The sequence below is a fragment of the Eublepharis macularius genome, chromosome 11 (assembly GCF_028583425.1).
Source record: "Eublepharis macularius isolate TG4126 chromosome 11, MPM_Emac_v1.0, whole genome shotgun sequence".
Lineage (NCBI taxonomy): Eukaryota > Metazoa > Chordata > Lepidosauria > Squamata > Eublepharidae > Eublepharis > Eublepharis macularius.
Window position 1 is genome coordinate 64530665 of NC_072800.1, and position 269805 is coordinate 64800469.

The 269805-nt window shown below is 41.6% G+C and overlaps 4 protein-coding genes across 6 annotated transcripts; 2 read left to right on the plus strand and 2 right to left on the minus strand.

The window, feature by feature from the left end:
• The first annotated feature begins 2153 nt into the window (after positions 1-2153).
• Positions 2154-14639, plus strand: SRI (sorcin). Of its 2 annotated transcripts, XM_054991143.1 has the most exons (8): positions 2154-2437; positions 4820-4903; positions 7283-7352; positions 7698-7741; positions 8388-8535; positions 9245-9358; positions 10724-10782; positions 12009-14639. In XM_054991143.1, the coding sequence occupies exons 1-8, from the start codon at positions 2387-2389 to the stop codon at positions 12033-12035; spliced, it is 597 nt and encodes a 198-aa protein (XP_054847118.1). In that variant the 5' UTR covers positions 2154-2386; the 3' UTR covers positions 12036-14639. The 2 variants fall into 2 exon arrangements, with proteins under 2 accessions (XP_054847118.1, XP_054847119.1); XM_054991144.1 differs by lacking the exon at positions 4820-4903.
• Positions 14640-23745: 9106 nt separating this feature from the next.
• ADAM22 (ADAM metallopeptidase domain 22) lies at positions 23746-183789 on the minus strand. Its single transcript, XM_054991318.1, has 29 exons — positions 183571-183789; positions 183061-183218; positions 157372-157448; positions 124912-124978; positions 98845-98927; positions 95276-95339; positions 93790-93859; positions 92203-92273; positions 89259-89333; positions 81433-81504; positions 80836-81002; positions 79671-79755; positions 77875-77965; positions 77476-77527; positions 75736-75835; positions 72438-72509; positions 68008-68100; positions 67417-67497; positions 67192-67242; positions 66686-66749; positions 65739-65844; positions 64603-64725; positions 64043-64211; positions 62506-62608; positions 58420-58513; positions 51610-51710; positions 50679-50745; positions 35273-35396; positions 23746-28842 (listed from the first exon to the last, which is right to left on the minus strand). The coding sequence occupies exons 1-29, from the start codon at positions 183647-183649 to the stop codon at positions 28822-28824; spliced, it is 2580 nt and encodes an 859-aa protein (XP_054847293.1). The 5' UTR covers positions 183650-183789; the 3' UTR covers positions 23746-28821.
• Positions 183790-187804: 4015 nt separating this feature from the next.
• DBF4 (DBF4 zinc finger) lies at positions 187805-223746 on the minus strand. Of its 2 annotated transcripts, none has more exons than XM_054991758.1 (13): positions 223618-223746; positions 223207-223303; positions 220445-220620; positions 218181-218375; positions 216922-216972; positions 215534-215603; positions 215344-215420; positions 211698-211725; positions 211470-211512; positions 210437-210568; positions 201767-201881; positions 190472-190596; positions 187805-188932 (listed from the first exon to the last, which is right to left on the minus strand). In XM_054991758.1, the coding sequence occupies exons 2-13, from the start codon at positions 223250-223252 to the stop codon at positions 187909-187911; spliced, it is 2082 nt and encodes a 693-aa protein (XP_054847733.1). In that variant the 5' UTR covers positions 223253-223303; positions 223618-223746; the 3' UTR covers positions 187805-187908. The 2 variants fall into 2 exon arrangements, with proteins under 2 accessions (XP_054847733.1, XP_054847734.1); XM_054991759.1 differs by lacking the exon at positions 223618-223746 and adding an exon at positions 223441-223452.
• A 33-nt stretch (positions 223747-223779) lies between these two features.
• SLC25A40 (solute carrier family 25 member 40) lies at positions 223780-265997 on the plus strand. Its single transcript, XM_054991760.1, has 11 exons — positions 223780-223862; positions 225949-226048; positions 228754-228813; positions 229698-229804; positions 232263-232330; positions 233613-233737; positions 236738-236911; positions 254804-254913; positions 256002-256080; positions 260660-260740; positions 264292-265997. The coding sequence occupies exons 2-11, from the start codon at positions 225958-225960 to the stop codon at positions 264408-264410; spliced, it is 1014 nt and encodes a 337-aa protein (XP_054847735.1). The 5' UTR covers positions 223780-223862; positions 225949-225957; the 3' UTR covers positions 264411-265997.
• The last annotated feature ends 3808 nt before the right edge of the window (positions 265998-269805 follow it).

The following is a 269805-nucleotide window of genomic DNA, read 5'->3' on the forward strand; positions in this document are numbered from 1 at the left end:
TACTTAGCAACAACTGCTTACAGGCAAGATTGCTGGTAAACAAAGAAAGAGCAAATCCAGACTAATACACTTAATTGCTGCACAAGTCCTTTAAGCTAAGGATGGAAAATTTGCAACCTTGGGCCACTTCTTGGAGTCTAAATCAGGTTTACTCACACGTACCACTCATTTAACCCTGATATATCTGCACGTCTGCCACAATACCAAGTACATAAACCAAATGATTTTAGATGTCAAATAAATGAAGACTATTCAAGTAGCTAAGTTAGAATACACTTCCAATGAACAGTCACTGGACTAGGAACGAAAAAATGGAGCAGTAAACCCACAAAAGGGTTTCTGATTGTTTTTTAGTGAGTGAGTAATTCAGGATCTATTGAAACCAACAGTGCAATCCTAAGCAGAGTTACTCAAGTGATTTCAATAGGCTTAGACTTGGGTAACTCTATTTAGGATTGCACTGCAAATGGTACAATGTCAGACTGTGCTGGTTTCATATCGGAGTTGTATGCAGGGCTTTTTTTCTGGGTAAAGAGGTGGTGGAACTCAAGTGGGTTGCACTTGGAGAAAATGGTCACATGGCTGGTGGCCCTGCCCCCTGATCTCCAGACAGAGGAGAGTTTGGATTGCCATCCGCGCCGCTTAGCAATCTAAACTCCTCTCTGTCCGGAGATCAGGGGGCGGGGCCACCAGCCATGTGACCATTTTCAAGAGGTTCCGGAACTCCATTCCACCACGTTCCAGCTGAAAAAAAGCCCCGGTTGTATGTGATGGATATTTGTGCTACTCTGTCCTATCTGTTGCTTTAAGTATGATCCAACTGGTAGTTTTATGTTGCTTAATATGTCAGTCTTAGCATATATTATTTATTTATTTACTTACTTATTGGCCACCATTCTCCCTGATATCCAAGGTGGATTACACAGTGTGGGTGAAAATATAATGTAATCAGCAGCTAGGACATTCACTGAGCAAAGTACAATAATGAACAACAGGACATTACAGGAAACAGATACAACAGGGAAATGGTAGTAGAAAATTTTTAAATAATCATGAAGCCAAGCACAGAGATTAAATGTGAAACAAAACATAATTAATTCCAATGACAAGTTTAGCAGCATAGAAACTCCCTGGAAGGTGCACCTGGTAACTGATGGGAAGCCCATGGAGTGACAGCAAAACGGGGGTGCTCCTGTAAATGTAGTACTCTGCACCAACTTGTCTCCAAGTGGACTTTGAAGAAACACCTACATAGAGTGCATTACAGTAGTCTAGTCTTGATATTACTGTGCCATGAATCCAGGTGGCCAGATCAGCTGCGTCAAAGTAAGGGACTATCTTCCAGACTAGTCTGAGTTGGGAGAAGGCCTTTTTAGCACCTGCATTACTTACTTCTTTAGCAGCAATGCTGGGTCCAGTATAACCCCCAGGCTCTTAACTGAGTCAGCCAGGGTCAACTGATCCCCATCTCTGCATCATCCCCATCTTGTCTGGGTTCAGTTTCAATTTGTTTGCTTTCAGTCAACTGACACAGCTGTTAAGCAGGGACTCTGTATCTCTACTGCATCACCAGGGTATTTGGATGAGACAGAGCTGAGTATTATCTGCATATTGATAGCCTCCAGTTCCATACCTACGGATGAATTTTCCTAAAGGCTTTACATAAATATTGAATATCAGGGGGATAAGATTTTACGTTTCTTTGTATTTGAACTTTGCTGGTTTTAAATATTTGCAAATTTGCATTTATATACCCTACATTGTTTCTTCAAACTCTCTGTATTAACTCACATTGTGTAATCCACCTTGAGTCTCAGTGTGAAAGGCGGATTATAAATAATGTAAATAAATAAAATGTAAAAAGCACGCCACTGTTTAGCTTCCCTAGGCTCGCTGTTAGACTTAGGCAGTGTTTACTACTCTGATGGAGTGTAGCCACCTAAGAGCTAGAAAGAAAACGGCATTTCTTTCTTCCTTCCTTCCACGCTGCAGATCAAGCGCACCAAGTTTCCACGTACTCCTCCGCCCGGGCTTCGAGCACAGCGAGCCACCCGTCTCTCCCGTCCAGCGGCCGCCCCTTTCGCAGTCCCATCCCCGCCCCTTCACGTTCTTCCGAGCCCTCAGCGCGCGACGCTTCGCGCTCGCGCAGACAGCTTCGTTTCGGTTTCACCCAGAGTTGCTCCAGCTTGTACCATTGCGCTCGCAAAGGTGACGGGTAGGGTTGCAACGCAATTCCTCGGCAGTCCAGCGGGAAGGAAGAGCGCGAGGAGCGCTCGGTCTCCCCCTTCCGTTCCGTGAGAATGGACTAACCCGGATTTCCTCCGGGCGGTGCTGCAGCCGGTGAGGTCGGGCCGGGGTTGCGGCGCTGCTGAGGCCGGAGAGCATCATGGCGTATCCTGGCCATCCTGGCGCCGGAGGCGGCTACTATCAGGGCGCGGTGAGCAAGCCTGCGGCAGGTGGAAGTGCACTGCGGGCAGCCGGGGCGGCCCTGGAGCGCTCGGCGCGGCTCCAGCCCGCCTCCTTGGTGCTCGCTTTCCCTGCTCGCAATCCGAGGGTCCTAATGCCTGACTAAGGAGGCGGACGTTCCGATTCGCTTCGGCGACGATGCTGGGCTGTGCAGATGGGGGAGAGAGAAGAATTTGGGCTGAACAGTTAGGCGGAAGGGCGGCGCCTTGTTTGTCCGCTTGTGTTCCTTGCAACGGTCTTGACGCGCCTTCTCATGTTACTGCGTTTTGCAAGGGTGGGGGGACAAGAATCCCTTGGCAAAGGAGCGAGATTCGGGTCCGGGAGCACCGTAGACATCAACTAGATTTCCAAGGTATGAACTTTGGAGAGTCAAAGCTCTCTTCTTCAGATACAGGGAAGAGTGTGGCCCTTCTATCCCTTATACACCCCTCCCATTTTCAGACGGGGATATAAGACTCAGGGCTCTCCATTCTTACTTGCATCTAATGAAAAGAGCTCTGACTCTGGAAAGGACTTACACGGAAACCTAGTTGGTCTTTCAGGTGCTACTGGACCCGAATCTTGCTCTTGAACTGCAGGCCAACGCTGGTTGTAATTTTCTGTGCAAATTTTACAAATACCTGTAGCAATGAGATGCTCTAGAGAGAGAGACACCAACACACATACACACCGGTTCTTAGTGTATCAGTTTTCTATTTGCAGGGAATTTTTAACTCAGAGGAACATTCCAAAATATGCAGCCTGAAGTGGCAAAGTCCATCCACCACCTTAGAGTTCACTTATTGCACTTTCTTGCATATGTGAACTGAGCCATCCTGAACTGCTCTGGCTGTGGCTTGATACTGGCATGCAACAGAACAACTTTGCACTCTCATTTGTGGGACCTGCTTACTTGCCATTTAAGGAGGGGCAACAGTTTTGGGAGACCACGATGATAAAAGATTAGCTGTTTGAATGACTTAGGTCTGTGATGTATGTGCGCATCTGGCCTGGGTGTTTTGTTTTGCGCATAGGAACACTGAGAACACAGCATTCAGCCTGCCTTCTCAACTCTCAGGAGGCTATAGCCTTGTTTTCTATCAGTTTGGAAAAAATCCATAAAGTATTTTTTAAAAAAAACTGAAGAAGGCTGTACTTGCTTCCCTGCTGTTTATAGCTCATCTCTGTGTAGGCAGGAACCTCTGTAAAGTTTTTTGTGTCTGTCTAAATGTACATTCTACTCCAGAGATTCCCTAGCAAGGCCATGGCTGCCAATGTCTTCTTGAGCCATGGAGATAAAATCCAAAAGATCTTGAGTGGAAGGTGGGGGAATTCCAGGCTGCTCCCTGCCCACAAAGCCCATGCTAGGCAGGTGTGTTACAACCTAGGTTGGCAATAGCCACAGCCTGCCTTCTGTTTCTGGGCATAGAAGCCTCTCCCTGTGATGGCACAGGAAAGCTAATTCCTCCCCCTTCATTAAAAACTGAATCCCTTCCCCCAAGGCAGGCGTGGCTTCCTTCCACCTCTTTGAAGCAGGAGGCGTCTGCCTTTGTCTCTTTGGGGAGCACCCACTCAGAAACAGCAGCAGCCATCACTGGGGAGGCTGCTTGGCTTGCAGCCTCCCAGCATTTTATGATAGGCCCCAGCCTCTATGGCAGCCATTATGTGATGGTGCACATGTAGGGATGCTTGCCAGCAACCTCCTGGGCCTGCCTGAGAGATCTTGTGTGTTCCTCTAGGAACGCTGTCTTAACACGGGAGATCTGCTTATCAGCACTCACCCCCTCCCCTGCCAGAAACAAAGTCAGTTCCTTTTCATCATATGAATACGCTGTTCTGCCAAGCAACTACTTGCCCTTGCTTTTGGAAAGTTCTGGGCCTGCAGTTGTCTCTAAACAAAGGCTCATGGGCAGCAATAAACAAAGGCTTTAGGTTGCTAGTTATGCTGAGTCTCTGCTGTGGAATGAGGACAAGGCAGATTATTTGTGTGACATGAGAGAAAGTAGAAGTGGAATAGAAAGCAGCAACCGCTACCATGTCCATTGTGGGGCTTTTTGCCTTTTTCTCTCCTCACAGAACTCTCATCACCTGTGGCAAGTCGTGAGAGACCCCATGCATGTCCCTGCTTACTCCTAAATAAAATAAATGCCAAATCTCCTTGTACTTTTAACATTTTAGAGGTTAGAAGAATTACTTGCCAGGCCTAGTTCCAAAACTGCTCACAGAGTTGCTAGTTAGCATGTTGTAACCGCAGTTGCTATGGAATAGCCTTCAAAACAAGCTTTGTTGAAGGGGTTAAGGGGAAGCATGACATACCTTAAGTGTCACAAAAGTACTGACTTTAGTTTAATTCCTTATTTGTTCTTCTCACTAGTATGGGAGTGCTCCAGGAGGACCAGCTTTTCCTGGTCAAGCTCAGGATCCCTTATATGGTTATTTTGCTGCAGTGGCTGGGCAGGTGTGTTCTTTATTTAATTTGAAACGTCCTTACAAGTTCCTCTTTTATTGCTGATCTAATTGCATGATATTCCATTCCTAACTTCATCATTATTCTAGATATCCTGTATGTTGCAGTGTAAGCAATGTGCATATCCTTAATGCTTTTTTAAAAAGTCTGTTGAGCAGTTATAACACATCTCAAATATTTATTTATTTTATTTCAGATTTGTATTCCACCCTCCCCGCGAGCGGGCTCAGGGCGGATAACAACATATTAAAAATACAATTAAAAAATTCATGTACACTAAAAACAACACATTTAAAACTGGATGGTGGACAGCCTTCACAGGGAGGGTTAAGATTTATACACACCATTTTTTCAGGCCGGCAGAAGCCTAGCCTCAGTCGTATGCCTGGCAGAACAACTCTGTCTTGCAGGCCTGGCAAAAAGATAGTAGGTCCTGCCAGGCCCTGATTTCAACAGACAGAGCGTTCCACCAGGTGGGAGCCAGGACTGAAAAGGCCCTGGCTCTAGTCAAGGCTAGGCGGGTCTCCTTGGGGCCAGGGACCACCAACAGCTGTTTGTCCCCTGATCGGAGTGTTCTCCAGGGAATATATGGGGAGAGATGGTCCCGTAGATATGCTGGTCCCAATCTGCACAGGGCCTTATAGGTCAATACCAGAACCTTGAATCTGATCTGGTACTCCACTGGCAACCAAAGCAGCTCGCGTAAAAACGGTGTTATATGTGCCTTATTTGGCACTCTCGTAATAACACGCACCATTGCATTTTGAACCAGCTGTAATCTCCAGGTCAGGCTCAAGGGCAGCCCCGCATAGAGCGAGTTACAGTAATCTAGCCTAGAGATGACCGTTGCTTGGATCACTGTAGTTAAGTCACGGGTTGACAGGTAAGGGACAAGTTGCCTGGTCTGCCGCAGCTGGAAAAAAGGACCTGACATCCGCTGTGACCTGTGCCTCCGTTTTCAGGGAGGCATTCAAGATCACCCCCAGGCTCTCAACCCTCGGAACTGGCACTAATGGTGCCCCATCGAGGGCCAGGAGCTGGAGTCCTGAACCTAATCCCCCGTGGCTCAAGTACAGGACCTCCGTCTTCGTCAGGTTCAGTTTCAGCCGACTCTGCTTCAACCAGCCAGTCACAGCTGCAAAAGCATGTTCCAGGACATCTGGGGCTGAGTCGAGCCGGCCATCCATTATCAGATACAATTGGATGTCATCTGCATATTGATGACACCCAAGTCCGAAACTTTGCACCAACTGGGCAAGGGGGCGCATATAGATGTTAAACAATAATGGAGAGAGTTGCTCTCTGCGGGACACAGCACACCAAAGGGTGGCGGGATGACAATTTCTCCCCAAGCGCCATCCTCTGTCCCCAACCATGGAGAAAAGAGAGAAGCCACTGTAAGGCAGTCCTTCGTATCCCCACATTGGCGAGGCGGTGAGTCAGAAGATCGTAATCGACTGTATCGAACGCTGCCGACAGGGCTCTACATGAAAACTGGACTTACAATTGTACATGACATTTGTACTTGTGGTATTTTAAAGTATTTAGTTTTATATCTTTTAACAAGTCTTTTACACACTTTAGTATGTGTGTACTAAAATAAATAAAATAGAGAATGGATTTTTCTTCATGAACAGGCTGAATGTTGGTAGCCCTTCCCTTGCTAAGGCAGGACTCTCTAAGAGCCATCCCAGGCGACCAGAGATTCCCTCGGGTTTGCTTCCACTTCCAGTTCCAACCCAAAAGGCATCTGAAAACAAATCACATGCTTGACTCCATGACTTCAGGCAGACTGGAGGCCCTAGGATTTCATTCCCTTGGTTCCACACTCTCAGCAGCTTCATGCAGATGTTTGGACTGAGATTACTGGTCACTATAATAAAACGGGCAGCAGTGGAGAACTCCTAAGCCTTGGTTTGGATACCAACTAATTTGTCCTTCATCAGAACAGAAATTTCCTAGGTCCCCACTCCCATTAAAACCAACTGATCTTTTCAGAAATGCTGCTCCTGGAGAATGGGGGACCCTGAGGCACAACCTGAAGGTTGTGTAGTTCACAACCTGAACTGTGTAGTGGGAAGGGGGAAATTGCCAGTTTCGTCTGGATTTAATCTGTCAATTTTTGTCTGTGGCCTGGTCGTGAGTCTCAAGAGAAACCTATTGGTTCTTTAACAAGGGAATACCGAACCTCCTCTTCCCTTGTTAATTGTCTTGTACTGTTTTAAAAAACAGATTTTTAATCTCCTTTAATTGTTCGCCACCTTAAAGGCCCTAATTGGACAGCATATGAATGTTTTAAATTGATTAATAAATAATTTAGGCATAAAGCAAGTAAAGTTGGAGTGGATTTTTTTTTTCTATTTTCCAAAGGATGGGCAAATAGATGCCGATGAGCTTCAAAGATGTCTGAGCCAATCAGGCCTTTCAGGAGCATATAAACGTAAGTTTAGCAGGTTTAAACATTTAAATCTTTAATATGGTAAAACTGTTACGAGACTTCATTATCTAGATGACAATTTAAACACGTAACACAATCCTCTGCACCTTTTCACTTCTTGTAACATGTGGAAATGTCTGAAATTAAGTAAATCCTGAGGAACTAATAAGCTTGGCCATGTTGACATTTTGAGTCATGAATCAATGTACTGTTTAAATCCACGCCTCCCAAACTACTTTTTTCAGGAATTAGAGGGGGGCAGAATGAGAGCATACTGGAAAATAATGTATATTGGCTGAGAGCAGAGATGTTGCTGTTGACTAATGTATCTTCTCTTTTTGCCCCCAGCTTTCAACTTAGAGACCTGCAGGCTTATGATCTCCATGCTTGATGTATCCTTTGAGTTATCTGACTTGCAATTTATTTATTTATTTATTTTGCTTTGAGATTGTAGAGGTTGGGATGGCTGAAATGACTTGCAATGCTTTTTTTTAAAAAAATGTATTTCAAAATAGCTAGATAAGTTTTTGGTGGGCATTGTGACACCTTTTCTACATTTTATACAAAAGTTTTTCCCCTGAGTATGCAGTCTGAACACATTTAGTGGCTCTGAGAAGAGTATCCAGAGAAATATAGATATCTTCATGGGTTTTTTTTAGTAAGCTTGATTGATTGATTGATTCAACCAACTTATCTTCTGTGTTGTAAATAAAATGTGTAAAGATCTATTTACAACACAGCAGATAAGTTGTGTCAAAATATGTCAAGATCTGTTCCCTAGACATTTTTAAAGAATTGATGAGCTCTCCATTTAGCGTAGCACAAGAATGATCCATCAAACATTGATTAGAGTTTTGACTAAAACGACTAGTCCTGGTATGGCAGCCTGGTTGCATATAGAACTAGCATTCCCAGAGACCAGTGGAGAAGCTGCAGTTGACTTTTCTTGTGTTCTTGCAGCTGACCTCATTGCTTTAAATAATATTTATTTTGCATTTGTTCTGCTACTAAATGGCATGCTCCTTAGTCACAGCTCAGAGAGATATGTCTGGCACACTGGGCTTTAATGAGTTCAAAGAGCTCTGGGCTGTGCTGAGTGGTTGGAGACAGCATTTTATGAGTGTGGATGCAGATCACAGTGGCACAGTGGATTCTCAGGAGATGCAGAAAGCTTTGGCGTCTATGGGTAAGCCAAGACCATAAGAAGAGCCCTGCTGGCTCGGACCTGTGATCCATTTAGTCTAGCAACCAGTTTCACACAGCAGAAAAGAAGAGAAAGAATAAGCATATAGAAAGTGAGACAGTTATCCTTATGCTTGCTTTTATTGATATTCTAGTTCTCCACATCATATATTTCCTCTTAATACATCTTTAACTGTGAGTTCTGTTATATAGTATTGCCTTACCAAGACCCTCCCCTGATGCAGCCTCCTAGTACTGGCATTGAGTGGTTTCCTGCCTCTGAATGTGAAGGTTCCCTTTAGTTACCATGGCTGTGAGCCACTGATGGACATCACTTCCCTGAATCTGTCTAGCTCTTCATTAAAGCCACCCATGCTTGTGGCCATCACCACATCCTGAGGCAGTGAATTCCACAGTTATTTAATTGCTGAGTAAAGAAGTATTTCTTTTTATGTGTCTGGAGTCTGTTATCCATCAACTGCATTGTGTTCCTGAGTGCTAGTACTATGGGAGAGGGAGCTCAGAGTCACCTCTGGACTAGCCACCAAGCAAATGCACAAAACTCCATTTGACCTGAATGGCACTTTTGTGCTATTCTTGGTGGACTGCGCCCTACTAGTAACTAAGGTAAAGCACACTGAGAAACATTCAGCAGGATGACTGTATTAAATTCCTTCACACCTTGTTTTCTATCCACTCTTTTTTCCATTTAGGATTTAGGTTGAGCCCACAGGCAATTAATGCAATAACAAAACGATACAGTTCTCATGGAAAGATTACATTTGATGACTACATTGCCTGCTGTGTTAAACTCAGAGCTCTCACTGGTATGTTTTAGTTCACTGATTTATTATTAGAAATAATGGGTCTGTTATAATCATTCATTTCCTTAGACTAATTAGTGTATATCAGTAATAGCATATAGGAGTTCATATGAGTAGCTGCTCATAAAGGTGAAGCTGAGTTGTTAGCTGCTTCCTATTCAGGTCATCTGTGTACTAGAGAGAGCGAGAGAGCACAAAAACACATAAACGATAAAATAAAGATACAGTGCAAAGGGCTTGATATTGGCATTTCAATGCAAGAACTCCCACCATACCACCACATGTCCTTAGGCCTGTTAACCCACCATCTTGTGTGTGTGCATTAACCTACACTCTTTATCAGTGGATTTGTGTATTTGCAACATCATGTGATTAGTTCACAAAATGGATTTCAAAAGCGTGTTAAACTAAATGGATTGCACCATTCACAGTGCTGTCAACTCACAGTGAATTTGCTGCATATTCATATTGGTCCAGCAATCTCTCCTGGCTATCCCTTCATCGTGGTTAGTCTATCTGACCTGTGTCAAACTGACCACTCAGTAGATATCTCTATTCAGGAACAGCCCCTACCCTTTTAGCTTTCAAGAAAGCTTATAAAAGCTGACTTCTTTGAGGGATGTTTTGACTGTGGTTACTGGATTGAGGAATTCTGAGAATTGTAACATGGTGCTAAGAGGGGTTAGGTTAAACTTAGGTTAAATGCTAAGATTTCCCTGACCTGGATAACACAGGCAAGACTGATCTTGTCAGATCTTGGTAGCTAAGCAGGGTTGGCATTGGTTAGTGATTGGATGGGAGACCTCCAACGAAGACCAGGGTTGCAGAGGCAGGCAATCGGAAGAGACCTCATGAAAATATCCACAGAAGTCAGCTAAGACATAATGGCACTGTCCACTACAAATGCTGTGATTAATGTTAACTTCGATACTGCCTCTCATGGCTAAACATTTGTTGGTTCCCAGTCTTATTTCTCCTTGTTCTGGTGTGCTTGATCATAATTACTTACCTAAATTCTGCCTTTTGTTCTGTCCATGCACTTAAAAACTGTAGTAGTCGTGTTCTCAATGGCTTCTGCTCAGAAGACCACACTGTAGTCTCCTATGAGAAGCAACAATTTTAAAACCATCAAGTTGTTCTACTTGTTTCTAAGGAAAGAAAATCCATTAGATAAATCAGACAAGGGAAAAACCTTGCCACTAGAAAAAGGTGGTGAACAAGACATTTTAACAATGCTTTAAGCAAGTGTTTTAATAACACATCAGGACATCTTATATGTTAGCATGCATCCCTCCTATTTTTACAGGTAGTAATTTATATAAACTGGTTTCTCTCTCAATGCATGATTCGTTGTATATGTTTTTGCAGATAGCTTTCGGAGAAGGGATGCAGCCCAGCAGGGGATGGTGAACTTCCAGTATGATGACGTAAGTTAATCTGAATTTGGCTTGGTTAGGAGAGCTGCTAACTAAAACAGGTCTCTGTACAAATTAACAGCCATTTATTTTATGCTAAGCTGAGAACTCAAGGCTTGAATTTTTGCTGTAGTTTGTATCCTGCCCTTTTCCAGGAAATAGAGCAGCAGTTCTAGTCTGTAAGCCTGCTTGTTGAAAAATAATTATAGGGCTAAGACTTCTCAGTTAACGTCATTACATTGACAAAACTGAGCGCTTTCAAAGAAGCATAAGAATAAGCAAGTTGCTGTGTGTAGGCAAGCCTAGGAAGTGCTCAGACTTCTCAGCCTTGGAGAACCTTGTCCGTATCACCTTGACCAAGCGTATACGTGTTTTCTGTGAAACTCCTGGAGAGTAGGTGGGAGCTGCTCAGCACGTGGAAAAACAAGAGGAGGGGAGAATAAGCAAAAGCTCTGTCTTGCCGCTGCTCCTTCAGCATCCCAAACTCTTGCTCAGCCCCCCAAACTTTGCCTCAGCTGCCTCTACTTGCTGTGTGATATGTGTTGCACTGAGCCACTTGCCATCCACCTCTTTGCCACTACCTGCCATCTTCCCAGATCTTCTCAACTTGGTGCCCCCCCCCCCCCCCAATCAGCACTTGCTCAGTCTCTTGGCCCAGCCCTGGACAGGCCGCTATACAACATAAATTTGGACTTGTGGATCTCCATATCAAAAAGTTTGGGAACCAATGCTTTAGTTTAAACCTAATTAAAGTACCTGTTATCTTCCCACACAGAGGCGTAACTCAACTGTCTGTTACCTTTCCCAATACTTGTCTCTGGCACGATGGTGCTTCGTTGTTGGAGCTCCCCTGTACTTCCAGGATAAGATATTGTAGAAGATTCTGGACATTTTCTAGGGTATGCCCTCGATTCACATGGAGCAGCAATTGCCAGATTTAGGAGCTATTTAGGAGCTATGCCAGCTATGCCCCCCTGATACTCTTAGCATACCCAATGTTCTCTTTGTATAGGGGAAGATCAGTAGAGAAACTTCTCACAGAAGGTTATCTGTTAGCATTAAGCTACCCTTCACAGACCCTCAGAACTTCAGGAATAGTTTGAAAGCCCTTGTATTCAAAAGCCATTATACCTGCACCATCAGCTGGTTCTAATGAAAACATTTCAGCAGTAGCGGAAGATGTGTATACTACACAGGATTTAACATGCACCTTGTTTTGTTCTGGTTTTTTTTTGCAGTTCATTCAGTGTGTTATGAGCATCTAATTTGTAATGAAGGAAGAGACCAAGCGTGATCACCATTCCACTTTGGTTTTCGCTTTGCACCAAAAAAAAAAAATCATGGCTGTGTAACTGAATGGTATTGCATATTTTATTAATATTGATTTATATGCCTTTATAGTTTTGATAACTAACAAATGAAAGAACACTGAAATAAATCTTGGTTTTATTTGATTGGTTTTTCACTTGATTGGTGTAATTCACTTTGTGTATCAAGTAACAATATTATTGCTCAGTTTTGTATCATCTCTTGTACAAAGAACTGTTTATACCTTCTGTTATTTTGTGCCTTTGGCATGTAGATGTATGGCAATACTGCATAAAGTGGTAGAGAAACTTGCATTAGTTCAGATAGAACTGAAACCTCCCAACAATCCCAGTGTGGCTTCCCAAACACAGTATCTTTTTGAAAATCAATTTTTGCTTTAAGGAACAAGAAATAGTAAATTAATAGTTGATCATGCTAATTATTCCATGCAACATTTTTGAGCGCTGATCTTCTTACACTGATAAGGTTAAGCCACCACTTATTTTTGTATTCTGACTTAAATGTTATAGAAGGAAGGCTGCAATCTCATTGAGAACCGTGGGAATACCTTGAATGGATAACTTGATTCCTCAAGAGAGAGAGGTTTCCCATATTCTACATACCATAAACAAACTAATTTTGTACCACTATCCCATGCCATTCCACATCCTAATCTTAATATAACTTCCCCATTTAACATAACAGTTATGCTGGAATATTCAGTGTATGCTTCAGTGCATGTGCTAAAAATGTGAATTCATGACTGTGTATATTGAGAACTGTAATGTATAATAGCTTTCTACGTGATTATAAGGAGCATTTCTCTGCGTTAATGAACACAGGGTAAAAGTTGCATTTTCTTTTGTTATCTATAACATATAGTCAGTTCTGTGTTGATTGGCTGTAATAGAAACATATTCCTGCCTGCAAACGCCCATCCTCTTGCTTGGGATGGCAGAGGCAGGGCAGCGAGTCCTGCTTGTTGATAGGAGGGTTCCCTATTGCAAACGTTTCTGAGGTACAGGAATGATGCCAGCCAATTCTATAATAATCTTGAAATAGTTATGGTTGAGAGACTTGATCTTGTAATTCTGATATACTGATCTGATTAGCTTAATTTTAGCCGTGCTGAACGGTCAAAAAAATAACAAAAAGTATATCTTGCCCACTAGCACGCTTGCATCAGGTCCACATGTTGGATAAAAAAAAATGCATTACCCTTTTCCCAAAGGAATTACTTTTTCATTTGTATTTAAACCATTATGCTTATCAGATTTCAGAGAACGTTTGAGCAGTGAGAGAACATCAAAACATCTCTGATTTCTGGAGAAGCGCCCTGGATACCTGCATCAACAAAAGCTCTTTGCAGGTTCTCTTTGTTCCCCTGTAGTGCTATGTAAACGTAGCCACCAAACAGAGGTAGGCAGGGTGAGGCTGACTTCACCTCTAAGAAGCTGCCGCCTATGCAGAGTGCCAGATCACCATGGAATATGCTGCAGGATTTGCTAGGCAACTGCTGTGACTAGGCTGATGGAAGGACAAGACAAGCTACAACCCCAGATGGTCAGACTGAGAAGCTGACAGAGAAATACAAAGTTCAGCTTAGACAGTTTGGAGTTTGACAGAGTTGTCGCTCTGCTAATACTATAGTGGTCTTCAGTTATCAGTAAAACTCATAATTCTGTAAGTAATGCACTGTGTAACATTTTACATTAACTAAGGCTGTTTTCACAAATGTTGGATGATGCACTTTCAGTGGACTTTAGCAATTGTTTGCATCATACACAGGAAAATCCAGTTGCAAGTGATTACTAAAGTGCATTATCCAGCATGTCTGAAAGCAGCCTTTGTGTCAAACTGAAAAAAGTACTGTGTTTCTAGAACAAAATCTGAGTCCAGTAGCATCTTGAAAGTTTAATGAAATTTTCCAGGGAATAAGCTTTCCTAAGTCAAAGCAAGTATTCAGTGATTATATTGAAAGTTAAGATGTTTGGCAATATTAAACTTTTTAATTATCCTGAATTCTTGGGAACCTCTGAAAAAAACTTACAGCTGATGTTCTTAGGGGCTACTTTCAAAAGCCCCCCCCCCCCCCCGTTATCTAAAGTAATAAAGGTGTGTACTGAGAAATTTTCATTTCTGTTTTGAATGCAGGGATTTTAAACTAACCGCTGTTATTTGGCAGGAAAGTATTACAAGTTTGGCTGTAATCTGTTTGGCTTTTTTGTTAGCATAAGTTTTGGACTCGTTCTTTACAATGAGGCCTTCAAGGTTCTTTGAGACAGTTGTTTTCACACGTACCAGCACCAAAATCACATAGACCACAATCCCCCATCTAAAGCATTGATCCACCAAGTACATTAGCTGCAAACAACAATGGAAAGCAAGTGCCAGGAAACTGGCAAAGCGGGAGTAGTGGTGCGGTGGCAGTCCGGCATCCAAGCAGCAGAATGCTCCAACTATTAACGTGACATTTAAAAAATCCTGCTTTATGTTCGCTTTTTTCTTTTTTTAAGTGATGGTAGTGCCAATAAATGATTACCTTCGCATCCTGCTGTTGACTTGTTGCTGCCATGTTTCCTTGTGCTTTGCGGTTTTATTCCCTCAATGAAGCAAGTCCTTCCTTTTAATGCTCAGGTTTCTGCTGCAAAATGGGGCGTGTGTGTCTGTTCCTGCATTAAACGCCTCCAATCACTATCACCAAAGTACGGGGGCAGCATGATTGTCTGTATTCCTCCACCTCCCCAAACACGCCTTTGTTTTTTCCATAAATGTTCCTTTTGCTGTGGGCAAGCGGTATTGTTTGTAAAAGGGTGGAATAGACCACTGGCTTGCAGGTGGGCTTGACTTAAGTTTGAGTTGGAGAATTTTTTTTAAATAATGTTTTTGGCAGATGTCGTCTGCAGGGGTAGGGAGGTTGCAGTAGGATGGAGAAACCTGAAAACTAAATTGCTTGTTGGATGGGTGGGAACTGTGAAGTAACTGCAGTTTCATTGGGGTACACATTTGCCATTTGACTTGGAGAAAAACAGAGCCCCCAAATACTATGTTTGAAGTCTTCCAGGGCTTTTATAAAGTTCAGTTGATCAAACAATCCACTTGCACCCTGCCCAGCAGCACTTCTCACACTGACAACCATGATCAACTGTCCAAGTGCCTTGATGGGCTTGGGGGAGACAGGCCAGTGCCATGATGCAGGAGTGGTGCATTTCTCTGGCCAACCTGCATCTTCCCTCTCCAGAAGACCTTCATTCCAGTCCAGTACTTTTCCCTATGATTTTTTCGGGCAAAAATTTCTCCCTTCATATTCCCATAATGGGAGTTGTGGAGAGGGGTCAGTGTTCTTGCAAGGGCCCAATTGGCAGGGAGATGCCATTGCCTTGATATTGCAGGAAAAAAAGGATACACTCACACGTGTTCCCCAATCCCAACAGAGTTAATTAGGTGGCATAACGGAATGACTCTCTGCTTGGGACCCGATTGGTAGGAGACAATGCCTTTAAGGAAAACAAGATGCTGCTAGCCCAGTGCCTGCCTGTCACTGTGGAGCAAGAACTGAAACTAAGAAACACATGAACTTTTTGGTGGAAGAGTGCTCATTATAATTTGATTTCTAAGATTTGATTCATCATTCTGGAAGCTGTATTAACAGAATGAAACAGTGATTTCTGGAGGTATTTCTGGCTCATTTGTTTCGTTTTGCACACCCCTATAAAGTAATAATATAGAGTGGTAAAATATATTTACAGTCATGGCAATCAATGCAATCAATGAACATGATTTGCATCCCAAGCATAGCGGATCTTTCCTGCTTCCCTGTTTCTGTGGCAGGCCAATGAGCATCCAGAAATGCTATTATGAGTTGGGGAACATGTGGAGTGCAATGGAGAGGTTGAAGTAGCAAAAATCAAGCCTTCTAACAAAAGATGATCATGCTTAAAATGATTCCTTGTTACAACATTCTGAACTGTTTCTCATGCAGTTGTTTCATAGGAGCCCGTTTAAATCAGTCACCCACAATAGATGATGATAAGCTACTAGGAGATTCCTTCTCAAACAAGAATTTCCCCCTTTGTAGGGAACTGTTACTACCTCTACATGCATACCCACAGACCAGACCACATGGAAAAATTTTCTGAGAAAAAAGGTAAGGCAGTGTAGATTAAGCCAACCTCCTTGTTGAAATGGGCAACAGCTTCCAAACAAGAAAATAGTTTTTGGTTTCCTATTGCTCTTAAATGGCATATGAAATTTGTTGTCACAAAACTTAGAACTTGCTGTTTATATTTTGGCAGTGATTCATCAGTGAAATTACTATGTCATGTTTGACCTGCTGTTATTAGGGCTAGTTCGGTAAGAGTAGATGATGAATATGTTTCTTGCTTTCTGTAGAAGACAGGACTTTTAACTAAGTCTTTCCAAATCTTAGAGTGTTTTTTTAAAGAACATACAAGACACCAGACATACTCATTTGAAAATTATTTTTTACTGATTTTAATAATGGAAACAAAAAAGAATTTTACAGTAAATATTCTCGTAATAGTTGCTATGATAAACAAATTGAGAATTTTATAAAAAGGAACATTTTTAGTAATAGGAAATCTAGCTCAATGAGTTTTAATGTTAGTGGCAAAAAGTGTATTGATATGAACAGGCATGGTTTTATGTCAGTGTATCTAAGCAAATCTGTATCAGCAACAGATAAGAATTAGGAGAGTTCTGTACAACAAAACAAGTACAACAGTAGTCAGACTCCAGTGGTGAATATAATTATCTTGTCTAACCAAATGGGATAGTTTTCATATGTCAAATAATTTTCCTTAACAGCAACACAAAAACACTTTTGCAAGAATTCAGCCAATGAGTAAGCATTGTTGAAATTAACTATCGGAAATATTTTCAGGAGCAAATTTAAAAATGTAGTAGTTGCTATAATTATCATGCAAAGTTGAAATGAAACTGTCCACATTTTAGCATACTTATTTAATCTCATTGGAATTAATAGGACAAAGAGCATACAAGTTATGCTGAGATTGTTCTAAATAATATGATTGTATAAGACAGCTCAAAGTTTCTATTTTTAGTATGCAGACTGCATGTTTCAGCAAAGGCTGCTCAGATTCTGAACACAAATGCCAAATAGGAATTACTGAGTTCATGTAAGATGATATATTGCAGAATTACAACTGTGATTTTATAGCTGTCTGCTAGCTCCACTATATTCAAGGGCAGTAAAGCATATTTACAAGTATTTCCAAACGTAAAAATATACTTTTCAAAACTTGAATATGTAAGGCCTCTCATACTTAAAATCTGTATCTGTTTTTCTAAACTGCAAAACTAAAGGAGAAAATATATTTTTATTTGCTTTTCCGTGCATTTTAACTTTCATACAACCAACTAACTTTCATACAACTTAGTTGGTTGACAGGGTAAAGATGGTGGGAACCTTAGGGAGAAATATTCACATCCTCCAAGAATTCCTCTTGCTGTGGGGTACGAAGGGAGTTTGTAGCCAACTGTGCAGCTTAGATTTTAGTAGGGCAAATTTTAATAAACTTAAGAGATATTATGAGAGTTATCCCATGGACAAGAATGCTGGAAGGGAAAGGAGTGAGTGAAGGATGAGCTGTCCCAAAAGAAGCACTCTCACAGGCTCAAGCTATCACTGTCCTAGCAAAATGGAAATGCGGTAGAGGATCTAAGAAGACGGTGTGAATGAACAGAAAGCTCTGTGATGAGCTAGGGAGGAAAAAAGGAGATGTTCAAGAAATGGAGGGAAGGAAATGTATCCAAAGAATAGTATCTAGGGGTAGCGAGGAACTGTAGGGCAGCTGAGACTGATCGGGGGGGTTCGCCACAACAAAAAGGTGTCCTTCAGGTACACGAGGAGCAACAGAAGGAGAAGGGGCAATACCTCAATTGCTGGGTGAAAATGGAGAAAGAGGTAGGCTCAATGCCTACTTTGCCTCAGTTCTCTCCCTGATGGAGAGAACAGGCCCATCTAGAGATGGTAGTGGCCAAAGCATGGCTTCAGGGCTGCTAGTTGACATGGTCAGAGAAGCTGTGAAGCACTTTGCTGCACTGGATGTGTACAAATCCCCTGGGCCAGATGGGGTACACCTGAGAGTGCTTAAAGAACTTTCAAAAGAGCTTGCAGATCCTTTGTCCAGGCTTGGAGGACAGGTGATGTGCCAGAAGACTGGAGGAGGACAAATGTCATTCCAAGGGAAAGAGGATGATCCTGGGAACTACAGGCATGTCAGTCTGACCTCTCTTCCAGGGAAGATGCTGGAACAGATATTAAAGGCGTCAATCTGCAAGCATCTGATGGAGAACATGGGGATATGCGGTAGTCAGCATGGATGCGTCCGCAACACATCCTACTAGACCAACATCTACTCCTATGATTGAGTGACAGGCTTACTGGATCGCATGAATGCTGTTGATGTAGTTTATCTGAATTTCAGTAACGCTCTTGACAAGGTTCCTCAGGATATTCTGATGTGTAAATTGGTAGACTATGGACTGGATTCTAGGATGGTTAGATGGATGGAAACTGGCCAGATAACTACACCCACAAACAATTGTCAATGACATCACATCTGATTAGAGGGAGGAGTCCAGTGGAGTGTCCCAGGGCTTGGTTCTGGGCCTAGTACTTTTAAATATTTTTATCAATGATCTGGACTAGAGTGTGAAGGGATTATTCAATAAATTTGCAGATGACACCAAACTGGGAAGAATAGCAAACATCCTTGAAGATAGGGATAGAATTCACCAAGATCTGAACACACTGGGAAAGTGGGCAGATTTGAATAAGATGCAATTCAACATGGGTAAGTACCAGATTCTCCACCTAGGTAAGAAAAATGCAAAGCATGCATATTGGATGAGGGATACACTTCTGGGAAGCATTGTGTGTGAATAAGATCTTGGGATACAAGTGAATGGGAAGCTAAATATGAGCAGTGAGTGTGATGCAGCAGCAAAAAAAGTGAATACAATCTTGGGGTGTATTAGTAAAGGCATAACATCCAAACCACAGGATGTCATTGTCCCACTATATACAGCATTGGTCAGGACCACCTGGAGTATTATGTGCAGTTCTGGAGACCTCACTTCAAAAATGATGTAGACAAATTGGAATGGGTGCAGAGAGCAACCAGGATAATCGGGCCTGGAGACCAAGCCCTATGAGGAAAGACTAAGGGACCTGGGAATGTTCAGTTTGGAGGTTAAGGGGAGACATGATTGCTCTCTCTAAGTATTTAAAAGGCTGTCACTTAGAGGAGGGGGGCTGTTCCTGTTGGCAACAGAGGATATGACTCAAAACAATGGGTTTAAACTATAGGAGGGAAGATACTGGCTGGACCTTAGAAAAAAATTCTTCAGGCTAAGAGTAATTCAGCAGTGGAATCAGAGAAGATCATTTTGAGCTAGATGGAGTCTGTTACAGAAAAAGACAGCATCATCCTCTGCTATCACCTTAATCCAAATAATTCTATTGTTTGTTCCCCACCTTCCTTGTATATTTCTCCACAGCATTTTTATTTCCAATGGCTGTTGCAATTTAAGTAGGGGAAATTCTTAACAATTTTCCAATCATTTTTACCAAAAAATCATTTGCATTGGATAACTAAGACTAAACACATTTTCTGAAAAGACTTTAAATGTGAGAGACAGTTCTAAATTCAAATACCACAACATGTAAGACAAAACTTTTTTTAAAAGGAATAGGAAACAATTTTGACTATCCCTACAAATTTCTACAAAAATACTATAGCAACACAGTACCATAATGCCTCAAAAAGAAACTCAACTCAAAAAGAAGATTAGGTTGGGTTTTTTTCCTTTTCAAGTGTGCAATCAATAAATATAGGGATCACCTTACATTTACATACAAATTATACATACAATAATTAAGAATTGTGTATAATATACCTTTAGATGAGTTGTCTTTCTTTCAAGATCATCTTCCTTCCGAATATACATGGTAAATCTGTTTAAAAATCCTTTAACCCAATGAAACTCCTAAAGAAGCTTGACAGGAATTTTTCTTTGGCATCCCTATTTAGGATACAGTAAGCTGGCAACTAGTCTTATCAGGATGTTGGTATAGTTTAGCTTCTTGTTGGAGTCAGAAACTCCTTGTTAACGTGTCGTGAATCCCTCAACAGGTTGGTATCATCCAAAGTTCTGAATAAACTTTAAAAAATTGCTCCTACCACATTGTATTTTTCAGGTGTAATTCTGCAGAACAGAAACTACTTTCAGAGAGAAATTGCATTTATTTGGTTCCTTAACAAAATACTGGTAGTGATGAAAATACTCAGAAACTGCTCACAGGGACACCATCATGACAGAAACACCATCCAACCTCAGCAACACATGGATATTATATCAGTCTGATCACATACAGAATTAGTATTAGAAATTTTTCTCTTGGAGAAAATGGCATCTGAAGCCCATAGAAACAAGATAGCTGTAAGACACAATCACTTTCAGTTAACATCAACAATTGCAAAAAAAACCTCAACCCCCAACCTCCAGATCCTTACAAAAATGTTAAAATTTGTACTTCTGGCAATTACTATCACATCCTGCTGCTATTTCAAGTCCGGAGGAGTCAATACAGGGTTTCATGCTCCTGTGGTTATAGTAAGATGAGTGTTTTAAAAACAGCTGGAATAAAGCAGACCAGGGCTTCGTGTGTGTTGCCACTCTTCATGTATTTGTTTTATTTTGCAGTCAGAGCCCAAAGCCGCTTACAGTGAATTCATTCAAATGCAGTATGATTAGCTGTAAGAGATGCAAGAAGTACGGGAGACTGAAAAGTATACTAAGTCAAGCCAAAAGACGAAGTTGTGTTTTAGGCCTTTTTTACATGGGCGAAGTTTGCTGCGTTTGCCCCTATACCTTTTTTGAAGGGGGAGATAATCATCTAGAATTCAGGAGAAAACCTGAAGAGGTATGGGGCCAAAAGTGGTAAAAATCGCCCTAGCAAAGAAGGCCTTAAAAGACACTCCTTTTAAATTAAACAGCCAAGCCCTTATTTTGTCCTAACCATATCATCAGTCTTTGGAAATGTGAAAATGAATGATAAACAGCATTTTTAAAACTATTTGTGAATAGGAAAAAATGAAAGTTCTGCTCAAAATTTGTTAACGTAAGTAACATATAGGTGTGGATCCTGCTGACATTTCCATGAGCACATGGCACGTGACCTAGGTTTTTATGACACATGGAACAAGGAAGGCAAAAACACACTCTGAAATGCTGCTTTTGGGGGATAAAGGATTCCCAGGATTACATTGGGCAGTGGGGACTAGAGGTGTCCTGTAGGAGGAGGGACTGGCAAAAACTAGGCGGGCTCCACGCAATTGATTATTTGACATTTTGTCAAATTTACTAAGATTTTGTATAGAAATGCAGTATAGAGAAAAGTCACAAATCTGCAAATTGCCATAAATGGTAGCTACTCCTTAAGTCTCTTAAGGAAACTCAACAATTAAAAGGCTGATCATTCCCGATGGGTAGACATGTTAGTCTGTTCTAACACGTATGACTGGTTGAACTATATTGAAAGGAAAATTACATTGATGGGGCTCAACATAGAAGATATGTACCTTTTATCTGAGAAGAATGCTGTTGTTAGGATTAAACAGAGGCTAATTGACATGGAGATGCAAGACCTTAGAAGCCTCCCTTCAGGACATTGCTCTCCTGTTCAATGGGGGATTCCATTTAGTGATGCGCCGGCAGAGTATTTTGCCTGTTTAATCGATCCCTGTATTCGAAGGGCATTTATGTTGGCCCGTTTTAATGTGCTCCCTTCTGCTGTCCTATTTGGGAGATTCAAAAAAATCCCATTTGGAGAAAGGTTATGCCCCTGTGGGATGTTGGAAATTGAGGATACAGCCCATGTACTTTTATCGTGCAAATTTTATGACGATTTACGTGCATTTTATTTGGATTACCTACTGCAATCGCTGGAGGGCAAATCTGTTGAGAGTAAGATAGTTTTTTAGCCTCAACCAAGGTTGAAGTCACTGAAATGGTGGCAAACTTCCTTTACCGTGTATACAAGAGGAGAAGTGTGTTTAGAATGTTTAACAATTAGCAGGCTCCACTTGTTTTCAACACTGTTACGGTTATGCCAATAAAGGTTCTGTCTTGTCTTGTGTCTGTTGCAGTACAATAAACAGAGGTCCAATGGCACCTTAATGACTAACAACATTTAATCTAGCCTAAGCTTGTATGAGTCAGAGCTCACTTCATCAGATGAAGGGTAATGCAGATGCATTTCATGAAATGTTATGCTGGAAGAAATTTTCATCTCTAAAATGCCACTGGACTCATGGTTGTTATTTTTTTTAAACCTGGCACTTTCTTGTACCAGATTGTCATTTAGGTCAAGACTGCGTTGCTTGGGGATGACTTGGAAATATTCACAAGTCTTAGAGCAAATTTCAAATTAGCTTTACTGAAAGTCTTACTGGCATTTGCAGGTTTAAGGATCGTTTTAAGCATGTGAAAAATGTTTATAGAATATTCTTTATAAAATCAAACCCATGTTAGATTTGCCTAAGCAATACTTCTTAAGTAGTGGATTCACTTTGGTGACCCCATTCTATAGATCAATATGGTACTGATGGTTTGCACCAGTGTAACTAGGGCTGTGAGACAAGTATATTCCACTAATACATATCAGGTATACTCCCTTGCTGCGTTAGCCATGTAAGGAGGAGTTAGCCATGTAAGTCTGTAGTGTTGCATCTGACGAAGAGAACTATGATTGTCGAAAGCTTATGCCACAGTAAAGTTGGTTAGTCTTAAAGGTGCTACTGAACTCTTTTCTATTTTTCTGATGGATGATATCAGGGATAGTCGTCATATTTTCAAATGCACCCATTTATTTCTTGTTTCCAAACCATGCAAAGATGTTGAATATTATTGTATACAACATCTACAATTCATGGGTAATTGCTAGGGAATCTGAAAAACACTACAGTCCTGCTTTTGTCTTTCTGCTATCTAATTCTTTGCCAGTGTAACAGTTCATAGAAACCAGGTAATAGGCCACTACCAACTTCAATCATATTTTGCTCTAATAGAAGACTCTAAGGGTCTTCTAAGTTGGATATAACTCATGATTTACTTCTTCCTGAAAAAGATGGATTGTTGTGACGAACTTCCTATTGTCTTTGTGCAAATGCCTAAAACCTTCATGTCCTCATTCCTTATATAAGGAATTAACCATGTGTCTATTTGCCATGTGCACTAAAAGTAGCAAGGAACAGAAGGCACTTGGGTTCTTAGTTAGCCCTGTCCATGTTACACTGAATGCATACACATTCTGCAGGTACATGTGCACATCTTTTTAAAGAAAGAGCCAGTGTACATTCATGTTAAAAATGAGACCCATGTGATTTCAGTCACATGTACACACATTGAAAGTAACATGAGAATTACTCAATGCATATATAAAGAGAGCTCAAGAGTTCCATTGACATGAACTGTATGTGTATTCAACTGTGACTTGCGAACAGGACGAGTATCTTACCTTAACAAATTTTCATTGCCCTTCTTGGTCCAAGACTGACCATCAATCACACCCCTTTCACACATCAATACAAGTTTATGAGATGCTCTAGACCATGGAAGTAAAAGCCAAAATTTATTAAAATTATTATTTAGCTTTACAATGAAATTACCAAGTGGCTGAATATTTACAAATATTAGCAATCATCCAAGAATGGTCAATTCTAAGTTTACACATTAATGAGATGAATGGAAGACGATGAAAGTGGTGAGCACAATGCACGCCATTATTTCTAAAGAAAGATGTTTTCTCAGCAATGACTTGCCTCAATGCCCACTACGTTACATTCAGCTGTCTGTCCCTCAAAAAATCTTTGCACTTCATCTGAAAACAAGATGAAGGAAGGAGGACACAGAAAGTATCACCAAACTGTTTCAAGTGGCAGATGGGTTTTATCAAACCAAAGCATTGAAAAAGGCACATGATAAACATCTAAATACTTCAGCAAGGGAGGACTATAAAAAACTAGTGTATAAGAAGGTTGTTCTCCAGAATTAGCGTATCACTGGCCATTAAATACTCTTGAACTTACTGGGAAATGGTCTAGAAATGGATTCCACACATCCAATGAAACTATAGAAAACTTACAGAAAGGCAACCATGACTTCAACAGAATTCCCCAGCTTCCATTGTCCAATCCCTGGCAAATATTTCCAAAACTAATCTCTTATATATAATCAACAACCTCTTAGACACTTCTCATGGATTTCTACTTTGAGATATTTCATATTTGTTACAAATGAAAAATACTTACCAAAGTGTTATGCCTCTTATAGGGATATTTATGGCTGCAAGGCCAAAATTGTATAAATATAACCTTGTGAAGTCTTATAAATATAGTATTTTATAAGTCTTACATATTTTACAATTAGGGACATTCTTAGAAGTATCTTATCTTCTCCTAGAATGAACATGCTCAAATAAATGGAATTTCTTAAAACAAACTCAGTTACATGAACGGAGGCAACAAGAGGGAACGTACCTACCAAAGGAATCACATAAAAGAGGTAGGAAATTCTGAAATACCACTTATGAACCCATTCAAATGTTATAAAATGGCTGATGTTCTTGCCTTGAGTAGGCTTTTGACTGATTTTGTTCTTCAGCAGCCAGGGGGAAGTCCCATCAGTTCCTTTCCATATAGCCCCTTTTGCCATTTTATCCTAATCCCTGCAAGGGAATATTTTCCCTAGATCTCTTTCCTAGTTGTATCTAGGAAGCACTATAGTGGAACCCTTCACAATTAAAAGGAAGCATGCATCTCTCTCATTTCAGCAAGTTTGCAATGAAAATTGTGCAGCTGCAAAGCGCCATACATAAACCTTGCAAAGCATGTATCTTGAGAAGACAATTTTCTACCACAGTTACAATAAGGTGCTTATTCCTATCATTTCATCTTGCATAAATCTGGAACACACTTTTCAAGATTACCACAGTAAAATTGATTGGAACCATTTTTACAGCAAAAAAAAAATTAATGGTGTTTTAATGCCATCTAAACAACAAAAAATCCCAAGGCAGTAAAAATCTTTTAAGATTCTTCCTCTTTTCCTTTTAGCTATTTTCTTCAATTTTATATCACAGTTGCCTGGTATTTTAACATTATTACTTAAATTTAGGTAAAGGAGCCCCATGGCACAGGGTGGTAAACTGCAGTACTGCAGCCCAAGCTCTGCTCACAACCCGAGTTCGATCTTGGCGGAAGCCGGGTTCAGGTAGCTGGCTCAAGGTTGACTCAGCCTTCCATCCTTCTGAGGTCAGTAAAATGAGTACCCAGCTTTCTGGGGGTAAAGTGTAGATGACTGGGGAAGGCAATGGCAAACCACCCTGTAAAAGTCTGCCAAAAAAACGTCGTGACGCAACGTCCCCCCACGGGTCAGTAATGACTCAGTGCTTGCACCTTTACCTTTTACTTAAATATAAGGATTTATACTGGCAGTATTATGCTGCCTTCATTGAGTTTCATATGTTTTCAAAAACCAAGTGAAAGGGTTCTGCATCTTTTCAGATACGAAATATACCAGTTCATACCCATTATCAGTTTACAACTGGTGATTGCACAACATTATGAAGATGCATGTGGTACACAATTCTGCTTGTTGTTTAACTAGAAATGGAGAACCATCTGTGTATGTTATTACTAGATGTCTGAAAAAAGACTTTTTACATAACATACCATCCACTTAGATTAATAGTCTATGGCAATTTTATCAAACCATTCAGATGGCATTTCCAGTTTGATCAAAATGGTGCTATCTACAAAGTATTATATCATCATATAGGATAAATGGCATATAGCTGAACTTTGTAAAATGAATATGTAATATATACAGCAAATTTACCATTCTGATCATCACCACTCTTTTTTTTCCAGGCAGCAGAGTTAAAATTGTTTTGTGTAAGACAAGGAATGATGCAGCCAGAACATACCACATTTAAAGACTCATCGAGTTCAATGGAAGAGAGAATGAAATTTCTCTTTTGGGTTAGCACCTCCTCTTGGAATAGGAGGATTAGGGCAGAAGGACACCCGTGTTCCCCCCTCCCCACTTCCTATACGTGTATGGTTAGGCAGAAGCCTGGTTTTACCCAGATCTCATCCAATTCAGTTGTGGGGAGAATGATCTTTGGGTGCGCTGGAGGAAACTCAAAGTAATAACAATCTCAAAGAATCAATAATCCCAGAAAATCTGGCTCCTTTGCTGTGGGATAATCCCACAGTTTTTCCTAAGTACAAGTATCTTCTTGTTAGGGCACCAAACAGAGTAAGGTCAGAGAAGAGGAAGGGAAGGTGAATTTCTTTCACAAATGGCTTCTAGTGTCCTAAACCATTTATATTAGTGCTGGATCTATACTGTGAGCACAAATATTTCTGCATCTTTCTTCCCTTATTAGATTTTTTGTACATTGACTAGGATAGACTAAAAGGTGGTTCCCCTGCAACTGGTGGTGTATAGTCAGCATCTCTTGCTTCAAGTGACTTTGACAACAAAAGGAAGTTTGGTTGGGTTCACTTACTATTAATCTCAGAGAAGCAGAGAAAATTACTGCTAACATTTCAGGGTATTGAACCAGGAGTCTCACAAGCTAGGTTCCACCGTTGCCTCCTGTACCTCCAGGAAGTCCAGGTTAAACCAGAGGTATCATCCAGAGGTGCCACCTACCCAGTATTACAAGACCCACCTTCTGACTTAGCATCTGGCAAGCACTCTAGGGAAGCAATGCTTCATGCCTGGGACTTCATAACAAGGCCCTCTAAAACTGAGAACTTACTGTCCTCCTCTCATTTATTTATTTACATTATTTATAGTCCACCTTTCTTACTGAGATTCAAGGCAGATACAATGTAATAAGGTCTATAAATGCAAAGATTTAAAACCAGCAGAAATCTAGCTGCTGATTCCAGAACCTGACCTCTTTGACATTTTCTAGGACTCACTTGATCAAAGGCTTGCTTCCTCCGAGGGGCAATATTACTTGTGATGTTGCCATCCTCAAGTTGTGACACTGTGCCCCTCACTCCTAGTGGCCTTCTTTGGTAGGAAATGGAAGTCAACCAAGTCACACTACTTCGTGTCCCTTAAATGACATTTGTCACTAGAACTCCTAACATTGTCACCTTCCTTCTGGGACCTAGACTAGCCTTCCCATTCCCAGGCAACAGGAGAGGGATTCGGCTGGAGTATTGTTGGCCTCCACTGGGCTGAATGTGCAACATGGGCTGAAGCCCACTTGTTTACCAAATAGCAAAATGTTCTGCCCTTGGGAATGGTAGTGTTGCAGAGGATATAGATACCATAAGCAACTAGAAGCCTACTTTGAGATAAAGTAGTTTTATGATTCCTAAAGGGTTGAGAATGATACCAGAGAGTCAAAGGAGATTGGGTAAATTTCTTACCATGAATTTCTGGGCTCCAGTACCCTCCCAGGGCATTCCCCCCCATTTGAAGGGTACCAGTGCATCTTAAGTCTTCTGACTCACCATATGTATGGATGAGGTAGGCAGGGAAATATGAGGGTGTCCTATGATCCATTCTCTTTCACAATGTTCACGTTGCGATTTTTAAGTTTCTGACACATTTTTCAGCATCGTTACCTTTTATTGCCTAATTCATGTGTTGCCAGACCTGTCTGGAAGAGCAGGAAGGTCCAGCCCTCAGAGGTGTTAAGGCAAAAGTTCCAAAGGAGAAGTGCTATCCCGAAGAATTAAAAATATTCTCTGGGAGTCAGGGAAGAATTAAACATTTACTTAATGTTCTCCCATTTAAATCAATGGGACAAAAATGTGCTTAACTTTGGTTGGACAATGGCTGGATTGTCCCATCCCCAGAGTTTGACTAAACTTCATAGATTTTGGTCCAGAGCTTGTTCTGAGAGACAGTGTGCCGGTATCCCAACCACAGTATTTTTAGAATTGCTTATTTCCAACAGATCTTTGAAGTGTGTGATGATATTCAGTCATGATGACTATTTTTCAAACAAACACCACATTATATGATTGCTCTGTTGATATTTTACAACTTTGTACACATATATGTGTTTCTTGTACCGAGAATATAATCACAAAAGGTAAAAAAGTCACTTGTTTTTGGATGCTTATGTCAAATGTTTGCGTCTCATAGCTTTAGACTCCACCTGTTGAAAAGTCCTCCATTTCATATTCCTGCATGCTAATTCTACTAAGATATAATGACTAACCCTTTACACATGGAAAGTGGAGAACAGAGGGATTCATGCACATAGCATAAATGTTTACATACCAAATTCTGAATTCTGTTTTTAAAGTTATTTGGGACTATATTAGACCAGAGAAAACCCACAGCTGAGACTCCAATTGGTTTTAGCAGCATGTCTACATATTATCTGTCATCGTGCAAAATAACATCATATTCAGTCTCCCATGTTAATATTTTTTCTATGGTTTGGTTGTTCTTACACGTGTCATTAACAAAATTCTAGTCAGCTGCAGAAAATTGACTATTCCATCAGAAGAAGAACTTGTTTCCTCCATGCCGATGTACCTCTCTGTTCTGTCAAAATGTCCAATAAGCAGATGAATGTTCAGTGACTCAGTGATGCTGAGTTTGTATAAAATCTGAAGTAAACAGTTCTGGCATCAGCTCAGGTAGACATTGGAACTAAATGGAAGTCTCCCATAGCTACAAGAAGAAAGATAAATACTCATTACTACCAATTAGCTATGGTTTTAGAATTATCATCCAGTGTGGTCCAGTGGACAGTGGCTTCCCCAGCCACAGATTCATGTGTGGCTTTAGGGCCTTTTTTAGCTTCAGCCCTAGCCCCGTCTGTAATGCAGTCTAAGAGAAACCTGCTGTGATGTCCTGGATACAAAAACATTAGGCAAGTTTGAATACCAACACTAACTACAGTCTCCTTCCCAGCTACTGAAATTTGGTACTCTAAGGGCCAAGCTACAAGTGACAAATGACACTTCAACGGCAAGTGTATTTCTCCCTGTTCACTTGCCCTCCACTTGTGCTCCACTTGCCGTTCAAGTGTCATTCGTCACTTGTAGCTTGGCCCTAAGATCCAAGGCAAATTCATAATTTCCTAGTATATGTTTAAAATAGGTGAAGATGAGCAAAAATGACATTATTTATGCCATATTGTGCTATATATTAGATGATGTTCGTATGTTTAGAAAACATAAATTAAGCTGCAGTTGCAAGAAACAATACCTACCTTACAACACAATGAGGACTATAAAGCATTCCGGCAGACGAAAAGTGCTACATGAACAATAGTAACAGAATAAAGCAAAGGCTTTTCCGTGGAAACAGACCGGAGGCACACAGCAGGTCTTCTAAAGGTTACTGAACAACATGGAGCCATTTGAGCGTAACTGATTATGTAACAAATGCAATTAAAAGGTATTTTGAATGGTGACTTCCTGCACTGTCTTTAGCACCAATAGACATAAGGCAAATGTGCAGGAAGTAAAAAAAACAAACCTTTTAATACATTCCTTTTGTGAGTACCCATAAAACGCTACCTGCTACTAGAGATGGGCATGGTCCGCATAACGGACCTAATTTCGTCACGAACTTACCCAGTTCGTCCTTCGCGAGCACACGGCCCGTGGGTGCGTGTTTTTCTCACGAAACCGCCGAACACTGGGGCTTTCTGTCCGTGTGTCCGTTGGCCCGTCATGCCAGGATTCCCGCTCAAACAATTTCCTCGGCAGCGGTGTGGAGCCACCTTCCCCGTTTGGAACACACCAATCTTAGGCCAGGAAACCTTGATTGGCAGCTCTGTCAGCCAAACAGAGATCACCAGCCTTTCTGCTTAAAAGACAAAGCACGCGAAACTCCGCTCCATTTTGCTGGCGCAGGGACGTGAGTTAGCTTAGCAACTGCTTGCTGTGGGGAAGGGGGTTTTTTTTGTGAGAGCGCGGCTTGTGCCTTGGGGCTTTGGGGCTTCTGGTGCAAGAGAGCTTTCTCTTTTCTCCATTCCTGTTTAATTTTTTTCTCGTTTCTATTCTAGAGCACTTTTTAAAAAATCCTTTTATTGCACTATTGGGTTACTCTGATTTCTTTCTGCGTTTTGAGTCCTTGGGTTCTTCTTGGACTTAATCCCCCCTCCCCCCCCAATCTCTTCCTTTTTTCTGGGTTGCTGGTGGGTTCTATTGTGCTGTGACGCCACCTCACTCACAGACCCACAGTGAGTGCAAGGCAGCTTTGGGCGTTGTCTGCTTGAGTTCTTGCCTTCATTCCCCCACATTTTTTTTTGGCTGCTGATGAGATGCAAGGGGAGGAAGACTGCTATTAGGCTCTGTGAAACACCTACTCTCTGATGACCGGCAGCACGTTTTGGGGGGCTCTCTCTGCTTCACTCCTTTCAAAGCTTTTCACTCCCTAAATAGTGGGTGACTTGGGGGGATATTTCCAGCCTGGCTTTTGAGGTGCAGGGGGAAGACTGCTACTGGCCTCTGTGAAACACCTACTCTCTGGTGACCGGCAGCTCGCTTTGGGGGGGCTCTGTCTGCTTCACTTCTTTCTAAGCCTTTTTCACTCCCTAAATAGTGGGTGACTTGGGGGATATTTCCAACCTGGCTTTTGAGGTGCAGGGGGAAGACTGCTACTGGCCTCTGTGAAACACCCATCCTAGGACCACTGGCAGCAGGTTTTGGGGGGCTCTGTCTGCTTCACTTCTTTCTAAGCCTTTTTCACTCCCTAAATAGTGGGTGACTTGGGGGGATATTTCCAACCTGGCTTTTGAGGTGCAGGGGGAAGACTGCTACTGGCCTCTGTGAAACACCTACTCTCTGGTGACCGGCAGCAGGTTTTGGGGGGCTCTGTCTGCTTCACTCCTTTCAAAGCTTTTCACTCCCTAAATAGTGGGTGACTTGGGGGGATATTTCCAGCCTGGCTTTTGAGGTGCAGGGGGAAGACTGCTACTGGCCTCTGTGAAACACCTACTCTCTGGTGACCGGCAGCTCGCTTTGGGGGGGCTCTGTCTGCTTCACTTCTTTCTAAGCCTTTTTCACTCCCTAAATAGTGGGTGACTTGGGGGATATTTCCAACCTGGCTTTTGAGGTGCAGGGGGAAGACTGCTACTGGCCTCTGTGAAACACCCATCCTAGGACCACTGGCAGCAGGTTTTGGGGGGCTCTGTCTGCTTCACTTCTTTCTAAGCCTTTTTCACTCCCTAAATAGTGGGTGACTTGGGGGGATATTTCCAACCTGGCTTTTGAGGTGCAGGGGGAAGACTGCTACTGGCCTCTGTGAAACACCCACTCTCTGGTGACCGGCAGCTCGCTTTGGGGGGGCTCTGTCTGCTTCACTTCTTTCTAAGCCTTTTTCACTCCCTAAATAGTGGGTGACTTGGGGGATATTTCCAACCTGGCTTTTGAGGTGCAGGGGGAAGACTGCTACTGGCCTCTGTGAAACACCCATCCTAGGACCACTGGCAGCAGGTTTTGGGGGGCTCTGTCTGCTTCACTTCTTTCTAAGCCTTTTTCACTCCCTAAATAGTGGGTGACTTGGGGGGATATTTCCAACCTGGCTTTTGAGGTGCAGGGGGAAGACTGCTACTGGCCTCTGTGAAACATCCACCCTAGGGCCACTGGCAGCACGTTTTGGGGGGCTCTGTCTACTTCACTTCTTTCTAAGCCTTTTTCACTCCCTAAATAGTGGATTTGTATTTGTATATTGATGAGACAGTGTAAGGCACATGATGACTGAGCTTTACAAACACATATTATCCTCCTCCCGATGACAAGCCCTGTCCCTGGCATCTTCTAAGTACCTCCTCTTTTTCTTGATATGATTTGTATGCTGACAAAACAGTCTAAGGCACATGATGAGCTTCCTTGATGGACTGCATCATGTTCAGTGAAGTGGGTTTTGTCGGTGACCGTCCTGCTCTTGCGAGCGCAAGGGCCCCTCTGAGGGTCAATCCCCAAAGTCCAGTGAGAAGTAGGACAGTGGCCCAGGTCAGCTTGCTTGATAGCAAGCAAGCTGACACACCACGTCACTATGGTGGGACTCGTCCACTGCCCAAAGAGGCTCCCTCTGAACAGGGTAGCATAAGTTTCCTTCCCTCAAGGTGTGGAAGACATCCTTTCCATCCCTCCCGTGCCTTCCATTCCAGCAAGGGGCCTTTGAATTGCTACATGATCCTGTTGCAGAGTTGGCTTTCACTCAAGTACATCCATTCATTTCCCATCATGGAGAGTTGGTCTCCCTGCCCCCCGGGGAGGGCATCTCTTGTTGATGCAGCCCCATGTAGGTGGGTTTTGTGGGCAGCCACCTCTCCTGGACAGGAGCACAAGTCTCTCTCCTTCCCCCAAGGGTGGGTAAGGGTCAGTCAGAATAGGGGAGGGGAAGTTGTTTTTTGTCTCTTTGGAAAAGTGATAATCGAGGAGCATTACATGAGAACCTTTGGTGGGGAAAGTCGACTGAAGTGAAAATCTGTGGGAAAACCAAGGCCTTTTCTGACTCGAACTGGTTCTTGAACCGGGCCTGGTCCGTTAAAAGTTCGTGGACCGTGGTCCGTGGAAGCCCACGAACCCCAAACCGGCGGTCCGTAGGCAAATGCCGGTCCGTGCCCATCTCTACCTGCCACTATTTCTGCTACTGGGACCATCTGCATAATGGCCAAGCTGGAAGATACGGTGGACCAATGTGGAATCTTCATACTGGTTTATACAAAATGTGCTAAAGGGACATCAGGTAGGCACATTTAAGCCCCTTTCAAATTGCAGAGAAATGCACTATGTGACTATCCCATTATGAACCAAGTTTCCAAGAAAGATACATCTAATGTTAGCTTAATATTTATTAAACTAAGCATGATTCTGGATTTGATTAAGTTTCACTGTCATAAGCCTTTTCAAGTTAGGACAAAAAGATTTGAAACAAAAAGTCATATAGGTTATAACTGAAGTGGAAGAACAAAGTCCTTACTTTAATGATGGGTAGGCATAAGGCAACGAGCACAACGGCACATAGGAAGAAAAAACACTCCATGGATACAGAAAGTCCACCAAAGAGGCTGCTCCAATGACAGCCTGCAAATATTGCTACTGATATACAGGGGACAGGAGAAAGATTTAGTGACTTATGCTCCACTCATGGGAAGGAGGTAGAGGAACAGTCCAAACCCAGTGATATATAAAACTTGTTTGTACAAGAACAGAAAGGTGGAGACTCTTGACACGGTTATCTACCATATAAAGCAACCACACTAAACAGGACGGGTTCCAGAAATGCCAAAATCCAGAGGGAAACACCCCAGGAACCCCACAACTCTACAATAAATATATCAACTGTGAATACAACTGTGAATGTTCAGAGCGGCTAATTCTGAGGTACACACACAGGATCCCCCGCAGGATCTCCCAGTAAATGGCAACGAGCCCGCCAGCTACAGTTGCTCATTTCGGTTTCCCTTCATCCTGGCCTCCTTTCTGCCATAGAAATATTATAAATTACAAGCCGCATTTAATCGATGTTAAGGTACAGTTGTATTTACGGCTGTTTTGAACTAGTTACTTTTTCGCCTTCATATGTAGGACGAGTACGGGTTTTAAGTATCACTTCCTCTCCAGCTGTTCACATAGGAGAGGATTTAGCTGCGCAAAAGAACTGGCGTTTGCTACTAACAGTATTTTGGGAGATGTATGGATTTGTATATATGTAACTGTACGATTTGTGTACTATTGAATGAACTTTTGCAATACTGTATGAATTTTTGTATACTCTTGTATTTATACAATGGGAATGATACTGTAATTAAATTCATTTTGATATATTTATTGTAGAGTTGTGGGGTTCCTGGGGTGTTTCCCTCTGGATTTTGGTATCTACCATATAAGGCTTTCCAGTCAAGCTCACAAGAGCTATTGGATCAGAACAATGGATCATGTAGTCTAGCATTCTGTTTCCAGCAGTGGCAGTGAGCAAACAAGCAGAAAATGAAGGCAACAGCCTGTTGCTTGTCCGTTACACCTGGTTTCTTGACACATACTGCTTCTAAACTTGGATATTTCATTTAGGGCCAAGTCATACGAGGTGCAAGACATCTGTGATTGGATCTCTCAACATTTTGATGTGTACCTAGTATCAGTTAACTCCTCCTCCACATGTGGGTCCCTACACACACAATTTTCCTGATTAAATCATGCACACCCCTGCACACATACACACACAAACACACACAGTGATCAGATCTGACAACTGTATTTTCCCCTGCAGGGCTAATAGCAGCTTTGAAGTAGAGACAATTTACATTACGGGAATTGTGGGTTGAAAAGAGTTAACTCCTACTTGCACTGCTGCTCTTTTCTACTTTCAAAGCCTCCAGCAGCTGTTTTTACTTAAAATAACAACAACAACATTTCATTTATATACCGCCCTTCAGGACAACTTAACACCCTCTCAGAGTGGTTTACAAAGTATGTTATTATTATCCCAACAATCACCCCGTGAGATGGGTGGGGCTAGAAGCTGTGACTGACCCAAGGTCACCCAGCTGGCTTCAAGTGGAGAAGTGGGGAATCAAACCCGGTTCTCCAGATTAGAGTCCTGTTCATCTTAACACCAAATAAAAATGTCAGCTGATTAGTTCACAAATTTTTGTGTATTATAGCTGTTTTGACCCTTAGCTAATATATAATGGCTAATAACAATTCACAAATGTACCATTTATTAATTTTAAAATCCATCTAAGGGCATCATCCTTATCTTACGGATTCTTTACGTCAATAAGGAATTCTGAGAAATTTAATTTTCCTTCTCTTAAATATGCCTATTTTTCCTGGGTGTTCCTCATGCTTGCAGGTCTTCCAGGATCATCTGGTTAGCCAACGTGTGACACAGAATGCTGAAACCGATGGGCCATCTGGTCTGCTCCAATGTCTCCTCTCTTATGTTTCCTGTATTAAATGTGTCTTGCTGAATGATGAAAAACTTGATCATATCTAATGGCTGACATATCACCAGATAGACTGTAAAATATGACAGGTATATTTGACACACAATATTTTAAAAAGATCCATGCCTGTACCTTTTGTGATGCTTGCACCCAGGTTTGTAGCAGCCACCAAAACACAGAGATGGAACTTACCCTGGCACTTGCTCTGTTGGCTTTTTTCTCCTCATCAGGAAGTGGAGGCATGGGGTATGGGTATTTTCTGCTGGAGGCAATGGAGCCAGTAGATGATGATGGGGACTTTGCAGGAGAAAGAGTCCTGGAGTATTGAAACAGATAAAATAAACAGAACAGCTTGGGATAACCAGCCTTTCTACAGTAATAGCAACTACACTTTGAAGCTTTGTTCAGAATTTCATTCAGCTTTATATAGCTGGAAGGGAAGCCAAAGGCTTTCCACGGTCTTTTGTAATCTGCTGGCACAAGTCTCCCGGATGCTCTCTTTCACAAATGCAGTTCCCATTCATAGCAACTGGGGTTGTGCAGGAGATTCTTTGAAGCAACTAACTGTGCTATCCTAAGTAGTTACACTTTTCTAAGCTTATCAACCTCAATGGACTCAGAAGGGTATAACTCTACTTAGGATGGCACGGTAAGTAACATTCAACACATTTTCTTCTTATCTTTCTTACTGCGCAACAAATTATACAATCAATGTATACAAAAGACCACATGATTTATGATGAGCTGTGAACCGCAGCCTGGGTAACATAACGGCTAAGAGACTCTTATGAATGCCAGTGCAGCCATTAACCAGTAAGTTGGCTTTAGGCAAGCCTCTCCCTCTAAAGGTCAAACTACATGAGATGTTGTGGATTCATGACTGGATCCCCTGACGTGTAATTTTCAGTGCAATCCTAAGAAGAGTTACTCCAGTCTTGAAATCAACGGGCTTAGACTGGAGTAACTGTGGTTAGAGTTGTACTATTAGCCTCCAAAATAGTCACTGAGCTGCTTAGTTTGGATCAGGGACTCAGCATAGGGGGGAGGGGCGTAAAGCTGCAGTTGCACTTGACCATAGTGCCCATCTTTGTAACATACTGGTTTATAAAGGGCAAAGAGTTGTCTCCCCTTCCCCTTCCCTAGAACAATATATATCGGGTCCCCCTGCAGCTGCTTTTGTGTGATAAATTACATGTAGTTTTTGTCTTGGTCTCAGTTCTCTACGGGGAAAATATTTTACATGTTTGTTTCAAGGATCAGTGAGATCATGTAAATGAAATCCACAAAAATACTCTGAAGTCTAATAAATATGTCAAGTACTACTATTCGTCTAAGATGGTGTGTATGTGAGATGAATTAATACCTTAACTTTATTCACATATTTCTGTACTGGTTGATAGATTGACAGCAAAGAGGAGTATTTTTTAAAAGCTATTGCATACTGAAAGGTCACTTGCAACAACCACTTACATTGAGGCAAGTCCCACTGATACATGTGCAACTGCATCAACAGAAGTTATCACTAGCTCATACCTTAAACATAGCAGATACATTTATCACAACGAATAAAGGGTGGACTAGGTTTCACAAGGGCATGCAGTTCAGAGGCCAAAACTGTTAATTATGAAGAAACAAAGGCAAATACAAAGTGCTACAAACACCCAAATTATTAGACATGCAGTGCATATTTGTTCCAGCCAAAGAAAGAGTCTGATGGGGAGATAGACAAAAATGGACTGATTAATAAAAGCAATCAGCATTTCTGTACAGGGTGAGTAAGGGGAAGCAGCAGCAAGTCAATGTCTGCATCACATGGAAGGCATTCTTTTTTCAGGTCAATAAGGCTTTTGCACTTTATTGACTGGAATTTTACACACAAGGACAGGAACTATTTTGAGGTTCTAGATTCTTTCAGAATCAAACAGACCTAGGAAGGCCTATATCTATGCAAGAAAATATGAAAGCTGTAATAGCAGTGGATCTCCAGCCATTTTAGTATTCCAATGAAATGCTAGCAACTCTCCACCCCACCCTGCTCTTCTACATATCACAGATCTTCCTTACAAACTACCCTGTTCACTAGCATTGCTGAACCCACAATAAAGACAGGTTTAACCCCAAATTCCTACAGATGTGGCAGACGCCTCCCTGTATTCCAGGTTTATCCCTCTTCTCCATCCATCCAAGATTCTTGTTATAATTTAATGCAAGGCAGTGTAGTTTCCACCACACCCAGAAAATGTCGGTATCTTCTACCCATATGGTTAAGTAGACGGGTGCTCACCTATCTGGAGTTATTTGTGGGTAAAGTAAGCATTCAAGTGAAAGCAGAAGTTTCTCAGAGTAGCAGTGGCATGGCCACAGATGAACATGGAATCGGGAACCTTAAAACACCCGATCTCAGCAGCTGCTGCACACTTACCTAGCAACAATCAATACGCTACTGGACTTCTCACTCATCTCCTAATTCTATGTTCACACAAAGTACATACTGAGTAGCAGAATTTTACATGAAGAGCACAATTTCAGAAAGTATATGTATTTCTATGTACACCAGTACAAAGGCAGCTACCTATACCCAACTGACTGAGGAAAAGGAACTGACACTCTTGATTAACTATGTAGAGTTCTCCAGCAAAACGTTCAAAACTGTCATACCTTGCAGAAATACTTGCTCTAAAATAATTCAGCAGAGCACAAATTCTATCCAAACCAAGATTGAAATAATTTCCATTCAAAAGTTAAACTTTTTTATATTTCTTTCGAAATCAGTACTATGCAATTTTCAGAATATGTATGTGTGTATGAGAAAGTAGCAAACATTCCCATATTCAGATAATGAGATGCCATTTCTTATTGGGGATTCTGTTATGAATCAGTTAAATAGTTAAAGAAAAGAAGTCAGAAGACAGGAGTAAATGGACAGCTCTTGCAAAAGAAAGAACCACTGAGACCCCCCCCCCCCAAAGGATTCATACTGGAATTAGTGCCATCTGACTTGTTTGTAAATGATCTAGAGTCAAGTCTCGTCTACACACGAAGGAGAGTGAGGTGGTAAAATGAAATGTAGCACATGTCAGACAGTGAATGGGGGGAAATCACACTTTTGGCTGCTCCCTTGCAAAATCATTTCCTTTCAAGTGGAAAACAAATACAGAAGAAAGGAGATAAGGCTAGAATATCTAAGTTTTTAACATGGGGGGGGGCGCTAAAATAAGGGGACATGGGGGCAAGTCTTCTTCCTCTAATTGGGTAAAAGTACTTAGAAGAAGGGAATCACTAAATACAGCACAATAACTTTCAGAGGAAGCTTCTAAAGGGCAGGATTTGACTTTCAGGGTTCATACTTAAATTCCTATCATAAACATGATTTATCTGAAACGCTCCACCTGTTTCAATGATACCTGCTTCCAAGTTATGCACATTTGGATTTGCAGCCTTAGTTTGCAATCTGTTTGACAATTTAATTACCTTGCCACCCTATCCATTTCCTATTTGTCTTCCTTGAAATTTATTTTACTGATTACTGTCTTATTCTGCAGCTTCTCAAGACACTAAATCTTGATCAATACTAAATGTATGCTCTAAAATGATTTGCATAGTTACCCAGTGTTTGAGAAATGGTAAAGAAGTCACACACAAAGGTAGTTTGCTTCTCTACAAAATCTCACTGCTACATGTATGTGGAGGCCTTTGCTTCCAGTATTTGGCATTCAACTAAACACAAAAAGAAGCAAAACCAAAATTCCTTGCAGGACTTTTCCCTGATTGAAACCCAAATAATCCACGCACAGACAAAATTCCAAACACACCCACCTTATCAACCTGCTTCCCTATCTAGAAAGGGCCCCCTTATAAGCTATATGTAGCTCTGAAACCCATTTCTACCTTGCTATTTCTAAGAAATTTCTAGCAGCTAACTCATTTCTCTAATTCTATCTAAGATACAACAGTTCCCACTATATCATGCCCTTACATTATTATTTCCCACCTGAACCAGCTTTTTGCTAATTTTAGCTTTTACAATCTTATGTTAAATTTAAAAATAACTATTCTGAAAAGGTCTTAACTTCCTATTGGAAAAGTATATAGATTTCCTGCTGTGCATCTTGATTTGTGTTTCCCTGAGAATTCGAGAAGATTCATATTTTAAAGATGGAAACTGTATCTCCAACCTCAGAAATTTAAAATTCCCAACATTCTTAATAGAAGGGAAGTTTAAGCAAGTCTGTTCATGTGGTTTTGCCCCACAGGTTTTCAGACTACCTACATTTCATTGTAATTGTGAATTCTTCCATAAATGACATTACTGTAATATACTGAATCTCCTTTCTCCTTCTTACACCCCATCACAAATGCATTTTGCTTGTCATGAAACAAATATGTCTTTGTAGGTTAACCTAATGGGAAGTGGCAGTAAAGAAAAAAAGACAAGAGCCAACGCAACATATAAATGAAGAATGAAGTGGGAATTTTCTCTAGTGCTGCAGTTTTGTGATTTCATCTGACATGAAAAAAAGGCCTCTACCTGGGTCTATGCGCTTCCATCTTAGTAGGAGGAAAGTCTAATTAGGAAGATGCGCTCTAATGAAGGGATATACATCCTTGTTTTTTCACATTCTCAAAGACTCTATATAATAACCACCACCAAACCTGGGTGATTCCAACTCCTATGTGCAAGTTTTCAAAAAGAGATGAGACAAGCAATCATATTAGGAAAGTACTGATCAGCAAACCATAATCCACTGTAGCATCTATTTTAAGGATGGAAGGTATGAGGTTCATTTATTTATTATCCTCCCCTTGTTTTTTAACAGTGCCTTATGAAGGGCACTGGAGAACCAGAAAGCTTGCAGATTGTGTTGTGTTATTTTGGTTGGTCTTAATAAAAGGTATCACCATAGCTTTCGATTTTAGATTTTGCTATGTGCTAATACAACTACTTCTTTGTCTTTTAGTACTGTCTGACACAACATTGGATCGTGTTTCTTTTGCAAGTGGATTGTGTTAATTCATATCATTTGCTACAAAGGGAGCTTTCGCTCTCAAAAGCTTGTATAGTCCTTGGGTAATCTATTTGGTCTTCAAGATGCTATTGGACCTGGATGTTGCTTTTCTTTTTTGGGGTCATTCTCATTTTGATCTCATTGCTTTAATCAACATCCCGATCAAATACAAGTGAATGCAGTTTGCCTCCTTGCAATATATATGTTCATCTTCTAACCATAAAGAGAAATTCATTCTTCCCAGCATATTGCTACACTGACCTCCAGTGGATATGCTAGGTACATTCTCTCTCTGCGTTGCTCTCTCAAGCTCTAAACACTTTTATCTGAAGAGAAATGTATTATGATGCATAAGGTGCTACTGATACACTAAATTCTAACTATTTAGATTGAATGCTACTTGATTAGTGCTAGACATAGATCATGCCCATAATATACTACTTGGTGTCAAATAAAAAAACAGCTACTGAAAGCTAGAAATGGTGATGGGAAATGCATGCACTATGAACATCCTCTTCAACGGCTTCATTGAAACATTCAGAAAAGAACAGTAATTGCACAATGAAGCCCAAAAAAAGACACCAGAAGGCAGCAAATGCACAAGGGCCTTTGGCACCTACGAAAATCACTTGTATTGGAAGATACAAGATACGAGGTCCCATCATATTTGAAATATGCTGGAAAAGCTCTTGAAGATGACAGAAAATTTACAAAAATACCTAAAGTAGGGTCCTTCAGTGTTTTTATTCACATCTTCTACCCACTTAGCTACATTATATTCTCTTTTGAACCATGGGTTTAAATACCTGCAAAAAGCAATGGGAGGAATAAAGAAACAGAAGAATAGAGAAATATCTGAGAACATACAGCACAAGCTCAGCAAAGATGTTTTCCAGCTCCCAAACACAAGGGATTATGTTAAATCAGTGTGAATGTTGCACAAAATGTTGGCAATGCACACACAGCATCAGAAAATCTGAGCCACAGGGTTCAAAATTAATCAGGCTGTTATTTTCACTTTATTCTCCTTAAAAGAAAACACATGCACATAATTCAGGGGCTAGTAGCCCTGAGAATTACAGATCTCTTAAATCTCCAGAGCAGAGCTCACTTGAGATACAAACAGATTTTCAACATTACATAATGCTGGGAGAGAATAGAAAGAAAGGAAATTACAAGCATCTCCGCTTGGGCAATTTAATGTCCAAAGCAGTAAGAGAAATGGTGGGTCTTCTCTGAGGGATGATTCAGAAACATAAAATCCTGGATAAAATCCTTAGAATGGCTTTGGGCAAGTAATTCTATCTCAGTGCTACATATTCAACCCTACAGAGAGTTAATGAAATATAGGCATGTTATCTGCCTTGTGCTAGTTACACAGCAAAACAGACACATTGTTCAGGATATGTGGAAAATGATCGGAGGGAAATTAGTGGGTAGATGGTCTCCATTTTGAAACAGGGGAAGGGGACACTTTTGGCCTCCTCTATGATTTCAAATAAATGATCTCCAGAACCAGCTAGGGAATCTTGACTTGTGGTCCAATGCAAATGCTTAGGGTTGGCCCACCTTTTAGGGTTACCGCACAGACACTGCTCTCTGTTTTATTTATTTATTTAACTTGTTTATACCCTGCCTTTCTCCCCACCCAAAGTGGCTCACATCATTCTCCTCTTCTACATTTAACTCATGGCTGTTATTCCCACGCGGCAAGCGGTTTGTGTGCAGTAGCTCGCAACACAAGATTTCCTCTGTCTCTCTGCAGATCAGGGAGGAATACACGCGAGTCTGTTCACTTGCCATTCAAGTATAATTCATCACTTGTAGCTTGGCCTCTGAATTAATGGAAGAGATTGTGGCATAGTTTGATGTTCAGATGACAAAGTGATTAGCAAATTTTTACCCATTCACAAACCTTTTTTCATATCTTATAAATAGAATAAGGAATCCTGAAATCCTTTCAGCTATACTGACAAATTGATTAAACCAGAATACATGCCTCTAAGATGGTGTATTCCAATTGTTTTCTCTCTGGCTAAACTGACAAATACCACTGTTTTACTATATTACCACATTATCAAACTGGGTTTTCTAAATTAGGACCCAGTATAGATATACTATGCCCCAACCTGAATAGTTCAGGTGAGTATGATCTCGTCAGATCTCACAGTCGAAACATACGAGATGAAATACCTAGATTCAACTCGTGTTCTCTTACCTAATGGTTTGTCGGGAAGTGTAGGCGTCCTTGCAGCTTAAAGTTTAGCATTTACAGAGCAGCAGGGAGAAGTGCAGGTGTCCTTGCAGCTTAAAGTTTAGCATTTACAGAGCAGTCTCCCGGTGCAGCCAGGCGTCGCTCTGCAGGGCCAGGCCGGGTGAGGGGAAGGGAAAATGCCGTGATGCACCTTGAGAATGGGAGGAAAGGTGCCCCACGCCTGCACTTCCCTCCTCGCTGCTCTGTAAATGCTAAACCTTTAAGCTGCAAGGACGCCTGCACTGTAAATGCTCAACTTTAAGCTGCAAGGACGCCTACACTTCCCGGCTAACCTTTAGGTAAGAGAACACGAGTTGAATCTAGGTATTTTGTCTCGTGTGTTTTGAGTCTCAGAAGCTAAGCAGAGTCGGCCTTGGTTAGTAATTGGATGGGAGACTGCCAATGAAGACCAAGGTTGCAGAGGAAGGCAATGGCAAACCACCTCTGTTAGTCTCTTGCCATAAAAACTCCCACCAGGGATCGCCATAAGTCAGCTATGACTTCAGGGCACTCTCCTGCACCACACAGACGTGTCCTGAAGTCACAGCTGACTTATGGCGACCCCTGGTGGGAGTTTTTATGGCAAGAGACTAACAGAGGTGGTTTGCCATTGCCTTCCTCTTAAAGTCTACTGAGTATCTTTCACTCGGCAGACTTCAAGGGTGGTCTTTATGCCCATCCTGCTCCACACAAAGGACATCACGTGGACACTGGGTGATTATAAATATAAACAATATATGGCATTAGGACTGAAATGTTTAGGGTGGACCTAATTGTCATTGTTTTACTTATTTGTACTGTAACTTTTCTTCTTGTAACCAACACGAGCCCCTGCTTAGGGTGGTTTAACACAAGCTCTACTACACAATGGTAACACATTAATATACAGTATCATGGTAATATTTAAAAGCCCATGTCATGCAAGAACACAATGGCAACACACACATCTTTTATAAACTACTTTTAAATGTATCTGGAGGCTGAGTCATACCCAGTAACCCTGTCTTTCTGAACGGTCTCTTTCCTGCTGCAAATTGCAGCATATGATCTGATTTGTCCATTGAGACACTCTGGAGACCCTGGGGTTTATTTTATTTTTAAAGTCATTTATATTTCTTTGGTGTTGTAGAGAAAAGGTCAAGGCACTGTCTGTTGATCTCTGCTGTTTCCAAAGAACAGGGAGGAGACAGAATGGTTTAGCAACTCCTCCCCTACCACCTTCCGTCTCCGTTTCTAAATATCTCATACATCCCTACTCCCTTCTTGCCTTTTCTAATGGCAGTGACAGGGTTTGGGAATGAAATGCATAAGTTTTTTGGTTTTCTTTTTTTGCTTGTGATGAATAGAGTTTATATCCTTAGTATTAACAAAAACAAATCTGGTTGGCTTATTAAATATTGTTATGGAAACCTGTTTGCATAATGTTGTCTAAGTGTGTAATAAAATTTATCCCCTGCATCTCCCAACCTCCATCATGCAGGGATAGTTCTAATGTTCTATAAGCCAAAATTGTTTATAAATTAGTCTACTTACTTAAGAACAAGAAAAACTAGGAGTGCTTGATGTTTTCCATGTCAGTTCCTGATTAAAAAGTAAAAGTTAAAAGCATAGCCGCAAGGCAAAATTGCTAGCAAAGCAATGGGGGTTGACGGCAGAACACTGCACGCTCATTCGTATCCTGCAAATTTTAATGAGCTTGTGCAAGAAAAAAATGCCTAAACCTTTAACCTACACTTTTTATTGGAAAGGCTCATTTGGTAACCATGAAGCACTCCTGATCTGGATTTTATAAATGAGAAAAGAGAAAGTTAACATGGTAACAAAGCATGCAACTGTTGGACCAAGAATTTTGAAGCTTCTTAGTACCAATTACAGACAATTTTACTTCTATTTCTTTCAAACAACCTGCTATTGTACTTTAACCTTGTGCCAGGTTGCAGTGTTGAATCAGAAGAATGTAGACTCTGTGGGTAACTGTGCATCAGTCATCATTGATATATGATAACCCATTACATCAAAATGGAAAAACTTTGCTTAAGCCTATGTCTGAAACAAAACTGATGGCCTGGTTTGGCTTGCAGCATAACATGCAACAATGCAGGAATTCCAGGCTTAAGAGTGAAAATTTACACATTAGGCCAGCAAGGAAGAGGGCTTCGCTAGCGCTGCCATCCACAGAAAATCTTCTAAGCGATCAAAGGCATATTGCCACAGTGAAACTACTGGGAACGAATTTTTAATGGGAAAAAGTGGCTGCCCCAAAGGAAAGGCAGTTGAAACTGACCTGTGATCCCGATTCCCTGTCTGGGGGTGGTGAGAACCCCCTTGGCTTATGCCTTGGGTCGGGATTTGGTTGGTGTGGGAAAGCCCAGGCTCAGAAGCATGGGATACCCTGCTGCAAAAACACAATATATAATAGGAAAAAAATCGAAGACAAAGTTTATATCATTTATAACAATGAAGAAGATGCACACCTGGAGGCAAAGTTAGTACAAATAAAGAAAGAAAACCAGGACTGGCTATCCAGGAAAGCAATCCACGCCAACATGCATTAACACATGCTCATACACCAACTGCCCAGCTCTTAGTTTTCATAAATATTATTCTATGTAACCAGTCCTTTCTGTTCCCAGAAAAGTTGGACTGATAATGTTTTATCTTTGCAATTCTACGCTGTAAATGTTTTTTGCTCAGACAGTTTAAAACATTACTAGGGAATACTGCATTACTGTTCCATAAACAATTTAAACCCAAGCAAAATGGCTGTGTTACCCACTTTGCAGGTCTGATCCTTGGGACCAACAGGACATTAACCTTATGCATCCGACATAAAAAAGCCACTTAATTAAACCCTCCCCCCCCATACACAAAGAGATCAGGAAACCTTCCACTGTTTTAAACCACAATGACAAAAACTATTAGTTTCCCTGAATCTGTGACACCGCTGCAACTTCCTTCAATTATAATATCCTTGTGGGTAAAATTTCATGAACTATCCAAATGTGCTGCAGTGCACTTCAATGAGAGCTTCACTAAATGCTGCCAGTTAATTTTTTTATTTGTTTAAAACATTTATTAGTTGCCTTTCTACACTGCAGGAACTCAAGGAAGCTTACAATATAAATAACAATCATAAAATGAATAAAACAAAATATTTAAAAAGTTTCTCAAAACCTGAATCTTCTCTTTAGCCTCATTTTGGACAGCTGTGTCACTGCAACCAGACCATACTACACAACAGGCTGTAGCAATCACATATTCAAAGGAAATATTCATGTATGCATGTGGCTAGTTTGATACAAATAATGTGATTGTCCATAAAATATTCAGTATATGTGCATATTAATGACATTTCACAATGACTTTAATAAATCTTACTTAGTAATATATAGTTTCCTATTAAACTTTTTATTATTGTGTAAGCTTCCAGATAAATCAACACATAGGAAAGCCTATTCCTTTTATTGCAGAGGCCTTCCCAAACTTCAGACCCCCAGTAGATCCAAAATTGCTAAACATAGCAGAAGGCAGTGTACGGTGTTTATAATTGTACATGCAATGAGTGGCAAAGAAAATCTAGATTGAGGAACAATACAGATTACACAAGAACCGATTCAAGTTATTTGATTTTAGAGTATATTTTAAATTCCAGACTGTCAAAGCTAACAGATAATATGGGGCCTTTTAAACATTTCTAACTGACTTCTACATTAGTGTAGGAGAGCATTAATATCAACTTTGTGGAAGTAGAAAACATTTTTTTTTGTCAACCAGGATCCATCAATGACTCGCTGAATCTTTTCACGTGAGTTAACATGCCATCTTCAGGAGTTTCTGAGAATTGTGCAGTATACACAAGTAAGAGGTGTGGGCAGGGCTGGCGTGGTACCAAAGGCAAAATTCTACTGAAGGGATGTCTTGGAAGAAATCTTGGGAAACACAGGTTAATGGCACAACTTGATGTCACTGACATGAAGTGGTATTTGACCCTATTTGGTATTCTGCCTGTTGCTGTGGGATTGCTACCGGGGAATCATTAAGCATCCGATGTGTTCCACGTAAAATATGTTCTTTTAAGACTGAAAAACACCCTTTGCTGTCAATAGCTCCTTTGGTCCGTGGGGCAGTGGAGGGCACAAGGCATGGCGGCCGCCATGTTCTGGCCCTCCCAGGAGCCTCCTGGTTGGGGCCCATGGCCCAATCGGTTCAAACTCCTCAGCCAGCCAATCAGGGCTGGGCGGGGGTTTGCAGGCTGGGCAGGGCAGTTTTCCCTCAGGTCCGGCCGCTGGATTCTTAAAAGGCAGCTGGCCCCACCTCTCCTCACTTTGCACTCTGCCAGCATAATCCCACCCGGCTCTTCCTACATTTTTGTTTGGTTTGGCTTATGCAGGCTGGGTTGTGGTTTCTTTGTATATTCCTTTACGTCCCATCTTTTTGGGGAAAGATAGGGTCTGTGTGCCCAATCTCCTCATTAAGCGGATTCCCGTAAGGAATATTTGGAGTCAGTCATGGTGGCACATGCCCAGCTCGGGGGCTGCCAGGTGGTAGAGGATTCACACAGGGGTGTACACCCACGTGATATCCCATTTGATGTCACTCCATGGTTTCCCCCCCTAAGCAGCAGTCTAAGGGGGCATGGGGGCATTGGCTGGCAGGTGCTTGGGATCCGACCCCATGCATCACCAATGCTCCTTTAGCTGTAATTTAATAAAGTTGTGGCCTCTTTTTACACCAATCAATCGTGTTGTGTCTTTTCTTGCCATGCCCTCCTCCCTTTCTCTGTCCATCAGCACTGTGCTGCAGAATATAGGATAACCTGTCCTCTCTTGAGGCAAAACCAGACCAGCAAATCTATGCTGTAAACTCTGAGATTATTGCATACAATACTTAGTTTGCACTGTATCTGTGCCTTCTGGCTCTGTGATTAATAGAGCTTTTTATACATTTTGAAGATATCAAGAAGACTCTTAACTAGTGTAGTGGTTAAGAACGTGGGACTCTAATCTGAAGAACCGGGTTTGATTCCCCATCCTCCACTTGAATCCAGCTGGGTGACCTTGGGTCAGTCACAGCTTCTAGGAGCTCTCTCAGTCCCACCCACTTCACAGGGTGTTTGTTGTGGGGACAATAATAACATACTTTGTAAACCACTCTGAGTGGGCGTTGTCCTGAAGGGCAGTATATAAATAGAACATTGTTGTTGTTGTTATTAATTGGATAAGGTAAAGCCCTCATATTGCATAGTCTTTCTTTCAATTATTCTCTTAGATTCATGTAGCAACAGAACTGAGTATGTAATTACCGGATGATTTAAAGCCATTAAACAGGCACAAGCAAGTGATAATTACAAATGAATACCAGCAATTCCTTCTGCTGACTAGTTTTATTTGCCAGTCAGGGTAGCCATGACTGGAAGGATACTTGGATTTGTTTAGGTTAAAACTACAAAGAAGAAGGAAGTTGGAGTTCAATGGAGAATGACATTATGTCCTTTACCATCCAACTGGTGTCTCCTGACATTTATGCTTGGAAGTTATATCATTCAATTACTGGCCACAGATTCAGAGGCAGTGAATGTGTGCAAAGGGCAGTGGAGCAGTATTAAGGGGATAGCACTAGAAGGACCATTAAGAGCATATACATTTTAAAAGTATAAACAGAATTCAATGTACTAGTCTTCTGACTTACAGGGAAGACGGTTAGAGTGAGTTGCTCTCCCCCCCACTATTATGTGCCTGATGTGGAGAAAAATGTGCCCTTAGAATAACACAGGGTTATCTGTGGGAATGGGGACAATTATATCTTAAAATTACATCTCCAGGAAAGGGACACACAAGTATATGGTGACCTATGAGCTGACCTGGATAGCCCAGATGAACCTGATTTCATCAACATCTCAGAAGCTAAACACGTTAGTAATTGGTTGGGACACCTCTATCAAAGACCAGGGTTGCAGAGGCAGGCAATGGAAAACCACCTCTGTTAGTCTCTTGCCGTGAAAACCTTTGGTTAGCTCATGTGGTTGTGGAGACTGCCCTCAAGTCAGCTATGAATCCTAATTTCAATTGCCATTTAGCCAAGCTGTAAATTTCCGTGATGGATCAATGCTGGTTCCTTAATCTCTGTTATTCAGACTTTTGATTGGTCAAGAGAAACTTTGGAGAGAAACTTTGGGCCTGCACCCTTAAATTCTGGTATGGTTAAACAGTTATTCTAATGTTGCAGGAAAATCTATAAAACTGTAAGTCTGGATTGGAGTTGGTTGTCAAAAAGAAGTCCAGACTTGTGTAAAGATTCTGACAGGGGTTAGATTCCCTGGAGGGGAACCGCTGGCTGGGGTTGCCATATAGTCAATTGTGCCCTGATGGCATGCATGTGTGTGCACGCACGCACGCGCACACACACACACGGGCTAGAATCAAATTTGTGTTCAGCATTTTTACTGAATGTGAAAGCAGAACCCATGAGTTTCTCCTTGATAATGCCACTTGGTCAGAATTGCTTATTACATGCAGCCCATCTGTGATGCAAATTATGTAAGTTATATGCAAAACATGTACGTTGAGATTTAAGAGTTCTTTAGCTATTCTTCCATTACAACTATCAACCAATGCACATGAGATTATCTACAGTGGTGGTAGGGAATTTGAATAAGAAATACCAGTATAGACATGCAACATGGGACAAGTATCTCCAGGCATTCTTAATCCCAGAGCAGTCTGGCTGTTATTAAGTGAAATAAAGGGAATAACCAATTTGAGCTGATATTGTAGTCTCAAAATAATTAAAAGCTATTGCTTCTCTGGAAACACAATTTTACCTCAATAGTGATTCATTTTATCATATGGTTCCCGCCCCCCTAAAACATTTATTGTATTATTTGTACATCTGAGGAACTCTGAGTTACATTCTGTTCAAGTAAATGAGGCCACACTGAGACACGGCTTCAAACTGACATTCAGTCGGAATGAACTAGCTTGCGGCTGAGCTCGCATGCATGCCTCACCCCCCTTTCCTTATTCACCCCAACTTTCCCTCCCTTCTTGAGTGGTGTGTGACGAATTTGCAATTTGCAATTTTACTGGCCCCACGGGTGACTTTATCTGAACGTAATCCTAAACATCCTTATTAGGAAACTCATTGGGACTGTGTGCACAGAGTGCAGGAGTATTGCACTGTGAAACCAGAAAGTTATTTTTGTATTGTAAAAATTGGTAAAAGCATTTAAATCTCTTGCACTTTATCAACTACTTAAGATTTAAATGGCAGTGTCTTCTGTGAGTCTTGAGAAAGTTGCTGTTGCCTTTATCATTTGCAATTCTTGCCATACAAGCATATTAAGTATAATATGCTTTGAGTTAGATATGCTTGTGTAAAAACAGCATTTCTCAGAAACAGAGCTTCATGTGGACCTCCATATCCACAAAGGAATATACCCTTTTTACACATAGTAGAACTGGCAGATAGGATTTTCAAACTGAACTGGAGCCAAGCGACACTGATGCCAGTATTAGGAGAACAGGGTAGACAAGCCAGTTTTATCCATCCTCCTGTAAGAAACAGCATTTCTTACAGGAGGAGGCAAACACAAATTTATTCAAAAAAGTAGAGTTTGGTTAAAAAACAGACACAATAAACTTTTTTTAAAAAAATGCATATTTAAATACGGCATACATTACCATTTGTTTTTTCTACTTTTCCCTTTTGTTTATAACTGGTAAGCTTCAATCGTACACTTTATGAATCAATAGGACAAATCAATCACTATCTGTTATTGTAGGTCAGAGGCACAGAATGTACTGACTTAGGATTCATTCATAATTCTGAGTAGGGAAGCATCTGAGTATATTGTTAAAATTTATGTTTTCAAATGACCACCTATAGTCTATTTGGCAATAAATAGGGAAGTATTCCTGGAGAATTCCTACATATTCAAGCTTAATTGGTCATGAATGTGCTCTTAAAATTACATTCTAGCGGGGAAAAATGAAACACATGCACACTTTTTTCAAGTGAAAGAAACTAACCATACTGTGTTGCTTTCCTCACAATGGGGACAACAGATTGGTGGCAGATTATTTATTATATAACTAATATTAAAAAAAAATCTCTGGACATTGCAATCATGGGCTGGTATCTCTGTAAAGAAAACTGGGATACATTTTAAAAACTTTTTTAAAAAACATAAAAGTATTTAAAAAATGGTTACCTTGCCATTACCAATTAGTACTTAGAAAAAAGAATAGAAATAATATCTGAAGATCCCATTCAAATAATTTCATAAGAAACAAAACAGGAACTTTTCTGTTTGCTATTCCAACTAGAAAGCCAAACTTACTCAGTTGAATTGGACCGTGGTCTAAATCTTTTGCCTTTGACTTTCTTTTTGTTTCCTCCTATATTACCTGAAAGACAGCAAAGGTTAAGATAGCTAAAAACACTTCAGAATCATAAATGCAGTGCTCTAGAGGCCTTTGATTCTCTTTTCTCCCTCCATTTGTGCCTTGTACAAACATCCTCTGTCTATGTGGTGGTTTATCTTCAGCTTTCTCTTTCTTTTTCCTTCTCTCTTTCTTTTGACATTCAAAATAAATTTACAACAGTGTAAGATATCTTTGCTTGCCTGCACTTTGATTTACTAAGGCTTAGTCCTTTATTATTCTTAGCTGTACACCAATGTTGCTGTATTCCTGATACTTTGTATAAAAAAGGCCCAAAACAAAGATCATTAGACCTTTGTAAACGTAGAACAAGTAAATTGCACATGGAACTACAATTTGAAATAGGTTTGCTTGATAGGGAAAGAAGCGATTTAGCCCTTCAAACCCCACACAAATTTTGCTAACCAAAACAGTTTTTGCAAAACATCAGACAGTTAACAGTGGTTTTAAAGGGAAAAAAAACCTCTTTGTAGAATGTGCTCTTTTCCCATTAAATAGCTAACATTGCAGGAAACATGGTTTCAATTACTCAAAGCAAGCTGAGGTGGAAGTGTTCAGTCCCCTTATTCTTTCTAGCATGACCCCAATCCGAATTGCAGCCATGCACAAGCATGTTTTTACTAACTGACAGAGATCCATGATCTTGATCCTGTATTTGGCCATTATCTCCCTGTATTTGGTTGTTGGCAAGTAAAGAAGAGTTTAAGCTGCCTCTTTACAATTCCAGTGTGCTCCCATGTTCATGAACACACAATGCTCTAAATGCTTCAAATGTGCCCACAGGCATGCTTCTGTGATTAATGTTGCGAATGCAATAGTCTTTCATACCTTGCCATGAGTTACTCCTTGGTCTCCCATTTTGACAGATGTCCGAAAGGTTCTTTGCATCTTGGATTCTTTCACTCCATGAATGAGATAATCCGTTTGACCTAGAGAAAACAGCAAGACTTGCATGCGGTTGTTGGTTCTAGCAGATTAATTTATAATAATTCCATCATTTGTTGGCTTTTTAAAGGTCTGTCTACAATACCTCAAAGGTCTGCCTAAAATAGCAGCCCATGTATTTTTGGTTGCATTTCACTGGTACTACAGTAACTGGTCCTTTATTTTTACTTATTAATATGGTGTGTAACGGTTTGATATGTTTGCTAGGATCTTTCATCTACACACTGCTGAGCAGACACTGGATATACAGGGTCTATTTCTAGACACTAGGCTACCCCAATACCCCAATTTTTGTGGTTCACCTTGCTGTATGCTGCATGAAATTGTGTAAGTCAAACAAGTGAGCAGCAACATATAAAGATAGGTGATAATTAAGATGAATACATCACTTCAACGATAGGTGCAAAGATTTTTACACTGGGTAGCCTTTGTGGCCTTTGAAAATGGCTCCGGTCTGGAGTTCTAAGTACATAGCAGAAATCAAACAAGAAGAAGAGCCGGAAACAGGTTCTTCCTCTTGAAGTGCAGTCTCAGTCTCATTTTCCTTCCTTTAAAGCAAACTACATGGCTGAGATTTTTCTTTTCCTGCTTTGTTTTCCCAGAATGAGATGTCCTTGAACTCAAACCTGCCTGCACATCGTACCCTTTGACCTGAAAAAGCTCCTGTCTGTCTCTGAACTGGCTTTTGTGTGTGCGCGCGCACGCACACATTGACTGTTCTACTGCTTTGGTTCTTCTGCATACATAAGCGCAACAAGATATGATACATCTGTCAATACTATTTTGTGGCCACTAATATTTTTCTTGTGCTCTCATCTGCTCCAGATTTGTAGAGATAAAGGAGTCACAAGGACTGTATCTCACAATATTTTTACTGCTCATTATTCTAACAGCTGTTAGCCAAGTTTTTTATGATGTCAACTTGCTTGGCAGAAAATAAGCACCTGTTACACAAGTCATGGGCTCCTTTTAAGCATTGCAGGTTAACTGACAAGAGAATGAGGCTTCAAACACTCTAGTGCAGACAGACCTTAGGAATTTCATAATGTTGTACATTAAAGAACAAACAAGTGACTGAAATGAGGAATACGTGGAAATATGGGGTGTGGGTGGAGAAAAGACATTCAGCATAAATCTGTGAAATTTAAGCAACACCCATTTTAAAAATAAAACCACTGCTTCTTGGGATGAGTAAAATTTTGCTCCATTATGCATATGTAAAACCACAATCTTGGGAAAATAGTTTTCCAGAGATGTTAATATGGTTAACTATATGAAAACATCATCAGTGGAAGAATACTTCATTTTAAGGCGATTTTCAGCAAACCAAAATTTTAATTTTCCCACATACATGGAACTTAGGGTCACGAAACTGAGTAACTTTTCTTATAGCTGCCCGGTATATATTAAAATAAACAGAAACCTCACAAAGGGTGTGTATGAAAACCCTCAGGAATAATTTGGCAGATGCATCAATATCTCAGTTACTAAAAATATGTGCACTTCTCAACTGCTACTTTAAAAGTTTCAAATAATCAAAAAAACTTTTCTTAATTTTCTCCTAATTTCTCATTTGAAAATCCTCAAAAGAGTAAAAATTGGAAAAATCTAAAAAAAAAAAACCTTTTAAGTTTCCAAATGACGCAACTGAGGTCTGTCCATTATTAGTTTTATTACACAGTGATTACTGTAAACTGTTTTAAGATGCTCATTAAAGAACAATTTCATAAACAGAATTCTACTGTTAAAAATAAACGTTACAGATCAATTACTCATAATATTTTTAAAGCACAGACATGAACCTATAATTTTAAAATGGTATATATGCCTTTTCTCACAAATGGAGCAACAAAGCATCAGCTAAATAAAGCATCACTTAACCTTTGACAATTAGCATTTAAGAATGATGAAGCATGCATGCAAGCTGCCTGGAAGGGTTATGCATGATTCTCTTCATGCACAAAGCACCAGATTCATAATTAAACTGCACATGAATGTCATGAACATATCCCTTAATAGAAGAGTATGAGAAACCTATGCTCACTTGGGGATTTAGAAATGGCCCCAGGAGGCTTTCGATTAAGAATTAAATTTGACAGACTCAAAGAGCTGATATCAGAAACACACATGGACAATCAGCCGCACAGGATACTGTTTGTGTGAAGCAGTTTCTCACGTATGTTCAGAATGTCTCTCTCAACTTTGGCCCAAGTACATGAGAAATCACTTGCAAAAAGTAACAACTCATGTGATGTAGCACCTATGTGTCTGCATTGCAGGGAGCCACCAGTACTGATTATTGCATTCATAAATCAGGCTTCATTCAGCAGTGGGGAAAGACAAATGCATGCTGGGTAAGTCAACTGGATGTGCTGCTAGAAAAAAAAAAGGACAGAACATCAAGGATAAAATTCAGCACTGTGTTCTAACATTTATATTAATTTATTACATTGCACAATTGTTAATGTACAAATGACTACATCCCCATTCTTTGATTACTTGATCATAATATAAAATGTATGGAGATATGCAGGCAAAAGTTTGTTATAGGTTTGCTTGATTATGAACTGACGCACTTCATAAGCAGCAAATAATTTGCTTCCAAGCTGGGGGGCAGGAAAGGAGGCAAAGACTAGATAACAAAGGTTACAATCAAGGTTACCAATGACCTTGGATGTGGCGGCTTGTCTGAAATATCATATCCTAGGATATGATATTTCTTCCCGTCTGATTTCTAGTACTCAAAAATGTATACTTTTTCACAGGGTAATATGGAGGATACAAACAATCAGTAATCAAAGATTGAAGGAAGTCACTTTTAACACAATTCACAAAAGGAAGGAAGTAATCAAACCTGCTGCAAAACAATGAAAGGTTCTGACTAATGGAATAATGTGTGATGGAACAGGTAGAAATCTGAAAATGCGACAGAAAAGCAGACCTCTTCTTAGAACTAGACGCAGAGTTTGTGCTGACTCCAGGAGGCATGTCGCTATAAAAGGAGTCGGCCTCACCAGGCTTTTTTACATAATCTCCCTGAGGAATTTGTCTAAAGCATAATGAACATTTTCAAGTCAGAAACAAACACATGCAGATACCCAATATATGTAACATAAATATTTAGCATAGGAAAAAAAAGTTAGATGAGACTTAAGATATTTTGTCACAGCACTATGTAAATAAAGACTCAGACAAAAGGATAAATGGATTTGCAATATCCTCCTTGAAATAATTAAATATCTAATTAAGATGCATCATGCACACTAAGTAAATTAAGCTTAAGGTTTCTACAGACAACAGTTTCATTTAAGAATCCTTTGAGGCTGAGAGTGGGACATACACAGGTACTGAAATCCTGTGGAGACCACATCTTCTCCCACCTTCCCTTCTCCCTCCGCCTTGCCAACCTTTCTTGTCCTCCATCAAATGGCCAGTTGAAAGAACATTCAAAGAAGCCCTTTTTAATTAAAGACCCCCAATTGTATTCAGGTGTGACCTGTCAATAGTTGAGTGGATTTTCCTACAGTTGACAGGTGACCAGAAAGTTATTTGCCTCCTTCTTCCCTCCCTCCAAACTAGCCCACTAAGGGATGCTTTACTCCTCCTTTAAAAACAATACAAAACACAGTAACAGAAGTTCTTTGTATACTCTCATCCGCTACAAGATTTTTTTTTTAATTTAAAATCCATTTGGGTTAAGGCAAAGGCAAAAAAACCAGATTTCTTTCCTGTAACATTAACTTGAATATTAAAATGATTCTATTTTTTTTAAATATCATTTAAGTGCAGCAAGTTGATTTAACTGGATTTACTTTGAAACTGTGAGCAACATTGTTTTTTTTAAATTTAAGTTGTGTTCATAGCTAGTGGATTTTTGAGCATTTCTTAAAAGAGGGCTATTTTTAGTTTCCGAGTAGTTTTCTGACACTATTCCAGTTAATTCACTAGAGCAGACATTTATTTTACAGCAAATAGGGAATGTAGAAACACAGCTTCACTTCCTGCCACAGAAAGTTTGGGGGGCTTTTTTACAATCTTGAAAAGTAAAAAAAAAAAAAAATTAAAATCTAGTCTTAATGTCATTCATTCATCTGTTTTTAAAATGTAAAGTTGTATTTCTATTACAGCTTTTTAAAGAAGAGAAAACATTCCTAAATGTATACAAAACGCTCTTGTCCAAAAGAGCGTGGCTGCAGAATAGGTAGCACAATGTCACTGGGGATGGGTGGGCGAATAAGAATGGACTGTGTAATGACATGTGACTTGTTTCTCTATACCTTTACAAATTCTCATCCAAACATTCACATTTCCCTTGGATCCTGAATAAATGAGAAGATAAAAGGAGCACTCTGGCTTTGTACTAGGAATGAAACAATATTTAATTCCTAGGCAGGTTCCATATAGCAATGATTGTTCATATAACTCGCATTGCCATTGTAAAGGTAGAGACATTCTCAGCAGCAACTGAGCATCCACACGGCAATTTTTCTCACACTTTGACTGACTCAGTCTCCCATGGCTGCTCTCCTTCCCTGTGTGTGTGTTTAATCAGTCATTTGCAAATTCTCAGTAAAGGATTGTTACAGGGTAGCCAAACCTTAGTTTGATCTAAAAGCAAATTCAATTGATCTAAAAGCAAATTCAACACTAGGGCTCCTAAGAAAGTAAAGCTGTAATAGAAAAAAAATTATGTTTTTTTTATTTAAAAAAATAGAGTTAAGGAAGAATACTTTACTGCAAAGACAGATTCAAATAAGTTGGAGGTATATGCAAAGACCTTTCAAACCTAGTTGAATTGGGCAAGGCTGTTTGCTTCCTGATTCCTGTTATGGAATATGAAGCTACCTTACGTAGACTCAGATCAATGCTATTCTGCCCAGTATTGCATAAACCTGATACCAAAGGTAACAGGGACCTTCTGTACTCAAAGCACGGCTAATTTCTAAGCCATAGTCCCTCCCCCAAACATGACCTTTACTAAATAAGTATTTCAAGCCTCCTCAGACAATGTAGCCACACTGCTTTTTCACCTACCTCTGTCTTCGATAGTTTCTTACAAGAGGAGGGAAGAGAGAAAGAGTGAATTACCACATCGTCTTTGCTATCACTCTATTCAGTGTCATAAACAAAAAGGTATCAAATATTAAAGAAGCCCTAAGAGTTCTTCTTTTTGCTAAGTTGTCATTGGAACAAAAAGAGAAAATGTTTCATAACACTGTGAGGAAAATGCATGCAAGGAAGCATGGAAAGGAAGCATCACTTTATGCTTGAAATACACAGTCTAGGTGTAGGGAAGCCCTGTTTGGGGAAAAGAAATTTCTGCTTTACTGAAAGTATAAAAAATGTTGCCCTGGACAATCCGTTGGACTACAACTTAAGTTTTGCTCAAGAAGCAAGAGCATAATCTCTTCTGCTATTTTTAGAGCCATCTTATGTCATAAACTGGTATAACATAAGAAAATTTTTGCTAGACTAGACTAAGATCCCACCTGTTCTTGCATTCCTACAGAGCCAGCTAGGTGGTTTGAGGAAGCACATAACCAGGATTTGAAAGGCAACATGCCCCTCTCCTGTTCCCCAGCAACTGCTCTTCAGAAGCACATGACCTCTGAACAGGGAGGTTCCATTCAGATATCACAATAACCCCCCGAATGTATCCAAGCTTCTTTAAAGCCATCTAAACCAATGGCCATCGGTACATCTTGCGGCAGTGAACTCTAGGAGATAATGAAGCATTGTGAAAGAAATGCTTTTGTTTGTCTCTCCTGAATAAGTAAAAAAAAATTTTCTCTCCATTTTCTCCAGACCTTTATTCATAATAAGTATTAATGTTACTGCTATTCGTAGTATTTAAGAATCAGATGACTCAACACATGTAAGTGTAAGTATTCTTGATATTTAAGAAGATGTACTTTCAGTATATTTCATTTCAGCGGTCATTTTGTCTCAGCAATACTTTTTCACTGTAATTGCTATATTTAGATAAATACATTCAAGACAGGCCCTGACCAAATGAGGCCCCTGACAAGCAGCATCTCTGGTGTTCCCATCCTCTACCTGATTGAATTTTGAATACCTTGTTTTTATTGTAACCATCATCCATTTTCTGTCTTTGATGCATGAAGGTGCCTGAGTCAGTTGCAACTTACAAGGCAATCATAAACAGAGTTATTCTAGACTGGAGAAACTCAGTTGAGGGTTGCACTATTTATCTGGCTGCAGACACACTTAAATTCAGGTGCATAAACAGTACTTAATTAAAAAGACAAAGTACTCAAGTGATGTTCTACTTGAAAATAATTGCCACTATTAGAGAATATAGGGTTGGATCCAAAGGTTCAGCTAACACTGGAGCCTTCCTTCCATGCAAGGAGTCTTCTAGTGAATAAGGCAGGTTCTAACAGAGAAAGGCTATTAGTAAAACATAACATTTGGATCCAACACCTAGTTTTTACAATGATATTGGCATTAATGTAGACAGCACTGTATTCACCAACCCTAATGCAATGAACCAAGTAACTGTTTGTAAAGAGAGGAATTGGAAAGATGCCCAAAGGCATTTAAAAGTTGAATGGCTGAATTTATCTCCCATCATTCTTTTGCTCAGTCTAATATTCTCTTTCAGTTACATTGTTAGAGAATACTGCAGCAGCGCACATACTTTTAATGTACTAAAAATATATATGTACTTACTTGTAACCCCAAGCGGTTATGCACAGAATGAGAGCCAGTACCAAAATGGTACCAGCAATGGCACCTATAATAATATTTGTGCTAGCCGCCACACCTGGAGGAAAAAAAAATATTTGATCAGTTCATTTTGGAAAACATATGATCACCAAGCTCCATTGAAAACTTTTGATAGACTTCCTGGTTTGCTTAGAGTAACTTGTTTTATTCTTACTTTTTACTGTTATATGTATTATTTAATTTATGTTTGAATGACCTATCAGGAAATTTTCATGAGACATGACACCACCAAAGCTAGTGGGTATTCCAGTGTTGTTGTACACAGATGATGCAATTCTACTATCCCATACAACGGTGAGATTGCAAAGATCATTAAAAATCTTCTCTAAGTACTGTTCTATGTTGATAAATCATCTTAAGTCAAAGATGATAATTTTCTCTAAAAAGGGGAAATTAACTTTTTTTGCTAGCTTGTGGATGACGATGAAGTTGAACACTTTAAAAAAATTGTTTATCTTACCTATTTTGAATCAAAATTTCCACAAAAAGGCAGTATGCAATAAAATTAAACCCACTGGCTTCTTATCTCAACACGACCTAGCCACCTGGATCCATGTTATGGTAACATCAAAACTTGACTATTGTAATGCGTTATACATTGGTTTCCCATCTAAGTTAACTAGGAGGCTCCAATTGGTGCAAAATACTGCGGCTCAACTGTTACCAGGAGCGAGCAGGAGCTTGAACATCACTCCCATCCTACAGTCACTCCATTGGCTACCTATCAGTTAATGAGCTCAATGAAGCTTTTAACTTAGAAGTTATCCTGATAGTTCTCTGACAAAAAGCTGTTGGTGAGAAATTGTCATTGATTGGCTTATTATCAGATATGATTAGTGAACTTGGGAAATAGGATGCTTTTACTGTAATAAAAATATATTAAAGAGGCTGATTATGCCAGTACGGTGATTCAAGCATGTCATGCTTGGTCATCTCAGTTTTTTGGTATTCCTCCCTCAAGGCGCTTGCCATCATATACTAATAAAAGGTAAAGGTAGTCCCCTGTGCAAACACCAAGTCATTACTGACCCACAGGGGGAAGTCGCATCACAACATTTTCTTGGCAGACTTTTTACAGGGTGGTTTGTCATTGCCTTCCCCAGTCATCTACACTTTACCCCCAGAAAACTGGGTACTCATTTTACCGACCTCGGAAGGATGGAAGGCTGAGTCAACCTTCAGCCGGCTACCTGAACCCAGCTTCTGCTGGGATCGAACTCAGGTTGTGAGCAGAGCTTGGGCTGCAGTACTACAGCTCACCACTCTGCTTATCTTCTGACAATTCCATGCTTTTTAAGAGCTTTTTTTCTTGCCAGACTAACAGTGCAATCCTATGAAGAGTTCTCCAGTCTAAGCCCATTGAGATCAATGGCCTTAGGATGGCAAAATTCTTCACAGGATTGCACTGTAAATGCCAATCCCTCTATGGTCATGAAAGGCAGATATATTAAATTACCTTACTCAGAAATAACCTGTTTATGTTCCTCTGGTTCGATTTATTCTTTAGTGAATATGTTATTGGATAGTCCCCTTTATGAGTGTGGAGAAAAAATGCTTTGTTCTAGAATATATGAGAAGCCCTTTTTGAGAGAGAGTCTAAAGGCTTCCTTGCCTAGAGAAATTCCACACACACACCTCCCCAGAGAGGCCTCTTCATTTCTTACTAGTAGCAAGTTACTTTCGCTTCCGTCCTTGAGATAAGATAAGCTGTTTTAGCCGAGCCTCTATAGCTGAACGTTGTGTGTTTGAGAGTTAATTGGCAATCAAATTCGCACCTGTGGATTTGGGTCATGTGCCAAGAGCTGCAGACTTGACACATTTCCCCTTTTGCACTGGACATCTATGCTCAGGTGATATTGTCAAGCTGTGACCGGATTGGTGGTTCAGGCCTGCACCACTCTGGTTCCAACTTCCAATTAGCATAAATTGATTACCCAAAAACATGGAGTCCAAGCTTGTGGTGGGTGTCAGCAACAGACAACTGCCCTTGCCCCTTTGTTCTGCTTCTGGCTTCGTTTTGTGAGAGGGACTGAAGCTTCCATCTTTTCAGATAGCTGCTTGCTTTTATGGATCTTTGATCAAGGACTTTGTTTGCCACATTTGTGAAACCAACTTGCTTTGCCTCCTAAGTAATTACTGTGGTATGTAGAGCTAACCGCTATAGATTTCGGTTTTTTTGTTCTCACATTTTGTCTTGTGCTTGTCATAACCTTGCACTCTAATTAATAAACATTTGTATTTTTTTACCCAGTGTGGGCTACAGTGACTCTGAAGTCTCAAAGCTATAAAATCTTTGCTGAACTCACCTTGTGTGTGCTTGTGAACCACCTACCATACAAATACTCTTTTGCTGTGAACTCTACTTGCAACACTATCCTTGCAAGGTAGACTTTGCTTTGGTTAATTCCCTAACAGGCTTGGAGCATTGCTCCCTGACTCCTTAGCCTAGGGATAGATAGGGGAGCTGGTGGCAGCCTACTTTGGCAAGAGTGGGACTTTCTCCTCTTTCCTGTTTTGTAACTTGTGTGCTGTTTGCAAAAGGACCTTCCAGGCAGCCTGTGTCCCTTTCCCTCAGCTGGGCTGGGGCCCAGGGGTCTGGAACTCCTCGACAATGAGGATCTTCAATTGTGTTATATTGCTCCTCTTTTAACTGATAGGCCTGGACTACCTGTCTCTGCAGTAATACCCTTTTTATTAAGGGATAGGGTCTCTAAAGTTACACAGACAGTTGCAAAATTTTTATCAGTCCATATGTCCCTTAAGAAATATTTTTAAACAACCTCACTAGTCAAGATCTATGTATTAAGGATCTTCTAAGGAATAAAGGAAAGGAAAATTCCTTTTTAATAATGTGCCATTATAGGTGTAAAGTTCTGAAATAACCTTCCTAGGGCAGAGGAATATTTGGGATCCAGAGAGATAACCAGGATTCTTGGATGTACTGGTACACCTAGAATAGCTGGGTGGACCCTGCTCAGGGGCCCACAGAATCAGACCCCTAAGCCCAACCTATGTGAAACCGGGGGGTGGGGGGGGGAGGTCATGTGGTATTTGCTTGAAAAACAGAAAAAAAACTAGAAAGATTTCCCCATAGGAAATAATGAACCTGATTAATTTCAGAATCCTGAGGAAAAAAGGATTTAAATACTAAACAGATATGGAATACTGATTATTTATGGTCTTCCCAACACCTGAATCTGAAAAATACCAATTTTTTTTTGTGCACATCCCTAATGCAAGGTTCAAGACAGTTGAATTAATTTGTTAAAGAAAATCCTGTGTTTTGATGTTTGTGTTGCAGCACTCTCGGCTCAGGCAGTTTTCTTCCTTACCCAACCGTAACAAGTACTGCCTTGCAGACTGCAGCTTGGCTAGATCTCTAGAGTATTTAGAGGAAAATGCTTTGCTTTCTATTGAGATATGAGTTTTTTAGATCACAGAGCAGCAGACTGCATTACTCTTGGTCAATGTTATGATTAGTCTGCACTAGGTTCTTGCTAACACTAAGAGATCTTAAGTGTTTCTTGTTAAGATATTCCATAATGACACACTAGCTGAGTTGATTTCAGAATCAAGACAGTAAAAAAATAAAAACTGTTTCAAATACTTTAATTCAGACCGGGATTGCAGAGGCAGGCAACAGCAAACCACCTCTGTTAATCTCTTGCTATGAAACCCTAGCAGGGGTCGCCATAAGTTAACTATGACTTGAGGGCAGGATTTCATTTCATACTACTGCACAATCATCTTCTATGGACCAGAATCCACTTCATCAGAATAAACATCCTACAAAAGCTCATGGCACAGACATTTGTTAGCATAATAAATTTTAACAAATGCTGTTGTTTTTAATGTATGGAAAGTGAAGAATCAGTGCATACTTCCTTTGGAGTCAGATCACAGAGCAGTTTATAATCATTTCATTAAAAATATGCACCTATTTATTCAAAAATATTTACACTCTGCTTTTCTCCCAATAAATGGGAATCAAGGAGGCTTACAAATATCATTACACAAACAACACCTTACCTGGACTGGTAATATTGCTGCTTCTTTCTTGTAAGAGGGTGGTGTTACAATCTTCACCCGTCCATAACGGATCACAGACACACTGTATTTCATTACTGCAAACCTATAATAAGATAAAACCCAAGTTTTAAAATAAAACTCTGCTACATCAATTCTTAATCAAAAGACAAAAGAATAAAAGGAAAACAGCAAAAGTTATGGCGGTCTTTAAAAGTGTCTAAGAAAAGCTTATAAATATAAAAGTGGTTTCTACATTGATTTCCACCATGTTGTGGAAACATGTAGACATGTTGTGATTATGACTACTGCTCCTTATCAAGAAGTGTTCCTGGAAGGGTCAGGAGGATGTTCAAGCCCCTGAATACACACACATACTCATACATAACTGGCCACTTCCACTGCCTTATAGCTTGATTGACAAACTGGATTACTTAAAAGCAGGGGTTTTTTTTCAGGGGGAACACAGGGGAACGGAATTCCGGAACCTCTTGAAAATGGTCACATGGCTGGTGGCCCCGCCCCCTGATCTCCAGACAGAGGGGGGTTTAGATTGCCCTCCGCGCCGCTGCAGCGAATCACACAGCTTGCTTCTTCCCTTGAAATTTCTATCCAACCATGCCTAGCTAACAAAGGAACAGAAACTGTCATCTGTTCAGGATGTTCTCGGTCAAGATGTATTCAGACAGGCTTGTGCAATACAATCATGGTGAGAGGCGAAGCCCTTGTTTAAACCTTGCATTACAGAATCCCCCATTTGAAGTCTCTGGCCAGCGAACCCTCTGTTTTATGTCTATCACCTCAGCCCTGCAATTCCTTGCAGGAAAGACACATAAGGAGCACACGAAGCTCCAACACCTGCACAATCTTTCTTCACCATGAGAAATGCCAGAGAACGGGACAATCTACATGGTCAGGAGCTTCAGTGAGTGCCCTGGACTGAAGCACCGGAACAGTTCTATTGCTTTACGGTGGGATGCTCCTGCCTTTAATGAGAATCACATGAACAAGCATTCACCTAGCCTGTAATTCTTTCAGAAAGAAATATTTCAGATTTCTGCACACCAAACTCTACTGCACTGTTTACTGGATGCCCCATCCTGATTACTGGATTCGACTTAGACTACATAATCCACCTTGAGTCTTCAGCAAGGAAGGCGGACTATAAATAATGTACGTAAATAAATAAAAATAATAACAACATTCTATTTATATACCGCCCTTCAGGACAACTTAATGCCCACTCAGAGCGGTTTACAAAGTATGTCATTATTATCCCCACAACAAAACACCCTGTGAGGTGGGTGGGGCTGAGAGAGCTCCAGAGAACTGTGACTCGCCCAAGGTCACCCAGCTGGCTTCAAGTGGAGGAGTGGGGAATCAAACCCGGCTCTCCAGATCAGAGTCCCGTGCTCTTAACCACTACACCAAACTGGCTCATCTGGCTAACTTTAACAATTAAATGAATAAATGCTAATATTAAGATATTGTCAAATGGAAATGTGTGTTTTTCGCTTCAGATGCTAAAGAATAAGCATACTCCATGTCCTGAACAAATGTTGCCTCCTATACTTCCTGGGCAGGAGCTGAAGTTAAAGGAATCCACAGTAAGACATTTATGTTCCCAACATATCCTTTCAGGACCGCACGGTGTCCCATCTTCTACATAGCCAAGGTCTGCATCTTCCTCTAGCTTAACGTGACCGCCACTGCAAAACAACCAGAAACAAACCACTGTCAAATGCAGTTCAATTTTTACTACTATCTAAAATATTTTCTTCTTTTTTCCCCAAAGTTCAAAATGTGATAGAGCTAGACAGCAACAGTATCAGTTTGCTTTTCAAGATAAATGTGCAAGCTACAAAAAGTTGTATTCTACCAGCTTTGCCAGAAGTGAAACAGGGAAGAGGGGCAGATTTTGACCTCTGAAAGGTTAAATCAGGGATCATGGAACCCACGTGAAAGTCGCATGGAACCAGGAGAGGAAAGGAATCTGGCAAGATTAAGTGGGAAAGCTAGTAGGGTATACACTTTAAAAAAAATTCCACAAGGCATTCACCTACTAAGTTTTTACATTGCATATGTCATAGTAAACTTTACCTGCAGTTATAGGATTTCCCCTGAGTTTGGAACGAAGATGAAGTGATTTCACCTTCAAGTTCCCCAAGTCTTGGGGTGTTAGAGACAATGTTGGAGCACAGAAGATAGCCGCAAAGCACATCCCTGTAAGGAAAGATTGAACAGACATTAATTTAAACTAAGAAATAGGTAAACTATATTGAATACCTGCAGATTATTAGTTCTCAAAAAACCCCACCACAACCCTTGGAAATGTACAGGTTCAGAGTTAATGAAAACTAGGAGATCAATGAATATAATTTTAAAGGGAAATATCAACCACACAAGGTCTCTATTCCGATTGGGGTAAAAGTGCAGCGGGATGAAGGGTTTAGCTTGTCTACCTGTGACTCTAGTTTTTGCCAAATGAAACCAACCACTACCCCCTCACATACACACTCAGTAGCTCTGAAAGGAAACAAAAGGTAGGCAACCAGGATATTTGCCTTCCCTTCCTAACAACAACTTGGGGAATGTCAGTTTCAATCAGCAAAACCACATGGAGGAAGTACATCGACCCTCTCTGGGCACCACAATGCACACATACAGTGGCTATATCCCTTTTTAAAAAAAATTCCACTTGCAAGATATGTTCCTAGATCTCCCAGCATCAGATCTCATTTAGTTCTCAAAAGCCTTTTCATAAAGAAAAATCCTACAACAGCAGGAAGCCTTCCTCCCACTTCCTCTGCAGCCCTCTGGTGTGAAGAATTCTTTTCTGTACTTCTATAGAAGTACATGCTAATTTCTCAGATAATTTTTTTTTCACCACGTAGAAATCATCTAGCATTGCAAATGAATGTGGAAACCAGGACTTTTCTTGTTATGTGATTCTATGGCCATCAGACCATGAGAAAACCATCTGGAAGTCTAACTTCCATGTCGCCTGCTATCATCTCACTCCAAACTCAACCTCTGGGAGTAATGTGGTGGACAACAGTAACAAAGGCAGCTAGAAAAAAGACCCAGCTGGATGCTGTGGAGGAGAGGTTTTTAGGGATTGCAAATGTATGTGTCTGATAATGTGTTTTTAGGTTTGGTTCATGGCTGTGAATGTTTGGAAGAAACAGTTCTAAAATAAAATAAAGTTGCTTGGCAAAGAGAGTAGTTTAACTTACTGATTTTCACACTGTATCCAAGTATCTTTGTCTCTGCCACAGTTACCTTTCTCAGTCCCTTCTATATTCAGTCTATCATAGCAATATTTATCAGCAGCTGTCGCTTCTGAAAACAGAAATACATTTCTTTAGTTAACGACGTTTTGCTTTAAAAACAGAACTGTAATTGTAATTGTAATTTAAAGCAGAGTATAAACTATAAAATATATTTTTAGCTACTCCAAATATTTTATTTGGTTTGATCCTATGAATCTGTCTTAGAGCCTTCTGGAGCCTGTGCTAACAGACTGGATCCATGGGATCCACCTCAATGCTTCGTTCCATTACCTTTAAAATAATAATAAGCAAGCAAGGAAGGAATAATCGCAGAGTTTATAAAACACTGCATCTTCTTGAAAGCAGGCAAGTTGGAGGATGTTTTCATTTTAGGAATTTGCAGCAGCTTCGAGTGGAATGGTTAGTTATTGAATGGTCTTTTGCAGTCTTGCACTGTATTATAATAATATAATAATAATATTTGATTTATATACCGCCATTCAGGACAACTTAACACCCACTCAGAGCAGTTTACAAAGTGCATTATTATTATCCTCATGACAAGGTACATGGGGCTGAGAGAGCTCCAAGAAGCTGTGACTTACCCAAGGTCACCCAGCTGGCTTCTAGCGGAAGAGTGGGAAATCAAAACTGGTTCTCCAGATTAGAGTCCCAGCACTCTTAACCACAGAGTTGTTGTAACCCATTTTGGATCCCCCCTGGGGAGGGAGGTGGGGTATAAATGAAATAAATAAATGAAATTTAAAAAAATGGAACATAATATTTCTGACAAGGTGTGATGTCTGATAACTTCAAAACAGAGAGAGATTGAAAAAAATCACCTTATTTTTTAAAAAAATTAAATCTTATTTTTAAAAAGATCATACACAATCTTAAGAGGGTTTACTCACTTTCTCCCCAAATATATTTGCACTGTCTGTCTCTTGTTTTGCATCGTCCTCCAAAACAAATGCCCTAAAGGGAAAGCAAGAAGAGGATATAAAGCAATATTTTTTCCATATTGAAAAAGAGTATGATGTATTTTCTAAGAGCAGATTTATTTTCTACTACAGTCGGCGTTAGGGGTGTTGGAAAGTGTAGCAAGGGATGCTGGGAAGGCTTTAGACACTGTTGTGCTCCTGGTAACATCACTGGCAGCACAATGTGGGATTTCTAAATGCAGAAATAAATTAGCAGTTTTCCGATTATTTTTTTCAACCCAAGAACTTGATCTTTAAAAAAAAAAAAAACTGGGCTCATACAAAAGAAAATCGGTTCTGCAGCAGAAATTTCAGTACCTCACCTGTGTCCTTTTTACAGACCCTGTAAGCACATGAACTGACTAGACCGCCTTTGATTCTCTTATTTTATGTTGTTACAATAAACACAAAATCAAATTTAAAAAATCATACTTAACCTGTTTGTCATCACATGAATACCCATCCATTTTGTGGAGATTTGGAGAACACTAGAGATAAAGTAAAGGAAACCACTTGATTAGTTGGATTGTGAAGGAGCTTTTAAAACTGTATTATAATATCTAAAATTAATGCAAATGTAGCTTTTCACACATAACTTTCATAACTGCCTCCTTCCCCAAAATTAGTTATATCTTACTTTTGCTTTTCTTTTGAAATCTTACCTGATTTGAAGATCCTGTACAGCTCTCTGGAATATCACAATCATTTACTGCTTCCCTGCACACAACTCCCTTTGCTTCAAACTGGAAAAAGAAAGATCACAACAGATCTATATTTTGCCAATAGATTGTCCCAGAACATCCTACAACCCTTTTTTTCTGGAATGCTGAGCTGACACTACTGTGATGCTGGCACGGCTTTTCTGGTTCATTCTGTTACTGGCTGATTCCGCACATGTTGGATAATGCACTTTCAATGCACTTTATCAATCATTTGAGGTGGATTTTTTGTTCTGCACACAAAAAAATCTGTTCCAAATGATCTATAAAGAGGATTGGAAGTGCATTATCCAACGTGTGCAGAATCACTGACTGTCTTAGTGATACCTGCTCACTCACTTTGCAGACTTGGGAATAAACAGGTTTATTTACAAAGATACCCTCCCAGCAAAGGAAACTTTTCTAGTGTTTTTGTTAAACTCCAAAAATGAACTTTCAGAAAATAAGCAAATGAACTTTTAGAAAATGTCCTGCTAACCCAAATATGCATAACATAATTTTCAATTGGAAAACAAAAGCCACTTAAATACATACCTGACATTTCTTACAACACAGACCATTACTGCACTGGGAGGAAGCAGTTAGAGAGCAGGAGTTACAGCAATCACTCCCTTCCACGGTACATTCCTGAGGAGCAGAAACAACTGTGTACTGGAAGTTTGAAAAGCACACTTCATCAAAAACATCTGTATATTTTACTAACGGTTAAATAAATAAAACTCTGCAAGTGGGAGTAGCTTTAAGATTAGGGCCTTGGGGAAGGGAAGGCTACAAAAGAAAAGTAAATAAAAGTAAAAACTCCCACTCTTCTGGCTTTCTATAAATGATACAATACTGAATTATTCAAGAGGTTTTTTTTTACTCAGATAGGAGGGCTGTACTGTAAGGAAGTGGTCTCAGAGGGATGCATCAGTAGGGAAACAGGGACATAGACTTTACTACTATGTGCTACTGTTTGCTGTCTTTTGCTTTGAGTATGATCCTACCAGTTAGTTCTAGGTTGTTTTATGTACCATTCTTAGCATTGCTTATACTCTGTTTCAGCATTTCTACTCTGAACTAGATTTCGGCCAGTTTTAAATCTTACAGATTTGCATTTATAGACCCTATTACATTGTTTATTGAAAAGCCCTTGAAATTGACTGTACTAACTCAAGATGGTAATCCATCTTGGGTCTCAGTGAAAAAGGTGGATTATAAATAATGAAAATAAATAAACAGAAACAAATAAAAGGCACACATCCCTTACTATTATGGACATGTGCTGGCGTGCTGCAATGCATATGCACTGAGGAAGAGGAACAATGAGGAAGGTACTTATGGCCAAAACAAACATTACTTTTGACACAAGTTGAGTCATGAGAGCATGAGGGTTTGCTGCTCTTTCAGTGTCCCGACAAGAAATTTAGATAGCACATGCACCCCTCCCTCTTATTCTGCATAATCATTCAAACATTTACTTCACTTATACCTTACCCTTCTCCCAATGGGCATCTAAAGAGGCTTATGGGACTCTTCCATTTTATCTTCAGAAGAACCCTGTGAAGTGAATTAGGCTGAATGTGTGTGACTGGCCTGAGTGTCATGTTCTACCGCTGGCACCATGGTTCTATACGCCAGCACACCTGACTTCAACCCTGGAAACCATCAGGGATGGTGCAGGGCCTTGCTCTGTGGAAGGAGGGGGGTATACCTCAGCCTCGTTCCCTCTCAACCCACTCACAGGCCTGTTCAACCAGACTCCCAGCTGCTTCCTCCTGCCTCCAGCTTCCCAAAGCCTTCTTCTTCTTCTTCTTCTTCTTCTTCTCCTTCTCCTTCTCCTTCTCCTTCTCCTCCTCCTCCTCCTCGCTTGTTGTTCTCTCCCTCGTTTTTCCCTTTCTTCTTCCATCTCTCTCCTAAACAACCCACCATGCACCCACTCCTAACTCACCACCCCACAAGAGACCACCCACTCCTAACTCACCACCCCTTATATCCCTTTTCCCATCCCCAGCTCCACCTGCCAACCACGCCCCCAACCCTCTAGCCAGGGCTGTCTTAGGCAGCCACACCTGTGGTTGCTTTGGTGGCTGCTCTGAGCAGCCACGCCTGCACCTTCTTTGCTGGCTGCCAGGACTTCTTTGCTAATTGCCCCAAGCAGCCCCAGCTGAGGCTGCTTGTCTCCCAGTCCCACCTGGCTCTGGTTAATCCCTTCTAGCCTGCCTGCAGGTTGGGGCGTGGCTCTGTGGTGCCTTGGCTGCCTTCCCTCTACTGTTGGTAAAGTTGCTGGCTGTCCCTGCTTCCTGTGCCTTCTCCCTCTGGTCTGGTCCCCTCCTGGTTGTCCTCACTCTCCCTGCCAGCGCTCCTAGCCTCCCACTGGAGGGTGGGGCTAGCTGGCTTCCACCTGCCCCTTCTAACTCTCTGAGGCTTGGGTGCTTCTTTCCCTCCCTCGGGTGCTGGCAGGTTCTGGCCCTGGGTGTCTGTTGGGGCGGCTGGGCAGCTGTCTCCTGTCCCCTCCTTCCGGCAACTCTGGGGGCTGCGCCTCAAACCCCAGATACTGAGGTCACCTAGAAAGCTTCCATGGCAGAATCAGTCCTAGGTCTCCCAGATCCTAGTCCAGTACACTAATCACTACACTGCACTGGCTCTCTTATTTATGGCATGAAAAATCTCGGAAGATGAGCACTCCTGGATCAGACCAATTTCCTAAGGTCCAGAAACAAAGATCAAAGCCTCACCCTGCTTTTTCCCCGCAACAGCTGGCATTCAGAATTGGAGATCCAATTTATCCTAAGCTAAGTGGTGATCACTACATCCTGTGGCAACAAATCCTACACGTTAACGATGTGTTATGTGAGAAGTATTTCCTTTCATCTTGAATATACTCTCCATAACTCCACTGACTGCATCCAAGTTTTAGCATTTTCAGAGAGACCAAAAAAGTTCTCTTTCTACACAACATGCACAATTTTATGAACGTCTGTTATGTCCCGTCTCCCCCCGTTACCTCTTTTCTAGATTAAAAAGCTCCAAAGTGTTTTCTATTTAGGCAAGTACTCTAACCCTTTGATCATTATTTATGACTACCCCTTCCTGCACATTTTTCAAGTCTACTACATCCTTTTTAAGATACAGTGCCCAAACTATACAGAATATCCCACATGTGGTCTCAATGTAGGACCATACAATACTGACCATTTTATTTTCAATCCCTTCCTTAAGAATTCTTAACACAGAATCTGTTTTCTTCATTATTACTGCATTGTGAAGCCAACATTTTCAGTTAGCTACCCAGTAAATCCAATATCTCTTTCCTGGTCAGTCCCCACCAGGACAAATCCCACTCCATTCAGTGTATATGTATACACTGCCAAAATATACATCACTGTATACTTATACTGAATCTAATCAAGTCACACTGTTGCCTCCTCACCCAAATTGGGAAGAGCCACTTGGAGTTTTTCACAATCCATTATCCTGAACTATTTGGTGTCATTTGCAAACCTGCCACTTCACAGTTTACTCCCAATTCCAGATCACTTTTAAACAAATTAAATTGCTCTGACCCTGATCCTAATCCTGGGAGGATGTCACTCCATTATGAAATCTGTCCATTTATTGCTACACTCTGCTTACTCTTGCTTAGCTAGTTTCTAATCTATGATAAGATTCGTCCTATGTCTGCTTACTTGCTTCAGGAACTTTTGGTGATGGAGTTTGTGAAAAGCCAAGTACATAACTTCTATTATCATAATGCATTACACTGAATTACTGAAAGGCAGGAAACTCTTGTATGGTCAAAACACAGCAGAGACACAGAACTGGTGGGATCAGTGTTCTCTGATAGGAAAAGAAACAGCACATATCATTTTTGTTTGATTTCCCCTCTCTTGAGCATTTTATGTTGCCACTAATGAAGAAGGATCTCCCAAATGAAGGAAGAAGCCATTTTACTTTTCACCCATGCCGTTACTACATGTATTGGCTTCTAGAATTCCACAGAAAAGACAGGCAAGTTGTCTTGTATTTACTGTACTACAGTACATTTTCCCTTTTTTGCACTGTAGATTAAAAAGCATGAACAGGGACTCTTCACCAGTGACACTGTACATGTGTACATGACAAGCGCATCTTGTTCATTTCACAAAGTAGCTAGTTACAAAGAAGATACCCAAAGTTAAGGCAAGGGATTCTTTATATCTTAACGATTCCAAATTCAAAGTAAAGAGCTCTGCATCAGTCTAGAAAAGCTGATCCTGTAACTATGCATTGGAGGATGTGACGGACAGGCCCTGTTTGAGTGACAGGTCCTGAACAGAATGTTGAGAGAGAGTGGCAGTGAAGAGCAGTTATGACCGTTGAGAAGAGTTAGTTGGGAGTTTTGGCAGTTAAGGGAGACTCTGGAAAAGGAAGTCGAGGGCTAGCGACCAGAGAAGGCAGATGTGTTTAGAGAGTTCTCTGAGGACTAGTTAATGAGGTATCTGGAACGTTTAACCGTTTAAGGCTGTGCAGGAGGAAGATAAAATGTGCTTCAGTAAAGTTAATTTGTTCTGTTAACCATCTGAGTCCTGTTTGATAATTCCTGCCTATCTTATACGCCCTGAGGGGAACCAGCTCTCAGCCTGTCAGACTAAGTGGCAGAGTTTGAGGAGGTGCTGGTGCAACCAAGTGACATTCTAGTTCCAGTTTGTGTCTGTGAGAGCTGAGGAGGATTCCATTCTGTTCAGAGAGTGAACCCGCTTCCAGCCTGAGTTCTAGCCTCATGAGGAGAGGTCTACAACACACCTACTGAGCCGGAGTGTAAGTGGTCCCTATTTCTATTCCCTGTCAGAAGGGTCCCTCAACCAGTGAATACTTCACAAGTGGTGACAGGAGCTGTGAGATCCCAAATCAGAACTGTCCTAAGCTAGCAGAATCATTCACAAGGGGTGGCATCGAAGGGTGTCAGCCAGATAAGGCTGGGGGATCCGTCACAGAGGACTTACTGCAAGAGTACCACAGTCACACTCTTCGCCGGCTTCAACAAAACCATTGCCACATTCTGGAGGATCAAGAAGCTGCAGGAGAAAACAATGCAGTGGGGAAAATATTTACTCATGTGGAAACACTTTATTCATTTGTAAAAGTTTATTAAAAAGTCAGAGTCATGTTTTCCCCATTAATCATATACTCCAGGCAATCATTTTTCCTGTGTTAAGCAAGAGTTAACATTTCTTGCTTCTTTGGAAAGACTTGTATCTCTGCTGAGGCATTTATAATGCATCTTTACCTGTTTGTCAGTTTAATAAGCATACTCCTTTTACAGTATTTATTTTAAAAAATATTTAACATGTTTTCCCATTTAAAGCTATATTTAGGTGTTATGTGCAATGCTGGAAAAGATATAGAATTAGAAGAACCTGAATCAGTTAGAGATTTATTCTTCCTTTTCAGAACTTTGCTTTCTATAGTTCAGTACTGCATAAGTAAAAAATCTATTCTGTGATGCTAAACAAAATCTATACAGCATATTTTATAATACAGTTATGCAAGACTACTGAAAAAGAAAGACTTTTTTTTACTTAAGAAGAGTACTTAACAAGAAATAGCTGTAAACCTGCAGGAATAACTGAATAAAGAGGATTTAACTATCCTCTCCCTCTGCCACTGGCTGTTTAAAGAAAACACAGAGAGATCCGGTACTGCTCTCAAGCACAACACTTAAAAAAACCCAAAAAACAACCAGTTTTGTCAAGGAGAATGAGCTTTATGTGTCAGCATGCACAATGTTGTAGAAATGACTCAATACGCTTTTTGTTTTATAATACTCCAATGAACAATAAAAATTACATTTAATTCAGGTGCTTGAGGTCATGTGTTCCATGACCAGGATCCAAAGGGGCACACTAACATTTGATGTGCTTCCCAATCTACTTTTCTAGAAGTTGCACAAGCAAAAAACCTTTTGGAGATTAGGCACAAGAACACTTTGAAAGGAAGGCCAGGGAAAACAACCCTCTGCATGTCATTGTCAGCTTCCTCTTCGGCTGTTGTTGCATCTAATCCCCAAACACAGGGGGATTCCTTTCCAGTCCAAACAATGTCTAACTCAATCTTTAAAGCAGCATTCAGGAAAAAATGTATTCCAGGGTATATTTCAACCCCAAGCTAAATAAATTCTAATATATGTTGGGGCAGAAAAATATTTCTGTGGTAGATATTCTCAGGATTATCAGGAAGAACGTTATCTTCCCTTCTGGTTCCCTGGAGAACTGTTGGGGGAGGGGGGGGGGGAGACGACACTCACAGGATATGTATCTTTACCCCAAATGTATTTCATGAGATGGGGGTTAAAATGCACTCCAAATGTCAAATTCAGTGATGATGATTCTTTATTACAGCACTTATTTATCATAGAAATTTAAGTGCACATTTTACAACCATTTGAACATGGAACATATGAATATATACAGTTTAAAAACATAATTTGCTAATATCTATCAAAATTTGTAAAAACCAGGAAGTCGGCATAGTTCTAAGAAAGCAACCAAAATGGAGGTCTACACTCTAATGGGCTTTAACAACCAGAACACAAAATTTCGCTATCTGGTGTAGTGCAGTAAAAACTGAGTTTGACAACAGTTTCTCTAATTTGTTCTTTTCCGAATGTTCTGAGATACCTTCCAAAAAGGGAATAATAAATCTCGTACGTGCTTCCTTATAGAGAGGGCAACACAGGAACACATGTTCCTGGGTTTCAACCTCCCCAAGTATACAAGGGCATAACCTCTCATTCCAAGGGATCTTCTTAAATCTGCCATCCAGAACAGCAGAGGGCAAGGCAGAACATCTGGCCAAAGTAAGCGCTCTCCTGAGTTTGTTTACCTCCAGAATGGATAAATAGGGAGCAGGTGCAGAAATATATCTGTTACTAGGAGGAGCTATAAAAGCTGGAGTGCCCTGTAAGTCAGATTGTCGTTCAATATCATCGATCCTTTGCCTAACCATTTGCCTTGCTTGATCGCTTCCCATCATGAGAAGCACTTGAGGGGAAAATCCTATTGCCATAATTTTCTGTCTAGTGGCAATCATCCACTTAGACTGGAAATCATCGGTTAAGACTAGGGGTAATAAACCACAAGGGATTGAATTTATCCTTATCCATAGGAAAATGGAATGCAGGGTGATCTTTGCTTCAACTTTCTGCATGCCAGTCTCAAGGCAAACCATTGCATTAGAAACACTTTGGAACTTGAAGGACCGCTCTCAAAAATTTCGATTGAACTAACTCTAGAGGTGCAAAACCTCTGCTGGTGGTCCAGCAAATTCAGTGTATTTCTGCAGTTTTGTATCCCAGATTTTTGTGTGTGTACAGAAAGTATAAGTGGCTGTACTTTGGGGGTATTGTTTACAGATGTGCAAGGGACATTGTCTTAAGAGGAAAAAGTTGTAGATCTGTATCCTTCTACATTCTGCCAAAAAAGCACTACTGGTGTTGGAATGTGCATCCAATGTTTTAAGCAAAATATTTATTTATTTATTTAATGCATTTCTAGACCGCCCTCCCTGTCAGACAGGCTCAGGGCGGTGTGACAACATACAGTTTGTAACAAACAGTTTAAAAACAATAAAAACATTATAAATAAACATTAAAATACTATTCCATATACAATAAAAAAATTCTCAAATTGGCTGATATAAATATTAAAATACAGCATTTTAGGCGCAGGGCATGGCTCTTACATCATGCCCTGCATCACACCTATGAGCTCCTACATGGGTGGTGGATGGTCTTCAGTGGTATGGCCAGCGAGAGGACAGCCTAGCCCCCACCAAATGCCTGACGGAACATCTCCGTCTTGCAGGCTTGTGAAACTACACAAAACTTCATCACTTCTTTGTCTCAAAAAGCGTGTGTTTGTGTGTGTTTCTACCCCAAAGGCAGTCTGAGTTATCAAGAACAGTTCTCTATGCAACCCCATTATACAATGGAATAATTAAGAGCACATTCTTCATTGTAATGAAATACAGGAACCTAGCAGTCTCTAAGGTGCCCAAACAATTTAGCACAATTAGGCTCAAAATCAGCGACGGCAACAGTGGCAAGTTAGTGGAGACACAGCCTACATATGGCTCATTCACAGAACTGGTAAAAGATAACATATAATATTTGTTATCGTATTACTTCATACTTGTTTCTTGGCAAGCATTTCAAGACAATGTCTGTGACAGTGACCTGAACAGAATAACAGAGCCCAATCAGAACAACAGAATGCTACCTTCCTCCATGTCAAATTATATTACCTTAGAAGGTTTATTGAAAAGACAGGCTCCACCTCCGTTATTCAAAAAATCATGATACTCCTCAACATCACATTTGGAGAACTTGGTTGGAAGATAGTAGCTGTTAATAAAAGAAGTTGGTTACTGGTTGGTTAGTTACTTGAATTTATACACATGGCAGGCTTAGGGCTGAAAATGTGACTTTTTTAGTTGTTTTGTTGAGCTGTATTATTATAAATTAAAAACAGTGTAATCAAAATGGCACTGCATTTTAGGAAGTATATCCTAAGTAATCTAAATTAGCTGACTCCTATACTTAGCTTCCATTACTTGCAGTGCAATCCTTAACAGAGTTACGCCAGTCTAAGCCCATTGACTTCTATGGGCTTAGACTGGAGTAACTCTGCTTAGGATTGCACTGTTAAAATGGCAAGTTATCTGGGGCAATAATGAATACATCAAGATTAATGTGAATATGATTGGGATTCCTCACATGAAAAAACCCACATGAAGGTTAACAGAGGACAAATGGCACTTAAATTTTAGGTTAAATGTCATCAACGCAAAACACAGTACAGTTCATATGAGAAATATCATGCCTAATCAGCAGAGCAAAATATTTGTGTGAGATCTGAATTCAGCTAAGACTATATATGTGGTTAAACAGGTTGATTTGCCTGGAAGAGCACTGCATATTTTAGTATTTAGGCATGCTGCTGATGTTTTTGTTATCACTTTTCTCAGTGAAATGGGCCAAGTATAATTTAAGCTACTCTTAAACATGAAGTCTGCTATACCGATTATTGTTGGTTTTATTACTTAGGCATTAGTCAAATAGAACTTGAAAAAGTCCAGATGATAAAAATACTTGGACAAACATTTTATCTTCATCAGAAAAAAAAAGAAAAAAAAAAGAACCATCCAAAAGCTTACTGAACCAATAACAGGGCATCTAGCAGAATAGTCCTGCTAAATCAAATCGTAGGTCTTTTTGGTTTAGCATCCTGTTTCTACTAGCTAGATGCTTCATGACTTTCCCCATTGTTTGTAATTTTATTTAGCCATCATGTTCAGCAGCCACCTAAGTATGGAGTTGGCCCAATCAGTTTTTCTGCTGTGACTGAGTGGCAGAACATCTGCTTTGCAGGCAGAAGTTTCCAGGTTCAATGCCCGGCATCTCCAAGTTAGAAAGGCCAGGCAGTTGGTGATGTGAAAGATCTGAACCTAAAACCCTGGACAGCTGCTGCCAATCAAGAGTAGATAATACTGACTAACCTTGATGGGCCAATTGTCTGATTCAGTATAAGGCAACTTCATGTATTGGCAACTGCTCCATGAGCAGCTCTGACCACCCAAAGAAGGCTCTGCTGAGAATCATGTACAAAAGCCATGTAGCTAGGGCCTGTAATATGCACAGGAAATTGATGAGACTTCCTGGATCCAACCTACAGTTATCTAAAAGAGCATAAACTTGAAGCATTTCAGACAATGTAGCTTCTTTAGAGACTAACAAGACATCATTTTTCTGATTGTTACTGTGATTTGGTGGTAACTTACATAAAAATGTAATGCTACTAAAGACAGGGTCATTGACTTACATTATCAATGTCAGCTTAAAAGTGTACATATCATTTTATCTTAGTAACTTTTTGTGCATGGATGCAGCTGAGGCTATATATTTGGCATAGTTGCTTTTCAAAGGTCACTAATGATTAATTTACATTTACATTTCATTGCAATTTTCCTAATTAAATGCCTTACCCAGTGTCTCCCATTATGCATCCAGACCATGTATCTTCACATTTACACTCACCTAAAAATAAACAAATAAGACACACTTGATTTGACCTTTAAAAATTATTTTCATACAAATTTCTATTTTAAAACAATATTTTAAACAATGTGGAAAAAAACTGTTGCAACTGAACTCCCACAGAGATGTCAAGAAAGCCAAAAATTACATATATGATTCCACAATCAATTATCCCCCATTCCATATTTAACAAATGGCCCTTTCCCAAAAAAATTCACCTGGATTAATTTCACTTTGAAGTTTCTTAAAAACAAACATGTAAAGCCACAAATAATAAAAAGAAACTTTAGAAAAGGGTTGGGAGAAATATTTTGAAAAAAATTACTATACTCATTTGAAAACCTTACCACTCTGCAGTTTTCTTTTGTCTGAGAAAATACCAAGATTGTGAGCTAAGGACTGTGCCAGAGTAACTGACATTAAATCAGGTTTTCCAAACTGGAAAAAAAAAGACAGTAATTGCTTAGGGAGCAAGATGTTAACTTTTAAGTACATCTTTCTAAACAGTTTTTCAAACAATAGTCCTGAAGAAAAAATGATGCTCAAACTTGTAGCATTCAGTTCACAAGTTAACTGTTTAGTTACAGATGAACACCAAACAAGCAGAAAGATTAACAGAAAAAAAGAACTTTTAAAACAAATCACATCTGGGAGCCAGTTTGGTGTAGTGGTTAAGAGTGGCAGGACTCTAATCTGGAGAACCGGGTTTGATTCCCCACTCCTCCACTTGAAGCCAGCTGGGTGACCTTGAGTCAGTCACAGCTCTCCAGAGCAGAGGTGGGCACAGACTGGGAATACCCCACGGACCACTGGCCCATGGTCCGTCAATTTTCACAGTCCACAGACGTCTAACTTTTCACAGACCATCCCCATTCATGAACCAGTTTGTCAGTCCGTCACTTCCGGCAGCCCTCAAACAGAAAAGGGTGGGGGAAGAGCCCCCTCACTCACTACACAGACACGTTCCCAGCCGTTGTAGGGAATTCATTCTTGCTCCTTGCTCGCATAGAGAAGAATGGGAGCTCTCTGGTTGGCAGGCAGAGCTGCCTATCAAGGTTTTGAGGGCTAAGATTGGTGTTGCCATGGCTGCAGAATAGCTCTCTGGTTGGCAGGCAGAGATGTCTATCAAGGTTTTAAGGGCTAAGATTGGCTGCAGAACATCCACCCATCCCTTGCAGAACAAGAGCTCTCTGGTTGGCAGGCAGGCAGAGCTGCCTATCAAGGTTTTGAGGGCTAAGATTGGCTGCAGAACGTCCACTCCTCCTTTGCCTAGGGAATTCATTCTTGCTCTTTGCTCCATAGAGCAGAATAGGAGCTCTCTGCTCAGCAGGTAGAGCTGCCTATTAAGTTTTTAAGGTCTGCAAAAGGTCTGCGGACATCCTCTCCATTGCCTAGGGAATTGATAGATCAACACTAGGATGCCTAGACTCATGGACCACGGACCAATGGACTGGCCCAAATGGACCAAAATTTGTGAAAAAGGTGAGTCCCATGAACTGTGTGTTCGCAAACCACGAACTGGGCTGGACTGTGCAAAATTTTGGTCCATTTTGCTAGCACTATTGTCTAACACCCAGTAAAGGAACTTGAAAGGTCAAGCAAGGTGGTGGCTTGGCTTAAACATCCCACTACAAGAAGTTCTTCAAAGTCTGGGTTAGTACCAGGTTTTTATTATTTTTAGACCAAGATGTCTATCATTTATGCATGAGTGCACTTTTTCCTGGCCTGGGTAACTGCAGAACTCAAGGACACCAGGGGGATTTTATTTACTTTATTTATACTCTGCCTTTCTCCCTAAGAGGGACCCTAAGCAGCTTATACTGTTCTCCTCACCTCACAACAATTCTGTGAAGTAGGCTAGACTGAGAGGGTGTGATTGGCCCAAGATCACTCAGCAAGTTTCCATGGCAGAGTAGAGATTTGAACCTGGGCCTCCTGGATTCTAGCCTGACACTCTAACCACTACACTGTAACTCTCTTGGCTCTCTGAAACTCACTTGAAACTTCCTAGCACATAGCAGAGTGTGGGAAATCACATAACCTTGTGTAATGAACACAGAACTAGAGACGGCTTTGTCAAAATATACAATTAAATGCTGAGATCTCTGTGCCAGCTTTTATTTCTAGAGCTGTATAGACTTACTTCATTCACACCTCCACCTTTCATTAATGAGCAAATTCCACCAATGTAAGCTGCCCCACTGCGACTGCTTTGAAACTGACTCCCTCTTTAAAAAACAGAAGGAAACAATTATAAAACCACAGCAATCTAAAAACTATCATGTCACAAACAGACAACGGATAGGGAATGTGGCTGAGGGTTTCCCATTCTGTAGATTCACCACTTTGATAATAAGGCAAACACACGGGAAGAGGTCCCCCAGGAGTATCTTTGGGCAGACTGGGCTACCCGCTCTGTTCCATGTTTGTATCTGCCTGCTGTGTAGGATTCCATATTGTTATCATGGTTTCAGTGCTGCTCGTAGGACTGTTGTGAAGTCCCCACAGAAAGCAGGATTAGAAAGATCCTACCTTACAATGTTAGTCAACTAAGAAAAACAAGAGATGCTTGCTTACTATGTTACTATAGGAAGTCAATCATAAAAATATTAGATTAGTACAGACTTCCAGTCTAACTATTGGGGACCAATTAGCAGAGACAGGTAAACCCTTCTAAGCTAATCCAAGGAATATGGCTCCAAAAAAACCCCTTTCTTTGTATCAGAGCTCGTCTGAGGAATCAACTGCCTGAAGCAGCAGACTGTAATAAACCACACACTGCGGTGGAAGGGTTGGTTTTATTAGCACTTGCCATCCACTTTCCCATCTGGCTCTAGAAATCCCATGTCGACTTTATAGGGGATTGAGTTTAAGCAACTATCTGCTACTGCTGTCATTTTTGCTTTGAACTTTGAAACAGAGTACAGGTGAACCCAAAAGATTATCTGGGTTTCAACTAAAATGTACTTTAGAATAAAAAGATTAACCCCAATGGATGTTTACAGAAACAGCTGCTTAAATATAATACCCAAGTAGCTGTTTCTGTAAACATCCATTGGGGTTAATCTTTTTATTCTAAAGTACATTTTAGTTGAAACCCAGATAATCTTTAATAATTTTTAATAATAAACATTAATAAATATATAATATATAAAAATAAAAACATATATAAAAATATAAAAAAAACATTTTGTTCTAACTTACAAGTACAAATGGAAACACGTGCCAGTCAGTACCAGCAACAGAGACAGAGGATCAGGGCCTCCCTATCTCAAACAGTAACAAATAAACCCCATGAAATTACGTACGAAAAAAGATGAACTGCATCACTTCTCTCCTTGATAAAATCCCTCCTGTATTTCATAAATGCACGCAGAGTCACCAGTGGGTTTTCAGATATGGTGAACTTGTTATCAGTACCCCAGGTTTCCATAGCAACCAGTACTATCCTGGTGTTGAGTTGTTCTTTATAAATCTAGCACATTAACAAATCAAACTATCAGCAAACAACAGGGTAACTTTTGCCTCTATTTAAATATACATTTCCCCAGTATAAACAACACTACATTAATGAAGGGCCATTGTCAACTCCTTTCTAACAGGCTAAACATATTGTGATCAAGGCCTAAGTATTAGAATATACTTAAACATCTTTTTTCCCCCTTTTTTTAAAAAAGGGATAGGTTTAAAATCACAGCTTTGATTCAGGAACGTATTTCATGACAAGTGTAATCTTAAATGCAAGAATGGTTCTACAGAGATAAACCTTACTTCATCCACCCTTAAGAATCTGGCTAAACTGACACTGATGAATAAAGATGCTATTGTGCTCTCTCTCACTCTGCCCTGAAATTACTATCCCTAGGATAAGACTCACAGGACAGCAGCTGGTGAATTATACTTACTAAATCTGCCATGTTCACTACTGATTTAGCAAAGCTGTTTGTGTGGCCAACCGATAATCGGTGCTTTTTCAACTAAGAAACAAAGAAAGAAAAATTCTAAACATATTTTTGAAATACAATTTCCATTCAGAAACAACTTTATCAAGGAGGGGCTTGCTTGTGACAGACAAATTATTCAATCATTAATACAGTTCTATTTGCTCACAACGGTAGTATGAAATTTAAATATATTCATTGGCAGACAATACATTCAACAAAAGGTAATAAGAAAACAAACAGAACAGGTCTAATTTGTAACAAAATTAGAAGCCTGATACTACAGTATGCTGGCTCAGTACATGTGTACTTAGGTTAGGAACGCACCAACAGCTATGCCATTGCAGTGTTCCAAAATGTGACCTTATAATAATGACATTATGTCTGCTTGCTGCTTACTGGTAGTGCAAAGGTCTATAACGGTACTGTGTTACAACCAATGGGGAAAAAAACCTTTCCGCTGAAGCGCTTTAAGGTGAATTTTTAACTTCAAATATGTTATTTCACAAAACTTGCTGAGTTTCACAGGTCATGTCTCAACTATACTTTGCAATTAACACATGCCACGGATACCTTGTTTTTCTTTCCCAAAGTAAAACATTCCCAACTTCCCAAGTCACAAGGGGACAAATATATTTTAAAAGTCACTGTCTCCAGACATTATGTATCAGCAGTCCAAACTGTTCTCACAAACCCTATTTAACATTTGCAGTTCTCAAACAGCACAGAGTTTAATACCCTCAAGAGAGTTTTTGCAGAAGGCCAGCATGTCCTCTCTTAGAATTCTAGACTGCTTCAAGTTTTCCTCCTGGAGGCCGTGTCATGCATATCTGCTTAGCAGTAGACAAAAGTAAAGGACTGCAACAGTATCCTTGCTCCTCCACCCTCTCCTCCTATGCCCTGCCATGACAGCTTTGCTCATCCAAGAAGGGCCATCTGCAGGTACCACCCTGAAAATAGATGAGATCTACAACTGCCCATTCACATGCATTCTCTGTTGTGGTTTTCACTTTGTCTTTCTGAGGTCAGGAAGGCCCCACGCTTCTCGCATTCCACAAACTATGTAAAACAGAATTGTTCAAGAGCGCAATTTTATAAAGATAATAGGGTTATATTATAATGCAATGATTCAATTTGTTCCATAAAGTTCAATGTGTTCAGTAAAGTAGAAGGGGCTGTGGACTACATACATACACTTTGTATATATTCTCTGTTGGCTGTATTTATATTATCTTGCTATTACTACATTGTTTTCGACCTATATAATTGGGTGGGATTTTTTGGCCTTATAAACGTATCATGTGTAATGAACAGAGACAGGGCATTTTCTGTGGTTGCACCTCAACTCTAGAATGCCTCCCCCTCCCTTGAGGCTCATCTCAAGGATAATCTTAAGGATATTTTTATTCTGTTATATTTAATGGTTTTTAAATGCCTTTTTTACATTGTTATGTTTTTCAGTATAAACTGCTTGGAGCAGGAGTCTGAAGAGGCAGCATAGAAATATCATAAATTTAAAAAAAATATGCTTTGTTTCAGATGTATGTTATCCTAGGCCTATTACTTTTCTCATCAGATATCTCATTCTGTTGATTGCAGTGATTTACATTGTGCAATCCGCCTTGAGTCTCAGTGAAAAAGATCTGTAAGTAATATAAATACACATATATACATACATACATGAGATTCATCACATGGCAAGCTACAAAATCCCTTTCTATGTAGAAATTTTGTCATGACTGAAGCAGCCTTCAGGCCCAGTTGCTGTTGTTACAAACTTAAAAAGTTGTTTCCAATCAACATGCCAAGAAAATAGGAGAAATAATTATTTCTACATAAACTGAAATCTTAATATAGTGCCGATTCATTTGTTGTAGTGAGTTCCCTTTGAAGTGCATCAGTAAGTGGTACACAGGACCTTGGGGAACATCTATGATTAGACGATGCCAAATCTCATGTGACTGACAGAAAAAACTAAAGAATATTCATTTCTAAAAACTGGAAATAACAGATAAGATGATGAGATCTTGCAATCATTGCTACAAATGACCTCTAAGGCTAAGAAGTAGACAAATTTCATGCGACTGACAGAAAAAACTAAAAAATATTTTGGGGGAAATAATTAAAACATATGGGGGAAATAGGTAAAATATGCAAAAAATATGGAACAGTAAACTACAAAATGGGATAGAACAAGCAAAACTAATAGATGGAGTTATCTCTAAAAGCAAAACAGCATCTGACTGAAAATCCTTGTGGCCACTTCAGAGACTCTGGATACACAGCTTAACATGGTGAGGGGGTTTGAGTGTGTCTGTGAAGCTGAGAGCAATACTGTCAGGAGTGCAGACTTGGTCAAGCGTCTAAACTCCTAGAAGAGTCACTCAAGACTGAATGGTCAAAGTTGAGACACCAGACTAAGATGCATCCACCCCCCCCTTCAGAAATCAGTGGTCATATCAGCAGAAGAGAATTGACCGTTCCAATGGTGATGAGAGCAGAGGGATTCTTGAAGGCTAGCTACTGGGCAGCAGCAGTAGTGGAAGGTGACAATGGCAGAGGATCTTTCACAGACAATGGTAGTGACGCTTCAGCTAACCTTGGTTAGTTCTGCACAGAAGGTGGCAATGGCAACCACTTCTGATCATCTCTTACCTAAGAAACCCTATGATGAGATAATCTGAAAATGAAAGAAGACTACTGGCTACTAGGGAAGAGCAGAGGACAAGTATGAATAGTGCTGTTCTTAATAATGGGACTGGATTAAAGCTGAAAGGACATCCAGTTGCTAATGTGAACAGATGCAAATGAATCCAGGTAAGCTTGAAATTGTAAAATGAGAAATGGAACATTTAAACACTGCAATCCTAGGTGCGAGTGAAATAATGTGAACTGGATTAGGACATTTTCAGGCAGAAAATGTTTTACAGTAGAAGTGACAAACTCAAAAGAAATGGTGTTGCTCTAATAGTGAGACGAGATGTAGCACAAGAGCTATAATACAAAGTCTGACCAATTAATATCAATCAGACTTCATGGAAGGCCTATTAACATAACCATCTTTCAAGTTTATGCCCCAACTGTAGATGCTGATGTGGAAGAAATGGAAAACTTTAAAGCAAGTGTCCAAGAAGAGACTAGTCATACATCTAAACAAGATATGCTGATGATAATCATAGGTAACTGGAATGCAAAAGTAGGATACAAAGCAGAATCAAACGTTGGAAAATTTGGACTAGGATCACAAAATGAAGGAGAGCAACTCAGAATTTTGAGAAGCCAACAACTTGTTCATTTGCTAACACATAATTGTATACATGGAAATCACCAAGTGGTCAATACAAGAACCAAATATATTACATAATTGGAAGACCAAGAGCAGATTGTGGTACAACTCATGAATTGTTTATTCTAATTTTTGATATTCAGAGCCAAAATATTAAATAATGTTCTTGAAGCTGCTGTAGCAGAGTGGTTAAGTGGTTTGGCTGTGAATCAGCACTCTACTGATTTGAATCCCACTACTGCCATGAACTCAGTAGGTGGCCTTGGGTAAGCCACTCCTCTCAGTCCCAGCTCCCCAGCTGTATTGTGGGGATAATAATAACACTAACTTATTCACTGCCCTGGGTGGGGTACTAATTTGTCGAGAAGAGCGATATATAAGCACAGTTATTATTGTTATTGTTAACAACAACAACAACAATTTAAAGATCGTGTAAAAACAGATTTTTATTACTAAGTTAAATTGTGCATGAACCAGAACTATAGGCTGAAACCAGAGATATTGTCAAGGAAGAATGTGCAAAGACTCTTCCTGTAGCCAAAAGAAAGGAAAATCCTAGATGGGTGACTGAGGAAACTCTTAAAATTGCTATAACAAGATGGGAAACAAAAAGTGACAGAAATAGTATCAGAATTCTAAATGCAGCTTTTTAGTGACTTGCACACAGAGACAAAGAACTCTATTATAAAAAATACTGCAAAGAAATAGAAGAAATGTAAAGAAAGTGCAAAGAAATAGAAGAGAACAACAAAAAAGGAAGACCAAGATCTGTTCTACAAGATCCAGGAAATCAAAGGAAGATTCAAACCACAGCTAGGGATGCAGAAAAATCAACGTGGAAATACAGTATCCACTCAGGACAAAATAAAGATGGAAACAGTACACTTAAGAAGTAGAAAGAAGAGATGGAAGGATGACTAGGGCTGTGCATGGGTGGGGATGTTCGGTATTTCCGCTTCGTGAGGGTACTAGAAAAACTATAACACCTGTCCAGTATCTAGTAAAGATTTGTCTCAGTGGAGCACCCTTAAGTCTGGAGAGGAGGGGAAGTCGTGCTGTGTCTGTGCTTTGAAAGTAGAGCATTTGTGAAGCAGTGCCAACCTCTGAATGAAGCCAGTAACCTAGTGTTATACCAAGTGCTTTGTGCCTCACACCAGTGAAGTTCCTGTACAAAAACCTTCCTGTTACTTCAGTTCAAACACCTGCCTACCTGCCTTTTGACTTTAACCTACTGTAAATAAACCACCTCTTATCTTTTGAACCTCCCCAAGCCTTGTGTGCCAGTTCCTGCTAAAGAGAAGCGCAAACCCCTGATCTGTTCCCTACTAAGACTTGGCTGGGTAACCATTTTTAATAATCCTTAAGGGTGGGACAAGGAAAGTTGAAACTTATCATCAACCATGCTACCAGAGGCTTCCTAGCCCTTCATAGGCTTAAAGAGAAGTTTTACCTCAGGGTAGGAGAAGGTCAGCCTAAACCTGAGTTGGATGTGGGTTTGTGGCAAGGTGTTATCCATCTTCTTCACAAGTCTTTTAGATATGTGAATACTGAATAAATAAATGCTGCTGAAGATTCAGAGATGGATGTTTTACGTTCTTTTGGCAGCAAAACTAAATTTGCAACCTATTATGAAGGAAAGAATACACCCTTGGCAGCCGCTAGTTTAGATAGCTGAATAAATGCAAGGAGAGCAAATAATCCCGAAGTGCACTGAATAAAAGATGACTACTTTCCTGTTTCTCAGGGATGCAAAGAATCAATAACCTTTTATTCTATGAGCAGATATCTTATGTAATAATAATTTGGAGGAAGATTGTTTTTTAAAATGCCTAGATGAAACATACAATGAAGCTCACTTGTGGAAGAACTCCGCAGAGAATGTGGATTTGCACAAGAGTCGTCATAAGGAACCCCAGACTATAATCTCAAATATTTTCATCATCAGCAAACTCCAATTGTTTAAAGAAGAATAACCTATGACTGAAACAATTGTCTATGTTAGAGTAATCTGACTGAGGACTTAATGAACTTCTTAGTTTCTGTTTCATAATTCTGCAATGAACTGGCTTTGCGTCAAATTCTGTTCTGTTTTCTGACAGAAACGGATCTAGATAGATCTTTTGTTTTTCTCCAGGTTGCTGGCAGCCCTACACCTACCCCATTATTGAGATGCCCATGGCAATCACATTCTCCACTCTTGTGGCTGTTCAATTTCAAGGAAGCATTGGCATGGAGAATTCTTTCAGTTAATTTTTAAATCAGTGCATACATATCATCCTAATATTATGAGCTCTTTATTAGTTTTCACATTTGATTCCAGGTTCAACCAAAGTGCTGCATTTGACTTTTAAAGGTCTTGATGCCTTTGTATTTATAGGATCACCTTCTCTCAAATGAATCTATCAGTGAAGATCTTCATCTGAGGTCCTATCCATGTATCCCCACCTGCAGGTAAGCAAAGGAACGTTTTGGGATGGGGGAAGGAGACTACACATGTCTGCCGGCAATATCAATATTAACATTTGGGCGTAAAGTCTGTCTAATTCTCAATGCTTTTAGTATCTAAGAATACTTACTGCTGCTGCTTTTATTCTACTGTTGACTAGTGTTATTTATTTGTAAGGTGTTACTGCTGCTTTATTTTCTGCTTTCTTTGTATTTTTTATAATCTATCTTTAAGATGCCTTGAAGAATGTTAAATTAAATACACTAGTGCTGACAAAAAATAATACATATGTAATACATATGAATATGTAAGTTTACATATGAATGCCACATGTAATACATATGAATATGTAAATTTGACTCAGTCAGACTTGGATTGAATAGAGACTCTGGATGGTTACCAGAAGTAACTGACCTCAGACATTCTATTCAGATTCAGCAATAGAGGGAAGCGGTCACACCCAGCCTAGATTGCGCACGCTACCACTTTCATCACTTTTGCAACTGATTTACATTTATATGGCCCTCACTCCCTGCACCCTCAAATTTACACATGAATTCTATATGTAATGCATATGAATACATATGAATATGTAAATTTGACTCAGTCAGACTGAACAGAAACTCTGGATGGTTATCTTATTACCAGAAGTAACTACCTTCAGGCATTCCATTCAGATTCAGCAACAGAGGGAAGTGGTCACATCCAGTCTGGATTGTGCACTCCACCTTTTTCATGACTTTTGCAACTGATTTATATTTACATGGCCCTCACTCCCTGCACCCTCTCCCACTCCCCTCACCACCTATATATCTCTGGCCAATTTCTTCATATCCTCCATGCATCTGACAAAGAGAGCTGTGGTTCTCGAAAGCTTATGCTACAATAAAGTTGGTTAGTCTTAAAGGTGCTACTGGACTCTTTACTATTTTGCAACTACAGACTAACAGGGCTAACTCCTCTGGATCCAGCTGAACACACACACACACACTCAAGTTTGACAACCGCCAGAACCCTCAAGATTAAACAAACTATGGACAAAACCATGTTGCACCATCTTGCTGGGGGGAAAAAATCTACCTAGTCCCAGATTCTGCTTGCAGCAGTCTAACCAGATGCTTCTGAGAAACCCAGACTGGACATGAATAGACTTTCTCTGTTGTTTGTTCTAAGCATCTGGTATTTCAGAGAGAATGCTGAAGATGGAAAGTTCTAATTACCTCTAATAGTTAATAGCAGGTCTGGTACCTCTCTTCCATTAATTGTCTACTTTTTAAAAAACAGATTATCTAAGCTGGTTGTCTTCCCCACATGTGGTAGTGAATTCCACAAATGAGAGAGGACTCATTAGTTTTCCATTTCTTTAATCCAACAGTAACAAAAATTAGTCTTGTGGCACGGTGGGAAGGGTTGGATCCAGTGATTCCTGTATGCTAAGAGCGGAGTGTTCCTTCATCAAAGTCTTTTCCACTTCTAAGAGTGGAGGGGGGGTCACTTGATCCGATTGTCAAAGATTTGTTGGGGTGTAAGCTTCTGTGGAATGAAGCCCTCAAATTTTATTCAGTGAGCTGTAGGCCATGAATGCTTACACCACAATGCCTTTGTCAGACTTTGAGCCTCTCTTACTTTGACACTAACCGATTAATACAGCCGCCCTTCTGTAAGTAAAAGTCAATATATTCCTTGAAGAAAATTCAGAAACTGTCTGAGAAAAATGTTTATACCAGAGAGAAGGCACATAATGGCAATTATGACTGCTTTCAAACTTCACTGGTGGAATTCTCATAGCATAATACACTATTCAGGAAAGAAACAAGAAGGAATAATGCTCTGTCGAGACTGGGAGCTGTCTATATTTACTGGATTGTCTATTTTTTTTAAGCAATGCTACTGAGTGACACCAGGTATAACTCCAAGGAGCTCAGATTTGTTTTTCCCAACATCTGCTGTACGGTTAGAGTCATTCTGCAGTAGGTACATTATTGTTAATGTATTACAAACACAGAGGCACACTTGCATTATTGATGATTTCAAGAAGACCCAGTATGTAAACCTCACCATTAGATGATCATTTACTATCATTAGTTCAACATATTTTGTTTCCTCTTCAACCTTATGTGGGCTCTGATGGACCTGCAGAAAAAGTAAGATGCTGTACATGTTTTAAACGGTAAGTGGCAAAACATCCAATTCTGAACTTATTCCCCTCATTGAGACCTCATTTTAAAAAGCATCTAAAATGCTTTCCAGTGTTTGGCTGCTTATATCAGCTTTAACAATTCTAATATAATAAACTCAGGAATGCCTCCAAAGAATGATGATGGGCAAGTTTTATACTAAAATACTGGTTTCTTTCCAATGCTAATACTACACTCCTTCTACTACAGAATACCCCTACATTTACTGAATAATGAATAAAGCTTTAAAATCCTATTGATAACTTGCAAGCTAAAAAAATAAGGGAAAAAATTGCTTATTTTGAGAATTTTTTTTGTTCTGCTAGGTTTTTCAACCTCAAAGCTTTTTTCAGTAGTTATTTTTGTATCACACTGTTTCTCACTTTATTCATGTATATCGTGCATAAGATGTTTTTGCAGCATCCCCATTTCCCACTGGATTTCCCAGAATAATTGCTCTGTACAGTCAATGCTATAAATCATGACTGTTGTCCCATGGTTCCCCCCTCAGCAGGGGTCTGAGGGGGCATGTGGGTCATCGGCTTAGCAGGCGGGTCAGCCGACGCTCGGATTCGTGCCCTGTGTGCGCCTTTGCTCCCTGAGCTGTAATCTCAATAAAGTTGTGGCCTTCTTTTCTTCAGCACTGTGTTTGTGTGTTTTGTCGCCATGCCCCCTCCCCACTCTCCTCCCCCACTTAGCACTTGCCTGCAATTTTTTTTTCTGCTAGGTTTTTCAACCCCCAAAGGTTTTTTCAATAGTTATTTTTGTATCACACTGCTTCCCACTTTATACATGTATATCATGCATAGGATGTTTTTGCAGCATCCCCATTTCCCACTGGATTTCCCGGAATAATTGCTCTGTACAATCGATGCTCTAAATCCAGAACAATTCCACACTGTTTGTAGAGAACCATTGCAGCAGGATGTTCTACTAAATTATGGATGTAACACAGTTTTCTCTGTAATCCAGTTTGTTGCATGCACTACATGCTGTATGTCTTATATTTGTTTTTACTGAGCCTTTCTCTAATTTTACAATCCTCTTTTATCACATTGTTGGTCGTGTGCATCGTATGGACGATGCATTGTTTTTGATTCTGCAATTCTCCTTGACTATCAGTGAGAAACGTGGACTACAAATGAAGTAAAATAATTTTTAAAATAAACGCATTTGTTGGTTCAGCTATATTATCTAAGCCAGAGGATGTTTGGAGGGCTGTAACGCTCACCTCACTTTGATGAGCCAAAGAATTACAAACTTTGGTATTTATAATGACTTGATCAACCTTTGCTCAGACTAAGTCCTGTAGGAATACTGACATAGGGTGTAGGTAGGAAACAAGTCACTGCCCTTTCCAGGGATATGCCACATATTTCTGAAGTATTTTCAAGGGCTGCCAATTTGTTTCTGGAGAGAATTCAAAGTTCTAGTGTAATGAAATGATTTGCATTGAAGTAAGTCACATGATAAATTGATAGCACTGGAAGAGAAATGTTTGATTTGCACTATGCTGAATGCTCAGAGTTAACCTCAAAACAGCCATCTCCTAGTAGCCAAAGTTTTCTAGGCAACTTTCAATCTACCTGAATGGGAAGGGTGGCAGTTGATATGTGAGTAGCCAATAGAGCAAAAGAGGTTTTTTTCCTGCAGTAGGAAAAAAGATCATCTTAGTACAACGTGCCACTGCTAAATGGAATCCTTTGCCATTGGATTCACTCAACCTTCTAAAAAGTGTCAGGTCTAACAGTATCCCCAAGCTGTTTCCTGACATGATCAATACAACTTCATTTCATGTACGAAGGGAAAGCCCTTTCAGTGTCTCCATTTGGCCAATAATCTTGTCTGGATTCAGCTTCAGTTGGTTTCCCTCCCTCCTCAGCCATCTGATAATGGAAACTATGGCCTCTGGTAGTTTGTTCCAAGAAGTATGGAGCTGAATGACTTCAGCGTACTGGTGTCACTCAACTCCAAATCTACAAACAACTTCATTCATGTAAGTTAAACAGCATGGGTGAAAGCATTGAACAGGACAAACCCCACACCCCTTATGTACACTATAATCCTTACAAAAGTCCTGGAAGGCAAGCTTGTATTATTATTCCTGTATTACTGATGTCAGAGTAAAGTTCACTTAAGACCATGAGGAGCGGACTAGCCATTTAACTTATAGGGAACATTCCTAGTCAGCAGTGTGGCAGAAACAAGCTTAGTCGAGTGCCAGCAACTCAGCCTGCGCCTAACGGCCACGTGGTTTGGATCCTTCAGCAGCCATATTGGTCAGTGTCAGTTTACCTGCTGCCTCCTTCCACATTGCCATTTTGGGAGGGAACAATGGGTGACCCAGTGCCCACCATTGGCACCACTGAGCCAAGCGGCTCTGCAGCACTATCCTGTAGCCCCACAGGGGGCACTCAGCTTGGTTTGCTTCAGGGTCAGTTTCTCAATTTGGTCCTGAAGACCACCGGTGTGTTTGTGTGGCACAAGTGACATTCAAACCAGGGATTTCCTGCGATTACAACTCAGTGACTTTACCACTATGTTACCCCAACTCCTAAACGAAAGGTCAGAAATTAAAAAAAAAAATTAAAAGAGCCCCCAAATCCCCAACGGACCCTCCAGCACACGGCAGCTGGAGCATCGCCTATAAGTGAGGAGACAGGCTCAGGTTGATTTCCCAACCCTGCCTGGCAGTAAGCCCAGGAAACAGAATCGGCATGGGAGCCCAAAGAAATGTGCCTCTCAGTCAGCCACCATCTAGGACCTGAAGGTACATCTGACCAGGGGAGAGGGAGAACTGGGGCTTGCAGAATAGGGAGACATACCTGCCTTTTGCTTCTTCTGTGTCTTGGTTTCAAAACAAATCTCTGTGATGTGGTATTCAAATGCCAGAATTCTAAAATGGAATATACATTCAATATTCAAGTCAATGTAAGACTGGTAATAAAGATATGTATTTTCAAGAGCAGAATTAAGTCACAAATACACTGAGTCACAAGTTGCTGTAAGCATTTCCTGAGCAATTCAGAATGAAATTTTACAAGGGATTGTATTGCAAGTGGTGCAAGATGGTAGACTTGAAAACATAAACTAAAATTTAATCATGAGTGACCATCAGTATTTAATAATAGCAGGAATGTCAATGCAGGATTGTACAAATTTCAGATAAACAGTCTTCATGAAGAAGAGCTAACAAAGAGCACAATATACCTTTTTAATAAGCATTACAGAATTTCACTAAAGGCAAAGTGTCCTTATCTGAGATATTTTAGAGAACTTTAATGCTACAATTGTCTTCTAACACAAAATAGTCCAGTTTGTGAAATTTGTGACATACAAGAAAAAAATAACTATAATTCTACTCAGGCTTTTCTATAAAAAATCCTTTTATGTTCAATTTCTGGGATTTTTTAATGATTTAAAAATATTATTCCATTTGTGAACATTTTTGGAAGTGATAGAACAGTTTTAAACTGCAAAAATATTTTTTTTCCACAGCCATTATATATGGGTGTATATGTGCGCATGCACACATGCTTGTATGTGTGTATATGTATATACATGTGTGTGTGTTTGTATATGCATATATAGATGTGTGTGTGTAAAAGTATTATATTTTAGAAAAGGGGGAAGTCTAGTTTATTCAGAATAAGCCTGGGGACAGGAGTGGGGTGGGGGCACAGTGGGTACTTTCCCTTGCATGCACACTCTCCCTTGTGGTGCTGGAAAATGATGGCATTTTCTGGCACAATAGGAAAGCTATAGGTAGCACCAGGGATATTTCATTAAAAATTGCATTCAAATACTAAGTTTGGGGACGATTTTTAATGCCACGTTGTAAGGACCTATAGCATGAGTCTCCACCTCCCCCCCCCACACCACCTCCCCCCCCCCCCACACACACACCAGATGCCTTCCAGCCTGCCAGCAGGAATCTGGAAGCAGAGGGGCAGGGACTGGGGGCAAGGAATCTCCTGCCGCCAGCAGGTTGGGATGCCACCCCTATATAAGAAAAAGGAAGCTTCTTTAAAAATGCAGAATCAGATATAATTGAGACTGTGTGTCAATAAAACACTGTGTTGAGTTTATGAGTTGAGTTTCTTCTTCATTAAATTTCATCTAAGGGCATTCAAGCATTAAAGTATTTCTGGAAAGGCATCTGGAAACCAGTGAGCTTAGACTAGAGTAACTCTGCTTAGAACTGAACTGTAAACGACTGCTACAATATTAAAAAGCCAAAAGCATCCTTTGGGGTGGAAAAAAACTCTTCTGTAAGATCACACCAAAATTTGGGATTTACTATCTCCCAATCAGGCTAGCAGATTATTTTCTGCTTATAGTTTAACAACAAACAAACAAAACCCCCACAATCCTAAAAAAAAAAAAAACCACAATCATATAAAAAAGTATACCAGAGGGAAGATCATCCAAAGGAAACTCAATTAATCTGGATTTGTAAACAGAGTGTAAATGGAATTCCTCCTGAAATAAGAAATACCAAAAATTAATACAAAATAAAAATCTCAGGAGTCAGGACTCTATTTAACACTAAGGACAGCACTAAAACTATATGTTAATGCAACTGAGCAACATAACTGACAGCTTGAAACATTATGTTACATAAATACATGGCATTTTTACTAAGTCTAATATAATAGAACAACTCAGGAATAGGGCAGTAGTCTATTACAGTTTGGTGTAGTGGTTAAGAGCAGCGGGACTCTAATCTGGAGAACCGGGTTTGATTCCTCACTCCTCCACTTGAAGCCAGCTGGGTGACCTTGGGTCAGTCACAGCTTCCCGGCTCTCTCAGTCCCACCCACCTCACAGGGTGATTGTCATGGGGATATTGATAGCATACTTTGTAAATTGCTCTGAGTGGGTGTTAAATTATCCTGAAGGGTGGTATATAAATTGAATGTTGTTGTTTTTATTACTTTATGCATCACCTTGCTTTTTGTGCATTGTCTTCCACACTTTTGTAACCACTTATGTCAGGCCTTAGGCAGGTTTTTCTTTTTTTCTTGTGTGTTTATCAGCATTGTTTCCAGTTCATTAATTCTAGTCCTATTACAGTGTTTATTGTATATCATATGCTGTCTGATGGAACTGTTTTTATATTTTGTAATCTGCCATGAGTCTCAGCAAGAAAGGCAGGCTATAAATAAAATAAAAATAAAATGCATTACCTTACGGGTCTCATTAGGGTTTGCAGGCCTTCTGGTATGATGTAAGGCCTCCTGCTGATAGCGGCAGAAGAAAAATAAAAATAAAAATTCTGCCAGCTTGTGTGTCAGTATGTCACAGATATGAGTAGCTCTAGGAATTGCCAGAAACTCTATGGTAAAACCACAGAGTATTCAGAAGTGATGTAGTGACATTGCTAATGTCACATCCCCCCCCACCCATATCCTCACCTCCTCAGCCCTCATGCTAGATGCTTGGCCTAACAACCCTAGCATGTCATCCATGCTTTGATGCAGCATACCTCACAATTCAAACATTCAAAGCAGTACTGTATTCTAACCCTTCCATGTTCTAGTAACTGACCTATATAAAAATAGCAAAGAGTCCAGTAGCATCTTTAAGACTAACCAACTTTATTGAAGCATAAGCTTTTGAGAGCCACAGCTCTCTTTGTCAGATGCATCTGATGATGAGAGCTGTGGCTCTCAAAAGCTTATGCTACAATAAAGTTGGTTAGTCTTAAAGGTGCTACCGGACTCTTTTTGCTATTTTGCTACTGCAGACTAACACGGCTAACTCCTCCGGATCTATGACCTATATAAAGATTCCCAAGCTATTTACTAAAAGCACTGTTTGACCTCTGTGATATATTCTTCCTCTAAATATCAGTACATTTGCATAAAAAAGTACAGTTGTTAAAATTCTACTTACATGTGAGATGTGGTTTTCTTCTGGTTCAATAAGATATGTGTGATTTCCATCGTAGAACATGCCACTGTTAAAAGAAATAAAAGTATCACTGACATACTAAAATATAAATGTAATTATAATGAGTTATTGTTAACACCAGATATTTTAAAACAATTAAAAAACTACATCCTGAAGACCCTTGACAACTTCTGTGATCAGTTCCTTTAAAATCTCTCTCACACTTACGGTGGTGTCAGACTTATATGAGTAAATCTTGTCCAAACACAATTTATTTTGGAATGATTTATCATCAACCATCTTTAACTTCTTATCTTTATACACTGTCAAAGAGTCAGACTACTCAGGCTAGAGATCAAAAAGTTGGAGAAAAACCATACCCTAGAATAGCTTCACTTTCAGGGCCCATCTAGATGTGACAACAGACCCTGGGTTCACCCTGTCATTTTAAAAAGTGAATTCCCAGAACTGGCCCTCTGCAGCATAGTTAAAGGAAGTTCCCAACTTGGAACTCACTTTCTAAAATGGTGCTACATCCCTGAGGTGAACCAGGGGCCACCTGTCACAAGCTAGGTGGGCCCCCAGTCTTAGGCAAGTGAAGCTTCATGTATGCAGTGGAGCTCTTGCCTCTACACAGAATATTTCAACTGAAGTGCATGTTGCTAACATAGGATATGTTAAAATGGAATTCTCTGCCTATCGAAAATACTGACAGCAATCAATTTAAGAATTCCATGAGGATAGTTTAGGTGGGTAGCCGTGTTGGTCTGCAGTAGAACAGCAGGATTTGAGTCCAGCGGCACCTTAGAGAGACCAACAAGATTTTCAGAGTGCAGGCTTTCAAGAGTCAGAGCTTATATCTGAAGAAGGGAGCGCTGACTCTTGAAAGCTTATGCTCTGAAAATCTTGTTGGTTTCTAAGGTGCCACTGGACTCAAATCCTAATTCCAGTTCATTAATTACTACAGCAGTAGTGCCGCCTCTTTGCCACCAGAGGGCAGCCAAAATCATAACATCTTGTCTGCTTGAAGTGTTGCACAGTCACATTTAACCTTACAATTGTTAACAGTAATACCAAGCCCCTTTATTATATAAATGGCCATAGTTCTCAAGCCGGTAACAAAGTACTATGTCTTTTATACAGTGCAATATGCAGTAAAGCAAAATAGTGTCTTGTAACAGGCATGGTTCTAGTATTATGGGACAGGGAGAAAAAGCTCCCTTCTCAATCTCATGCATCATTTCATAAACCTCTATCATGTACCACCTCAGTCACATTTTTCCTAAACTGGGAAGATTAAGACTCTTTAAGACTTTCCTAATAGAAAAGATGCCTCAGCTCCTTAATGATCTCTTCTGTACTTTTCTCAGTTCTGCATTATCCCTTTTGAGATACAGCATCCAGAAATGTACACAGTATTCCAAACGAGGCTGCGCCATAGCATTATACGACGGCCATTACAATACTGGCTGTTTTGTTTTCAGTTCCTTTCCTAATAAGCTCCTACATAGTGTTTACCTTTTTCACTACAGCTGCACACTGGGTTGACCTTTTCTTTGAGCTATCCTACAACCCCCTCACTCTGTGCAGCAGTGGTGGAAAAGGAAAACTCTATACAGGAGATTATTAGGAAAAGAACTGAAAACAAAACATCCAGTATTATTCAGCTAGTATGCAAAATTTATATATATATATATATATATATATATATATATATATATATATATATATAGTATATCCAAAATTTAATATTTTAGCAGTTGAAAGAGACAAAGTGTATGTGTGTGTATTGTCCCTCTTAAAGAATACCTAGAGCTGATAATGAGTCAGAACACACGAGACAAAATACCTAGATTCAGCTCGTGTTCTCTTACCTAAAGGTTAGCCAGGAAGTGTAGGCGTCCTTGCAGCTTAAAGTTTAGCATTTACAGTGCAGGCGTCCTTGCAGCTTAAAGTTTAGCATTTACAGAGCAGCGAGGAGGGAAGTGCAGGCGTGGGGCGCCTTTCCTTCCACTCTCAAGGTGCATCACGGCATTTTCCTTTCCCCTCACCCGACCTGGCCCTGCAGAGTGACGCCTGGCTGCAAGGACCCCCGCACATCCCTCTCTGCTGCTCTGTAAATGCTAAACCTTAAGCTGCAAGGACACCTGCACTTCTCCCTGCTGCTCTGTAAATGCTAAACTTTAAGCTGCAAGGACGCCTACACTTCCCGACAAACCTTTAGGTAACAGAACACGAGTTGAACCTAGGTATTTCATCTCGTGTGTTTCGACTGCCAGTCTCATATGTTTGAAAGCAGTGCTGAAAGTCAAAGCCAAAATACTTGATAACAGGAAGATTTCACTGCGAATCATCAGCCATCAGCACAGGATAAGTAAAAGCATATCAGGTTTCTCTAGCATCCCAAGGCTTCTTTATCTTCATCCAGTTAGGATGAAGCATCACAGATAAGAGCCAATACCGTACCATTAAAAGAAGCCAAACAGTTAATGCATTCTGCAGGGTTTTTCAACATGGAAATTCAATATTGACTTGAACTCAAATTTCTAGGGTTATCATGTCCTACTCCCAAGCCTTCATTATTTCAAAATGTTTAAAGATACAAATTTTTAGTACAGTATTAAAAGGGGGAAATTATTGACCACCTAAAATAATTATTGATCAGCCCCACAAATACATACATAATTATTTAAGAAGTATTTAGATAAGTGATACTATAAAACCATCAATCAATAAATATCCCATAAGATAAGTGCATGCCTTGCGGGGAAATTGAATGATGACAAAGGATCTTGAGGTAAGTGCTTCTATTTATAGTAAATACCACATTCACTACATGACCTTAGAAATTATATAGCCCTCAGGATTGATTTTGCATTCCTACATATGCAAAATAAAAACACACACACAACAATACATTTAAAGATTCCAAATGCTTCACATGCATTATCTCATAATCCATACTTTATAAACCTAGACCAGTTTTATTGCATCTCATGGGTTGAGGCTCCAAGACAGCAGGTCAGAAGCAAGAATTTTCTTTTCGTTAGCTAAGCAATCTTTGATGGAGGAAAGCCTCTTTCATTGGAGGAAACGGTTTCAAACTGACCCGGCGGCTCGGCCGATGTCTTCTTGAGCATGTCCAAGGTCAGATTTCAAACTAAAATCAGCAGTGCAATCCAAAACAATTCTACCCTTTTAACCTCACTGACTTCAATGGATTTAGAAGAGTATAACTCTGCACAGGATTACACTGTTAGTGTATCTAGTTTGGCACTGTTTGTCTATCTGATGTGTATACCTATTGCTTATGTGTAAGCACAGTAAAACAGAACAAAGAACAACAAAAAAAAACCCAGAACAAAACAGAACAGTAAAAAGAACAAAAAACCCCAATCATATCGTATCAGTAAAAATAAATAAAAACTAACAATAAAACAAGCCATTAAAAACAACTTCTGTCAAAATGTCAAAACAAATGAAAAAAAAGGCTTAAATTTTAGCAAAAGCTGATTTAAAAAACAACCATTGTCATTTCACCAATGTACAGGGAGTATCTTAAGGAAACTTACTGAAGTCCATGGCATGTTGACAGGGCAACAAATGATTCTGAATTCCCTCGCAGGTGGCCATGGTAATAACAATGTTCTCCTCCCTGAAATTAGAAACAAACTATGAGCCTATATGATTTTCTACCACGTCAATCACAAGGTTTCTCAAGCAAATCCAAAAGGTTGATGAGAAGTGCTCCTGTGTAATCCAGACCACCCATTCATGTTCTCATGTTGTGCCAGGAATTAAGTCATTCTTGGTGCAATGCGGAAGCAATGGGTTGAGCCAGGGGCCAATTAAGTTAAAACTGGCCCCCAATTTAGTGTTTGGGACCAATTTTCACTCAATCACCCTCAGGCACAACTGATTACTTCCACATCATGCCAGGAATGATGCCATTTGGAGCATGGGTGAGGTAAGTTCCCCCTACATGACTCCCCCCAAGCCTCCTCATCCCTGAGTTTTGACCCCAGGGACCTGGCAATCCTATTCATAATTGCATTTTTAGTGAATCTTAAGAGTAGCATGCTGCTACAATAACATCACTTCCAGTTTCACGCCAGACATGACATCACACATTGGCCCAATGCCAAACTATCCTTTCCCCATCTTTTCCCCATTGTCCTTCCGAGCAGAGAACAGGCCTCCAGGCTAGGATGTCTCCTGACAAATTCCACTTCCTGTTATAGCTCCCATCACACATGGTTTTAGTCCATGCAAGTTCCATGTCTTCCAACACAGATGTTCTTATAGTTAAAGGAAATTCTTCCTCCTCTTCTCACCAGTGGAACAGTTGGTCGAATTCAATTCAATATTCTGTTGCTTCTGGCAAAATGTTTGTGTGATCTAGTCAAATCATTTCTGCAGAGTTTTGTCATAATACAAACTGACCAAAACTAACTAGCAAAAGAATGCCAAGCATGGCTTGTCGTAAGTGTCTATTGGTGCGACTGTCACTATTGGTTAAGGGAAAGCCCTCTCATGAGGAAGTTAATTCACTATCTACCATAAACTTTAGGAAAGAAGAGATCTTGACAAAGCTAGTGTTACCTAAATTCACACTTGGTGAAAAGGTACAGAAAAAAAATCAATATTTGCAAAATACATTAAAAGAGATTGAAAATGAAATAGATTTCAGCCTCCATTTTAGATTCCAGTAAGCAACACCAAAAAGTTTGGACTTTCCAGCCACTGTTCTAACACAGCATCTTATTTATAGCTCCAGGTAGCAATAAAAATGTCACTCTCTTCACTTCCGATACAGAAATCCTCCAGCTACTTGGTAGGCTTGAGGACAGAAGGTGCAATCCCTAGTATTATTTGCTAGATTTCCTTACTGGGCCAGCCTAATGAGCGTGTGTTATTTATGAAATGCCAACGGATGATTAACCTTTTGCATCAGGCAGCTATTGCAAGGTTGCTGGTTTTAGAAAACACCATCCTCAGCATGTAGCCAAATCTAATTACCAATTACTCAAGCATCCACAAGTTTAAGTCAGCAGCGATATAATGCTCGCTTCCAGGTTTTATATTTATCTTTTGTTGGGACAACAGGACTCGGGGAGGGAACAGGACTTGGACATGGGATGTAAACTCAGATCAACTGCAAAAACCTTCCTGTGGATAAAAACAGAATTTGAGGCAGCAGTTATCTACACCTGCTTTAAAAAGCATGACTGCATAGTTCAGAATCAAGAGACCTTGTGACATTATTTGGCCTCTAGAATAAGGGCATTGAGGTCAAACAACATTCTGTGCTCCCTGGCCACAAGCCACCAATAAGACACTCAGTGGGTCCAAACACAGGGCATAGAAAGATGGCTAGCTCATTTTACTGCTTGCTGACATCTGGCAAAGGAAATAGAGTAGCATCTGCTTGGAAACTGCTTTCCTTTAGAGTCAAAGACACTGGTTCTGAACAGCACCTAAGAACTACTGAAAATGCAAGGAAGCTAAGGGCCATTTTTCACTGCCCTGTTACTTCTGCCCTGTTACTTCAAGACAAATTATACCCATTACCAGCAGAAAACCTATACTCTTAGTAACAAGAGTACTCTTCCTCCTACCCAGGCATAAGACACTTGCGCAGGCCAGTTAACGGCAGAACTGCATATTTGAATAGAGACTGTTTAAAATAGAACTGGAACTGGGAATGCTTAACCATTCCTAAAAGCTGCTTCCCATGTGCTCTCCTCCCCTGCAAGATTCCAGAACTATTTTAATCTGGAACCACGTGTGAGAAAAAGAGGTCTGGGATTGGGGGACAGGAGAAAACCGGTAGGCAAGGGAAAGGTTAAACACCTCCCTGGTTCTGCTTCTCCACTCCGAATCATCCCCTCCAAAGCTGCTTTTCCATAGAAGGGGCCATTAGTTTTCATTTACATGAATTTGTATGTAATGTGGAGCTCCAACCCAAAACTTGGTAGCACCTGGTAGTGACCTATGAAACAATGTGCAGAACTTACATATTGTTGGCTGAGCTTACAGGCATAGTATGGACCTCAACATCATTCCAGCCTTGATTTCTCAATATTTTCCAAGCAAAGTCTCAATTTTTGCAGGCCTTCCACTGTAATCAACGCTTCTCTCACCTGAAGTCAACAAATACAACGCAGAGCCCCCCCCCCCCCGCTCTGCCCTCTCTCTCACACACACACACACATACACAGAGTTCCCATTCATGCATTCTTTTCACCTGATTGAATCAATGTGCACCCTGGCTTGAAGCTTACCAGTAACCCAAGCCTGCAACTGAGACCTGATGCCAGAATAACACATATAGTTGTCTGCTTTCAAGAATAACAAAAGCAAAATATTCTAGACAAACAGAAAAAGAGAAAGAATGGTTCAAAAACCGGTATTCCAAACAACAAAACCTTCCTTTTTACCCCTTTATAATGGATATTTGAGAAGCTTTGTAACAATATTTAGAAACATTCAAATGCCACTGAATTGGAAGCTAGGTCACTGGTTTTAGAAATCAGGTTAGCAAGATATGTTATTTTTAGTTATAGCTGTAGATCATAGTGGGTGGCCTTATCATGAGTGGTGCAAATTAAACAGTCTTGGAGCCGCACACGTTCCCTCCTCACTGGCAGCTTCCTTTTCCTTCCCAGTTTCATAGGTTTGCACCTATGCCATCTTTTAAAAACTGATTTAGAAAATGTATCCTCCGCCTTTATACAACTTACTGAACAGCACTCAAGGTGTCCTAGTACCTACAGAATTCAATTCAAACAACCTCATGAGCAACTGAAGGCACTTTAGGGCTTGCTTTGGTCAGCTGCTGCCCACGCCAAGACTTCTGGGTAAGACAGGAGAAGAAAACTAATGTCACACAGTGGGATGGGAAGGGGACAAATGTCTGTCCATATCACAGCACCTCTTCCCTTCCCCCAAAGCCTCTTCGGCAGCACCATCACCCCTCGCAGCTTTCCCTCCTGAGCTACTGTTCACACTCAAGTACTCCTGAGTACTACTTCAGAAAACAAACACTGGTTAAGTGAGCAAACCTGATCTTCTGAAGGGATGAGTAGCAGCATCATGGATAAAGGACTCTATTGGAATAAGGGAGCGATAGGATCCCTTATTCCAAGAGAATAATGAAGATCCCTATTAAAATGGCAGCCGTCTGAGTGAGGACTGTTGCAACAACATAACATCTGAAGCCATTTTTTGCCGCTGCATTTTTAAAAAAATAAAATTTATCTTCTGTATTAACTACATTTTCTTACATAGTTCCTTATTTTCTCTGTTACATGTTTCCTTCATGGAACTAAGCCACTGACAATTTCCTAGTGAATACCACTGACCTATACAACAGAAATATTTCTGCTTTTCTTGCAGCACAGGATCTTGCAGTGCAACTTTCCATTGAATTACAACAACCAAAAGTTGGTATGACATAACACGAAATGGCTGATACGTTTGTCCCGAACCCTCAGAACCATTGGGGGAGCATACCCACTAGGAGGGGGAACGCCTACAGGTGTTCAGATGAGCTACCACAGACCACTATGGTTATCTAGCTTGAATCATCTCTGTGCACTAGTGAAATGACACATTTTGTAAAAAAATACGTCAAAGTTATACCAGCAGCATGCACCAATCCTCTCCCACCTACTCCTACATATCCCCCTGTTCTTCAGAACACATGAAAATGCTTTGTACTGAATAAGACCATCAGTCCATCAAGGTTAGTACTGTCTACTCAGACGGGCAGCAGCTCCCCAAGGTCTCAGGCAGAGGTCTTTCACACTCCCTACTACCAGTCCTTTTTAACTGGAGATGCTGTGGATTGAACCTGGAACTTTCTGCATGCCAAACAGATGCTCTACATCTGAGCCACAGCCCCTCTGTCCCCTTGCCCTGGAAGAATGATTCAATTAAAACTAATTTTCCTAAGTCTCACCTATATGCATTATCTAAAAGGCAGTATCTTATAGGCATAAAAAGTTTATTTTTAATTAAATAATGTGTATTAGGCATGATTTGACAGAACAGCAGTAATTAAAGCAAGACAGAACAAGTAGTTAAGAAGACTCCCTGGTCTTCCACTTGCCATGTGCAATAGTCAGGTGCCACTCAGAGAAGTATTTCATTGGGTGAAAGCAGCAGGTGCTATCAGTGCATGTAAAAACAAAGCATTAGTGAGGCACTGGCAAACTTTGTTTTTTAAAAGTAGTCAAGCTGAGATGATATTCTAACTGCTAATTTAAACCCATGTATGTAACGAGTGGAATACAACATCCCTTAAGGAGCTGTTGTAACACAACTCAGGCTTAAGAGACCTGGCCACCTCATGGTTTATTGAGGGACTACAAATGAAAAGACAAGGGAGTCAGAGTGAAAGGGGAGAAAGACTTGATGAATACAAGCTCATGTTAAAGCTTATTCCATTGCCACAAGAGCTGTGAGGAAACAGTATTTCTCTGCCATCATTGCATCTGCACCATGTTTTAGCCCCTTCGCCTCATGGGGACCCTCTATTTTGATTCCCCCATTTTTGTCTCAGAATAGGCCTAGGAAAGGATGGAGTCTACATCAAATTAGTATCAAATAGTGGTTAAGCAGCAGCAAGTCACACTGAGGACATAATGGAATGCCAAGAAGCTTATCAATCCATCATGAAAAACCCCCTCATAAGAGAGATTAAACCAGACAGCCATCTCTCCAAGGACTTCAGAGCCTCCCCCATAAGCAATTTAGCCCTAATGAACCACCCAAGATTCCCAACACAATAAGCAATGGACCGATTCTAGCTGGCCCACTCCTGCCCTCCTCTAATCCAATCAATCACCTAGTTGTGAGTGACTCTTTCTTCCCTAAGCTCCTCAAAAGAGTGTACTTCTATCTTTGGCCCTTCCTGGTTGCGCTTACTGCTCTCTTTGCTCAATTTGCTAATAACTCCTCTTTACAATATTAACATGACCTCATCACTCCATTCACACTCATCTTCAGGAGCTAGATTAGATTTTCATCACCCAAACTCCCTATCTCCAGGAATGAAATCTTTTCATTCAGATGCCAAAGTTTCTTCCCCTCCTCATTTCTGGCAAAAAAAGTATAAAAGTCACCTCTTAGCTCCCAATTTTTGTAGCCAGTTTGGAGCTCTATCTGATACCTCCCACTCTATGGTTGGCCTCTCTCACTTTTTCCGATCTGCTGCGACGCGCTCTCTTCACTGCATGGTCAATCTCCAGCCGCTTTGCCATGGAATCCCTCCCACTTCTCATCAAAGGTGAGACTTGCATGTTTTAATTTTTCCCCTTTTTATTCCCCCCTACCAGGCAGGTAGACATTAGGAAAGGTTGCAGGTTTGCTGTTTATAATCTCTCTCCCTTTCCTCATTTTTTTTTAGTAACAGTTGTTTAATTTGGCTTGTGTGTTTATTCAATGAAAACCATGTTATTTTAAGAAAGCTTATTCTCCCTCGTCATTTCGGGTGCTGTGCTGAATATGGGCCTTGGTATACACAGGTTAAAGATCCTAATATATTGTTTTAAACACCCCACAACGTATGTGTTCATTCCATGCCAGCAAGGGGACATCTTTGTTACGAGGCCTTTACATGTATAGCAGTTTGAGTGACATTATAGACCTCTTCAGCGTGGCTAGGATCCCACTGGGTTCTGGTCTACAGGAGCATATGGATCGCTCTGCAGCTTGCTGCTATTGTTTTGCTCAACACTCTACCGATAAAATCTCTTGCATCCATTCCAAGTTGGACTCTACATTAGCAGTGACAGGATCAGATGATCCCAGGGTGCTAACATGTTCAGTTGTGTGGGATAGATTTCATCTTGTTCAGTCTGAGAATGTGGACAGGATTCTTGGAAGTTTGAGACCCACCACCTACATCTTTCACCCTTGTCCCTACTTGATGATTAAATCTGCTGGGGGGGGGGACTGATGGACTGTGTCCAGGAGACAGGAAATACCTTACTGAGAGAGGGGATGGTTGTCCCTCCCTTAAAGTCCACTCCTACAGAAACTTCCTCTGGATTCAAGAGAGTTGAATAACTACCATCCAGTCTCAAATGTACCATTCCTGAGCAAGGTGATAGAGTGACTGGTGGCTGAGCAACTTCAGGGATTCTTGGATGAAGTTGATTGCTTTGATCCATTCCAGTCTCATTTTAGGTCTGATTATAGAACAAAAATAACCTTGGTATCCTTGGTATCTCCTACACTGGGAGATGGATGGAGGAATGCAACCCTGTTGATTCTCTTGGACATCTCATCATCCTTCTAGACTGGTTTTCTGAGTTGGGACTGGGGGGGGGGTGTTACTTTGCAGTGTTTTCAGACCTACATTGAAAGTAAGCGTCAGAATGTGGTGATGGGGATTGCTGCTCGGCCCCTTGGCCTATGGGGTCCCACAAGGCTCCCACACTTTTCAACATCTACATGAGAGATGTTGAAATGAGAATGGGAGAACGGACCACTTCAGAGCTTCCTATCTGTCTAGCATTACCCTCCTCAATCTCAGAACAGGCTTTACATCTATTTGGTTCCAGACCAAGACAACAGCCTTGCTTGATGGTCGCTACACTCAAAAAACATTTGCTTCATGCTAATGAACTGGCAGAGCTCTGGTTCCAGAAGGTTTGCCTCATTATATTCTGTCCTGCCCTCTTTACACACAGCCTCAAAACAAATTTCTTGCAATGCTCTTGAGGAGCTCAAACTCTTCCTTAGAAGCATAGAAGCTGACTTTTCTTCCCTTGGATACTGACTTGTTTGTTTCATATAGTGTTGTTGTTTGCCTTGGCAACCAAGAAAATACAGGTGAAAATTGTATAGGAAAAGTGACACGTTTTAACATGATAAGCACTTTTTGATCTGGTTACTTCAATCATAATATTTATCATTTATTTGGTATATGATGTCTATTGGAACGCCCTTATCCATATGTCTGTAAACCTGATCAAAGAATTCCAAGTGGTTGGTAAGGCAGGACTTTGTTCCCACCAGATAAGTGCTGATTGCTCTAACTATTTTGAGTACTGCCACATTAGTGTGAGCATACCTTGTCCAGAAGGAAATCTGATTTCCTGAATATGCAGCTTAGTGTGAGCATACCTTGTCCAGAAGGAAATCTGATTTCCTGAATATGCAGCTTAGTGTGAGCATACCTTGTCCAGAAGGAAATCTGATTTCCTGAATATGCAGCTTTTTGTGCCCATGCATTAATATCAATTAGTGGTACTACAATAAATCTCAGATCCCAAAGGGGGGGGGGGAAACCCTGTCATTTGACATTAGGTTTGCTAATAAGAAGGCAGGCTTATTTATCTTATAAAAACATATGCTTCAAAACACAATTAAACTTTGAAACTAACAGGAACAATTCCTCACAAATAAACAGAAATGCCATCTTTTTTGCAATAAACCCAAGCATTGATAATTAGCATATACCAATTTACTGAAATAATGTCTGAGAGAACTAGACATTACTTCAGCAAATGTGCACTCCCCAAACTTTCATTTGTCATTGGATGAAGAACAGATGGAAGATTGAGATAGTAGGAGTGGGCACTAATATATTTTTGGCAGGAAACTCCTTCCCCCTCCCTCAGTCTAGTGCCCCCGTCTTCACAATGGAGATTAGCTGAGGAGTACTTCCCATATCACAACTTCCTGTCACACAATCAAGCACACCTGGGAAAGAGACCAAAGAAATCGGCCTTTCACTGCTTAGCACTATTTATAGCTAGCTACCGCTGAAGTAAATTGTGATGATGCTCTTGTGGTACTCTCTCCCCTGCCTCGGTAAAACCCAAACATAACTTTTTCCGCTCTTAATATCAAATGGGAGAACAAAGGAAAAAGTTTATTTTACAGTGAGGGTAAAGTAAACTGTGGGTGTTTAGGATCAGCTTTATACAACTGTAACTTATTGAGATATCAGGATTATAGAGTTACATTTTCTTTTTAGAAAATATATATTTTTTCAAAGGTGTCACGTTTTCCTCAGGTTTCCTAACATTTAGGATTTTTCACCAGAGCCTTTTTTAAACCACAGACCTCCTTCTGCTCCTTAGCTTCCAAATGAGATGAAAGATCACATGTGAGAACCATTAACCAGTGTGCAGCACACTAGGCCACCAGACTAAACAGCCCACTTCCACCTGCAATGACTGGAGACAGAGCAAGATCGCTCATCTGCCTAAGGAACCTCTAAACCTTATCTGACTCAAACAGCAGTTTAACAGCTCTTTTTTATCCTTTGTTCCTTCCCCTCTCTCTCCCTTCAGGATCTTGTTTGGCCGTTGTTGGCATTCTCTGCCAGACCACCAGGATACAAAGGAGATCGGCAGGCAAAGAAAAGAGGATGGACTTGGCTATGGCTCTTCAAAATAAATCCAAGGAATGATAATTTGTATATACCAATTTACTGCAATATTTTGAATTAGCTTTCAGAGGCTGGGAGGAACTATACATTATTTCAGCAAATGTGTGCTCCCAAACCTTCACTTGCCATTGGAGGGAGATCAGAGGGTGTCTGCGGTGAAGAATAAGCCAATCTGCAAGAGGAAATTCCATTGCCTCTGTTGATGCTTCTCCATCAATGGCATCCCCTCATTTTTTTCCCCAGCTGGAGATTCTTCAAGACCTTTGATAATAATTCCAGAGAAGCAGCTGTATTTGTTCCAGCAAAACCAAACAGAAGTCTTATAAATGAAGCCTACTTCTTGTAACCAAAGACTAAGCATATTATTATTGTAGTATTCATTTCCACCGACTAGTTCTCACTTTGGCAAATGCATTTTGTGGGCTCTCACTACACAAATATTTATAACTATGAAGTTAAGAAGAAAAAAGGTTGTAAACAGCTGAAGTTGTCAGCTCCAGTTTGGGAAATGCCTGGAGCTTTAAGGGCACTGCCTGGGGAAGGTTCGGGGATGGGGAAGGCTCAGCAGGAATCCATAGAACGCACCCTCCGAAGGTGCCGTTTCTTTAAGGGGAACTGGCCTCTGGAGTGTATACAGATCAGCTGTAATTCCAGGAAAGTTCCAGGCCCCACCTGGAAGTTGGTAACCCTATAAACATCAGGATCAAAAGGGACATGTAATTTAAGGTGTATATATGCAAGTGCAAAGTACTGGAGTCAGACTGGAGAGAAATGGGCTAGAAATGGCTTGCAGGAACCATTTGCAAGGAGGAATCCTTACAGAGGGAATTTCCCAGTTTGCCAGTTCTCCCTGCAAATGTTCTGCCGTTCCCACATCAGCAATACAAAAGCAAACAAAGGGATGAAAATTCTGTCTTTGTTTCATACCATGTGAGGAGGTAAAAAGTTACTGCTATCAGTTGGAATGTAAGACATTAACATAGAAAATATCTTTAAACCTTAAGCTACATGATATGTAGAAGCAGCTGCCATACATCACTGCTATACTTTTTCTAGTAAGTGAATGTCATTGAACTATTTAGGATAAAATATATAACAACATTATATATTGTAGATAACAATATACCAGATAGAGAATAAAAGCAATTGGTGAACTTAGTGACATAACTAACCATGAAACTAGGATTCACTAATTGTGAAACTGGACAGTAACATAAAACCATCTCTGTGATGTATAAAATCTAGATTAAATCTAGATTAAGTCCCTTCCCTGCTTGATCACATGTTTTTCTGCCTCATGACTTCATCAGGCTGATCTGTGGTTCTGCAATTGAAGAAGATTATCTTTATTGCAAACAAATTCAGAAATACATCCATGGAAATTGGAGCACAAACAGCTGGATTGTTTAGAAATGCTGAAGAGCAATGAGGCCTGTTTCAATGTTTCATGACTTATTTTTTGTTTTGTTTTGTTGTTTAAAAAACAATAGTTACTGAAAGGACAAAATGCACGGCATAATCCTTTGTGTTATCCTGCTGTCTATGATATGACAGACTTAACTTGGAAGAAGCAAGACTCAAAAGTTAAAGCAAAGCAGTACTCATTCAGCTGTACTGTAATGCATCATCTGGGCATATCAAAATCATGAACAGAATCTTCAAGAAAAACAAACTGACTTAAAAAAAAGGTCTGAATGAACAGTGTCATGAAATATTTCAGAGTTGCAGTTTTGTGTAAACTGGCAATGTTGTCCAATTTCCCACCATTTTAATGCAGTCATTACAATGCATACAGTGTTTCTGCATGGAATACAATCTGCCCCTTGGTAAAAATTTAAAAAAATGTATACCTTCCTTTTCTCCACAGTGGAGATCCAAGGCAGCTTACAACTTTGTGACTGATGCAAGGCTGCTCAGTGAGCTTACGGGTTTTTTTCAGCTGAAACGCGGTGGAACGGAGTTCCGGAACCTCTTGAAAATGGTCACATGGCTGGTGGCCCCGCCCCCTGATCTCCAGACAGAGGGGAGTTTAGATTGACCTCCACGCCGCTCACCACCTCTTTTCCCAGGAAAAAAAGCCCTGTACATGGTAGAGTGGGGATTCAAACCAGGGATTCCCAAATCCTAATATGTCACTCTAACCACTATACCATGCTAGCTCTCATCTCCTGGCAATACTTCACAGATCACAAAACATAATTAATAATCAAAGTGTGTATATTGCTTGTATGCACTGAGCTTGAGATTTGTCACATAAGCATTTTAATACTGTTCAGATAAAGTAATGTGTGGATTATAGTTATAGCAAAGATCCAGAGGAGTTAGCCGTGTTTGTCTGTAGTTGCAAAATAGTAGAGTCCAGTAGCACCTTTAAGATTAACCAGCTTATTTGTAGTGTAAGCTTTCGAGAACCACAGCTCTCTTTGTTAGATGCAAGTTGTGGCAAATGCTCCCTTCCTGAACTTTTTCCTCTTTCTGTGAAATCTAAAAAATCTTTCATGTTCTGCAGCCAGCTTCCAAGTCATGAAGGAAAAGTACAGTGAGGTTATCAAGTACAAGAAATTTAAAAATTAGCATTGGAGGTGGAGTACACTTGCAAGTCACCTTGCGCCTCAATAAGAAAGGTGGATTATAAATGACAAATAAATTAATTTGGAATGTGGAATGGCCTTTTAGTGCATACTGCATATCACAACTTCACAAACAGAACACAACACTGGGATGGGCTCCAACTGTCTATGTTTTCCTTACCTGGCACATTCTATGCTTCCTGATACATCTTTTTCTACCCAGATAACATCAATTAATGCCCCAGAGCTAGCTTGAGTTCTACCCAAACACATAACTAAAAAGAGCATTTACACTTTTTGACCTTTGCTCCCTCACTCCCTCAGCTATGGCAGATAGCTCAAAAGCAGCACTTCTTAGTGGTGTGCACCAAAAAAATTGTGCGATCCAGATCTGAGTTTCAAGGATACAAAAAAAAATCAGTATCCCTGAATTCCATGTCAGATTCTCAAATCTGGTTAGAGAATCTGAAGTTTCTCCAGCCATTATTCCTTATGGGGAAAACAATCTGGGGGCCTAAAGGTAAAGGTAGTCCCCCGTGCAAGCACCGAGTCATTACTGACCCATGGGAGGGCGTCGCATCATGACGTTTTCTTGGCAAACTTTTTACGTGGTTTGCCACTGCCTTCTCCAGTCTACACTTTACCCCCAGAAAAACAGGGTTAACATACCTGTAACTTATGTTCATCGAGTTCTTCTGTGCTGACACACATGGGGACTGCGCAGGCGCAGGCCAGCCGCCGGAGAATTTTCTATAGCTTCTATGGCTCCGAAGGGGCCGTTCGTCGCGCGCCTCAGCGACCGTTTTCCCGCCCAAACGGTCACATGCTCCTCCAGCGACCAATGGCCCCTTCCCTCAGTTCTCCTTTGCCGCCGCTTGACCAATACATTTAGCCATAACACCTTAAAAACACCAATTCCCGTTACAGCCATCACATTGTCGTGCATTGGAATTCACAGCGGGGTAGGAGGGAGGGTTGTGTGTCAGCACAGAAGAACTCGATGAAAAACAGTGTTTCATACCTGTAACTGTTGTTCATCTAGGTCTTCCGTGCAGTAACACATGGGACTGCGCACGCGCAGGCCTGCCGATCCCGGAGATTTTTACAGCTCTGAGCCACTAGGGGGCGTCCTCGCCTCTCATCGCGCATGCGCGGCCGCTTTTCCCGCCGAAAACGGCTCCTAAGAGGCGGGGCGCCCCGACGTACCCTCGGATCCTCTTTCGCCGCCGACTGCAAGGTAAGTACCAAGAGAATTAGCGGGGAAGGAGGGAGGGTATGTGTTACTGCACGGAAGACCTAGATGAACAACAGTTACAGGTATGAAACACTGTTTTTCATCGGCGGTCTTCCTGTGCAGTCCCACATGGGAGATTCCAAAGCTTAAATACCTGGGTGGTAGGAGGAAGCACATCAGGACAGGAAGATTGATTGCAGCACAGCTGTTCCGACTGCCGCCTCTTTCCTGTCCAAGACATCCAAGGCGTAATGCTTCACAAAGGTATCAGCAGACGCCCAAGTTGCCGCTTTACAGATGTCTTGCATCGGGACACCTCTAAAAAGGGCCGCCGAAGACGCTTGAGACCTAGTGGAGTGAGCATGTACCTCCAACGGACAAGGCAAGTTAGCACATTCATAACACAACAAAATAGCCTGTACCACCCAACGGGCCAAAGTCTGAGAATTAGCTCTCTTACCCTTCTTAGGGCCCGCAAAACAAACAAAAAGATGAGAGTCTCTCCGGAAGGACCTTACCCTGTCCAAATAAAAAAGGAGAGCCCTTCGCACATCCAAGGTATGAAGGGAACGCTCTGCTTCAGAGGAAAAACCCTTAAAAAATACAGGTAAAACAATTTCCTGTGCCAAATGAAATTTTGATACCACTTTAGGCAAAAACTCGACTTTTGTCCGAAGGACTACCTTATCTGGATGGACATTTAGATAAGGAGGGTCACAACAGAGAGCTGCCAGCTCCCCCACCCTCCTGGCAGAGGTGATAGCCACCAAAAAGGCCACTTTAAAAGAAAGAAGATTCATAGGGCACGTAGCCAAAGGCTCAAACGGTTTAGAAATGAGCCTTGTCAATACCAAAGGTAGGGACCACTGCGGAACTAAAACCCTAATTGGGGGAAACAAATTATTGAGCCCTTTCAAAAACAATTTAGATGTGTAATGGGAAAAAACAGTTTTCTTGTCGATGGGAGGGTGAAAAGCCGAAATAGCGGCCAAATACACCTTAACAGAAGAATTAGCTAGACCAGACTGTTTAAGTCCCCACAGAAATTCCAGAATCTCAGAGAGGGAGGAGGAAACAGGGTCGACCCCTCTGTCCCTGCACCATTCAGAAAATTTATTCCACTTCAGGGAATAAGACTGACGAGTCGAAGAACGACGGGCATTTTGGAGGACGTGCATCACATCCGTGGAGAATCCGTGTCCTGAAGAATCAGCCACGCCGTCAGTCTGAGTGAATGCACTCTGTGATGTAGGACCCCTCGAAATGACAATAGGTCCGGGCGATCCGGGAATTGATACATCCCCTTGTGAAGTCTCAGAATGGCATGGAACCATGGTTGTCTCGGCCAATACGGGGTAATCAGAATGGCTGACGTCCCGTCCACCTGCATCTTGGAAACTACCCTGGTTAACAACGGGAACGGGGGAAACAGGTAGAAAAAAGGGCCTGACCAAGTTAACTGAAATGCGTCCCCAAGAGACTCGAGGCCGACGCCTCCTCTGGAACAGTACTGGGAAGTCTTGCAGTTCTCTTCTGAAGCGAAGAGGTCTAGCTCTGGGGTACCCCATTCTGCAAAGACAGGACGTAAATATTTGTTGTGAAGAGACCACTCATGAGAGTCCCCTTCCAGTCTACTAAGGCGGTCAGCCATAACATTGTCCATACCTGGAATATGAACAGCAATCAGCCAAACCGAGTGGGCAATAGCCCAATCCCAAATCTTTAGAGCCTCCGTACACAGCACGTTAGACAACGTGCCACCCTGCTTATTCAAATAAAACATAGTTGTAGTATTATCTGTCAAAATTTGTACTGTCTTATTACAAACTAAATCAGAAAAAGCCAATAAAGCATAATAAACTGCTCGTAACTCCAGAAGGTTGATATGATGTGCACCTTCAAACTCATCCCACAAACCGTGAGCAAATAGTCCCTGACAGTGAGCGCCCCACCCCAAAATAGAGGCATCAGTAGTGACAACGATATCCGGTTGCACATACCCAAAGGCCACACCCCCAAAAAGGTTAGGGTCTTGTAACCACCACTCAAGAGAGGAAAGGACCTTACGGGGAACACTCAACTTTCTCCTTTGGGAGTCTCTCTCAGGGCTAAAAGCCCGCGAGAACCAGAGTTGAAGCGGCCTCATGCGAAGCCTGGCCAGAGAAACCACAGCAGTACAAGAGGCCATATAACCTAACAAAACTTGAATAAGCCTGGCAGGTTGAAACCTACACCTCTTGAGCTTTCTGACAAGGGCCTTAATTTTAAAAGCCCTTTCCTGGGGTAGGAAACCAAAATTTCGATCACCATCAATAATAGCCCCAATAAATTGGATAACCCTGGACGGGGTGAGTTTGGATTTCTTCCGATTCACAAAGAGGCCCAGCCGCAGGCAGGTGGCCAAAGTGATCGAAATTTGGGAAGAAACATCGTCCTCAGAATGGCCAACTAAGAGCCAATCATCAAGGTACGGGAAAATGCAGCAACCTTGCATCCTAAGGAAGGCAATAACAACTGCCACGCACTTCGTAAACACCCTAGGGGCCGTGGACAACCCGAAGGGGAGAACCCTGTACTGAAAAACCCTAGAGCCATAGGTAAACCGGAGGAATTTCCTATGGTCTGGAAAAATAGAAATGTGGAAATAGGCATCTTTGAGATCCAAGACACCAAACCATGAATTAGGGGGTAGGAGGGACAACACTGATTGTAATGTGGTCATTTTAAATTTCTGAACCCTAATACACTTATTTAGTTTCCGGAGATCCAGGATGGGGCGAAGGCCACCATCCTTCTTCTCGACCACAAAGAGACTAGAGTAGAACCCCAGGGAATGAGAAGAGGGTGACACTTCTTCAATAGCCCCTTTCAACAATAAGGCAGATAGCTCCGAAACCACACCGGGCTGAGGGGACGGAGACGAAAAAATAGGGCACGAGAGACTGGGCCACTGAATAAACTCAATTTTATATCCAACTTTAACTATGTCCAGAACCCAAGTATCCGATGTGATCGTACACCACTCAGACAAAAAGACGGCCAGCCTGTCCCCAAAGTGAGGATCAGGGCCCTGTGATTGTCAAAATTGTTTCTGAGTCTGTCCAGAATCTTTGGGTTGATGTTGATTATTGCCATGCCTGTTCTTGACACCTTGCCTCCTCCTCTGGAAGGAGGGTTGCGGGGTCTGATACGGACGTTGCTGTTGGGCACCATAAGTATAATACGGCCGATATCGTTGCTGCCTATACCTAGGGTAAGGCTTGTATTGCGGACGACCAGCCTGTTGTTGTTGAGTCACTCCATAGGAACGGGCAGTCATCCTGTCCTTACGCTTTTTAGACAAGTAGTCGTCTGTCTTGTCAGAAAACAAATGTTGTCCTTCAAACGGAAGATCTTCCACCTTGGAACGTGTTTCAAGAGGCAGCGCCGTGGTCCTAAGCCATGCAAACCTTCTCAGGACCAGGGCAGATAGGAGGGCCCTGGCCGAGGTATCCGCCATGTTTCTACTGACGGTAATCTGATGTCTGGACAACCGGACTGCTTCCTCCTGTATTACTCTGAGAAAGATCCTTTGGTCCTCAGGCAATTGAGGGACAAAGGTGGCTACTTTTGTCCACAGAAGCAGCTGATAAGCGGACATCATGGCCGCAAAATTAGCGATCTTAATACCAAAGGCCGAGGAAGCGTAGACCTTTCTGGCAAGAGAATCAATTTTTCTACTGTCCTTGTCGGAAGGCACAGATAGAGACCCCTGTTTAGGCTTCGCCTGCATATCTTCCGTAACAAGGGAAGACGGAGGTGGGTGAAGGGATAGGAACTGACAATGTTCATCCTTCACTCGATACAAATTCTCAATCTTCTTATTGGTTGCCGGAATAGATGCAGGTTTTAAATTGAGACCATCCAGGAGCTCAACGAAGCCCTCAATCATAGGAAAGGCAAGGGTCGGAGTAGACCCGGAGTACATATGTTTTAGAATCTTATCCTTGGAGCGTGGTTCCGAGGAGACAACATCTATTTCAAGGGCTTTAGCCATCCTTTGAAGCAATTCACTGTAGGCACGAAAATCCTCCGTGGGCGATGCTTCTTCAGAAGGACCAATCGCCCGGTCAGGAGAATCGGAAGGAGGAGAATCATAGGATCTACTGGCAGCGAGGTGCTCATACTCAGTGTCCGAAGGAATCGGGGAGTGAGTGAACCCCTCCATGGATACTTCACGGAACGAAGGAGAGCGGGAACGACGCCTCCGATCACGATCAGAACCATAAGAGGTTTCCCGATAACGACGCCTGTAGGAATAAGGACTATATCTGTCCGAACGAAGGGACGGACGGCCCCTAGAAGAACGTGAAGACCACGAGTCACGAGAACGTGAACGGCGAGCCCCAGATGGAGTCAGGGGTCTGTCCAGCATAATAACGTCGGACTCATGTGATCGCCGGGATGCAGGTGTTCCCTTCGGGGAAGAAACATCCCTGGAACCGACCATCCGATTCGGAGAAGGAACGGGTGCGTGGGTACCCCCAGATTGTGGGGTAATCACGCTCTCCAGCACCTGCTTGTCAGATTTAGACGAGTGCTTTCTCTTTCTCTTCTTCTTCTTTTCCGAAGGAGAAGGGGTGACCGGATCCGAAGGCAAAGGTTCCGACACCGATCCAACTCGAGGAGTCCTCGGTTCCGAGGGGGTAGGATACTCCTTCCTGAGGGAGCCAGCCGAGCTGGAACCAGCCGGTTCTGCATCAGGTCTCGACTCCAACGTCGGATCCGATGGGGCGGGAACCGTCGGAATCGGAGGACTCCGAGCCACGTGCGTTGGGCTCGGAGGTCTAGAAACGGTGGAGGTCGGGGATGGGCGGGGGCGTGGAGACTTGTTCGACGATTTCGAAGTCGGCGTAGACGATGCTTCCGCAGCGGACGACCTGCACTTCCGAACGGTGTCGGTCACCGCCATCGCCCGCCGCCACAGATAAGCCTGGAGCCTCCCCGAGCGTTCCGCCCTAGCCTTCGAAGTAAAGGTGCGGCAGAACTTACATGCCTGTGGGTTATGAGTTTCTCCCAAACAATACAGGCACTCCTTATGACCATCAGATTTAGTCATCTTTCTGTCGCATGTCGAACACCTCTTGAATAAGGCCTTGTCCGACATCTTCGCAACTCCAAAAAGACAAACCAACACTAGCAACAGAGCCAGAAGAACCTCTTCAGTCGGCGGCAAAAGAGGAACTGAGGGTACGTCGGGGGCGCCCCGCCTCTTAGGAGCCGTTTTCGGCGGGAAAAGCGGCCGCGCATGCGCGATGAGAGGCGAGGACGCCCCCTAGTGGCTCAGAGCTGTAAAAATCTCCGGGATCGGCAGGCCTGCGCGTGCGCAGTCCCATGTGGGACTGCACAGGAAGACCGCCGATGAACATAAGTTACAGGTATGTCAACCCTGTTTTCATCTTCGTTCTTCTGTGCCTCCACACATGGGAGTGTACCAAGCTTCACACAATAAGGAAGGTGGGGTGAAATCCAACACAATTTTATTAAAGAACAACAACAACAACACTACAGATATACATATATACATTTCTGCAAGCTGTGCAGCAATAAATACGCACTCAATATTTACATATATATATATACATATATACACCCTTTCACTCAAGGGTACCTAGTAGGTACACCAAGAACCCTTTTCAAGACTCCCTCAGGAAAAAAGGGAGTATAGGACAGCCTTGGCCACCGAAACATCCTGCTCCGCATTGACATCTATGGCATAATGCCTTACAAAGGTGTCTGCAGAGGACCATGTGGCCGCTTTGCAAATGTTAGCCAGGGGCACACCCCTGAGGAGCGCCGAGGAGGATGCTTGGGACCGCGTGGAGTGGGCCCTGACATGAAGCGGGCAAGCTACCCCTGCCAGGGAATAGGCCTTGCTAATGGCCGTTACAATCCACCTAGACAGGGTCTGTGAAGAAGCCCTGTTACCCTTGTCCTTGGCCCCAAAGCACACAAACAGGTGAGGGCTCGACCGGAATCCTTTCGTCCTATCCAGATAATAGGCTATGGCCCTCTTCAAGTCTAGGGAATGGAGGGCCTTCTCCCCTTTCGAGGAAGGGTGAGGAAAAAACGCAGGTAATGCAATATCCTGCGAGAGATGGAAAGCGGACACCACCTTAGGCAGGAAACCTAGGCAGGGACGCAGGACCACCTTGTTTGGATGAAACACAAGGAAGGGAGGGTCAGACCGCAACGCAGACAGCTCACTGACCCTTCTGGCCGATGTTACGGCCACCAGGAATGCCACCTTGTACGATAACATGTCCAAGGGGCAGGTTGCCAGAGGTTCGAACAGAGGCAACATAAGCTGTGAGAGCACCAGGGAAAGCGACCACTGAGGTACCGGTGCTGACACAGGTGGGTATAGGTTGAACATGCCCTTAAGGAATTGACAGGATTGAGGGTGAGAAAAAACTGTACCACCATCAACTCTGGTGTGAGCAGCAGAGATAGCTGCCAGGTGGACCTTGAGAGAGGAAACCTTCAAGCCCAGGTTCCGCAGGTGGCACAAGTAATCGAATACAACCCCTAGGGGGCTGCTGGCAGGCACCACCCCTTTAGCAAGTGCCCAAATTTCGAACCTGCGCCACTTGGCCGCATAAGAGCGCCTAGTGGATGGTCTGCGAGCATTCAAGAGGACCCTCTGTACCTCATCCGAAAAACCTACAGGGGAGGAAGGATCCGCCAAGCTGTCAGGTGCAGCTTCCCGGGGTCGTGATGGACTAAGTCCCCGTTCAGAAGGAGGTCCTGACGAGGGGGCAGACTGACATATGTCCATTGGGACATCCGTAGGAGCTTTGGGAACCAAACCTGCCGGGGCCAAAACGGGGCCACCAGGATGCAGTCTGTCCCGTCCTCCTCCAGTTTGCATAGGACCCTTGGAATCAAAGGGAACGGGGGAAACATATAGTGCAATCCCTGAGTCCACATACACTGGAAGGCATCCCCAATAGAGAGGGGGTCGCTCCCTGCCCTCGAACAGAATGTCTGGGCCTTGGTATTCGCCGCAGTTGCGAACACGTCTATATCCGGATGACCCCACCTCTGAAAGATCGGCCCAATGCACTCTACGTTCAGTTCCCACTCGTGGTCCAGCATAAGGACCCTGCTCAGGGCATCCGCCCGGGCATTTTCTGACCCTGCCACGTGTATAGCATGAATAGTCACGCCATTCCTGATTGCCCACTGCCAAGTGAGCGTGGCTTCCCTGCAGAGCGCCATGGACACTGTGCCCCCTTGTTGATTTATGTAGTACATGGCAGTCGTGTTGTCCGTCTGTACCAACACCTGGCGATTTTTCAAAAGTGCTGTAAGGGACACAAGTGCGAAACGAATGGCTCTTAGTTCAAGCACATTAATATGGAGGGTCTTTTCCCTCTCAGACCAGACATCCTGCACACACACATCACCACAATAAGCCCCCCATCCCAGCAGAGAGGCATCAGTGGTAACCGTGACGTCAGGATGCCGATAGCCAAAAGGGGTCCCTTTAAATAAATGGTCATCAGACAGCCACCAGTCCAAGGAGGATAGGATGACCCTTGGGACAGAGAGTTTGAGGGATGGAGGGTGCTGCTGAGCATCGTACCTCCGCACGAACCAGTTCTGGAGAGGGCGCATATGCAGCCTAGCGAAGGGTACCACAGAGGTGGACGCTGCCATATGACCCAATAAGCACTGGATAGTGCGCACGGACTGGAAACGGTTCCTTTTAAACATGGACACAAGACCCCTTAGGGATCTAGCTCTCTCCGAGGGGAGCACAGCCTTACCCTCCACGGAGGCTAACAGTGCACCAATGTAGGACACCTTGCAGTTGGGCACCAGCTTGGACTTTTCAAAGTTTACCAAGAGCCCCAGGCGTTGACAAGTGCTAAGTACTAAGCCAATGTCCTGCACCAGCCTAGACTCCGACGCAGCCACGATAAGCCAGTCATCGAGGTATGGAAAGATGGTACAGCCCTCTTCCCGAAGGAATGAGACCACAGGGGCCACACATTTCGTGAACACTCGTGGGGCAGTGGATAGGCCAAAGGGAAGCACCTTATACCGGAAAACCCTTCGCCGGTAAACAAAGCTCAGGTATTTCCTGTGCTCTTCCCGTATTCCCACGTGAAAATATGCGTCCTTCAAATCAAGGACTGCAAACCAATCCCCCTGTTTCAGCAAGGCGATCACAGTCGCCAATGTAAACATTTTGAATTTGGTCACCTTGAGGAAGGCATTAAGGCCCCTCAGATCTAAAATGGGACGTAAGCCCCCATCCTTCTTGGGAACCAGGAAGAACCTAGAAAAGAACCCCGTTACAGAGTCCTCATAGGCCAATTCTTCCACAGCCCCCTTGGCCAAGAGCGACACGATCTCCGCATCCAGCTCGGCCATAGTATTATTGACAGCTATCAGGGGTGAACTGCATCTAGGCAGCACAACGAACTCCAGCCCGTATCCCTTCTCAACAATCGTTAAGACCCATGAGTCAGATGTTATTGACTCCCACTCAGCGAGGAGTGGACTCAGTCCGTCCGAAAAATTTGGGGATACGGCTGACGCGACCCGTCAGTACTGCCTCCCGGCACCCTGCTGATCTCTCTGCTGGGCCGGTGGCTGTGACGGGCGAGGCTTGAAGGGTCTACGCCTCCTCTGTTGCTGTGCAGGAGGATAGGTCCGTTGCGGGTAGGCAGGATATTGCTGGTAGCCCGGCCGCTGCTGCTGGTACCTGCCCTGGTAGTGATAAGGGCCGTACCGGGGAGCGTACCGTGGCTTGGAGGTGGGCTTGTCCGCAGGAGCCAGCCCCAAGGACCGCACCGTCTGCCTGTCCTCTTTTTTCTTCTTTAAGGTCTCGTCGGTGGACTTGGAGAACAGCGATTCCCCTTCAAAGGGCATGCTCTCCACCCTGGAACGCACCTCCTGTGACAGGGCAGTTGACCTCAACCAGGAGTGGCGCCTGAGGACCACCGCCGAAGCCATTCCCCGTGCAACAGTGTCGGCAGCGTGGCTCCCCGCGTTCATCTGCTGCTTGGACAGCCGCACAGCCTCAGTCTGCAGAAGGGATACTACCGCCTTCTTATCAGGTGGGAGGTCTCCAACATAGGACGCCAACTTCTCCCAGAGATAAAGCTGGTAACCAGCCATGATGGTCTGGTAGTTGGCGATCCTAAGGCCCAGCGAAGCAACCAAGTATTGCCGTCTGCCAAGCGCATCAAGCTTCCTGCTCTCCTTGTCAGCCGGCACAAAAGTGTGGCCTGAACGCCGGGGGTGGAATTCCTCCTTGACTAGTGAGGAGGGTGGAGGGTGTTTCACCAACGCTTGCCAGGTGCCCTGTTTGATTTTATAAAGCTGCTCGATCCTCTTGGAGGTCGCAGGCTGGTCACAGGGCACCTTCCAGACCCTCTCCACAATCTCCTCAATAGCTTCCAACATGGGGAAGCCGATGGACGCCGGGTTGTCCCCGTAGATCCTCTTCAGGAGCTTGTCCTTGGTCTGGGGGGTCGCCGATGAGATGTCCATCTCCAGCGCCTGTGCCATCCGGGCCATCTGGTCCGAGTAGATCCTCAGATCCTCGTATGGTGAGCCGGTGCTCGGCGCCACGTTGTCATCCGGCAAAGGCTCGGACCAGGACTCGGAACAGTAGTCCCCCATGCTCTCTCCTTCTTCCACTTCGGAACTGTGCTGTGATTCCTCACCCTGGATCGGTGGGGGGAACCACGCTTGCCTCGACGTCGAAGGCCTCGGTTCCGAGCCGGAGAACCCGGCGGGTGCCCCTTCCCACTGGCAGTGGTACGTTGGGGGGAGATAGGAAGCCTGGCGGTGACGGGATGCGATGGAACGGCCGGAACTGGCACTCCCTCCGGACCGATGCCGCTCACAGCTGGCAGCAGAGGGGGAACGACGGGCAGGCGATGGTCGACTCCGACTCGGCAGTGGGCTCGGTTCCGGCCCCGGAGAAAACTCGCCCGGCACCACCTCAAACGCCAACGGTTCCGGCACCGGTTCCAAGACCCCCTCCGGTTCCGGGGAACCTAGGTGGGGAGAAGGCGTGCGAGGGAGAACAATGACGTCCTCTTGTGGAGCGGGACGCGGCAACCGGTGGCGATGCTTGGTCTTCTTCTTCTTGGCCGGTGGTTCCGACGAAGACCTCGGAACCGATGGGCTCTTCGACGTCGAAGTGGACCTCGGCTTCAACCCCTTCGCTCTGATCGGAATCGAGCCGGCCGTCGGTTCCGAACGGGGACTCGGTACCACAATCCTCGGTTCCAAAGCTGGTCTCGGATCCGAGCGGGTAGAAGACGCGCTTCGGGGCGGCCTTGCCGATCCCTGCGCCGGTGAGGCCGCTCTTGACGCCGAGGCACTTGGGGGACGCGATTTCGACCCCGACTTCGCGGAAGCCACTGAGCCCGCTCTAGATTGCTGTCCGGCAGAGGGGCTAGGGCCGGCCTTGGGGGAAGGCAACGGGGTACCTCCGGACATGACCTTCTGCCACAGGGATGAATTCAATCGAGTCTTGCGCTCCTGCCGGGCCTTGTTGGTAAAACCCTGGCAGATTTTACAGGCTGAAACATTGTGGGTCTCCCCCAAACAAAACAGACACAGTTCATGGCCATCGGTCTTGGCCATTTTAGTGTGGCACTGGAGGCAATGCTTGAAGAGCGCCTTTGAGGCCATCTTCAGGGGCACGCTAAGAGGGGTCAAACAGTCCGGGTCGTATATTACCGAGTCCAATCCAAAGTCCAAATCAGCAAGCAGAAGAGTAAACGAAGTCCAAAGTCCGAAGTCAAAAGCCAAAGATCAATCCAGAAGTCAAAGCAGAAAAGCACAAAAGCACAGAGCAACGAAGCTCACGTTCTCTCCAAGCGGCAGCAAGAAGAGAACTGAGGGAAGGGGGCGTTGGTCGCTGGAGGAGCATGTGACCGTTTGGGCGGGAAAACGGTCGCTGAGGCGCGCGACAAACGGCCCCTTTGGAGCCATAGAAGCTATAGAAAATTCTCCGGCGGCTGGCCTGCGCCTGCGCAGTCCCCATGTGTGGAGGCACAGAAGAACGAAGATGAACCTGGGTATTCATTTTACCAACCTCGGAAGGATGGAAGGCTGAGTCAACCTTGAGTCAGCTACTTGAACCCAGCTTCCACCAGGATCAAACTCAGGTCATGAGCAGAGCTTGGGCTGCAGTACTGCAGCTTACCATTCTGCGCCCCAGGGCTCTGGATCTGGGGGCCTAGAGGGCATATTTCAAGAAAATTTCATCAAATTTTCAGAGAACCTTCCCAATTACTGTTCACTAAGGACCCGTTAAATTTCAGGAAGACTGGACCATGGGATCGAATTTTACAGGCCCCTGAACAAGCTGCCCCCAACCATTCTTGATTGTTTCCTACGGAGGAAATACTTCCAAGGCTTTCCTGGCAAATGTTAAGCAAAGGCAACCCTGGCCAAAAGCCAGTCCCAGTACAAGTCCCATTCCAGTGCAAGCTGAACCAACAAAGCCCCAAAGAACCAAACTACAGCAAGAGAACCAACGTTAAACCAGAGAATCCCAAACCGAAACGGGGGGGGGGGTGAGGATTGCTAGACATGTCCAGGAGTTTAAAAGGTGTCTGGCAGTGGCTTGAAGGGCTCATTTGGAGCATGGGCAGGGGTGGAGGTGGGATGGGAGGGAATCCACAGTCCTTGCCTAGTGGAGAGAAATAGGCAGCAAAGGTGGAGCAGCAGTGAGTGAGAGGGCAGCAGCACAAAGTCCTACTCCCATTCAAACAAATCCCAACAGAACCAAGGGAACCAATGTCACACCACAAAATCCCCATGTAAAAGAATCCTTACTGAAGCAAAGGGGAAGGCTCACTGGAACCACAGAGCTTAAAGGTGGCCAGCAGCAGCATGAAGGGCTCTCTTGAAGCCTGGGCAGGGCGGGGTTGGGTGGGAGGGGAATCTACTCTGCTTGCTGCCTCCTGTTCCCCACCATGCTGCTTTCCTGCTGTGGTGTGAGGTGTGCCTCCACTTCGCACCACTAGCGCTGCCCTCATTCACTGCTGCTCCACTGGCTGCGTGCTTTTTCTGTGGCCGAATAATCTGGTCCGTCACGATTCAGCTCCCTAGATTCTATGATTGTATCATGCTATCTGATCTGGGATTCTTCAATGTGATCCAGCATAGCCAGATTATGCTGGATCAATATAAATCTGGCTATTTTGCTGTTTCATGAATCCCAGATCACAGACCCCTAGCACTACTTGCAGTAAAATGAAGTAAATCTTTATCTGGTATAAAAAACAACCTGACTTTCACAAAAAAAGTCAATCCTGAGTGTTGCTCCTCAGTGATGCCCAATGGCATCTTAGTGGCTGTACCTAAAACGTTACACCCCCATCACCCACCTTTCTATATTTTGCAGCTTTTACTATACACACATCTGCCTAATGCAGAGGTCCCTAACCATTTTGAGCTTGCAGGCACCTTTGGTGATGACATCGCGCCAGGAGGCTCCCATTGGGGGAGCCTCCTGGCACATGATCCCATTGGGGGTCAAAATTGGCCCCTGCAAAGCATAGAAGCACGCCCGCTGCCAAGTGCAAAGACATTGCTTGTGGAAGTGACCGCACCCGCTAGGATCACGCCCACTTTGTGCTGGCCCAGGAGGTTCCCCATGTCTCCCCCCACCGTCAGCCAGGTAAGCGGTGGCGAGGGCAGAGGCTGGTAGCAGGGGATCCCCACTCTCACCAGGGGACTGGCAGCTTATCTTCAGTCACACAGTAAAGATCTTTGTGGCGGCTGCTGCCAAAGCAATTTTTTTAGATCTGCACAGGCCAATCACAATCCTTGCTGAGCAAAGCTCCATCCAGTCCTGCTCACATTCTAAAAAAACTTGATGGGCCCAAAGGAACCACGTAGGGAACACCTGGCCTTACAGATGAACTCTTGTGCATTAGATGAAGTGAGTTTTGATTCATAAAAAAACTTATGCAGGAATCATTCTTGTTCATCTTTAAGGTCCAACTAGGTTCTTAATTTATCATTCTAAATCAGTTAGCATACATGTTATGGACTTACAAAATGTCTGTTCAGCTGCAACCATCTGCTTCTCTTTGGCTCTCTCACCTTCTTGTATTCCTCTTCGACTGTCTGTTCTCAGATACCCAACTCTGCTGTCACTTGAGCCTTTATACAAGGAATGGTCAGGCGCTTCAATCATATAGAAGCTTTACAGCTCAGTATGTAAACTATAATATTATGTGTTATGTTTCATTTTACCAAATGTATGGTGTGAGGCCTTATATGTTCAAAGTACATCCACAGCAGCACTGCTTGCAGTAAAATCAGGGCAGTTTAATGATATGCAACATGATGACAGTGCATTTTTAAAGAACAACAAAAATACAAGTGTGCAAGTTCTTACTTTAACCTCCACCTTCTTTCCTCCATGTTCAATATGTCTCTCAAGGTAGTCTGAAGACAGTAAATCACTGCAATGATAGAAAAGAAAGAGTATGAATATGATGGTCACTTGGAAAACAGTTTAGCAAACATTGTATTTGAAAGTTGCATGAACCAACAGTACATAATTCCTCAGAACATTCATACATGCATATACTTCCACTCCAAATGCATACCTCCACTCATGGAAAACTTGGAAAATTTCAGAATATGGCATAATTTGGTGAATTTCAAATATTTCTGAATCCAAATTGTACATCCCACACTGGTCTACCTTTCAAGGCTATTGTTGAAAGGTGCTTTCAGCATTGGAAGTGTTCTACGAATGTGTAAGTGCTACATAAATATAATAATACATGGAGGTGGAAATGGTGGCAGCTGGGTGCTTGTCACTCCAGAACTCTGTACCTGCTATATCCAGACCTCACTATGGCTACATCCCCCTGATCCACCCACATCTTTGTTTTTATTATTGATACGGTGGATTTATGGAATGCTTGCTGCTATGGTTATGAAAAATAATGGTTCTTGCCTATAGACATTTTGACACAGCTACTTTGTTACTGTATTATTGAAATATCTGGTCAGCCACTGATATTAAGTGTCTTGGAAAAGAAGCAAAGCGCTATGTGCATTAATTCTGAGCAGTATTTCACAGAAAACATATGCGAACTGGGATTTTTCCAATGAAGTAGTAGTAATATTAATGCTATCCAGAAGATCTCTGTTTTTAATTTCTTGTTTAAAACCATATGGAAAAGAAAAGTAGTATTACAGTCCTTTGAAAGGGTTCTATATACACATGAAAAAATGTATACACATGAAAAATGTAATACTTGTGTTTACAATGACACCACCTCAATTTGACTTTTATCTTTTTGCCAGTCCTTATACTCTAAGATCTGGATAGTATTTTTAAAAATAAAAAGAACTGAGAAATACAGAGAATCCCTACACAGCTTCAAACATAGAGCCAAACTACATGAGACGAATTACACGCTTATGACACTTTAACGCACTTACATAAGTTTCCCTGGGGGGTTTCACACCTCTGCTGAGATCTTGCAGCTCAGCTCTCCAGGAAGGAGGGGCACCTATGCAAATGGGGATGGGCGATCTCCACTTCGGGAGCAACGGCAGCATTTCTTGCCGTCAGCCAGAATCAACTCTTTCCTGCTTGTTTGCCCCCAGCCATCTCCGAACTCCATTATTATCTACAGGGGAAACTACGGGGGCTATGCAGGGAGATGGAGGTGGCATTTTGCAATATAAATCTACAAAATTTGCAGAGGACCTACTGCTAACTGTCCTCTAAAGACCTTCCAAGTTTCAGGAAAACTGGACCTTGGAGAGCCATTTTAGCGCCCCCCCCCAAAGAAGGTGCCATCAGCCAGCCCATTTTTTACTATTGTGGAGAGAAAAAGACAGCAACTGGGGAAACCCAATGATCATGCCTTTCCAGGGGTTCAGTCTCCCTGAAACTTGAGCGGTCTTTAGAGGACAGTGAGGAGTAAGTCTCATGCAAAGTTGGAGGATTTTGCTTGCAAAATGCCACCCCAGCCCCCAAGATAGCTTCCCTAGTTTTCCCCACAGGGAATAAGGAGATTAGAGGTGGCCGGAGGCACCTTCTTTCAGGACCCACAAAGTGGACCCTCGAAGTCCAATCTTCATGAGACTTGGTGAGTCTTTAGAGAACAGCTAGAAGTAGGTCCCCAGCAAATTTGGTAAAATTCAGTCCTAAAATGCCCCCCTCCGGGAAGCTCCGAACTTGAAATAATGGCCAAATTTTACTCAATTTGTTCTTTATTGCCGAGCCAAACTGGAGAGCAAGGACCCCCCCACCTCTTCCTTTTCAGGTTCATGTATCAGGCATGTTTCTGAACTTTTGCTCAGATGCTCAGTCGTGTTGCCACAATCTTTCTTCCCACCTCCTCCTTATCCCAAACGAAGACGCTGCATGGAAGAGTAGAGAGGCAGTGGCGTCAACTAGAAAATGGGATAATTTAATATCTGCCATATTAAAAGCTAAACAGTTTGGGTAGAAGCCAGATCTAAGGGCAAAAAGAGGGGAGAGGGGAGAGGGAAGCAGAAGCCGCCCAAAATCAACACTCTGCAATGATGACTTATGGATTATAACCATGGACACTCACAACCATGACTGTATCAGTTCCCTGACACATGCACGAACTAGGGTTACAGGACACGTGTTCACTAGGGATAAAATGGACATGGGCAGATAGGAGCAGACATGATTCTAGAAACTTACATAGCCTCATGTAACTTGTCTTGTGTAGTTTGGCTCTCAGACAGAACTATAGTTCTATATGGTGGACTAGGAACCTCGATAGAAGAGTGCTCAGAAATACATTCATACAGTGGTTAACAATAACATTGGGTACTTTTCATATCAGTGTACAGGGACAATTCACATAGAGCGGCAGTGGGAGAATGCTGGTCCCATCCCTGCATACAATAGAGCAAACTGGCCCCATTTACGCACATTCAACACATGCAAGCTTTATGGGCATAATCACTGCCTCATGTTTGAAAACCAGCGCTCCTTATCATAGGAATGGGGGTTCTGTGCTTACAGACTGTGCTGCACTGTAAGCACTGTGTCAATGTAGAAAGGGCAGAGTCATCAACTATGAACAGTGGCAGAGCCAAAGGGCTTGCTCCTCTGTAACATGCTTTGCCCTAAACACTGATGTGTCTTGTACAGGGTCTCTTTGGTGAAATCATATGCAGAGCATAGGAGGAAGGCACATTTTCTTAAAGGATATGGGCCCATGGAAGACCCAATCTATGTTCATAGATCCAGAGGAGTTAGCCGTGTTAGTCTGTAGTAGCAAAATCAAAAAGAGTCCAGTAGCACCTTAAGACTAACCAATTTTATTGTAGCATAAGCTTTCGAGAATCAAGTTCTCTTCATCAGATGCATGATCCAAACTGGTCAAATACAGAAGAGGAGGGGAGATAGGGGAGAGAAGGAGACATATATCAGAAGGGGACAGGATGCAATTAGCGGGGAGGCAACCAAAACATTCCTTTGCTAGTAAATGTAAACATCTCCTTTTGGTGTGGAGTCAGTTTGCCGTGTTAGTTTGCAGCAGTAAAAGCGTCCAATTCCTATGTAGTATAAGCCTTCGATAACCACAGCTCTCCCTGCCAGATGCATCTGACAAAGAGAACTGTGGCCACCCGGGTAAGTCGGGCGACCGATGCTTATTGCAGCAGTTGGTTCAATCTAATCTGTTGAGATATTTGATCTTCTGCTCAAGGAACTAAACCCCTATTATTGTTCAGCCATCGGTCCTCCCAAAACAAGTTTTACTCATTTAAAATACAGATTGCTTGATTCTGATTGTTGGAAACAGAAGAATAATAGAATGAACGTGGGAGAATCTATTCATTCCTACTTTTTAACCATATGAATGTTTTGACAGCTTATTGACAGAAACAGACAGTGATACCTGAAGTATGTGTATACTGGCAAAAGGTTTAAAACAGAAAGTGTAATATGAATGTGTAAAAATAAAAATGAATGATCAAATCCCCATGATTCAATTAAAACAGCTTAATCCAGAGCACTGATGATATGCAGTTCTAGTGCTGCATGAAAGCTGTTTTTGTTTAAACCAATCAACCAAACAGCACTGTATTTTTGTAGTACTCCCACCCTGTTCACAACAGTCCAGCTCTCTGAACGTTTCAGCAGCTTCTTTTTCTGTGCAACCCTCTGAAATCTCCCTCAATGCTGCTAAAATATTGATGTTTCTAAAAAAAGCCATTCTGATGCACTGTGTGCTATTTATATATTTAAAAGAGGACTAAATAAGGATTCAATGGCCCTGGATCGTTATCCTGCTGACAGTCACAGTATATAGCAGGTTGAAAACAAAATCGCACAATGAATGGAGTAATGAACTGGGAATCATGAAGATTTCCAAGCAACAGCAAATTAAGTCAAATGTGTCCTTTAGTTCTTTCAGCATTTTAAATTTTTAAACAATTGTAAACCTTTAGTCCAATCAAGTATATTTTTCACTCATGAGATTACAATTTATTGATGTCAGCAAAACACACAAGGTCATTATACTGTCCTCCCAGCCCTGTCCTCCAAGGAGATCAGAGTGGCATACGTGTGTCTTCGTATCTCCATTTTACCCTTGAGGATCTGAACTCAAGTCTGCCCAAGCTTCATCCAACCACTCCTATCATTATTCCACACTGACTCTTTTGGTCCACAGATGTAAGGCACCCAAGTGGAACTTAACCTAAGCCTCCTAGCAGCCAGGCCCTGGTAGTTTTCAACTCACACTACAAGGCCAGTTGAAGTATAGAAAGCAGGGATGGTATGGGCTGCAATCTCCACTAAAGACTAAGGGAAAGGGCCCAAATTGGCTCGCTGAGACACACAGAAGTGCTCTCAGGGGCAGCATGATGTTACTCCCAGAGGTGACATCATTGCACCAGCCCAGGAGCACACCCAGGAGGCCCGTTCCCCTACTTTTCCTCTCTTGCCGGACCGGTGAATAGAGGCGGGGGGCTGAGGGTAGGAGTGGGAGATCCCCCGGCCCCAGCGAGACAATGGCATCATTCCTCTGGAAATAAATTCCATATTTTAATCCTTTGGTGAGTACAGTAGTATTGCCTTTTGTCTGTCCTGAATTTATTGCCCATCCACTTCACCAGGTGTCCCTGAGTTCTAGTATTTTGAGAGAGGGGGAAAAAGTTCCCTCATTCCACTCTCTCTGACCCAAGCATAATTTTATAACCTCTATCATGTCCCTCCTGTCACCTTTTTTCTAAACTGAAAAATCCCAGTCTCTTTAGCCTTTTCACATAGAAAAGCCATTCCAAACCAGTAATAACTTCTGTAATCATTTGAGTAGATTTCAGTATATAACACTTGGGGCAAAATAAGATGCCTCAATTGTCTCTTCAGTCTTGATAACTTAAGCTGTGAACAGACCAGGCCCACACAGAACTTAACTCTGTCCTTTTCTGCTCTTTTGCCTCCCTGGTATTTACAAACACAGTTTTTTCAAATACAGTCAAATGCCATCTCCATCAGACTGTGTAATGCTTAATAAAACTTATTTATTATTATTTATTGTATACCACCTTTAAAGAGGACCGAAACCGGTTTACATCATTCTCCTCTTCTCCTCTCAACAAGCCTGTGTTGTAGGTTAGGCTGAGAGCATGTGACTGGCCCAAGGTCACCCCGCAAGCTTCCATAGCAGAGCAGGAATTTGAACCTGGGTCTCCCAGATGATAGTGCAACACTCTAAACAGTCCATCGCACTGGCCTTCATGATATGTTTGCAGAGTTACATAATGAAAAGCAGAACCAAGTATCAAGAACAAATGAGGATATGTTTTTTAAAATTGAAATCAAGCGCATCAATATGGAGGAGTTACAAGGAAGAAGCCATTTTTACAAACTGGAAGGCTTCTCTTGTTGTGTTGGTGACATCATGACTGTGCAGACAGGCACACTGACAATTTTAACAAAGAGTGCAAATAAATTCTGTACATTATAGGTGCTGCAGGCTCTCTTCTCAGCTCTGAGCCAGTGGCTTTCCTGTGGAAGCCGTTCAGTAAGGCAGCTCTGCACTGGAGACAAGACTCTCATTTCTCCCGCAAAAGCATTTTCAGCAAGGTGCTGGGAAGCAGGGGGCGATGCCGGAAGCACTACTGCAACCTCTCAGCCAGCAAGATTTCAGTGCTGGCAAGTCATGCAGGAATGCAACCGCTCAGCCAGCAAGATTTCACCACTGGCAACTCACCCAGGAAGGAGGCCAGCAATCTTCAAAAGAAAGCTTCTGCTTTTCTCTGGCATCACATCATAATTTTTAAACAGGGCTGCTTCAAAGCTTTCATAGTCCCCTAGCTTCATACAACAGGAGGCGGGAGCTCTGGCTGGAAACTCTAAAGAAGAAACATCTCTAAGGAGCGAAGGAAGGTGGAGAGACAGTAGTCTGGGCCTTTCTAGTGCACGTTCCCCTTCCCATTTCAATTCTCTATAATTAAAGTAATATTTTAGATTTGATTGAATGTTGCCTGCATAACACATTTTTCTTATCCTCACCTCCCAGAAGCAAGTATAAAAGTTATATTACATAAAATCTTTATATTGCTACCGTACTATGTTTTAGATCCAATGGCTCTCTTGCAATGTTAGGAGTCTTCCATTACAGAAAGATTCCTTCCTTTGGAGGAAAGAGTCCCGAATGCCATGGAGAATTCCTCGGCAGAATGGAGCCGCAGGATCAACACCATTGTTCCTACTTCCTACATCTGTATAAACAAACCTATAAATGATCTACTCCCACCTAGGTATATTACATCAGAGGGGGAGCCAAACCTCACAACTTCAGCATACAGCTTGCCTGCACAAGTTCCCAGATTAAATCTCTAGAAGAGATTTAATCTTTTTTTACAATGCCAAAAAGAATAATTACATCCTCAAGCAGCAAAATCGAGGAAGACTGACAGAGTAGGCAACAAGTTGGTTAGATGGACCAATTAGATTCCTATTTAGTTTTTTACATGTAATCAGTTTCTCCCACCAGCTCCAGTCTAGGGAACAAATTAGGGGTCCTGAGTTGGTTAATGGAACAGGTGGGGTGAAAAGAAGAAATTAACAGTGCCTTCTGCTTCCTCTATTACTAAACAGAGGGGGGTGGGATACTGACCAGTGAGCAAGACAGAAAAATTCCTCTTTGAAAAAAACTCATAGACCTAATCATCTTTTATGCTCCATCAATAAAACTTAAACCAGAGTTTATTCAACAAGTGAGAGTGGGAAATCAAAGCAGGAAACACAGATAAAATCTCAAACAATTAAAAGTAGAACCAGAGGATGACAAAGGGTTTCATTTTTACTCTCCACCTCATCCTCAGGCCTTCAGAAAGCCTCTGACAGTGCCATCCTGAGCTCAGTTACACCCTTCTAAACCTACTGAGTTCAATAGATTTAGGATGTAATTGCTTAGGGTGGACCTGTTAGTCTTTCCTGCAGGTTGGCTAGCTCTTTGTGGCACTTAAAGCTGCTGCTCTTGATGTATCTGTGAGAGCTTCGCAGGCCATTCTCTGTTAGTCTCCTCACCAGGCTTCATTGGTTTCTGCACAAAAGAACACACTTCAGTTTTCTTTACCCTTTCGCCTCAGAATTTTTCCTTTCCTCAGCCACCTCCTTTCCTACAGCCTCCCTTCAGTGATAAAATCCTTTCCCCTCACCAGTTCTTCTGGGCATCGTGCCCACAGGGTTACTGACACACAAACACGCTCACACTCATTTGCATTCCCTCAGTAGATGGAAGGACTGTTCTTTTCTGAAGCTTAATATTGCTTCACTGCTCCCTGCGAGCTGGACTTTTTTCCCAAACCGAAACACCACACTTGCTGTGGATCAACTTAGCATTAAATGAGGAGAGAATGAAAGGAAGGAGAAGCCATGGGGCAGAGGCTTAGCAACAATAATTATCAATCCTAAATTCTTGAGCCAAAGCTTTTACACCATCATCTAGACAACGTTGTTAAATATTTAAGCAGACAGAATGGCGATTGCTACATTTTTTTTGTCTCCCCCCCGCTCCCTTTTGGATAGAGAGAATTATAGTGCTTGCTAATTGTTTTCATACAATTAAATCATTTTTATGCTGTATAAAATTTTGCATTTTTCCTATTAAGAACATTGGAAAAATTAAGTAATTTTTATGTGTAGCTACCCCCTCCTTTTAATTCCCCCCCCCAAGAATCCATCAGGTAGAATCTTTTCCCTAGTGACCACTATTTGAATGAGATGAATTAGTACAATGCTCTGCTATTATTCCATTCTAACTTACTTCAGGAAGTAAAGTAGTACAGCACAGAGAAGGGTAACAAAAGTGCTCTATATTTTTCGCATGTAGAAGTTAAACAACAGAAAACTAACTTTGCATAGAACCACACAAGACCAGAATAATGGGTTGGATGCAATTATTCTTTTCAGCATTGTAAAAAGTATTCCTCCAGAAAAAGGAGTCCTCCTATCAGAGGACTAATTTATTATAGTGCTGAAATGACTGTCTAAGAAAGCAATCCAGAACCACTAATATCAATAGGAGTGTTTAATACTGATTTTAATAGGCTCCACATTGAACCATAACACATTATTCTAAATTCTTCTTTTGTGAGAAATGGTTCCTGTTCCTATGAAAATCACTGAGATGTATTCAGACATAAAGAAGCAAAAATATGCAAAGAAATGAGAAACGAAGCAACAGAAAGATTAACGAAATTTGGTGTCCATGCAAATATTTATTTTCCACACTGTGACACTGAAAGATCTCTGTCTTTTGGTGCTACACCTCTGAAGATGCCAGTCACAGCTGCTGGCGAAACGTCAGGAACTACAATGCCAAGACCACGGCTATACAGCCCAGAAAATCCACAACAACCATTTATTTAGTTATTTATATGATGTATTGACTATTGATGTAACACACCTTGAGCCTGCTTACAGGGAGGATGGGCTAAACATCTAATAAAATAAATAAATAATAACTATTTAGGATATTTCTATGCAGCCTCTTCAGAGTCCTGCTCAAGGTGGCTTACAATTAAACCACCTCACAGTATTAAAAAACAGCCATTTAAAACAAGGCATTGGACACAAGTGGCATAAAAACATAGCATCCTTCAAGCCCTTCCCCCTCGCGGCCGTCAATCTGCTTCTATGCCTCATGTGTTCCCTGAGCCCTCCACCACCCTCATCTGTTGCCGCCTCTAGGTACAGGACAAGCCCGTCTCTCAGCTCGAGGCTCCTCCTCTCCTCAATCCAATGGTGACCTGGCTCCAGGCTAGCCGTAACCCCACCCCTCCTCCTGCAGTTCCCGCCTCCAGCCCTACCTGGGCCCTGCCCGGCAGCATCGGGTCTGGTCGCCTGGGATCTCCCTCACTGAATGCTGCAGCTTCTGGCCTTCCTGACTCCATGCTCAGCTGCACCGCACCAGGTGTCATCGTCTCAGCCTGTGCTTTCTCCAGCTTGGCTTGGGCCTGTTGTGTTGGCTGTTGCTGCACTGCTGCGGAATTCAGCTGACAGGCGGCTTGCTGCTGCACCGTTGCAAGTCCCAGCTGGCTGGTGGCCTCCTCTGGCCTATTCCAGCCATCATGGGGCGATCTCCTCTATGCCTTGCCGTCCTGTAAGTTGGCTCATGGGGACTGTTGGGGGTGGGCTGGGGCCTCAGGTGGGGCTTTCCCGCACTCCTCTCCCATCCTGGAGGTTGGCCCTGGGGCCAAGTCTAGGGTGGGCGGTCACTGCTCCAGCCACTTTAACAAGCTGATAAAAAGCCCTAATTAAAAGCCTGGGTAAGAAGATGTTTTGGCCTGACACCAGAAAGAAAGTGCCGGTTGAGCCTTAAGGGAAAGGGGAATCCAAAGGCAAGGTGTCACCACAGAAAAACCCAATCCACCTCCAAAGGTTAAGCACCAGAGCCAGTCTTAAGATCTGCTTGTGAAGCAGATCTTTACTGATGGGCTGGATAGTATGGGAGGATCAGAACACAGTGGCCAGATCATGTTTTTTTGAGGAATGACCATAGCCGGTGAACTAGCTGCTGCTGGGCACTATGCATCATGGTGGAGATCTGAGCCTCCAACTCTAGGCCAGTATCCAGGATCTCCCAAAGCTATAAGCCTGCTCCATGAGCTAACTGCACCTTAGTTTTGTCTGAATTGAGCTTCAGTTTATTCACCTTCACCTGTCCCTTTACTTTCTCCAAACACTTATTCAGGACTTCCACAGACCTACCCGGCTTAGCTGTTAAGGAGAGACAGAGCTGAGTATCATCAGTGTATTGGTCACATCTCACTCCAAATACCCAGAACACCTCTCCCAGTCATGTTAAATAGCATTGAGGACAAGATAGGGGACTTCACAGCATAAATGCCATGGGGCCCTGGAGCAGCACCACCTTCAGTAATCAGCCGGCCGCATAAGAGCAGAACCACTACTTCCAGCCCAGCCAGCCTCTCCAGAAGGATGCCGTAGTCAATGGTATCAAAAGCCACTTAGAGGTCCAGGAGAATCAACAGGGACACATTCCCCCTGTTACTTTCCCAGCGAAAGTCATCAATCAGGGCAACCAAGGCTATGATCCCTATGTTAGGGAGTAACAATGTTATTATTTTGTGCAAATGAAGAGATGACCTGCATCTTACTAGCATTTTGTATCGCCTAGTAAATCATGGTAAACAAATAGCAACATCTTATTACTAGTTTGGCTGTTCTTTGAGCCCGTATACTATGCTATAGGATTGGCCAGCAGGCGGTTCCCCGATATAATTTTATCCCGCCCATGGCAGCTCTACCAAATTTTAATTAAGACATTCAAAGTGTTTACAGACCGTTTGTCATATAAGGAAAATATGTTCAACATGTCAAAGAGAGAAAAGAAATGCCCTATTTTATATTTGGGGCTAATTTGGCCCTGGTGAGCAACTATAATAGGCTGTGGGGGAAAAGTAATTAAATATCGTGCCTAACACCTTCTTATCTGTGGCAACCAATAAAAAACACATACTCGCCTTGGGATAGGCTTAATTACAACCGTGGCATCTATAATCGCAGCCTCCAAGGCAAGATAAACTGTTCTGATGTTTATCAAATGCCAACCCTGGTCCTTCTGCATTATACAGGAATGGAGAGCTATTTTCTCACATTTTGTTTAAATCTGCTGGAATTATCTATTTAGCAAATCTCTTAATTCAGCTGGTGAATAAGAAAAAATCCCATGATGATTAAGAAAGATCGTTAACTTAAGAAAATGATTTGCATTTCCTTACAGAGTTTTGCAACCAAAATGGTTAACATGGCCAACAGCAGCGATAAGAGTACTCTACTTCTGTCGAGGACTGGACTATACTGTGTGTTTCTTCATATGTTAAATTAGGCAGAAATTCATCAAAATTCCTAGCTAACACTAGCTAATTACTCAGGTCAATTTCCTTTTTACTGTGCTTGAATTACCAAATAACTGCTTTCCTGTTTCTGAAAACTCTAATGCGCAAGAACAATCTTAGCCCAGATAGATTTTTCAAACAATGTATTTATGCTCCAAGACACATGTGCCATTTTCTCCAGCTCTCTAAATGATAGTACATTTCCACAAAAGGTCATTTAAGAAACTACGCTAATAGTGTTGACTATTGGTCTGATTCAGCATGACTGCTCTTATGTTCTTAAACTCCAGAGAGACGGAAACCATTTGCCCGTCACCCAACTCCACTGTTATTTCTCTTTCAGTGCAATCCTATGTAGAATTTAATCTAAGCTCTCTGAAATCTGTTTGTCCACCACTGGGAAACCAGCTTTTTTAAATCAGTGAATTAATGAAATACAGTGCCGTCTATGCAAAGTTAGTCCAATATAGGAGTTTCTATTTGGGGAACTAATTTCTATTGGGGGGATAATGTAGAGGGGAATGGTTTAACTCTCCTTCCCTGCATGCCCCCCCCCCGCTGGCTAGTAAGTGGGGTTCGAGGGAAGAGGTGGGAACTGGGGATCCCCCGCCCCAGGTGGGGGAATGGCAGCCCTAAGTGGGACCTTAAAAACTAACAAGTGTTTATACCAGCACAAACTTTCACTGATTAGAGTATACTTCATCAGATGCATATACCCCTCTTGAATGAAAAAAGAGTGATTTTTAATTTATAAGATGGCAGCTTCCATTTAAAAGACTGAAACTGTTTTTTCTCAACACAACCATTTCTGGTTTTTAGAAAGGTAACAGTCATAGCTTCCATCTTAATTGATAGTGCTCCAAATTGCATTTATCAAACTTGCCTACTCCTGATTTTCCTGGGTTCCAGGTGGCTGAGTTTATGTTTTCTAGGAATGAAGTAATTCTTTAGCTACTGTGACTCAGAGCTCAGCAGGGTACTTCAAGGGGGCAATGAAGTTATCTACTTTTAAAAAGGTGTTCATTATAAGTGGACAGAGCTTCAGAACTTAACAACTAATGCTGTTATTCAATTTATGTTTTCTCAGTAGTAACAATTCATGGGTTTCTTAGCCTTCCAAGAGAAATAGGATGTTGCACTAGATGGACTTAGGGTTGTCAGCCTAATCAGTCTAGTAATGGCTAGAGATCTCCTGGAAGTACAACTGATCCCCAAACCATAGAAATCAGTTTCCTTGGAGAAAATGGCTGTTTTGAAGGGTGGACTCTATGGCATTGTACCCTGATGAGGTCCCCCTCGTCCACAAACCATGCCCTCTCCAGGCTCCACCCCAAAAATCTCCAGGTATTTCCTAATCTGGAGCTGGCACCCCTAGATGGACTATTGGTCTGATTTAGCATGACTGCTATTATGTTCTTAAGTCCTTGACCTCCAGAGGAGGAGGAACCATTTGACAGCTTTATTGAGTTTTATCCATCACCCAACTACAACTTTCAGTGCAATCCTATGCAGAGTTACTCAAGTCTAAACTCAGTGAAATCTGTTTGTCACCCCCGGAGGAAAAAGTTTTTAAAGACTTGGCCAAGTGGTATGACTAACGGCCCATCATGTTCCTCCCTTTACCCCATCCATCAGTGACAAATCAAAGAAGATATTAGCTTTTACTGACTAGTCACTATGACACCAAGGGCCTTTACTGAACCTAGACCACATGGGATTGAACTCATCCTTCCTCCAATCATACAACTGCGTTTCCCGGAAGAAGACAGCCTGCTATGCCCTAAGCCAAATCTTTACTTCATATAAGGAACTAACATCTTCCTTTACCAAATGGGGTATTGCATCAGATTTCAGTTCTAGTTTCTCTTTTCAGACACAATAAAATAGGAAGAACAGAATGGGGTCACTTGATAAATTTGTTTTCAACTTTGGGTGTTTTTATTTAAAGCGCAACACAGTTCTTACCACATAACACCTTTACAGAAACTATATTCAAGCCAGTCAGCATCAAACTGCTTTACTGTTTTCAGCAAGGGAAAATATATCACCATCACCCCCAACTGCTTGCTTCAAACACACAGTGCAAAAAGAAATTATCTATTATTTATCTGCAGCAATGTGTAGCTATCATGGTCTGTGGGCTGAACAGACCAGGATGTCATCGCATTTGCAGAAAGGTTGTCCGATATTTAAAAGCTAATTTTTATAGTTAACAATTATGGAGTGAAATAAAAGAATCTCCCACATACAGGAGGGTAAACAACATTTTAAGCATTCAAAAGGAAGATTTAATCTGGACCATTAAACTTTTGCATTACTGAGGGCAGATCTACACTGTAATCATCATTGAAGTGGAACCAAATTATGTAAAGGGCAAAGATTTTTTAAATAGTTATGTGTATACCACAGCCCACGTTTAAGTTACAAGTTGACATTTTGCTTTTTATCTTGTTACATGTCACCTTGTGTATAAGTGTGTATTTTTAACAATAGAACAGTAGAACAGAAATTCCCTAAAACCATAACATGAAGCGGTAGATTTCCTGTATATGAAAACGTTCTCTCACAATGGCTAATGTTTTCAGTAGCTCAAAGACAGCGGATGAAGGATTCCGGGAAATCTTCTGCAGGACACATATCTGACTCAGCCTTAATTATGTTCATTAAATATTTAACTTCCTCCCCACCTCACCCCCCAGTCAGAGAGTCAGCAGTCCAGGGGCAGTGACAGAAAGCTTCCTTTGGATGATTCACTTTATTTAAAAAGTTTCAGGTGGGTGGCCATGTTGGTCTGTAGTAGAAGAGCAAGATTCAGGTCCAGACAAATGGAGCTCTAATCCTTGAAAGTTCATTCTCTGAAAATCTAGTTGGTCTTTAACGTGCTACCGGACCTGAATCTTACTCTTTATTTTAAAATATCCACACAAAACCTATTAAAAGCAAGCACATTCCTAAAAACATCAAACACAGCCAATAATCCTGTATGAGGTTTCCAAAGGCACTAGAGGCCAGAGGAAAAAAGAGGAAGTAAAGTGGGAACATCTAAGCAGCTGAAGAATACTGCGCTGGGTATGTGTTCCCTCCTTGTCTGAACTTTTTCTGTAGTGTTAATGACAAGAATATCTAAAAGACTGCCAGCTGAGAGATTTAATATGGGCAAAAGCAGTAGAGCTGGCAAAGGCCACCAAGGCTGCTGTAAAGAATGTACAAGACTTAATTCTAGACCTTTAAGAGACTCAAGGCAATCAAATTCGTAAGATTCATAAGAAGATATTCAAAGATATTCAAATTCCCCAGTAAGTGAGCCCAAATCTGAAGGGGAGTTTTCAATGGGCAGAGTCCCTCCCAGCATCATAACTACATGTTGTCATAAGTGCTACAAATTGGGACAGCTCACCAGGAAATATAAAGTAGGAAGTGCTCCTCAAACCACAAACTCAATGAAAGCCAGAGAAACGGAGACATCTACAGCTGCCTTGAACCTGGAAGGGTAGGGGAGGAAGATTCAAAGGTAGTAATCAACACCATGTACTTGTTCAAAAGTGAAGGAAGTGGGCCCATAAACATCACCATTGAACTGAACAACTACATTAACTTAGACACAGGTAGTCTTTTCCACAGTAATCAAGAGGCTACAATATATATCAGAAATTGGGTCAGTCACAGCTTCCCAGAGCTCTCTCAGCCCCACCCACCTCACAGGGTGATTGTTGTGTGGATAATAACATACTTCATCAACCGCTCTGAGTGGGTGTAAATTGTCCTGAAGGGTGGTGTATAAATTGAATGTTGTTGTTGTTGTTGTGGTTGTTGTTATAAATGCCACAAAGAACTTAAAGATTATGAAAGGCAGAGATGGCCTTGCAAACCTATACAGAGGAGTAAGTTTTGGTGATGGGATCTGTACTTACGGCAGTAAAATGTCAACAGAAAAAAAATCCCCTGTAACTTTCTCAGAATGGGCCACTCCTACAATGCTTATTCCAGGATTTCAAAACAATTTCTCCACACAGCACTTTTGACACATTTTGATCTAGTAACAGAACTAATTCTATCTTGCGAAGCTTCCTCTTATGGAGTAGGGGTGGTGTTGTTCCATGCAATTGGTGGGAAGGGACCTACTAGTTATGCTTCTAGAACTGGAAAAGGAAGAGTTAGCTATTCTTTTTGGTCAATACTTGTATAGAAAGACATTATCCAGCCTAACAGATCACAAACCTTTAACAGAACTCTTGAATGAAAAAAGCGAATTCCTATAATAGTAACTATGAGACTTCAACATCTGGTTTTGCCAGCGGCTGCATATGAATATCAGTCAGCTTTCAAAGATCTAAGCACACTGAATGGATGGATGTTATAGGAAACTACAGCTGTAGTGCCTGGCAGGGCAGACAATGAGTATTCTGGGAACTCCATGAGGCCCATCCATGCATTTAATGAAGTCATTGTCCCCAAATTATGTGTGTGGTGGCCTAGAATGGACAAGAGTTTAGAAAAAAAAATGGTCAAGGCTCCATATGCCAAATATACCAGAGAACCTCAGGAGTGGCCTCCTTCAGCCCCTGGCAATGGCCAGGAGATCCATGGTTCAGATTACACTTAGATCTTACCAGTTCTTATATGGAGGTCGCAGCTTCTTAATCATCATGAACACCCACTTCAAGTGGCTGGCTTGTCGTACATGTGTTGCACTCAATCTCATCTGCCATATGTTAAGAACTCTGGCAAATTTTTGTAGCATATGGCCTGCCCACAGTAATGGTGGTTGATAATGGCACATTTTAAGGAATTCCTATATAAGAATAAGAATGGACTCATCAAACACAATCAGTGAGCCCTATTATGATGCTGAAAATGGATTAGTAAAGACAGCTGTTCAGACTTTTAAGGAAGGCATTAGGAAAATGGGGAAGGGAAAATTAGAAACATATCTGTTGAAGTGCCGGACCATACCACAAACTACCACTTGAGAGGGCCATGCCTGGCCGTTAATGGAAAGAAAAACGAGAACACATTTGGACTTAATACATCCAAGGCTGGAGGAAGAAGTGTTGAAGAAGCAAGAAAAGTAAGAAGGGAGATTATTATTACCATGCCTGAGAGAAATGTTTGGCTCTGGAGGACCCCAATTTATGTCAAACATTTCAATGCGCACCAGCCCACAGGGGTCCCTGGAATTATCAAAAACTCATACAGGAGGAGTGTCTTTTCAAGGGAAAAGCCTAGACATGAAATGGCATCAAGATAATATTTGAGTAAGGGCACATAAATCCTTTACAGTGAGTAGAGGTGGGTGGGATGACCTAAAAAAACATGAGCAGCAGCAGAGGGGTCCAGGGAACTTAGCTGCAAGGATTTCCAAAACAACCCAGTACAAAGAAGGAACTGATGCTAGCAGAGTTGAGGCTACAAGCTTTCAAGAAGCCCAGAACAAGAATTAAAGGTACCCATATATTTGAAATATTATGATTTTAATGAAAAGGGGTGGTATGTAGTAATGTATTTGGAAGGGAACTGGACAGTTATGAAAAGCATATTCTAGCATCCATAGCTGTTTTATTTTCATTTTCCAATTGCCTGGGTAAACAGAAATTCCTGTTCAAATAACTATCACTGGGAAACTGCCCCCAAACTGCCTCCTCTCTCTAAAATGAAACTGGGGAGACTATTAATTTAAGTCTTTAGTATAGATACACCCTTCAGGATACAGGAATCTCATATGAATTATCTTCTATTATTAAAATTAATGGACAGAGGAAGTCTCTCTTCAAATGTACAATGAAATGAATGCAGTTTTGTAGCTTGGGGCAACTTATAGCTTGGATACTATGACAGCTCCCCTCATGTCTCTCCAGCCATGACAGAGGCTTGCCTCACTCCCTTTGCTTTCACACGGGGGAATGGGGGGGGCTTTTAAAATTTTAATAATTTTTAAAAATTAGTTTATGTTGAACAACACTGTACATCTATTAGGAGGCCATAACTTTTTCCCACGGGCCAAGAATACACATTCAATTAAAAACAGTGGAGTAACTCTTTGAATGTTATTTAAGCCTTTATTTTTATCATATGAATTGTAAGAAAGGCAAATGGATTCTATTGTTTTGAAAACAATAATTCTGACATAATTCAGTTAGTAACAATTGTCATTAAATGTGTTATCTCTATATGCAGAATGAAAAATTAAACTTGCCACTAGAGATGGGCATGAATGGGGGGGAAAGCGAACCATGCAGTTCGTCACATTTCATGAACCACGAACTTTCACGAACCTGTCCCAGTTCGTGAACCAGTTCATTTAGTTCATGCAAACATCACATCCAGGTCAGCAAATCGCCACTTCTGGGTCAGCAGAAGGTCACTTCCGGGCCAGTAGAAGGCCATTTCCGGGTTAGCAGAAGGTCTGCAGGAAGTCCATCCCCTGCTGCCTAGGAAACTGATTGATCGGCGCCAGTGTCTGCAGTGATGAACCAAAAAACGAACCAGCCTAAAGTTCATGGTGGTTGGTCAGAAATGGGCTCTGATGAACTGCCAGTTCACGAACCATGAACCAGCCCAGTTCGTGCCCATCTCTACTCGCCACTTTTCTTACATCTAAAGTGCGTACACTTTAATCTTACTATCAGCATAATGAGGGGAATTCTGAAAAAAAGTATTTTAAAATGAACAAGTATTTCTTGTTCACATTTTATACTGAGCTGAAAATTAGCACATTTCCTTTATTATAGGCTTCCATTGTTAAGAAATTCACTGATATGGTAAGGTAAAGCAATCCATGATAATTATATTAAAACGTACAGCAAGCAAGCAATAACCTCTAGTCATTGTATAAAACAAAAGTGTGCTAATGCACCCTAAAGTTTACTTAATACACAATAACTGATTTGATTCTTACCCCAAGATGGCCCATGAAGAAACATTTTTACTACAAACCTTTTAAGATAATGCTTAATAGCTCACTATTGTAAATATCAGCTACAATACAGAATGAGTTGCTGTGTTGAAACAATTCTTGAGTATCCTGAAAAAAGTGAACGTCTACTTCAAAATGTAAAGCATGTATAAACTATAAAATAGACAAAAGGATATGCTTTACATCTTTTCTGCTAAGCAACTATAAAGGTTCTATATAGTTACACACTAGGATTGCTAGCTTGTATCAGCTTATGTTAATACTTTGTTCTTGAAAAATGAAAAAGTAGGTCAATGAGAGTAATTAACATACACACTTATTCACTTATTAAACTATTTTATGAATCACTTTTCCATCTTGCCTTAAACAGTTTCAGCTCTCAATTTTTTAATTATTTCAGTATTCTTTAATTATTTCTTTCATCTATTCTACTATATCTTTTCTAATACAAAATGGTCAGAGATCAACAATTAAGTATTGCTGTTTAAAAAATGGGTCACATAGGGATTTATCTTTTGCAAAGTAAAGAACGTCAGAGGATGGGATCCACACATTATTTCTACCTTATTTTCATTTCACTACAGTTTGTTGCCTTTTTTGATAACTGAATTGAATTGATCCAACAACACATCTAGAAATTTGTGTTTGGAGAAAAACGCAACTTTCTTACAAGATGAAGGAATATCTCCAACTGTTTCCATGGAAAGATGTGATTCATATGTGTACAGGAACACACAAACAATAAAATATCTGCATTTCAATGCTTGGGGAAACAGTCCAGAACAGAATTTCTCCCTTTATCTTTGCATCATCCACAGTTAAATCCACACTGTATTAGCACTTATGCAGCCCATACACTCAGGGATTTTTGTCCAGGCATAACCAACCTCAATATAAATAGTGCCTAATGGCAAACCTTAGTGAACAATTAACCTGTCATGCAGTCCTAGTTAAACTATTTTAAAGCAAAACTTTAAAGAGGGAAAGCAACCTTATGGTAGTTGCTGTAATAATTTTGCTTTTTTAATGGAAGTTTTCATGAAATTCTGGCCCAAACCCTGAACATGCAACAAAAGTCCTTAAAACTTCTACTTTTCACAAGTGACATTTCATAAAAAGGAGTTTTCAAGCAGGTATCATTATCTAGAAAGAACCCTGATTTTCAGAAATGTGAATTCATTTTCGTTAGAGATTTTTATATTTGACAGCTGTTACACAATGCCCTATCTGTACAAAGTATCTGGATACATTTGAAGAGGATAGTGGCATCATATCACATTGACAACCACCCACTCAGCTGAAGACATGCACTGAATCTCTACGGGGTGCAGCTGTAAACTATGTACACACTGGAGATTAGATGCAGGCTAAATGTTCCATCAGTGAACCTTCCTAAATCCCCCCCTTTATGCAACCCGCTGATCTTCATGTAATGCTGCTCCTGAGGGTAAGAAACTCTAAGGAATAACAAGGAAGGGTCTGCAGTGAGAAGAGGGAACTGGTGTAAATTGTCTGGATCCTACCCAATGATTCCAATTATTTCCCTCCCACAGCCTTACCTGCACATGTGAAAATTATACAGCAACAAACCTCTCATCAAGCATTAACTCAAAAATGATCCTCAGCTCTCATACAAGTGTACCCATATGATACACATGTCTGTGAATATGTGTTCACAGTTTATGAACTGTCTGTGAATATGTGTTCATTCACACTTTAGGCGTACTTGAAACATATCTTCTCTGTACATCTAAAAAACGTATGTGATGTGACTTTTTCAACAGGTCTAATAAACCAGCGATGGAATTCATACAACAGAGGCAGAAAAATGATAAGAGAAGCTACTGGAATAACAAGGCAGTTACCTAATGAGAAATCCTAGATAGGAGGGCTGTATTGTAGGAAGGGGATCTAAGATGATCCGCTAATGAGTTAGGAACCACAGACGTCACCCACTATGTTGTATTCTTGCTAATGTTACGTCTTTGTAAACTTGTGTTTATTTACCCTATGACATTGTTTATGGAAATGTTTTTGATCTTGACTGTTCTAATCTCACACTGTGTAATTCGGTTTGAGTCTCAGTGAGAGGTGGACTATAAATTAGGTAAATTTATATGTGGTGGTTTGCCATTGCCTTCCCCAGTCATCTACACTTTACCATCAGGAAACTGGATACTCGTTTTACCAAACTCGGAAGGATGGAAGGCTGAGTCAACCTTGAGCCAGCTACCTGAACCCGGCTTCCACCAGGATCAAACTCAGGTTGGGAGCAGAGCTTTGACTGCAGTACTGCAGCTTACCACTCTGTGCCATGGGGCTCTATAAATTACATAAATGAATTACATAAATTACATAAATAAAAAGCAATAAATAAATAAATAAATAATAAGAAAGAGAACCAAAAGTCTATTGAGCAATGTAGGGCCCAAAGACTGATTGAGGGAGATGACATGGTGCCAGTTGGCTGGGATTATAGTGGCAGCTCTCAATGAAAAAAGGACATACAGCAAGGCTATTGCTATCATTTCAGGAGGAAGGGCCACAAACAGAAACCATCTGGCTTGAGTAGGGCTTAGAAATTTTTACAGAGTTAAGATGTCAATTAACATCTGAAGGGTTACAAGCTGGCATATTTCATTATTCTACCGATTCTTAGCCATCCCCAACTGCTGCACTACTGCCACAGAGATAGATCAAGATGAGTAGCCATGTTAGTCTGTCTGTAACTGTAGAAAAAAGCACCTATGCGGCAGCAGAGAGTACCCTTAAGTCATAGTTGACTTATGGCGATCCCTGGTGGGGGTTTCATGGCAAGAGACGAACAGAGGTGGTTTGCCATTGCCTGCCACTGCAACTTTGATCTTCATTGGAAGTCTCCCATCCAATTACGAACCAAGGCTGACCCTGCTTAGCTTCTAAGATCTGACTAAGAGATCGCTTCAGGTATCTGCTGTAACTTACAAAAGCTCATACCCCACCACAAATTTTGTTAGTCTTATAAGTGCTACACTTGCTCTTTAATACTGCCACAGTTATATTCAAGACCCCATTTCTCAATCCTAACAAAATAAATAGTTACTGCTTAAATTCACATGATCTAGCCCCAAAAAGATAGCAAACATTTCTATTTAGTTCCAGGGGAACTGTGCATTTTAAAAAAAAGAGAGAGAGAGAAAGCAATATGATCATTTGAACAGCAACAAGAAATTTCTAAACAAACAATGCTGATTTGCAGGATATTTTATTACATTACAAGAATACTGGCAACAAAAGAAAGAAATTCCATCCAGATGCTATGCTGTTACTTGCACTAACATGCTTAAAAGGGAGCTGCAGTTTTTCACTCGCATAAATTAATATTTTAAAAATGGGTATGAAATAAAAAAGTAAAAGTAAAGTTGCTTTTCAGCCCCCAAACACATCATACTTAAAAATTAAAAGCACTAACATTCTTTGCAGATGCTTTGTCCAAGGAAATTAATATAGATGATCTATAAATAACATTTTGTGATGCAATTCATCTTATTCTGCTAAACTTAAATGTCATCTTTTCAGAACACAAACCTGCAGGCAGAGTTTGTTCTTTATAACTTAATTATGGTACATTATCTAAGGAGCTTTAAAAAGAGTAAACATTATTCAAACTATTTAAACAAACAGCAGTAGGCATTGGCTAATATAAAGTCCTTGTTTACTTATAATCAATACATATAACTGTACAAGCATAATCAACTATATACAGTATACACTTCCAAAAGCTTTTATTCCCCAGTACAGTTCATTCTGGCGAAGATGTACGACTAAACCTCTGATTTATTAAGAATACACCAAAGCAGGATTACTGCTAGGGATCTGATTGCTACAGAGCTGATTTCTGTAAGAGAAAATAAAGCTGTGTCTCGGAATCAGCTTAGCTAAAAACTATAATATACGTTCACAACTATAAATAGGAATTCAAAAGAAATACTTCATTAGGAACAAAATTAATCTTTATTATAAAGCAAACGTGTATTTTAAAGAGAAGAAATATCTGAGGAAAAACAGATTCATGAGTAATGTCAGATCAGTTTGATGGCAAGGAGCAATATTGTTTTGAGAATAAGACAACTATTGCTATAATATTGAAGGATATACTGAGAAGCTTGGTACTAAATAGGGGGAAATGGTTCTTTGGTCCATTAAAGAAAAGAAAAAAGTATTACAGCTGAAAACAAAAAATGCTTGGAGATTTGTGTTCATGGCAGAAAATTGCTCCTGTGCCAGAATAAATGTCCTAAAAGCACTGAATTTCAGTAGTACTGAAACAACAAAGTTTTGTCCTCTACCACAGGTGAAGAGATTCCAAGAAGAAGCAGGAAATCAAGAAAAGAGTCACTACATATTCCTTGTTTTTACAGCTAGAGAAAATCTTCAACAGAATTATATAGGCATATTATTTAGAGCAATCACATTAGACAGCGAAAAACCACATATAGAAAATGATTACATAAAGCTAAAGTTTACTTATTCTGATTCCAGGAATGCTTTTCCATATTTGGCAAACACACTTTGTTTCAATATTTGGAATAATAATCTCCATGTTGCAGGGATGCCACTTACATAGTTCTGGCATGGGTCCTCCCAGCAAAGCTCCTTACCATCATCACTCAGTGGAGTGGCAGGAAGAAAATGACATTGATTGGCATCTGGAAATCACTTTGTTTTGGAACAGGAAGTGACATCATGACACTAAGAATTTCAAAAATCTCTATGGTTTTATTGTAGAGATTATGAATTCCTAGATCTTCATGATATCACTTCTTGTTCCAAACTAGGAAGTGCCATCTCAGAAGTCTCCAGTCTCCCAATGCTTCAAGGGATTACCAGCCAAGAGCTGCCAACCCAGCATCTGACTGAACTTGTGTGCTGGCTCCATTAAAATAGCTTCAGATTATCAAGTGATATAATATAATATCACCTAAAGGTCAAATCTCTCACTTCTTGCTTTGAAATAACAAGGTGTGAAAATGAAATGCAAGCTAACTCATGCCACAGAAAGCAAGAACCCTGCAGTATATATAATCATCAATGCTCTTCTTCATCAACTCAAGCTCATGACATTCATGGCCATCTTCCTTTTAAATAAATATATATTCTAAGTGTAAAGAAGCCTTAAGAAGCAACTTCACTCATTCTGAAAGAGATAATGTTTCATTGTAGTGCTCACCAAAATTCAACTGGAAAAACTGGAAGAAAAAGGTCTTTGGGAAAAGTCTCCCCCCCCAATTTTTCTGAGCCTTCACATCTTTATCCCACCTAGCTCCTAACACACACTTTACTCACCTGGGTTGCTCAGAACCTTCTTTGAAAAGAGTTACACAGACAAGTTAATTATTTCAAAGCTTTAATTAGACAGTTGCTCCCTTGCTTACCCCAGGGAATAATACAAAACAGATAAAGTGAAAATCTATAGAATAGTAGTATTAGTGACAAGCGACAAGACCAATTAGCAAATCAATCTTACTTAAGATTCATTCACCCTTATCTAAGAAAAAAAAGGTGATTGAAACTCAGAAGCATGAAGATAATAGTGGAGATTTCTATACCATTCAAGATCTTCGATCTTCATGACAGATTCAGGTTCTTTGTCACCTCCAGTTTGAGCCTTAGAGAACTATTTACTCAAGACTATCTTAGGAAACCAAGGAAGAGCTGAGATTCAAATCTAAGTGTCCTTGATCTAGGTTTAAACACTGGCCAAAATGGCCAGCTATCACACCCACAGTTGTCCACTACTGTGTGCTGCTGCTCTTTTTTATTGAGAGTCTCCGTGATTCAGGGCAAAATGAAAATATGTTTTACATTTACAGTTTATACAACACTTCAACATAAGCATTACAGGCTATGTGCCAAGGAAAATTAAGCCAGAATTTATCAGCGTGTTTCTTCATTAAAATAAAAAGTGAACACTTGGCTTTCCAAATGTTTGAGTATTTTTTTTTTAAATAAGAAGTTTGTAGGATTTTCTCATACAAAGTTACTAAATTTTGAGGTTTCAGCATTTCACATATATTTGAAGGGGAATCTGCGCACAGTCTCAATGAACTGTGCTCCAAGTTGTTACCTGAAACGATTTGTCAAATGACACGCAACAACCCGATACAGATGGGATTCCCAACAGCAGTGTCAGAAAGGAAAACTCTTACCCATCCACCCACAGGACGAGCAGGCAAGATTTTTACTTTGCTTCCACTGCAGGGTCAGCCCTATCATTAGGCAGTCAGACACATTATTTTAGTCAATGGACTTCAGGATTTCACTAAAAGGCCAGCAACTTGTCACCTCAGTCCATGATTATTTATTTTTTATTTTACTTAATTTATACCCTGCCTTTGTCTCCACTGGGAACCCAAAGCGTCTTACATCATTCACCTCTCCTCCATTTTTTTACTCACAACCACCCTGGGAGGTAGATTAAGCTAAGAGTTTGTAACTAGCCCAAAGTCACCCAGCAAACTTCCCTGGCAGATCAGAGAATCGAACCTGGGTCACCAAATCCTAGTCCATCACCCTAGCCACTAAACAACACTGCCTCTCTTCTCACCATTAGAAGAGGTGCTCTTGAGCTGTTCAAGTACCACAATATTATTTCTCTCAGCTCCATCAGTTCAATTTGTTCCACATGTCAACTAGGCCAATTTATTCTGGATTCCAGATGTAGCGGGTGTCCAGTGAAGTTGCAATCTAATTAAACCCCTTCACAAACATCTGGTTATTTGCAAGTAATAGCATCTCTCTCTCTAGCAATAGCAGCAGCACATCTGCAACCCGCTGCAGAACACCCACAATCACCACCTGCTGCACACATGTAAAAATGCATTTATGATAAAAGGCCCGCCCTTTGCTCAGCTTTGCACATGTCCTACATTAAAACGAGAAACTGCAGTCTTCAAAGGAGCGGCCATCTCTCTCAACTGATGCAAAATATAATCTGTACCACTTCAACCAACAGCTATGTCATTTTATACCAAGCAAGGAATGGTGTTTCATTCTTTTTCAAGATATAGCTTATATTTGATAAAGAATGTTTCTAAATGGTTTTCAAATGTTACCTTAATAGCTTTCTCAAGTAGTCATAAGCTAATGTATTTGTGTTATGTATTATTTACAAAGGCTTCACTCTTCAAAGAAAAAAAATGATACACCAGTCATACTGAGTTTTATTTCCTTCATTTCATCCCAAGCAAAATACAATTAACTGATATTTTAAAAATAATTTAGCTACATAAAGCAACGATGACTGAGCCCGCTCTTGAGGAGGGCGGAATGGAAATGTGAAATAAATAAATAAAATAAATAAATATTTTAATATTTAAATAAATATTTTAATAAATAAATAAATAAAACTTAGCAAGGAATATTCAGAATTTTTATTATGCAGAATAAACCATCATGTTTCAGTCAGAAGTTTACTACTACAGTCTAAAGTGGAAGTTCGAACCAAAGTTCACTGTATGGAGCAGCCACCTAGCCACCAAAGATTTCTTTGGTCAAGATGGCACCAAGCCAAACTGTTAACTTTTAGGCTGCTAAGAAATCAGAATTTACGATTTATATTTTAAATATGTTTTTATCGAAGGATTTTCATATGGGGTTACCAAAAATAAAAACAATACAAAATATAGTTATCGATAAGAAAAAAAAGTTGGGAATGGAAACCATGTGAGATGCTCCAGATTTTTTGACATGCTTCATTTGTCATGTAAATTCTTCCATAACTAATTTATCCCATTTTGTAAATTTTTGTTATCCCATTTTATACTTAAAATCACGAGAATTTTTTCAGAGATTAACACTACAAGTACTCACCATGTATTGTTGTGTTGTTCTTTTTACGATAAAGATAGGTGCAATTTTTAAAAGAGTCAACTTGCAACGCTCTGACTTTTTTATTTTTCCAATTCATATAGTATAGAGATAAGCTGTGTTTTTAAAAGAAAACACCCTCAACCTACGCCTGTCTAGACTTTTGGCTTCTGAAGCATATTTACAAGACACAACAAAAGTAAGAAATATTCTCCTTTCTCCTTATTTATTTATTTGTTTGTTTGTTTGTTTGTTTGTTTGTTTGTTTATTTAATGTCATTTATAGTCCGCCTTTCTCACTGAGACTCAAGGCGGATTATACAGTGTGAGATTAGTACAGTCAGTTTCAAGGACACTTCCATAAACAATGCCATAGGGTAAATGGATACAAGTTCACAAAGACATAGCATTAGTAAGAATCCATGCAGAGTAGAGTTGAGTGAAATAGAACATAAGCAATTCTAGGGATGACATTAGACCACATGAAGCACAAGTGGCTCATAGGAACACATATTTAAGACAACAGGTAGTAGGTAAGGCAAAACAGAGCTGCACTTACCGTAACTGTTGTTCACTGACATCTTCTGTGAAGGCACACATGGGACTGCACATGCGCAGGCCTGCCAGTACGGCAAGGTTTCAAAGCTAAAACCCATTAGGAGGTGCTTGCCTACCCAGTGTGCATGCGCAGTATTTCATGCCAAACACACCACCAGGAGGCAGCGCCCCTTCCACCCTTAGTTTTCCTGAGTTGCCGGTCCAAGGTAAGTATAGTTCAGGCACAGTGGGACAGGAGGGAGGTTATGTGTGCCTGCACAGAAAACGTCAATGAACAGCAGTTACGGTAAGTGCAACTCTGTTTTCATTGTCCGTCTTTTGTGCAGTCCCACATGGGAGATTAACAAGCTTCTTACCTGGAGGTGGGTGTGCTCTCACTGAAAGAGGGAGTGGAGGACCCTATACACACTTCATGTACGCAGAGCATTATCAAACGCTATCAGGTATCAAAGGGGAGTAATTGTAACACCATATTAAGTGTTACCATCCTGAATTTTTGGGTGTGTATAAACTTGTTCAGGCCTCTAAGATCCAAGATGGGCCTGACATCCCCCATCCTTCTTATCCACCAGAAACATTTTGGAGTAGAAACCCTGAAGGGGTTCATGCATAGGTACTGGTAGAATAGCACCTTTCTTTTCCAATTCAGTCAGTTCCCCAAGTAAACTATCAGAAGAGGTATCTTGTGAGAAATCAGGAAGACTCTCAGTCAGGTAACAGTAAAATTCAATTTTATAACCAAATAACACAACTTGTAACAACCATGAATCAGTGGTTATATTTGGCCACTCTGAATAATAGTTAGGCAGCCTGTTCCCAAAAACAGTTAGCTGTTCCACACCTACTTAGAACTGTTTCTGAGAACTCTGTGCCTCCTTGGACAGAGGGGCTTGTTGCCCTTGGCGAGATCTAGTAGTTGATCTCCTACGTTGGAAGTACCCTTGATGTGATTGGGGCTGTCTATACTGCTGGTAGGTAGGAAACAGCTGATAGCAGTATTGTCTATCTCTGTAAGGCTGCTAGGAACAATAGGAATACCACTGTATGGACTATTGTTTCTGGGGAAGCACACTATAGGAGCGGGCTGTTTGCCTATCTTTTTTTCTTCTGCGACAGATTTTCATCTGTCTTGGCAGAAAATAGCATTTGCCTCTCAAAGGGGAAATCCTCAACTTTAGCCCTTGTTTTTAGTGGTAAGCCAGTAGTGAGTAGCCAAGCGTGTCTTTAGAGAGTGATGGACGATACTAGAGCCTTGGCAGATGTGTCAACAGAGTTCCTTCCTGCATTAATCTGTTGCTAGGACAACTTAAGGGCTTCTTCTAGTATGACATAAGTGAATGTTCTCTGGTCTTCAGGCAGTTTCTTAACGAAGGTGGACATGTGGTTCCAGATGAACACTTGATAGGCTCCCATAATGGCACTATAATTAGCAATCTTGATGTTTAAGGCAGATGAGGAATACAATTTTCTGCCCATAGTGCCCAACTTCCTGCTCTCTTTGTCGGCAAGAGAGATACGGGAGCCCTGACACTGCTTGGCTTGCATTTCTTCAGTCATCAAAGATGACGGCAGGGAGTGGCCAAACAAAAATGGGCAAATGTCCTCCCTGGTTTTATACAACCCTTCGGACTTCTTGGTGGTGGCATGAGCTGAGGCTGGCTTCTCACAGATGGAGTTAATAAGCTCCACATACCCTTCAATGATAGGAAAGGCTGTATTAGTTGCAGTTCCAGAGTAGAGGTATTGAAGGGCTTTATCTTTTGGTTTTGGGTCCACAGCAGATTATTTCCATGTCAAGGGACCGAGCCATCCTGACCATCTTGTCATGGGCCAATCTGGGCTCAGTGAAAGTGAGGACTCCACAGGAGGAGAGGAGCCTCGTGTAGCCAGCCCTGACTCAGCAGAAGCCAGCGATCAAGAAAAGCTGCTGGCTAATCAGAGTCCACAGCCAGCAGCTGAGGCAGAGCCACAGCACCTCCAGCTCCAACACCACAGAGGAAGCTCAGCTAAGGACTTCCAACACCACACTGAAGCCCAGCCAGGGGCTTCCACCTCCACCCCTCCCCCAGGTTCGCCCACAGCCAGAGTGCTGCAGACAAAGGCAGAGAGTGGAACTGCAGGAGAGACGATGCAGAGCTCACCTCCTGGGCCGACGTCAGCTGCTTACGGATAGCGATGATCAGTAGCATCAGGATAGAACCCAAGCAGCTGGCTGCAAACCACACCTAGAGGAACTGCCAGACATGGAAGCAATGTGTTGCATTCTTGCTACTGCTGTGACCACTCCCTTGAACCTTGCCTTGCTCCTGTAGCATTGGACTGTGCCCTGTCTCTGTCTGCACCTAGGCCTAATCTTACCGGTAACTGACCTTCAGACCTCCTGACTTGGCTTTTGGATTTTGGACTCACCTCTGGCTTGGGACTCATGTGCTGACTTTGGACTGGACTTTGACAACTCTGTTTGGGCTGGCCCAGCCCACGAAATGTCTGTTCTGTGTAAAGGCAATAGCCTTCTGTGGGATAAATCTGGCCAGTTCTCATAATAGCTTCATCCGGTGCTGGATCAGAAGCAGGACTGGGGCTTTTGTCTTCCTGTTCGAAAGTCTGGTAAGAAGCCGATGAATGAGGGTTTTCATACTGCATCCCCAGTCCCTGTTGGCTGTCAAAACCTTCAAAGGCCGATGTCACAGATTGGCTCCTATATGATCTCCTCCAGCCCTTGTCTAGGCTGAGAGGTGTGCTGTGGCCAATCTCTGCACTCATGTGCACAACAAAGGCATCTTTCATCATATTCACCCATCCAAGGCAGTTCAGCAGTGAACCCTTCTTCTATTTCACCCTCCTCTGCGGAAATGTAAGAGGAGAATCTGGAGAGAAGACAAGGGATCCAAGACTTGTCAATAACAATGACATCAGGCTGTTCAACATGCTTCGCTACATGTTTAGATTTGGATTTAGCCTTCTTCTTTGGAGACTCGACTACCTCAGCAAGCGTTCGGCTAATGCCCTCTGGTGTAGATCTTGTCTGAGAATGTGGTCTCGGATCCGAGTCCTTCAGGTCCAACTGCTTCAGTTCCAAGCATCTTGGGTCCGTGTACTTCGAAGTCAAGCTCTTCGGATCCAATGCAGTCTGGTAGAAGTCAACTCCGGGTGTTTCTTCTTCGACTTCGTTATCCAAGCCTCGCAGGCTCCGATCTCAAAGGTGACTTAGTAGGAGGATGTCAGATCCAAGGGACCCCAGTGAGACTTTGGGTCTCAAGTGATCGGTGTCGAGTATGAGACGGATCCAAAGTCATCGCAACCAAGGCAGCCGAGTGGCTCGAGGGGCACTGACTCTGAGTGGGGAATGTGATTGTTGAGGTTGAAGTTCGCGCTTGTGGGACTATCAGATCTCCGCTACCCACTGAAGGGAAAAGAGGTCTTCGGAATATCAGAGGCTCTCATAGCTTTCTCCCAGAGAAGTGCCTTCAGCCTAGTGGCCCTCTCGGCCCTTGCCTTTGGGGTGAATTTGCAGCAACGTTCGTAAGTCTGAACGTTATGCACTTCCCCTTAGCACTCCAGACAGACAGAATGGCCATCCGCTCTGGTCATTTTAGTAGGGCAAGTAGAACAGCATTTAAATAAAGCTTTATCAGCCATTTTAACACATCTTTATTTTTCTTTCACTTTCAGAATGAAGCAGATGAAAAGCATGAACCTTCCTAGCCGGTGGCGAAGAATGACCTGAGGGTGGAAAGGGCACCGCCTGCTGGTGGTGTATTCACCGGGAAATGCCATGCAAGTGCACTGGGTAGGCAAACGCCCCCTAGCAGATTTTAGCTTGGAAACCTTACCGTATCGGCAGGCCTACACGTGCACAGTCCCATGTGGGACTGCACAGAAAACAGACAATGAACATAGTGATGTATTGTCAAAGGCTTTCATGGCTGGAAAACGATGGTTGTTGTGGGTTTTCCGGGCTGTATTGCCGTGGTCTTGGCATTGTAGTTCCTGACGTTTCGCCAGCAGCTGTGGCTGGCATCTTCAGAGGAGTAGCACCAAAAGACAGAGATCTCTCAGTGTCACTGAGTGTCAAATGTCAGGAACTACAATGCCAAGACCACGGCAATACAGCCCGGAAAACCCACAACAACCAATGAACATAGTGGTGAAGTCTATGGTCCTTAAGTCACTAGCAAAGCATCTGAGAGCCCCTCCCTACAGTACAAAAGCCTTTTTGAATAATTTGGTTTTGCATCATTTGCGGAAAGCTAGGAGAGTGGGGACTCTCCTGACCTCCTCAGGCAGGCCATTCCACAGCGTAGGGGCCACCACAGAGAAAGCTCATGTACAGGCTGCTGTTCATTTTGCCCATGTGCAGGCTGGCAGCTGCAAGAGACCCTGTTCAGATGAGTGAAGCTGCTATGGAGGAACACAGGGCTGTTTCCTCCTGCTCTCTCTTTCCTTCCTCCCTCATTATTGGGATAGTTTCTATGACTCCATTCTGCTAAGCTGGATTTGAACACTTTCTTTTTACCAAGTTTTCCTTCAACAGAGAAAGATTTACTTCAACGGATGATGACTTTTTCTGATGAAAAGATGTTTCCTCTGGTAAAGAACAGTCTTTGTTGATGGATACCTTTCTCTGTGGGAGGAAACCTCGGTGGAAGAGTTATAGGAGCCAATCCTATACATGACAAGACACAGCATTCTCTGGAATACTGGCTAGCACAGAGTGAGGCACGAATCCCCAAAACATGTAGGCCCCCAACCTAGATAGACAGAAGTGCTCAGATGCAGAGAGCTGAACTTAAATGTTATTTATCATAACAGCAACAATCCCAAGCGATGGCCTGAGGGCAACCTCTAGCACTTTCCTGTCTCTTTCAAACCTGCAACCGTGAAGGAGAATGCAGCTGGACTCTGCCCCAACCACATCCCTTGTACCATGGCTCGCTCTCTACTAGCAGGTGGGAAATCGGTGGGTCGGATGAGGTTAGAAGGGGCATGGAACCAGCCATGGTTATACTCTTTTTACACTTAAATTTTTATAGCAGCAAGGCTACTAAATAAATGGGAGGGGCAAATACACACCCCCTACCCCAATAACCTATTTAGGGGAAGAGTTTAAAAGATATTTACGCATCGCAAAGGGGGAAGTGCAAACTGGTTACACAAATAACAGTCCTTTGTGTGCATAGGGTTCTACTTGCCCTCTGTATTGGATTAAAGCCAAAGGCTGAATGCATGCTCTCAGTTCAAGAACACTATTCCTCCGTGTTTTTTTACTAACATAGATGCCTCAATGACAACAGCTTTGACAAATACACGTAAAGAAACAAAGTCTTTTCTTAAGCAACCATTCACCTGTTAGGCTTATATTCAAACTAGCAACAAAGCTCGTTGTGGGAAAAAATAGAACTGGCTCTAGAAAGGGGAGGGCAAGAGGGCATTGCCTCCTCCTCCTCCATGACTGATCCTGGCTGGGTGAAAGGGGGTGGGCATTGCCCCATGCTCCGCACCTGATCCCAGCTGCGTGAAGTCTGGGGGCGGGCACTGCAACCAGCACTGCTCCTGATCCCAGCTGGTTGAAGGCAAAGGGCAGGCATTGCCACCTGCTCCACTTCTGATCCCAGCTGGGTGTAGGCGTGGAGTGGGCATTGCCACCTGCTCTACTCCTGATCCCAGTTGCGTGAAGGCAGGGGGCAGGCATTTCTGCCTACTCCATGCCTAATCCCAGCCTGGCCTCCCGCCACAGCACACTCTTCTGGAAGGACAGGCTGCCTCGCTTAGTCTTCCCTCCATGGCAGCGCCCTCTGGTGGTGCACCAGAGCAGGAAGTGAGTTGTCTGGAACACGCATAGTTTTTTATATAATAGGATCCCTGAAAGGAATATAATGCATTTATAATATGTATTTTCTACCTTCTCAAATTGAGAACCTACTAACCTGCTTGCCTACACATAACAATGTTTGACTTTTTTTTTCTTTCACAAAATTTCCCTACCTGGTCACCACCAGAAGTCAATTCTTGATTACCCTACATCAACAGCTCAGGAGTCATGTAAAATTCCAGTAAGACTGGTGCCATATTAGAAACATGTCAAAAGATATTGTATACTACCTTAAGAATACAAGGGTACTGTTCTAATAACAATATTCATATACTTACTGGTTTAATTCTACATCCAAGATGAAGGAAGATCCAAAAGCATCAACCTGGAAGCTGGCTCGGGCAATATGAGTGGACTGCAAAGTTAAAATAATTGAAATAGGTTAGCATTCAACTATCCCCAGTGTATTCTGTAAATATATAACGAAGAAAATGTACTTAGCATCAACTCAGATGGATGCAATTAGGCTGAATTATTTACTTCACATTTTTCCCACCGATGGTAGTGCCTCAGCCTTTCTGCAAAATTTCACAACAGTACCCTTTCTATATATTTAGCATCCTTACAATTAAGGAATTGGATACATTATGTGCAGCTAGATGCTAGATATTTTCCAAACATTTGAAAAAAGATCAAACAAGTCTCAGATCCCCCTCCCCCACCATTAGTCTTATAGTTATAATCTTAGTTTGTGTCGTCTTGCCAACTCTGTCTTGAAAAATTCCTAGAGATTTGGGGGAGGTGCCTATGGAATGGAGTTTGGGGAGGAAAGTCGACAGAGATGTAATGTTATAGATTCCACCCGTTGGTTCTGCCATTTTATCCATACAACTGATCTCTGTAGTCTGAAGATCAGTTGTAGTTCCAAGAGAATAGGCCTCACCAGAAAGTTGACAACTCTTAAATTCATGCTACTTAAATTGGGGCATACTGACACAATAAACCTATAGCAGTGTGATGTAGTGCAGGGAGTGATGGACTAGGTTCTGGGAGAACCAGGTTCAAATCACTACTCTGCCATAAAGCTTGCAGTGTGACCTTCAGCCAGTCACATACACTCAAGCCTAACCTATTGTGGGGAGAAAATTGAAGAGAGGAGAATTATGTAAGCTACCTTAGGTCTGTCTCCACTGGGGAGAAAGGTGGCCTATAAATACATCAAATAAATATCAGTTTTATATCATTTAACCATGATTGCTTTCCCCCAAAATACAAGGTATCATAGTTTGATGAGAGAGCTGTACTCTATTTCTTGTTTTTCCCCCATATACTGTTATGCCTTAAGGAACAAGAACAGGCTAACAACAACAACAACAACAACAACAACAACAACAACGTTGTTTATACCACCCTTATATACCGCCCTTCTGGACAAATTAGTGCCACATTCAGAGAGGTAGACAAAGTCAGTGTTATTATTATCCCCACAATACAGCTGGGGCTGAGGGGACTGACTTACCCAAGGCCATCTGCAGAGTTCATGGCAGTAGTGGGAGTCAACTAGCAGAATGCAGATTTGTAGCCCAGCCACTTAATTACTATTCTACCGCAGGTTTTGGAGAAGTGGAACCTTGCCTAAAGGTTATTTATAGTCAGTCATTCTTTATATTCACTAATCTACTTCTTTGAGTTAGCTATGTACAGTCATCACTGAAAGTCTTACATAAATTGTCCAGTTTATGTGAGAGATAACCTACATACAATTGTTCTCCATAACTAGGATAGGAGTAATCAAGAGTTTCCTATCTTATTTGTAGTCATGTAATTCTAACCCACTGGCTGTGTTCAGACATCAACCACAGTTGAACCCTCCTTTAGAAATTTTGTCTGTAGATGAAAATAAACAGAACTTTGCTTTTTCACCCAGTTAAGAGGTCAAATAATCAATATACAGTTAGTTCCAAACTAGGAACTCTTAACTTGCCAGCTATATATGAATGGAGTAGGGATGGGAGTTGAACAAACTCAAGGAATTCTTGACTCGCTCTTGTCACTCACAAACCAAGGTTGCCTGGAGTTATTTTAAAATTATACTTCAAACTAACTGATAAAATTCTGCTACACACTACTGCTGGCACTAAAATGAAGAATTTCACAGAATCAAAAAACTGGTGGTACGCATACTCCATAAAATATCAGCAACAGAAGCAACGTTATGAATCTTCCCGCACAATACACTTTGGAATATTTAAGTACCAGTAAAATCTTTATGTAAAAGGGAGGAAAGAGACTTGGAGAAAAGAGATGGCCTGTTTCCAGAAGCTTCTGCACAGCTAACTGCTTCTGGAAAGGCTTGCTGGCTGACCCTCATATGTCAGTGAATTGGAAGGTAATTTGACAAAATATGACTCACTGGCTAAAAGGAACGTAAATTGAAGCATTCAAGGGAACTTTGACTCTCGAAAGCTCATACTTTGGACATCTAGATGATCTTCAAAGTACTACTGGACCTGGATCTTGCTCTTTGACTGCAGACCAACATAGCTACCCATCTGAAACTATCCTCATTTTAGAAACTAAGTAGTCCATTCTGGCTTCCCAATTTCATCAATATCCAGTTTGTTATTAGCAACTGGGAACAAGTTTGGGAACAAGTACTCATTCTAAGGGGGGGGGGTGCTTGAAGAGAAAAAAAGGATTGGATCTTAAAAGAAATTAGACTGCCCCAAGAAAGTAACAAGAATCAGCAAGAAAAGTTAGGGCCAAGCTACACATGACGAAAGACACTTGCCTGGCAAGTGGATTGAGTGGAGGGCAAGTGAACAGGGAGAAATACACTTGCTGTTCAAGTGTCATTCGTCATGTGTAGCTTGGCCCTCAGTGAAGACCTGCTGAGGAGAAAAACACAGCTAACGAGAGGCTTCCAGGAACAGGCCACGTTATCAGACCCAGAACTATTCTTACCACACACATTTATAGCACCTGCTGAGCCATACAGAATATTAAATGTGTTGTGGAACTTGGATTCCTTTGAATGTTCAGTTAATGTTCAGTTCCAATTAGTGAAAGAAAGCTCTTATTTCTTCTCTCTTAACTCGCACTTCTTGCTTCACTTCCCCTTTAAGAGCACCTCCTTTCCTCGACTGATTACACTATGCCAGACTAAGTGGAAAGGATAAACTAAATAAGTAAGGGTTTGTTATAACTTCCCAAGTTTTCAGCCAGAGCCAGTCTTGTCTTGCTTATCTCACTTGCTTGCTTGTCAAGGACAAAGGTGATAAAAGTCTGCAACTCTTCAATAGTTTTATTTCAGTATAAAGCAGAGAGCCTCACCTGGTGCCGCTGCCTCTACACCACCATCTTCCGTACCAGTTCAATCGAGGTTCTAGCCTTCACAATTTCAAAATAAATTTTGAAAACATGCAGGTACTTAGTTCACTGTGGGCTTTTGAGGATGTGTCCCACACTAAGAGGGCAATATTTCTGTGCCTTATAAAACCTTCTCCCTCTCTTTGCATCTCTTGTGCTCAGAGATTCCTAAGTACCTTGAGTGAAGCTCAACTCACAGAATGCAGCAAAAATATTTTAGATTCCTAGGTGGTAACACTGCATTTCTAGCAAGCGTAGCAACCTGGAACTTCTTTCATTTTCTGCCGGTTGTCCTTTTATTTCATGTTACCAGACTTCAGTATCTATCTAATGGCTATGTATATTATGACTTTCTGTTTTAAGACTTCAGTTTGCACAGCGTCAACAGGCTGAACATTAAAAGGTGCCACTGTGTCCAGGATACGCTGGTGCCTTTCCAGCCCAAGCAAAGGCTTTCAGCCAATTTGGCCAATATTCAAGCCCACAACACAAGTTCTAACCTCAGGACTAGGATGGTAAAGCCTAAACTGGGCATCTGCCAGACACTTTGATAATTAAAACAAAAAGGAATCTTGTGGCAAGACTGCTTTGGTTTTGCTACTCAGACTAAATCAGCAACTTCTCCAAAATTTCTCATCTGATTAACATGAGAAAGAACTCCTCACCATAAACCCCTTCTGATATGGTATTTTTTTTTTTAAAAAAATCACAAAATACATTTGCAGGGTAGTTCTGTAAGAAATGTTTAATCAGAAATCGGAAAACAACCAAAGTGAGCAACACTGCCCTTATGCTCAGTTTTCTTCTTTCACCAATCACCACAGTTCAGCAGTGGATAAGAACCAATCTTTGGCCATACCCCCCATTCCACTGACATCTCTATTTTGCATGCACTTACATAGAAGCTTCTGTGTATATACAGGAAATTACATTCTAGGAGAATGAATGTATATGAGAAAGTATAATCACACTAATTATTTCACCCCAACATACATCCAGCATAACTTGCAATCAAAGTAGTTCATGAGGTACCAGAATCACACTAGCTGATGTGTAGTTTCTGCAGCCCCTAACAAAACCAGGAAAAGACTGTAACTAGATCTGCTCTAAGCTTTTTTCCTGTAAGTGTTTACTTCATGGGATTTTTCACTGTGCTTCTTAGCTGACAGCACTATTTTAGGTGCTCTTCCTAGTCAATGCTCTATTTCTAGGAGAGAACAAAACTTGATAACAAGACAGGGAGGAGAGTACACTATCCCAAGCTATTCTTCATTACTCAGAAGTAGCTCTCATGAAAAGAAAACATTGGCAAACCCCAGCCTTACTCTGATCCAGCAGGGCTTTTCTTACTCTTGAAAGCACGTTCTCTGTAAAACACATGATCCCTCTCTTAGTTTTCTGCAAGACTGCAGCCAGCTCCAGTTCCTGGATTAACAGTGGCTCTTCACAGATTATATAGTTTTTAATTCATTGTTCTCTAATTTTGTAATCTAATTTCCTTGAATTGTTTATTGTATATGTTATAGTGGCCTCTATTCACATTGTTTTCTAATTCTGTAATCTGCCTTGAGTCTGGAAAACATTCCAACAGCATCCTATACCTCAACCAGACTAATTTCTTGATTCTTCCCACTCCGTGCGGCTAAATCCTAGCACAACAGTTCTCAATCCAACACATGGATTATGGTATGGGTTAGTTCACAGCAAGTAACCATCATCTCACACAGAGTTCCAGTGGGCACTCTCTTAACATCCAACTACTAAAGGCAGCTTTGAATACTGCCACACAAAAGTAACAGGCCTGGCAAACAAGCCTCTCTGGCATTTAAGCTGTTGAGAAAACGTTCAGTAACCCACACAGACTTAATGGATGCGATCACTTAAGCAACCACATACAGGCACAGTTGGTTGCAGGGAAAAACTTGCGTCACATACATTAGCATGGCAGGTTTTCCTTCATAAAACAGAACAGGAAACTCAAATGAGAGATGCTTTCAGTCATCAATTGTTCAATAAAACCAGAAAAGTCTGGTTTTACAGAGCTTAATTTTGCTTTACATGGTACTGCCTTCCTATGGCATTTATGATGAAATCATTTGCAGCTTTGAAATATTAGTAGTGAGGCTTTGACTCGTACTGCCTTTAGTCAGAAGCAGTGATAGCAATCTTTCTCAAAAATGCATGCAAGACCTCTTGCTCTCAGTACATGTTACTTCAAAAAAAACCCACAGAGTACAACACTGTGTTATCTGGTACAATAAAGGCTTTTTTTATGAAGCATGCTTAGAGATCTGAAAATATGCTTCTTAAAGTTTTTTTAATGAAAAAATAGTAACTGTTGTAGATTTATTTTGTATTATCAAAGCATTTCATCTCTAACCATGTCCAACACCACACAACTTTCATCCCATGGACAACCCCAAGAGAAGCCAGCCTCTTTGTTTACATTGCTTCTCCTTCAAAATAGCATATAAATCTTCCCCTTTTGGGTAATAAAACAGACAGTAGCCCTTCCAAGGTTGCCAGTTCTTCCTGGCAACGGTTGGGGGGGGGGCAATGCTTACTGGGCACTCCCATCGGGTGCATGACGACATCACTTCCAGAAGTGACATCGTCACACTGGCCACAGGAGTGCTCCCGTACTTTGTGCAGGGCCAGTTCTTACAGAATCAGCCTCTTTGGGGCCAAAATTGGTCCTGTGCAAAGCATGGGAGTACTCCTGTAGCCAACATGATAGTGTCAATTCTGTAAGTGATATCATCTCACTGGCTGGGAGCACACGTATCACCCAGTGGTACTTGGGTGGCCTGGGGGTGGCAGGCAATCATGAAGTAGCTTGCCACTTCTGTAGGCAAAGAGGCAAAATGCCAAGAGTTTGCCTGCCATCAGAGGGCACCTGACAAGCCTGAGCTCTTGGGACTCCAGATAAGGCATAACTTTTTTGCCGTAGGTGAGCAGGAAAAAATTTCCACAGGCAGCATACCCTGTAGCAAGCAGGACTAAAACTTTCTTCCTGAAGTTTTCCTTTTGGGGGTTTTGTTTCATTTTTTTTTAATGTGGGAAATTTTTGAAATCTTACAGTCCATTTTATTACTTCAGGATTCTATTACCTCATTTTGAACCATATAGAGATTAGATTAGAGGTCCCCAACCTTTCTGAGCATGCAGGCATCTCTGAAATCCTAACACGTGGTGTGTACAACAACAAAATGGCTGCCACAGAGGAGAGCCAACCAGGCAGTGAGGTTATGCATACCTCTAATAGTAAGTAACTCTTTGACATTTCAGACAGAAGCTCTGCTTAACAGGATGCTTTTTTAACTGAAGATATTGTTTAAAAATATTTTCATGCTTAAGCACAGTTTACCTTCAATCACATAGTAAAGATACTTGTGCTGTGGTGGCAGCTACTGCCAAAACAATTTTTTTTTAAAATCTGCACATTCAATCCGATCCCCAATGCCCAATTAAAGCCCTGCTGAGCAAAAGCCCCATCTGGCCTGCCCACTTTCTAAAAATCCTTGGTGGGTACCAGGAAAGGAGCCCGTGAGCACCACATTGGGGACCCTGGATTTAGCCAGAGTCATCCCTGCAATGTCTCCATTTTCACAATATTTACTACTATCATGTCTCCCTCCTGCCTCACTGGGTCCTCTATCCATTTTAAAAGAGTATTTATTTATTTAGTGTATTTATATTATGTTTTTCACCCAAAGTGGTCAGCATGCAAAGTGGGTAACAACAACTATTACAAAAACACTTATTAAAATAATTAGCACATAAGCCAAAGCCCACAGCTATGCCCTTTAGGCTGTCCCATAAAGACTCTTAAAAAGCTCTTTTTATACCCTCACTGAAAAGCCCTAAAGTTAGATGCCTTCCACGAGGCTGTTCCACAGACGTCATGTGTCTGCATCTGCCTTGGATGAAGTACCCTCTTCCACCCCAGATGGAGATAGGTGGAATAAAGACCACCCACCCTATCCCATCTGTTCTCCCTTCAGGACTGAAAGTATGACTGCCAACCTCCAGACGGAGTCTGGAGTTCTCCTGGAGTGATAACTGATCTCCAGACCACAGCAATCAGTTCCCCTAGAGAAACAGTGGTTTTGGAGGGTGGACTGTCATCAAAGAGCTGGACTGAGAGCCAGTTTGGTATAGTGGTTAAGAGAGTGGGACTCTAATCTGGAGAACCGGGTTTGATTCCCCACTCCTCCGCTTTAAGCCAGCTGGGTGACCTTGGGTCAGTCACAGCTTCTAGGAGCTCTCTCAGCCCCACCCACCTCACAGGGTGTTTTGTTGTGGGGATAAAAACATACTTTGTAAACTGCTCTGAGTGGGCATTAAGTTGTCCTGAAGGGCAGTACATAAATCAAACTTTGTTGTTGTTGTTGTTGTTATATCCCTGCAGAGCTCCCTGGTTTTATTATTAGCTAATTCGCTCTGCTTCTCTCACTTAACTGGGACTGGAATAAACCAAAACCATGAACTGTAATACAGAGAATGAGGCTGATTTGATTACTGCTTTCCTCTAAAGTGCTGAGGTGTATGTAACCACTAGGTGGAGAGGGGACGCTTTTCTGGGAATGCCACCATAATGTTTTAATACTTCCTTGACTTCCTTGGGCAACAGAAGATGGGGAATGTGAAACACCAAATGTGGTCCCAAGCACTCATGAACCAGGGGCAACTCATTCCTGTTTCTATTCGCTCCTTTGAACTAGCCAGGCCTCAAGAATTAGTCCCAGCAAACTTATTACAGTTAAGATTGTCTAAATGTAAGAGAGTCTTTCTGGGAACTCCACTTAAGTACACAGCCATGAGTTCAATGTGGAAGGTTTCTATAAATTAAATAATAATATAAAAGCACCTGATGCAAGGCTTACACTCAAGTTTTTAATATGCAGAGAAGTTAAAGGAGAGAGAGGTTTTCTCTGAGGTAGCCATCTCTGCCCTAAGGAATGAAAATCCTGGAAATGTTCAGCTGTTTGTTGATATTTTTGGACAAACAAAACCGAAACATAGGCATACTTTGATTAACCATATACCGGATCAAATGATGTTATCTAACAACATGCATGACTGGCAGCATGGGTTGGGTCCAGTGTTTGATTACAGATGGGGGAAATCAACAAGGCACAAATTTGCTCAGAAGATTCCACTACAGAAGCTGTTGGTGCTAATCTCAGATGGTTGGACTACAGATGAGCAAAACACAATGTTCAAAGGCATTTTCTGCCTAGTTGTTGTTATTATTTCCCATAATTTACAAAAGAAAAGACTTATTCTCACAAGAAAAGGAAGCCTCTTTGCAAGGTCAAAGTCACGTCTACAGGGTTAAGAGCAGGCTGATAAAAATGTATTATTTCCATGCCATTTTCACAAGCGCCCCGGGAGATTGCACAAACTAACGGCATGAAGCATCTTCCTAGCACAATCTCCTGGCACGATCCCCTTTAATGGCTCGATGACGTCAGAAAAAGGGCCATTAAATGGGATCGTGCCAGGAAATCGCACTAGGAAGATGCTTTTATGCCGTTTTAATTATGGGGGGGAACCTGATTGGTTGCTGTTCAACCAATCAGGATACAGGAGGACAAAGGGGAGAGTAAAAGAAAGAAAGCATTCTGCACTTCAAAAAAGTCCAGGTTTGACTTTGCTGGAAACAAAAAATCAGGTATGTGGAGAAAAGCTACAGAAAAGCCAGGGATGCAGCCTTTCTCCATGAAGAATGCAAAAAAGTCTGGGAAATAGTTTGGAGGCTAAATCATAATACTTTCGACCGTGCATGCAGAAGACTGGAGAGAAACGGATGCAATATGGGGCCAGAACGGATGAAAAAGCCCCATGAGGAAAGAACCTGAATCTCATTCTCTACCTCAGTCAGTCCTGAAGGCCAGAGATGGGTAAATCCATAAACTAACACATTTATAAAATAGTAAAACATAGCTAAAATAGTGAAGCAGGAACAGAGAGCTAATCATAAGGGTGTAGCGAGGACAGAATCCTTGTCTTTGGGGTAGCCATCTCTGCCCTAAGGAATGAAAATCTTGAGGGCAGTAACCTCACTACAGTAAAGAGAGATTAATAGAGCAGGATACTGTGTAGTGGCACTCAAAGAATAAGATGAAAGGTAAGAAAAACACCAAAATCTGCCAAGAGAATCCCTTTTTTGTGAATAAGAGGGGGAAACACTTCATTTTTCCTTTGATATTCAAGTGTTTCTACAGGCCAGGGAGAACTGGAATGCAGGCCTTGGAAGATGCAGCTGGGAGTGGCTTTACAGCTATTGAATTTAGCACATTGTGCTGAAACAATGAAAAATAACATAGCATGAAAAAAGGAGCAAATGATCAAATCTCAGTAAGCAACTATTTTTCTGAAAAACACAAATCACACACTATCATTCTCAGCTAAGTGTTACCCACAAATAATATTTAAAAGTACCTTTAAAAACTGAAGAGGACAAAAAAGGGAAGCAAAAACAAACCACAAAACCTGCAGGCATTTATGCAACAGACATTCTTTTTTATTGTTTCAAGCCTTTTTTCCCCCCAAGGAACAAACAACTTAAACTGGTTGGGACGCTGAAAGATTAACACAGAAAATTATATCCAACAATCTAAATCATTTCTTTTGCTACTTTCGCTGCAGCCTTGGTGGAAGCTCCACAACAGATGGAAGCTTAGTTTTCACTCCCTTGACAAACCTTTGCATGGCCTGTACTAATTCAGATTTGTATGACTTAATGCTCTCTCCCAAACTCCCTCCTTTCAAAACACAGATGTCAGGAAGAAAGGATCCAGCTTAGTCTTCTCCCTCTGACATATGGAGTATCAGTTATACAATCACCCACACCATGCTGTCTGAAATGATACAAGGCCTGACACAGCTTTACAACCTCAGGGCTGATTCACACCTTACCAAGTACACTTGTCCTTCACATGGACTTCGTAGAGAGGCATTCTGGGTGGGAATTCCAGCTGGGAACTTAATTCCCAAGTGCATGAGGGTCCAAATTCTGAAGTAAATGAACCGGTGAACTTGAGTATAAGAACAACTTCATATATTAATTGTTTCAATGCCAGGGACCAGTTCTAACATAAATGTTTGGTGAAAATTAAAGAAGAGTTTGGACAAAGTTGTGTTTCCTACATCCTGAGTAAACAGGACACAATGGCTTTAAAGTTCAAAGGATATTGCTTCTGGGCAGACTCTTACCTGGCTCATACATGCAGGAAAACAAGATGGAGCGTGTACGTATAGTACAATAAACCTCCGCCACTTCAGACTGCGAGTAGTGTTCCTTTGCACTGAAAACACCAGACAAATAGGAAACTAGCATAGCAGGAAGAAAAACCCTTCTCCCTCTGTTTTCTGTGCTTGTTTTTTATTTGTAAGGAGTTTAAACATATGGCAGCATTCCAAAATATAATATTTCACCTGACATTCTGAAGCGGAACAGTCCTTTTTGCCTCCTTATTGTCGTTTCACTTTCCTACATGTGCAGGGTTGCCAGCTCCAGGTTGTGAAATTCTTGGATATTCTGGGGGTGGAGCCTGGAGAGGGTGGGGTTGGGGAGGGGATCACAGCAGAGTATAATCCAATAGAGTCCACCCTCCAAAGCAGCCATTTTTTCCAGGGAACTAATCTCTGTTGCCTGGAGATCAGCTGATATTCCAGGAGATCTCCAGCCCCTACCTGGAGGCTGATAACCCTATGAATGTGTGTCCTAGGCTTAAGTTTCCATCTGGCCATGGCAGCCACATCCATCAGTTCCTCTTCACTTTAACTGAGCAGCTGTTCAGGGGAAGCCACCTGAAGTCTGCTAAACCTCACCAAAGTTCACACAAGGACGCGTGTAAGAGCTTCATAAACTGAAGGAGCCAATGTCTAAATAAGTCATCTGCTTTTTCTGAGTTCTAAATCATTCATGCTTATCTATTATCCTTTATGCACATTACGATTATAGAAGAGCAACTTGGGGTCACTACGTTTGTGACACATTATAAATTATATATTAGGACTGCACTACACCCTGCTGATTTTGCATTGGGTATCGGTGTATGTTTTCATTTTATTTGTTCATAAGCTGTGCCTGACACAGTGAAAATTCAATTTATATATAAGTGGTCAGAAAAAGCAGCATGCCAAAAGCAGCAACCTTTTCCCATAAAAATCTTTGCCTCTTATTACTTAAGGTAACTCAGGCTCCGATAGAATATCTCTTACTATCCATCCAGTATCATCCCCCCACCCCTGCATCATACACAACAACTTATTATAATGAAATGGCTTTGCAAATCAGGGCACCACAACTCTTAGGCAAAGCACAGCTGCTTTCCTAAAAGCAACAGAGTAAGGGAAATGGGAACGCAGAGGCACTAAAATATATGCAGACTTGCAAAATGTCTGCAGCCTCTGGGTCGCAGCATCCTGGTTTGCTTTCACAATTAATGTCTTCCTGAAAAATATGTAATTGTTATTTCCATAACTTTAGTAGATGACCTCTTCCATGAAGTTCCAGGCAACAGTAACCTTCCCTCCCATTTTGTTCTCACAACAACTCTGTGAGGTAGATCAGGTGGAGAGAAAGTGGCTGGGCTGAGGTCACCCCGCAAGTTTCAAGACTGAGCTGGGATTTCAGCCCAGGTTGGCTCATCCAACACTAAAAAACGACCTAATTTCCAACCTATTAACTATTTTATTGAGTCAACACCACAAGCTTCCTCCACACCATTAAGGTTGCCAGCTCCAGGTTGGGAAATCCCTGAAGATTTTGAGGGTGGAGCTTGTGGGGAGGACAGTTTGGAGAGTGAAAGGACCTGAGCGGGGTACAATACCAGGGGAACTGATCCCTGTCGCCTGGAGATCAGTTGTAATTCCAGGACATCTCCAGCCACCACCGGGAGGGTTGGCAACCCTGCCTCTTATACTAAGAGCTCAATACCTGTGTGATTTCCTGTACTTTAAACTGCATACCCAAGGAAGAACAAATCGACTCCTGTCAAGGATATTGCAGCAGCAAGCCACCTGCACCATCCTTCACCATCCCTACAGCAAGGACAACCGTAGGAAGTGAGCATCTAGCCAAGAGTTGATGATTTTGAATATAATGTGGTTTCATGTTGGAGAAAGCTAATTTTTTTCAGATGAGTTGTACCATGTTTAAAAGAGCACGTGCAGGACTTTGATCATTTAAGGACTCCTTATGATACTGGGCTAAAAAGGCCTTAAAGTTTACAGCCCACAAAAAAATTACTGATGTAACTGACCACACATACCCATGCTAGACTTTTGCGGCATATCACAGGAATTGACCGTACATGCTTACTTGGAAGAGTGAAAGTTAACTGGAATGTGCCAGTACAGAGCACAGGTAAGACAGTGGCTGAAGAGGTAGGCTCCATCTTCTGCTCTGAGCATCCCCCTCTCCACCTAAGAAAGAGTCAGTACTGATAAGAAATCTACATTACTTTCACTTCTGCATGGAAGTACCGTCCACACTGAACTCAAGATGACTGCTTTGAAACAAATATGTGTAGGATTGAAATGCACAAATACAGTTTGGATCATGCATCTGACGAAGAGAACTTGATTCTCGAAAGCTTATGCTACAATAAAATTGGTTAGTCTTAAAGGTGCTACTGGACTCTCTTTGATTTTGCTACTACAGACTAACACGGCTAACTCCTCTGGATTCATACGAAATGTTATCCTTGTTTATAGGACAGACAATGAAGTAAATCTCCTCCTGCACTACCATTACCAGCAACTTGCTGAGATAGTGACTTATAAAAAAGAAAAGAAAACCTATACACAGGATTTAAACAGCTTGAAAATGCCAACAATGTGTAAAATATTAACAGGCCGTTTCATGGGGTGGCAATACCTCCAATGAAGGAAGCCTAGAGTCACAAGTGCTGTAAAATATACAAAGTTGCATTGATTTTCCATTCACAAAAGTATTAACCCTTAGAGGTGGGCAAGAGAGTTGAAATATATTCTAGTGAAAATGCCTGCCGTAAGCACGTTGTGGGAATTATAAACTGCCTGAGTATATGTAAAAGCGATCATTTACAGGTGAATTATACCAAGGTACCAAGTATCTAAACTAACCCGCTAAATATTTGCCTGGATGGGGAAGCTGATTGATTTTAATAATAGCTGCGCTTATAATAACTGCGCTTATATATCACTCTTCTAGACAGATTAGTGCCGCACCCAAAGCAGTGAACAAGTTAGTGTTATTATTATCCCCACAATACAGCTGGGGAGCTGGGGCTGAGAAGAGTGGCTTACCTAAGGCCACCTACTGAGCTCATGGCAGTAGTTGGATTCGAACCAGTAGAGTGCTGATTCACAGCCAAACCACTTAACCACTGCCCTTCCCTGGTGGTAGTTGTCTGAGCTCATTTGCACTCTCCTTTTGTTTATAAAAGCCAATCCCCCAAACTGATGCCTGTCCACTCAGAGCATGGATTTGCTTCGTGGAGAACTCGTAAAAGAAGTAACGTGTAGAGTGACCTCTGACTCTCCTATTCTTGTGGCTCTAGGGGGGAAAGGTCATGTATAGCCACATATAGCTGTGTGTTAAGTCTATGGAGTTGCAAGACATTCTTCTTGAAAGTGCCCTGCATCAAAAGGACTACAAGACTGCCTTTTTCATCACTGTGAGGATGGGAAAGAGGGCCTCAACTTCCCAGCAAACAAGATTCCTCAGCCTCCTGCCTCTTCATCCAGTGTGTGGGTGTGTGTGGGGGGGGGGGGTAGTTTAGAAGATCCCATCCTAAGTCAAAGGAGAAAACTCTCTAGGACAAATATTCTTCAAAACCACAAATACAAAGCTGCTTATCTTCAAATAAAATTGTACTACTTGCCACAAAATCCTTACAAAACAATTACAAAGTAGTGGATGCAATACCTATTTCTAAAGATCGGGTTCAAAGGGCATCTCGGGCAGACCTCTTAGCCCAACATCAATCCTGTGTAAATTGGTAGAAATAATGAGTAAAGCTAAAAAAATCAACTTGGCTTCTGCAAAGGCAAAACCTTCCCTCACCAAACCTCTTGGGATTTTTTGCAAGCATCTAGTATGTAGCTAGGGAAGATCTTTTAAACACCACATCCTTCCAACAAGCAGGTAATCCCCAGACTATGATGTTACATCCAGCGATGACATTGCAAAAGGGCTGATTCTTTAACACTCAGCCAAAAACATAGCATTTTTGTTTAAGAAACTATCACTGGCCAGGGACAATGAGCGCACGCACACCCCTTTCAACAGCCTGACTCCTCCCACTGGTGACCAGCAGGCAGAACTATAAATTGCTAAGAGATTATCCACCATTAGCAATTACCCACCTGGCAAGCCTAAGGGGTCATCAGAGAAGGACTGTACATGGGCTTCCTGGAAATATCTCACTGGCCAGTCATGGAAACAAGATGATAGACCACATTAACCCAGCAAGGCAACCTCATATACCTTTGCACCTTTATAGCTTTCCAAGGTTTATTTATACTCATTAGCTGCTGCAGCGTTTGTCCGTGAACTGCTTTGAAGGAACTGCTAGATAAACGTAGGGCATGCTGCACAAGGTAGCAAAAGCCCCTCCCTACTCCTTTGCCAAGCTGCTGCTGGAAGGTAGTCTGTTAGGGCTGCCTACTCCACCTTGGGAAATGCCTATAGATATGGGGGTGGAGCTTAGGGAGGGATCTCTGGGGGATCCCCACACACAACAAAACATCCCATTTTCTCCAGGTGAACTGATCTGTCACCTGGAGATCAGTCAGTAGTAATTCCAAGAGATCTCCAGGCCCCACCTGAAGGTTGGCAACTCTAATATTTTACCAACCACCAGGGAGAGGATCACAACCCCGGCCATGCTCCATTCCCCCAAATGATTAAAGCAGAGCATTACAACCATCCATACTTGTTTTGACAACTGGTACTTTTGCTTCACGAAGAGACTACTTTGCATTAAGCCAGCCAGAGAGGTGGGGTGGTGGTGTTAGGCCTCATTGAAAGATGGCTCAGCTCCACTGCACCAAGGATGGCTTCCCAGTACAGCAGGGATCAAAGGCACTTCTGTCTAAAATTGTGCTGTCTTTTTGCTACGTGCTGAGTTGCACATAAACCTTTTGGCATCATTTTTCCCCTTTACAAGGGCAGGTTTATGCATATGGGAGCAGCATTCATGTTCCACATCTAAATATCGATTCACAATAATGAGATTCAAATTATACCTAGAAGTTCTGTTATAGGTGATATGAATATTCGATATAGGAGGGGAGAATCAAGGCCAACACTATAAATTTATTATGAGCCAGAAGGTTACAACGTATCAACACAATGAATGTCAAGCTACACATGGGCCCAGATGATCTTGTGCGATATTGTTCTTAACTAGCTGCCTTTAACAATGCAGTTTAAAACAATGGACTTACACTAGAGTCCCTCTTTTTAGGATTGCACTGTGTGAGCATTTTATTTATTTACTTTATTTATACCCTGCCTTTTCCCCCAATGGGGATCCAAAGTTGCTTACATTGTGTTCCTCTACTCCGTTTTATCCCCACAACAATCCTAGCTTGCCTAAGGTCACCCAGCAAGCTTCCACGGACGAGTGAAGATTCAAACCTGGGTCTAAGATTCTAGTTTGACTCCAAAAAGCAACATGTTGGTTCAGAATTTCGAGAACTGGGTATGTTTCTAAACATGGATGTTATTTTGTTTTATTCTTTTTTTATTCTGGTGTTTCAGCTATCTCCCACACCAGTCAAGAGGGTGTTGGAAACTGGAAATTGTGCATCCGCTAGTACCAGGCTGCTGAGCTAGTATCTCTGCTCCAACTTTCATTGACAAATCAATACTAGTGTTTTAGTTTGCAGCTAGGAACATGTTTCGAAAACATTTTTGTACTGCGTTGCTGCCCTCTCCCCTACCCAAGATGCTAGTTATTTTTTAAAAAGAATGTCCAAGTTAAAAGTAAATCAGCAGCAAAAGAATTAATCACCTAAAATGCTACAGAACTAAAATTCACAAGCTGCGAAGAGTAACACATTCTGCTAAAACTCTGAGAAAATTTAAGGAAAAAAACCCTTTTCATTTATTATCCCATTGGTCCTTCCAAAGTAGGTGACAGGAACAAACAAAAAAACTCTAACAGAAGTGACATGAAAATATTCATTATATTGTTTTATGGGAAAGAGGCTCTCAGCTACGTTAACACGTGCATCTTCCTCCTTTTATTACCGAAAGGATCTCAAGTGCCCCAACACTGCCCTCAGTGCCCACTGCCGAACACTGTTTGTCATTTCAGTCATCCCTTCCCTTTAAACGGGGTAATGGGGTCAACCAAGAATTATGTCACAATGCACATAGCTGAAATTGATGCCTTTTCTAGAGATCACCTGTAGTTATAAAATGGTCGATATGACTATTTTACAAGTGTTTAACGCTACATTAGACCCCCTTGCCACAATGCATCTATAGAACTACACTGGTAGCATTCATACCACAACTACAGCAGTTTTTTCATATTCCTATTTGTTAAGCCAAAATGCTTCCCAAAAACATTGAAGAAGGGGCAGATAATCTGTGAAGAAATGGCTATTCTTCAACCAAATAATCTTTAACTGGATCCTGCTGTGTTCTAACTATATCTTTCAACTTTGGATACATAATTCCTGTATTGTTCAAACATATACCAACATTTGTTCATATGCTGAGTAGGGGTGTGCAGTTCGGGTTTTGGAAACCCGAAAAAAACCTGAATCACCCCGATCCGGGTTGATTCGGGGAAACCCGAATCGATTTGGGAAACCCGAATCAATTCGGGTTTTCCGAATCGCCATAACCCGAATTGATTCGGGTTGATTCGGATTGATTCAGGTTTTTCAATGGGAAAATGCCTCCGTCTTCCCGGACGCCTGGAGGAGGCATTTTCCCACCGAATCAAGCCAAAATTGGTGGAGACCTTCCTCTAACTCCTCTCTAACAACCCCCCAAGTTTCAGACTGAATGGACTTTGGGGGGCCCTGTTATGGCCCCCCAAACCAGGTCCCCCCCCATCCTCGCCTAAGAAAGGGAAAAGTGAGCATCTTTTTAGCTTGCTGCTGCTTATCTTCTTCATTATTTCCTATGGGAAAAAAATGAAGAGGCAGGCTTCCTTTGCCAGGGGTGGCATTTTGCATGCAAAATGCCCCCCAATCCTCAGGGGCCCTTCTCCCACCTTTCCTCCCACCCCCCACCAAGGCTCAGCCTGCTCCCACTTGGGGGGGCCATTTCATGGCCTCCCCAAGTAGGTGCTCTTTTCTCTACTACAACTGGGGGAGGCTTGTCTTGCCAGGGGTGGCATTTTGCATGCAAAATGCCCCCCAACCCTCTGGGGCCCTTCTCCCACCTCTACTCCCACCCCCCACCAAGGCTCAGCCAGCTCCCACTGGGGGGCATTTCATGGCCTCCCCAAGTAGGTGCTCTCAGCCCCCAAAGTCCACCCCTACAGCCCCACACAAACCCAATTCCCCCCAGCTGCCACACACAGACCCAAATCCCCACATTAGCCCCTCACAGACCCAAATCCATCCCCAGTAGCCCCACACCCATAACCCCAGGAACAGGCTGGCAAAGGCCAGCCCTCTCCCTTTGTTCCCTATGATGGGAACTTCTAAACTCTCTTTCCCTGGGCAATTCGGCACAGCCCAGGGGTGCCACAATGGTGGGCACACTTCTGAGTGCCAGCTGGTCCCTGTGAAAGAGCACCTGAACCACAGACACCCTCCCTCAAATTCCCCCACCACCTACAGAGATGGCTGGCCAGCCAGCCCCATTGTTCCCTATGATGGGAACCAAATGCACAACAAAGAATAAAACACGAACAACACAAAATAGAGTTTTTAAAAAATTATTTTCTCCCTTTCAAAGTACAAGTAGGCAAAGCATTATGACACATTACACCAGCAGTCCCCCACACAGAAAAATAACACAACTCACTTAACATCAGAGAATCACAAAAGCACAATTCCTGTCAAAAACACTTTATTTCTTGAACAGCTTTAGGTTACACAGCAGGGGGGCACACCAAAGGGCATGGCAGCAGTATCTTACACAAAAATAACACAACTCACTTAACATCAGAGAATCACAAAAACACAATTCCTGTCAAAAACACTTTATTTCTTTAACAGCGTTAGGTTACACAGCAGGGGGGGGCACACCAAAGGGCATGGCAGCAGTATATTACACAAAAATAACACAACTCACTTCACATTAAAGAATCACTACCAAAAAATTGCTGTCAAAAGCACTTTATTTCTTTAACTGCTTTAGGTTACACAGTAGGAAGGCACAACAGGGCATGAAAGCAGTGTACTACACAAAAATAACACAACTCACTTCACATCGGAGAATCACCGAAACACAATTGCTGTCAAAAACGGTGAAGTGGGTTGTATTATTTTGTGTAGTACACTGCTATCATGCCCTGTTGTGCCCTCCTACTGTGTAACCTAAAGCTTTTCAAGAAATAGTGTTTTTGACAGGAATTGTGTTTTTGTGATTCTCTGATGTTAAGTGAGTTGTGTTATTTTTGTGAGGTTGAATGCTGGAATGCCCTTTGGTGTGCCCCCCCTGCTGTGTATCCTAAAGCTGTTCAAGAAATAAAGTGTTTTTGACAGGAATTGTGTTTTTGTGATTCTCTGATGTTAAGTGAGTTGTGTTATTTTTGTGTAAGATACTGCTGCCATGCCCTTTGGTGTGCCCCCCTGCTGTGTAACCTAAAGCTGTTAAAGAAATAAAGTGTTTTTGACAGGAATTGTGTTTTTGTGATTCTCTGATGTTAAGTGAGTTGTGTTATTTTTGTGAGGTGGAATGCTGGAATGCCCTTTGGTGTGCCCCCCCTGCTGTGTAACCTAACGCTGTTCAAGAAATAAAGTGTTTTTGACAGGAATTGTGCTTTTGTGATTCTCTGATGTTAAGTGAGTTGTGTTATTTTTCTGTGTGGGGGACTGCTGGTGTAATGTGTCATAATGCTTTGCCTACTTGTACTTTGAAAGGGAGAAAATATTTTTTAAAAAACTTTATTTTGTGTTGTTTGTGTTTTATTCTTTGTTGTGCATTTGGTTCCCATCATAGGGAACAATGGGGCTGGCTGGCCAGCCATCTCTGTAGGTGGTGGGGGAATTTGAGGGAGGGTGTCTGTGGTTCAGGTGCTCTTTCACAGGGACCAGCTGGCACTCAGAAGTGTGCCCACCATTGTGGCACCCCTGGGCTGTGCTGAATTGCCCTGGGAAAGAGAGTTTAGAAGTTCCCATCATAGGGAACAAAGGGAGAGGGCTGGCCTTTGCCAGCCTGTTCCTGGGGTTATGGGTGTGGGGCTGCTGGGGGTGGATTTGGGTCTGTGAGGGGCTAATGTAGGGATTTGGGTCTGTGTGTGGCAGCTGGGGGGGAATTGGGTTTGTGTGGGGCTGTAGGGGGTGGACTTTGGGGGCTGAGAGCACCTACTTGGGGAGGCCATAAAATGCCCCCCCAGTGGGAGCTGGCTGAGCCTTGGTGGGGGGTGGGAGTAGAGGTGGGAGAAGGGCCCCTGAGGGTTGGGGGACATTTTGCATGCAAAATGCCACCCCTGGCAAAGGAAGCCTGCCTCTTCATTTTTTCCCCATAGGAAAAAATGAATGAAGATCAGCAGCAGCAACCTAAAGCTATGCCCTTTTTTAGGCGAGGATGCGGGGACCTGGTTTGGGGGGGCCATAACATGGCCCCCCAAAGTCCAATCGGTCTGAAACTTGGGGGTTTGTTAGAGGGGAGTTAGAGGAAGGTCCCCACCAATTTTGGCTTGATTTGGTGGGAAAATGCCTCCCCCAGGCTTCAGAGAAGCCTGGGGGAGGCTTTTTCCCATTGAAAAAGCTAACCCAGATCAACCCGAACCAACCCGAATCGGCATACCCGAATTGGCTGGGCGATTCGGGTTTCTGCTATACCCGAATCGGCTTCTCAATTCGGGTTTGCCAGACTCGGGAAACACGAACCAGGGTGCCTTTGCACACCCCTAACGCTGAGTTATCATTTCAACACTGCTGTTTTTGTTATTTTTTAAAATAGGCTTGTCTAAAATAGCTCTGCTGAGATTTTAAGTAAAATTCAAAACACCAGCAAAACTGGATCACGCTTTACTACAACTGTTGTGATTTTCAGGATACGAACGTAACTCCACAGGCAAAAGTACTTTTGAGACTGAGTAAACCATTCACTGGGATAACTGGATTTGTTTAAAGTGCTAAATTGTCTTATTTCAGATAAGAAGTAACCTGCTGCCAGTGGACTAAATGGATAGTTTTCTGGACTGTTGTCATTTTGGCCCAGACTGATCTTTTGTTTTGCCCTAAACTGCCCAATGGATTTATTGCAAACTTACGTCTGGGTTTCTTTTGGAGTCCTCAATTACTTTCCAGAATGCTGAGAGGGACAAAAGAGATCTGAGCAATTAGACCCTCTCTCACTCTGCTCCCTTCCAGCATGCACTTACATATCCAACTTAGCAGCCAGAATGGACTCACTGGTTGGGGGCGGGGGAGGAGAAGGGCATCAGTGAACTGCAATTAAGGATTATCAGGAGCACTTACAGGACATTTTGAGAGTGTCACGAGAAGAAAAGAGCAATACAACATGCAGTAAACATGAAGGAGCTGAAAAGCCATTCATTTTATGGAAGGGAAACACACGAAAGGACATTAAGTCAAAATGTAAAGCCTGTTTGGAATCTATTTCAAATTAAACATTTTAAATGGGAATGCAATTTAAAACGTATGTTATTCCTTGGAACATACATTATTCTTTTCCAAATTCATCTATGCAACAGTGCATGTGTGCAAATTTTAAAAAGTAATCAGAAGTTGCTTTCATCAGAAAACAAAATTCTCTTTACAACTGCCCCAAAATGCACTTTATTGTGGGAAAGCAAAGCAGTCCTGATACTTTCACAAACTGGCTATTACGAAGGGGGAAAGTATATAAATAAAATCTGAAAATTCTTCCCAACTAATGTATAAAATATTAAAAGCCTTTTGAATAGAACACTGGTTTTGTTTTAAAACTTTAGACTTCCTTATACTTTAGTAGATTCCAAATATCTGATATTACTATTGTATGGTAGCATAAATACCATAGAATAAAGTCAAATTGTGGAATACTGTATGTGGAGCATATTGCCATTATTAGAACTCAAACTATTCATACTTTTTTTAAAGTTGCAAGTCCTCAAGAGAATTTATAGTTTTGCAGACTTAAATTTGTTACATATTTCATATAAAGTTACATTTTATAATTTATTGAATGAAGTCCTTCACATCTAATCATTTTACATTTATAATCCCAATCTACATACAGAAGATACTTTTGCATACTATAGTGATTGCATGGAACTATGATATACAATGTCACTGTTGCCATCAACCAACAGCTGGGGATGAACAAGTTCCCAGAGCCAGTTTGGTGTAGTAGTTAAGAGCACAGGACTCTAATCTGGAGAGCTGGGTTTGATTCCCCACTCCTCCACTTGAAGCCAGCTGGGTGACCTTGGGCTAGTCACAGTTCCCTGGAGCTCTCTCAGCCCCACCCACCTCACAGGGTGTTTTGTTGTGGGGAATAACAACATACTTTGTAAACCGCTCTGAGTGGGCACTAAGTTGTCCTGAAGGGTGGTATATAAATCGAATGTTGTTGTTGTTACTCCCTGCTTATATTTTAGATTTATATCATGGGGGGAAAACTCAGGAGACATTTTTAACCAGACAGAACACTTCCATGCCACAAGATCATAAACTGACCCAAAGAGCACCAATCCGTCTGCTCTGATCACATCTTAGCTAGAGTACTGCAATACATTCTACACAGGGCTTCACAGAGGCTTCACATAGCTCAAAATGCAACTGTTAGCTGATAAAGAAGAATACAACTATTTATTTATTTTAAAAATTTTTATCCTGCCTTTTAGCATTCACAAAGGCCACCAAGATGGCTAACAAATTAAAATGTACATAATAAAATTACATTTTAAAACCATTAAAAACAACCAAAAATAACATGTCATTAAAACAATTTTTAAGAAGAACTAAAATACATGCAAAGACATAAAAACAACAAAACAGGTGGCAGGAAAGAAGAAACACCGAGAGAATGCCGAATGAAACAAAGAAGTTTTAACCTGCAAGTGGAAGATGGCAACAAAAGACGGCACCAAACTTTTCAACTTTTAAATCTCTGTTTCAATATTGTTACTCCCTTGTGCATATCAAAATCATCTGCCTTTGCTCTCACACCATTTTCTGTTTTGAAGTCTATGTAAAATGTTTCCATTACAAACTAATCTCTCCATTATATTGGTATATAAGCATAGAAAGGAGTAAACATGATGCAAAAATGCTAAAAATTGAAAAGGAATCAGAACTTCCTAACAAAAATAAATAAAACTAACAGTGCATTCTAAGCCCATTAAAATCAGTGCTCTGTGCATTGAAATCAATGCACTGTAAAAACTGCACTGTAAAAAACTTACAAAAGAACTTACACAAAAAACTACAATGTGCATACTCATACGTTCCTACTTTCAACAGAAATACTGTATTTACCTAAAAGGAAGAGTATTTTTCCCAGTGTGTGCTGTCAAAAAAAAGGGGGGGGGGGTTCTTACATTCACATGCAAGTTATACACAGCTATGCAAAACTTTTTGTGTATAACATTTTTTCAGGGGGATCATCTTATGTTCAGGGTCATCCTCCTTTCAGGTAAATATGGTAGGCTTAATTTCAGATGCACGTGTTTTTTTTTTAAAGAGCAGCTACAGCAACAGAGTGATTTTCCTCAAGTTTCCAAAATTTTGTACCAAAATATACTGAGTTAAGAAAATATAAGTAACCTCTGTAACATCATTTAAAATGTTAGGACATTACATAAATGCATGGTTTTGCGAGTATGATGAAATTCTTTCAGTCACACATAGGTTGATAAATAATACAGTCTAGGCAAACACAATTTAGAATGAGAAGATGGTTCTGGGGTTTTGGCTTATTCAGAGCAACCTTTAGCATGTTTAAGGTAACTGAGTTGCTCCTGTTAAAACAATGTGTTTTAAAAGCTCCAGGATCTTTGGATGACCTAGATGTGCTCATTAACTATGATAAAGGCACATTCTTCTCATTAGTGACAGACGTTGACATCCTGCTGTACCACATCATAAGTGAAACAGCACAAATGCCTTCAGGACAATAGCAAATAATGAGCACTTATGTGCAAATTATATAGGCTAATTCACCATACTACAGAAGGTACAACTTGCCCACGCTTTGAGAGATGAAGACTCAGACCATAAGAAACAGTCCAAACCAAATGAGAAAGCATATATTGATTCTCTTTAGGAGTATACTATTTCAAGTATACTTGGAAGAAACATTACAGCAGTTAAATATGGTTCTCCTGCAAAACTATGAAATGAGCCATATGAACTTAAGAATTCCTTAAAGTAAGACACTTAAGTGAAGCATGCAGATATTATGTGCAATGCATGGACGGTTAGCTCATAATAATTTAAGTATCACTATAACATGAAAATGTGAAGCTAACTTTTACTGAGTCATCAATGGTCCATTTAGTTCAGTATTGACCGGCAGTTGTTCTCGTGTCTCACACAGTCTTTCCCAATATCCGCTATGGGAGATCTGTTAATGGAGATACCCAAGACGGAACCTGAGACCTTCCATATGCAGACCAGACTGCCTCTTTGGCAGTGGGACCTGCTGCATCAATTATCTTGAAAGAAACATTACAGCAGTCAGGATGGTTCTACTCCTTCCAAAGGAAGCTGTATCTGTGCATGGTATTCTCATGTTGCATTAGTGCTAGTGATCACAGCATAGACAACTACCAACAATCTAAAATCTAATCAGTTAATATCGCAGATCTTTTCACCTATATCAAAAGCTATATGTGATTTTCTAAGGTTTGACTCTCAAAAGATTATACCCTGGTAATCTAGTGGGCCTCTAAGGTACAACTTTTGCTCTTTGACTGCAGACGCCTGAATATATTGCCTGAAACAGCTTTCAGCCTAGGGGCTGTTTTATGAATATGCCGAGTGCTGTTTTTAAGCTTCTACTTGCTTAGTCCTGATAATTTGTACGCTACTATTTTATACTTTCATTGTATTGTTTTTAGTTTATGAGCTGCAAGGGTGGAGTGGTCATTAAGACCACCTGGAAAAGTCCTGATGGGCTAATTGCTGGGGGCGCCCTTCTCTTGCTGGGGCCACCCCAACCCCAAGTGAGGTGCCTGTGCAATCTGCTGCTGCCTCAAACTGGTGGCCCCCTTGTGGTACAAGGGAGGATGAGCCCAGCCTGCCCCTCCCCCAACCACCACCATGCGTGGTGCAGGAAGAAGGATGAACCTGGCTTCTTGCTCAATGCAGCCCAAAGAAAAACTGGACCGGCCTCCCCCCATCCCCCACACAGCTCTAGTTTACAAGATCCCTTCTCTACTTTTGATGGGGGGGGGTGTTGATTTCAGGGCATTTTTTAAACAACGCTTCAGGTGGATTGCCCTGTTGGTCTGCAGTAGAAGAGCAAGCTCTGTGCTGATTCCTTCTCTCTCCCTCCCATTTTTGAGGGGCAGGACCTGAGTGGGACAGGGGTCAGGCCCTTTTCTAGGGCCAGTTTTTCCTCCCAGCCACCCCTGATGAGCTGTCTCAAACTTTATAAATACAGATCATCCCAAAAAAGTAAGAAACTGGATCAACTGAAAATTGAAATATGGAAAGTTATTCACTACGACTGTTTCTCAACTTTAAAAGACACTGGCCTAAAATATTTCTAAAACCGCTAAAGTATTTCAACTAGCAGAAACCCCCTGATTTCTACACTCTTTCATAGTTTGACATGTACACTACTAGCATGATTCGTCTGGCATAGTTTATTAAACTAGTTTACAAGATCCCTTCTCTACTTTTGATGGGGGGGGGTGTTCATTTCAGGGCATTTTTTAAACAACGCTTCAGGTGGATTGCCCTGTTGGTCTGCAGTAGAAGAGCAAGATTTGGGTCCAGTACCCTGAAAATCTAGTTGATTTGGACCACAGGCTTTTTGAGCAATGACTCCCCAATCAGTTTTCGAAGTGAGCAAACAACACTCCTGCACTTGAAATGCCCCTCCATCAGTGCTAAGGATGCAGGGAGATCAGCACCATTTGGAGGGCACTTTGTCAGAAAGTTAGGGAAGGGGCATCTCTGCAAGCACAGGAACAAATTGGGCAGGCTTTGAGGTCGGCTTATGCCCTGTTACGATTGCTTTGCGGGCCATCCCGCTGCCAACACCCGGCTTGAAAAGATAGTAAAGGATTCCTGTACAGGCACCACGTTTTTGCAAAGCATCATCTGCTGGAGAGCAGCCCGCCCGGTAAGATTTCACAGGGACCGTCAGCTCGGCAGCGGCAATGGCTTTTCTCCGCCCTCCCCTCCAGTTGCAATTTCTATGCATGGCGCATCAGCACCGAACGGGCGTTTTGGAAGGCGCCGCCGCCGCCTCTCCCACCAAGCGCCCGTCGCCGGGGCAACAGCGAGCCCGGCAGAGCAGGCTGCCTCTCGCTCTCTCACCTGCTGCCTCCGCCGCTTACCTGCTTCCCATCCGAGCTGCTGCCGATGCGGGTGTTGAGCAGGTCGTGCTGAGTTTCGTTGCCTTCGTCCGTGCTGTAGATCAGCCGGAAAGGGACGGTGTTTTGCCGCTCCGCAAAGCGATCCTCGTCCCTTCGCTCCATCTCCGTCAGCAAGGCGTCTCCTCGGAGAGAAGGGGAGAGAGTCACCAGCAGCCCGTCCAGGCGGGCGGGGATATTTACCGACAGACGAGGGGCGAGCGGGAGGGAAGGGAGACAAGCATGCACTGCTGCTGCGGGAGTGGAAGCGCGCCCGGGGGGGGGGCTCCTGAGATCTCCATCTTAAGCGGGGGACTTTCATGCTTTGCAAAAAAAAAAAAAAATCGTGTTCTTGCCAAAACAAATACGCAGGCGCAGGAAATGCAGCTGGCCCTTGCTGGCTTCCCTGAACGCATCCCCGACGCATCATGGGCCCCTTTCCCCCGAAATCGGCGCCGCGTGCTGCAGTACCCAGGCAAGGTGAGGTGGTCTTACCTGCCCGCCAAGAGCGAGCTCCGGAGAACGTCCCCAAGGCGCACAGCATCAAGGAGAGCAGAGGAGCCCCGGGATGCATGACGCTGGCTCTGCGGGGGCCTCTCCTTCCTCCAGCCCGCGAGCGGCAAGGATCACGGGCAGGCTCGCATGGTGCCCGGGAAGGCGCTCCAGCAATGCTGCTGCTAGCGGCAGCCGCGCATTATTATTGCTGCCGCCTCAGTGCTGCATTGTGCTTGAGCAGCTTGCGTTGGCTCCCAGAGCTTTTACTGCATTGGGTGGCTGGCCGGAGCTGAGACGACAAGCGCCGCCCCGCTCTGCTCAGCCACATGCACAGCCCTAGAGCCGAGGTAGCAGGAGCCCGGCGAGGATCTTTCGCTCTCTCTCTCTCTGCAAAGAAAAAACACCCTCCGTCGCTTGGGAGAAGGAAGCCAAAACGGGGAAGCCGGGAAATGTAGTTAGCCAAGTTCTGCCGAGGCCCTTTCAGGCTCGCCCCTCTTGCTCTCCTTGGAGAATGACGTTTGAAACCCACCTACGCCCTGGGGCGCTGGGAGAGGAAATCAGGAACGAGCAAGCAAGCAAAGGTTATGAGAACTTCGCATAGGACATCATTATAACGTCATATGGCCAAAGGGAGTATATTGGCTCGCTCCCATTAATTACACAGAACAAATTCCTTAATTTCTGTCTAGACCAGTGCTCCCCAACCTTTTTGGCAACCTTATCTTGGAAGATAATTTTTCCACGGACCGGGAGGGGGGTGGTGGTGGATGGTTTCGGAATGATACAATTGTGCACTTTATTTCTATTATTACATTATAATATATAATGACATAATTATACAACCCACTACAATCCAGAATCTGTGGGAGCCCTGAGTTTGTTTTCCTGCAACTAGATGATCCTATCTGGGGATGATAGGCAACCACCTACCTCGCCTGCTCCCTGGAGCCAGCTCTGCGCTCGCCCGCCACTCACCTCCTGTGTGGCCCGGTTGCTAACAGGCCACAGACAGGTAAGGTCCACTGACCAGGGCTTGAGGACCCCTGGTCTAGACCATGTGTTGAGGGGTACATGTGTTGAGGGGTATGTTTCAAGGAACATTTCTGCTGAGTGTACTGTTGTTCCTCTGTAAGTGCCTCAAGACCTACTTGTTGTTAGACCCAAGGGCTAGATTTCAGTGCTACATGTGTTTTTTCAAATGTATTATTTTTACTTTTGAATGGAGGACACTATCAAGCCAACTGTTTCACAAGTTCCTCAACACACTAGAAGAAAATCAATATACAAGCTTTGCATAGCAGAAACAGTTCAACATCCGCACAGTCATCATACTCATATATTAAACTTGGGTGATTTGCTTGCCTATCATAGATACAAGTTTTGTACATACGTCTGTTGCACATGTACCGTAATGCTGAAATCCAAGAATTTCAGCAGGAACTGTTCAAGTCTTAAATGGAATAAAACTAAAGCAACAATTTATTTTTGTCATTTCTGTTCCTTGTCTGCGTTGTGTATATTTAAAAGTACATGTATTTAGAAGGTTTCAAACTGCAGGCAATACAATATAAGGAAAATGTATTATCAGGTGGTAAGTATCTTGCCTCACCAGAAAGCTTTATACAAATGTGACTCATTTTCTACTCCTACATAGAATTATATGGCAGCATTATTACAAGGTTGACAACTGTCTTTTATTACACCCACAGAGGGTTCAAAATGGGTTAAATAAGGTAAAGTGATTTTTAATGAGTATTTTGAGATCAGTAAACAAGCATAAATCATGCAAATACATAGATATTTACAGGATACTAGCAAATATACCAGAACTGGGCTAGCCCAGGCTAGTCCAATCTAGTCATATCTTGGAAGCCAAGTAGGCTCTGCCCAGGATAGTACTTGGATGGGAGACCACCAAGGAAGTCCAGGGCCACTATGCAGAGGAAGGCAATGGCAAACCATCTCTGTTGGTCTCTAGCTTTGAAAACCCTACAGAGTTGCCATAAATCGGCTGTGACTTATGTACACAATAAATACAGCTTGTATTCTGTAAGCAAACATTCCCGGCTGCCCCTGCAAGTCATCTTCCTCTGCTGTCCTAGGATGTGAAGAAAATGTGTGACATAATACATTCCTGGCTGTCTCAACAAATTCCTTAAGAACAGATGAACAGTCTTACTAGATCAAACCAATGGTTCATCTAGTCCAGTATCCTGCTTCACACAATGGCCAACCAGCTGCCCTGGAAGGCCAACAAACAGAGCATAGATGCCAAGGTTTTCTCTAATGTTCCCTCCTAGCACTGGAGTTTAAAGGTTTACTGCCTCCAACTATGGAGGCTCCCCTTAGTAACCCATTCTCCTATGAATCTGTCTAATCCTATTAAAGCCATCTATCTTTATAGCCGTCACAATGGCAGTGAATTCCACAATTAATTACTTGTTCAGTAAAAAAGTACTTCCTTTGTCCATGCTGAATTTATTTCCCCATCAACTCCACTGGGTGCCCCCAAGTTCTAGTAATGTAGAAGGCAGTCTCCTTCACTGAGTTTGATTTGGAGTCATGATCCAATATTCTGCTCTGACTATGCCTTGATGTATTGTGATCAATTTGTATTGTGATCCAATATTGTGGAGCGAGTACTCATCAGGCAAATTCATTCATCTGTCTGGATGGCTGCCTCATCCACCAGTCTGAGTGCATTGCCTCTTTTTCTCCATTTTCAGTCTTCCATGTGCTTTTCAGTCAATTGATAGTGCAGTCCTAAACAGTTATACCCTTGTATGTCCACTGAAGGAATTATATTTAGTGCTTACACAAATCTTTAACATTTCATTCTTACACTCCTGGTTCCCCTTGACTTTTGCTATTGCAAACTCATACTTCCATTCCTGAATTCTGATAACTATACTATTTCATATATAAATTATACCTTCAAAGTAACTCTTTAAATGGCATTGTTTATACATTTGCTAATACAAGTTCTCTTTTTCCATCTCCATCCCACTTTCTTCAGCCCAGTGCCTTATTCTATCTTCTCTCATTTTCAATTTCTCATGTGCCATATCTATTTTAGATTATGAAATCATGGTTAGTTGTATGTACCACACCTAGCTGTTGGTACCTTATAAATATTATTTATTCTCCCACATAATGCTTCACTGATTAGTTTATATCTAATTATATGGGGCTTCTCTGCCTTCTTGCCATTTTCTGTGGTATAAGTATTTGCCATACTGAAATCTTTGGCCTAGATAAATTATGATTCTCCAAACATTAAAACACAATGTCCTGAGCATTCATCCTGTTTAGGAACACTGTCCGTCCTCCTTTCAACCCACCAGCATTATGACCCCAGGCACCATCCACAGGCCCTGCACTGCCTCTTCCATTGGTACCTTGGCTGCAAGGTACCTCCAGAGTCCCAGGCCATCTTCCCCATGTAGTGGCAACTGTCAATGCCCGTGCTGAGCCCTGGACAACACCACCAAGCTGCAGAGCTGACTCAGTCTCTCTACACAAGACATCTTACACGGGATGCTCAAGTGACTTACTTTCTGAGTAGTCTTATATTCAAGTGTACTTTGTATCTCTAGCAGTGCTTGTGTATCCACAATGGGAGAACAAGTGTAAGAGCTTTCACTTGATCCTACTCGTGTAAGCTGTCTTGTGCAGAGACTTTCACTTTCCTCCTGCAACAGCACAGGCAGCTTAACCTCTGGTAGGCCCACAGCCCCAGGCAGGATGAGCACTGGCTAAAGAAACCACCAGAGAAGCTTGAGTAGCAGCAAGGATGAGCCGGACAGAAGGCTGAGCAAATGTAACACCCTGGGCTGAGAAGGGATGGAGGAGCTAGGCGACTGAAGCCTATCCAGCCACTGGATTTGCTGGGAGAATGACTACTCAGGAAGACTAAAGACTGACTTTTTTAAAAGATGAAAGTTGGGTATTCAGAGAACCTGCTACACCTATTTTTACAACTCTATAGTGCTAATCTATATATGTTCAAAAAAAGAACACACTGGAATTGGGCGGGAAAATAAAAGTCCCCTCAGTTCCTCAAATATGCTAAATCAAGCAATCAATTATTATACTACGATAAAAATTTCCAGCTGATACCTAATGCTTAATTCAGATGCAGAGTTCCTTTAAGAAGGCACATTCTCCCTCTCCCCTCCTTGGCCTTTTATAGACATATGAATACTTGGAATAATATGCACATAAGGGATTAATACAAGAATAAGCACTATATAGTTTATTATCAAAACAAAGTTTTCACAAATAAAATTTTTCATTTTGTATGTTTATTCAAAACTCACAGTTGTAAATAAAGCAGCATTAAAATCCAATAAATGGTGATGAGGAGGCAGAAGAAGAAAACAAAGACCACAGAGCATCTGTATGCTTGTCTTCCCAAGTACCTTTTACCAGACTTGACTCTTTGTTCTCTGTCATACTTGAAAAACCCCCAAAATCAGAATTTGCATCACTGGTCTGAAATAATTCTAGTAGTGCTTGTTTTGATGAGCTCTGTACATTTCTTGTTTCTTTTGGAACGGATGGTTCATCAGTCCTCTTTAAGTATGACTCTGTACTTTGTCTCTGATTTCCTTTGTTATTCCTTCCGAAGGAATTTTTTACTTTTCGGCTGAGTTTTATGGAAGGTGAGCTGTTGTCCATCAACTCACTAGGTTCTTTGTTTGCAGAAAGACTACATAGAAGGGGTTCTGGCTCCAGAAGGACTGAAAGTTCTCTTGGAAAGTTACTCTCCACACCAAGGATAGCAAGATCTTTGTCAACAGTTGAATTAATTTTCTTCAAACATTTTACTGGCAAAAGAACTGTATTGTTCAGCTTTCGCTTTGAGTTTGCTGGATTGTTCCTCTCACTAAACTGAGAGCTTCCGATCTGAGAATGTAATGGGTTTGATGGAAAACTTTGTAAATTCTGTCTTGATACTGGCTCACAGTGTTCATAAATTTCAGGCAAGGTTCTCATACACATTTGACTTTCTTTCTGCAGAGGCCGTTGCACCAAGGTTCTACATAAAGCAACATCTGCTAAATTTGAAGATTTTGGCGTTTTACCACCTTCAGTACTGCCACTGACTTTTCTTCCTGCTTCTAAAGTACAAATGGTGTGGCAGGAATTGACAGAACATGCAGGTTCAGAGGTAGGAGAGTGTTTTTGTGCAGATTTATGATATATTTGTGTGTGCTGAGAATCTTCTTTCATTATGTGCATAGTAATGTTTTTCCTAGAATACCATCTCAATGGGATGTCTTGCCTCTTCAGTCTTTCTTTCAGTTCATCTGTGTTCGTTCCAAGAAGGGGAGCAAATTGTCCAACACTACATTTTCTCCTAAAATTAAGAAAGTTAGTAAACATTCAAAATGAATTTTCAAAGGCAACAGAAAAAATAAAGTTGCTTACTATTAATTGTAATTAAAGAGTACTTCTTTAGCCCAAGCTTTCAGTTCACCACTCAGCTGTCTAAGCCATCACCATTCACCCACCTGAACAACCAACCAAGTGAAACTATTTGGTGCGCACAGGTCCAAGCAGAGCAAGAAATCAAGCTGGTCAAGTACTGCCTTACGTTTAATAAAGGCAGTGCTGAGATGGCTGCATCTGCAACTCAAGAGAATGCCAGGACTAGCCACCATCATGTCAAGCTACGTACACAGCTCTCTTTGACTTCTGCCTACTGACCTTGTAAGGACAAAGGGAACACATGTAAATCAGGCACAGCCCCTTTCCTTTTGTCCCCCACCCTCCAAGCTTAATCTAAACAAAATATCATTAAAACTTCCTATCTAGAACAGTAAGAAGCTCAGAGAAAATAGGTGTACACATGGATACTGATATTAACCTTCCTATTTTAAGAAGAAATGGAGTAGTAGCAGGAAAGAGGTGGCAGGGCTAGGGGTGTGGCTGAAAGTATGGGCAGCAGAAGAGAAAGGAGACAATGATTAGCTGCAAGGCTGTTTTAGTCTATTAAATATAATATAAACATAGCTTTCTTGGATATTCTTAGCACTGGCACTGTGACAATGCCTTTCTTCAAGCTCTTCATCCCATGTGTTGTATGGAAAGAGGCAGAATAAAGAAAGCAGTTTTGGCCAAGAAACTGAGACCTCCAGAAGAAACTAACACACATGTTTTCAGCTACCTATTATACTACTGAGAAGGCTGGTTAACTACTTACCTTCCAAGTTCAACAATTAGAAAATATTCAGGATATCAAAAGAGCTAAAAGTAAGATAAATCAATCTCAAATAATAGGTGTGTACACAGATACTGATGTTAGCCTTCCCATTTTATGTAGAAGTGAGGTAGCAGTAATAGTGACAGCAGGTGTTAGTGTTGCAGATTAAATACTGGAAATACTGAACACTCACTTTCACCTTTTTAAAACGTTTGCTGCAGGGGTGTGCATTCAGATATTTCTGATCTGAAACAGTGCCTATAATTCTCTCTTTCATTTCAGAAGCAAAGTACTTCCAAAATTTCAGGATTCCGCAAATCCTAAGGCCAGGTCTATCATCACTGAAAATAGTGACATTAAATTTCACCTCTAGTCCATACTTGGGAGCCAGGTCTACTGATACCAGAACATGAAAAATTTGCCTGAAATAAGACTTTGGATGTTACATAAATACTTACAAAATGACAGGAAAACAATAATCACGCCTTTTCTGAAATAATAGAACTAAATTCAAATCAAAGTTTTCAAAGTACACACCCTTGCTGTTTACCCTCTGGTGATGGAATTTTAAGTATTATTTTGGACTAGAGTCAAAGAACTAATCAACAGTTTCAAATACAAGATGCTTTCAAGAGATAACTTATTTTGAATATTTCCAAATTATTTAACTGCAGGATAACTTAATTTTTTTACCTTTTATTTTTTGGTGTAGTCTCTCTTAAATCTACAAAGTCACAAGCAAACTGGGATATGATGTCATCCACAACTTGATAGTGGGAACTCTTTGCAAAGTTTTGGTGTTGTTCACTTTCAAGATGCTAAAATTAACAGAGAAAAAGCAGTGTATTGATAGTATTCATACAAGAATTCTTCAGTCAATGTATTTAATTCTCAACATGTAAGTATCTGTGGATACTTACAGCCAGATGGAAGTCATGAACAGACAATACATATCTTTCTAAAATGAAAAAGGCCCATGTTTGCAGAAAAATCTGAAATCTTAATAAAAAAAAACGGGGGGGGGGGGTGGGATTAATCCTCCATCCAATAGTAAAAGCAGCACCTATATATTTAAGAAACAAATGCCCTCTGTGACCATTGCTGGGCAACCACAGATTATGACCTTGATTTGTCAGAAAATGGCATGGACAGGAGGAGGTGGCAGGGCCATTTCCAGGCTGCTTTGACCTTTTAAGGGAGGATTTATTGGGGCCAGGCCCACCAGCCAACCATGACCAACTTGCTACCACACAACGCCCATAACTCACCAGGCCCTGCTTCTTGCTACTGTTCAACAGCAGCCATCCTATGAAAGTTAGGGTGGTGCAGTGCTTAGATGTTCAAGTAGAATCTGGGAAGTGCAGGTTTGAATCTCCATTCTGCTGTGGCAGCTCACTAGGTCACTTTGGGCCAGTCACACAGTCTCAGCCTAACCTACCTTACAGGATTGCTGTGAGGATAAAATGGGGAGCGGGATATGAAGAAAGGCAGGGTATAAATAATAAATGCAGCTGAAGATGAGGTGCAGATAAGAGGTAAGCTGGTTGGTGGGCGAAAAGGAGAGAAGGAAACAGGGAAGTTGGGGTTGCAGTAAAGAGAGAAAAAGGAAATAAGAGTCGGGAAGGAGATATAAGGGGGAAACTAAGGTTCCCCCTGCAGGTCTACATAGATTCCCCAAGATGCAACTGAGCCTAACCTGGTAGCCAGCACAGCTATGCAACTCAGCCATATTTTTTCTGGATAGAGACTACTAGGGGAGGGAAGGATGGAAAGATGAACACAGAAAGGCAGTTAAAGGGTAGATTGGATAGTGGATGGGAAGGAGGGAAGGAAGCAGGAAAAGAGGAGAGGCTGTGAGGGCTTTCAGGGAAGGTAAAGAGGAAATAGCTGGGGAAGGAAAAGATCACCCATTTATATACATCTAAAATACATGTAATGTTCTTTGGCAAGTTTAATACTCTATTATTACAACAACAAAAACAACAGAAGATAAAATCTACATCTCATTCTTTAGTCCACGGCCTCACTTGTTGGCTATTCCTGTGCTAGGTACAGCCACTAAAGCAACTTCGTCCAGTCCCAACCTCTAGCCCTTGGCCCACCAAAACTTTTTCAAGTTGTCCAAACAGATTCTACACTTTGTATACTTCTCTGTTGGATTCTGTAACATAGTCTGCCTGAGTCCGTGTGCTCTTTAACCTTGATGCCAACTTCATTGATTTAGAAAATTTGTATGGAGTGTCATCAGACCTGCTTGACCCAGCTCACAACAACAAAACCAAGCAAACAGGCAACAAAAGCAAAGTAAAACCAATAAAAAAACTTATTATTAACACAAAGTCAATAGAAACAGTGTTTCACTTACTTGTAACTGTTGTTCATCTAGGTCTTCCGTGCAGGCACACATGGCACTGCACACATGTATGCCTGCCGATTCCAGAGATTTCCAAAGCTCAAGAACACCAGGGGGCGCTATCGTCTCTCAGCGCACATGCACTGCCGTCTTTCCCGCAGAAAACGGCCCTTAAGAGGCGGAGCACCCCTCACATACCCTCAGTCCTCTTTTGCTGCCCTACAGCAAGGTAAGTACCAAGAGAGTTAGCGGGGAAGGAGGGAGGGCATGTGTGCCTGCACAGAAGACCTAGATGAACAACAGTTACAAGTAAGTGAAACACTGTTTTTCATCTACCGTCTTCCTGTGCAGTCCCACATGGGAAGATTACATAGCTAAATACCTGGGAAGAGGTACCACAGACTTGTCACGAAAAGATTGACTGCAGAACTGCTGTGCCCACCGCTGTCTCCCTTCTGTTTAGGATATCGTGTGTAGTGCTTCACAAAGGTATCAACAGCTGTCGTGGAGAGGGACACCTTTCAGAAGAGCCGCTGACGACACCTGGGACCTAGAAGAGTGGGCATGAACCTCCAGAGGACAAGGTAAGTTAGCAGTGCTATAACATGTTAATATCGTTTGGACCACCCATCGAGAAATGGTCTGAGATGTTGCCTTCCTACCCTTATTCTGTCCCGAAAAACACAAGAATAGATTGGAATCCACTCTAAATGATTTCACTCGGTCCAAATAAAAAAGAATTGCCCTATAGACATCCAACGAGTGGAGGGCTTTTGCTGCTTCTGAAGTTTGAGTACGGCAGAAGACAGGCAAAGATATTTCTTGAGAAAGGTGAAAACTAGATACCACCTTGGGCAAAAAATCAACCTTAGCTCTGAGAACTTTTCGGTATGAATTTTTAAATAAGGGGGTTCACAGGATAACGCAGCTAGTTCCCCCACCCTTCTAGCTGAAGTGACGGCCACAAGGCAAGTCACCTTCATGGAAAGAAAACGTAGTGGCCATGTAGCCAGGGGCTCAAATGGCTTAGACATTAACCAGGTCAAAACTAAAGGTAAGGACCACTGGGGAACAATGGCCTTAACAAGCGGGAATAAGTTATTCAGTCCTTTCAGAAATAACTTAGCTGTACAATGAGAAAAGACTGTTTTGCGGTCTATTGGGGGGTGGAAAGCAGAAATGGCCACCAAATACACTTTAATCGAACTGTTGGCCAACCCTTTCTGTTTGAGTTCCCATAAAAAAATCAAGAATTTTGGGTAGAGAGGAAAGAAAAGGGTCCAACCCCCTATGCCGACACCACAAAGTAAATTTGTCCCATTTAATTGCAAAGGACTGACGGGTAGACAGTCTCCTAGCATTTTGTAGAACATAAGTCACTGCTGAGGAAAAGGAATGTCCTGCCTGATCAGCCAAGCTGTCAGTCTGAGTTTCCCTATGTCGTGGTGAAGAACCCCCATCCAGGACAGAAGGTCTGGAACTATCAGACGGCTGTATGTGGGGGGCGGGGCGGGGGCATGGCATCGACGTCTGAGAAGATGGATGCCTGAGAGCTGAGCTCTGTCCCACCCTGCTCCAAATTCCTCTAAAATCCACATCTTAACTTAATGAAAATCACCCCCAGACATGGGGAAGCACAATGAGAAGACTAAGAAGCAAAATGGCACAGTTGCAAAGCGTCTGCAGGACTTTTTCCCTCTAACCCAGGCCGAGCAAGCAATTGCAAGCAAAGCAAGCAACACAAGCAAAATGCAGCTGATGGGAAACGAGGTAGGAGCTCTAATGAATACCCCTCCTGACTCTGATCTAGCAACTTTGTTTGCAAGCATGGAACTTAATATCTTAAATAAAATGACAGATCTTATAAAGCCACTCTCTAATCAGATAGCTGACCTTCAAGCAAAAATGAATGTTATTCAAAAGACTGATAATGCACTAGATATTTCTAACTCTTTGCAATCTGAAATATGCACTATGCAACAAGAGAAAGAAGAGATGCATGAAAGAATTATAAGCCTGGAATTAATAGTGCACCAGCAGAATCTTAAATTTAGGGGGGTGAATGAGGAATTTACATCAAAACTAAATCTGTCTTTGTTCCTAGCTAAATAGCTAGCCAGTTTTTTGCAGCCAAACAAAAGCACTCCAGTAATTTCCAAAGCTTACCGTGTGGGACCCCTAAAAGCAAACAGGAAAACTCCAAGGGATATTATAGCTACGTTCCCAGATTGGGAAACAAGAAAAAGAATTCTGGAGATTGCAAGAGAACAAAAAATGCTTAAGTGTAACAAAGCCCAAATCCAGATTTTTACAGATCTTCCCAAGGAGATATTAAACAAGAGATCTCAAACTGACTACCAAAGCATTACATGCAGCAAAAATAAAATATAAATGGATCAAATACTCTACACTTTGCGTCCAATTTAAAGACACGCGTCTTTATGCATCAGACCATGAATCAGGACAAGCTTTACTGCAGAAACTGGACATTACTTCAACTGACCTATCAAAATCTGCACAAAAAAGAAAACTCATTCAGCCACCTACTCCTCATAAAGGAAGCAAAATTCCAGTTAGAAACAACTGAGCCACAAAATGGAAAGCATTCCAGAGTCAAGAAACACTGAATTTTTCTTTCTTTCCTTAAAAGCTGTATAAGTGGGGAACGGGGAACAATCAAAACTTAGAAATCATATTTTAAAATGTAACAAGCAGTTTGTGCTACCCAGTAGTATTGAGGTTTTGGGGGGGTGGGGGGAGCCAGTTTTCTCTTGCTCCCAACAATGACAGCCCCTTGACGTTGTACTTTTTGTCCAACAGACCCAAAGGAGGATACTTCCCATAGGGTCTCTCAGAGGCTGTACATATATCATATTTTTAGGTTTAGCATTTGGTATGTAAATCGCTTGCTATTTGTTGTTAATTTGAGTTCAGTAGTTTTTGTGGGGTGAAAAGGGGGGAGGGAGGTATAAACATATCGTTATTAATAATACATAGTCTTTTAGATGGGTGGTGGGTAGGGGGTAATAATTTTCAGTTATTTTATAGATAGATTTCTTTTTTAAGGGTTTTTGTAAGAATGTAGAAATTCCTTTTTCATAGGACTAGAGATAGTCACAAATTAATAAGCCCTACTAAATGTTGCACTGTTGCTAATTGTATTACTCAGTTATTTAATCTGGCTTCTAGTATCTTTTTGAAAAACTAAGCAATCGTTATACTGCTAGTATAACTAATCTATCAAGTTTAATAGGAACTGATCACTAATACTGTACTATCACAAAATTAATAATCTGTTATTTTTACTACATTCACCATTTAATATGTTGTTTATGAAAAATTAATAAAAATATTTAAAAAAATAAGGAAGGCTGTATGTGCGAGACTGTAATTGCAGGAGGGTATGAAACCGCGGTTGTCGCAGCCAAAACGGGGCTACCAAGATGACTGATGTCCCATCCCTCTGAATTTTGGTGAGGACTCTGGCTAGAAGTGGAAATGGAGGAAATGCATAAAACAGGTGTCCTGACCACCTGAGTTGAAATGCATCCCCATGAGACTTTCGGCCTATTCCTCCTCTGGAGCAAAAATCGTGAGTCTTGCGATTCTCTTCTGAAGTGAAGAGATCTGTGTCTGGAAACCCCCACTCAGAGAAGACAGGGAGCAAGTATTCGTCTTGAAAGGACCAATCGTGATTGTCCCTGTGCAGTCTGCTCAGATGGTCTGCCATCGAATTCTCCACCCCTGGGATATGAACTGCCTGAAGCCATACCGAATGTTTTATGGCCCACATCCAGAGTCTTATTGCCTCGTTGCACAGAGCCAAAGATGCTGTGCCCCCGTTTGTTTATATAGAACATTGTAGTAGTATTGTGTGTAAGGATCTGGACGGACTTGTTCCGCATGGTACCTGAAAAGGAGATTAAGGCATATAACACTGCGCTCATTTTTAGCAAGTTAATATGCTCATTACTTTCCGAAACACTCCACACACCGTGAGCGTACGATCCCTCACAATGGGCCCCCCAACCTAAAAGAGAGGCATCAGTAGTGACCGACACCTGAGGTTGTCTGCAACCAAACTCTACTCCTTTGAAAAGGTTCGAGTCGTCTAACCACCAATCTAAGGAGCCCACAACTTTTCTGGGGACAGTAAGTCTCCTACTTTGAGAATCCCTTTCAGGAGAAAAAACAGAATTAAACCACATTTGTAGTAGCCGCATAAACAATCTAGCCAGTGGTGCCACTGCAGTTGTAGAAGCCATGCAGCCCAACAGGGTTTCTATGAACCGAACAGACTGGAAACCACTTTTTTTTTTTAGCTTGTTAACAAGTCTTAATCTTTGAGGCTCTTTCCTTGGGCAAGAAACCCGCATCTCTGATGCCATCTAAGATGTTTTCTATAAACTGAAGAGATCTAGTAGGGGTCAGTTTAGATTTCTTTTGGTTAACACAAACAGTCCCAAACGTAGGCAAAGCATCAAGGTGAGGGAAACCTGTCTATCGACATCCTCCACTGAATGACCAATGATTAGCCAGTCATCCAGATATGGAAAAATACAGCATCCTTGAACCCTCAAGTGTGCCACCACTACCGCTATACATTTAGTAAAGACTCTCGGGACAGTAGCCAGCCCAAAGGGCAATACTCTATACTGTAAGACACGCTGGTCAGAAGAGAAACGGAGGAATTTTTTTATGCTCTGAGGAAAGTGAAATATGGAAGCATCCTTTAAATCTAAAACTGCAAACCAAGAATTCGGAGGTAATAGGGTTAAAACCACTTGTAGGCTAACCATTTTAAATTTACGAACCCTAATATATTTATTCAGGTTCCTGAGATCTAGGATGGGTCTAAGACCTCCATCCTTCTTTTCAACCATGAATAAGTTAGCGTAGAACCCCAACCAAGAGGATCGATCCGTTACTTCCTCAATGGCCCCCTTATCTAGAAGTGCTGAAAGCTCTGATAGAACCTCAGCTTGAGGAGTCTCAGAAGCAAACACAGGGAGTCGCAAATAAGGTAATTGCACAAATTCAATTTTATAACCACATTGAACTATAGATGTAACCCAAGTATGGGAAGTAATAGAACACCATTCGTCCCAGTATGCACTCATCTGACCCCAAACAAAGGGTCAGGGCCCTGTAATTGTCAGAATTGCTTATGTATCTGGGATTGTTCCTTGGTCTGCTGCTGATGAGCGCCAGACTTATTCCTTAGATTCTGCCTTCGTCTAGGAAACGAGGACTGTAGGCTTTGGTAAGGCCGGTGGGGCTGAAGCATATCCATGGTATGACTGGTAGCGCTGCTGACGGCCTCTCTGAAAGGATCGGTAATATGACCTCATCGAATGCTGCTGAGGTTGATGAAGAACTCCATAAGATCTAGCTGTAAGACGATCTGTCCTCTTCTTGGAGAGGTATTCATCCATCTTTTCAGAGAAAAGCATGGTCCCTTCAAAGGGGAGATCCTCTACCTTATTTCTGGTGTCAGCAGGGAATGCTGTCGTTCTCAGCCAAGCGTAACGACGCAGGAACACTGCAGAGAGCAAAGATCTAGCAGAGGTGTCTGCCATACTTCTGCTAGCATTAATCTGGTGGCTTCTCCACCAAGATCACATCTTCATCCTGACTCGCCCTGCAGTGAGGACTACAAGGCGAGGAATGGTCTCCTGACCCTCTACGTCTCTTATCTGGAGGTTCGGAACCGACTACCTCTGTCCGAATCGAGGGAGAGGCGGAGCGCATGCTTTCTAAGATAGCTTTGTCATGTTTAGATGACAAAGAAGCTTCCACTTCTTCTTCTTTTCTAGGCTGGACCCTGCTGAGCCAGGAGTCGGATCCGAAGGTTTCAGAACCGAGGATTCCTGAGAAGAAGTCGGGGGCGTAGCAGTCTGAACCAAAGGTGTTCGACTCCGAGGGGTCTTCGGGTCAGGAGTCCTCCGAGGGGAAACTAAGACTGTGGTCCATGTCAAAGGTGGTAGACTCCGAGGAGTCTTCAGAACCGAAGGTCTTTGCTCAGATTGGATGGTTGGTTCCGACAAGCTCCAAACCGAGGCGGTAATCAACTCCGACGGTCTCGGTCCCGAGTGACTCGGTGAAGGTTGGGAGCGTGGCATTTTTGAACCCACAGATCCAGGGTCAGGTCAAGAAGCAGAACCGACGAGGCAGATGGTTGTGCCATAGCTGGTAAGTCCGTGGCCGCCATAGCACGCTTCCAGAGGGAGGCTTGTAAACGACCCACCTGCTCTGCCCTAGCCTTGAGTGTAAAGGCGCGGCAGTGCTTACAAGTTTGAGTGTTATGGGTTTCCCCTAAACAGTACAAAACAGCTTGAATGGCCATCCAACCGTGTCATCTTTCTATCACAGGATTCACAACGCTTGAAGAGAGCTGTTTTTGACATCACAACGACTAGAAGAGCTGGAAACCTCCACTATCGGCAGCGAAAGAGAAACTGAGGGTATGGGGGGCGCTCTGCCACTTAAGGGCCATTTTTGGCAGGAAAGACAGCCACGCATGCGTGCTGAGAGACGAGAGCGCCCCCTAGTGTTCTTGAGCTTTGGAAATCTCTGGAATCGGCAGGCCTGTGCGTGCGCAGTCCCATGTAGACCGCAGATAAACATAAAGCTGTATTATAGAGAATATTCCTAGTTTGCCAAACTTTAAAAAAATTGTTTACAAGAAAAAAAGGAAACCAGAAAAAATATAAAAGGATCTCTCATTACCAAGTTTAAAAAAATACAGAAGGAAAAAAATATATCACTAACCTTATTGTTCCATGACAGTACAAACAAAGCTAAACAACCAGCCTTTGTATCTTCTTGAATTGTAATTTTATTTTGATATGTCAGTTTAGACATGAGAACCATTTCCCATAATCTCATAACCCAATAATTAATATGGGGAACCACAGAGGATTTGCAACAGATATATTGTCTTGCAGCAGTTAACAAGTTCATTATACAATTTCCAAGGCAGGTACACCATCTTTAATATAACATACATAAGGATAAAATGGTAAATCATGGCCTATTAATTCTAAAATATACAAAAATATTTGGTGCCTAAAAGGTTGTATTTTAGAACAACTGCAGCCAATGTAATAAATATGCCTGACTCAAATGAAATTAGCAATGTAACTCTTGGTATTCAGGGTATATATGAGAATGAGATAACTGGTAGCAGTCTTTCAACAGTATATAGTTTTCAAAAAGTTTTCTCTGAAGTTGGCGAAAGGAATGATTAATATACATGAGTCCATAACCATTCCCAAAAATCCTTTAGTAATTCTAAAGATAGTGTTTTATTTCAATTTTCAGCATATCTAGCATTTGATGTCTCCTTTTTCTTGATAATGTATAGAATCGTGAAATACAATTCTTATCAGAACTTCAAGCTCTGTTTCTGCTCTAACTTCCTTATATTTCCTAAGTTACTACATATTTAATTTGCAGAAACTGGGAAATGGAAGGCCTTAAGGCATGTCTTAAATGAGTTATCCTCATAAAATAATACCGAACAAGGTTCTCTACTGCAGTGTTTCCCAACTTGTGGGCCGAGTACCAAAAATACATTGCAAAGTCTTTGAAAGTGAGTTACACGGAGGATTGCCAACTTCCAGGTGGGTCAAGATCTCCCAGAACTATAACTGATCTCCATACAACAGAGGAAACAGCTCCTTTGGATGGTGGGCTCTATGACATCACAATCCCAATGAGGTCCCTCCCCGTCTCAAACTCTGTCCTCTCTAGGCTCCACTCCCAAATCTCCAGGAATTTCCCAGCTGAGAGTTGGCAATCTTAATTGCAGGCCATACTTCCCTAACGGCAGCTCCTGCCTTTAAGCATTGTTTTCTTTCTCTGTTTTCCCTCCCTGAAAACTTACCTCATTCTTGTCTTCCTTTTCCTTTACTACAATAATGTGGGAGGAGGGATACATCTACCCGGCAACTAGTAAAAGTTTATGGTAATAGCCAGAAGCGGGGAGAAGGCTAGAGAGTGGGTGGGAGCTCTTTAGTGCTCCATGAAAAAACTGTATGTTGACTTCATTTTGGTGCAGTTCCATCAGGAGCCCAACCTCTTGGTCAAAAGTTGGAATTTAATCTCCATATGCAAAGGGTGTGTACTTCAGAATGCCACTTGTTTGGGGGCAGCTGTGCTCCTTGTGCAATGTTTGTTGGTTTTTCACAACAACTGGTTGGCTACTGTAGAAAATGGAATGCTGGACTAGTTTGCCCAGGGAGCCATAAAACGGGATGGCCCTGGGTGGGTCACCATAAAAAATAAAGTTGAACTTGTGGGTTACCATACAAAAAGGTTGGGAACCACCACTCTAGTCTATAAATAGTGTATCAGTGCCAAGATGTAGCACTGCCCATTTGTAAAGGATTTATCATTTCCTCATTTAAAAAAGCATATGTATAGAGTCCAGGTTTCAGCTATCTTTTTAATTTATATTATCTGTCTTACACTAAAAATCTTTCGTTCATATCATAGCAATTCCATAATTTCATGTTTTAGAGTACAATTCTGAAGAGGGGTGGTGGTGCGCAAAAGCATTTAGGGAGCCAACTAGCCACCATGCCAGTGTATCTCTGAGATACACCAGCATAAGCAGAAGTTGTGCCTTGGAGCAGGAACACTAGACCCGGTCATGGGCGCTGCCCTGCCATGGCCCCCTGCTAGCAGGCCACCAGCATAAATCCCTGCAGTGGCATGGAGTTGGGTGGGGTGGGGTGGGGCATAGCAGGAGTTAGTTGGTTTGCTAAGCCATTCCAGCCAAGGAATAACCCCCCAAACCTGTGGAAAATTATACCAGAAAAAAAACACGGCATAGCCCATAAGCATCCATGCAGCAGGAAAGGGGAAGTGGCCCACTATAAAAGCCCTAGCAGAGCACAGGATGCTGACTACAGTCAGAACCAATAAGCACCTTACCAGTGGCAGCCAACCCCCTCCCCCTGCCCAGAACACAATCACTGCTCTCCAGCACTACATAAACCCCAACCAGCACACCCTACAAATTATTGGGTAAGGCACATGGCATGGGAGCTCTGTTTCAGAGCTCTCTGCAGCACAGACAATGCACACAACATTGCACTTTGGTGGCGGGAGAACTACAGAGTGGGCACTTAGCGGTGCTGGGGAACACTCAGCACTAACTCCCTAGGGGGACAGCAAAGTCCATACTGTGTTGCTGACGCATTTCATTTCACAACCCATTTCCACAGCCTCAAGCCAAAAACGGCAACCAAGATGCAACAGATAAGCAGGGGCAGGAATTCAGCTGCTCCAGCCCGGGATTCTGCACAAGCCTCCTGCGTTCCCTTGTGCAATACTAGGTGCCACCTTCATTATACTGGCTCCCACACCTGAGGCCAGGGTTGTGTGCATATGAGGGGTTACTCAAGCCAGGCCATCCTAGCAATATGCAGAGCTGCCTATGATGGGGGGTGGGGGTGGGCAGGGATGCTTGCAGCATTGGGCTGTTAGCACCCTCTCTTGCCAGATCTTGAACTTTTTTGTCTCTTTAAGAGCAAAGACTGATGTGAAATACATGTCCCCAAATTGCTAGAATGTAGACATATCCATATCACGTAAATAAGCCAGTTACTTAGGTAAGGTGTACTTACAGCTTGAAGATCATCGTATTTTTTCATACAACATTCACAATATCCTTTTCTCTTCTTGTGTTTTGCAGGAAGCTGAGCAGGAAAACTCTTTTCTTTGTCATTGTTCGCTGGAGTTCTAGTCACAAAACAAAGAGTGATCTATTATTCTATATTCCATAACAGCGTCCACAAGGACTCATTTACCTGTTTGCTAACATTTTTCAACAGCTCACCTTATTTAATGATATAACATGAATGGTCAAACTGGGTAACTTAACATACTCAGCTTCAAAGTACCAAGAACAATTAGGAATAAGCAAGAATAAAAATAATCAATAAGCAAGCACAAAAAACCTGGTAGCAATTAAATGTCAACAAAAATTCTTAGGAACGTTGTTACTTATGTAGAAAATGTTTATGCCCTCCCTCCAGTGAACCTGCCTGAGGCAGCTTACAAAATAAAATATAAACATTAAAAGTTGGTAATTAAAACCCAGCCAGAGCAAAGACATAAAATATTAAGCAGCTTCAAATGAATACTTTTCAGACTGAAAACGAACTATAAAAATGGTGTTAAAAGATCAACACCTTAATTAAAAGCTTAGAAAAGCAAACATTTTGACCCGGCACCTAAAGGAGAATAGCATAGGATCCAGGAAGCTTCAAGGGAAACAGCATTTCACAGGCAAGGTCTTTGGTTGCCACCTAATTTCAGCTCTGAAGGTGGGGCACAGAAAGCAGGGCTTATGGGGATGATTCTGACAGGTGGGCTGGCCAGTAGGAATGAGGTGGTCCCTGGCCCAAGCTGCTTACGGGCTTAAAACACAACAAACAGTACTTTAAATTGTGTCCATAAACAAATGGGCAGGCAGAGGAAAGTAATCCCTGTATCCTGCCAGTCAGTAGCCTGGCTGCCACATTTTGGACCAGCTGAAGTTTACTGAGTTATCAAAGGTAGCTCCATGTACCACATATTGTGTGTGCGCGCGTGTGTTATGTGCTGTCAAGTCACTTCCACCCTATGGTGACCCTTCGAATGAAAGACCTCCCAAACATCCTAGCATTAACAGATCTTGCAAACTGGAAAACATGGTTTCTTTTATTGAGTCATCTCGCTTTTTGGTCTTCCTCTTTTCCTGCTGCCTTCCACTTTTCCTAGCATTAGCAACTTTTCCAGAGTCATGCCTTCTCATTATGTGACCAAGTATGATGGCCTCAGGTTTGTCATTTTAGCCTCTAGGTAGAATTCAGGCTTGATTTGACCTAGAACCCAGTTATTTGTCTTTTTAGCTGGCCATGGCAACCACAAAACTCTCCTCCACGTTTCACATTTCAAATGAATCAATTTTCTTCCTGTCAGCTTTCTTCATTGTCCAGCTTTCACATCCATACATAGTAATGGGGAATACCATAGTCTGGATTATCTTGATCTGGTCACCAGAGAGACATCTTGATCTTTAAGGATCTTCTCTAGTTCCCTCACAGCTGCTCTTCAAAGTCTCAGTCTTCTTCTGGTTTCTTGGTTGCAGTCTCACTTTTGGTTGATGACTGAGCCAAGGAATAGAAAATCTTGAACGATTTCAATTTCCTCATTGTCAACGTTAAACTGGTGTAATTCCTCAGTAGTCATTACTTTAGTTTTGTGAACATTAACATTTTGAGATACGCAGATTACAGCACATTACCGGCATAGAACAGTGAAGTCTTGAAATGATGACTGCATATTACAGTAATCTAAATAGATGTAACTGTAGCATGGCCACACTGTAGCCAATCTGCCAAAGCAAATAAAACTCACTACATGACAAAGACCTGAGCCTCTGACCGCAGAAGGTTCAATAAAATCTTCAAGCTACAAACCACTACTTCAGAATGCAAGTGTGTGGCAGAGTGACCCTGGTGGCAGTGCTGGGGTCAGAGGCACCACTCAGGGCAGCCACTTGCCCTGGCAAGCATCGTTTGGGGTCCCTGCCCTCTGGAGCCATAGCCAATTGCCTAGGTCTGCTTAGTGGGCAGGACACCTCTGCCCATTTGTAGGGTAGCACCCCCATGCTAGTACACAAGCAGTAAAGCCACGGAACAGATGTTTACCATTAACCCCTGGGGAGGTAAGGAATCCTCTCCTCTATCCTCCCTATTTATTGCATCTCATCATAAAGGTATCCGAGGTATAAGAGTTTATCTAAACAATCATAAGAACAGACACAGATGAAACAATCACAGCTTTTATTGAACTAGATCAGTGACTGAGTTTCAATATCATCACAGGAAAAAAAACTTGCTAACTTCTCTGGTTCTTGTAGGGTCCTGCATGACAGAAAGAAGATGAACGTGGCAGCTTTCCCTCATTGCCTACAAGGAATGCTATGCTTGTACAATGCTGTTTGTCATGCATTCTGGAAAAGCAAGAGTAGGCTTTGAAAGACAAAAATGGCAACCACACAGAACAACTTCCCATCCATCATTGTTACCACTACTGTAGTAACAGTACTGTGGCCTCATCTGTAGAGGTCTGCATCAGAGCAGGTGATGAACATGTTTTGTGCACTAGACAAACAGTGGTATGCACTGTGCCGAAAGGCCACAAAGCCCCAAATGCTGGTACGTTCCCACTGTGTACCAGTGAAGACATGAGCAGCACAGCCACTTCTGTTGATGAACACCACTCCACTTCACCTACTGTCACTGCCTGTTGAAAGACAAGAGAGATATGAGAACAGGGCTGAAGAATGCAGTAGTGGCTGTAACTACGTATTTAACTGTTGAGTGAGCAGCTGAGAAAGGATGCAAGTACTTTTCTATTCTGCATGCTTCAGCCTCACTCTCCCTGACGTCGGGAACCAATAGCTCCGAAAACTTATTTCATTCCTAAGCCTTTGAGGGGTTTTATAAGCAGAATCAGCAGGTGATTTCATGTCACAAAGCTGAACAGTCACTTGTTATTGCTCCAAATCAAAGTATTATTAAAGTGACAGTTATAGAAGCCATTAGGGACAGTTATACAAGCTATAGAAGCCATGTGCACTTCGGGATTCCGCTTCAGGGTTTCCCAAAGCGATCTGTATCGTTTTGGGAAGCTTCGGGCAAAGCGGCACCAGCTGCGCCGCAGCACTTGCATTGCAAACAGCCAAAAAAAGTGCTTACTTTCAAACTTCCTGCCCTGCCACTTTTTTTCCCCCAATGGGAGGGGGAGGATTCCCTCCTCCCCCTCCCATGGGAGAAAAGAGTGGTGGGCGGAAAGTTTGAAAGCGCCCCTTTCTGCACAGCTTGCTCCAGCTGACAGGTGGGAGAGTCCCCGCAGACCAGCTGGAGCAATCCGAGGGGGGTTAAATGTTAAAGCTCCCCTTTCTGCGCGGCTTGCAAGTGGCATGGAACGGGGCGCTTTGCAACCCAGCACAACTTGCTTCAGCTGGTTGGCCGGGGAGGAAGCTCTCCTGCCCATCAGCTGAAGCAAGTAGCGCGAGGTAAACTTCCCGCCCCGCCACTTATTTCACCCAATGTGAGTGGGAGGAGGGAACCCCTCCTCCTCCTCCCCCCATCAGGTGAAATAAGCGGTGGGGCAGGAAGTTGGTCAGTGTGCTCCAAATCTTCACGGAACATACCAAAGCTGGTTAATAAGCAATTTCTGAGCGACTTGCCACTTTGTAAATCGCTTATTTCCAACCCCTATTCCTGCTTTAGAAATTGTGATGCGGGAAACCTGAATATTTTTTTTTTGCACACCCCTAGAAGCCACTGCAAAAAACAAAATGGCAATCTTATCCTGATGTCTACAGTTGAAGTGTCACCTGTTAGGGAAGATAATGGAGTCTGTCAGACAATACTCACTCAGCCAGTGAAGGAGCTCCATTGGAACTCTATCCATGTGCTCTGGCTAGGATCCTGCAATGAACAGTAGGTCATAAGTGGTTTTTGTCTGCGGCGATATAGAGCCTTCAGAGTTTGCCGACAGAGATGGCTGCGCTCAGCATTTTCACTAATACATGGTGGCAGGTATATGGGAGTTTGTGGCTAGCAGGGGCTACCTTTTTGCATAGTGAAAATTTAGCATCTCTATAGCAGGCTTATCTCTTGAACAAAGGTAGTATTATTTAGCAAATACGGAGTTTCTCCTATTGCGGGGACACGAGAAGGACAGTAGGGAACACCATCTGTGGCCATCAGTGGTTTTTTGCCCAGGGGGTTTTGATGGAGAATGTTCACTTCTGTTCTAATTAGCAGTCTCCCCTTTGGTACCCCACCTGGCTTACCTGTGTAGAGCACCTTGTCCTTGCAGCCCCAATTGCAGTGCAGAAGTCGAGGTTTCAGAAGCTCTGAGCCAGGGTTTCTATAAGGACTCTAAGACAACAAACATTATTCATCTGTCTGAGGGCTTTTTTTTAACTCTCCCTATCTATTGTTTGTCGCTCTTCCTAAGAGCCCATCATCAAAGTTCCTCATAACCAACTCCAAATTTGTGAGTTCCAAGTTCTTTAGGGGACAGAGTGATTTAGCCTGTGCTGTATTTATTGGTGTATAATTTGTGTTCACTTATACAGTAGTCAGCATTCTATACTTAGTTATGGCTATTGGGGTGAAGAGGAAACGCATACAAAAGCCCACCTAGGTTTCTCTTTTGCATTTGTGATTTGCCAGATGAACAGCAGAGGTATACTGACATAAACACTCTCCCTTGATGTGTCTGTGGGCTCTGGTAGATTTGGGAATACCTAGTAAGCACGTATCAGGAACAGGGTAGTGCATTTACCGCTTAATTAGATAACATGAAATTCTGGAAACTTTTATGACTGGTTGTTATATTTGACAGATACAGATGTCCAAACCAAATAGTTTTACAAATCATGAGAATTGTAAACAATATGCCATATACTACAAAATATGAAAAAATGAATAAAATCTGGTCCCAGTTCTAATGAATATGAAAAATGATTTTGCATGCATCAGAGCTAACTAGACATATAACTCTACATATAGTTATATCATAACATATATATATATATATATATATATATATATATATATATATATATAATTGGAACAGTAACAATGTGCATCATTTACATTTTGTATATTTATGTTAAAAATGCTTTAAGGGGATTTTTTGTGAAATTTTAAAAAGATAAAGAGTGCTGTAAATCTTAAAAATAGTAGAGTGCGGTAAATCTTATGCTACTAAAATTTCTGGACACACAAAACGCACACAAGACAGCCAACCAGATTATTTTGTGCATTGCTCAATATCAATCTTGCAGTCTCGAGGATGCTTTCCTAGAAGTAAGCCCCATTGAATAACATGGGACTTATTCTGAGCATACCCACTTAGGATTGCTCTCTAACATTGCAATCCTGTACAGAGATACTCCAGTCTAAGCCCGTTGACTGCATAGGATTGCACTATAAGTTTAGTACAGAGGTAGCACAACGGAGAACACAGAGTATTCCAATGTATTACATTTCTGAGCATACTGCAGCAGAAGTTGCTATTCTAGCGACAAAGTCATGATTTTTTTCTGTTCTGTTCACTATTCAGTTAGAAGTATTAAATTGTAAATGCAGGTTACCATAGTAAAGATGCAAACAAACAAATCTATATTATTTTATTTATTTAAAATGTATACACTTTCTCCAACAAGAGATTCAGACTGTTCACAATATGGCTGCAGACATGAAAAAACAAATCTCTAGCACCACCTGCCCATTGCTAGGTTAAGTTTCAGTCTGCAAACAGTGAAAATACATTTTAATCTATCATGTCAATACCTTGGTGGCTTACAGTGCCCAGTATGCTAAAGTCACTAGGCTCAGAAGATTGTAACTCTTACTAGGATTGCATTCTTCTTAGGATTATCTGTTGCTAGAGGTTTTCCACAGCAAGACTGCTTCTCAAACTCCACAATTTTGGTCATCTTGCTACATAGCTATTTAGGATCATGTAGTCCTATAGTTTCCATGCCAGTAATAGATATCACCTAGAACATTTGAAGCCCAGATGGGTCAGTAGAAAGGCAGATCAAGGACTTGAGATGTCGCCTGTCTTGGATGCAGTTATACTCCCTTGAAAAGTCAAGTTCACAGCTTGGGAGTGCTGCTAGGCACAGCAGTCACCTTAGAAAACCAGGTGGCTGTAGCTGCTCAGAGTGCTTTTGTGTCAGCTCCACCCATGCTTTGTTCAGTCATATGATATCTAGCCATTGATCCATGTCTCAGTTACATCTAGGCCAGACTAATGCAACGCCCTCTACTTGGGACTACCCTTGAAAAATGTTCAGAACTTGCAGCTATGCTATAGCTAGACTGCTGGTCAAGGCTAGCTATTGGGAGCATGTGACTCCAATACTACCGACTACTGATCTGGTCCCCAGCCTAATTCAAGATATTAGTTTTGTCCTTTAAAGCCCTACATGGCTTGGGAACAGGATATCTTCCAACATATGTTCCTGCCAGGAATTAAGATCACAGGGAGAAGCCTTCCTGATTGTCCCATCAAGTAAAAGCGCTTTTCTGGGTAGGCACACAACAGAAGGCCCATCTCTTTATGGTGGAACAGCTCTCCCAAGGAGCGTGCCTGGCCTCCTCACTCACGTATTTAATGAATCATGTAGCAAGGTGAGAAGGTGATACATGGTGATGAGAAAATTCCAGACACGGAAAACATACCTGAAAAGAATTAAAGAACTATGTAGACTGGCACTAGCAACAGATCAGCTTTTTTGGTTAAAGCCCAAGAGTTATGTAGGAAGTTAGAAACACCTAGCCTTATCAATTATGTCACATCTAGGAATGCCAATAAAATACAAATTAAAAGTAACAGTTTCTAGATAAAGGATCAATTCACACTTATTTCTGAAGTAGTAAAGTGCATGTACAGCAACCATTTCTGTATGAGAATCCTTGTGTGTGTAACAAAAACCTCAGAAGTTAACAAATTAAACAACACATCTCAAAACCAGTAGTTTCAATGTGCTAATTTTAGACGACGACATGGAAGACAGTTCACACACATATATACCAGTGTAAAAAGAAGCAGTAAATTAACCACTATAAAACTGACCACATGAACTGCAAGGCTACAAAAACAGTACTCATTAAAGCTAAAGCAGATTCCCTCTTGCTTTTCATCACATTACTATAAGATTGATTAGTACAAATTACTGTATAAGATGAACATATGGCATTAATAGGAATGATTAGTTATCGGACTGATTTGTACAAATTACTGTATGAATTACTATATAAAAAGAAACTCTCATGGAATTTGGCATTTCCACTTTAGAATAGTGTGTTATGGCTTTACTGAAAGTTGTTATGAACACACAGCTATATTTCTGTAGAGATCTCAGTTAGTTGATTTCACAGGGATTAGAATAGTCCTTTCCCCCCACTGGTTATACCAATTTCTTTCCACTGGAATAAAAAACAGGCAACCAGCTGTTATGGGAATAGGCAGGATGTTTCAAGGAACTGAACACAATTCTAGAATGCATAAAATGAAGAATTTCTACTGCATACTGAGCTAGTTTTTCTTCTGTGACTTTCTCTATTTTCAAGACTAAGAAAGAAAAACTTCTCGAAAGTAAATAATCCTATGATGCATATACAAGCAGGGAAATTGTTTCAAGCAACAGAAGAAAATGAGATATTTTTCATATGGTAAAACTATACTGGCGTTTATTTTTCAACTTCCAGATTTATTGTGGATGCTATAGAGGGGGAATTAAATTCATCCCCCACCCCAAAACAGAACATAAATATCGCAAGCAGGATTGTGCATTCTTAGTCACCTCCCGGGATATATAATTGAGTACTCAGACACCTAAACTTTGAAGTAACTACTACTGAAAGATTCACTTATTGGAAGAAAACCAAATGCTGGACTGGGAAAGCCCAATTTTGCAAGAAGTGTTCCATTAAAAATTGCATTAGAGTGGGGAAAGGATCTATACCAATCTAATTTTGCAAAAAGCATTATTGGACAGGATGTTCAATTACACCCTGATTGCCTGATATATCATACAGCTACTCAAAAGCAGGTCTGGGACAAATATGATTGGCTAAATGCCACTAGCTTGACAGTTACACAATAAGTACAGACCTGCTGACTAAGATATGGATTCAAGTCAATATATGAAATTCAGCTACTTTCCATCCTCATCACTCCTATACACTTCCTTGCCCACAGAATCGCAGAACCGTACTTTAAGAATCTAGCCTGAGTGATTTTTTACAACCTTCCACTTTCCTGTTTCTTTAGCTCTTTGTAACCCCTTCTCCTTTTTCCCCCTTCAGGTACCTGCTTCTTCCACCTATACTTCTCATAGGTTTCTCAACTCAGCACATACCTGGCATCCTTCCTTCAAGTACCATCCTCTCTTGAGCTTCTTGTCCCTTTGATTACTTAGTTTCCAGCCCCCAGACTTGTTTCCTATGTACACATTTTCCCTAATCCCTGGGCCTTGCGTAAGGCTTCCACTTACTCTGACACCAAGTGAATTTTCTTTTCAAAGTAGTCATGCATATTACAATAGGCTGTAAAAAGAAAAGGCAGCTTGTCTACTTATTTCTCTACTTTTTGCTTGCCACTATGAGGTGTTTTTTTTTTGTAAAAACCCAGGCTTGTTTCCATCCTCTCTAGCCAGTTACCAAATTTTGTCATCCTGCACCACTGCTTTTATCCTATTCCCCTTCATTTACCTTTGCCTCATCTGAATTTGCTTTTGGCCGTAAACGTTCTTCTTGTCAACATCAAATGGACTGCAAGGTTTTGGATTAGAGTAGTTGACAACTGGAAAGCTGGAAAGTTGCAAGTAAAATGGTCTGTAGATACTATATTGGGGGAGAAAGTTTGTGTTATTGAACGTACATATATAAACATTTTAAAATGTAATAAACATCCATTTTATATAGCTCTTTCTTGCATGACAATTGTTTATTTATTTACAGTACTACTATGCCACTTTTCCAGTTTGGTGTAGTGGTTAAGAGAACCGGGTTTGATTCCCCACTCCTCCACTTGAAGCCAGCTGGGTGACCTTGGGTCAGTCACAACTTCGAGGAATTCTTTCAGCCCCACCTACCTCACAGGGTGTATATGGTGGGGATAATAACATACTTTGTAAACGGTTCTGAGTGGGCATTAAGTTGTCCTGAAGGCCAGTATATAAATTGAATGATGTTGTTGTTGATATAATTCACTCATTGCTCAAAACAGTATACAATAAAATAAATTTTAACTCCACTCCACTCTATATTACTCTTTTTTTTTGCTATGAACACCAAATGGCTACAGCAGAATTATACATTTGTTATTCTCTCTATATGCCAACCCTACATTCCCCTTTAGAAAGTTCAGACCCCATACGAGCCTATGCCATTCACCCACGAGTGTGGGAAGCAGCAATTACAGCACACAATAGCCTGCCTCCACATTCATCTTTTTGGCCTTTTGTGTGTCAATCCAGTGATCCAGGTTGGTGGAACATTCATACTTCCAGCTGAGTTTGTTCTGTGAGAAAGTCAAACAGCAATTATGCCCTGCAACTTTTCCTTCCCCACCTTCTACTCATCCATCTACTAGTAGAAAGTTTTGGGAAACCCTGTCTTTTGTATCTGAATGCACAGACACGTTTCTTCAATATAACTCTTACTGTGACAATGACAGATTGTTAATCAAAGCTTCTAATATACTAGCTAATTGATGTTAATCCTACTAATAAACAGCACTTACCATCTTCTATCCTCTACTTTCAGAAAAGGATTTTTCAGTATACCTGTTCAAAAGAATTGAAGTCTGTAAGAACTATACACATATATACATATTTCTTTCAAAAAGCAGTAACTAGCAATTATCTTACCTTGTATATTAGCAACTTTTGTTTTTAAAAATCCATTAGTATTTTTCTTTTGTTATTTAACAGAACAGACAACAGTCTCAGTCATGTCTCTTAATACTTACTATTTGTTTTCCGAGAAGTCTTTTTTTCCTAATTAAGAGAAAGACTGTAGTGAGCATTTTTATTTGCTGAGCCTCAAACTGTATCAAATTCTTACATCTGAACATATAGGAAGAGAAGAAAAATATAAGACAAGAGTACAGAATGGCAAAACATTCTCTCAGTAATTAGGATCTGTGAAACATAGTCCATTTTAAATGGTTTAGATATTTTCCATTTTATTTGAAAGCCTGAAAAATTGTAGATATTCATGTTAAGAAACTTAAAACTTAAGGCACCTTCCCCCAGCCACTCAAACAGGTGGTTATCAATCCACTAATTAAAAAACCAGGCCTGGATAAAACTGATGTGGGCAATTATCACCCAGTCTCTAATCTGCCCTTTCTTGGAAAAGCGATTGAGAGAGTAGCTGACCAACTCCAGACTTTCTTGGATAATTCTAGTGCTCTGGATCCTTTCCAGTCTGGGTTCAGACCAGGGTATGGGGCAGAGACAGCACTAGTAGCATTAGTGGATGATCTCCATCTGAATATAGACAAAGGCCATGCCTCCTTATTGCTCCTCCTGGATCTATCTGCAGTCTTTGACACAGTAAACTATGCCATCCTGTTGAGGTGTTTAGAAACAGAAGTGAGCATCAAAGGATGTGCCCTGGACTGGTTTAAATTGTTTCTCATGGAACGAACTCAAACGATTGCCATCGGAGATCAGCTGTCTCCAGAATGGGAACTATCTTGCGGGGTTCTGCAGGGCACAATCTTATCTCTCATGTTATTCAACCTCTATGTAAAGCCTTTAGGATAACTCATTCACAGCTATGGAGTTGGATGCCATCAATATGCAGATGACACCCAACTTTATATCTTGCTATCCAGGTCCCCACAGGATGCAATAGAAATCTTAGATTGCAGTCTGACAGTTGTGGTGAAATGGCTGAAAAAGAACAAATTGAAATTGAACCCAGGTAAGATGGAAGTGATGCTTGTTGATAAGGCAGAGATCTTGAAGGACATTGTACTTCCCACTTTCGATGGAGTTCATCTGACCCTTGCAGACTCAGTTAAGAGCCTAGGAGTTATACTGGATCCAGAGCTACTACTAAAAAAACAAAAGGCAGCCACAAAAAATGTTTTCTACAACCCTACTCTAGGCTGGAAGATGGCTTATTACCTCAACACGGCTGACCTGGCCACCTGGATCCATGCTATGGTAACATCAAAACTTGACTATTGTAATGACATATACATAGGTCTCTCATCTAAGTTAACTAAGAGGTTCCAATTGGTGCAAAATGCTGCAGCTTGACTATTATCAGGAGCAAGCAGGAGCATAAATATCACTCCCATCCTACAGTCACTCCACTGGCTACCTACCAGTCACTATGCACAGTTCAAGGTATTGGTTATTACATACAAAGCTCTTCACGGCCTTGGTCCAGCATACCTACGGGACCATCTCCTTCCCTATGTTCCTCCACAGCAGCTTCGCTCATCTGAACAGGGTCTCATGCAGGTGCCACCCTGCATATGGGCGAAATCAACAGCAGCCCATACACAGGCTTTCGCTGTGCTACCCTGTGGAACGGCCTGCCTGAGTATTTCAGGAGACCCCCCACTCTCCTGGCTTTCCACAAACGATGAGAAACCGAATTATTCAAAAAGGCTCTTTATTCAGATAGGAGGGCTGTATTGTAGGGAGGTCTCAGATGCTTCGCTAATGAGTTAGGGACCTTACACTTCATTATGTTGCCTTAGATCCGTTGCTTTAAATACGTACTCCTATGTACTACCTGTGCTTCATGTTGTCTAATGTCAGTCCTAGAATTGCTTATGTTCCGTTTCAGCATTTCTTCAACTATGTATTGGATCCTTGCTAATGTTATGTCTCTGTAAACTTGTATTTATTTACCCTGTATCGTTGTTTATGGTAATGTCCTTGATACTGTATGGAAATGTCCTTGATACTGATTGTACTAATCTCACACTATGTGATCCACCTTGAGTCTCAGTGAGAAAGGCAAACTATAAATGACATAAAATAAATAAATAAAATGGGCTCTCACTAGCATTTTGATGACAGGGCCAAATCAGATGGTCTATTAACAACTAAGTAAACAGTTGGTATAAACAGAACTTTTAAGCCTAACAAAGCTAACCTAACTAAGTTTACTCAGAGAACAATCCTACTAAATTTCCTACTAAATTTGGTGAAATTGACCTCCAGGTATACATGCTTAGGATTACCATTTAAATCAAAGTATGAAAATAGTCAGCACATTTCACAAAACAAATCAAACAATATACTAGGAGCATATCAGATGCATAGAGTGCAGACAACCAACCCCATTGTTGACAGCGAACACATCAATGATTCTCAGTAAAAAAATGCCTTAAACAGAACTGAGATTAAGTGATATGGTCTGAAGCAGAATACAAGATCACAAGCTCCTTCATGCTATTTACCTCTTATCTCCATCAAGAATTCATTCACATCAAGGTTAAGGCTTATATCAGAATCAACTTTAATCATGGTTAGTGCTAACCTGGATTTGATTTTCAGCAAAATTTGAAATTGTCTTAAAATCCTAGTTTAAAATTAAACAACATTAACCATTAAGGTCAGAGCCAAAGAAAATCTTAACAATAGTTAAAACTGGTTGGGAAAGGATAGGATCTGAACTTGTCCAGATTCAAGGGAGTGGGAGGGAGATATGTTTGTTTATTTTATCTATCTTGCATGAGTCCACTTTTCTCACTGAGGCTCAAAGTGGATTACACAGTATAAATCAATACAATCAACAGGATGAGATATTCAATAAGTAATGCTATAGGATCAGGACTGCAGAAATCTGAAACAAAGCTGTTAGCATGACATGTTAAATGATACAGGAATTATATAGTAGGATAATGCATATAGCAACTGATAGTGCATATTATACACAAACGTACACGTTCATAGTCCCTTTCTCTTAATTAAAGCCCTATTATCTGTGTAAAAATGCCCTCTTGAATAATTCAGTTTTCCCTAGTTTGTGGAATAGGAGAGTGGAAGCCTTTCTGACCTCATCAGGCAAGCCACTTCATAGTGTGGGAATCGCAATAAAGAAAGCACATGTATGGGCAGTTGTTCATCTTGCCCATTTGCAGGATGGCATCTGAAGACTGTCCTGCTCAGATTAGCGAAGCTGTCATGACAAAGCATAGGGGGAGAGGCAGTCCCATAGATATGACGATTCAAGACTATGACGGGCTTTGTAAGTGACAGCAATACCTTGAATTGAATCTTGCATCCTCTCCCTTTTCTTTAACCATAGTTAAGGGACTGACAGCATCACTTGTGCATCACCACAATGAAATGTCTGATAATAAAAGGGTGGAAGACAAACAGCGGCAGCACTGCAGCGGTGGGAAGGCAAGACCCGCAGCTTGTTAAGCCTAGATTACCTTTTCAAAGCTTCAGTCACAAAAGAATTTTTTCTTTGCAACTCAGAGGAAATTTTAGTGAGAAAGACTCATTGCATCCAAACTAATGTATCCTGTGTCCGCAAAAACACAAGAGATTGCAAAACTTGGAGAGGATGTGGAGATGCCCCTATAGCAGACATCTCCAGATTCACTGTTTTCTGAATATATACAGATGTCTACTTACCACATCTTTGACTTCCACTCTTGATTTCTTGAACAGAGAGAGATCTTTTTTCTTTTGATCAATATAGTTCTTAATATCTATTTTTAAAAGGAAAGATTATAAAATATTGCATCTAGCTTCTTATAAAAAGGAAGATTAATGATCAAATGAAAATGAATAATACAGTTTACAAACTGAAAATAATACTTGCCATCAACATGAAGTATTTTCACTCCCCAACTCAAGGCATTGGATAGTATACTTCCTGAAGGGATTAATTCCTGAAAAACAGGTGTTTGTTATTTATATCTCATTTATATTCCCCCACTTTCTTTTCTCATAGAATTCAAGGCAACTTACATAGTGTTCCCAGGTGATTTCCAATATAGGCCCTGACCATACATAGACCAGCTTAGTTTTAGCAAGGCTATTGTAAAGTCATTCTGTTTTTAGCAGTTACAGTATTTTGGCATGTACAAATATAGCAGCACCTGGAGAGCCATCAAATATTTGCACTGTGACCACTATTATGTGCCCTCCACAGCAATGAGAAAAAGGTGGATGGGCAGAACAAGGGCCAAAATTAGGTTCCTATTTTTGCACCAATTTTGTTCAGTTTTTTTATAGAACATTTTTTCTTATTTTTTTTAAGTACATCATAAAAAAAGAAAATTAAGAGAAGATGGGATGAGGAGAGGAGGGCAGGAAGGGGGCACTGAATGAAGACAGGAAATACAGAGTTGATAAAAGGGATACATGGATAAAAGATAAACAATGAGAGTTGAAGGGGATATTGCTCTTCATTTTGGAAATTTTAAAATATGATGGGTTCAGAATTGGACAATGTGAGTAAATGCTCCATCCCACTGGGATCACTGGTTATGAATGATTGTTCCAATTTTGCAAAACTTAGGGCTGGATCCAAGAGAAAAATTCTGTGAATGGAAACAGGGATGGGATGCTGATTTTCACCAATTTTCACCTCCTGTCGTAGACTCCCCCCCACTCCCCTATCAAGCTGTTCCTCAGGGATCCCATGTTATTGTTTATTCTATATCTGGTCTATTTTTTTAAAGCCTACACATTAAAAATCCAATCTTGTAACATTTACTGTTATCTCAGTTTGAGTCTTAGAGCAGTTAACTCTCTGAAAACAACTCACAAAGCTAGCAAGTGGGTAAATAAGGAACAAATATTTTGGGAGGCTTAACTTTAACTCTGCATGACTTCACAAGGAAATATTCATGCATCTTTTTAACATACATGATGAAGCAGAAGATCAAGAGGCATACAGGCCTGTCAAACTATCATTATGGTATATTTCAAGCATGGGGGTTCACATTACCATTTCTGCTGCTGTTAAATGTTTTTATATAAGACCCTCATCTAAATATATTTTATAAGCATGCATTCATTTAAGAAGTAATTTGGCATACTGGCTAGCAAGTGACAAAAAGAAGTAGGAAAAGAATCCCAGATGCATATATGAATTTAATGGTTAATCCACAAACATGGGGCTGACAATTATGGCCACTTAAGAAGCTGAGTACCCCAAGGGAGAGGAAAGAGTGCAAGTCATACTAAATAAATGATACGTACTTGTTCTTTGATTGCTTTTTCAACTAAGGATTTTCCTCTGCTCATGTGCACCTGTGTTTAAGAAAAAATATAGCGTGTACAATCATAATCCCCCAATACGGTGCCCGGCCAACACCTTTCCCGGCACCCACCAAGTGTATTTAGAAAGTGGTTGGGGCCAAATGGGGCTTTTGCCCAGCAGCAGGGCTTCTGATAGGCCTCTGGAGATCTGATTGGCTGTGCAAATCTTTTAAAATATTACTTTGAAGCAGCTACCATCACAGCATAAGGATATTTATTGCATGACTGAAGGGAAGCTGTTTGTACACAAGAAAATATTTTAAAACAATATGTTCATTTTAAAAGACATCCTATTAAACAGAGCTTCTGCCTGAAATGAAGAGTTACTATTAGAGTAATTTTGTGGGTGGCTTTACCTCCTGTGGCATCTATTTTGTGCCCACCACGCTGTGTCAGAATGCCAATGGTGCATACGGGCTCAAAAAGGTTGGAGACTCCTGATGTGTATGTACACACACGCACACAAACTATATACATATACACACATATCAATGCTATTTGCAAATAATAAAATACAGAATAACTTTTGCTAGCAAACAACTTTTAGTAAGTAAACGTAATTGTTTAAAATAGTGAACTCTCACACTAATCTTATGTAGAGGCATTTTGAAGAAAGTCACTGGGACTTACTTCTGAATAAAGAGGGTTAGGATTGGGCTGTCAGTTTTAAACACCTCTGAAAATACTCAGTATATAGCATTTGCAGAGCAGGCGAGAGCTGTAAGATAAAAATTAATTCTTTCAAATACTCATAACTGGCTCAAATATGAAAATACATGTGTCAGATTATGTAGAATAAACAAGTAGCTGACTCTTATGTTTAAAGTGTCTGAAAACTTTTCTGACAACGTAATTAAACACTAGAGGAAACTCTTAATAATCAACATTCTTACTTGCCATAAATGTTAAATTCACAAATAAAATTAAGAGAGTAGTCTTTCAGTACAATAGTTAGAACTTGGACAGCTCAAAACCATGCCTATTGGTGGCTCACTGTTAGTTAATCTGTTTGGAAAAGCAGCAGATAAACTAAAATGATTACCAGCAAGCACTACTTAAAGTATAAGTATGATTAAAATTAATAAAGTAACAGGCTTGAAAGCTGATAGCCCCAACATTTAATATAGATAAGGATAAGTGTATTTTGGGTAGGAGGGAACACATCTTTTAAACTCTTCAGGAGTGGTAACAGGACTTACTGTGTCCACCATCTTAAATGAACTTCCATCATTCTTATCTCTTCTGCTGCTTGGATGAGGGGAACTATTTCCTCCATTATATATAGATTCTGGACTTGGGACTGGAGATACTTGTCCAAGAGTCTGAGCAAATTTTGCTTCCTTTTTGTTAGAGATTAGATAGCTGATATCTTTGCCAAAGAATCCTTCCACTCTCTAAACAAGAAGGGAAAAAGCATTGTTTTAGAACACAATACTATTTTATAAAAGAGATCACAATACAATTTTATAAAATACCAAGTAGCTATAAAAAAGTATTTGACATCAGTTTTACAAGCAACAATGCCCCATTCATGCATAGTATAACAGCTTTACCATAAGAGAAGAGCCAGTTTGGCGTAGTGGTTAAGAGCAGTGGGACTTTAATCTGGAGAACCAGGTTTGATTCCCCACTTTTCCACTTGAAGCCAGATGGGTGACCTTGGGTCAGCCATAGCTTCTAGGAGCTCTCTCAGCCCCATCCACCTCACAGGGTGATTGTTGTGGAGATAACAACATACTTTGTAAACCAATCTGAGTGGGTGTTAAGTTGTCCTGAAGGGTGGTATATAAATCAAATGTTGTTGTTGTTGTACAATGTCACATGGCTCTGGGCAGTGAGTGAATGACATAAGGCTGACATGGGTCTTTCACCTGATGGGGTCAATGTGAAGTTAATATCTTTGTGTTGTGTGTGAGTGGCATAGCTACAAGGAAGACTAGAGATGTAAGGGTCTGGGGGAGACAGGGGGGAAAACCAGGAAAATGCCCCCCAGGCATTATTTTTCCCATTTTTTAAAAAGAACCTCTCATATGAAATATTTTCTCTGAGTAAGAAAAATCTAGTATTAAAAAGCATTTCACTCATTCCAAATGAATAGCACAAAAAAGTTGGAGGATTTGGAAAAACTGGGGGACAATTGGGGGGGGGAAACGATTATGCTGTAGATATATATAATAATTTCAATAATTTAAGCATTAATAATATTGGCAACAATTAACATGCAATGATGTTTTAAAAATAACATATTACTTAAAAGCTGAGTGTTTTCAATGTTATGTTTAGCTTAATATCCAAAACTGCTAGCAGCCCACCTATTGTGACTCTATGAAAAATTTCCTGTCCAAACAATATAGTTTCCTATGTTTACTAGTGTTTTTGTTTTCTGCCTTCTGCTTTTCTTTTTCTCACCTCTCAGATGGCAGAAAACAAAGATACATTTGCTATAGTAGCATAGGGTACAGCAGTTTGCAGTACTTTCTCAAGTATAGCATATAGTTGCAATTTTTGTTATAGAAAATAAAGTTATTTATACTTTAAATTCCATAAATATGCCAAATTTTACAATTGTATATGCTGACTACGTTATAAATGATGTATTTTATGTTGTTCAATCAGTAAAAGCAGTTTAGGTTTGACAGGGAAGTAATAACTGCATGTATTTCAATTCTTCCCCAAATTTGCTTTTTCCAGAAAAAAATGAAGAAATTTATTTCCCCATGGCTTCAGAACTTCTAGAAAGTATACATCTCTGAGGCACATCTTTCTCTCTCTTGAAGGCAGTTGGATGTGGATAGCTATATTAGTATGTAATAGCAGAACAAAATTCAAGTCTAGTAGCACCTTAAGACCAAAAAAATGGTCCAGGTATAAGCTTTCATGAGTCAAAGCTCAGTTTGTCAGATACAAATAAAAATAAAGATCCTCTCTTGATAGGTATCAATGTGCTGAATGTGTCAGGCAGATTACAACAAGCACAGAAAAATATGGAGTTTTCTAGCTTTCTGTCTTGCACCTTGTACATTTCTTCCAAAGGAACGAAACCTACAGTAACTCTTCTTGATACACTGCTATCATCCAGCTCTTCTAAGCATTTATAAAAAAAAAACCTCTAAATTATCTGAGTACTGTCTGTTCCACATTAGAGTAGCATGAGTAAACTTGCTGAACTGAAAAACAAATTTAGGGAAGCATGTATTAGTGCACTGCACATCCAAAGACTCAGATTTCAGCTTTAGCACATATAATAAAGATCTTAGATTTTCTATTAATTTAGAAGACCATCGTAAAAGTAGAAAGATTCAGACGAAACAATCTGGATATTTTCACTTTTACAATGGATTCCTTAATGAACAGAAAACTTAAATTTAAAGTATTTATTGTACATGCTTTAGATTAATAGGAAAGTCTACTTTTTCAGTGTTTGTGGTATTCTTCATTTTAAAAAATGTACATATGGACTTACACCTCCCAGTTCCTTAAGATCTTCTGCTATCTTTTCAGAGAGGACATTAGATGGAATATCAAGATAAAACACCTTCCCAGTAAGTGGTTTGTATTTTAATTTATCTGATTTTGTGGAATCTTTCTTCACAGTTTTCAAGGGAGGTCTACTTCTGTCTGTTCTTCCTTGCATATCACCTATAATCAAAAAGAGAAAGTTGTCACTTAAAGTAAGTGAAGAATTATCTCTATATGATTAGGCAGAGAATTTTTTGTAAATTAAAAATGGAGTTAGTTCTTTCTTTTCTTCTGATAGATATCCCATTCACGAGTTTGTTGGCAGTCAAATTAGTAAAATTCACGGCTTAGAAACATCCATGGTTATGTAAATGAATGTAGCTTATTGCTAGCTTATCACATTCAAGAATCGCCATAAAAACTAACCCAGGTTTTCCATTAATACATGAATGTTAAGTGAATAAATTAACCAGTTAGCTTTCCTCCCATTAAACCAGGGTTCTAAACCAAAGTTACAATCAGGTTTAGGATCCTAACTGGGTATGAAGATAACTGAAGTTAGCCAATACACCTGCACTTGTATGATGCAGGTAGCCAGAGTTACTTTGTAACTGCTATTCTTTGCAGAGGAGAAACTGGAATAAGGAGCACACATGAGTTTATCAATAATTCAGATTCATGAACCATTACTTAACCATAGTTGAGTGTGATGTCTTATTTTTTAATCTTTTTTTAATTTTTATTGAGAATTTTTTGTTTTTATAACAGCAGTGATCATAACATTACAAACACAACATTTCAACATGAATAGCAAATTGTCAACGATATACAAAGGTAGAGATGCATATGGTAAATGCATTAAGGAGATGTCCACTGACAGGTCAAAGATATTTGATGGCTATTCTCTATATTGATATAGGGTTTTCAAATACTAAAAGGCTTGGTTGGATATGGTTTGCAGGCTTTAATGCCATAGCTGATTATATAGTTCAAGCCAAGTAGCCAATTTTTTTTATCTTTTAATAAATTATATAGATACCCTTCTTTTCTCCCCAATGAGGACTCGAAACAGCTTACAACACAGTTCTTTCCTCCTCTGTTTTATCCTTAGAACAAATTTGTTAGGTAGGCGAGGCTGAGAGGCCCAAGGTTATCCAGTGAGCTTCCATAGCAGAGTGGGCCTTCAAATCTAAGTCTCTCAGATCCTAGTCCAGCATTCTCACCACTGCAGCCTTAATTTTTTTTCAATAGTTAAATATATGGCTACTCTTAGGTATAAAGAAGCAAATTAAGTAGATTACCACCCACTAAGCTAGGGATCCCCGATGTGGTACCCATGGGTGCCATGGTGCCTGCTAACACATCTCTTGGTGCCCACCATGTATTTTTAGAAAGTGAGCACAGCCAGGTGGGACCCATGCCCAGCAGGGCTTCTAACTGACCACTGGAGATCCATTGGCTGTGCAAATTAAAATAATGTTCTTTCAGTGGCAGCAGCTGTCACCACAAGGTTGGTTTTATTCTCTCACCCTTCCTTCCCAGTGTATTTTTAAAATTACCCCCTTCTCCTCAGCCCTTGGGCTTCTTCTGTATCTTCTGTGGCTGCACCCACAATCCTGAGTCAGAATTCCAAGGTTACCCCAGTTTCAAAAAGTTTGGGGGTCCCTGCACTAAGCTATCTTTACATGGAGTATGTTCTCTGTATTTCTCGCTAAAATGCATATAAGTAGTAAAATCTTCTAAACACTAGCTGCTAATGTAGTAAATAACACTCCTTTTTGAATAACCCACAATGAGCTTTTGATGTTTATTACTTGATAACTGAACTTTGCCCCACACTTTTGCAAAAATGTCTCAAACTGACAATGCTATTAAAGAATAGCGAAAGAATCTAACAAACTGGAAGTGCAATCCTAAGCAGAGTTACTACAGTCTACGCCCATTGAAATCAATGGGTTTAGACTGGTTTAACTCTTAGGACTGCACTGTTAATCATTTATATTGAGATCATAAGTAGGATTCATTTTTTAAACTGTAACTTTTATACAGAACAATTATTAAGTATTTTCTAAGCAAATAATAAATTATCTGTCTAAATGTTTGGTCTAGATGGAAATATTGCTCAGGTCCGTGGCAAAATAAATACATGTTAATAATAAAAGTGAGAAGGCAAAAGAATAGAAATTTTAGTTTCCAAAAAGGCAACTTTTCCTTCATCAAGTTCTTTGCACAGCTACATTTTAAAATCTTAATTGCAACCAGCTGCTCTGCATGGCTGTATTTATATTCTAGGTGCAGAGATATCAACACATATTATGTCTATGTAGCGCAAGCTGTGTAGCATTTAAATCTGATCTATTTCATACACATTATCTGCTTATTTACTTTTGAAACAAAAACAAATCATACCTAAAAGATTTTCAATGAAAACAAACTTAAGTCTTTTTTTTGGCATGATTCTCACAAAACACACCATACAACATACACAACATTTATATTCAGTGATAAATTGAGAGAAACACGTTCTCCAACTAACGTACAAAAAGGTTATCAGTGCAATCTTAAAAAGAGTTAAGCCCAACGGTCTTAGACTCTTTTTAGGATTGCACTGTCTATCTAGAGCCAGTCAGCCTAGGGGAGATTCCAACACTTCAAAGGTAGGTAAATGTTGTTTCTCTGTTTCTAAAGGACAGCAGATTTGGATTAGAGATTCAAGCAAAAAAGAAAGTTCTGAGCCTCACACCCTTGTAAGATATGGACACTTACAGGGAAACTGTCCTTTGCTGCTACTTTTCAAACCACTTGGTTTCATTTTCTTGGGAAGTCACATTTTCTCCTCCTACCTCCCTGTGACGGTTACTGCCTGCAAGACAAACAGTACATAGAAAATGGCTTTTTAAAAACTCTTTAAAGGGTTGCTGGAAGAAGTGGAGCGAGCTAAATAGACCGAGACGGCTGCTTCCTGCTCCTCCAACCTCGTTTTCTCCCATTTCCACTCACCCTAACTTCCCCCCTTGCGTTGTCCCCGGGGGCAGCGCTCGGTGTCCAGCGCCGCCTTCCCCTGAGCCCCCTTCCCGTACCCGCCGCCCGCAGAGGGACGGTTGACGTTTGAAATGCTCGTTCCCGCCGCGCGAGCCGCCGGCCCTGCTCTTCCTCCGCTCCCCTCCCTCTCCTTACCCCACCATAACTGGACTCATGGAGCCCGGCACGGACGTTGGTGCTCAGGATCTTCGTGCCCCGGCCATAGTTGCCCGCGTTTTCCCGCCTTTGGCCAACTGGGCCTACCAGCAGCTCCCGGGGCTGGCCTCGCCTCCTGCCCTGGACTGAGCGGCGGCGCCACTCCCCGAGGAGGAGCCTCAGCCTCCGGCCCCGCGTGCCTCGAAAGGGCCTGGCTGGGGATTCGGCTTCAGCCCCTCGCTCAGGTAAGCGTCGCGTTGTTAGGTGAGGAGATGGGGGGCGGGGGTCCGAGGAGAAATTTCGCCTCTCCATGTAGAGAAAGTAAAGCAGCCTTATGGAAGGGAGGCGCTGCATAGAGCGCTGGAGGTGAACAGATGAGTTCCTCCCTGAGTTTAGGGTTCTAGTGGAGTGAGGTCTACTTGCGGGGGGGGGGATAGTTTGGGGGTGTTTGATGGGGTGCCTCATGAGATGTGGCTGTTTCTTGGGGGAGGAGAAGGTACGAGGTGGCATTCCCCCCCTCCCTTTGCCTTTCCAACTTCTTTTAAAATGCTTTATTTGGAACAGGCCTTTCTCAGTGAGGCTCAAGGCGGATTACACGATGTAAAACAATGCAGTTCAACAGTAGTAATAACCTGTTTAGAGTCTCTGTTCTCAGCACATACTATTTTTAAATTTATTTTTAGTACTCTCTTGAATATGAATAGATGGAGATATTGTACTGAGGAGGTGCTCGAATGTGATAATCCTGATATGCCTACTGACTTGCCACTTCTTTTCTTCTTCTCTTTGAGTTTCAAAAACAACGTTTAGCCTTTTCTTTTGGTAGTCATGTTTTTGAGTCGCCTATTTGTAAATGCTCTTTGTCTACTGCATTGAATTTTTGCTGGTTTAAATCTTTACAAATTTGCATTCCATACCCTATTACATTGTTTACATGTCTTTGAAATTGACTGTACTGAATCACACTGTAATCTTCCTTGTGTCTCTGAGAAAGGTGGACTATATTTTTTTATATTTTTTTATTATTTAATTTGAACAAGGTCAGGATAGGAAGGGGCATGGGAAGGGGAAAGGGGGGATAGGAGGGGGAAATCAACAAACACGCTAAGTAGTCTGCTTGCAACATTACTCTACATATCATTTGATACTACAAATAGGCAGACTGATGATTAAAACAAATTATATTCAAGCCTTTATATCCTTAATATACTCAAGTCTTTGTGCTTATTTTTAACCTAATCATAGAATGAAGTCCAGGACCCAGCAAAGTCCTCTTCCATTTGCCCTGAGGAAGGTGGACTATAAATAACATTAATAAGGAGGATTGTCTTTAAAGATGATACAGGTTAGCTCCACACATTCATTTTAGCCAGCTTAAGTCACAGAAATAATTTCTAGTGAGCCAACTACCTTTTTCATGGATTCAGATCCAGTAAATTGGTTTGCTATGGAGATGAAAATAGAAGCATGATAGTTGAATATATTGATTAAAGTTGTTGGTCTTACTGGCATTAATCCCCAAGTGTTTGGGTACACATCTCAAAATAGTTACATGTAGTGGTATTGTTAATACTTTAAAAGTTACTGCAGACCTTGTCCAAAGTACACTCTCAATGCTATCCTATGCAGGTCTACTCAGAATCCTACTCAGGTCTATGCAATGGGGTTTACTTTGTTACTAGTCTTTAGGGTGCTGTTAGATTTCGGTTTTATTTTGCTACACTAGACCCTTATACATTAATAGCATCCTAGCAAATTTCACTTTTTCACCAGTAAGATTGTCATAAGAAGGATTTATCTCAAAGTAGTATTTGACTTTAGAGGCCTACAAATTTCACAGAAGTTGAATCCAGTATTGAAATTATTTTGTATATTGGCCCAGATCCAAAGATGCACATCCCTAAGGGAATTTTAAACTCATTCTCAAACAGCAATTCTCCTTTCTGCATGGCCAATCTCTCTTGAAACTGAGATGCGTTTGAGAAGCAGTTTGTGAGAAGATATAGAGATTATGGCATTAATTTTCATCAATCTATGTCAGCAACACGGTTTCCCAAGGAAGCCATGTAGTGGCAGGAAGGCCCAACGCAGCAGTGCAGCCCTCCCAAGGCTGGATAATCGTTGTGGACCAAAGTGGCTACCTGCAAACATTGTCTGTTATTAGTTTTGTGCAATTTAAAAAATTTCATACTAAAGTTTTTGGAATTTGATCAACTATTAAAGATAGCTTGTATTGTTAAAGAGCAATTGATGGTGAACAATTCTACATGTTGTGAGGTTTTAAGCTCAATTTAAAAAATAAACTGCAATGTGCTATTTATGTTTTTCAAGGAGTAAGCCATGGGTTCCAAAGGAAATGAATTGTACAAAGTCACAACTTCTCAGCAAGCAATTTCCTCTTGTTGTGGTGCTATGATTACATCTCTTTTGGGTAAGTACAAATATTTGGGCCCACTTTGGCCATTTCCACACAAATTCTTTGTTCAGAATTTCCTGAAGGAGACCTCAGCCCTAGATCCCTTCCAGTCCGGCTTTCGCCCAGGACACGGGGTGGAGACGTTGCTGGTCACCCTCACGGATGATATTCGCAGACATCTGGATCGAGGCAGATCGGCGCTGCTGATTTTATTAGATATTTCAGCAGCGTTTGATACGGTCAGTTATGAACTTCTGACCCTCCGCCTTGCTGATGTGGGAATTCAGGGGACAGCATTACAGTGGCAGAGGGTGGCACTGGGGGAGAAGATATCATCCTGTAGGCCACTAATATGTGGTGTGCCACAGGGGGCGATACTCTCACCATTATTATTTAATATCTATATGAGCCCCTTCGCCCAGTTGGTGTGAAGTTTCGGGCTTGGGTGTCACCAATATGCGGATGACAGCCAGCTGTATCTGTTGTTGGGCAGATGGCCTGGATCGTTCCTAGCTGCCCTGGAGCGTGCTTTTGAAGCTGTGGCTGGATGGTTGAGGCAAAGTCAGCTGAGATTAAACCCTACGAAGACGGAGATCCTGTACTTGAGCCGCAGAAATGTGGACTCGGGACCCCGGCTTCCTACACTCGATGGGGCGGTGCTTAAACTAGCTCCGATAGTTAGGAGCCTGGGGATGATCCTGGATCCCTCCTTGATGATGGAAGGTCAGGTCCACTGCGGTTGCCAGGTCTTCTTTTTGTTATCTTCGACCGACCAAGCAGTTCGCCCCTTATCTTTCGTCCCACGACTTGACTACAGTGGTCCAAGCAATGGTCACCTCTAGGCTGGACTACTGTAACGCACTCTACGCTGGTCTTTCCCTGAACCTAATCCGGTGGTTACAGCTGGTACAGAATGCAGTGGCGTGGGTCATCACTGAACTGCCAGTGCATGCACATATAACACCAGTATTGCGTCAGCTGCACTGGCTGCCGGTGGAGTACCAAATCAGGTTCAAGGTTTTGGTACTAACCTATAAAGCCCTATGCGGACTGGGACCGGCATATGTGTGGGACCGCCTCTCCCCATATGAACCCCAGAGGACTCTTCGCTCTAGCAATAAACATCCACTAAAGATCCCTGGCCCTAGGGAGGCTCACTTGGCATCAACCAGGGCCAGGGCTTTTTCACTCGTGGCCCCAGCATGGTGGAACGCTCTGTCCAATGAGACCAGGGCCCGGAGAGACTTCTTAGCTTTTCAACAGGCCTGTAAGACAGAGCTGTTTCGCCAGACATTTGGTTGATGCGAGGCGGTGTCCTGTAGCCAGGGGAGTACAACATATGCCCTCCCTACTAGTGATACCTCCATCTCTCATATTTCCCTGCCAGAATACTTCAGAGATGGCTAAAAAGGTGGTTGTCTAGATTATGTGCAGCTGTTTTTTTATGTATGTATGTATATAATGTGTGTGTGTGTGTGTTATAATCTATGTATTTAAGATGTTTTATGGTTTTTAATTGTATATACTGTGAAATATGATTTTAAACTTGGTTGTAATCCGCCCTGAGCCTGCTGATGCAGGGAGGGCGGAATATAAATTGAATAAAATAAATAAGTTATTTTCCTCGGCTTCAGTGCTCTTGGGAAATAGTGTTTTTTTCCTGCCTCCCCATATCATTGTGATGCATTTGTGCACTTCCTGTGGTTTCCCTGGCATTTCTGTGATCTTTCCCAAATCTTCTTTGTTCTGAAGTTTGGGGAAACATTGCATTAAAGCCTAGATTGCTGCCTTGTGGGCGGGAAAGTTCAGATTTTCATGGCCGCTCCCAGACAGCACGTATTTTCCCACAGTGGCCACCCCTCCAGCCACCCTATGGTGGGAAAAATAAGAGAAAGCAGCAGCACAACTACTATCTCCTTCTCTTCCCCCCACCATTTTCACTTTACCACCTTCTTTTGTGGGGAGGAGGCACATCAGCAATTGGGGAAGAAAGGAGAAAGAAGCAATGCTGTCACCTTCTTGCTTGTCTGCCCAGCTTCTTCCTTTCACTTTCCCCTGTGGTGCCACCATTCCCCCTCTACCACTACCACTTGCCTGCGCACTGTCACTACCCTTCTCCTACCCCTTGAGCCGCCCCCATATTTTTCTGGAAATATGGGGTCCCTCAGGTCTGTAAAAAAAACTCACTACTGTATTTTCTTGGCCCCATTTTACAGGTTTTTTGATCCACACTCTAGCAGCCACTGTCAGAATTAGATATAATGATGATCCTGTTGTGCATATAGAAAAACAGCTTATTTACCAACAAGATCCATCATTTCTTTATTTGTTGGGAATTATGATAAAACCACTTTCAGCCAAGTAACATAGGGAACAATCCTAAGCAAGTTTATTGAAAGCAACTCCCATTTTTCCCCATTTGGGCATACTCTCAAGAAAGTGTTCTTAGGATTGCAGCCCTTCAGTTCCAAGTGCTCATATGATGAACCTAGAAATCAATAGATAAGTATATCACCAGCTTGTTGTATTTGTGTCCTGATTTCTGAATAAGCTATTACTATGCTTGGAAGGATTTCTTCAACCATGTACTCTGAAATCTGTTTATAGTAGTGCTGATGTTCTACTTAGGCTAACTCATTCATTTAGTTGTATTTTTAAATTGTGAGCCTGACATTAATGTATGAAGAAAATACTTCATTTAAAATTTATTTTTGCCCTAGTGACACCCCTAGATGTTATCAAAGTCCGGCTACAAGTCCAGAGCAATCCATCCCTCAAAGGTACATCTGCATAGCTTCCTGCTTCACTTCATACTTTATAATGTGTTGTGACAATGGTGGGGAAAATGTGACATATTGGTTACATATATATGAGAGAAAGTATATGCATGTTCAACGTCGACAAAATTTAATCCAGAGTTAGCAATAACAATGACTACAACTGTATTTGCTGATGATGTTACAACCTCCCCAGCCACCTGCCGTGCCCGACTGGGAGCGTAGACAGCCTCCGCGCGCTGTCCCAGCCACCTGCCAGCCAATGGGGCCAGCTTGCTGCATGATGACATCATCACGCAGTGATGTCATCACACAGTCCGGGCGCACACGTGCACTACGTGCGCACGCACGTAGGGGCAGCCACGGGCACCAGAAACCCTGGCGCCGCCCCTGCTCACTGTTCTCCTCAATGGGGACCTAAAGCAGCTCACATCATTCTCCTCTTCTCCATTTTATTCTCACAATGACTCCATGAAGTAGATTAGGCTTAGAGCGTATGACTGGCCCAAGGTTGCCCAACAAACTTCCATGGCAGAGTGGGGATTCAGACCTGGGCCTCCTAGATCCTAGTCTGACACTCTAACCACCACACTGTGCTGGCTCTCATTTTATTCATCATATTTGCTTCTCATATTTGTTCATCAACATTTCCTTCATTCTCAACACCCATGAAGTGCCTATATAATCCTATCATGTTCCACAGGGAAATCAGAATAGCAGTGTATGAATGAAGGGAAATATGCAGGCATAAAGTTTAAGCTGTCTTCTCCATACACATTCCTCCCCCACATAAAAATGTGCTTGAAGTCATGCTTCTGTCACCTTCTTTCTGTTAAGTGTGCATATAACCCTGCCTGTTTATTGCCTTTTGTTCGTCCTTTTATCAGGAAGATCTTTTCTGGAGTCTGATGGCCTTATGGATCATGTTTGTGTATATGAAAATGGAACCAATAAAACTTGTCAAAAGGCATCTCGGCAGTTTACAGGCATGAGGGTAAGATGAAATATACAATACCACAAATATTAGCTATTAAATATAAATTAGTATTTTAGCTTAAAAACTTCTTTATATAGATGCAACGTATTCTGTGCTCAGAAAAGGAAATAAGTACACAAATATTAAAAACTTACTGGTTTTCATTACTGTGGCAAAACCTTGCCTAGGTTTTGAGGTACTACCATTTTCCAAAAGGAGACTGAAAGTCAGAAAGCAAATTTGAATAATAACAAATTAATAGTTAAAAATATATCAGCTGTATGTAAATTACTCAAAGACAGGAGTTTCTGGATCCTGGGTCAAGCTTCATATTTGGCAGTTGGATGGGCCCAGCTTGAGTAAATACATAGTTTTATTTATTTGTGAATATGTTTTATCCTAAATTGGGCCTGTACAATCAGCTGTTAAAAGAGCAGCTACAAGAGCAAGCTATCCTAAACTTCACCAGAGTTGAGAGAGATAGTCTTCACTTATGCTGATGCTGTCCCTAGGTAAGCTTCTATTCTAGATCAATAGGAGATCGGGCTTATTAGATCCCAAAAAGGTATAAAAGGAGCAAAAAGTAAATTTGAGAGTGTCTTTATGGGGCTGAAAAATACCTGACTGAGCTGAACACTTTTTTCATAAGGCTTTCCTTCAGTCCTACAGTTTCAAACCATGGCTGCCTAAGATAGGAGATATACGACGATAGTGTTGTGCATATTAGGGACAGCCAAAACTGCAGATCTGTTGTTACTTATTGCATTGTTTATTTTATTTATTTTATTAATTCAATTTATATTCTGCCCTCCCTGCATCAGCAGGCTCAGGGCAGATTACAATCGGTATAGTAATTTAAAATACATATAGCTTTAAAACCAATAAAACCACATAAATATTTAAAACATACAACAGCAGACTTCTCCAAAAAACCACCACCCAACCATCTCCAAAAGTATTTAATAGGCTGGGTGGTAGATACTTCTAGTAGGGAGGAATGTTTTCCTCTAGTCGGCCAGCAGAGCTCAGCAACTGCAGGGACGAAGAGGATGACGGGGTGCGATTTCATCAATGGCTTCGGAGAGCTGGCTTTGCCAGTCCTCCACCATCTCATCCAACAAACCGCTATGGAGCATCGATTCCCGCAGAGCATTCTGGAAACCAGTCGGATCCATGAGTCTCCGCGGGCGAGCATAAATTAGCTCCCCGCCCTTGCAGGGAGGGCATGGCATCCCCAGCTGAGCCTTCAAAACCACATGGTCTGACCATGGCACCAACTCTACCCTATCCAGAACCACGTCCAACCCTACCCCGAATATCAAGTCTAGTTCAGAAGTCAGTAGTGTTGCTGAAGTGAATTTTAGTTTCCTGATTTTTATGAATTGATTTGGAGTGGCAAGATTAGCTATAGAAACCTAACCTATAGAAACCTAAGAATAAATTTATTGACTTTTGTGGTTGACTGCCAAGTTGGTGATCTGTATTAGGTTTTATATTGCACTTAGTGTTACTTTTTTAATGTCTTGTTATATGTCTGAAACTTTTTGGGGGTTGACCAATAATCTGAACTGATTTAAAAGGGTGACCATACAAGCATATGATAGTAAGAAATCAAGTTTAAACACTATTGGGGTCATTGTGCTTACAGCTATTTTCAACCTTTTCAGACCTAGGACTAACCGTTAGCCGCATGTGAAGTTAAGCACACAGTAAGCGGTCATAAGAAATCAAAGGCATGTAATAGGAAGAGGAGGAGCCAAAGTCTTTGACTTAACATTTGCTAAAAAAGGAATCCTCTCCACAGTTGAGTGACTTCCTCTTGCTTTCCTGCTGCCACTACTCACAGCTTGTTCGCAATGAGAGAAAGGAGGCTTTCCATGTATATGAACTGGCAATATATCCTTCCAAAAAGCTGCTTTATTCACAGCATGTAGGGTTCTGTGACACACCTAGGGGCCATAACGCAAATATAGTTGCAACAAACAGGGTAGAATGTTCTGTGTCCATTAGAAACAAAAAGGTTTATGACTGCTGGCTTCCTCTTAATAGGAAATATCTTTTAGACATTGCACATTTCCCTACCCTGCCTCACATCACAAGCAAATTGCCTATGAGAGCATAGTGAAATAATATTTCTATAAGCATTGTGTTAACCTAGATTTTACAAAAAAGGGAGGACAAAGAAAGATACAATAGGACTGTCCCCACTCTGTCTTCTATGGATCTGCAGAGATGATCAGGGGAAAGGTGGGCTTAGAAAATCTTTCAAATAAATAAATAAATTTCTTCTTCCTGTTATAGTATGTTGTCATTTATTGAACTTACTAGTCCCACAAAAATACAGACACATGCCAATTTTAAGGCAATTTTTGAACAATGATATTTTTGCAGTTTTTTCATTTTCTAGCCACCTCGAAAAGTCAAGATTTACAGAAATCTATAACCCTTTATTTGTCTTTGTATTTGAATATTTTAGGATGCTTTTGTGAAAATTATTCAAAGAGAAGGTGTGAAAGCACTGTGGAGTGGGCTACCTCCATCACTGTAAGTCATTTTTTTTGTCTTGGATAGTAATTTGTTATTGTATAGGTGGCAACAATAGTAATAAATGAATATCTATAAAAAAATTCTCCTCTTTCATCCCTGACAGTAGTAGACATATACATATTAAAGAGTAAGAAGTAAATAGTGGAATGAGTGTAGTTAAAATTATATTTAAATACTTTGTTAATATGTCTCCCAACCAATTGATAACCTCTACATATGAATGAATTCTGAAGAAAAAATATTATTTTATTTTAGATGGCCACACACATTGCAACAGGCACAATCTTAAGAGCTGTATTCTGTTACCTGTGAAAGAGAATGTTTCTTCAATGATAACACCTGTTTTTAGTTTCCGTAGATACTTATATTAACAATGATTTTTGTCCTTTAAAGCTACTGCAAATTGGGGGATCATTTTACTCAATTGAAGCTCCTAGTGGGAACAAAGGAATGCTAAAGGAAGGCAATAAGTAACTTTTTTTTTTTAACTCTGAAGCTCAGCTTGTTTGAAAGGTGTAATCCCACCAAATGTGTAAGGATGGGCAGTGGTTACCAAGGATCAAGGAAATACACTCTTCATTATTATTCATTGGCATATCGCTGGATTAATCATTGATATAAACATCAATAGTCCAACACTGTCCTCCTTCCCCATATGGTAAAAAAGCAGCCATTTCAACTTTCTCTTATCAACAGGTATATACTTCCATACTGGGATAAGGAAATTCCTACCACTTTGACTTTTACTCATACCAAACATTTGCTTCATTTCAGTAATGTGAGTGTTACCTGTCTAGGGCAGGAGTTACAGTATCAGAACACTCAGCATCTAAAAAATCTGTTAAAAGTTGCAAATCAGAAACTTGTTTGAGCTATGGGAAGGTGGGTGGTAGGATGGATGTGGGTAGAGTAAATTGTCTCTGGCACTATTCAGAAAGTGCCCATGGTGCACATGAAACCTATTCTATGTAATATTAAGTACTGTAATCATATGTAGTATTACCAGGGTGAAGAACTGCTTTTTCTCACAAACAAATATTGCCCTCTTGAATAATTTAATATATCTGCAGCCGAATGTGCTATTTTATAGTGATATCCAAAGTATTTTCTTGAAGGACTATCGGTTATAGATACAATTAACAAACAAGTCATTTAAAACAGTTCTGAGTCACTATAATATTTTAAATAGTTAACTGATTGTTAAAAGAAAAGACATTTAATTGACCAAAGAAATTTCACATGATTGACAGGCCTCACTAAATATTTATATTTATTTTAGAGCAGTTTCAGTTCCAACAACAGTAATTTATTTTACCTGCTATGATCAACTACGTGATGCCTTCCTTTCTAAACTAGGAGAAGATAATGACTACATTCCACTTATTGCAGGTGGCATAGCCAGATGTGAGTCAAATAATCTCTAATATCTAGTTTCCTATACATCTTTTCTGTTAAACTTTATTTAGTATGGCTTAAAAAGAAAGGGTTGGATGAAATCACATTAGTTGACACAAGAATTGTACAAGAAACTAACCATTATCACTGTAAAGCTGCACTGCTACTATTTTGTAGTGATGGTAGTATTTGTGAACATAAAAGAAATGTCAAATAGTTACTCTCAGGAGTAGAGATGGGCACGAACCGGGGGGGGGGGACGAACCATGCAGTTTGTGGTTTGTCACATTTCACGAACTTTCACAAACCTGTCCTGGTTCGTGAACCAGTTCATTTGTTTCATGAAAATGCCACATCCGGGTAAGCAAATTGTCACTTTGGGTCCAGCAGAAGGCCACTTCCAGGTCAGCAGAAGGTCTGCAGGAAGTCCATTCTCTGTTGCCTAGGAAACTGATGGATCGGTGCCAGGCTGTCTGCACTGACGAACCAAACGAACCAGCCTAAAGTTTGTGGTGGTTCGTCAGAAATGGGCTCTGACGAACCGCCGGTTTGCGAACCACAAACTGGCCTGGTTCATACCAAACTTTGGTTCGTATTTCGGTTCGTTCCCATCTCTACTCAGGAGTATAGAGTAAGCAAACAAGATTTTCATCAAGCGCAGACATAACCTTAACAAGGATTAAGTGATCAGGAGTGTATATTCCTTCCTGTTACTGCTTCCTCAAATTCCACCTCCCATCCTTTTCAGTGTGTGGTTAAAGCTAACAGTAAATATAGTTTCCTTATATGTAATTATATCCCATTTAGCCAAAAACATTATTGAAGTGGCTTACAGTTAATTACATGAGCAGCAATGAAAACTATTCATAATAACAAAATAAAAATAAGAGCAAAACAGTTCCACAATTAAATATAAGTTTTTTAATTATTTTATATTAAAAACAACAGTTACTTGCAAATGCAATCCAGGAAGAAAACCCCATAAGCATAGAAAGAGAGAAGTCCAGTCAGCAACTTTACTACAGCCTTTTGGGCTATCTGTAGCTTCTTAACTTACCACTAAGGCAGCCTATGTATAGCACATTGCAGTAGTCCAACACAGAGGCTGACAAGGCATCTTTTGAAGTTCCCCTATCTACAGTCTAGAAGGGGACACAGTTGAATATATGAAGGTAATTTATACTATATAAAAAAGGTGGTTCATCTAGCTGAGCATCATCTACTAAAATAGTTGTTCTCCTTGATCTTTCCAAACACCTGTAATTTGAGATCTTTTATATTAAAATATCTCAAAAAGATTAAAAGAAGGTGCCAGGAATTGAACAAAGCATCCTGTCCGGGGTCTGAGATGCAGCCCCCAGACTTGTCGGGAGAAGGAGACGGGAGACAGCCGCCCAGTCGCCCCAGCAGGCTCCCAGGGCCAGAACCTACCTACACAGGAGGGAGGGAAAAAAGCATCCAAGCCTCAGAGGGTTAGAAAGGGCAGGTGGAGGCCAGCTAGTCCCACCCTCCAGTGGGAGTCTAGGAGGCCAGGCAGGGAGAGTGGCATCAACCCAGAGGGGGCTAGAGCAGAGGGAGAGGGAAAAGGCAGTGGGGACAGACAGACAGCAGCTATCCAAACAGGAACCTTACCAGCCAGGGAGGAGAAGCAGCCACAGCAGCTCAGAGCCACACCCCAGCCTGCAGCCCAGCAAGAAGGCAATAACCTGGTCCAGGGGATGCCAGAAACAAAGCAACTCCAGGTGGAGCTGCCTGAGGCACTCTGTTGGAATAGCTGGACAGCCAGCCAAGGAGACACAGCTGGGCCTGCCTTCAGCAGTCAGCTTAGCCAGAGAGGCTTGACAGCCAGCCAACAAGACACAGCTGTAGCTGGCCAACACAGCTAAAGTAGCTACCCCAGCTGCAACTGCTTGAGGCAGCCCAGGACAATGCTGGATGGCAAAAGAGGGGTGTGGTCTGGCAGGTGGAGCCTGGGATGAGGGGTAGAATATCAGGAAAGTCCACCCACAGGGTGGGGGTGGGTTGAATAGGAGTGATGAAGTGGAGTTGGAGCAAAGCAGAACAGAGCTAGAAGAGGTGAGGAGGAAGGTGGATGGAGGAGATCAAGGGGGAGGACTGGATCAGGTTGAGCAGGCCAGCGAGTAGACTGAGAGGGAGTCTGGGTGATGTATACCACCCCTCCTTCCACAGAGCAGGGTCCTGCAGTATCCCTGACACCCCTTTGATGTCAGGGCCAGGCATGCCAGCGCCCCACCCAGCAGTGGCTGCAGCAAGCTCTGACACATCCATTGAGCCACAGTTGCTGTCCTAGGCTCAAACACTCTGATGACAGCAAACCAGTTTAAATCTGATCTACCCCAGTCATGTTATTGAGTAGGGAGGTGAGCAGTTTTAAGAGAAAGGGGGTATGGAGATGAGGGGAGCTGGACCTGAATTCCTCCTCCTCCACCTTCCTCATCAGTCATTAATACTGAAAGTGAGCCCATCTAAAAGAAAGTGCTTATGGCAGGGGTTACAGGGAAGAAGACTGTGTAAGATGCGCACATAGATGAAGATGGCTTTTTAAACTGGGTCCCATTATCTTGTTATACATGATTGGAGCAGACTCAAATTTAAATAAACAAGTCAGTAACTGTCATATGTTGCTTAAAGGGATATTGAAATAACTGGTTTTGATTTGGATGGATGGAAAAGGTATAAGATGCAAGTTCTATTTTTTTTAATAAAATCACTATTCATTACAGAGATACAAAGCCATATGCCCATTTTTAATATATAGCATTAAGGTTCAACTTCTAGTTGTTTAAAGCCTACATTGTATTATATCTCCTAACATCTTTCTTGACTGCTCTCCATAGAATTTTGAATTGGACCTTTGCTATGTTTGGGCCAATAGCTATCTCTATTATGTAATGATTCTTACTTGGTAAAGTCTCATAAACATTCAGGGGGAAACTGCTCTATTACCAGACCTCTTTGAGAACTTTGTCTTATTTTTCTCCATTGTAGTGTGTTCAGCAACTATAATAAGTCCAGTTGAATTGATTAGAACAAGAATGCAGTCTCGACGGTTAACTTACAAGCAGTTGCATGCTTGCATTAGTAGTAATGTAAGCAAAGATGGCTGGCTTTCACTCTGGAAAGGATGGGGTCCCACTGTTCTTAGAGATGTTCCGTTTTCAGGTATGAAACAGACATTGTATTCTATACGTCGTATAATATATATTTTATCTGCTGTAGATTTTTCCTTTCTTTTGTTTTTTTTCCCCAAATGGTCAGATTGTTTAAGTCTAAAGACTCATATTATGTTCTGGTTCTTTTGGAGCCCCTAAGAGGCTTGGGACCAGTGTACCTGAAAGGCTGTTTCCTCCTGTACTGTCCAGCCAGCTGGTTAAGATCCTTCTCGCAAGCATTGCTCCCTGTTCTCCTCTGTCTACAGTGGAGAGGTGGGTAGAAAATAAAAACAGGGCTTTTCAGTGGTACTGTGCTTGAGGATGCCCTTCCTATTTAGTCTCACATGGCACCTTCCCTACAGTTTTCTAGGCACTAAGTCAAAGTTTTTTTTAAAAAAGCTCAGGATTTTAATTAAGGGGTTGATCTTTCTAAATTTTGAAGTCTCCTTCTAGCATGAGAACTGCTTTATGAGATTTGTTTTAAGCTGATAAACGTTTTGTGTTGGTTTTATGTTCTAGCTTTTGCTCTGGATGACTCTGCACTCTGGTCAGATATAGGTGTGCACTTAAGAAGCCTTGAACATCTCATTAGCTTTACTATATCAAATCATTTAACTCCTGGATAGAGGTATACCACAGATAACATTCTAGGTTCGTTACCGGATATTCTGATGTTCTAGGTTTGTTACACAAGTCATACAATTATGGAGTCACTGCTTCCATTTTAAGACTTTATTATTACAAAATAATTATTCAGAATTTTTAATATCAACTCAATCAGCAGAAAATCATGCCATAGATTATAACTACATAGATCATTACAGGAGAGCAATCACATGAGCCGAAAAAAGTATCTTACCCAAAGATATGAAGGCCACAGGCAAAAAGCCTCTTCTAAGAGGAAGCTCTCAATCAATTTAGCCTGGCATAAGGTTTCAAAACCATCTCCTTACAATAGCTGTCTGTCCACTTCAAAGGGACTCCAATTTTTGGCTAACATTACCTTATAACTTCAAACACCAAAGTTATCTATATTTGAAACATTTTTCTTAAAACGTAATAATAATTAGTTCATTCTTGCTACTTTTTATCTTAATAAAGTATATGTAAAATTAGTGATTACAAGTTTCTCATACATTTGAATATATTTTGGCCTTCGGTCAATACATCTATCATTGAATAATGTTGCCAGCCTCTAAGAAGTTGGCCATTCCTGCCATTCTCAGATACTTCCTGTTCCTGGTTATATTGATATGAGTTAAATGGCTCTTCTAATCTACACATGGCAATAAAACTGTAACTCTATTATTTTATGCCCCTCTCCAAGGTTGTTCTTTTCTAGGCCTCTAGACTCCCTTTGTGGCCTGTCTAGTTATGGGGCTGGGCTAGCCCTGTTTCTGTTGGAAAAGGCATCTTAAATAACTTTCTTGGTCAATCCAGCAATTGTTCTCCTATAATTCTGGCTTTATCCACGATGCTGGGTTTTGAAAACATGATAAAACATGTAACAGCACAGTTTTTAATTATTTGTGCTGTTGCATGTTTTATCATGATTTACTTTGTAAGCTGCCTCAAGCAGGTTCTCTGGAGGTGGGATAAAATTATCTAAATAAATAAAAACAAGGCATTGCTTTTCAAGTGTAACATATATCATGTGGATACCAAAGGCTCCAGTGGGATATGTATTACATAATGTGTGTGTGTGTTATGTGCCCTCAAATTGCTTCCAATTTATGGCAACCCTATGAATTAATACAGTGCATCTAGCATTGGCAGCTTTGCTCGGGTCTTTCAAACTGGAGAACGTAGCTTCCTTTATTGAGTCACGCCATCGCATTTTGGGTCTTCCTATTTTCCTACTGCCTTCCACCCTTTCTAGCATTATGGTCTTTTCCAGTGAGTCTTGCCTTCTCATGATGTGACCAAAGTACAATATCCTCAATTTAGTCATTTTAGCTTAGGAAGAATTCAGCCTTATTTGATCTAGAACCTACTTGTCTTTTTGGCAGTCCGTGGTATCTGTAAAAGTCTCCTCCAACACCACATTTCAAATGAATCCGTTTTCTTCCAGTCAGCTTTCTTCATTGTCCCTCTCAATAATGAGGAATATCAGTACTGAGGAAGAGTTATCTTGGTCTCTGGCAACACTTTCTTACACTTAAGAAGCTTTCCTAGTTCTTTCATGGCTTCCCTTCCACATCTCAATCTCCTTCTGATTTCTTGGTTGCAGTATACAGTTGTTTCCTCTTCACCATGCCAGCAACATTGAGTGGAACTTTTAAAAATGTATGTGCAAGGAAAGGGCACCATCAGGCTCTCAGTTGGATAACTTTTACACTCTAGTTTGAGCTCTAAGTTTGCACAGGCCCAAAACCAGGCCTGTTTTGAGTAAAGTTTCTTTGCTTGCTAATCAGGCACACCTGCGAGTCGTCACCATTCTCTTGAGAACTAGCCTTGGGAATCCTGGTAGAGTGCAGCTGTGGTCACTGTCAATCAGTACTCCCCATATTTCTCATGCTAGCTCTGCCAGTTAAGTATCTAAGCTCTGATTGGTTCATGCTCTGGTGGTCGTGTAACGCAGGCCTGAAAATGACGGATTGTACTGTGGATCCTCTTTAGTTAGTACCTGTCTACCAGCATGTGTGAGAGAGGGTTTGCTTCTATGCCTCCTGCTTTCCAGCATGACAAGAACTGTATAGCATGGGTTGGACTCTGTTACTAAAGCCTTTGGTAAGGGCCTCAGCTACAAAGCCAAACTCAGAGATTGCCAGATAGCTAGCTTGCAGTATTTTAGTTAGTTAAGAATATTTAGAATAGCCAAGCTCCTATTTGTTTTGTGCTTGCCTTAATGCCTATCAGAAGATCAGTTCCTGCTCAGCATATGCTCTTGAAATCTATCTTTATAAGGTAAAGGTAGTGCTCTGTGCAAGCACTGAGTCATTACTGACCCATAGGGAGACGTTGCATCATGACATTTTCTTGACAGACTTTTGTTATGGGGTGGTTTGCCATTGCCTTCCGCAGTCATCTACACTGTACCCCCAGGAAACTGGGTACTCATTTTACCGATCTTGGAAGGATGGAAGGCTGAGTCAACATTGAGCCAGCTAACCAAACCTGACTTCTCCCAGGATCGAACTTGGGTCGTGAGCAGAGCTTGGGCTGCAGTACTGCAGCTTACCACTCTGCACCACAGGGCTCTACCTGTCTGTGTCCAGAGTTACTTGCTAAAGTGTACATGCCCACAGAGTGAACCCAGAGGCTGAAAATCCTCAAATAGATACCCAGAGCCCTTGGAAGCTCCTAGGAATCCTGGGAAAGCTGTGTTCAGTACGCAGGAACAGAAGGGGAACAGTATGTAAACATTTTTTTTACAATTTTGTGCAGGCTGTGCAATTTTGTCCAGTCCCAATATATGGGTCTTCATTCAATCATATTTTTTCCTAGGGAGCAGACATCAACCACCCTTCCTCCCAAAACTGACAGTGCAATGAACATTTTATGGTTTATTATTTTTAAGATGCATTGCAAATAAGTCTACAGACATTATCAGTTCTCCAATTTTTTATTAGTCCATTTGCCCTCATAGTTCTGGATAATTTTTTTAAAATGTTTAATACCTTTAAAAATAATGCTATGCAAATAGTAAACCCAAAGAAAGAAAATACTATTTGTAACTTGAGGCAACCCACAAGTTCCTTCTTCGCTGCCGATGAGGAAGGTCTTGCTTGTTCTGTTTGTGCTAGGAGAGGAAAGGAGGAGAAGGACACGTGAGAATTTTTGTGTGACATGGCTGATAAAGCTCTTTTTAAGAAATGTGTGATTTGCGCTACGAAGATGACCAAGACAGACAGCCATTCTGTTAGTCTGGAAATCCTGGGGGAAGGGCATAACGTGCAAGTTTGCGAGCACTGCCAGAATTTCACCCCCAAAGCTAGAGCAGAGAAGGCCAAGGCATCTGATATCACTAAGACTTTTCCCACACCTCCGTTGGGGACTGGAGATTGCCCGCCCTCGGATTGAGCCTCAACTGTGGAGTCAACATGGATCTGACACCCATCTGTTCACTCGATGGAATTGTAATCGGATCCGTCTCGGAACTGACCTCAGGTCCAGGCGCTTGAGACACAAAGTCTCACTGAAGTCCAGACTCACACACCACCCTAGAAGTCACCAGCGAGGTCCAAGCTGATGCTAACTGCAGTGAAGTTGAAGAAGCGGTCAGATCCGAGTCATTCGGAGTCGAAGGGATGAGACTTCAAGAGATCAACTTCGAGGAGCTGAGATCCAAAGAGGTCGGATCCGACAAGAGTGAACTCGAAGGGTATGGATCCGAGGACCACGAATCCGAAGCCACTGAATCCAAAGAGCCTGGATTTGAAGTGTGCAGATTGGCCCACAGCATCCTCCCGAGTTTACACAGCCTTCGGCCAAGAAGGCCAAGTGAAAAACTAAACACCTTGAGACGGTTTCAGAGGACAGACCTTTTCATTTGAAGTTCCCATAATATCACTCCTCGGCTGAGGAGGGGGAATTACAAGAGGGCGTTGCACTTGACTACTCATGGCAATCTGATCCTGAAGACTGACAGCCTTACTACTTACATTCCAGACCGATGTGGTCACGTTCAGCGCCATCTAAATATGGCTTAGACTTTGGAGAACCCTATTGTACTCACTCGATATCATCGGGTTTCGAGATGTCTGAGGAAAGGGCAATGAAGGTAGAAATATGGTAGCCTTATCTCTTGCAAACTATGCAGTCTGGAATACGCTTTTGGAAGACAGTATGAGGCATCACCTTACCATTGTGACGCCGGGGAGCTGTTATGCAGTGCCTGGAGAATCTTACTCTTGGGCTTGGGAGTGTCAGAAGCGATGTCCAAATCTAGAACCCGAGCCATTCTCAACATTTGTTCAGCAAATAAGCAAGTGTCTTCCGAAGGGAGGGGGGAGGTAGAGTCCCCCACAGCCTCGTCCGGCAAGGGATCCGGCACAAAGTCAGAAATTGCGTCTGAACGGGAGCGGATGTCATCTTCATCCGATTCCGAAGGTGGTGCGTCTATGTGGTAAGATGAAACGGAAGGAGCAGTGGAGGTTTGGTATGGAACCGAAGGTTGGCGAGAAGTAGCCCACCCCACTGAGAACTGAGTCAGTTGTCCCGGAACCGGTGGAAACACAGGTGCCGATTGCGGCCATGTGAGGAAATCTTACCAACTTAGAGCCGGAGCTGGAGCTAGGAGGGTGTCTTATCAGGGTGCGGTTTAGGCTCCTGCTTGGCGGACAATCTAGCAGCCGGCTTAGCGGAGCTTGTAAGGGCTTGTTCCCAGAGAGCTGCTTTCAATTGCACGGCTCGATCACTTCTGGCCTTAGGAGTAAAGCTCTTACAAATCTGGCAAGCACCTACATTATGCCCCTCGCCTAAACAGAGTAAGCACAGCTCGTGGCCATCAGAGTGGGTCATTTTTGTCTCACATTGTGAACACTTCTTAAAAAGGGCTTTCTGAGCCATAATGATGAAAGTACTTAGCTGAGGTAAGGAGAGCAAGGAAGAAGAACCTTTCACAGCGGCGGCAAGAAAGGAAGAGGGATTGCTCCGCCAAGCAACACGGCACGCGGCGGGAAATGGTGCGCATGCGTGTTGTGGTGCGAGAGCACCCTCTAGTGTCTAAGAGCTTGAAAAAATCTTTCTGGTGGCTGGCCTGCGGCTGTGCAGTCCCCCAATGTGTGCCTGCATGAAGACCTAGACGAACAACAGTTACAGGCAAGTGAAACACTGTTTTTGAGGAATATAATGGATCTAGATCAGCCTGTGAGATCCCTGAATCAGCAAGGTCTTTTTTTTTTAATTTATTGGATTAGAAATCACTATAATATCCATTACAATCAATTTCCTTTAAATATTCCAGTTCTAACCCCCTCCCTCCCCCCCCTTTTGTTGACTTCCAACAGTTTTCCAACCCCTTATCCGTTTTTTCCCCCTACTCATTTCAAACTTATTTTATTCTATTAAACATATACTTTCACTCTCTTCTAAGCTTCTATTATAACACAGTGCTATCTCTATTCCCTTTCCCACTTAACTTATCAACTAAATATTACATTCCTGGCATATATTCTTTAATAATAACAATCATTTGTCTAATTTTTGTACTCTATATTCTATCTTATTCATTCTTGTCTCGTCAATATGGGACAAACAATTTGTCCCTTATTCTACATAACTTTAAGTACTTCTATAAGCATTGTATACATTCACTATAAGTCAATCAATTTAACTTGTACTCTATATGTTGCTCTTTACTTCCTTCTGTCTTATATTCATTCTATTTTAGTTATATAATTTCTCCATTATACAATTATCTGCCAGAAATAAAATCAGTTAGTTTCTATCCTTATAATTCTTATAATAACACCTCTATTACTTAATACTATATATAGTAGTCAAATAAAATATTTGCTTAGAATTTCTCATTTAACTCTCCTCCCCTCGGTAAAGTCACTTCCCTCTTCTTTTGTTATATTTCAGTAATTTTCAAACTGCCACAGTTCTCCTCCCACCTCCCATTTTTTCACCAAATATTGCTTCAACTTTTCCCAATCCATGTTGAACTGTCCTGGATCAAGGTCTCTCAGTTTCCTCGTCATTTTGTCCATTTCCGCCATGTACAGCAATTTGTAAATCCAGTCCTCGATAGTTGGCACTTCTTGTACTTTCCACTTTTGCACATACAAAAGTCTAGCCGCTGCTGTCATGTAAAATAACAATGTCCTGTATTGTGCTGGAATATCCTCCATTCCCAAGTTCAGTAGCAGGAGTTCTGGGTTCTTATTAACTTGAAATGTAAAATCTCACTTATCACTCTTATTATTTCCCCCCAGTACTGCCTAGCTACTTCACAGGTCCACCACATGTGGTACAAAGATCCTTCATGCTTTTTACATTTCCAGCATTTATTACACATGTTCAAATTCCCTAACACAATTTTCTTTGGTGTCAAATACCAACGATAAATCATTTTGTAGACGTTCTCTTTAATATTAGTGCATGTCGTGATCTTCAATATATTTTTCCACAAGTATTCCCACGCCTCCATTGTTATTTCTTTATTAAAGTTTATAGCCCACTTCACCATTTGCACTTTAACTGTCTCATCTTCTGTGTACCATTTTAACAACACTTTATAAGTTTTAGAGATTTCCTTTTTATCCTCTTGTAGAATTACCTCCTCTAATTCCGAATTCTCCATTCTTACCCCTCCTTTCACACAGTCCGAGTTATAAAGATCTCTAATCTGGCTATATTGAAACCAATCGTAACTTGGAGACAACTCATCTTGCGTCTTTATTCTTAGTTTAGAAAATTCTATTCGTGTTATCTCCTTGTACGTTAAACACTGTTGTTCATTATCGACAGTTCTCGGATCTATTACTTCATAAGGAACCACCCAGGAGGGAATTCCTTCCTGTAGGTAATCTCTATACTTCTTCCAAATTGTGAAGAGGCTTCTCCGAATGTAATGGTGTAAAAACATAGAGTCTGCTTTTACTTTGTCATACCACAAATATGCATGCCATCCAAATATTTTTTTTATATCCCTCTAAAGCCAGTAATTTGCGGTTTTAAAGCGTCATCCAGTCTTTCAACCACACCAAACAGATTGCATCGTAGTAAAGTCTTAGATTGGGCAGTTGCATTCCCCCTCTCTCTTTTGCGTCCTGTAATACTTTCATTTTCACTCGAGGCTTCTTGCCTGCCCAAACAAAGTCCGATATTTTCCTCTGCCATTTTTCAAACTGCTTAGAGTCCCAAATAATTGGTATTGTTTGTAGCAAAAACATCACTCTTGGCAGCACGTTCATCTTAACTACTGCAATTCTTCCCAACCATGACAAATTCAGTCTATTCCATTTAATCAAGTCTTGCTCTGAGTCCACAGTTTCTCATAATTATTCTTGAATAGATCTATATTCTTTGCAGTCAGTTCAATTCCCAAATATTTCACCTTACTTGTTACTTCACAATCTGTTATTTCCGTTAGTAACTGTTGTTTTTGTTTGGTCATATTTTTACATAATATCTTTGACTTCTTTTTGTTTACATAGAATCCTGCCAGATCTCCAAATTCCTTAATTTTCTCTATTACCTTTGGCATGTTCTCAATTGGATCTTCCACAATTAACATTATGTCATCCGCAAATGCTCTGACCTTTTAGGAAAAGTCTTTTATTTTTATTCCACGGATTGCATTATCTTCTCGAATCTGTATCATCAATATTTCCAAGACCAAAATAAACAACAGTGGAGACAACGGGCAACCTTGTCTTGTACCTTTACCTATAGTCAGTTTCTTAGTCACCTCGTCATTCACCACAATTGCTGCACTCTGGTCTCTGTAGATTTCTTTCACTGCTCTTATGAATCTTTCCCCCATTTGTAGCTGTTTCATAGTGGCAAACATAAAATCCCAGTTCAAATTATCAAATGCTTTTTCAGCGTCCACAAAGAAGAAACCAACCTCCTTGTCACAACGCTTATCATAGTATTCAATAGCATTTATAACTGTCCTTAAATTGTCTTTGATTTGTCTGTTTGGTAAAAAACCAGCTTGTTCCTCCTCAATAACTTCGGATAGCCATCCCTTTACTCTTTCCGCCAATATCTTCGCAAAAATTTTATAGTCATTATTGAGTAATGAAATAGGTCTGTAATTTTTAACATTAGTCAAATCTTGTCCTTCTTTGGGGATCAATGATATGTTAGCTTCACTCCAAGTATCTGGAATCCTTTGATCCCTCAAAACACCGTTGATGACTTCTTTTAGGAATGGCACCAGTTCATTGACCATTACCTTGTAAAATTTGGCTGTAAGTCCATCAGGTCCTGGCGCCTTTCCCAGATTTGTTGACTGTATTGCCTTCCTTATCTCTTCCTCCGTTACTTCACTATTCAGTTTATCTCTCCATCCTTCCGAAATTACTGGGAGCTTCATTTTCCCCAAATACATCGCTATTGAGTCTTTATTCACTTCTTTTTTGTTGTACAGTTTAGCATAAAATTTGTAAAAGGCTCTACTAATAGCCGTCTGTTCCAGATATACTTTATTATCCTCACATATTTTATTTATTATCTTCTTCTCCTTTCTCTTCTTCAGTTGCCACGCCAAATATTTCCCAGGTTTATTTGCACCTTCAAACAACTTTTGGTTCATTCTCTTAAGATTCCATTCCAGTTCTTTATTATTCATTGCCATCAACTTCTCTTGAAGGATTTTAATATCCTGGTATATTTTCTTTTTCCCTGGTCTTTTCTTCAGTTGTATTTCTTTGGCTTTTATTTTCTCCATAATCTCCTGTCTCTTCTCCTCTCTTTTTTTCCTGGCTCTTCCATTTAAGTCCATTAGTATACCTCTAATTACTGCCTTATAGGTATCCCATACCTTATTGGTTGGTACTTCTCTATTCATGTTGTGTTGTCTGAATCAGCAAGGTCTTACGAACTCTCAGAGAGGAGCCAGGAATGGAGTCCCAGCCCAGTGTTGGACCCCCTCTCCCAATGAAACAGTCATGGGGACTGGCCAAATTTCTCCCAACAAGGACTATCGCTTATACACAGAGCAAATGTCGTGGACGGTGCAGTCATTGGAAACAGAAGTGTCAGCTGTGGATCCTAAACCAAAGGATAAGATCCTGCAGCACCTCTATTCAGGGAATTTTTCCAACATGGCATAGAACTGATCACCAGTATATGTGAAAAGCCAGCCATGGCTCACCCTACGTCCAGAAAGTCAAAAGACCAGGGAGGACATTTGCACTTTTTTGTTCAGCCATCCTCCCCCATCATCGCTTGTGATGTAGATGCAGGCAAGGCTCCCATACTGCCCCTGTGAACAAAGAGAGCAGGAAACTCAACTTCTTAGGCAGGAAATTATATTTTTCTGTGGCTCTCAATGTAAAAATTGCAAATTACACAGCCATTAAGGGAGCCTCCCAGATCCTTTTGTGGAATCATCTAACTTCCTTCCTGGATAAGTTACCGGAGGTTCAAAAGATATTAGCCAAGGTCATCCAGGTGGAAGCCTTGAAGCTTTCTAAGCAGCAGATTAACATGGAGCTTAATTCGGTTGACACTTCTGCCTGCGCTCTGACATCCCCGGTTGTTTTGAGACTGCATGCAGGCTACGCACTACAGCCCTGCCTTTGGAGACAAGAAATAAAATTGAAGATCTTCCATTCGAAGGGACAACCTTGTTCTCCGCTAAGACAAATGACTACCTCTCCCAAAAGAGGAAGGAGCACCAAATGCCCCATTGTTATGGTGTTCTTCCCAAGCAGCTGCCCACTCAGCGTCATACCATCAACAGCAACCCTACAGAGGGAAATCATATCAATACCAACCATATCCTAATTATGCATACAGACAATATCAGTCCCAGCAGGGGCAACACCAGAGAAGGTGGTCCAACAACTGCCCTTGACAAGGCCAACAACTGCCCCCTAATAAGGAGGTGCAAGGGCAGAAACAATTCTGACTAGAACTGACACAGCCATTCATTTTTGGAAGTAGACTGGCTAATTTCTCTTCGGCTTGGGAGGAGATCACTTCTGATAAGTGGGTGTTACAGATTGTTATGTGTGGTTATAAAGTTGAATTGGCCTGTTCCCCAGCTCAGACTCTCCCTGATTTCTCATCACATCCTCCTTCTGAGAAATTACAAACAGAAATAAGGGAACTAATTGAGAAGGGGGCTATAGAACAAGTTCCCAGTGAGGAGTCTCAATGGTGCTTTTATTCCAAAATATTTTTGGTAGATAAAAAAGATGGGGGGGGGTGAAACCCATCCTAGATCTCAGACGGCTCAACAGGTACATGCACACTAAGAAATTCAAGATGGTGACACTTAATATGGTTTTGCAGTTGTTCCACACGATGTGTGGTTTGCAGTATTGGATTTAAAGGATGCCTATTTCCATATCTATACATCCCTCACACAGAAGGTTTTTGTGTTTCATTTATAATAACATAATCCAATATCAGGTGTTACCCTTTGGCCTTTCTATGGCCCCGAGGATGTTTACTAAGTGTATGGCCATTATGGTGGCTTACCTGAGGAAGTAGGGTTGTTTTATTTATCCCTATTTTGAAGACTGGTTGCTGACAGCATCATCCAGCAGAAACATGTAGAGTTAGTGATTACCACCTGCAATAAACTGGGACTGATTGTGAATTTTAAGAAAGCATTCCTCATATCATCCAAGAAGGTTCAGTTCATTGGAGCTGTTCTAGATGGCAACAGATCCAGAGGAGTTAACTGTGTTAGTCTGTAGTAGCAAAATGGTAAAGAGTCCAGTAGCACCTTAAAGACTAACCAACTTCATTGTAGCATAAGCTTTCAAGAACCACAGTTCTCTTCATCAGGTGCATGCATCTGACTGTTTTGGATGGCAACAGTAACAGAGGCCTTCTTCCCCATGAATGGGCAAATAGGATCCGGAGGATAGTGGAGCCATTGCATGTTTCAGTCTGCCCTGAATATTCAAACTCTCTTGGGTTTGATGGTGGTCACTACATGCGTCACTCCCTTAGCTAGGCTGCACATGCCAAACTGCAATTATGGTACTTGTCTATACACAATGTTGAGTCCCAGAGCCTGAATAAGAAGTACTCAGTCCTGAGAACAGTGATTAATTCTTTAAATTGGTGGAGAGATGATAAAAATCTATTGAAAGGTGTAGAGTTTGGGTCAACTCAGGTGGACATGACTGTCTTTATTGATGCCTCTACACCAAGTTGGGGGGCACACTGCAGTACTCTCAATACTCATGGGAGATGGTTGAAACATGAAAGTAGTTTACATATTAATGTCTTAGAATTACAAGCAATTCGTTATGCCCTTATAGCCTTTTCAGATACCATCCATCAAAAGAAGGATCAAGTACTGACAGACAATTGCACAGCCATGTTTTATTTAAATGAACCTTGTGTGAAGAGGCCATGGTTATATGGGAATGGGCCGTAGAAAGAGATGTCTCCCTACAGGCCGTGCACATACCCGGTACCATAAATGTGACCGCAGACAAGTTGAGCACACTAAATCTAGAGAACCACGAATGGTCTCTGACAGATGTTTACCTGGAACGAGTGTTCAAGGACTGGGGTCACCCCCAGATAGATCTCTTCGTGAAAGAGGGGAATCAGAAGGTGTTGAGATTTTGCTCCAGAGGGGGAATAGGATGCAACTCAATGGGGTATGCCTTTCAGATAAAGTGGGAGGGACATCTCTTTTATGCTTTCCTCCCCATCCCATTATTTGCCAGGATGGTCAGCAAGATTCAGAGGGACAAGCCACACATTATCTTGATAACGCCCTTTTGGCCCAGGCAGGCCTGGTTCCAGCATGTGATTCATCTGCCCAGGGTTCATGGTATCGCTTCAGTTTGGAACTGGATCTGCTAACTGTCAGGGGGGTATGGTATCATGACCTACCCAGACTGAAGCTGACAGCATGGCATATAACAGAATAGGGATCTTGTATGAAAGGGTGACTAAGATTGTACTTAATGCCCGGATAGCGAATACTAGGAAGTCCTATACGTTTAAATGGGAACGTTTTACTCATTTGGCTGTTCAGAAAGGGCTAGAACCTTTTCATTCCCAGAGCTCTGATATACTGGCGTTCTTATTGTCGCTCAAGGATGATGGCCTTTCTAATTCATTCATTAAGGTGTACCTTGCTGCCATCTCAGCATTTCACCCTAAAATCAATGGGAGGACAGTTTTTTCCCCATAGCATTTCTAAATAGTTTCTGAAGGAACTTCAGAATATGTTTCCACCTGTCAAATAGTGCCCCAGTGGTCGCTTCAGCTAGTACTGGAAGAAGTAATGCAACTACTATTCGAACATTTAGCCACCTGTGACCTTTGGTTCTTGTCACTAAAAGTTGCCTTTTTAGCAACTATCACCTCTAGTAGACAAGTGAGCGAATTAGCAGTGTTACTCTCTGACTCTCCTTTTTGTAAGGTCCACCAAGGGAAAGTGGTCCTGAGACCTGACCTCAAATTTAGACCTAAAGTTGCAAATCAATTTCATTTAACCCAGGATATTGTACTTCGTTTTTTTTCCTCTGCGCCGGTTACAGACTTGAGAGGGCCCTACATTCATTGGACATCCATACGGCATTACTCTTTTACTTGCATCATACAGCAACTTTTAGAAAGGACATTTATTTGTGTTATGCTGGACCTAAAAACGGGAACAGGGCCATTGCCCAGTCCATAGCACAGTGGGTGACTTCAGCCATTAGGAAATGTTATCTTATGGCCAACTTACCGTGCCCTTTGGAAGTAAGGGCTCATTCCACAAGAGCCCAGGTATTTTCTGCTGCGCTTCTGAGAGGAGTCCCTTTACGCGGCATCTGCAGTGCAGCCACATAGTCATCATCCTACACATTCGTAAAGCATTATGCCCTAGACATGATGGAGAGGAGAGAATCAGCGGTAGGACAGGCTGTACTCCACTCACTGTTTTGATGAAGATCACTCTCACCTCCAGGTAAGGTGAGACTCTCCCATGTGGGAATGCACAGAAGATGGACAATGAAAACAGAGTTGCGCTTATCGTAACTGCTGTTCATTGACGGCTTCTGTGCAGGGACACATACCCTTCCTCCTGCCCCACTGCATTCTTCAATACATTGCATTCTCTTGGGGGCCGGTGGCTCAGGAGAAACTGAAGGGTTGAGGGCACTGCCTCCCAGTACCATTTTGGCGGGAAAATCCGTGCATGCACACTGGAGAGATGAGCACCCCCTAGTGGACTTTAGTGTTAAAAAACCTACCAATCAGCAGGCCTGTGTGTGCGCAGTCCCATGTGTGCCTGCGCAGAAGACATCAATGAACAGCAGTTGCCGTAAGTGCAACTTTGTAATCTTGCAGATGGGGCTTGTAATCCACTTGTGGATCCCAGCTCACAGGTTGAAGACCCCTGGTCTGTGGCACTACTGTCATTAAAAAGGGATTGTAGGAGCATAATGTAGTTACTAGCCCTGACCTGGATAGCCCAGGTGAGCCTGATCTCATCAGATCTCAGAAGCTAAGCAGGGTCAGCCTTGATTGGTAGTTGGATGGGAGACGTCAAACGAAGGCCAGGGTTGCAGAGCAGACAATGACAAACCACCTGTTAGTCACTTGCCATGAAAACCCTGCCGGGATCACCATAAGTCAGCTGTGACTCGAGGGCACTCTCCAACACCACCAATGCAGTTGTTAAAGCACAGTTGGAGCAAACTTTGGTTGACTTAGCAATTGTATTATACTCTTACAAATCCCTTTTAATTACAGTAATTTGGCAGTAAAGTTTCTGAATGCTGTAGTTTGATAGGCCTGGTACAGAAGGCCTTCAAATTTTGATTTAAAGCTATCCAAGTTAGCTTAAAACTAACCATAGTTATGGAGACATAACCAGGGTTAGCACTAGAAAAGAAGACAGTAAGAATTCATTTATATGTGGCTGGGAAACATGAGTTTTAAGTGCATTTCTGATTTTTAACTATGGTTATGAGCTGGAAGATGTGTATGTCTCTACTGTGCCCTAATAGTTTTTCAGAGCTTAGTCTAGAATGTTTTTCAAATGGGAGCATCCAGTAGCATCTGGGGGAGGGTTACAAAAAAACTTATCCACGTTGCATTAAACTATCGTCTGAAGTTTAAAAAAATAATACTTCCACAAAGTAAATCATTTTTTTGCTATAGGTTCATACATTTCCTTTGCAAGAACTAAAGAATTCTAATACTTAAAGCAGCTCCATCTTATAGCTTATTTTTATTTATTTAAAACATTTTTAAGCCACCTTTCCACACAACTTAGGGTTCCCAAGATGGCAAACAAAAACATTAAAACAAGTTTTAAAAATGTAGATATAAAATGATTCAAAACAAAACATATAAACACATGAACAGGAAGGACGGTCAATGAGAGTCAGTGAGAGAACACCAGACAAAAGTTTTCATCCAATGGTAGAAGACAATGGTAGAAAGGGACAGATGAATCTCCTTGGGGAAGAAATTACATAATTTTAGAGCTACAACTGAGAAGGTCCTTTCGTGGGTTGCCCATTTATCTAGTCTCAGATGGTGGGGGAACTGAAGCAAAGACCCAGAAGATGAAGTGGTTGAGTAGGTTCATATGCAAGTAGGCAGCCCTTAAGGTAAGCTATATAGGCGCATCATATAGGCTTGCACATAATTCATTCTGATAATAAAAGATTTATTGTCAAAACTCTTGTGCTTTAAATGTATTGGTTAAGTGGTTCGGCTGTGAATCAGCATTCTACTGGTTCAAATCCCACTACTGCCATGAGCTCAGGTGGCCTTGGGTAAGCCACTTCTCTCAGCCCCAGCTCCCCAACTTGTATTGTAGGGATAATAATAACACTAACTTGTTCACTGCTCTGGATGAGGCACTAATCTATCTAGAAGAGTGGTATATAAGTGCAGTTGTTGCTGTTGTTATTGTTATTAATCCTTCATTTTTAGATTACAGCCACAACAAGATCCCAGGCCAGTACTGGTTCCACTGGCATGACTCTCACAGAGGCCACAGGCTAAGGCCAAGGACCTGTGGGCTTGTGCTTCTGCCCAAGCCCAGTATTGAATTACCTGAAAAAAGAGAAGGACTTGCTCATATGTTCCTCATTTCCTGCCTGCCACATAGACCTTGGAATTTATTAAGCTCTGAAGCAAAGATACACAGAAAGCCACATCACATCTCAACTAGAGGTGGGCACAAACGGGAAAAGAACCGAACACGATGATAGTCGTTCATTGCTATCCACGAACAGGGAATCACAAACAACCATGAACATGACCCTGTTCACGAACATGTTCGTGGTTGGCTGTTCGTGGAAGGGAGGGGGGATACTTGGAAGGAAAGAAAGTTCCCTGCGCTGTTTGCAAATGGCGTGGGGAACCTCCTTCCATTCAAAGTCTCCCTCCTTCCAGCCGGCTGGAGGGAGGGAGACTCTGAAGGGAAGAATGTTCCCCATGCCGTTTGCAGACTGCGTGGGGAACCTCCATCCCTTCAAAGTCTCCCTCCTTCCAGCTGGCTGGAGGGAGGAGGGGAAACTTGGAAGGGAAGAAAATTCCCTGCGCCGCTTGCGAACCTCCTTCCCTTCGAAGTCTCCCTCCTTCCAACTGGCTGGAGGGAGTGAGGGGAGACTTGGAAGGGAAGAAGTTTCCCCATGCTGTTTGCAAATGGCATGGGGAACCTCCTTCCCTTCAACGTCTCCCTCATTCCAGCTGGCTAGAGGGAGAGGGGGGGAGACTCTGAAGGGAAGAAGGTTCTCCATGCTGTTTGCAAACGGCGTGGGGAACCTCCTTCCCTTCAAAGTCTCCCTCCTTCCAGCCGGCTGGAGGGAGGGGGGGAGACTTTGTGAGGAAACCCTTGACAAGCGGCTGAGTCGGTGGTGCAGTGCCCCTCTCCCTGCTGCTGTGCTGCTGTGCAGCAGCAGGGAGAAGGGCATTTCATGCTGGCAGGCTGCACTCAGCTGTTTGTCAGCGGTTTCCCTGTCAAGCAACTAAGTGGTGGATTTAAATGTCCCTCTTCCTGCGCTGCACAGCAGCAGGGAGAGTGAAATTTAAACCCCAGCAGGCTGCAATCAGCCCTTGTCAGGGTTTTCCCTGACTAGCAGCTGAGGGGGGGGGGGAGTGTGTGAAGTGCCCCTGGGCTTAGATTGGGGTTTCCAGGGCAACAGGAGTTCAGACAGAGTTCAGAAAGTCCGTTCCTTTTGTTGCCAAGGGAATTGATTGAAAGGCGCCAGCTTGACAAACGGCTGATGAACACCACAGACAGGGCTTGGAATGAACACATGTTCATCGGGAACAGGGCCTCACGAACAGCTTGCTCGCGAACAGCTGATCCGGCTGTTCGTGGCTTTTTTTTTGTTTGTATTGCTGTTCATGCCCACCTCTAGTCTCAACTAACTAGTAGTCAGACAATAAGCCAGCATTTGTCACCAGTAAATATGGTCTAACCTAGATGGTCCAGGTAGTCCAATCTCATCAGATCTTGGACGCTAAGCAGGGTCAGCCCTGGTCAATATTTGGATGCACAACCACTAAGGAAGCCCAGGGTTGCTATGCAGAGGCAGGCAATGGCAAACCATTTCTGAACATCTCTTGCCTTGAAACCCAATCAGGTTACCATAAGTTGGCAGCAACTTGATGGCACACATCCACATGACACGCACATAGACACAGATAGTACAGCAGTTACTAGACCCAGGTGTAATTCCCTGCTTGCAAAAAAACTCACTTGTTGACACTGTCTTGGTCTAACCTACCTCACAGGCTTGTGAAAATACATTGGGGAGGAGCGAACAACATATACTGCCCCAAGTTCTTCGGAGGAAGGGCAAGATAAAAGTGTTCTTCTGCCTCTCTCCAATTTCTTGCAATTACAATTTATTTGTATGCTTCAACTGAAATATATGTAGCCTCTTTTGCACCCTCCCGGTCCTACAAATCCAAACTGAAAGTTTCAAAGATGGAACTACATCAGAGACCTTTTAGTTCTTCTGTTGGCCAAAGAACCTTTTTCTTCATATATTGCAGACTCAGTATAATATGTGGTTATACGATCAAAATACTGCCATTAGTAATATTAGAAAAGAGACAATTTCGTTTCAGTTGATATGAGCAGAGGTAGCACCATGACAAGTGGTTAATAGCTTTATGGAAGCATAGGGATTTTATCCAGTTGCTTACTGTTACTACCCTTACACAAACATTGCATATGTGATCATTAGTGTACTTTTTTGGTTTTCAACTTGTCTTTTTTAAAAAATATGTTCTTGTCACAATTTTATGACTTTTGGCATTTTTCACTATTTATCTGTCTCCCTAGCACTTTATTGGTGTAACTATGAATACTTCAAAAAAAGATTGTGTAAGAGATTAGGTAAACATGAGCCAACGTTCCTGATCGCCTTCTCATCAGGAGCAGCAGCTGGTTCTGTAAGTTCAGTGTTTTGAGGAAAATGTTAGATGCATTTTGCAAGTATTTACCTAAAAAGTGAAAGCACAGGAACCTGAGAGTGGTATACTGGAAAGAAAATTAGGCTTGCCTAGATCCCATTGAAATAAATAGCACCTAGGCATACAGTTAGGTCCTGTTCATTTAAACTGAACATTAGCATGAATATCTTCGTTTGGATCAGATGCAGTCACTATGATCCAGGTCTAGATGCATATTCAGATGTATACCCAGCATCCTTGCATACAGACTGCCCCCATTTATTTCAATAGAGGGAACAGATTCAGATATGCACACACAGAAATTCATTCTCAATGAGATACTTAGTGCACTTTAGGCCACAGTCAAGCAAAAGTGTTTAAACCCATCTTAACTCTGCTGGATTGTAATTTAGCTGCCTCTCGTTTTACTTACTTTTTTAAAAAGTAGTGAGTAATGAAGCAGTGATATTTATTTTCAGGAAGACATCATAGCTGTGCATAACAATAAATAGAACGTCATTATGGGACAGCCTTAGTCAGTATATTAATGGAAATTATTGTGGTGCTTGATGACTAATAACATAGCACGACAGTATTGTCTGGGCTGCCAAAAACTATACACCATTGGATAAAACTCAGTTATACGCAGTGTTTTAAAACAAGTATTGTATTGTTTTTATCATTTTGCTGCTTTAAACAAAGCTGTAGAGTTCACTACTGTACTTGTTTGCTTAGAAGAATGCATGCACTATATTGCAACTTTCACATTTTCTTTTCACACATGTACAGTTTGTGCAATAAATACTATTTTGACTCTGGTCTAAGCACTCAGGCTTTTTGTTTAAAGCACAAAATTTTGCAGTATATCAATATTATGTTTTCTGTTCCACAATCTAATGTAGTTACATACACTGCAGGAACATTCAATTCAGTGAGATATAAATATTTGTAATTGCGTACTAGATGGTAGCTAACAGAGTAGTCATAAGACTGCTGTTGGCCAGTATGTGTACCATATGCATTTTATACTTGTACTGAGGTTATACTGGAAATGTTGCATCTTAATGTTGTACAATTCTTCCCCCTAGATTGCTGCTTTATTAACATTACCATTTGATGTAGTAAAAACACACAGACAGACTGAAATTTGGGAATCTGAAACATCAGGTAAGATCTTTTTAATCTTTTACTAAGCATTTTCTTTCCAGATCCACCATCCTGCAGTGGGAGATGAGTGGGTGTGGCTTCTTTCAGTGGTGAGTGGGGGAGGGTGAATTGTCAGTTTTAAGCTAATTCTGAATTGCTCTTGGCTCTAGTTCAAAGGACTGATTCTATTAAGCACTAAAGGGTATGAATTCAGTATGAGCTTATTTGTTCTGAGTTCACATGGAGAGGCCTTGTGAGTTTCTTCAATCTGCACTGTGCAGGATATGCTGTAGCCCTTTTCACTTGACCTATCCATGGTATAAAGAAAACTTGTAGAGGGAGAACAAGTGTAGTGGCGTCAACCTAGGTGTAATCCACCAGAATGTGATCATGCTGCCTACATGTGTAGAAATTGTACATGTGTGGGCTCCATCCTTGTGATTGGGAACATTGCTTTTTTAATGTTCCTGAATCCTGATCAAAGTTTGTATGCATTGCAATTACATTCCAGTAGTTATGTTGGGGAGAACAGTGAGCCCACTTCCCCCTAAGTATGTTCTTTCTTTTTACCCTGGATATGTTGAGCAAACAAGATTAGAGTAGGGCTATTTTGGTTGCAGCCTCCAACATTCTCAGCAGTATGTAAGGATGCCGGGCAACCCTCGAAAGACTTCACTTCAGGAGTAAAAGTTCTTTATTGTTAAGATGCCAGTTTCATACACTTACACCATCCTTGCTAGGACTGGCAGCTACAGACAAATCTAAAGCAGATAAAGGTTCCTAACTTTCCTTCCCCCCTCCTCCTAACAGTCCTCGAACTCTGCAAGCAGGAGAACAGGTTGTGGAATTCATAGACTTCTCAAGGCCAGGCAGGTAGAGAGAGATTACAGCAGGAGTCAACAACCACTTCCTGTTCTCAGTTTCCTACCTGAGGTACAAGTGACAGAACCACTACAACAGCATCAGTATTAAATATGACAGGTGATCCTGAGCACCTGACATCCTGCCCTCCCGAAGATCAATCGCCCGCTCCCCCGTTTCTCCAGGTATCTTCTATGGAAAGCCCGAACCAGCTTCATGGCTCTTGCATCAGTGGACCTAACCCATTTAGCTTAGCTTTTTGAAAAACGTTTCCATTGAATTAGGTAGTACACCACCACCCTCTTCCTCTATCTGCAGCTCCCCACTGTTGGCCAATTTGGTATTGCAAGCAAAGTAGCTTTACAACTTTCTCTCTGTTTTCGGATTCGTTTTCGTTTTCTCGGCCATGTCGGACGCTCCTCTCCGCAGGTCCGGGAGGAAGCGCCCGAGCACCCTGACCGGGCGGCTGATCTGCGAGGATTAGCCCCCAGACTCCCAGTGAGGGAGGCAGGGTCCGGGGCGCTGCGGGAAGAGCCCCCTGAAAATCAATGCGGGGGGTAAATTGCCCGTTTGTCCCTATGGAGGCCGGCAGACGTGCGCGACGCGAGTGCTGCTGGGCCATGGAAAATGGCAAAGAGCAGAACTAGGCGGAAGCCTGCAAGTAAGCGAATCCCTTCTGTTATTACAAGCGCACGCGAAGGAGTAGTGGGATATGAAGCTAAGAAGGCTTGTTCTTCTCCCTCGCTGAGTTTCAGAATTCGGCTGGCGGTCCCCCCCCCTAAAATGGCAGCGAAAAAACAGAGTCCCGCTTTAGGCAAGTCAATTTCGGCTGCCCTGCAGGGGAAAGGAGAGTCGCTCGAGGAATTGGTGAAGAGGTCGGTTATCGAAGCCATAAAACCCTTTGTTGACAAGCTGAATGAAACAGATCAAAGGGTGGGCTTAATTGAGAGCGAAGTGAAAACCATTAAGGAAGTAGCGGGGGGGCAGAGAAGTCTGCTCGGGAAAGTGCGTCACTCGTGAGGGCTACGAATAAAGAGTTAAAGCTGGTGGAGAACCAGCTGATCGGGCTACAAGTGGAACGAACACAGACAATTTTGCGCCTCCAGAACATGAAAGAGGAGGAAAATGAGGATTTATGGGGTCTGGTCTCGGAACTATTGGCGACACCTGCGATGGCAACTAAAGAAGAGGTTAAAAGCGCCATTTTGGAAGTCCATTGGGCTTCTTCAAAATATGCAACGAAGCGTCAGCTGCCTCTCGAGATCATTATCGATTTTTCATCTAAAAGGATCCGAGACACTATCCTATACAACTCATAAAATGCGGATCTGGACTTTTGGGGCAATAAAGTCAAGATACTGAAAGACGTCCCATTTTTAGTTCGGAAAAGAAGATTTAAGTATAAAAAGCTCGCAGCTCTTCTGAGGGAACCTGGAATAAAGTACAAATGGCTATTTCCGGAAGGTATCTGGTTCAGTTACAAAGATCAAGCTTGCAAGATTATATCAGAAGATCAACTAAGGGATTTTGAGGACAAAAATCCGGAATTCCAGCAAAACACCAAGCAAGAAGAAAAGGCGAAGTCTGAGGGGGGGGGGGGGACGAGCAATGCGACTGCAGTTGCTCAGAGAGAATTATGTCCGGGGCCCAGGAGGGGGAGGAAGACTTAATTTGAATTGTAATTTGTATTTCGCAAGGTCAACCACTCCATCAATATCATACAAAGCTTTAATTTTTTTTAAATAATGGCAGTATGAAGGGAAAGCATTTTGTGTAGTGTAGTGCTGTTATATGTTGTTGGTTTTTTTTTCTTTCCTTCCCCTGTCCCCCTTCCTTACCTCTGTATCGTTAGTTAATGTAGTTAATAAAAAGAATAAAAAATCTTTAAAAAAAATTTTAAAAAACCAACTTTCTCTCTGTTTTCAATCTCACACGCCAACTGTATCTGCCCCAGCAGGGTACATGGGTCATCTTGCACCGTGGCTTTAGCCACCAAGTCTGGGTTCAAGCCAGCACGGAAAAACTCCACCTTCACTGACTCAGTCCAGTCTTCTACTTTGGCAGCACATGCATTGAACTTGGCTGCAAATTCACGCACCAGCTGCTTCCCTTGCCGTATGCACTTCAGTTTAGTTCTTGAACTCTCTTCATTGAGGGGATCCTCGTGTTGTGTCTGCATTGTGTGCATGAAGGCTCTCACGCTCCGAAGCTCCAGGGCTTGAGCTGTGTAAAGAGTTACATATCATTTAGCTGCCTCTCCCCCCAACCAGGAGCCCAGGTAGCTCACCCAGCAAGCTTCATCTGGAAAGATGTGACCCCGTTCTCTCAGGAATTCTGCCACTTGCACCAAGAAATACCCTAACTCCTCTGGATCTCCTTCAAAGCGGGCTTCTAGTTTCCGCAGCCCCCATGGCAGCTGAGGCCGAGGTGCAGGCATCTGCCCAGCTGGCACTCCCACTGGTCACAAGGGTTGACCCTCTGACACTGGAGCTCCCTACCCATATGGGGGATGGGTGGCCAGGCAGTGCCTGAGCTCTTTGCCTGTCTGGGGGAAGGATGGGCAGTTGGCCCGGCGGCCCTGGGATTCCTTGCCCATCTGGGGGGAGGGCGGGCAGCTAGCCTGGTGGCACTTGGGCAGCTTGATCCGGCAGACCGGGTTGGAAAGCTGCCTGCATCATCTGCTGAATATTCTCCATGAAGGCATACAAGCCACACCTCATCTGTTCCATCTCGGCTCGGATCTCTTGCACTTCATCAGCAGAGGATGTTTCCAGCATTCCTCTCCCTTCATAATCTTCCTCACCTCCTCCTCCTTAGGGGAACTCTTCTCATCGGAGCATACTCGATCTGTGGAACTGAGCCCTCCAACAACTTGTTTCCAACTCTCTCCTGGCTGACACCACTTGTGGGGTCCATTGCACTGGGGTTCCCTCCATCCAGGCGCTGTAGTTAAGAGGCCACCAGGAAACACCGGTGCAGAGTCTCACGTTAGTTCCAGCCAACGCCATCACATCAAGCCAATGCTCTTTGGCAAAGTCTTCAAGGCTTCCCTCAGTCGGCTCTGCAGCACCGGTCCATTTGACTCCCTCAGTAGCCATGGCTCAGAGTTAGGAATCCACAGTGATTCAGGTTCGAGGGGTAAAGGGAGTCCTAGCAATCTATAAGGATGCTGGGCAACTCTCAAAAGACTTCACTTCAGGATTTAAAATTCTTTATTGTTAAGATGCCAGTTTCATACACTTACACCATCCTTGCTAGGACTGGCGGCTACAGACAAATCTAAAGCAAATAAAGGTTCCTAACTTTACCTTCCCCCTCCTCCTAACAGTCCTCGAACTCTGCAAGCAGGAAAACAGGCTGTGGGATTCATAGACTTCTCAAGGCCATGCAGGCAGAGAGAGAGATTACAGCAGGAGTCAACAACCACTTCCCGTTCTCAGTTTCCCATCCCAGGTACAAGTGACAGAACCACTACAACAGCATTAGTGTTAAATATGACAGATGATCCTGAGCACCTGATACAGTATTGTATAATTTTCTTACTTAGCTATGTGTTTGAAGCAGATTGTTTCAGTTTTTATACAGTAGGTAGGATAAAATGTTTGTTTAAAATGACCTCACTTGAAAATTGTTCCTCATAATGAAACTTGTCATCTCAGCAAGAATGAAGTAGTACAGTTGATATTTAATTGTACATCAACTTTCCCCCCCATTATTTTAGCATTGTTTTTGTTTTTAGCATCACAGCAGAGGCACGCGTCAGTATGGGAAATAATGAAGAGAATTGTTGCCGAAAATGGATTCACTGGCTTATATGCTGGTAAATATCTCTTATACAGTAAAAAAAAGAGCAATATTATTTTGTATAAAGCTGTATCAAACTACTACAGAAACTAAAGTAATTCTTTTAATGGGGGCACTTAATTATGAGCTTTTTTATTTCAGAAGTAGCTATTGCAAACAGTAAGGCAACAAATGAGATGGAAACTGTAGGGCGGTCTCTATAGGACTTAAGAGATGAGCTGTTATCCATATTTATATCATAGCATGAATATGTCTGGTGCTAGCTCTGCTCAAAAGTTACTTTTGAATAAATTATACTGAGTACATTATAACATGTAAAATAGTAAGAGAAAATCATTGTTGAAGTACAGGATACTCACATTATTTGGGAGTGACATCGGTAATTTAGTGAGCTTATAAGCCTTCAGATCCCTGGTTCAAGCTCCCCTCTGTTTTATCCATCTTCTCTTTTCCTACTTATTAAACAAATAACAGCAGATTACATTACGAGTTTTCATAATAAAGTAAGGAGTTTTCATAATAAAGTAAGGTGAAGTGCCTTAGATACTTAGGAAAAGATCTATATTAATACTGAATACTGTTTTAATAGAATTGGACTGGAATTATCAAGAACTAGGAACATTTATACTAGCTTTTTTAGGAACAGATGAGCAAATGAGAAATCTGTAAAAACTGGAACAATCAGAACTGTTGGTTAGAGATGACCCAAAATTTCATATTCAATTTGCCTGAGTTTCACTGTCATTGATTCTTCTGTTTCTTTTATGCCAGCTTCATGCTCTTTGGCATTAAACACAATTCATGCAAACATAAACACTGAAAAAAAATTGAGAGGAAAAAGTTATAAGTTTGTTTCTCATATAGGAGAAACAAAATCAAAATGCGATATATGAATTGGCTTCTGAAATTTGATCCAACTATCCTCCACAGAATTTTCCTCCAGCCTGAGAAACATTTTTCCAGCTTAAGTGGTTTTTCCTCCAATGGAAGAGCACTTAAACTGGAGGAAGACTCAGGCTGGAAGAAGGCTTCAAACTTTGCTCAGTAGAGTGGTAGGATCGACCCCTCAAAGCAGAAATAAGGAATAAAAATAACCTGCTTTCAACCCAATTTTCTTCATATAATATGGACCCAAAACAGCTTACAATTAGGGCTGTGCTATTCGGGTTTCACTTCGGGTAAAGTTACCCGAAGCAGACCAGATTTGGGAATGCCGAAGCTAAGCTTACCAAAGTGATTTGGGTTGCTTCGGTAAGCTTCAGTGCTTGTTTAAAGGCCTCTGCCGCTGCTTGCAAGCAGCGGTGGGGCCCTTTAAACATCAACCCCCCCACCTCCACCCACCTACCTTGCGGTGGCTCCAGGCCAGCTCCTCTGCTGCTACCACCTGAGCCTGCAGGGTGGTGGGGAAGGCCGGAGCCACCTCCTCCGGCCCTTCCTGCCTCTCAAATGGCTGCGGCAGCCATTTTAGGGGCAGGAAGGGCCGGAGGAGGCGGAGAAAGCCCTTCCTGCCCCTCAAATGGCCGCCGTGGCGCCAGCACACCACGGCCATTTGAGGGACAGAAAAGGCCGGAGGAGGCGGCTCCAGCCTTCCCCACCACCCCACAGGCTCGTGCAGCGGTAGAGGAGCCGACTGGCTCCAAGCCGCGCTGCCTTGTGCTGCCGCTGCCACGGCGATGGTGGTGGCCCGCCACCCACCTGATAACCCTCCCGCTGCCAGATAAGTGGGTGGGGGGGTGGAGAGGTCTCCCCAGGGTTGGGTAGGAGTGAAGGGGTATCCCCAGGGGGATGGGGGGTAGAGGGGTTGCCTCAGGGAGGGTGGGGTGGGGGTGGGGAGTTCCCCCCCTCGCTTCAGTATGCTCCGAATCTTCACGGAGCATACCAAAGCAATTCCCAAAACCCAAATTGCTGCTTCGGATTTGGGGGTATCCCAAAGCAGGAATACCAAATCTCCTCACCCATGCACAGCCCTACTTACAATGTACAAAAGACAATCAAATTTCATCTGACGAAGAGAACTATGGTTCTCGAAAGCTTATGCTACAGTAAAGTTGGTTAGTCTTAAAGGTGCTACTGGACTTTTTACTATTCAAATTTCATAGATATGCAGAATCAGCCAATTTTACCATTAATGCCATTAACGAACTAACTCATAAGGCAGAACAGAGGGCAACAGGTCAGCTCTTGATAAAACAGTCTCTCTGCAGGCAGGCAGGCCTCCCTTCTCTCCCTCCTTCCCTTCCAGATGGCAGCTGCCTTTATAGTCTGAGGAGCTGGAGGTGAGGGTCAGAGCAGGTGGAAACAGCTCTGCTCTTGATGAAACAGTCTCTTCCCAAGCAGACAGGCGCTCACTTTTATTTTTTATTTTATTATTTCTGTTTTTAGCCCACCTTCCCCACAAGCGGGCTCAGGGCGGGGTACAAAAATATTATACAAAACTAAAAACATTTAAGTACATTTAAAACCAAGAACAAAATACATGTACAATCAACATCTCAGATGGCAGCCCCCTCCATTTTCCTAATAATGTAACAAAAAGGGGGAGGGGGTTGGGTGCCACAGTTCATATCATTCCAGTGACTTCACTTGTAAGTGGGGCAAATGGTATTGTAGTCCCCCTGGCAGGAGATTGGTAGGGAGGTTCCCAAGGTAACCTAAGACTGGCCTCAACCGTATGCCTGGCAGAGCATCTCTGTCTTACAGGCCCACCTCATTCCTGCTGCATTCCTATGCTGACTCAAGCAAATTTTAACTCAAATAGGATTTGTTTCCAAACAAAAAAATGCTTGATTAAGCTCCAGGTAGTTAAATGTTTGGCTGGCTTCTGTAGTTTGAAGCTTTAACTTCTGTGATCAGAACAGCGTAAGAATATAAGAGCCCTGCTGGATCAGAACAGTGGTCCATCTAGTCCAGCATCCATTCTCACATAGTGGCCAAACAGTTACTCTGGAGGGCCCTCAACAGGGCATGGAGGGCCAAGACCTTCCCTGATGTTGCCTTCTGGCAGTGGTATTCAGAGGCTCACTTCCCTTTAGTCACTGTGGCTAGGAGCCACTGATAGCCTCCACGAATCTTTCTAGTCCTCTTTTAAAGCAATGTATGCCTGTGGCCATCACTACATCCTTTAGCAGTAAATTCCACATTTTAATCATTGAATAAAGTAATATTTCTTTTTGTCTCTCCTAAATCTACTGCCCATCAACTTCATTGCATGCCTCGAGTTCTAGTATTTTGGGAGATGGACAAAAAGTTCTGTCCACTGTCTCTACCCTGTGCATAATGTTATAAATCTCCATCACATCACACACATACTCCCTACCCCAGTTGTCTCTTCTAAAGTGAAATGTTCCAGACTCTTCAGTTTTCCCCCTTAAACATCTGTTGCAGATAGTCCACTTTTGACGTGCAGCTGTCTGATTAAACACAATATATCACTTGTATGAAACTTAAGCACTTCTGCTATATACAAATTATTTTAATGTTGCTCAATGAGTTTTTAATCACACAATTGCTTCCTGCGACGATTTTGTTGTTGTATGAATAGCTAAGTAATTTCTTTTATTTCTGTAGGTATTGTTCCAAGACTAACTAAGGTTGCTCCTGCTTGTGCCATAATGATCAGCACCTATGAATATGGGAAGTCTTTCTTCCGTAGATTAAATAAAGAAAGAGACATAAAGAACCGTTAATGCTGTTTCTCTGAACTTCAAATAGCATCAATAGTCAGTATGCAAAAACGGGATCATTTAACAAGGTCTGCAAGAAAACTTGGGATTAAAGTATGGTTCAGAAGCCCCTTACACATCACTCCTGCCTCAAGGCAGCCCCACTTAGTAGCTGGACCATCCCCAGTTGTGTAGACGGAATGGTGTAGAACCCCACACAGATTCCTGTATGCCAAATGAACCTAGCAAGTGAACCTAGTGAACTACTCGCTACTCCTCAGTGCAAGGAGAAATACAGGTATAAAAGAGTGTAGTTGCTGTTATCTACAGATCTGATTCAAATATTTTCTGTTCCCAGATAACCTTCTTTGCCTAACCCCTCTGAACACACCCTCTTTCTCAGGTTCCAAAATTAGTTCAGAAAATGCAGCTAGTTACCAGATAGTAGGATACAATTTGGTTGCATTTAGCACTTTGGAAAAAAGTACTTTTCAGACTGTGTATAATGATATTTTTCAACAGAAAAATGCTAGCTTAGGCTCCTTTATTTTTACTGCAAAATGCTGACAATGAATTATCATTCTTTCCTTGAAGAAACATTTGCCACTGGTCCACAGCGAATTGCTTTACCTGAGTGTAATTGATGCTTTTCTGATCATGTGACTCACGAAGCCAGACTAGCTGTTATTATATGAATATGTCAAGAAGAATAATGAAATATATGCAAGTTCGTATGATAAAACTGTACAGATGTTTAAAATATCCAGATCAAGAAACTGCCTTTTTATATATATATTGACGTAAATTTTTTTTGTTATCTACTCTGAACCTGCAGAATGACAATAGCTAGAAATGACTGTCTTTTGTATTAAACGTTCCTCTCAGAAAGGGGAAAAACCCCACAATTTCATGCATGATACGTAGCCCTTACTGCTCTATTCATGAAAACTGCCTTTGGGCAAATTATTACATGTATTACCCTTACAACTGCAGATCTAGTTCTCTGGCCAAAGCTGAGTTATGGGTCCTTCCAAGCAAAGGGAGAAATGCCTAGTTTCCAAACTGACTGTTTATCAGCTAATACATTGAGTACACCCATGCTGTTTCAAGATGTTTAGCTGCAACACACATTCAATCATATTTTCAGGTATAAAAGTTAACTCTTGGTTAGCAGTTACATTTATCTGAGTCATGTCAAAATACTTCTACTAAAACTAAAACATTTTGAATGAGGATTTCAGAAGACTTCCTGTTAAATTAATTGTAGTGGGCTCATTCTAGCCTTGTAGCAATGCACCAGAATGCTTTGGCTGTTGAAAGCCATGCCCTCACTTCTGTGCCTGTTTGATCAATTCCATTGTGTAATCTATAGCCAATTCCAATATTGATAGAATGAAATGTGAATAGGTGAGTATTGTTAAGCAGATTGAATGAAAAAAATTGAGATTGTTGACACTGAGTAGTATTTAATTCGTTTTTCATAAAAATGTGACAGTTTGCAAAAGGGAAATATTTAAAAGTAGTAAATACTTAACCAGAATGTTAGACTTGTTTCATAAGCTGTGTACTTCGAAGGTATGTTTAATATTAAAATCAACTTTTGGAAAACAACTTACATGTGGATGATTGCATCCGGTTCAGCATTAAATACATTAGAAAGCATTAAATACATTAGAAAGATGTTTGTAGCACTTCAGGCTGGTAGGAAGCATCAAATACATAATAAGGCACTAAGTACAGAATGGGAAGAGGCTATACTTCGCTGTGAATTTCATAAAGTGAAAAACTGCAAGTTGCCAGTGCAATATTTTTCAATACCTGTGGTTTTAGTGCAATGGAACTTGAACATTAATTCGGTAATGTAAGTAAATTAAAAGAGACAGGAAGTACAGCACCTCTCTTTCTTTAAAAGTTATTACAACTCCCCGGTGTGATTCTAGATACTCAAACTACAGACATGGCATTGCAGCTCCATCATAATTTGGCTTCTTTGAATTCATTGAACATTATCTGTCATTTCTAGCAGTCCTACCAACTTCTAGGGATGAAGGCTTCCATAAAAAAAAACCTTTCAAGAAAAGTTAACATCGAAAATGTTGGCTTGTCAATATACACAATAATAAACCACTGTTAGATTATTATACTTGAAAACTTGTTGTGCAAGCACAAACCAAAATGGGACACTTCATGATTTAACTAAATAGCAGTTTGCCACTCTACTAGGAGGAGATGCTCCCATGTCCATAACATTTTGCACCCATTTTCCATTCAGTCTCTGTATTTGAATATCTGTGGGATGATGCACTTCTCTGCACTTCCAAGTAAACTTTGAAGCTTATTTTTAATCAGGTTGTTACCTTAAAGTGCAATCCTACAAAGAGTTACTCTAGTCTAAGCCTAAATTGTGCTGTTAAAGCCATAGTTTCTTCTTGACTAAGTAGGGAAAAACAGGATTCCAAAGGTTCTCTTCTATATGTGGAAGCCTTCTCCTTGTTAAAGGGCTGTTTTCATTCAGCATCTAAGCTTGACAATTTAAAGTGAAACTAAAATGCAAAAGATGCTTTTCTTCCTGTGCAAAACTTTTTATGAGCATAAAGACTGAGGACAAACCTAGTCTATGTAAATTCTTGCCCAAATATTTATAAACTCACACTAGCAACTACATTTCCTTTTGCTTACTGTTCTCTGTATCCAACCTGAATTGTGCATGAATCATTATCACCTTTGCCAGTTCCAGAGACTTTCTGGAAGTGTCTTGGGACATGGGACTGTCTTTTTACACACACTACTATGAAGCATCATGTAGCTAATATAATGTTAAATAATGAACACATTTATATGGCAGCTTCTAAAGGACTTGAGAGATTGCAAGACAGGATCCTTTTTAAAAGAGCAAGAATACCATGAACTTCCTAATTATTACTTATATGAAATCAAATACCACACTTCTCTAGTGCAAGCAGTCTAAGAGAGATCATAGGATCCAACACTCTGGTTCAGGGGAACTCAAGAGCTATAGTGAGCGTGCAGTGGTCTATCAGCAGAAGACATTGAAAATCATAGTTGTTGTCATGGTCCAGCAAAGCCCAACAGCAGACACAGAAGACTATTTCGAGGAAGAGGGAGTCATGATACCCGACCCAAACCCACAGCCACTGGCCGAGGGACTGCAGGAAGAGGCAGTTGCTGAGAGGTCAGATACAGAGTCTCAGCCGGGAATCAGTACCCAGCTTCAACAAGGAGTGTTTGCAAGAGCAGGACTGAGACAGCCGACAGGTGCATGATGCAATACAGGTGGTTAGCAGCATGGGTCTTAAACAGAGAAGGGACTAGCAACATGTCTGTTAGCTACTGACCTAGCTGCTCATATTCTGGAGAGATTTCTCCATCTCTGACCTAGGCCAGTACCACAGAAACCTTGCTTCTGGAATTTCCTTCAGACTTGAAGCTGTGAGTGTTGACTGATCTAAGCTGGAACCTTGGAACTGCATTCTGACCAATTCTAGCAATTGTCTCTGTGAGCCAGCAGTCAGGACAATTGTGTCCGGTGTTTCTTTTAAAGCAGCAGTCCTTTTCAACCATGGGCTATAATGGGGAAAGAAGCAAAATTGTTCTGTGTCTTGCATCATCAAACCTCCACTGACATAAGAGAGAAGTGATTTTGCCCCCTCTCTACTGCATCCTTTGGAACCATTGAGTTCTCCAACCCTAGGAACAGGACTTCTTGGGGGCAGAAAGGACTGTTGTGGGGAGCAGTACATAGCAGTAAGTGATCCTTGTGGCAATGCACATTATAGCATCCAACCTAGTGTAAATGGAAGGTACTTCATAGAATACACATTCTCTTGATTACAGAAACAAGCTACAGTAGTGATATTACAAAATGTTTAATGCACATGCAACAAATTGTACAGCAGGGCAACAAATATGCACTTTTTAAAATTCTGAAAGCTTGGTAAGATTTCAGAACCATGACAGTAAACTTCCCATGCACAAATATTGACTCAACTGGCTTCATACACACATTAAAGAGTTTTTGTTGCTACCTGGTAAAAGATTTTCATCCTGGCTGATTTAATGTCATTTAATCAGTGTGACATCATCATGGTTCTTAATAAACGATATACCGGCTGAAGTAAGTATTTAAATATTAACAAAATTCCACCAATATAACTACATATTTCTGGAAACATTGGGCCAAACTACAAGTGACAAATGACACAGGTTGGACACTTGTCAGCTTCCCTCAAGTTTTGATAGGAAATGTAGGCAGCTTGGCAGAATGTTGGACAGGTGACAGTTGAAAAGTCCATTGGACAGCAGTCGAAGAGCCAAGCTGCCAGACCAGGACACCTACATTTCCCATCAACACTTGAGGGAAGCTGACAAGTGTCCAACCTGTGTCATTCGTTGCTTGGCCCTTAGTTGTAGAGGTTTCCAATTTCCCCATGTTCTTAAGAGTATTTTACAAGAGCATTATCATGCATTAAGTTACTTTATCAGGTAGCCAATATATAATGTCTAGTACACCATTCAAGTTCAAGACTGCAGTCTCATTTTGTTTCAAAATTTAGCTCGGCACATACGCAGTCCAGTAAACACCACATAGGATTTTCATTATTATCTCTGCATGAATGAGGACAGGCTCCCAATCAAATCACATTCTTACAGCAAATTTTACAAGAGGCACATCTCATTATTTTGCAAAAACAAAGTAATCCAACTGACAGTCCAAAAATAAGCTGTAAGTACAGATTTCAAATTACATTGCTGCATACTAACAATGTGCAGAACTTCTTTGGCACAATAAAGCATTTTGCCATTCTCAAGTTCAGAGGAGGCCTTACATGTCTACATACTAACTTTTACAAAGTTGCCTCTGTTTACGAATGTAACCATAAGTAAAGAATGCATTAATCAGTAGAAAGGTTCGCACTTCAAAAATTAACCTGCAAAGCTTTGGTCAAGAAACCTATGGCTTGCATTGTTTAAATCAAGTGGCACATGTTTGTATGGAGCCAAATGCAAGAATAGTTCTTATTACAACTATTCAACAAGAACATTTACATGAAAGTCTGCTGACATTTGCTTTCAGAAGGGTAAAACTGAAGGAGTCAACATGGCAGAGAAGTATAAATTAATTTAAATGCCATCTCCGTATTCTTCCCTTTTTGCAAATGATTCAGTGTGTCAGTATATCAGCCATTTGGATAGCTGATGAAGAGAAACACTTAATTTTCCTGACCCAAGAAAACAGCTGTGTAATACAGTACAAATTCAAACTAGGTCTAATATCTATTAGCATTAAGTAATCAGATTTTTTAAAAAAACAGTGTTTTATCCATATACAATTTAAATACTTTGCTGTTCACAATAAATTGGAAAGGTATTTTATCTAACAAGATTTACATTATCCTAG

Excerpts from the sequence above, each read along its gene's own strand:
- SRI (XM_054991143.1), top strand. The coding sequence starts at position 2,387 with ATGGCGTATCCTGGCCATCCTGGCGCCGGAGGCGGCTACTATCAGGGC. Across the intron at positions 8,536-9,244 it reads GAAAGCTTTGGCGTCTATGG|GATTTAGGTTGAGCCCACAG; the intron begins GTAAGCCAAGAC and ends TTTTCCATTTAG. Across the intron at positions 9,359-10,723 it reads TAAACTCAGAGCTCTCACTG|ATAGCTTTCGGAGAAGGGAT; the intron begins GTATGTTTTAGT and ends ATGTTTTTGCAG.
- ADAM22 (XM_054991318.1), bottom strand. The coding sequence starts at position 183,649 with ATGCATCCCGGGGCTCCTCTGCTCTCCTTGATGCTGTGCGCCTTGGGG. Across the intron at positions 124,979-157,371 it reads TTGGATGTAGAATTAAACCA|TGATTTACTGTCTTCAGACT; the intron begins GTAAGTATATGA and ends CTATCATTGCAG. Across the intron at positions 58,514-62,505 it reads CAGCAATATTACCAGTCCAG|GTGTGGCGGCTAGCACAAAT; the intron begins GTAAGGTGTTGT and ends TTTTTCCTCCAG.
- DBF4 (XM_054991758.1), bottom strand. The coding sequence starts at position 223,252 with ATGAAACCAAGTGGTTTGAAAAGTAGCAGCAAAGGACAGTTTCCCT. Across the intron at positions 201,882-210,436 it reads CAAATTCAGATGAGGCAAAG|AACTCCAGCGAACAATGACA; the intron begins GTAAATGAAGGG and ends TTTTGTGACTAG. Across the intron at positions 188,933-190,471 it reads ACTACACCAAAAAATAAAAG|GAGAAAATGTAGTGTTGGAC; the intron begins GTAAAAAAATTA and ends TCTTAATTTTAG.
- SLC25A40 (XM_054991760.1), top strand. The coding sequence starts at position 225,958 with ATGGGTTCCAAAGGAAATGAATTGTACAAAGTCACAACTTCTCAGCAA. Across the intron at positions 229,805-232,262 it reads GGCAGTTTACAGGCATGAGG|GATGCTTTTGTGAAAATTAT; the intron begins GTAAGATGAAAT and ends TGAATATTTTAG. Across the intron at positions 232,331-233,612 it reads AGTGGGCTACCTCCATCACT|AGCAGTTTCAGTTCCAACAA; the intron begins GTAAGTCATTTT and ends TATTTATTTTAG.